General features: G+C 37.8%; 1 protein-coding gene and 1 pseudogene across 2 annotated transcripts; both read right to left on the bottom strand.

The window, feature by feature from the left end:
- Nucleotides 1-26,080: 26,080 nt before the first annotated feature.
- Nucleotides 26,081-254,789, bottom strand: SYT9 (synaptotagmin 9). Of its 2 annotated transcripts, XM_007496995.3 has the most exons (7): nucleotides 253,817-254,789; nucleotides 210,988-211,336; nucleotides 193,963-194,509; nucleotides 112,721-112,841; nucleotides 110,132-110,303; nucleotides 107,213-107,342; nucleotides 26,081-27,878 (listed from the first exon to the last, which is right to left on the bottom strand). In XM_007496995.3, exons 1-7 carry the CDS (start codon nucleotides 253,959-253,961, stop codon nucleotides 27,870-27,872), a joined length of 1,473 nt encoding a protein of 490 aa, XP_007497057.1. In that variant the 5' UTR covers nucleotides 253,962-254,789; the 3' UTR covers nucleotides 26,081-27,869. The 2 variants fall into 2 exon arrangements, with proteins under 2 accessions (XP_007497057.1, XP_007497058.1); XM_007496996.3 differs by lacking the exon at nucleotides 26,081-27,878 and having other exon boundaries at nucleotides 107,215-107,337.
- LOC130455340 (U6 spliceosomal RNA) lies at nucleotides 50,642-50,741 on the bottom strand (annotated as a pseudogene).
- Nucleotides 254,790-255,958: the final 1,169 nt, after the last annotated feature.

Raw genomic sequence — 255,958 nt, 5'->3', positions numbered from 1 at the left:
TATGACTGTTGAGATAGCTGGTGAGCCATCAACTTCTACTGCTTCAGAAGTGATGGATAGAGTGCTAGTGATGCAGTCAGGAAGGTGTGAGTTAAAATACTGCTTCAGATACTTCCTAGGCTATGTGACTAAGGCATAGTCTATATCCTTAATCCCAAACCTCAATTTCTTTAATCTGTAAAATGGGAGTAATAATAGCATCTACCTTATATTTGTTCCCAATAATTGAATTAGAAAATGTCTTTTATTTCATAGTGCTAGAATTTTGCTTTCCACAAATATTCCATTGATTTGGAATTCCACCACCAATGAATGTTTATAGCTGTTTCTCTACAGCCTTGACAATGTTTATTGTTTAAAAAAATTTTTTGTGCCAATTTGGTGAGTGTTTAACATTGTTTTTTAAAATTCTTACCTTTCATTTTATTTTATTTTTATTTTTTCCCATTTGAATTAGTTTATTTAGTCAATTTAGAACATTATTCCTTGGTTACAATAATCACAGTTTCCCTCCCTCCCTTCCCCCCCCCCCCCCTTCATGTAGCCCACGTGCAATTTCATTGGGTATTACTTGTGTCCTTGATCAGAACCTATTTCCATGTTGTTGATGTTTGCACTGGGATGCTCATTTAGTCTACATCCCCAACCATATCCCTTCGATTTACCTTCCATTTTAGAATCAATGCTAAGTTTTGGTTCCCAGGCAGAAGAATGGTAAGGACTAGACAATGGGGGTTAAATGACACGTCCAGGGTCACACAACTAGGAAGTATCTGAGTTCAGAATGGAACCCAGGACTTCTCATCCCTAGGCCTACCACTCTATCCACTGAGCCACTTAGATGTCCCAATATAGTTTTTTAGAATTGTTTAAATTAGCATCTTTGATCATTAAGGAGAAAGAATAATTTTTTGAATATTATCACATTTTGAAAATCTTAAAGTATTATATAAATTCTATCATAATCACCATCATTATAATTTCCAAGCTGTATTTTATTGGGGTTCCTTATCTTATACCTTAGGGATTATAGATTGCTTTTATAAAATTTTAATAGTTCTTTGTATATGTTAGATGTCAAATTTTTATCTAACATCTAACAATACTTTGCACCAATTTGTTCCATTTTTGTTTCTATTTTTTGGTTGTACAGATTTCATTTTAATGTAATCAAGCATATCTACTTTGTGCTTAGTACTTCCTTCTGTTTAGTAGAAGCAAAATCATTGGCAACTCTAAGAAAAGTTTCCTCCACTTTTGTTAAAGTTTTTTTCTTTTTCTTTTTAATGTTCCAGTCTATTATCTAACTGAAATTCACTGTGGTATATGGTGGTTAACAAGCAAATATTTTCTCTCAATGTGTTGTTTTTCTTTTTATCTCAGGTATGATATATTCTCATGTAAATTTTTATAATGAAACCAACTTCATCTACGTCATTGCCTATAATTTCTTTTATTTTTTTCCAATGAAAAAAGTTGTCTGAGTTTAGCAAATTGTAGGAGTTTAATAAAAGCTTGTTGAATTGAAGTATGAAATCAACTACTTCCATCTCATCCCTCCTTTAGTTTTTACTTGTTTTGTGTTTTGATGAGAATGTCTCCCTTTCTAAATTCACCTCCTATCATAGTGTTAAACAGTTTTCCTAAGGACATTTGTTAGGTAATTTATCTCCTTTGCTTTTTTTTAATAGCTCTAACAAATGCTATTATTTGTATTTGATTATATATCTTGCATCTTTATTTTTTCCATTCACTATTTCTTTACTATTATTATTTTTGCCAATTACCTAATAGTTTGGGTATTTTGCAATATTTTTAGGAAGTCTAAAACTCTAGGAATGCAAGTCTGTCTCTATTACATGTTTTTCTTCCACATATTCCATAATATTCTTGACTATTTGCTTTTCCATCTAATAATAGCTAGTATTTATGTAGTGTTTTGCATATATTATCTCATTCTCTTAACAACCATTGGGGGAAAGATGCCATTGTTATCTTGCAGTTTTCTGAAGCAAACAGAAGTTAGACCCTATCTACTGTGCTATGTAGCTGTTTCAGGTCATCTGTAAGGTCACTGAGCTATCATACCTAGTTTATTAAGATTTTTATCCAGTAATATAAGGGAGTCTCTTGGTACTTTGATTGGCATAGTATCAAGTGTATAAATTAATTTTGTCAACATTGTCATTTTAATGATATGTTTTGACCCATCCACAAATACTGAACATTCCTCCAGTTATTTTCATTTTTACCTTTACTATTTTTCTATTTTTTATTACCGTAATTTTCCAATTTTTCCGGCCCCATTCCTTTAACAAAGAAAAAATTAAGAAAAATTGACCAACAAAATGACTGCCTGATATTATAGGCAACATTTCCATCAATAAAATTTCCATCTTTTCTAAAAGGAGGGAAGCATGTTTCATCTGTTTTCTAGAACAATGATTGATCGTTACCACTTATCTGAATTCAGCTTTCTTTTAATGTTGTTTTAATTTATAGTATTGTAATAATTATGCATATTATTCTTGTAGTTTGACTTTTTATTCACTGCTTTAGTTCATAGACATCTTCCCATGTTTCTGTGAATTTCTCATATTTATTTCCCAATAGCAACTATGTGGCACAGCAGATAGAGCGCCAGGTTTGGAGTCCGAAAGACTCATCTTCCCGAGTTCAAATTTAGCCTCAGACACTTACTAGTTGTGTGGGCATGTCATTTAACCCTCTTTATCTCAATTTCCTCATTAGTAAAACAAGCAAGGAAATGACAAATTACTCCAGTATCTTTGCTAAGAAGCCCCAAATGTTATCCCAGAGAGTTGGACATGACTGAAAAGACTGCATAGGTAACTGTTTTGTTTCCAGTTGTCTTTTTTTAAACATAAAAAACTATTTTGGTAAGAATGGGGTTTTCTCCTCTGCATTCAATCTTCTTTAGGTATATGCTCAGTAGTAAGAGTGTTGGGTCACATTTCCTAAATAGTGTAGTGACTTTTCTCATGTAATTTAAAATTGCTTTCCAGAATGGCTGGATCAGCTCATAGTTTCATCAATTGTGTACTCATATTTCTCTTTTCCCATAGTTCTGCCAACATTGATTGTTTTATTCTACCTTTTTACTAATTTACTTGGTGTGAGGTGAAATCTTACAGTTATTTTTGCATTTCTCTATTATATATGTGGATTAATTTTTCAAAGAGTTAATACTTTGCATTTCCTCTTTTGAAAGCTGTTCATTGGTATCTTTTTTTTTCTGGTTAACTCCATTATGTTTATTTATTTATTTTGAATTGAAAAATTTTATTTAATTAATGAATTTAGAATATTTTTCCATGGTTACAAGATTCATGTTCTTTTCTTCCCCTTTATCCCCTCCCCCGTAGCCAATGCATAGCTCCACTGAGTTTTACCTGTGTCATTGATCAAGACCTATTTCTTTATTATTGATAATTGCACTAGGGTGATCATTTAGAGTCTACATCCCCAATCATCATACACAAATTGTGTATGATGTTTCTATAAATTATCTCTGCATATCTCTTGATCATGTAATCATTAGGAAATGTGTTTTGTTTCTTTTATTTATTTATTTAGTAAATCCTTATCTTCCATCATAGAATTGATATTAAGTATTGGTTTTAAGGCAGAAGAGCAGGAATGCTCTCAAAAGCAAATGGGGTTAAGTGATTTTCCCAGGATCACACTGTGAGGGAGTGTCTGAGGCCAGATCTGAACCCACATCTTCCCAATTTCAAGCTTGGCTCTCTATCTACTGTGCCACCTAGTTGCCCTGTTTTATTTCTTTTAAATATTTATATCTCATTATTGTATATTTTTAAAAACACAATTTATTTAATTAATTTAGAATTTTTCCCCCTCCTGGAGCTGATGAGCAATTCCACTGATTTTACATGTATCATTGTTCGAAACCGATTTCCATATTATTACCATTTGCAATAGAGTGATCATTTAAATTCAACACCCCCAATCATATCCCCATTGAACCATTTTGTATACTTTTGATGTCATACTTTTATATATTTGGTCATTTTTCTTTTTATCTCCATTATAATGCATCCCCATGTAAATTTTTGTAATGAAATAAATTTCATCTATCTCATTACCGATATTTTATTTTTCCCAATGAACAAAATTTGTTTGTTTTCCAAAGCTGAGATAAAATTACTATTCTTATTTCTTCTAACTTTTTAATGTTTCTTTTTACATTTAAGTTCTTGATCCAGATGAATTTTCTTATAGTATTTGGCATGAGGGGATAATTTTTATTTTATTTTATTTTTTCGCCAGAGTACCATTGTAATTTAACAATGATGATTATTAAGCACAAACCTTTTCTTTTTCTTTTCTCTCCTTTCTCTTACCTCCTGTCTTATAATGGAGACTAAGTAAGAAGTAAGTAGACTTCTTCCAAGGAAGAAGAGTGGTAAGGGCTAGGCAGTTGGAATTAAACAATTTGCCCAGGGTTACACAGCTAGGAAGTATCTGAGACCAAATTTTTTGAACCTAAGTCCTCTTCACTCCAGGCCCTACTCTCCATCCACTGAGTCACCTAGTTGCTCCCAAAGAGTCTTTTGTTGAGTTTTTCCCCTTATAAATTTATCAAACTTCTCTAATACTCATTGAAAATATAGAGGTGACCCTGGATTCTTGAAAGCTTGCACTGATGGCACATACTCTGGCACATTGTACTGACCTGGAAAAGCTTCCTTTTTTTAAAGGTCCAGTGATGGGTTATATGCATCTTGTCTAGAGATTGGAGGTTAATCATCAGGAGTTTGGTAGCTTTTCCCCTTCTGATGTTGGTCATTTCTTCCCTTCATTTCCCCCTTTCCCCTTAGCAATCTCATTCAATTGAACATAGCTTCAACAGCAATATGATAAATGTGTGAATTAGTGTATGCAGAGGATTTCACATTTTAATCCTTAGGAGACTGAGTTGAAGGAAAGTTGGGTAGAGGCAAGAGGTGGGCTCTTCTGCATTTAGGAAACTTTTTTCAACAGTATCAATTTATTTTTTCCAAAGATACTCATAATTTTGGATAGAATCTGTTACAATGTTATCAACATACTAATGAATATTCCACATAAAATATTATATGTGTTTGTAACATAAAATAACCATAATAACAATAGTTATCCCTTCCACATCATGTGGATTAGGGGTTGTGGCATCCCTATGATTTAGAAAATCTAAGTAAGAGTTTTTGGCCCTTCCTTTATATTAGAGAGGAAGTCCAAGTTTTGTCTTTTTCTTTTAGGGAGTGTTCACAGTACCTTATTGTAAATTTTGGGTTAATTATGCATTTTGGAGTCTCTAAACTTTTTCTGTCATATGCTGGTCATCACATGTTGTCTGTAGCTTCTGAAAAACTTCCCCCAAATTCCCATTTAATTTCTTTTGCTGACCCACAATATGTTGAAACCATGATGAGGGAAAGTGACAATGTGGAAGGCATAACTGTAGTACTGTAGCATACCAGGCATGTTAGCATCTTGGAAATATGATTGATGAATTGATATTGTATCCCATGTATTCATTTACCAGACTCATGGTCAGATCACTTAATGATCATTGTATGAAAAGCAACAGTCCAAAGGTCAGGTGAATTCCTGGACGGACGTTGCCAGCCACAATATCCTAGCTCGTGCCTTGTGGGACCACATTCCTTTTTCAAAGTGCATGTTGGATTAATCTCCTCCTCTTTGATTTCCTGATTGTCAAATCAACCTATGTTAAAACCTATATCATATCACGTATTCATTAATCACCTCCCACTTCACATTCCTAAAATCTCCAATAAAAGTTGGGGAACATGTGCGAGTCTCCTTTTACATCTCTTGCCTTGCCTCCCTTGCCCTTGCTCTCCCTCTTGCCTCTTATACCTCTTGATCTTGGTCTTGCCTATAATGATCCTTATGTCTGATTGATTCGCATAATGCAGTTGCCCCACATATATCCCATTAATCTTTTGGCCATTTGGCCTATGGGAGGCATCCTGGAGCTCTCGGATCCCCACGTGTCCTCTTGTTTCTCATCATTCTCATTAATTCTCTGGCACCCTTGTCCATGGGAAGTATTAAGGAGCTCCCTGCATCCCATGTGTTTTAACTTGTTGTCTCTGAGTCTTTATTGTTGCATCTCTCCATCTATCTCTCTTATCTATTCATCCATTTTCCTACAGTCTCCATTCTCCTTCTCAAGTTACCACTCAGGAACTTCAGACAGTTCCTATAAGTACTGTGCTGGGTAGCTTGTTTTTGGTGCAAGTTTTCTCAAAATGGGATGTCTTTGACTTTGCTACTTACAATTATTATTTTTTTTCCAAAAAGGATTGAATAAGATAGACAGAAAAAGAGCATTTAAAGTAGAAGAGAAGAATTTCCATGATATTTCTTAAATTGTGGTAGCTAGCATTTGTAGGATATAAATAAATTGCAAAATACCAACAATAATATAATCTCGCATTCAAACAGCAATATAAAGTTTCCAAAGAGAGGGAAGAGAATAAGCATTTATATAGTGCCTGTATGTGCCAGGCACTGTGCTAATCGCTTTACAAGTATGGTCTCATTTGATCCTCACAACAACCCTCCAAGCACCATCTCATTTGAACAAGGTAGACTTGTGTGTGAGAAGTGGTAGGAAAGATACCTTCAAAAGCCAGGGGAGCTCAGCAGACCATATAATCAAGAATGTAGCTTGAGTAGTGGTATGTTGGTAACGCCACAATTTTTTTTTTAATGAAATAAAGAACTTCAGATCATTGGGGTCAGGGTAGTCTGTGATGGTTTTGTGGAAAGCCAGGAGGAGAATCACACAAGATGAAAAAGTACAAGGAGGTTAGAATTTGCCTTGGTGAGGGAGGGAATGCCCATAACAATGAAGCTACTGATCCATCAAAATATTAAAGCAAAGAACTGATCTTCTGGTTCTTTCTAGGGTCATTAATTATTTCTGCAGTTATCTGACATTTTGGTCTTGTTCTTCAATTTTGTTCTCCTTATCCATTGATCTTTGTACAATTATATTTATTTATTCACTTTTAAAAATATTTATCTTCTTTTTCCTTTCTTTCATTGATATTCCATATTATGTGTTGCTTTGCATTTTTGCAAATTATTCTTTTAGAAACGGTGTGTTGTATAGTTGAAAAAAGATTTTTCTTTTAATTTAATATGTTCATTATGTAATTAATTTTGCCTTCTGGCATTTCTCTTATCTCTTCTGGTGTTCACTCTATAATAGTTTTATACCTGGGTTTTCCTATGTGGCGGAATTTCTTTATCATTTTGGAATAGTTTATTATAGGATTTTTGGGGGTGGGGAGGGACATGTTTTTCCTTTTGTATTATTTCTATGGATTTTTTAAACTCTTACCTACTGTCTTAGAATGAATATTATGTTCCATGGCAGAAGAGTGGTAAGGGCTAGGTAATGGAGGTTAAGTGATTTGCCCAAGTTCAAACAACTAGGAAGTTTCTGAGGTCAGATTTGATCTCCTTTCTCTAGGTCTGGCTCTCAATCCATGGAACCATCTAGCTTCCCTTTTTTATGGATTTTAAAAATCTTTTGGTCAGTGTCTTAGAAGGTGAAGGACTCTGGATTTTATAATGTTGCAGTACATATGTTTGCAAGGCAGTGGCCGGCATATAGTATTATATTATATATATAATATATTATATATAGTATTATAGTATTACTCTGTCTTCTTGGGAAGGGGATGAAGTTTCATTGACTTCTTGGCTCCAAAGCTCCTTTATCTTTTGGGAATTCAGAGTAGTTAGAATGTTGGACTTTAAGTCAAGAAGACCTGAGTCCTGTACTTGTTTTGATATCCACTAGTTGTGTCACTATGGGAAAATCATTGAAGTCCATTGACTTTTGATTTTCTTATCTATAAAATGGGAATAATAATGCCTCAAATATCTCCCTCCTAGAGCTGTGAGGCTTAGGTAGGCATTGATTAACTACCTACTATAGTGCCAGAAATACAAAGAAAGATAAAAATCATCTCTCCAAGGAACTCACGGTCCAATAAAGGGGACAACATGCAAACAATTATGTATAATCAAGATAAAGTGGGAGTAGTCTTAGAAAGAAGGCACTAAGATTATGGAGACCTGGGAAAGACTTTTTTCAGAAGGTGAAGTTTTATCTGAAAAGTGAGCAGCCCAGGCAGCAAGGTCAGCCAGTGAAAAGCTCAGAGAGATAGGTGATAGAGGGAGACATTCAAGGAACAGCAAGGAGGCCAGTGTCATTGGATCACAGGCTCAGATGAGATAATATATGAACCAAAATTTGCAAAGTTTTATCTTGCTATACATATTTGTAATTGATTATTTATTTTTCTAAATATTGATTTAATTTATTTTTATCAGCATCATTGCTGCTGCTCCCTCTTTGGGCTGTTCCTCCAGGGATCTTTGTGGAAACCCAGCAGCTTTATTCCTATGTGCCAGATTTTACTCCTCTTCTCTGAATTATTGTCATCACCTTGGGCCTGGAGCAATGAGTGACAATATAAGCACAATAGGTCTTTTTTCCCCCCTCCTTTGAACTCAGCCTCCAGGAAACATCCAGTGGTGGGGAGAGCAAAGAAAATAATAGAGATCTCTTGCCAGTCCTCTTCCCATCAGCTTCTAGGTAGCATCTTACATTGCCTTCCTTACCTGTCCTTTACTCTAGGCCCTGAGGAGCACATTGTGACTTTCTGTTGTATTATACTGCCTTGTATTAAATCTCCTTTTTGTTAATGATTTGCTTTGGTTGTGTGTAGAGATGGTGATAGTCATTAGACATGGATGTATCCCTTACAATGAAAGGAAAGAATAGCTATCCAGGTACATCCAAGAAAGAGGTACATAGCTGAGAAAAGCATTAAAAAAAAACAAAAACCCTTACCTTCCATCTTGGAATCAATCCTGTGTATTGGTGGCTTTTAGGGACATATTTTGCTCCTTAAGGAGTGGGCTGTCTAGACCTTAGAGAGGACCCTTTTGAACCCGAGTGGTAAGGCAGTGGAGAAGCTTCTGAAAGAGTGGTCCTAGGATCTAGTTCATTTCAGTGATGAGTTGGTTCTGGGAATCACTTGGGCTGCCACAGTGTCCTCAAAGAAGTCTTAGGATCCAGGTAGAAACAGAATTGCTTCACTGCACAAATGGAGGCATTTTGGAAGTGCATGTGTGTCCATGTCCATCCATTCTGGGAGTCTAGAACATTTGTTATTGATGGAGGAATTAACCAACTAGTTACAAAGTGCAAAAACAAAGAGATGTCAGATTGAGTTGACATTTATGAAGTGCTCACTACGTGTCAGGGACTGTGCTAAGCCAAGAGATGTCTACTGTCAGAAGAAGGGGCGGCTGGATGATGCTGGTGGTGATGATAGGAGGCGTGTGTGTACCTGGGGCATTCTTGAAAGAGCTGGAGCCTAGGAATGTGCTGCTTTTGTTAGGTCTCTGACAGTGAATAGAAGGTCTTCGCTCTGTAACCCAGAGAGGTAGGATCATTGATCCAGACGGGGAGAATTTATATTCACTGAAAGTGTCCAATGCTTTATCCTATTTTCTTGTTGTCTAGGTTCCCAGACCTAATCACATAAATGAGAACAGGAGGCCTGCGTCTGTGTTTTGTTTTTGCCTAATGGCCATTTTCCTTGACATCATCTTCAAATCTTCTGACCTTTTACTGCTAATTATATTATTTCCTGCATGGATGATCATAGCAGGCTTCTTATACCCATCTACAGTATCTGCAGATAAAGTATTGATGGATTTTTCTTTTTAGGTCTGATGAAATCTCTTCAAACATTTTATGCATATATATTACCTCTTACTGAGATTACTGCATTAATGATAACAATAACTTACATTTTACAAGGTTTATAAAATGCTTCCCAATAAATTGTCTCCTAACTTCCTGCCCCCAGTCACTTTGCCCTCAAGTCTGTCCCTCTCTGACTGTTATCACATCCATCTTCCTTATGCACAGGCCTCTAACAACACCATCTCAGATGCATTGCTAAAGGAGGAGAAATAACTTAAAAAAACCCAAAAAACAAACCAAGAAGAAAAATAGCTAGACTAGGCCAAGGAGATGTAGATGAAGACCCTGCTGGAGGTGACACAATGTTGAGGGCATTGAAGAATTGATTTTTTTTTAAATTTGGGAAATTTTATTTAATTAATTAATCTAGAATGTTTTTCCATGGTTATAAGATTCATGTTCTTTCCCTTCCCTCCCCCCAACTCCCTCCCATTTTCAAGATAAGTGAAGGAAAGGAAGGTGCCCAAAGTGTGGGAAAAAACCTTGAATCTTATTATTACCCCTTTCCCCACCCTCCAAAAAAAAAATGACAGTGAACAGGAATAACTTCTGACCCACATGCCTACTTTTTCACCTATATATAATTTTACCTTTATATAATTTTCATAAGAATGACCTTCATGGGCATTTAGAATCTCTTGGTAAAAATATTAGACTTCCATAAGGGTTTTTACACACCTAACATGAAAACATTTTGCAATGTTGTAAAATTTACTCAAGGTACAATTTTTAATTGTAAAAACATTTTATAAATGCTTTTGTAAATATTTACATAACAGGGACAGCTAGGTGGCTCAGTGGATAGAGTGTCAAGCCTGGAGACTGGAGATCTTGGGTTCAAATGTGGTCTCAGACACTTCCTGACTGTGTGAAACTGGGCAAGTCACTTAACCCCAGTTATCTACCTCTTCCTGTTCTTTTACCTTGGAACAGTTACTTAGTATTGATTCCAAGGCAGAAGGTAAGAGATTTTCTTTTAAATGTTTATACAACAGACTACATTTTGCCATCTATCAATCAAAAAATATTCATTAAACACCTACTATGTGACAGGAACTGTGCCAAGTGTTGGAGATACAAGAAAAGAAATTAACCAGTTCTTGACCTCAAAAAGCTTACATTCCATTGAGGATGACAATATGCACATTTACGTATCCATATTGTGTGTGCTCATGTGTATTCTTAAAAGACATGCTAAGGAGACACAATGGCTGACAGATGTAGAGAATATAAGATGCCATCCTGCTTATTACTTGTTAGCTATCAAAAGTATTTGATTTAATAGAGTAAAAGAGCCCCATAAGGTTCTCCTCCAAAGAGGTATCTCTTGTGTATATGCAAAGATTATATTCAGTTCTTGAAAGATATAGATAACTTTGGTCAGTGAACCTCTGACTGCAAATCTCCAGCAAGGCATAAAGCAGGAGATATACACTTGGCAAAAGTATTCACTAGAGATGGGGTTAAAATCTATCCCAGAGTTCAAGTTAGAGAGATTGTTCGTATATGGTGAGGCTCTCCAGATGTTCCTGCTTGTTGTTATTGTACCGAGTGCATCACCCCCCACGATATTACAGAAATTTCTGAATGAGCTCCTTAATCATGCAAGAGTTTAGTATAACTATTCACACAGAAAAAAAGCAAACAACTGGATGACAAATGGCTATTTTCTATTCTGTTGGACAATTTCTGGTTTTGTGGATTTCTGCCTAGAATTTAATAGGACAAGGAGAGTGATCCGGATCACTAAAGGAAAGTGCTTTTTTTTTTAATTCTCTAATTTAATTAATTAATTTTTAAAATTTGGTCAATTTCAAACATTATTCCCTGGTTACAAATAAATCATTTTCTATTCCTCCTTCCTCTCCTCCTTCCCCTCCCCTCCCGTAGCCTACGCACAATTCTACTGGGTATTATATGTGTCCTTGACCGGGGAAAGTGCTTTTAAGAATTCCAAGTTTCAGGGGCAACTGGGTAGCTCAGTGGATTGAGAGCCAGGCCTAGAGATGGGAGGTCCTAGGTTCAAATTTGGCCTCAGACACTTCCCAGCTGTGTGACCCTGGGCAATTCACTTAACCCCCATTGCCTAGCCCTTACCACTCTTCTGCCTTGGAGCCAATACACAGTATTGATTCCAAGATGGAAGGCAAGGGTTTAAAAAAAAAGAATTCCAAGACTTATACCTTCTGAAAACCAGTATTTTTTCTGTTGATGCTATATAGCATCAACATATATAAGTTATGAAACCTTACTTCAATTGCTTTTCAGTCTTGTCTGACTTGTGACTCCACATTGTGTGGCAAAACTACTGGAGTGGTTTACCATTTCTTTCTTTAGCTCGTTTTACAGATGAGGAAACTGAGACAAACAGGGTTTAAATGATTTGCTCAGGGTCATACAGCTAAGTAAGTGTCTGAAGCTAGATTTAAACTCATGAAGATGAGTCTTTTTGACTTCAGGCTTGGCATCGTACCCACTGTGCCACCCAGCTGTCCCATGAACCCCCCCCCCAAACTGAGGTTACAGGTCACCAAATCCCTTTCCCTCTTCCTCTCCCCCTCTCCTTTTCTCCCTCCCTTTCTCCTCTCTCTCTATCACTCTCTGTGTCTCTTCCTCCCTCCCCCTCCCCTCCTCTCCTCTCTGTCTCCTTTCCTTCTCCCCTTTCTCAAATGCTCATTTCTCCCCTTTCCTCTATCCTTTGCTTTTCAGCTTTTTAAAACTATCTTCTTGGGGGCAGTTGGGTAGCTCAGTGGATTAAGAGCCAGGCCTAGAGATGGAAAGTCCTAGGCTCAAATCTTGGCCTCAGACACTTCCCAGCTGTGTGACCCTGGGTAAGTCACTTGACCCCCATTGCCTAGCCCTTACCACTCTTCTGCCTTGGAACCAATAAGGTAAAGGTTTTTAAAAAATGTCTTCTTCCATGATATTGTAAGTTCCTTGAGGGCAAGAAGTCCTTTTTTCTTATATGTATCTCCAGCTTGTAGCATAATGCCTGGCACATTGTAGGCACTTAATAAGTATTAATTGATTGTCTGACTACTTGTCAAGGGTGATATAGCCAGAATGTGTCAGAAGTAGGAGTAGAACCTAGACCATCCTGACTCTTAAGTCAATTCTCTTTCTACTCTGAGATGATGTCCCCCTTTTCATGGCTCAGATCAAGTGTGATTTCCCTCACAAGCTCTGCCATACTCTGTCCACCCCCACCCCCTTACATTTCATGGCAGCTAGATGGAACACTGAATGGAGCACTGGTCTTGGAGTCAGGAAGGCTTGAGTATGGCCTCCGACACAAGTTGTGTGACTGGGCAAGTTACTCCATCTCTCTCAGTCTCTTTATCTATAAAATGGGGACAGTAATAATAGATACCTGTTAATAATTATTGTGAGGATCAAATGAAATAATAGTAAAAAAGTGCTTTTAAACTTTAAAGAGATATTTAAATGTTCAGGAGAAGGGAGCAAATATTAATTAAGCACCTATTATGTGCTAGGCTTTGCACCAAGTGCTTTAAAAATATTAACTCATTTGATCCACATAAGAACCCTAGGGAGCAGATGCTATTATTATCCCCATTTTACAGTAGAGGAAACTGAGGAAAACAGAATTAAGTGACTTGTTCAGGGTCACACAGCCAGTAAATACCTGAGGCTGGATTGGAAGTCAGGTCTCTTTCTGACTCTAGGCAGAGAGCTGGGAATGAGGGTACATCACACCCTCTAGTTTTTAGCTAGAGTAGAGATTATCTTGAGTTCCCAAAGCATAATATATATTCCAGTAGACCCTACGTGATGTAAAGGCTATTGATGGCCTAGCAAATGTCTGCTCTCTGAAGACCAGTGTAGCTAAGCTGGAAAAGGCTCCTGCTTGGAAGGTGATGAGTTTTTCTGGCCAAGGCAACTGACAGTCATGGCCCAGTAAGATGGAGAGGGATCACCATGTGTACTAGTGGAGGGAGAACACCAGTGAAATAATACATCAGTGAAGATGAAGCCTACACGTCTTCTCTCCTCCTTCCAGATTGTAAAATTCATTAAACTGAAACCATCTAATTTCTCTTTGTATTTCCCCCTGTAGTATAGTATATTCAAAGGACATGACATCATAGTGAAAAGAGAAATGACTTTGGAGTCAGGATGGCCGAAGTTCTAGTCCCACTCCTGACACATTCTGGCTTGACAAGTCAGTCAATCAAAGAACACTAATTAAGTGCCTAGTGTGTGCCCATTGCTGGAAATATATATATGGAAACAAAAGATAGTCCTTGCCCTCTTAAGGGTTTTGAAATCTAATGGGAGAAGATATTTTATAAAATCTGAAGAGCAGGGGGGTAGGGGAAAGAGGAGGAAGAAAGATCCTGGGCTCAGGGGGCATTCTAGAGAATTTTAGAAGAGTGTAGTGGGTGGGAAATGGAGAGATGGTTGGTCTGATCATTTTCCTTAAGTGGAAATTTTGTGAGGGGCTCACTACTCTTCACTCTCTAATCAGAAGAAGAAAGGGATCCAAGATGGAATGGATTCTGAAGAACTCTGAGTTCCATGGCTGACATAATCTTGTAGAATGAAGAGATCTCTGGTGCATGATGGAGTATGGTAGCTGGGAAATTAAAACATGGTTGGCCTGGGTGCCCTCTTGAAATCCCTTTGGGAGGAGCTCTCTGCTCATTAATCCTCTCATCTTTCTAAGAATAGAAATTGCATAATAGATGGCACTCTACATTGGAAGAGACAGTTTTCTCAGTGGGGACCACCCTACACCAGTAAGTTAATAGGGCAATATTGAATTAAAAAAAAAAAAAACAACAACCTCCTTATCATCTAGCACAATGTTTTGCACATTGTGGGTCCTTAATAAATATTTGGGGAACACATATCATTCATATTCATTCATTCAACAATGGGTGACCTAAAAAGAAAAACACAGAAAAATTTTAAAACTTTAAAAATATTTAAGAACAGTTACTGGCTCCCATAGAGTGTTCTATGAAGACTAGAAACTCAGGTTACATTGGAAAGATATGTGGCAGCCAGAGGGAAGCAAATCCTAGGAAATGAAAAGTCTAAAAAACCTTAATCATAAAGAAGCAATTCTTTTCCACACGTGATCATTGAAATCTTCTACCCAAGAGGTATAGAGAGCTGTTTGCATATTGGACCAAAATTTCACTTGGTCCTTGAGCACACTGGAGAAATGGATGACATTTAGCAATTTCATTAACCTTTCAGAGTAAGTCACTTTTTACCTGGAAACATCTGTTCTGAGTGATGCCTTGAATTTACTCATGGGCCTCTAGAGAATGATAGGAAAATAAACTCTCTCCTCTGCCCAGTGTTGACTTGCCAGGCCCATTAAATAGTCCTCTTTAACTTGGCACTGTCTCCTCTAAGAGCATCTTTGGGGGCTCAAGTGTTCTGGATTGCTGCCAAAGTCAGAAAGATTGGAACTATGTTCCACAGATTGTAGTTTGGAAATTGTAACACAAATCAAATGTGTGCCACTCAATTTCAATTATCTCCTTCCTGCCTTCATCTTCTCAGATTGGAGTCCTGATCATTTTTTATTCTGTTCTCATATAACTGTCCAATTCTGCCCAAGGCAAGATACCAAACTCATCATCTCTCTCCCATCCTCCCAAACTTGTCTGTTCTGCCAACTTTTCCATTTCTGTTAGTGACATTGCTTTCTTTCAGGCACCCAAGTTCAAAACCTTGGTATCATTATAGATGGCTTCTGAGGTCTGTGCCTGTTCTCTATCTAGGCTACTCTGACCTATGACTCCCTTGTCTCCTTTCCCCCCATCTGCATCTGTTGTTGAGTCCCTTTCATTCAACCTCCACAATTATTATTCCATCCTCTCTACTGTCATGGTTAAGCACCATAGTTCAGGTCCTCATTAGATTTCATATTGATTACTGGATTAGCACCCAATTTGTTTTTCTGCCTTCAGTCTCTCCAGTCTTTCTCTTGTTCAATCCATCTTTTAGAGAATCACAAAATTATCCAATCTTAGAATTGGACTTGACGTCAGAGGTCATCTAGTCCAATCCAAATCAACAGAGTAGCTTTACAGAGCTGTGGAAATTTCTGTGGAAATTGGGGGTGATCAGTCCTTCACTTGTAGATCTCCAAGGGGTGGAGAACTCTCTGCATCTCAAGATCGCCCTTTCTACTTTTAGACAGTTCTCTAATCGTTTGGAATTTTTTTCTTACGCTAAACTGAAATTTGTTTCTTTGTAATTTATGCTGTAAGAACTGTAAGATTCAGAGTTGGAAGATACCTTGGAGATCATCCAACCCTTTCATATACATATGGGGCAACTGATACCCAGAGAGATAAGTGACTTGCTCAAGGTCCTACAGTTTTAAGTATTGTAGCTCGGATCTAAACACAGATCCTCTGCCTCCAAACTCTTGTTTGATCCTCTATGGATCCTAGTTCTGCTCTCTGGGCTTATGCAAATCTAATCACCATTCCACATTGTGGATCTCACATATTTGAGTACTTCTACCCTATTTTAATATTGCAAGGATCTGTGATTTTGTTCCTGTGGACACTCCAGCAATTACACCAATTGCTATCCCTCTAAGACTTAGTAAATGGTCTTTAGGAGTTCTCATGATTTAAAAATTCATTTCCAAAGTGATGATGACCCTCATGAACTTAACCAGATTGGCCCTCAGACAACAGATACAGAGTCCACTACTGACATCATACCTCAAACCTTTTTAGATCATTTTTCCCAAAGCTCTTGTAAGATGTTGTTTGTGGAGCAGCTATGTGGACACATCCTAGCTGTGTTACCCTGGACAAGTCACTTAACCCCAACTGCCTAGCCCTTACCACTCTTCTGCTTTGAAACCAATACTTAGTGTTGATTCCAAGATGGAAGGTAAAGGTTTAAAAAAGGCTGTTATTGTGCTAGTGTCATTGTCTCAGTACCCCAGGATTGAAAATGGTTTGGGATTTCTGAATAGCATCTTCTCTCCCAGCCACTGGGAGGCAGTGGGGTATAGTAGAAGGAGTATTGCATTAAAATCCCAGACCAAGTACTTTACCTCTTTGAACTGGTTTCTCCATTTGGAAAATAAGGAAAATAATACTTGTACCATACAACCTACAAAGCTCTTTTGAGAATCAAATAAGCTTATATAAAGTGTTCTGCAAACTTAAAGAAATATGTTAGGGAATGGGATGGTGTTGGCGACCATTTCTACTATGCCTGAGTAATTGCAATCCCTAAGAAGAAGAGCCTTTAGGAAACCATGTAGTGGGCCAGTAATGCAAATGTCCTGCTCTTTGTTTTGGGGTATATACAGACATTCTTTAATTGGTTCTGGGCTGCTAATTACATGATGAGGAGATGGATTGTTGATTGACTTCGAAGCTACTGATTGGTCAAAGCAAATCTAGACCTCATTTCTGTATTCAAGGTAAGGATTGTTGAAAGTCCTCTGTTGGGAGACCTCAGGCTTTTTCTCTCCACTGGGGCTGCTGCAATATGGCTTGGGAGTCCATGGACTTGCCATTGCTTCCATATCTGTTGTGCTTCCCTTTTCATGATTTAGGTGAAGGTGTATTGGAGACAGCTAAGGGCATGTGAGCTTTGAAAGGTCAGGAGAGAGAGAGAGCCATCATAATCTAAGAGCTTAGCCTATGCCAGGATTTATTGGAAGCCAGAGAATAAGGAGCAAAATTCCCAGCAACCTGCATGGCCCAGGAGAGAGTATGCTCGAAGTGTTGGGGAGTTAATATTTGAAGTTCTGTCTTTGCTATATCTTTGTCCCTTTGTAAATGCCCCTTTGTAAAAGCTAATTGTGGGCTTGGCACACTAATCATTGGAAGTTAAATTTGAGTGGAACACAATAGAATAGTTTCTTTGACTTGATGTTAGAGAAAAACCCAACCCAAACCCCAGAAAGGTTTCTCTAGAGTCCTGTGTGGAGACAGAGCCAACCTTGCTTTGGGAGAATGAGTTTTGAGTTTTGCTGCTCATCTTTCTGAATTCAGATACTTCCTAGCTGTATGACCCTTGGCAAATTGCTTACCCTTGTTTGCCTCAGTTTCTTCATCTGTAAAATGAGATGGAGAAGAAAATGGCAAACCACTCGAGTATCTCCACCAAGAAAACCCTAAATGGAATCACAAAGAATCTGACTGGACTGAAATGACTAAATAACAACATCACAGATAAATAACTCAGCTGTTATTATTCTCAGGTCAGTTCTCTAGCACCAAGAAGATATCACCAACAAAGTTAAGATATGAATTTAAGGACCCAAGAATTTAAATAGTTTTCTTAGGATTATAGATCTAGAGTTAGAAAAGATATTAGAGATCATCTTGTTTTAACTTCACTTTATTTTATTTTAAACCCTTACCTTCTGTCTTAGAATCAATACTATGTATTGAGTCGTAAGGGCTAGGCAGTGGGGGTCAAGTGACTTGCCCAGGGTCACACAGCTAGGAAGTGTCTGAGGCCAGATTTGAACCTAGGACCTCCCATCTCTCCCAGCTTCCCCCTTAACTTCATTTTATTAATGAAGAAATTGGGGCACAGAAGAGTTAAGGGACTTACCTAACATCAGTAAATAAGAATCAGAGGGATTAAAAAATAAGCTTATATGTTCTGGCCATATTTAAAGTTCCAAATGTCTAATTCATTCCCTCATCAAATTGTTCAGTAAGCCTATTATGGATTCCATTCCACTGAAAAAACATTTATTAAGCACAAACTATATGTAGTTTCTGAATTTTTTTGCATAATTACATGTTCTTAATATATATTTGTCATCCTGCTGTCCCATTAAAATATTCTGTTCTCTTCCTTTTGAATTCCCTCTCATAGCTTCCTAAATGAGATTCATATCACTCAAAATGTTTTGGCCCAACTATCTACACAGATACAACTAAGTGGATGAAGAATATTTATTGTCTAGATCATGCTCTATAATAAGTTGGACCATGAAGAAATATATCTTGAATAGACATATATAGACAATGAATTGCTTCTAGAATTGAATAAAGTAATGAGTGTGAGTTACATTGTATTAGGAAATTGTTCTTTAAAAAATCTCAGGCTTCTCTTGTAAATAAATTCTCATCTTTTTACGATCAGTATTCTTTTGTTGAAGATTTATTGATGCAAATCATGTAATAACCACAGTCTCCGAAAACCAAAATTGGATCCCATCCAAAGGATAATGGAGAGAAGAATTTCAATGGGTGCAAATAGCTGGCAGCATCCTCTCAATGATGAATTATGCATAAGAAACAAAGATATTGTTAAAGAGGTATATATCTACTGGAAAAGGGGGTGGGCTGGTCATGCAATAAGAATGAAGCATAGCAGATAGCCTGTGTGCACTATTGGTAACCAAATAAGATCCCTGACAGAAGATTAGTAGGAGAGCATAGACAAGGGTGTACAGAATGGGATGGAATGCATTGGTCATGATGAAGGAATACCTACTTCATTGTGGTAACAGATACATTTGTATGTAGTATAATCTGGTCTCTGATTCTTCTACGTCTTCAAAAGCTTGCCCTTCTGGTAGTTTTTGGTTTACAAACTAGCTTGCAAGATCTTCAGCATAACCCTGCTGGTGTGTGAAATGAGTGCAACTCTTTGGTAATTTGAACATTCTATGGCATTGCCCTTCTTTAGGATTGGGACATAAATTGATCTTTTATAGTCCAGTGGCCACTGTTACATTGTCTAAATTTGCTGGCATGGTGAATGTGCCACTTCAATAGCATCATCTTTTAAGGTTTTTAAATAGTTTAGTCGGAATTCCATCATTTTTACTAACTTTGATAGAAAAGCTTCCTTGACTTCATTCTCCAGGATGTCTGGCTTTAGATCAAGGTTATTGGTGATGTAAAATTCTTCTGTGTATTCTTGCTAACTCTTTTTTTTTTATTATGCCCATTTTTGCATGAAATGTTCTCTTGATATCTCTAATTTTCTTGAAGAGATCTCTTAGCTTTCTTATTCTTTTTTCTTCTACTTTTTGTTGATTATTTAAGGAAACCTTCCTAACTCTCTTTGCTATTCTCTGGAATTCTATATTCATTTGGCCATATCTTCCTCTTTTCCTTCTCCAGCTCATTTTATAGATGTGGAAACTGAGACAAGTAGGGTTAAGTGATTTGCCCAGGATCACTTAGCTAGTAAAAAGTCCAAGATCAGATTTGAACTCAGGTCATTCTAACTCTAGGCCTGGTGTTCTATCCAGGATGCCAACTAGTTGTCCTTCTGGAGCAGTAGTAGTCTTGGTCAAATCCATACCTCTGAGTTAGACTAAGAAGACTCCTCAGAACTTGTATTACTGTCTGCTACTTGGAAGAAAAATTTTGATACTAGGAAGAGATGATAAGAGAATATTTTTTGCTTTTTGGAGGAATAATTGGAGGGAAAAGGATTAAGTTTTTAAGGAATGATTGGTTAGGAAATATTCTGCCTTCCATCATTCCTAACCATGATTTCTACTGTCTGATGTGGAAACCCTCCATAACTTAGGCAAGAGACTATACATGGAAAGGTTCTGCAGACCCTAGGCTTAGGGCTTCTGTTTTATTATTTTTTTGAAAGATCTTAACACACTATATTGGTGATCCTGAGAAAATAGCAGCAGCAGAGAAGCAGCTCTACTCAGATGGGCAAGGGAAGTAGCCTTACTTCACTTATAGTGAATTGGAACAGAAACTATGTTTTAAGGAGAGGAAGGGCATTCTCCCTAAGGGAATCTCCTCTATGTACATTGATGGAAAAGGGTATTTCAGGTATATGGGTAGAATTTTAGGTTTTATTTATTCCTGTTTTGCATTTTGTTAGTAAATATTTTCAGTTAAGAGTTAGTGGTGTCATCATGCCTAGTTTGTCAAATAGTATTACACTGATGGGGGCTCAGGAGTCACAGAAGTAGAATTTCCTCCCATCAGGGTTACCCTTAGGTCTCTGAGAGTGAGTTGTAATATAGTCACTGTAATCTGGGAATTCCTAGACCTGCCAACAGGAGCCCAGATTGGGTGAATGAGTTACTCCAGTGAGAAAAGAGAAAGAGAAGAGTAGGGGTGTCATGCCTAAAAGTAACAAAATATGTCATATTCCACATTGTAACTCCTTTATATCTGAGATGAAGAAGTTAAGAGATACTAAAAGGTTTGCCCAAGAATAAGTAGAACTGGGACAGTGCAGAATTATTTAAATCTGGCCTTTGTTTGAACTATCTTCCATTTCTTATCCAGTGAGTCAATATACTTTTTATTTTATCTTTAAAAAAAAAGCAAGAGTAATTGTAAATTGTAACAATAACCATTTGAATTAGAAAGGAAACCTCCATGACATTGAAAGCAATTAAGAAATTAGTCATTGAGGTAGATTATGAAGTACAAAGGTGTGCGTATGTATATATATATATATATATATACATTATCTTTTTTTTTTTTGGGAGAGTAATATTAGCCGGTATTTACATAGCATCTTAAAGTTTTCAAAGCTCTTTTCATTCTCTTATTTTGATCCTCAAAAAAACCCCCTCCAAAAACCCATGGGAGTGCTGTTATTTCTCCTATTTTATAGATGGGGAAACTCAGACTAGGAGAAGTTAACAGACTTGTCCAGGGTCACATAAACTCTTGAATTACTGAGAGAGGATTTGAATTCATCTTCCATACCCCAAGTTCCAAATTCTTTCCATATTTTTTGGAGACTCTTCTCATATTTTCCACAAGTAGGATTTGGACTAAAGAACTTCTGGAGGTCCACTTCAGTAAGCAAAAGTGACTCAAGTCTCCTTAAGTCCTTGGAAAAGAGGTCATCTCTGCAGCTGATTTCCCCCAAGTTGTTGCCTTTTTCCCTTTTTTTTTGTTCTAAGTGACCATCTGAACATTATATATACTTTCTTTACCTACAACAGTTCATCTTCTCTTACAAATATGCGACTCCCCTTTCCCCTACACTCTTATTGTCTTCTAAAGTCTGCACCTTTGAGCCCTGTCTGTCTTGGATGGTCCCTATCTCTCAAACTGTGACTTCTCCATCTCTCCTGGCCAGGCTCCAAAAGAGTGGCAGATACTGAATATATTACTATATCTACTTAGAGTATGTGAGACTAAGTGTGGTTATCCTGTCAATTCACTCTGAAAGGCATAAGGTACAACTTGTAGTTTTTAGAGTATTAGACAGGGGCTTATCCATTTTCTTTGGCATTTGGGCTAGCTTCCTATAACAGGCATATTCAACAAGCAATTTGTCATCCTGAATTTTTGCAAGTCAAAACAATTGGCATGAATTCCCAGAAATTAGCTCCACATTGAGATTAGGCCATAATCATGGAAAATTGGGGTTTTTATAATCCAACCTAGTCATTTTTCACTGGACTGTTCCTTTCTATGAGCTCGTTTTGTTTTTAATTAGGACTGGTCACCTTTACTAAATTACAGGAAATATACAGCATCCTTTTCACTCTATGGTAAGCATAGTGTCCATGATTCTGTTTTTTGTCTCCTGGAGAACTTTGTATTTGTTTTATGTGATGATGAGCACTGCAGCTAAGATTGGGGTAGGAGTAAGGGTGGGAGTGAGCACAAAGAGTGGTGACAATGTTGTGGTACATAAACTTAACATGTATTATTTATGTTGTTCTCATAGCTGAACAGATAATTTAGTATCTGGAAAAACTGGCTGGATTCCTTCCTTCCTTCCTTCTTCCTTCCTTCCTTCCTTCCTTCCTTCCTTCCTTCCTTCCTTCCTTCCTTCCTTCCTTCCTTCCTTCCTTCCTTCCTTCCTCCCTTCCTCCCTTCCTCCCTTCCTCCCTCCCTTCCTTCCTTCCTTCATCCCTCCCTCCCTCCCTTCCTTCCTTCCTTCCTTCCTTCCTTCCTTCCTTCCTTCCTTCCTTCCTTCCTTCCTTCCTTCCTTCCTTCCTTCCTTCCTTCCTTCCTTCCTTCCTTCCTTCCTTCCTTCCTTCCTTCCTCCCTCCCTCCCTCCCTCCCTCCCTCCCTCCCTCCCTCCCTCTCTCCCTTCCTTCCTTCCTTCCTTCCTTCCTTCCTTCCTTCCTTCCTTCCTTCCTTCCTTCCTTCCTTCCTTCCTTCCTTCCTTCCTTCCTTCCTTCCTTCCTTCCTTCCTTCCTTCCTCCTTCCTTCCTTCCTTCCTTCCTTCCTTCCTTCCTTCCTTCTCTCTTTTTTTCTTCCCTTTCTCTCTTCCTCTCTTCTCTTCTGTCTTAGAATTAATACTAAGTATTGACTCCAAGGCAGAAGAGTGGTAAGGGCCAAGTAATTGGGGGGTAAGTGACTTGCTCAGAGTTGCCCGGTAAGGAAGTATTTCCAGGACTGGCTCTTTATCTACAGAACCACCTAGCTACACCCCTCCCTACCCCCCAGTTCTTTTTAAAGCTCATCTAAAGCAGCCTTCTAATTAGGACTTTCCCAATCCCCAATTGCTAGAGCCAGTCCCAATTTCTGTCTTTACTTTGTATTTACTTAATTGTGTTCATGGAGTTTACTGAAAGATAATATAATCTGGCACCAGTCCTGGTAGATACTTAATAAATGCTTGTCGAATGAAATGAATGAAAGCATATAAGGAGGTTCTGTGACTCACCTGATGTCCATGGAGGGCTTGTCTTGACTTGAGCTCCCTAGTATCCCTCTTTCTCTGCTTGACTCCAGAACCCAATAATAACTGAAGATCATTTCTCCTAATTTTTCATTGACTTATTTATTGGCAGGCTTTATTTATAGAACATTTCCAGGTTTTCTTTCATTACCAAGATTCTCTGTTCTGTTTTCCTGGGTTCTCTTGCCGGTCCTTCTGGAAGGGTACCTTTGAAGACAGGCTGAGAACACAGGCGAGTTTGGTTTCTTTGAAGATGGAAGTCCTGCAGCTCAGAGATGCCTTCCTCAGTTATGAAGTTTGTGAAATGTCTTGTTTTAGCCTGTCTATTGTGTAGCTGACCCGGGGATCATAGGAAATAATCTGGGTTGAGAAGTCAGATTTGCAAAGTGAATTTTAATTTCCCTTGAGGGAGTGAGGGAGCAAATGCTGACAGCTGCTCTGTCCTGAGTTTTGTGTTTACGTTTTTTATAACCATAGTGACCCTAAAGGGAGGAGAGAGACAGAGACAGAGACAGAGAGAGAGAGATAGAGAGAGACAGAGAGACAGAGAGACAGAGGGAGGGGCAGGGGTGTGTGTGTGACAAACAAACAACATCTGGCACCACTGAATATTTAATAGGAATATTTAGTAGGAATATTTAAATGCTCCCTTCCCTTTTGGGTACTTAACTTGTGGTATCATTTGTACAGAAAAATCCTGATAAGGAAATTCTCTCAATTCATGCAGATGACACCTTTCCCTCTACTTCAGAGTTGACTAGGGGATGGAAAAGCGAAAGTGACTTGCTTAGGGTCACACAATTAGTATGTGTCCCAGGTAGGGCTTGAATTCAGGTCTTCTTAACAAGTCTTCTGGCTTGGAACTGACATTTACTATTGATTCTAAAACAGAAGATAAGGGTTATTTAAAAAAAGAGGGGGCTGGTAAAGCTCTTTTTTGTTCTAAGTTCTTTCACCTTTAGGTTTTTCCATGAGACAGCAGGTTACAGTGGAAACATCTAGACAGGAATCTGGAAAAACCCAGTTTCAATTCCTATCTCTGATCCTCGCTATGTGCCCTTGGACAAAGCAAGTGAATTCTCTGAAGTACATTATTTACATTATATTTTAAGGTGATAGCAGCTGCATGACCATATGCTAATGATTTAACCACTCAGTGCTTCTAGGTAACTTTCTTAGGAGTAAGGACTTCTTAGCTGTGTGACAATAGGCAAATCTCAACCCCAATTGCCTAGCCCTTACCATTCTCTGTCTTAAAATTGATACTAAGACAGAAGATTATGATTTTAGAAAAAAATAATAAGTGAGTGGGGACACGTTGTGCCTATGGAGGGAGATCTAAATCAGATATAGCCCAAGCCCAGGAAATCACAAGTCTGGACAAAAAAGTACTCTTTTCTGATAGTCATAGAAAAGCCTGGATATAGGGGTACTGACTCCAGCACAAACAATGAAATATGCCATTCTTCTAACTCAAGGTTTAAGAGATTTTATGTGATTTAATCAATTAAAAGGAAAACTATGACCAAAGAGCAGTAGTAATCTATCTCTCCCATGAGGACTTGTCTGCCTTGCTTGGTCTAGAGCAGTGATGGCAAACCTTTTAGAGACCGAGTGCCCAAACTGCACCCTCACTCTGCATGAGCCCCCTGTCTTACCCTAGACAGGGGAGGGAGGAAAGTGCTCCCATTGGGTTGATGGGCAGAGGGGTGGTTGATGTGAGAAATGTCCTCAAGTGTGGTGAAGAGGGGGAGGGGAGCAGCCCCCACCAGTACATGTGCCATAGGTTCACCAATATGGGTCTAGATTCAAACATCTAAGTTTTATAAAATCCTTTCGGTGTTTCTTGAATGTTCCTAATCCAGGGACAGCAATGTGACTCAGTGGATAGAGTGCCTGGAGATATGGGAGGTCCTGGGTTTAAATATGACCTTAGATATTTCCTAGCTGTGTGACTATTGGCAAGTCAACTTAACCCCAACTGTCTAGCCTTTATTGCCTTGGAGTAGAAGATAAGAGTTCAAAAGAAAAGAAAGTTCATAGTTCACTAGGCTTCTCAGGATCAGGGCTGAATTCATGGCTAATTTTCACTGTTCATCATCAGCTCTGATTTTCCTGCATGTTTTATATGTGTCTGGCTCATAGTAGGCACTTAATATTTGTTGATTGATTGGTGGACAGAATGCATTTTATAGTTTTGAAATAGATGGTCACTATTTGGAAATTCCTCTGGCTAAAGTGTTCCATAGCTATTGATGCCATTTCCTTGGGTTTGTGCTGTGGGAGAGTGGAATGATCTAGATTTTCCTTATCTTTTGTAATACAAATCCCATTGTAGGTCTCAGGCAGTCAAGGTTGGTGTCTCAGAAAAACTCTACTTTGAGTTGCTATTGCTATCAAATTTTGAATATCTTCAGGCTTTGAATGTACGTTCTCTTCCCCCAAGTGACCATCCCTACCAATTACTTTGCTTCCACCCACCTTAGGAATACCTACTTGGTTTACTCCAAAGAAAGGTTTCAGGGAGTGGTTGTAGCTAGTATACTTGAGGATGCTGGGCACTTGACGGATATATAATCAGTGAAAACTTAAAAAAAAGACACAGAGAAAAGGTAATTTATTAGATAGTTTATTGAATTTCCTCTGGGCTCACTGTCTGATTTCCTTTAGGGCTGGCCTGATTTCTTTTCAGCTTTGTGCACATCCTAATTGGCATGTTCTATCACCAGCATTTCAGCCCATATTCGCCCTTCTTACTTTGGTCCTAAGCATTGGTGTGTGGCATATCATGTCTGAATGGGGTGGCGGTGGTAGGAGGGGAATAGGCCTTCAGTTGGGAAGGACAAGTCTCCTTCCTCATAGGCAGAACCCCAGATTATCTTTGGGATCCTGATGGAAGGAAAGGGAATTAAATCAAAAGGGAGGTTTGATCCTGATGGGAATCAGTGAAGCAGTTTGGGAGACCACACCATATAGCTCTACACCTTGTTATTTTAGGTCCTGCCTATTTTGAAGCTGTGATTGGACAAGTGAGGCATGGAGCCCAATTTTGAAACCATTTCTCTCATGCAATGTGACCTCTACAAGGATTTCCTGGGGCATCTATTACAAATGTTGGGACCTTAACTCAGTAGCACAGCTCTTTAAATATTTATAGCATCTTTCTGCCTTTGTCTCTATCTCTCCTCTCCTCCTCATTCTCATTCTCATCCTCCAGGTAAGCTCATCGGAATCTTTTCTTTAGAGAGGTGGGGCACCAGTCATGTTGCCACAGTGGAGAAAGGGAAGTTTCCTATCACTGTGGGACCTTAGACCCCTGGCAGTGCTAGGTAAGAGTTTTGCTTTGTCCATCTGCTTTGTCAGAAGCCTGGGGGATAGTGAGTGGCTGGTTGCATAGCAACATCTGACACTAATTTGATGATGTCACAGTGGAAAGCCCTTGGACTTAACTCTTCTCTAGGTATTTCCATTACCCAGGTGCTGTGGATGTGATGCTTGTGTTAAAAAGAAAAAGAGGAATATCATCTTTGGCTGCAACACCAAGGAGGTGGGGCGTAGTCTAGGGTGTTGCACATGGAAATGGACCGAAAGGCACTCAAAACAGCAGGCTGGACCCACACTTCCTTTATGTAGGGGAGAAGTTAGTTGTAGGATTGAACATATCTGCCCTTCCCTCCCACCCTTGACAGTCCAATTTTAGCCTGCACTATCAATGAATGGGTTTTGGCAGGCAGGAAAGCCAGCCAGGGGACCAAGTGCTTATCCAGGAGGACAAGGGTATTCTGGGTGTTTGGCTTCCCTGCATTCCCATCATTAAGCAATGCCCTGCCTGTGGTGTGGGATCTCCTTGAGCCTTCCTGACAGGGGTGGTCACTAACTCATAGGAAAGCCCAGTCTAAAAGGAGAGATACACTCATTGCCTGTGTGGCATTTTAATTTACTTTTCATGTATTCTTGTTCTGTGGGGACTCTGGCCAAGTGGTATTCCTGTTGGTTTTGCAGGATGGCTGCTAAACTCTGCAAATGTGTCTGTTGCTCAACACCAACCCTGGGGGGGCAGTGAGTATTGGCTGACCCTACTGGCCCTGCCAAGGGGGTGGAATGTAGCTGGTGCTGGCCAGCACTTTCTTCTATAATCCAATCTTGATTCTTGGTCACACAGCAAGCCCTCTCCCATGGCATACTTGGCTTTAGGTTGTCTCAAGAAGGTAGGTAGGTTCACTGGCCCCTTGGTGCTCATCAAACCTGGTCTTGGGAGAGGACTTGTTATTGCTAAGGTTATATCTGAGCATTTGGTTGGTGGGGCTACTGGGACGATGTTGGAATGGGAAAGCAGCTTAAGACAGCTGGAATCCAATGGTCTGAGCGTGTCACTTGGCCTGAGCAGTCCTCACTTCCATTATTATCGTTTCTGTACAGGAAAAGAAATAAAAAGAAAATATCACAAGTTTGTATAATATGTACCGCACATGTAGCACAGCCCACTTCTTGTTCTCAAGGTGTTCTGATTGGACCTGGTTGTCTGTAAGGCTCTTGGGTCTCATTGGGCAGGATTTTTGGTCTTTATTTGAACTTAAATTTGTTTTGCCTGGCTCTGATGACCAGTTACATGCAGATCACATGAATGAGGCAGTGGTTATCACCCAGAAGAAGGAAAGGCGTGCTTAAGTGATAAAAGTCCTGGAGACTCTTGGGTCTATTCACATATATAAGAATGAGATTAATACATATATATAGATATAGATATAGATATAGATATAGATATAGATATAGATATAGATATAGATATAGATAAGGTTAAGCTTCATAAGTTAAGGAATGTGGAATGTTGTCTCAGGGGCTGCAGAGAGGCTGATGCAAGGAATTCTGTGGAAGGTTTAGAATATAAGGAGAAAGGGAGGAGCAAAGAAGTGAAGTGACAGTTAGCCCTGGGTGAAGAATGGGTTAGCAAGCGTGCTCTCTCTCTCTCTCTCTCTCTCTCTCTCTCTCTCTCTCTCTCTCTCTCTCTCTCTCTCTCTCTCTCTCTCTCTCTCTCTCTCTCTCCCCCCCTCTGTCTCCCTCTCCCTGTCTCTCTCTCTGTCTTTCTCTCTCTCTGTGTCTCTCTCTCCCTCTCTGTGTCTCTCTCTCCCTCTCCCTGTCTCTCTCTCCCTCTCCCTCTCCCTCTCCCTCTCCCTCTCCCTCTCCCTCTCCCTCTCTCTCTCTCTCTCTCTCTCTCTCTCTCCCCCCACCCCTCTCTCTCCTCCCCCCCCCCCATCATAGACTTTGGGTTTGAGAGTAAAGGAGGAAAAATCCTGCTGTATCTTGGTGTTTTTTCCTTTGAACACTTTGGAAAACACTAGGAAGAGAACCTGTTACCATCTACTATTGATATAACGTTTGATTTGAAGACCAAGAAGATCCTGTCTGTGCTTTGAATTTCTCTTTAGAGTCACAGCTCAGTTCCATTGAGCCTCAGACATTTTTGACCTCACTACTTTTAATAACTTGGAGACAACTTTAAGACAAATATATCTGAACTTATATAAGGATTTAGTTAGTTTATTTAAGATAGTTTTTTGGGAATTTTAGTCAGTATAAGGAGTAACAGAGTAGCTTGGGTGAATTCCCAAGATCAGAAGAATTTTTCTTGAGACGAAAGAGGAGTGGGTGGTTATTTAGTTCCCTTGGTGCTGAGGTATCCTTATTGTATAATCCTTATATTTAAACCTTTATAATATAAATAAAATAGATATATTTTTCATACAAGACTCTCCAAGACAGTTTGTGCACTGAGACCAGTGAAGGAAAGTTCAAATTTGATCTTTCCTTTAAGGAGGAGAGCTGGGATGCTTTGTAGACATCAGGCAAAGTATCCAGTGTAGTTCCCCACCTTATTATAACACATACATGGTTAATATATAAGAAAGCAGCTTTGATGTCCAGTTATTTTTGAATTGTATCCAACTCTTTGTGACCTCCATTTGAAGTATTCTTGGCAAAGATACTGGAGTGGGTTGGCCATCTCCTTCTCTAATTCATTTTATAGATGAGGAAATTGAGGCAAAGAGCATTAAAATGATTTGTCCAAATAATCTGGATTACATCAAATTGAAAAGTTTTTGTACAAACAAAACCAATGTAACTAAAATCAGAAGGGTAGCAACAAATTGAGAAACAATCTTCATAAAAACCTCTGACAAAGGTTTAATTACTCAAATTTATAAAGAACTAAATCAATTGTACAAAAAATCAAGCCATTCTCCAATTGAAAAATGGGCAAGGGACATGAACAGGCAGTTCTCAGCCAAAGAAATCAAAACTATTAATAAGCACATGAAAAAGTGCTCTACATCTCTTATAATCAGAGAGATGCAAATAAAAACAACTCTGAGGTATCACCTCACACCTAGCAGATTGGCTAACATGACAGCTATGCAAAGTAATGAATGCTGGAGGGGATGTGGCAAAGTGGGGACATTAATTCATTGCTGGTGGGGTTGTGAATTGATCCAACCATTCTGGAGGGCAATTTGGAACTATGTCCAAAGGGCGATAAAAGATTGTTTGCCCTTTGATCCAGCCATAGCACTGCTGGGCTTGTACCCCAAAGAGATAATGGACAAAAAGACTTGTACAAGAATATTCATAGCTGCGCTCTTTGTAGTGTCCAAAAACTGGAAAACGAGGGGATGCCCATCAATTGGGACATGGCTGAACAAATTGTGGTATATGTTGGTGATGGAATACTATTGTGCTCAAAGGAATAATAAAGTGGAGGAATTCCATGGAGACTGGAACAACCTCCACGAAGTGATGCAGAGCGAAAGGAGCAGAACCAGGAAAACATTATACACAGAGACTGATACATTGTGGTACAATCGAAGGTGATAGACTTCTCCATTAGTATCAATGCAATTTCCCTGAACAATCTGCAGGGATCTAAAAAAAATACTACCCACAAGCAGAGGATAAACTGTGGGAGTAAAAACACAGATGAAAAACAACTGCTTGACTACAGGGTTGGAGGAGATAAGACTGAGGAGAGACTCTAAATGAACACTATAATGCAAATTCCAACAACAGGGAAATGGGTTCGAGTCAAGAACACATGTGATAACCAGTGGAATCATGCATCGGCTATGGGAGAGGGAAAGGCCGGGGGGGGGGGGGAGGGAGAGGGGAGGAAAAGAAAACGATCTTTGTTTCCAATGAACAATGTATGAAAACGACCAAATAAAATAATGTTTAAATTAAAAAAAAAAATGATTTGTCCAGGGACAAACAGCTGGTAAGTATCTAAGGCTAGATTTGAATTCAGGAAGATGAGTCTTCCTGACTCCAGGTCTGGCACTATCTATTATGCCACCCTTTATCCACTGGATGTCATAGATACCTTGGAATTGTAACATGAGCAAAATAGAATTACATATGTGATTAAGAGATGAGAGAGGTGCATAAAAAGAGATAAATAGTTACATCTAAAGGGATTGCGTATACACGCTTGATAGAGTGGAATGAGCACTAATTTTAGAGGCAGAAGACCTAGGTTCAAATCCTGCTTCTCATATATACTCCTTGTGTGACTGAGTTACACATTCACCTCTTTGATCTCAGTTTTCTCTACTGTAAAATTATGGGTTGAAGTAGCTGGGCACTCAGGTGTTCTGACTATGGATCTAGTATTTTCCCCCCTATGACATTTTCATCTGTCACTTCATCTGTATAGGGAATGTCTAATAAAGAAACAAATTCCCTCTACTAGCATAGATTTGCAGATTACCCCCTTCTCAGCAAATCATGCTTGTGAGTTGATTGGGGTCTTTGAGACATTAAGTGACTTGACACAGACAGACTGTGTCAAAGGAAGGACTTGGGGACCCAGGTTTTCCTGATTCAGAGGTTGTGTCTACAGTCACCCCCCAGAATCACAGAATCACAGAATTTGAGAGGTAGAAGATATCTCAGCATCCATCTAGTTCAAATCACACACAGATAAACAATCCCCACTAGAACATACATGACAGTTGCTGCTTATTGATGTTCAAGGAAGGTTATCTCGACTTCTCTAGGCTGCTCCTTTCATGCTTGGACAGCTCTAATTTCAGGGAATTTTCCCTGATCTTTCAAGCCTAAATTTGCCTCTTTACAATTTCTACCCACTGCTTCTGGTTCTGCCCTTTGGGGCCAAAACAAGTACATATCTAATCCCTCCACCACCAATGAACCTTCAAAGAGTTGCAGATCCCTATGGAAACATCCCTGAGGTTTCTCTTTGGCAGGCTAAATATACCCATTTCCTTCAATTGATCCCTATTTCCCATGGATTCAAGGCCCTTAACCATATTGGTTGCTTTCCTCTGGTTGCTCTAACATCAATGTTCTCCTTAGACTGTGTAATCAGAACAAAATGCAATGCAATATTTAAGGATGAGTTCTGATGATGCAAAGTGGGACTCTTCCCTCTGTATTCCTAAAAGTTATAGCCTGCGGCCTCTCCAGTCATTGTTGTCATCATCATTATAATTATTCCTCAATTATGGTGTCTTTTGAGCTAGAAGTTGCTCAGGCCACTTGGCTGCTTATATCTCAGATTATTCTTGCGTTGGTGTATCATAATCTAGCCCCTCCATTCCATCAGTCAATTAATTCAATGATTCTGTGGGTAATGTCTAGCATTTGAATAAATTTCTCTTTGATTAAATTAAAAAGCTACTGGCATGATGACAATTGACCATTCCCCCTATTGCCCCTTAAAATGCTAAAACTTGTTAGTTCAAATGGGTCCAACCCATTTGAGCAGTTTTGTGGGGTGGGATTCCGGTTCCTATACCAAAGGACACTTATGGGGAGGAGGAGAAGATTTATTTTCCTTCCCCTTCTATTGATGGTCATGGAGATGTTTATCAGGGGACAGTTAGGTGGTACAATAGATAGAGCACCAGGCCTGAAATCAGGAAGACTGAATTCAGATTTGGTCTCAGACACTTAATAGCTGTGCATCCTTAGACAAGTCATTTAACCTTGTTTGACTCAGTCTCCTCATCTGTAAAATGAGCTGGAGATGGAGATGGAGATGGCAAACGATTTCAGTTTCAGCCAAGAAAACCCCCAAATGAGTTCATGAAAAATTGAATACAACTGAAATGACTGAACAATGACATCAGATGTCTATCAGTGGACCTACTTGTCCACTAGGAGATGCTCTAGCTGGCAGCTCAAGAGCATTCAAGGTACAAATGAGGGCAGACATGTGGACACAAATAGATGGTGACTAGAGGAAGGTTATAATTTTAAGGCTCTTGACCATGGATTTAAGGGAGAGCTAGACCTGACAATTGAGATTGGAATTAAAAGAGCTCTACAATGAGAGAAAGGATGTTGAGGCCTTGCAATATTATTAATTACATTCATTTCCTTACTATCATGGTACTTTCCATTTAGTGGGAGAGTGCATTTTAGGTTTCTTTTTTTTGGGGGGGGAAGAATGGATTGTTCTGTGCTATGCATCTTAGAGAACTCTGTTGCTTTTAACAAACTATATTTCTTGCTGTTTTATTTATTTATTTATTTTTAATTTTTTTTTCTTGCTGACTGTTAATGGCAAACATTAACAGTGGGAAGGAGTACAGTTTTAGGAGTTTAGAGACCCATAAAATATACTACCACCAGTAAGTATGCCATAGAGAGCACTGCATTAAAAATGCACAAGAGATAGGAGCCAACTAGGTGGCTCAGTGGATGGAGAACCAATCCTAAAGAAGGTTTTGGATTCAAATCTGACCTTGGACATTTCCTACCCTGGGTAAGTAAGTCCCTTAACTTCCATTGTCTAGTCCTTACCATTTTTCTGCCTTGGAACCAATATTTAATTTTGATTCTAAGAATGGAAGGTAAGGATTTTTAAAGGAAAAAAATGAACAAGAGATGAATGATTTCTAGCTGGACATAGTCTTATAGGTCAACTAGTTCAATTCACTTTATAGATGAGAAAACCAAGACCCTATAGTGTTTTAGTATTTCTCTCCCTCCATTCCCACCCAGCTCCTATTCATTTGAATAGAAAACCAAAAAGACTCTTGGGGTTGAGAGAAACCTAGGGGAGTCTCAGATCCAAAAGATCCCTTGGCAGTTTATTGGAAGGGAAGCCTCTAAACTGATGCTTCCTGGCAATCAGACATTAAACTAGAGCTTCAAGTAGTTTCTCACCCGAAGTTAAGAGTTCATTATCTAACAAAGGCAATGCTCTAGGTCAGTGATGGTGAACCTTTTAGAAGGAAGGGTGATGTGAGAACTGTCCTTAGGCGCCTGTAGGGTGTGGGGAGCAGCTTGGCTCTGAGTCCCTCTGGCTTTCTAGTAATGAACTCTGGCAAACTCTATGCTGGGCTGACAGTGTGTGTGCCCACAAAGATGGCTCTGAGTGTCCCCTCTGGCACACGTGCCATAGGTTCACCACCACAGCTCTAGAGGTTAAATGAATTGTCTAAAGTAATACAAATGGTGAGTGAAAAATCTGTGATTCAAGTTTAGGTCACATAACTCAGAGTACAGAACCCTTCTACTGTACTACATTCTCAGAGAGCATATGCATGGGAACTTAGGAGGAAACCAGTATTTTTCTATAATTGAGGAAGGAGCAGCAATGGCTTGCCACCCTTGAGAATGATGCCTTTAGGAAGCTGTCCTCATGAGGATTTGCTTGGCAATCTTTGTAGGGAATTTCACCATTTGGTCCAGATATATTCTTTTAGGTCAACTTGGGCATATGATACAAGGAAAGTGTTGTCTCTCTTGGAGAGCTAGGTGGTGCAGTAGATAGAGTACTAGGCTTGGAGTCAATAAGACTCTTTTTCCTGAGTTCAAATCTGGGCTTAAACACTTACTCAGTGGTGACCCTGTTCAACTGAGTTTCCTCATCTGTAAAATGAACTAGAGAAAGAAATAGCAAACCATTCCAGTATCTTTGCCAAGAAACCTCCAAATTGGGGACACAAAGGGACAGACACAACTGAAATGACTGAATAACAACAGCATCTTCTTATACTTAAACCTAGTATTCCTAATCCAAGGCTCTAAAAGAACTTTTAAATGTCTTCACCCTATTTTCCTCAATATATCCATATTTAGGTAGAGAGAAGAGGGCACAGAGAAGAAAGAGGCTTGTTCTCCTTGGCAGGGGGCACTCCCTCCCTTTCCTTCCTCCATGACAGATTTCATCATCACAAGTGGAACTGAGATCAGCCAGGGCATATTTCTATAACTACAAAGGGCAAATTTAAAGTTTTTCTGAATTGTTAGCTCTACATTTCCTTTCCATTAGCTCATAAAATAGACTTGAGTATTCCTTTACATTTAAAAGAAAAATGTTGTCAATTCTCAAGTCCCGCCTCTTCCAGCAAGCTTTCACCAGTTGTTCCAGGCAGCACTCACATTTTCCTCTGCAACTCTCAGGCACTTACTGTAGTTCGTGCCACTTACTGGATACTCAGCCTATGAAACCCTTTTTGAAACTTATCTTCTTAAGTCCATGTCTTTCTCCTGCGTGCTTTTAGGCATGTATTAGTGCTGGTCTTCGTGGCTAGACTGCAAGCTTTGTGCTCTAGAGCAGGAATGAGGATGTCCTATATACCTTTGTATCCTCTGTAGCACCCAGTATAGTCTTGACCATATTCGGTACCCATAGGATATTTGCTCATCAGCTGACTGACTAAATGCAAACTGCTCCCATGTCTTCTATCAGAAAGATAGAAATGTCAGAGTCAGGACCTACATCTTTCTTTCTGCTTTTGGCTCAAGGCAGGCCTATTGGCTTAATCAAGTGCTTTTTTGCTCCCTTTGAAACCTGCCTTCCTCATGCTTAGGCTGAGAATTGATTCTACCAGCAAGCCATATGACTCTGTTGTGACAAATAACAGATACCAGTGGATATGTGTTGCTATAGATACTCCTACTGAGAAGCCTCCAGGAGGAAGCATTCTGGTGTTGGGGAAGCCGATGTGCTCTCTCATAGCAAAAGCAAAAAGAAGGGAAGCTTCCTTTAGAACACAGCTTAGGGGTCGCCTCCTACACAAGGTCTTTTCTGATCTTGCCAGTTACTAGTGTTCTCTCCCAATTGAAAGTGTTGTTTTTGTTCAATCATTTTTCATCGTGTCTGATACCTCTTCGTGATTACATTTGGGGTTTTCTTGGCAGAGAGATCAGAGTGGTTTGTCTTTCCTTCCCTGGCTCATCCTACAGATAAGGAAACTGAGGCAAACAGAGTTTAAGTACTCTGTATTTCTTTAAACCCTTACCTTCCATCCTAGAATGAATACTGTATATTGATTCCAAGGCAGAAGAGCAGTAAGGGCTAGGCAATGTGGGTCAAGTGATTTGCCCAGGGTCACCCAGCTAGGAAGTGTCTGAGGCCAGATTTGAACCCAGGACCTCCCATTTCTAGGCCTGGCTGTCGATCCACCTACCCACATAGGCACCTTCCCCATTAACATGCATATTTATGGGATTCTTGCAAAATGCATGCATTGGATGAGAAAATCTAGGTCACATAGCTAGAAAGTATCTGGGACCAAATCTGAACCCAGGTCTGGTTCTTAATCCACTGAAATACCTAGCTGTGCCCCCCCCCCCACTCCATATTTATTTCCACATTTTACATTTTACCAATAGAAAATCCCTTGAAGGCAGGGATTTTCATCTTTGCCTGCTTTTAGCATGGTATCTTCCACCTGTTGGGTGCTTAATTAATAATATTTGTTCAATTGAATAGATGAGTAAATCAGTGAATCAACATTTTTTTACTGTGTGCCTTGGCATCATGTGGGTCTGGAGATTTAAAAAATCATTTGCAATAGTTTTTGCCCTCGAGGATCTTATGTTCTGTTCTATATGATGCTGTTGCCCAGACTATCTGTCTTAAGCAGCCCATCTCTACTGTGTTCTCAGGACTGGATTAGGCTCTCTCAATGAATAGAAAAATAAAGGGAAATCTGGTCCTTTCCTATGAAGGATTTACTGTGTATTCCCCCCTAGGAGAGAGATCTAACCAATAAGATATGTTACATGGAACTGTTGACTGAATTCTACTGAAGAGGCTTGAGTGGAAATTTACCTTATTAGAAGGCACACCTTGAAATCACATACAGAAAGACATCTAAATAGGCACAAAATGCAGGTTAGGTTGAGTAGCATGTCCCTTCAAAGCCCATATTTGATGAGTCCATGGATAATTGTATAACCTGGTCCTTGCCAACTCATATAACAAATAAAAGCAGAATAAATAAATATCTCCCCAAGCATTAGGGCCCTGTGGAGATAGAAGCTCCCTTGCCATTTTCACGAGTCTTATTTGATGACCAAGATTATGAGCTGCTGTTAGCTTGCAATTTACTTCCACTAAAATGTGGATGTGGATAGTGCCCAGGTTTTGCCAACACTTAGAAAAAGCACATTATCCCCTGGGCACTTGATTTGGAGTCCCCTTCTCTGTTGAAGCCACAATGGGACTAAAACCACTGGCAATAGAGGCCCTTCAACCATATTGGGTCCTGATGGGTAAGCATGGCAAATGCTTCATCCTGGGCATAACGTGATCTTGCCCATTTGGGGCCATACTGGAGAATGTGCCATTGTTGTTGAGTGGTGTAATATTCTTCCCCCCTCCATTTCCATTTCCCAATGATTTGTGAATTCAGTTCTCAGGATCTGAGAGATTGCAGGGTGGTAGTGTAGCTCCTGAAAAAGACTCTTCATAAATCAGAGAGCTAAAGACAAGAGAAGATGGAGTTGAAGTCCATGGTATGAGTGATAGGTCAAAGGAGTTACAGATGGAGCCAAAGAAAAAACTCGAGGTAGTCATAGTGGGGAATAGCTATGTCCACCAAAGCCCTGATGTCTATTAAGACCACTTTAATCCACATTTCCTACCTTGGAATGGGCTGACCTCACAGATTCACTTAGGTATAACTCCACGAAAGCAGTTTGGGACCTTCTCTGACACTTGACATTTGAGAGACTTGCCTAGGGTCACATGGCAAGTATGAGTCAGAGATGGGACAGGAACCCAAGACTCCCTGACTTTGAGGCTGCCATGCTGGGGTAATAATAGCATGGACCTCACATAGTCGCTCTTAGGATTGAATGAGATAATGCAAAATATATTGCAAATCTTAGATTCCCAATAGCTATTATTATTATTTGAAGGAGATTTAAACTCAGCAGAAGATAGTATTGTGACCCCCCTCCCCTCTACTTAATGGGGCAAGAAAGCTACAGTTCAGAGGAAATAAGCTTGGAATCGGCAAACCACCTTCATGCTCTGGAATTAGTGGATACCTTCCATTGACAGATGGTATCCTACTGAGCCCAGCCTCCAAAGGCCTGAGCAGCTTTCTTCAGGGGAGGAAGGGTAATTACCACTAAATAAGGGACCATGAAAAATGCTCTAAATAGCAATGGATAGTTCTTTAGCAGCAACTAATGTACAGGCATCCGGAAGGTAAGTGAGGAAGTATCCCTGGAGGACAGGGGAGGAGTAAGGATATTGAGGCTGGAGCCTTGCATGGGGCTAAATATAAAAATGGGCAAGAACCCACAAAGTGCCTGTGAATTATGCTGAACTCTGAACTGAGCCCCAAACCTCCCTGCTCTTCCTGTAGCAAACTCTTCTATCTGACTCCCAGACTTTCTTCTCTTATTCCTTGAACTCAGCTCCTGATTCATGCTTCTGACCTGGGCCCCACCTTCTTCTTCCTACTGATTTCTTGCTCTGTTTTGGACTAATCAGAGTCCTTCCAATGGGGAACCTTTCAGTAGTAGTCTTTCTCAGTTCTTTATCTACAGAAACCTTTGTCAATGAAGTGGACAATTGGCAGTCTCCATCCTTGGTCCCACCTAGGAGTGGAATTGTGAGAAACTGGCCAGCATGTTAGCCAATAATTGGTTAGCTTTTCCAGGATTCTGAGTGGAGGGTGTGAGCCATTTGGACTGACACTTGTACCGTTTGTCCCACTCTAAGCATGGTGTAGTGAATGGATAGAATATTGGCTCTGGGAATCAGGATCTTCAGTTCAGACGTTTACTATCCATGTAACTGTGGGAAGCTAACTGTGGGGAAGCTAGGTGGCACAGTAAGTGGATAGAGCTCCAGGACTTAAGTCAGGAAGACTCATTGTCCTATGTTCAAATCTGACCTCACACTTATTAACTATGTGACCCTGGGAAAGACACTTAACTCTTTTTGTCCCAGTTTCCACATCTATAAAATGAGCTAGAGAAGGAAATGGAGAACCATTCTATAATCTTTGCCAAGAAAACCACAAATAGTGTTGTGAAGAGTTGGACAACTAAACAATGACCCTCTCAGGTTCCTTCCAGTTATGGAGCTATGATCCTATGATCTTTATACACTCTGATCTTCTAGAGAAACATCCCTTTCTCCAGTGACAGAATACAGCTTTCTGAATCATTGAATCATATACACGAGGCCATCTTAGTCAATGCAAAGCATTAGAACAGGATATTGTCTAAAACAGGATGGGAATTCATCACCACTATCATCATCATTATCTTGCCGCTTATTTCTCACTTGAATTAGTCTGTTTTTGAAAATGATGCTAACCATGAAGCTGTAGGATGAAGGGAAAGAAGCAGCAGGAACAAAACCAATGAAGGAAATAACTGAAGAATTAAAGTAATGAAGAAACTGGGAATTTAAGGCTCCAGAAAACAGCAGGAGGGGCTATGAAAGAGGCTGGCCCAAGTTCCTTGTAGGTGCTGGTTTCTTCATAAGGCAATTCTGATTTTTCTCTCTTGAGCACCACATAGCCCAAAAGGGCTGCATTATTGTTGGCACAGAGGGGTACATATTGGCAATTACCAATGCATTTGTGTCCATGAACTGACTCTGTATCCTAGGAACAAGCATGAGCATTGAATAACACAGATGTGTACTCTTGGAAACCAACTGACTGCTTGAGACAAAGGGGTTTGAGAAATCAGATACTCTGTGTGTGTGCTTGTGTGCGTGCATGTGTGTGTGTGTGTGTAAAGAAGTGTTCCTTTCTAGGTTTCTAGGGGATGGACAGAAGATATGGTTCAGAAAGAAACTGAGTTCCCAGGAATCTTGAGGCAGAATGGCTTGGAGATGGAAGCAGAGGACCAGATAACACCCAGAGTTAGGCAGACTAGGCTTAGTGGGATTAACTTCAGATACCCAGGTCAGCCGAAAAGCAAAGTCAGATAATTTGGGCCACCATCTACCAACTGGCAACCAAATAATCAGGCAAGTACTTTCCAAAAGGTCAGCTAGATAGTCAAGAGGCCAGTGGCTACAGGAAATCTTCTAGCATCAGAGCCCAGGGGCCCAAGGTATTTTGGATGCCTTATCTCTCCTGAGGTTCAGGCTCAAGTGAGAGCCAGATACTTAAAAGGTAACTAGATGAAGGCACTTAGGATAGAGTCAGGCTTGTTTTCAAACCGAGCCTCATACACTTCCTAACTGTGTGATTCTGGGCAAGTCACTTAACCTCAATTGCCTAGCCCTTACCACTCTTTTGCCTTGGAAAAGTTACCTAGTATTGACTTTGGGACAAAAGGTATGGGTGTAAAAAAAAATAAAAAAGGTAACTAGATCCAGGGAGAGACCAATTGTCTAAAAACCAAGGTTTTTCTGATCTTTACCATAGACAATTTAATTTTCACCTGTTATATTTGTGTTGATTCTATCTCTCCAACAAGATCATACATGTAAGGTTAGAGATAGCCATGTTTCCCTATGTCTCTTGTCTTTTTCCTCCTATTTTGTACACCAAGGTTCTAAGCATCTTGGGGAAGGTCTTCTCTCCCAAGGGAACTTCAGTCAGGCTTAGAAATGCAATAATTTATGATGGGCTTGATATATACCACTTAATTTTTCTAGGGATGCTGATACAGTAGCACGTACTACTTAGGTAAGACTACCTAAGAGAGAGGTTTTTGGGTTGAGCTGAGTGTTTCTGGGACAGCCTTTGATTTGCTAAGAAGCAGTCATTGCCATGTCCCCAAGCCACAGAATCAGAACCAGCAGAATTGGATATACACAACGGTTGGGATTTTCAAAGCATCCCTTATCCCTATAATGTGCCTTACTGATTCCAGTGGGATAATTGTAATAGAACAATTCCCTAATTATTACCCAGGTATCATCACTTTCATTGGTAAGTAAAGTTGCTGGTCCATGAATCAGCCTCCCCCAGGCATTTTATGCATTTGTCTCTTGTCATAAGATGTCTACCACCCCTCGCTGTGGTGCGCCTCCGAGGCAGAAACTCAGCATGTACCAGCTGAATGGTGAGATACAGATGAGACAATGTGGATCAGCTCTGGTTACCCACCAGCAGCTTGACAGGCTGTTAAAAATATTTCCTCCCTGATCAGCTGCAGCATCCATGAGTGTTGCTCACCTGACCTCAGTGCTCCCTCTGTGGTACCCAAGGTCCAGCAAATGAAATGATGGTTTCCAAAGTAAGTTTGAGGCAAAAGTAGAAAAGTAGCTTCCACTGTCCCCATTCTTTCCAGTAATCCTTAGGCTCTTTCCTCTTCTGTTTCAAGAGAACGATTTATTCCCTTATCTAAAAACAGGCTAAACTAAAGGCGAGAGGAGGCTTTGTCACTAGGGAATATGCTTTTGTTTGCAGTTCTCAAAGAAATGTCCCAACAGGATGTCTGGATCAAGTCAGCGGTGAAATCTTTTAACATTGAGTGCCTTTTGGGGAAAGTAAACATCATGGATGTTAAGTTTCAGGGAACCTTGATGTACTTGGTCCGTTTTTGGAGCGCATCCATTGGGTGACCATTGTGCCTCCTGTATCAGTAAAGCCAAGAGTGTCATCCAATAAGGAAACACAGATAGTTCCTGGTTCACATTTTTGGAAATCTAACATACGAGAGAGGCAGCATGGTATAGTAAACAAAGAATCTGCCTTGGAGTCAGGAAAACCCATGTAAGTTCTACTTCTGGCACAAATCATCTGTGTGACTGTGGACGAGTCACTTAACTTCTGATTGTATCAGAACATTATTATTCCTTATCCTTATATTATATATCATATTATGTATATAATATACAGATTATATATCATATTATGTATATAATATGCATATTATATATTATTATAACATGTTATTCCTTTTCCATAAAAATACAGCTTTATATATTATTATAACATGTTATTCCTTATCCATAAAAATACAGCTAGGTGGCCTAATGAATGGAGTGCTGGATCTGAAATCAGGAAGTTCTGAATTCAAATGACCCAGGGCAAGCCATTTGAACTCTGTTTGTCTCAGTTTCCTCACCTGTGAAAATGGGGATAATATAGCTCCTCCTAGGGCTACTGTGAGGACTAAATGGGATAAAATTCTAAAGCACTTTTTAAAATTTAAAGTCCTATATAAATACTAATTATCATTATTAACAATTACTTAATTTCTCACACAAGCGACACTTTAAGAATCTACATTGAAGAATTGCTCATCTGAATCACTGGATGTCCTATGGATAGCTTCAAACTCAACATGCCCCAAACCGAACACAATATCTTTCCTCTAATCCTATCACTTCTTCTAAACTTTCCTATTATTGTCAAGGATATTATTATCCTCCCATTTTCTATGGCTCATAACTTAAATGACGTTCTTGATTTCTTTTTCTTTTTTTTAAAACCTTACATTCCATCTTAGAATCAATACTGTGTGTTGGTTCCAAGGCAGAAGTGATAAGGACTGTGCATTAGAGGTTAAGTGACTTGTCCAGGGTCACACAGCTAAGAAGTGTCTGAGGTCAGATTTGGACTTAGGATCTTCTGTCTGTAGAGCTAGCTCTCAATCCATCTGGCCATGTCAGCACCCCCACCCCATCCTTGACTTCTTACTGTCATCTATTTCCAAGGTCTAACAACTTCATCTTCATAACATTTCTCAAATATGCCCCCTCCTCTCTATTTTGGCTACCATGCTGGTACAGGCAGGCCCCCATACCTAGATAATTGCAATAGCTCTCTGATGGGTCTACTTGCTTTACGTCTTTCCCTGCTCCAACCCATCATCTACTCAATTGTCAGAGACTGATATAAAGCACAAGTTGGAGCATGTCACCTCTACCTGCTATTCAGTCAATTCTGGTAGCTTCATTATTGCCTCCAAGATCAAACATGAAATTCTCTGGCAGTCAAAGTTCTTTATAACCTTCTCTCCTTCCAGGCTTCTTGTACTCCTCCCCTTCCCCTACTCCCCCATAATCTGCAATCCAGGGAAATTGGCCTCCTTATTGGACTCCAGGATGTTCACTGGCTGTCTCCCTTGGCTGGAATGCTCTTGCTCTTTATCTCAATTGCTTGGCTTTCTGGGCTCCCTTTAAGTCCTAGATTAAATCTCTCCCTCTTTAGGAAACCTTTCCCAAATTCGCCTTAATTCTAGTGCCCTTCCCCTTAATGACTAATCCTAATTTAACTATTGTGTAGCTTAATTTTACATCATTTGCACGACATCTTCCCTATTAGAGCAGGAACTGCTTCTTTTTAACTTTTTTTTTTTGGTGTCTTCTATGTTTGGTACAGTGTCTGGCACATTTTATTATTATTTAGCTGTTTAGTTGTCTTACTCTTCATGACTTTATTGGGATTTTCTTGGCAAAGAAACTGAACTACTTTGCTATTTTCTTCTCCAGCTCATTTTACAGATGAGGAAAATGAGGCAAACAAGATTAAGTGACTTATCCAGGGTTACACAGAGAGTAAGCATCTGAGGCCATATTTAAACTCAGGAGGATGAGTCTTCCTGACTTCAGGTCAAGTACTCTATCCACTGCACCACCTAGCTGTCCTGTACCTGGTACAATAGATGCTTAATAAATGTTTATTGACTGATAATCAGTGGAAGTATTTTCTACAATAGGTTTTCTCTGAACCATTGAAATCACAGTTCTAGATGAAAGTAAAAATAGAAAACATTAACATATGGAGGAGTGGAAGTATGAAAAGAAGGAAGAGAGAAAGACAGAAAGAAAGAGAAAGAGAAAAATGCACAAAAATTCAGAAGATTTGGTTCTACCTGGCCTATTGGGTCAGATCCTGGTCTGTCCGTATTGGCTCTATGGGGCTCCCTCCTCTTACCTGAGTCACTGTGGGAGAGGGGCCAGGCATGATGGATACAGTAGGACAACAACAACAATAAGAAGATAAGAAGTTCTTCAGGATTTTCAGGCTTGCAAGGAGATAGCATACAACATCAGGGCAGATGGAGGACACCATCAGAGAAAAGCAGTACATTATAAATGAAGCCAGGAATGTTTGCTTAGTTCTGAATGCATAGGGCTTTTATTTCCCCATAAAAACAATGTATAGATGAATGCACAACCAGAATTGAAATGGGGTTGCATTATCAGATTTCATATCCAAGGCTAATTCACCTGCTTTGATGGCCTCACTCCCCTACAAAGCTGTGGACTTCAAACTTAGGACAAGCAAAGGGAATTTTCCAGACCATTGTACCTCAAGTCTCATGATGAATTTTCTTAATTGAAGAAATAGGTTCTCTTCATGAACTGTGAGCCAAACAGGACCTGAGCACATCCTAGATGATTAATCTTTTCTCCTTGACTTAAGCCTAGCCAGAGGTAGGAAGGACAAAGACCTTAGAGTCTGCAATAACTTCTCTTAAACACTCAAAGATTTGGGTCCCTAATCTCATAACTAATTTCTATGTTCTTGAATTTGTCAGTGCCAGTGCCTTGCTCGTAGACAGGAAGATGCTAATCCCCAAAGATGGTCCCAATCATGATCTTAGCAAATAAAATCTTGAAGTCTGAATATACCTGGAATTGGATTTATTTAAATTAAATGTAAAATTAATTGTTTTTTTGGGGGGTGAATAATGTAGCAGCTTTTCTGGGAAGTTCTTAAATTACTATGAAAATCAGATACTAGCTTCAGACTTATAAACCTCTGTGGGCTTTGTTTCATATTTAAGTTATGGATATGTTTAAAATAAGATCTTTTCTGTGTTAGTCATTCTACTGATATCTACTGATATTTTTGGTTCTTTTGATTGTACAATCAGTAAAAGTAATCACTATTTCTAATTGTCAACAAAATTGGAATCTCACAAGCAGAAACATATGTTTTATAAACTGCAAGACTAGGATGATTTTTAAAATCATGTACAAATAGGAAAAAGAAAAATCTATATCAAAAGGAGAAGAAACTCTGCCTTTGTGATAAGCCAAGGGAAAACTCTACTGAACGTCACTGTATATTAGTGTTGTCTTTCATGTTCAAAGATCAAAATCTACAATAAAAATTATTCATGAAAAAAGCTAGGAGACAATCAAATAGTGAAATTATGTAAATATAGTATAAATGTGAATATCCACTTTGAAAATAAACTCTTGATCCTTTTGATAAAGGATGACAGTTCCCTTGTCTGAAGTAGTATCAGTTGTTAGACTTGGGTTGGCTTTACAAAGTCCATTTTTGCCTTTTTGCTCTCCCTCATCTCCATACACTGTCAAGAACAGTAAGGAGCACAAACACCAAGTACAGATAATGTCTAAATACCTCATTCACAACACCCTTAACACTTCCCCCATATTTGGCTTTACCATTAAATGTTATTATTGGCACAATGGATATAACCAATTTGGCATATGTAATTAAAGGATATCTTGTTCTATTCTTTTGTTCTACTATCCTTTCCTCCCATAGCAACAGATTTCTAGCTTTCAAGAGAATCAGTAAATAATTGGATGTGAATGTCATTCCAGACATCCAGCCCTCCACTGTAAGACTGGAGAATACCTTGGGAATTTTGTTGACAATTTCTGGTATGATAAGTAGAAATTTTTATTTGAAAGAGTCATATTTCCCATTTACAATGCCTTTTCCAACAGTGTCAGCTAGGAGCTCTGACAGTGTAGGGGAGTGAAGTGTGCACTTTATTTATAGTAGGTTGATTATTTTTCATTTTGTTGATAGCTTGCCCACCTTATCTATCATTTCTCCAGTGATAGATTTTTGTCTCTGGCCATATTAACTTCTGTTTCCACTGGTTTCCAAGAAAAGTTTTATTTATGTTGGGGCTTCTTGCCTTTTTATTGTGATTCTTTGTTAGCTCAATCAGATGCCTTTGTCTGGAAATTGGCAAGTTACAGCAAAAGACCCCAATGCAAACAGAAGTTACCATACTTGTTATCTGTCAAAGGATCTCAGGCAGAATTTAATTACCAACTACTTGTATTTCTTCCTATATTTTCTCTCTTGTTCTCACTGATAGCTTTAGATATTACATCTTTTATCATTGTATATTTAGAAGCAGTTAAGTGAGTTAGTCATCTTAGAGATAGGAGATGTCGTGTCCAAGGGGCTGTTTAACATGCCCTGTTAGTTCACTAGGCTGGAGGTGCTATGGAGGTGAGTTTTTGCCTGCTGATGGTAAATAGAACGATCTTCAAAGTTTGAGATCTTGTTTCTCAGAAGTAAAGTAAGAAGGTATACCACAGAGCACAAAATTCTCTTTGATAAGCAAGGGAGAGGCTTTGATAGCATAGGGGAGGAAATTAATCATTTTGATTACCACCACTAGGATTACATTGAACCTCTGGGATGGAAACTGGTTCATGATGGCTTCTAGTGTCACTGCTCCCCAGGGGTGAATGGTGGTTGAGAAATTTTAAGAAATTTTCTGGTTTTCCCTGGGATTTTTGGTCTGGAAGTCTACTTTATAGGACTGAGCACACTGACCCACATAATGAAATTCTGGGGATGAAGTAGAAGTCACACCCTGCATAACTGAGGAAATATTATAGATCTTTTGTCAATATAGGAATATGAACTATATATTTCTGAGTCTTCAACCATGCTTATCTGGTCATACTCCTGGGGAGCAGGGTAGCGGGGAGTTGCTCTTTGGAACCAAGCCAGGAGATCTTGACTTTAGGCTCATAGTTTTCACTCCTCACTCTTTTCTATTTTTAAGAATTAGTTAATTTCATCTTTAAGCATTGAATCTATTAATTCTAAAATAATTCTTTGCTTCCTAAACAATCTTGACCCTCTGGATTCTTATCTGTTGAACTATATCCCTAATTATTTGTTGCCTCTCCTTTTCTCTTGCCACTACTGTAGATGGATGTCTGCCTTTGGAATTGGCTCCCTATTCCCTTCTTTATCCTTGACCTCCATATATTCCATAGCCCAAGGATGGTATTTCTATTATTTGTTTGTATGGGAAAATTAAGCTCCCAAATTAAAAAAAAAATATCAGAGCAAGGCAACTAGAAGTTAAAATGGAAGAAAATTACCTAATCTCAGACTGGATGGCTCTTAATTATTAGAGTTCTCACTCTAGGTCCAGTTTCCCAAGATTATCTTGTAGGAGATTGGGATGCTAGGAGTTGAGAGTGAAATCCATGTTACTGTTTCCTTAAGAAGGTTCTCTCTACATATTTCCTTGTTTGTGGGAGTCAAGGGGAAGAGGAACCACTCATTACAAATCTCTAGGGGGCAGGATGGACTATAGTTATATGGAAAAAGGTGGTGGAAGTGAAATCCATAGATGCGATTGGGGTAAGCTGTAAATGACCTCATGGGAAAGGATGGAGAGAGCTGGGAAGGAGCAGGGAAGACAGAGGTGGGGTGGAACATGGCTGTGCTTTGGTTTGTATATCCTTCCACTGTATGGTCATTGTGCATGGCTTCTTATCTTGGTCATGGTGGTTGCTTGGCCCCTCAAAAACTGTCCTATAAGCTGTTGAGTACGAGGCAAACAACGGTTAGATTCTATCTCTTGTGGCTTATTTGATGGATGACACATGAGGGATTTAGCTTCATGTTCCTCAAGGAGGTTCTGGGTGGAGGGATGGACCTGTGAGGATTGTGATCCATCTAATGTAGGCATTGTTGACCGTTCCTCTTATATAGGCTGCTCTATAGAGGTCATATATCTGCCCAGTATTGGAGAGAAGCTGAGGAAATCCATGTTTCTTCTTTGGCCAGAGCTAGCGCATCTTTAGAATCAATCAGTTTATTAATTAAGAAGCATTTGCCATGGACCTGCTATACTCTAAACCCTGTGCCAGGTCCTGGGAATAATTGGCTAAAAAATGAAATACTATTTGACTTTAAGGGGTTTATATTCTACCAGGACAAGCAACATATATGCATATATATATATTTATATATAAGTATATACAAAATATGCACTTTATAAACATGAAGGGGGCAGGTAGTACAATGGATAGAGCACTAAGTCTGGAGTCAGGAGGACTTGGCTTTAAATCTGACCTCAGACACTTCCTACCTGTGTGACCTTGGGCGTGCCATTTAACCCTGATTGATTAGCCATCACTGCTCTTCTGTCTTAGAATTGATATTAAAAATGATTATAAAAATAAATATGAGGTTAATTTTTGGAAGGTAGAGTAGGCTCTGGATGGAGAAACATTAGTGCCTAGTGGGAAATCTGGAGGGTACTCATGTAGGACCTGACTTTCCGATGTTGAGAAAAAAATCAAGATTATTTTTCTTTCCCTTGGGGAAAAGGATGGAAGAAGGCAATGGAGATGGTATTGTCAAAAGACTGAGAAACTACAGGGCTGGGAGGAAGACAGAAAGGAATGTTTATTTCTATTTCCATGAGAAGATCATTCCCAAAGTTCACATCCTCATGGAGGCAGCTATGCAAGGGATTAATTTTAATTTGAGAAAGAGAAAGGGTTGGGTGGGTGGGGGGAGAGACAGAGACAGAGAAAGAGATAACATTTGGAAGGGACCAAGAAATAATTGGATTTTGAGAGTTGTGGCAAAAGGTCCCAGTATCATAGATTTTGAATTGGAAGGTACTATAAAGGTCATCTAGTCCAACCCCTGCATTGTATTCATGAGCTAATTGAGATCCAGGGAAGTTAAATGACTCACCCAAGGTAACACAAGCCATAAAGGATAGAAGTAAGATTTAGACCCCTGTCCTCTGACTCTATTGCTCTTTCCCTTGTGCCACACTGCCTTTTATGACATAAGTCTTTGTGTAAAGAACTTGAAATACTCACTCTCTGTCCCAGAGGACTGTAGTTGAGAAAGGATCTTGGCAGATCTTAAAGCCCTGTGACAAGTGCCAGTTGTCATTAATAAAGCATGACAGATGAGTCTGTGCATTATTGCAAATGAAAGGATGAAATGATGGCTGAGGGGGAGACTGGGAGGCAAGACTGTGGTTTGTGGATCTCCTATTACATGGTCATCATGGTGCATGGGTGTGTACACTCCAGTGTTTTTTTTTTTGTCTTGGCAGGGATTATGGCCTTGTTCTAGTTGCCTCACAAAGCATATACAAATGTGGAGGAAGCGATGATGGCAGCTCTGAAGTTAGATTCTGTCTTGTATAGCAAAGAGATACAATATAGTTCCCTCATCTATAAAATGAGGGCATCAGACTAGATGACCTCTACGGTCCCTTCCAGCTAAAAATCTATGAGCTATAAGAAAACTAGCTATTGAGCAGCAAGAGTGAATCATGCACCAAACTAGGCTAGAGTATGGTTTGACCACCCCACATCAGGCAGTTTCCTTCCAGAATCAGTTGTAAAATTTTGTTTGGTTGACTCTTCATAACCTGGACCTCTCCTACCTTTTCAGTCTACTTTAAACTTACTTCCATACTTTAAAAAAGCCCTTTGTCTTCCATCTTAGAATTAATACTGTGTTCTGGTTCAAAGGCAGAAGAGCAGTAAGGGCTAGGCAATAGGGGTTAAGGGGCTTGCCCAGGGTCACACACCTAGGAAGTGTCTGAGACCAGATCTGAACCCAGATCTTCTTGATTCCAGGCCTGGACTACTACCCACCGAGCTGCCCAGCTGCCCCTTTTCATAGTTTTTTTGTATGTTGTCTCCCCATTACACTGTGAGCTCTTGGAGATCATGGAATTTTTATGGTCTGTTTTTTGGATCCTTGGTGCTTGGCACAGAGTGGTTGCTTAATAAATGTATGCAGACTTAAGAAATGATAATCAAATTTATTTTTGGGGTTAGCATTATTTATATTTGGTATTTAATATATAACCATCTCTATATATTCTGGAGGATGATATGAATTAGACTGGATAGCCACTGAGATTGTTTCCAATTGGAAAGTCTGTGATTCTCTGATAGGAATCTTGGTTTACTTAGGCTAGTCTCTGGTTCCAAATAGTTGCCTGGGATGGAGCAAGGTCATTCTAGGCAATGGTAGTTTGGCCCATGGGTCTTTAGTTTTCTCGTGGCTCATATTTTAGCTTGAAGAAACTTGAGAAGATATATTATTCAATCCCTCTATTTTTCAAATGAGGAAACCAAGGCCCAGAAAGATTAAGTATCTTGGCCAAGGTCACACAGATGGTACATGTCAGAGCCAGAATACGAACCTAAATCTTCTGACTACAAATTTGGCAGGCTCCAGTGAACCTCCAAGTTGGAGAGGTTGTTGGGTATTGATGACAGAGGAAGGGTCTGTCTCAGGCAGAGGTGTCATTTTCTGTCTCATGATAATTTTGGGATTTCCCTCCCTTGGGTGTACTGGATTTGGCTCATTTGCCCATTTCACAATACCAGGCTCACTCTCAATCTGTCAGGAAGCTCCTTAATTGCTGGTGGGAAACTAGTTTTCTTGGGAACAATATGTGTGAATCTTTTTATATGGAGATGTGTGAAGCAAATTGAAAGTGTTGCAAATTATCCCAAAAGAGGCTGGCATTTTTTTTTTTGCATGCTGCTATTTGAAGATGTGCCATCAAGTGGCATGAACCACATGAGTGAACTGCAGACAGCACTGATGTGCCCTGTTCAGACTCTCTCAGAGCTTTTAGTTCCAAGGCAGTGAGTGTCCTGAGCCCATATAGAGCTCAGTTATGTCAGCTGGTGATGAGTAGGAGACAGCTCTGGGCTAATTTGTGGATCCTCTCAAAATCCTCACTCACACCTTCTGGATTTCTTTCCTGAATTAATTTTACAGCATAATGGGCTCTCAGAGTTGGAAGGGACCTCAGAGGGCATCAAGAACAACCAGTATCTGGATGAGACTCCCTTCCATGCTTACCCCCAACAAATGGCCATCAAACTCTTTTTGTAGACGTCCAAATCCATTCTTAAAAAGAGTTTATTTGTTGGACTGAATTGTATTGAAATAGTGATTTTATACAGTTTTGTATAATTTCATGAATTTTTGTGTCATTCTTGTGCAGGAGCTATTCTAATCTTTGGATAATTCCAATTTTAGTATATTTGCTGCTATAGAAAGTGCCAAATTCTTTTTCTTTACTGTGGCAACCCATTATAGTTTGGAATAGCTCTAATTGTTTGCAAGTTTTCCCTACTACTCATCACTGCTTCCGATTCTGCCCACTGGAGCTAAGATTACTCCCTCTTTCACATAAATGTCCTTTAAAGACAACTATAGTGTTTCTCTTAAGTCTTCTCTTCTTAAGGATAAAATTTTTGAACTCTTTTCGTATGCAAACCTGGAGAAGATCTAGGAAAAAAAAAACTTGAGGAGTAACTCTAAGCAGAAAATTGTGGCAAAAGTTGGACAAAGTCGGGGTAATGAGAGGATGAACCTTGGGACAAAATTGGGCCAGAGGACAGAGGTGGAAAGAGACCATGGAAATTAGATTCAGTCTCATAAATCTTGGGTTTAAGACTGAGTTCCACCACCTTCCAGCTGTGAGGCTAGGGACAAATTACACAACATCTCTAAACCTCTGTTTCTTCAGATGTAACACAAAGAACATAATACTTGAACTACTTCACAAGTCTTGTGGGTAGAATACTTCATGAATTATAAAGTATGATATAAAAGTGAATTATAATAAGAAAAAATGGACTAAACCTTGGGAATTCAAATCAGGAATTCTATCTCAGCATTGGTTTAGAAAGCCGATATTCAGAGCTACAACAAGAATTTTTTTGTACTTGGAGAGTGCTGCATAAAATGTCATTGGGAAAACAGCATAGAAAGTATCTTCAAATCAACTTTTTTAAGACAAATTAAATTAGGGGAGAGGGACAGAGTTGAATATTCATTTTTTCAGGGTGAAGGTGGGTGGGAAGAAGGAGAAAGGTCAACTGGATCCTGGGGAAGGAAGTGATAATCACCTTTTAGATTCCTATTTAAATACATCTTGCCAACATGTTTGGCAACATGGTGTTAAACTCAATTATTTCTAGGATGTTAAGGAGTGTAAAAGTGCCATTATTCCCCTCTAAATTTCTATACCTTGGTTCAAAGTCCCTGGTGCTCAACCCTACTTACAATTCTGCTGGTGTCACAAGAAAGATCCCATCTGGGAGTGTTAGAAAGATGGCAATGACAAGCAAAAACACAACACAGAAACAAAGTAATTTCAGCTTTCTAAATGTTCCATGTACAGCCCCTTGCTAGAATAGTACTTCTGGGCTCCCAGGATCCCTTCCCCCTATTCTGCTAGTTTTATTCTCCTTCATTCAGGGTCCCTTGGCATTTCCAAAATTTTTCCTTCAGAATGTGAATGAGAGTCCCCAAAATGGTAATGGGGGAAAGGATGGCTAATAAGGTGGAACTGTGGAGGAAAAAAATGAGACTCCATTGCTTTAATAATTTTTAATATTTACTTTTAATAATTCTCTTGAGAAGTCTACCTGAAGCAGACTTGAAGACAGAAATGGTGAAAAAGATGAGGACTCCTGTTTCTCTTCAGACAAATGAGAGAGCTCTGCTTTAATTTTATGAGGGCTCTGCTGAGTTCAAAAGAGGAGGTCTAAAAGTAGAGTTCTGGAAGAAGCTATTCAGGAAGTCACCTAGAGATCCATCCATGTGGGAGCATGGCTATCCTGGGACTTCTTTGGTTTAATGTAACATCATCAAGGCCCAAAGTGAGAATTTCTATTTAATTTAGGGACTGACTCATGATCATAGGGGCTTGAAGACATCTGAAGTTAAGGATAGAGAAGCTAGTTCAGAAGCAGGACAGTTATCGGCTTGGTGCCAATCCCTCCTTGCTCAGGGAGGTAGAGATTTTTTTCTCTTAAAAAGAAGCTTCAAAGTATCAGAGACTATGGTTTGAGCTTGATATCCTTAGGTCTCCTAGCTACAATCTACTTTTGGTCTTGACTGAGTCATTTTGACCAGATCTCACCAAGAAGTGATACTGATATTTCAAACCAAACCAAACCAAACCAAACCAAACCAAACCAAACCAAACCATACCAAAAAACAAACTTTAAACTACTAGCCCTCAATATTCTAAGAATCAGAAGGTGGGGCTGGTTCTTTATAAATACTGTTCTTGGGTGTCTGTCTTTGTTTCTATTAATATTTCTCTCTAATTCCCATAGGATTTAGATCTCTGAAATAATCTATTCCAAACCCACTAATCTTATAGATGAGAAAGCTAAAAGCTAGAGAGGTAGAAAACCAGAAATGTTCCAATATGGGGCCTAAATATGGCCTGTGTGTCCTTTATTTGAGAAAATGGCTATTTGAATGGATTCACCAAATAATCACCTTTTTCCTGCTATATTTCATGAAGATTGCCTTCCCTAGTCCAGAAGAGGATCATGATGGCGAGAATGCTCAACCAATCAAACAATGAATGTTTTGAATTATTAGAAAGGAAGAAAGTTCCTAAAATTATATAGGAATGACAGATATTAAATATTTCCCTTGTTCTAACAAGCAACAATAAAAAATGAAGTTGAGGAGCTTTATGTACAGTCCTTGGTTGTTTCCTCTGTATGGGTCAATGACCCTCATCCCTGGCTCCAGCCCCCCTCTGATGATCTAGCTCTATAACTCTATGCTCTTATGAAGAGGTTATAAAGATGGCATAGACTAGAGTTCTTAGAGAAGCTGTCATGGGTTGACCTTGTGGCCTGTCTTCATATAGCCTGAAAGAGCCTTTGATGTCCATTGGGGGATGTCCCACTTTTTAAAATGTATCTTTTCAACATTATAAACGTTTTGGAAAAGAAGGCTAGTCAACTCCTGAGTCCCTTGTTTCTAGGTTGGTCCCCAGGTCCTAACCTGGTGGGATTCTGCACAGGGAGAACAAAAGAGATGAGATCCTCCTTGAGTCTCATTTCCCTCAGAAAATGAGACATGTGGATTTTAACTTGCTATGTAAATGAGGCAATTTTTCACTTAAAAACATTTGAAAACAAGCTTTAGTGACTTCAAGAATCACAAATTCAAAGAAAGATTGGGATGAGATGGTAATGATTTAATTGATGGTTGAACGTGTAGATAAAATGAATGTACCAATTTTCCTCCTCCCCCCACCCCAGTAATTATATCTTTTCAAGGGGCTCCAGGCTGCTCTAATTACTGTCTAAGACCTAAATTATAAACCAGCTATAGTTTCAGGCAAAGTGTAAGTCAGCCTTTAGCTGCTCATCTCTGAATGGAAAGCAGACAAAACTAGGAGAGGAGCCCAGCTCATTCAAACTCCTTTTAACCTCCCCGTCCATGTTTTCTGTCTCTATCTTTGTGTATGTCTGCCTCTCTGTGTCTCTCTCTCACATAGACTATATATATATATATATATATATATATGTATATATATATATATATATATATATATATATGATAAACATAGGAAATAATTCAAGAAAGAAAGGCAGTCCCTGCGTGCATCCTGGGCATTTCCACTTCTATATTTTTGCTCATGATTTCCTTTGTCTTAGAATATCTTTCCTCTTAACAAAATACAATCCATTCTGCAAGTCACACATCAAATTCCAACTCCATGAAGACCTTCCTGAATACTTCAGTCCACATTAATATCTCTTTCCTTTGACTCTTGCAACATTTTTTTCACTCTTGCAACACTTAACATACTTCCCATAGAACATAAAAAATCATTTTGTTCATTTCACAGTTTATTCAGTAAACGCCTTTATAGCATCCTCTGTATATATACCTCTGGTGATGACTAAGTCAGCCATTCCTAAGATAGTCCATTCCAAGACTGGATAATTCAAGTTTTTAAAACATCCTTTCCTACCTTAAGCTTGGTATAACATGTATTCCTGTAATCCAGAAGAAAAAGAAATAATAGCCCAGATTCTAAAGGCTAACAATTTGAAGTTTATGATCATTCAATTCTCAGCCCCTTTTTTGGGTCTCATCATATAAAGGAGTACTTACAAATGAGCTGCGCTTAAAACTTTTTTTTTTTAATATTTGGATATTTGGACGTTGGAACACATTTTCACATATAAATGATATTCTATGTGGGTAATAGATTTTACATTAGTCCACAGAAGTCTCACTAACTCATAGTTCAAATGAAATATTGGACCTCTGCAGCAATAATATTATAAGGAAAATCAACTTTGAGACTTTAGAACTTTGATCAATACAAATGATAAACTACAAGTCCAAAAAAGTGAAGATGAAATATGCTATATATATATGGATATATATATGCTTAACAGAGAGGTACAGCACTTCAAATGCAGAAAGAGAAATAAATATTTGGACATGTTCACTGTGGGATTTCATTTACTGGGATATGCTGCTATGTATTTCGGGTTTTCTTTTTTGCTCAATGCGAAGGAAGGGGAAGGATAGATTAAATAAACAAACAAAAGCATTTAATATGGCAAATACTTTGAAATTGAAATATACTTTTGTTGTTTTTTAAAAACCCTTCCCTTCTGTCTCAGAATTAATACTTAGTTACTTAACCTCCATTTTGCCTAGCCTTCACAGCTCTTCTGCATTAGAACAGATACATAGAATTGATTTTAAGACAGAAGGTAAGTGTTAAAAACCAGATAGGAAGCCAGATGGAAACTAAAGAGATTTATTGCATTTTTAAAAAGTCTTACTTTTCTTTCTTAGTAACAACTCTAAGAGGGAGGGCAATCAAGGGTTAGGCTTGACTTGCCCAGGTTCACACATTCAAGAAGTGTTTGAGACCAGATCTGAACCCAGGACCTCTCATTTTTAGGCTTGGCTCTCAGTTCACAGAGCCACTTAGCTTCCCCCCATATTATACCTTTGTAATGAAAAGTATTAGCAAATAAAATATAGTAATGTTAGTAAGGGAAAGAGTTAGGAAAATAAGAAAGGGTTTTTATCTATTTCCATTGTGGTACTTGTTTGTATAAAGTCAGGTTTAATTAGAGGTCAGAAGTAAAATGGAGTTTCTGAAGAAGACTCGTGGGAATTTTCTTTTTTTTTTCTTTTTAGAAAATTTTATTTAGTCAATTTAGAACATTATTCCTTTGTTACAAGAATAATACTCTTTCCCTCCCTCCTCTTCCCCCATCCCTTCCCATAGCTGACGTACAATTCCACTGGGTATTACATGTGTCCTTGATCAGAACCCATTTCCATATCGTTGATGTTTGCACTAAGATGATCATTTAGACTCTATATCCCCAATCATCTCCCCCTCAACCCATGTAATCAAGCAATTGTTTTTCTTTGGTGTTTCTACTCCCTCATGGGAATTTTCAAGGTCATAAGAAACTGATGGTCTTGGTTCAAGATGGATAAATCACCATTAACAGTGCTCTTATGAGCCATAATTACAGCTGATCCATATCACCGAATGAAGAGGGAAGAGAGGGGAGAGAAAGGAGAGAAAAACGCAAATGTATGTCCTCTTGGAATGAGCCAAGAGTCAAACGGAAGGGAAGAAGAGACCCATCCCCTTCTGAACTTCTCTGCTTCTGCCCTGGGCAACATCATTCTTTCAGTCCTCTAGGTTTGTGACCTCAGCATCATCTTCAAGTCCACACTCATTCACACCACAGACCCAATCCATTGTTAAATTTTGTCATTTCTGTCCTTACATCATCTCTTACGTTTGATCCTTTACTTATGTGGTCAGCCTTCTTGTTCAGGACTTCTTTACTTCTTGCCTTTGCAACTAAAATAATTTCCTAAATGGTTTCCCAGCCACAAGCTCTCCTCATGTCAATCTAGCTCTCACACTGCTACCAAAGTGATTTTCCTAAAATTAAGTCATTCTGCTACTCAATAAACTTCTCTGGCTCTCTCTGAATGAAATAAAAACTTTGGTTTTGTTTTTAAAGTCCCCCACAACCTGTCCCCCTCCTACCTTTCCAGACCTATTATACATCACTCACTTCTATGCAAAAGTACAGGAAGGTAGGAGGGGATTGTAGCCCCCTATTAATGGATATTGAATTTTAGTAAGCCAATGTTTCTAAATTATTGTATACCATCTAGGTGGCACAGTTGATAGAGGACTTGGAGTCAGGAAGACTGATTTTCCTGAGGCAAATCTGACCTCAGATACTTAATAACTGTGTGACCCTGGCAAGGCACTTTGCCCTGTTTGCCTCAGTTTCCTGATCTATAAAATGAGCTGGAGATGAAATGGCAAACGATTCCAGTATTTTTGCCAAAAGAACCCCAGTGTGGCCACAAAGAGTTGGAATGACCGAACAACAACAACAAAAAATCATCACCTTTGTAACCTAACCTTTCATTTGTGTTGTGCATTCCTTTGACTCTGGGACCTTATGCTTCTGCCATGGTTTAGATTTGGAATTGGGCAAATTAAAACACTGGAACATTCAATGCAAAAATTGAGAAGTGAATATTCAGAGACAGAGGGAAAATTGCTGAGACCCAAATGATCCATGTCTTTCAGAAGACAGAATGTGCACACATTAGGTATCTTAAAACAGTTCTGCTGTTGAATTTATCTTTGGACTAGCTGCTTTACCATAGCTTTGAATAAAGCTCATCAAGGGAAATGAGTTGTGCACAAGAATATTATTTCATAAATGAATACAAATAGTGGAGAACCAGACTGAGAGATTGACTCTAGGTGATGAGCCCTCACAGTTACTATGCTGATCCAAAGAGCTTGATAATAGCTACATTCTTTGTGAAATCATGCTTATTAAAGTACCAAGAATAAAGTACCAGGGCTTCTGTTTCAGAAATGTCTGAGAGAATTTTTTTTTCTGTTAGCTTCTGTAAGTATTATGAAGGATAAGTCCATTGCCCACCTTGTGACACAGAGTTATTGCACCATAGCTCATTATGTGTTCTATATCTAAGACTTCCTCCAGCTTGCATCCCAATCAAATGCATGAGGCTTTTCCAAGGGACACTCACTTGCCAAAACTGACAGTCTTTTCTCGGTCCTAATTTTCTCCATCTATCTGTTACATTTGACACTGCTGAATATCTTCTCCTAGGTATATTTTCCTTTTGTTTTTCAATGACACTGCTTTCTGCTAGTTCACTTCCTACTTAACTGATTGCTGCTTCTCAGTCTCTTTTGCTCACTCATCATCCATTTTATGCCCCCTAACTGTGGATGTTCCCAAGAGTCTATCCTTGGTGCTCTTCATCCTTATTATTTTGTCTCTTGGTAACCTCATCAATTCTGATGAGATTAACTGAATTATCTCTCTTCTCCCCATGTAAGTCCATTATCTACATATACAAACATTCTCTCTCTCTCTCTCTCTCTCTCTCTCTCTCTCTCTCTCTCTCTCTCTCTCTCTCTCTCCATCCTCTATATCTGAATCTAGTCTCTCCTCCATGTTTTAATCCCTGATCACTCATTGCCTATTTGATATTTGGGTGTCCCAGAGTCATCTCAAACTAAGCAAATTTGAAACAGAACTCATCTTTCTTCTTAAAGCTTCCGCTTCCCCCAAATTCCCCATTTCTGTCAAAGGCATTACCATTACCTTTCCAATCTATCATACTTGTCACTGGGGCATTATCCTTGACTCCTCACTCTTCCTCATATCACATGTCTAATCAGTTGCCAAATCTCGCCATTTTTGCTTTTGCAACAACTCTCATACCAAGCCCTTAACCATCCCTTACTCAATCTACTCCTAGTTCTTTTAGGATTCCACTTAAGGATATCACTCTCAAATGGAAAATACTAGTGCAGACCCTCAACTTTTCCTTGAAAAGACAGATTTTATCCCAGTGATGCTGTATGAATCTTAGTTCTTCTCTGAAGAATTAAAGTTGTAGATCATGGAAGTGTTGGAGAAATATAGGATTAAAAGAGGAGGTAGGATGGTCAAACAGAAAGCACCAGAGATGATAAAAGGATAGCCTGAGGGTATTGTGAATCTTAAAAACTACTCAGACTGTATTTTAGAAGATTTGATTAAGCTATTTTCCATTTTTAACAATGAAGATACTTAATCAGGAATGTATTGAGAACTTTTAAAATTACTCCAACCTACTCAAACAGTGCCTTAGGGGAAGATAAAGTTGCAAACTCCTGATTGAACAATGAAAAGTCCCTAACTCATACTTATAGTAAAGCTAGAACCTTAAACTAGGTCTAGTTTTAGATCTAATACAAAAAGGTGCTAAGTACCTATAAAGGTTAAATTAGTACCTAAAAGGTCAAGCAACTTACAAAAGGCAAGCTTAACAAAAGAGGTGTGAAGTACTCAGTAGATTTTATCTAATCAGAGAAGGTGAGAACCAAAGAAGATGAGAACTAAGAATGGGAAAAAGCGTCTACTGTGATTGGTAGATGTGAAAATTTAGGGGAGGTGACATAAGAGAAAATTTCTTTAAAAGGAAGGGGTAAAAGGTAATTTAGGGAGTTGGAGTTCAGAGTTGAAGTGAGGACATTTTGAATGGACTTCGCAATTGAATTCAGTGTGGAGTTAGACTCTGAACTCAGTTCAGGAGATTCAGTGGAGGACTGGAGCTTGCTTGGAGATGATCTTGTGGTGAGTGATAAAGACTGATTTGCTCTCCCTTAGTTTCAGGGCTAGGCCATTTTGGCCTAGGCCCTTTTCTACTGCTTGGCTATTCTCTCTCTCTCTCTCTCTCTCTCTCTCTCTCTCTCTCTCTCTCTCTCTCTCTCTCTCTCTCTCTCTCTCTCTCTCTCTCTCCTTCTCTTAATTCCTTCATTTATATTAATTAAAATCTCCATAAATCCCTAGCTAACTTGGGTATTTTTCATATTTGGGAATTTCCCATGGCAACCACTTATTTAGATTTTAAGTCAAAACACTAAAAATTATCTTTACCAGTTTGGCCAAAACCTTTACAGTTTTGGCATTTACAATTTTGAACATTCATAGTATATACAGGAAAAATAAAAAAAAGGGAGGTTTCCAGTGTACTAAGGAAAATATATGGGAACACATGGATAGGAATCACAGAGGATAAGAAGATGAAGGTAGATTGTCATGAATCAAAGGAATATATAGGTGAAATCACAGATGCTTTCAAGTATAAGAAAATTAGGCACATGGGTTGGTGCTTCAGTGTTGACATTTTCTACATCATCTCCTTTTAGTAAGAGTATTCTTTGTGATTTGTTCCAGTCATTGAGTAACAAACATTCATTAAGCACCTACTATGTGCCAGGCACTGTACTGAGTGCTAGGGATACAAAGAGAGGCAGAAGAAAGTCCCTTCCCTCAGGAGGTCACAGTTAATCTCATTTCAATGAATCTTTTTCTTCTTTGAAATCATTTGATGAGTTCATTTAAAGTTTTGTAAACTTCACTGGGATGGCTCAGCACATAGAAGGTGCCTAGATCAATCGATGAAGAAATGCAATTCATATTTCCTTTGGTCTAAAAGAATCTGTTGCTAATGACATTTTTCTTTTCATAAGATTACAGCAAGTTTGAAACAAGGTTCTAGTGACACTTCAGGGCACACAGAATGGGATTCATGCCAGTCTAGTTCTGTGTTCTTATCTCTATCACACAAACAGAGACTGATCTGGGCTTTTTAGAATCAGAATTTAGAGAGATAGGAAGAAAGAATCATGGTATTCTTTAGGCTTTGTAATTTGGAGGCCAGAGCCCTATTAATTTCTACTTCCCCCTTTCAGATTAAAAAAAAATAGAGCTCAGTTTAGAACAATGTTGTGCAGCTCACTGATTCTTCCAGTCATTCTAAACCAGGATTTGGAAACATTGTGCAAAACAGGCTAGGCAGTACATATTTCTATTTTTTTCAAGTTCTAGATCAAATTGCTGCTCTTCTGGAGATTTTTACATGTCTTTCTAACCACACATATCTCTCCTTAGCATGCAATCCATAGCATGGTATAAGGAAAGGGTTCTAGAGAAGCTGGGTTGGAATTCTACTGTTGATATTTACCAGGTATAATTACATTGGTCAAGTCCTTTCCCCTTCTGGGTCTCAGTTTTTGCATTTATGAAATCGAGGGGTCAAGGCCTCTAAGATCCTTGACACATCCTCTAAGACCACTTAGTGATGGAATCGTTTGTTTTTTTTTGGCCACTCAACCACATTAAATAAGCATTCTACCTGTAGTTGTGCTATAGTTGGTACCAACAAGTGGTTCAAGTTAAAAAACCCTTTACTGTGGGCTCATTGTATGCCTAGCAATATGCTTGATAATGGGAATAATATGGTCTTGTCCCTCAGGAAATTTATAACTGACTTGGAAATATAGCACTAATGAACAATGACATTTTTATTGCTTCTCCCCTGGAATTAATTTACTATGTTAATATAATATGTTATAGTAATATTTTTTTTCCAGAGGGGCAATGTGGTGTACTAGATGGTGGGCTGACTTTGGAAACAGGAAGATCTGGGTTTGATTCTGCCTCTGACATATAGCAGTGGTGTGATCTTGGGCAAGTCACTTATCCTTTTACACAGTACCCTTCTCTCTAAGACTATAAGTTATAGAGAAGGTACCAATCTATCTTTGTAGGCAGAGTTTCATCACCTGGGAATTATCTATACCAATAGACATAGGTATAATCTCTATGCCTCCATTTTATATGTATTTCTCATATGTTGCTTTCCTCATTAGAATTTAAATTTCCTTGAGAATACTGGATAGAACACTGGACTTGGAGTCAAAAAGACCTTAGTTCAAACCCAGCTTTTGACATTTACTAGCTATATGATCCATGGCAAGTTACTTAACTTCTGTTTCAATTTTTACATCTGTAAAATGGTGATCCCAAAGTTCCTGTGTGGATAAAATAAAATAATATATGTAAAGTGCTTTGTAGACCTTAAAGTGCCTTAGAAAACCTATTATTCTTTTTAGTTATTTTGTTATCTTCAGCGTGTAGCATGTAGTTCTTGGCATATATAATACATGTTTATAAAACAAATGAAAGAGAGCCTATGTGAATGGTCTCTGAATCTAGGATCTGACCCCTACACAGCCTGGAGGTGGGAGTGGGGGGGATGTCTCTGTTAACCACTTGGATAGCATTTAATTTTTAACCAGACAATATAATTTGATATTACTTTCAGAAATCAGAAATTCAGATTTCACCAGCCATTCTGAAATTGAGAATGGTCGTTGTTCTCTTCACTTATCCAATTTTAGTTACAGGGAAAAGAAATAAAAAACTCCCCTGGCCTTCCAGGGCTTTGTCTGACTAATTCCAGATTGGTGAAGTGTGTGACTGGTGTCTGACCCTTAAGAGGGGCCTCTCTACACAGCCGGCTCACACTGGAGGGACAGCTGGGACTAGAGACCGCCTTCTCAATATCCATTCAATCAGGTTTATGATGATCCTTTAATGTCTTTGGGTTTAATTCTCACTCAATTTGTACAGTGAACTCTCTGAACCGCAGAATTCTCCAGGTCTGATCATCTGAAAGCTCATGTGAGTGTTGGGATGGGAGTGGGGGAAGGTAGGTAAGAACTGATCAGTTTCTTTGGTTCTGTTATGTGTATATTTGTTTTCAAATGAAAGCTTGGGCCCCTGCCACTACCCATGACAGAGCTCAGCAGGGCCAAAATACTGCAATGCAAAGAACCCACTTCCCCAAATTAGAAGTCCTGGACCCTTTCTATTAGAATCACAGCTGGGGCTGGAACTGGAGGGCGATAATAAGTTGATTACTTGAAAGTGACTGCAGTCTGCCTATAGCCCCATGAGAGCTTTGATAAATGGGAATACTGCTTGGCAGGCTCAGTGTGACCTGACATTTTCTTCCCCCCAAAGGTCTGGGGCCTCAAATTCAGGCTAATTGGCTCTTTGTCAAGAGATTAGGTAGACTTAATTGAAAAAGGTTGAACTGCTCTGCCAACATTCATATGGCCTCAGACCCAGAGGAAAGCTATTGAACACCCCTCTTCTGACTGGCTGACAGCTAAAAAAAGCACATATGCCCTTGTGTGTGCCTGTCTTCTCATATGTGGATGATGATGATGTACAAAAAAGAGAACATAAATATGTATTAGGATGGGAGTGTACCCAGATGTCTGGATTTGAGTATAGATTTGCATATGTGTGTACAAAAGAGGCTACAATCTGTTCTACAATGGCATGCCCTATGGATTTTTGTTTTAAGATGAAGTTGGGGCAGCTAGGTAGCATAGTGGATAGAGCCAGGAGGACCTGGGTTCAAATCTGGAGGCAGAAATTTCCTAGCTGTGTGATCCAAGCAAGTCACTTAATCCTAATTGCTTAGCCTTTGCCACTCTTCTGTCAGAGACTTGATACTAAGATATACTGTAAGGTCTTTAAAGAAAAAAGAATGAAGTTACATTTTAGGGTTGGTGTTAATTGTACTTTTTTTGTGCTTTAGACCCTTTTGGGAGTCTGGTAAAACTTATGGACCAGAATAATGACACAGGGTTGGCTGGACAGCTCCTAGAGCAGATCTAATAGTACTTAGTTTTTAGAAAATGGAGGTAGAGAGTGAATGGAACTCAAAAATTAAGAGAAAAAGAGTGAGCTTGATTGCACTTGGGAAATTACACGATGGATTTGATGATCCTGAATTGCTCCCTAAAATAAGGTCCATCTTTTTAACATTTATATTTTTCCCAGAGATGCTCCATGACTATGAATCATGTAATAGCCACCATCTTTGAAGAATCAAGAGTGTGCTTCACTCAAAGGGCAATGGAGAGACATAGAGGGTATCATTAAGCCATGGTCTAACACCAGTAATGTTGGCATACTAAGAAGAAGGGTTTTGCCATGGTAGTAGGAATACTAGTAGAGGATTTTAGCTTATGCCTGGCCATCTCATGTTTCTGGTGCTCTTCAAGACTTATCAAAGCTTTGGGCAAGTTAACAGGAGGCACCATGGGATTCTTAGCCTGAGACATAGTGGAAGGTACTGTATTAACAATGAGAGGGATATTGCCTGAAGTGAGGAAGAAATGAAAGGAGTTAAGGATGAGGAATTTCCCATTGAGAGGAATGAGGGGGGAAAAACCTCACAGCTGCCTAAATATAACTTTGGGCATACCCGGTAGAAGCTTAAATAGATAGAAGAAGAACTGTTAATTGGAAGAAAATAGCAAAGGATAATAGAAAAATGATGCAGTAGAGCATTTTTATTAATCCTTTTTTTAAAACAAATGAATGTAATCTCAGACTTGTGCTAGTGGTTAAGGAAACATCCCTAGAAAACTCTAGTTGGAACTGTGAAGTACCTTTAAAGCAGAGCTGACAATATGTTGACTAGTCCTGAGGCATATGACCTAGGTGGCCCCACTTGAAGAAATAAATGACACTGATTTATCAGTGAAGCAAATGGTAGCAGGAAGTAGCAACAGGCCAGTGCTTCAGCAGATCATATCTAAAAAGGCATAAGACAGTGGTGTAGGACAAAGTTTCAGTGGATGCCAGTCAAGAATTCTGACAACAGCCGTAGAAAAAGTAGTGGATGGCATTGGTGGAGAGAAGAGCTCCAGGGGATGACAGCAGTGGAGAAAGGGACTCATGAGATTTTGGCAAGAAGCTGTGGGAAGGCTAACTAGTATCTGTAGTGAGTTGCAGATGGTTTGCTGAGACACAGAACCATGAAAACTCAGATGAGGGGTTTTCTCAGAATTATATTATTGCATGGAGTTTTCCCTCTAAAATCTTTGATAATATGTTCCAATTAAATGTTTTGCTATATGATTTATAATTACTATAAAATCTCAATACAATTAGCACCATAGTGGCTTAATCCATAAATTTCTTGATCTCATACATTGAACCCAAGTAACATAATTCTGGATTTGAGTCATATTTCTGTTGTACACAAAAATTTGGCATTAAGGATATATACAAGGCCTCAAGTTTAATAAGGGTTTAATAAATGCTTTATCCTTAGATATAATTTTAGAGATATATGGAACTACTGGGAGAACTGGAAATTAATCTGGAAGAAATTAGTTTTAGACCAACATCTCAAACCATTTATCAATAAGCTACAAATGGATACATAACCCAGAAGGAAAGAGTCATATCATAATCAAATTAGAGGAGTAATGAAGGAGATATATTTCACAATTATGGATAGTGGAAGAATTTTACAATCAAACAAGGCATAGAGAGGATTACAGTAGACAAGATTGACAATTTTCATTGCATAAATCTGAAAAATTTCTATACAAACAAAATTGATATAGATAAAACTGGAAGGGATTGCTAACTGGGAAAACACCTTTGCAACAAATTTCTCTGATAAAAGTCTGATATACAAGATATATATGGAAATAATTCAAATATATAAGAACAAGAGTCACTCCCTAAGAGATAAATGGTTGTTATATGAATAAGCAGTTTTCAAAGGAGGAAATCCAAGTTATCAAAAGCTATATACATAAAAACACATCAAATTTCTTTTTTAAAAATTTAAATTAATTTACTTAGTCAATTTAGGACTTATTCCTTGGTTATAAGAATCATATTATTTCTCTCCCTCCCCTAACCCTACCCTTCCCATAGCTGGGATTTTTCACTGGGCATTACATGTGTCCTTGATCAGAACCTATTTCCATGTTGTTGGTGTTTGCATTAGGATGTTCATTTAGAGTCTACATCCCCAATCATATCCCCCTCGACCCATGTAATCAAGCAGTTGTTTTTCTTCTGTGTTTCTACTCCCACAGTGTTTCCTCTGAATGTGGATAGTGTTTTTTCTCCTGGATCCCTCCAAGTTGTTCAGGATCACTGCATTACAACTAATGGAGAAGTCCATTACATTAGATTGTACCACAGTGTATTGGTCTCTGTGTTCAATGTTCTCCTGGTTCTGTTCCTTTCACTCTGCATCAATTGCTGGAGGTCATTCCAGTTCCTATGGAATTCCTCCACTTTATTATTCCTTTGAGCACAATAGTATTCCATCACCAACATATACCATAATTTGTTCAGCCATTCCCCAATTGAAGGGTATCCCCTCATTTTCCAATTTTTTGCTACCACAAAGAGTGCAGCAATGAATATTCTTGTACAAGTCTTTTCCCTTATTATCTCTTTGGGGTACAAACCCAGCCGTGCTATGGTTGGATCAAAGGGCAGACAGTCTTTTAGCATCCTTTGGGCATTGTTCCAAATTGCCCTTCAGAATGTTTTTTCAATTGTTTAGATCAAGTTTTAATTGTGTGTAGAGTGTTTTGTAGTTGTGTTCATATAGTTCCTGTGTTTGTCTCAGCAGATAGATTCCCAAGTATTTTATATTGCCTAGGGTGATTTTAAATGGGATTTCTTTTTCTAATTCTTGCTGCTGAGATGTGTTGAAGATATATAGAAATGCTGATGACCTATGTGGGTGTATTTTGTATCCTGCAACTTTGCTAAAGTTGTTGATTATTTCGATTAGCTTTTTGGTTGAATCTCTAAGATTATTTAAGTAGACCATCATATCATCTACAAAGAGTGATAGCTTGGTCTCCTTATTGTCTCCTATTTTAATACTTTCAATTTCTTTTTCTTCTCTAATTGCTATAGCTAGTGTTTCTAGTACAATGTTAAATAATAGAGGTGATAATGGGCATCCTCGTTTCACTCCTGATCTTATTGGGAATGTGTCTAGTTTATCCCCATTGAAGATTATGTCTGCTGATGGTTTTAGATTTATACTGTTTATTATTTTTAGGAAAGGCCCTTCTATTCCTATGCTTTCTTGTGTTTTGAATAGGAATGAGTGTTGTATTTTGTCAAAGGCTTTTTCTGTATCTATTGAGATAATCATGTGATTTTTGTCAGTTTGCTTGTTAATATGGTCAATTATGTGAATGGTTTTCCTAATATTGAACCATCCTTGCATTCCTGGTATGAATCCTACCTGGTCATAGTGGATAATCCTTGTGATCACTTGCTGGAGTCTTTTTGCTAGTATCCTACTTAAGATTTTTGTATCTATATTCATTAAGGAGATTGGTCTATAGTTCTCTTTCTCTGTTTTTTACCTGCCTGGTTTGGGAATCAGTACCATATTTGTGTTGTAAAAGGAATTTGGTGAACTCCTTCTTTCCTTATTATGTCAAATAGTTTGTATAATATTGGGATTAGTTGTTCTTTGAATGTTTGATGGAATTCATTTGTGAATCCATCTGGACCTGGGGATTTTTTCTTAGGGAGTTCTTTGATGGCTTGTTCAATTTCTTTTTCTGATATGGGGTTGTTTAAGTAGTCTAATTCTTCCTCTGTTAGTCTAGGCAATTTATATTTTTGTAAATATTCATCCATATCACCTAGATTGCCATATAAATGGGCATAATAATTTTTAATGATTGCCTTAATTTCCTCTTCATTAGAGGTGGGGGTCTCCCTTTTCATCTTGGATACTGTCAATTTGGTTTTCTTCTTTCCTTTTTTAGTTAGATTGACCAGTACTTTGTCTATTTTATTTGTTTTTTCTTCAAAGTACCAGCTTCTAGTCTTATTTATTAAATCAACACATCAGATTTCTAATGATGAGAGATATGTAAATGAAACTAGCTCTCAGGTTTCATGTCATACCCACCAGATTGAGAAAGATTTAAAAAAGGGCAACGATAGTTGCTGGAGGAGGGTTGGTAGGAGGACAACCACAAAAATGTACTGCTGGCATAGCTATAAATTGGGTGAACTATGGACCATCTGATGAACCTCAAACCTAGGAAAAAATATAGATGTATAATTCCAAAGTCACTAAACTGTATCTATCCTTTGACCCAACAATACTACAATTGGCACATATCTCAAAGAAGTCAAAGAAAGAGGGAAAGGACTAATATATACAAAATATTTCTAGCAGTACTTTTTTTGTTATGGAAAAGACCTAGAGACTAAGTTGGTGCTGATCAGCTGGAGAATGACTGAACAAAATTGTGGTATATAAACATATGGAATCTTATTTTAGGAGATGAAATGACGAAAAGGACATTTCAAGACAACTAGGGGAAAACACATGAATTGATTTAGAGAAATGAGAAGACTCAGGAAAACAATCTATACAACAATTACAATATTGTAAAGAAAAACAACTTTGAAAGACTTGCAGATTCTCATCAATACAGTGACTAAGCATTACTCTATAGGATCAATAATGAAGTATGTTACTAACTGAAAATTATGGAGGCCTTGAAGGACAGACTGGGATGGATATACATTTTCAGATCTGGCCAATATGTGGATTTTGCTTGATGATGGTTATTAGTTACAAGAAAAATTATTTCTTATTCATGTGAAGACTGGGAATAGAGGTGAAGACTAGTTATAAGGATACCAAAACAATAAGAGATGTAAAGGAGGGTGTTTTTTAGCATTAAAGAATTGCAAAGAAAACAGAAGGAAGTTCAAGAGACACCAAAAAGCAAGAGAGCTTTGAGACTAATATGATTTTTTATATTGTTTTAGAAAAACAAGGCTTTATATAACAAACATGAATGATTTGGAGTAAAATCATCCCCCCCCATTCTTTTGTGTATATATATATATATATGTGCATATATATATACACACACACAAATATATATAATATATACAAAAATATATAAAATATACAGATATATATATAAATGTTGGATGGGCCTTTGTTGGAGAATTTATGGAAGATAGATAAAAGTTGAATAGGAATAAAAGTCATAGGTAGGTTGCCTTTACATTGTACCATTTATGTTGGAAGTATCCTTATTTGTACAATCAGAGATCAATTGGATGTATTCTTATGGGGGAAAACATTTATTTTTTTCTCTATTACTCTAGGCTCAATCTTTATGAGGAGGGTTGGGTACATTCCTCATTCGCCTTTACCACTGTTAGACTATCCCTTCTGCTACCATTCTTTAATGAAATTCCCTCTTTTGACTTCATAGTATCACAGAATTAGAGACTTCAAAGTGATTTGATCAGCTAAATTTACTCCAACCCAACCATAAAAGGAATCTCTACTAAAACATCCTTTACAAGCAGGTACCTAGCTTTTGTTTGAAGATCTGTAAAGAATAGATGCTTCAAGGTAACCCATTCTGCATTTAGATCTGTCAGCAAGCCCAATCTGGCCTCTTCTCCACTCCCACCCATTGTTCCTACTTGTATCTTCCAGGGTCAAACAGAATAATTCTAGGGTCTCCTCCATTTGACAGTTCTTCATACTCTTGAAGATGGTTCTCTCTCTCTCTCTCTCTCTCTCTCTCTCTCTCTCTCTCTCTCTCTCTCTCTCTCTCTCTCTCTCTCTCTCTTCCTCCCTCTCCCCCTCCCTCCATCTCTCTCTCTCTTCTTCCATCCCTCTCTCCTCAACATGCCCAATTCTTTCAACTGATCTTCACATGTCATGGACAAAAGGCCCTTTATCATCCTGACCATCCTTCTCTGGATAGTCCAACTTATCAATATTCTTCTTTAACTGTGGTGCCCAGAACCAGGCAAAACCAGGCATTTGGTGGCTCAGTGGAGAGAGTGGTGGGCCTGGAATGAAGAAGACCCAAGTTCAAATGTGAGCTCAGAAATTTATTGACTCTTTTGCCCTGGGAAAGTAATTTACTCAGTTTCATTAGTTGTAAAATCTGGCCTCATGAGGTGGAGCCAAGATGGCAGTTTAGGAGCTCCTAAAGTCATAACCTCTCTGACAATCCTTCCAAACCAATATTCATGTCACACTTCAAAGCAAATAGAAATCCAAATCTAACAAGAAGAAGTCACAAGACTCTCCTACTGAAAACAACTTGAAAGGAAGGAACAGTCCATCTATTTTCATGGGAAAGGGGAGAGATAACCTCCTTCACCCAGTGTGACAAGACTCAGCTGACAGTGTGAGTCCCTGAACAAAGACAACCCCAAGAGTTTGCCTCTGACCCACCACACATGGCCCAGGGCTCTGATAATAGCTGACAGGGAGGAATTTGGGGGACCACCAGGTGGGAAACTCCCCTCCACCAACCATGCCAAGACCTGGTTGTCTGAGTAAGCCCCAGGCTGAGACCGTAGCTGTGAGGGTTCATCTCTGACCCACCACACTTGGTCCAGAGCTATAACTAGGACTGGCAGGTAGGAAGTAGGGTAGGGTTGTCACCTGGCTGTATATACTCAGTCTCCTGGCTACAGTGAAAAATTTATCCCAGGGCAGGCCAGCTCAGCAGGTTAGCTCAACCAGTTGAATCTAGTTTACCAACAAAGGATTGAGATAAGAACTGGCCTCATGGTATAAAAACTCAAACATTCTGGTTCAGTAAATCAGTAGAGGGGCAAGTCTATATAGTCCAAAGGTCAGAAGAAAAAAAAGTAAATAAAATGAGTAAACAAGAGAGAAAAAAGATACAATGGAAAGCTTCAGGGTCTGGGAAACATCAAGCAAAGCCTCAAAAAAAAAAAACCAGAGAATTGCATGCAGGCTATGGAGGAACTCAAAAAGGAATTTAAAAATCAAATAAGAATGATTGAAGAAAAATGGTGAAAGGAAAAAAGTAGCCTGAAAAGCAAACTAGGTCATGTGGAAACAGAGGCACAGGCATTGAAAGCCAGAATTGATTTTCTGGAAAATGAAACAAAAAAATCAGAAGAAGAGAAGAATGACTTGAAAGGAAGAATGGACCAAAAGGAAAAGGATAATCAAAAGACTGGGGAAGAAATTCAGTCTTTAAAAATGAGAATTGGGCAATTAGAATCTAATGACCTCATGAGATACCAAGACATACTAAAATAAAATCAAAAGAATGAAAAAAATTGAAGATGATATGAGACCCCCTCATTGAGAAAACGACTGACCTGGAGAATAGATCTAGGAGAGACAATTTAAGAATCATTGGACTACTTGAAAATTGTGACCAAATTTGCCCTCAGATACTTCTTAGCTGACCCTGGACAAGTCACTTAAACAAACCCTCATTGTCTCTTTCCACTCTTCTGCCTTGGAACATATAAATGTTGGAATACAGCATTGATTCTGAGACATAAGGTACAAGTTTTAAAAATGAGAATAATAATAGTACTTACCTAACAGGGTGGTTGTGAGGTTCAAGTAAAGTAATATTAATAAAAAGCAGTTAGGAAGGCACTTGGCACATTGTAGGCAATATTTAAATATGCATTTCTTCCCCAATCCCCACTCTACCTGAGGTCTGATGAAAGCAGAGTATAGTCGGACTATTAACTTCTCTTTTTGAAAGTTATGCCTTCTTGGAAGCTCAAGATCACAGCTTTTTTGACTCTTGCATCATATTACTGATTCATATTGAGCTTGAAGTCCACTAAAACTCCCAGATCTTTTTCAGATGAACTTCTTTCTATCTCATGTTTCTTTCATTTTATATTTGTGAAATTAACTTTTTTTGTGCCCAAGAGCAATACTTTACATTTATCTCTTTAAAATTTCATCTTATTAGATTCAGCTCAATATTCCAGTCAAGTGATCATCAAATTCTGGTCAGACCCTTTAAGGGAGTCCATTAAATTAAAACTCCTTTCATAATAATGCCAACATGTTTCAGTTTCTGACATTGTAAATATCAATAGATGTAACCCACTTAAACAAAAGCTATTTGGGATTTCCAATAATTTTTAAGAGTGTTAAGGGGTTCTGAGACCAAAATGTTTGAGAACTAACACTCTAGCCTATTAAAATCCTTTTGAATACATTCTGTCATTCACTGTATTAGCAAGCTCTCCCGACTGCATCATCTGTAAATTTGATTAATATATGTTCTATGCCTTTAAGTAAGTCATTGATAATACCATTATTCCAGTACAGGACCATTTGTAGAACCCTGGGACATTCTACTGGATACTTCTTACCATTCTGATCTTCAGCCATTAATAACTACCCTGAGACTGACTATTTATCCAATTTGAAATCAATCTCTTTGTATTATTTCCTAATCCATGCCTCTTCATCTTTTCCTCTAGAATAATTTGAAATTCTTTAACCAAAATCTTTGCTAAAATCTAGATAGTATTATTCTCTTTATTTAGTTTAGTGATGTGTCAAAAGAACCAAAGGAAATTAAATTAATCTGGCATGACCTGTTCTTGATGAAGTCATCTTGGCCCGATTTCCTTTGACCATTTCTACATGTTCACTAACTGGTTCTTTCTTTCTTTAATGTTTTGTTCTAGAATTTTCCTAGGAAACAAGCCGAGCTCCCTGGTCTATATTTTGAAGAGCATTCTCTTCTTTTCTTGAAAATGAGACATTTGTGTTTCCTCAATTCTGTTGTACTTCTCCCCTTTTCCTTGATCTTTCAGATATATTTGACAGTGGCTCAGGAATCCAATATGCCAATTCTTTCAGGACACAAAGACAGAGCTCATCTAGGTCAGATGACTTGAATTCATCAAGGGCAGCTATGTGCTTTCTTGCTCTCTCCTAACATATCTTGAGTATCAACTCCCTGTTAGTCCTTTTTGTTCTGACATTTATAGAGTAAAGGTCATTTTCCTTTGCAGAGAAAACAGAAAATGAGAATTGAGTAGCCTTTTCTTCTCTCTGCTGTCAGTTTTCACTATCCTATCCACCCCAAGCAAAGTTCCATCCCTTCTTTGATCCTCTTTTTCTCTTCTAACATGGTTAAAAACAACCCCAAATCTTTTGTTATCCTTGACTTCCCTTGCGAGGCACAGATTGTTGCAAACTACCATTTCTGACATTATTTCTGGAGGATTGTGTTATGCTCTTACATTTATCCTCTGTTACCTGGAATCCATGCTGTTTGCTCATAACATTGCCACCTCATCCTTATTGCCATTATCTATTTAACTCCAGGTATTCTCCCACTTTAAAAAAGTTACTCTAATTATTTATTTCACAATCTTCCTCTTAACCATATTATGACCATCATCCCTCAGGGGTTCAATATTCATTTTGACAACCTTTCCATTAATCTAATTTCAATCCTCTTAGCTCCAGTGATTTTCTCCAAGTAGTACATATAATAGTACAGCCATATCTTATACCACATCTGACAGATAGGATGCTTTGGCTCTACTCTAACAACTACCTTCTCCCCTTCTACCTTTTCCATTTTCTCATCATAGTAATCTGGCTGCTCAGATGCATGATGCAGGCCACTAGGTGTTGTAGCTGAGTCAAGGAATATTACCCAAACATTTAAAACCACATCAACTGCTTTCCTGGAGAAAAAAAAAATAGTAGAACATGGGTATACTTCTTGCTGTTCAGTTTCCTCCTAGATCTCTGAATCTGAAATCCATGGGGAATCTGCCATCATTGGATCATTTCCCAACTAGGAAATACCAAATACTTTCCAGGACCAATAGTTCTGGTTGAAGCAACTCCTTGCTCAATTTTAGATTTGGGCTTTTAACAATAATTCAGCAAAATCAACACAATAACAGTGATCCAAAAGAAGGAGGGAATTTCATTTTAGATTTTTGATTTAGATTTTTTGATTTAGATTTTTGAAAGAGGGAGAAAAAATACAGGAAAGCCAGGGAACACAAATGGACAGTCCATAACAAAACAATTGCAAAGCCTTCCACCATCAGAGGTTAGACCTTTGAACTATCACAGCCATTCATACTAAACCTTCTCTTTACCCTCTTGAAGGCCATCAGTATCATAACCATTTTCTAGTTTTTCAATCTATCTTTATTACTTTAATTTTATCCCAATCCAATCTTAATACCATTGCTTATCACATTAACACTGCAATAGCTACTGCTCCAGACTCTCTTTCCCCATTAATGTTCTGCCTCCTCTGTAATGGTACTTCCTGCCCATTGTGATTCTCTAGCCTTGGAGTCTCACACTGCATGGCTCAAGTACTCCACTCCCTTCACCAGTCCTAGCCTGTCACTACTATGGTCTCATTGCTGATGCCCTCTCCTGGAGTATATCTTTCCTCATACTACCACTTGTTTATATCTTCCTTGGGGGAAGGATCTAAGCATTAGCAGTCAATAGTCAACTGAGTGATAGGTCTCCCCAGTGACTGGTAGGATTATATTGGATCTATCCTAGGAGCCACTTTATGATTTTATAGAAAATTCCTATAACATCTCTCCCACTTGCTGTGAGGAATATAGAGTCTCTGCCTATGGTCTCCCATTTCCCTCCTGGAATAAAAATGTCATGTAAACATACTTATGGGCAGATGGGGAGGAGGCAATGCTTGAAATATGAATACAAAAGCAAGATAATCCCTATCTTCAGTGGTTTTACATTCTAAAATAGGGGAAATAACACATATAAGAGAACTGTAGTCAAGGAAAGTAGTCTAGTATGGCAGGTGAAAAATGAAATTACATAGATAATAAACAGAACAGTTGGATAGTCAGTTGACATACCCTTTTCAGAAGCAAGTTTTGTTTCAGTTGGATTAAAACTTTCAAAGCAAGAGATTAGAGAAGCTAGAGTGGCATAAGTGTAGGGTGAAGAAGTGCATGATGCCAAGAAGAGCCAAACACAGTGGTCTAGGTCCTTCCTGGTATGGATGCTCTCCAGAGGTTCAATTTAGAGAGTTGGATGAATGGAATTTCAAAATTCCAGGTCCAAAAGGTGATACAATGCCAAGAGAGGATGAAGGTACATATATGTAATTATCTTTGGTGTCATGTTGATGCTTCCCTGGTGTGGGACGGATTTTCTTTGAGGGTGGGGGAGAATAAATTATTTTGTGGTCAAATTGTTTACTCTGTAGTACCTCCTCAACTCATCTTTTCATATCTTCTTGCTTATTTTCTTCCATTAAAAGGAAGGAAATAAGTATTTAAGTGATTATTATGTGCTAGACATTGTGTTTAAGTGCTATTATTTTCCTCATCTCATAAATGAGGAAGCTGAGGCAGGCATGCATACATATCATTTATATACACAAGGCAGATGTGGCTTAGTGATGAAGAATACTGGGCTTGGAATAAGGAAGACCTGAGTTAACACCCATCTTCAGAGACTGCATAGCTGTGTGCCCCTGGGTGAGTCATTTAACTTTTGTTTCCCTGACAAAAGGATCCACTGGATCCTCTGGAAAGGAAAAGAAAATGATAAACCACTCTAGTATCCTTGCCAAGAAAATTTTATAGATAGCTATGGCTCATATAGTCATAAAGAGCTGAAAATGGTGGAATGACTGAACAACTTATATCTATATCTACATATATGTATATGCACATACATATATGTGTATATATACACACATATAAATATATCATACATTTATCTATATACATACTGTATTTCTACCCAGTAGGAATAAGCTCCTCAAAAGCAGAAACTGTTTTCATTATTATCTTTGTATCCTCAGTGCCCAACACGTTGTCTGGACTGACATATGTTACTTAACAAATGCTTACTGAGGGGAATTGTGTTGAGCTGAATTAGTGTCTATTGTGACTGAGTTCTGTGGTCATGTACAGAATCAGAGGGCTAGAGGGCATCTCATCTAGTTTCCATCCCCTGCCATGATACGCTTGGGTATAATCTAGAAGAATTAATCTGCTATTTTCTTTTTGCCATTCCAGTCCTAAGAAATCAACAGGAGAAACTATAGCAATCTCCTAATCTTGATTGTCCCCAAAGCCTCCATCTTTACTTCTCTTTTTGGCTTTACTTACTCCCTAGGCAATTTCATCCACTTCAGTGGTTTTGATGATCATTTCTGCAGATGATTCCCAAATCTATACCTTCATCCTTAATGTCTTCCCTTAGCAACAGTTCTGCTTTTGCAATTGTGGGGTGAATATCTCATTCTAGATTCTTGCCAACAACCTTAATACTCTAATGGAACTGTTATCTCATAGATTTGGGAGCTCCTTTCCATGATATAGATTGCAACTCATCCATGCATGCACACTCTGGGTGACTTTTGTCTATGTCTTTCCAAAAGTTGACCATAGGGGGTCCCTTTAATAGGCTTGAGGTCATCCTTGCTTTTTTCTGAAAGGGTACCAGTGGAGCATGCTGGCTGTCTAGCTGTCATTTCTCATAGTTACCATACGACCAGCACATTTTTTTGGTCGTATAGGTCTCTGATGCCACACTTTGTCATGTTCTTCTTTGGAATCCCTCTCTGCTTATATGTTATGTCCTGCACACACCCACTATGCGCTTTTCCATTGTCCTTTGTGTAATGCTTATCTTTCTTTCTTTTTTTCAGAGGCAGTAGTGTTCTGGGTCTTGTTGCCATGCATTAACATAGGAAAAATCCTTATATTAAAAAGATGGGCCTTTGTTGCTTTGAGGGAAGGTTGGCTTCAGTAAAAGTACTTTGCAGTTTCCTGAAAGTGATCTAGTGGTGCAGCTAAGATGGCTTACTGGATAGAGAGCCAGGACTAGAGATGGAAGGTTCAGACACTTCCTAGCTGTGTGGCCCTGAGCAAGTCACTTAACCTCAATTACCTAGTCCTTATCACTTTTCTGTCATCAAGCTGATATTTATTATTGATTCTAAGACAGAAGTTAGGGATTAAAAAAAAAGTGACAGTCTACTTTGTTCTTCCTTTTCCAGCTATGGCCTCAGTCTATTTGTAGTGTCTGTCTTAACAAACCTACAGTTGGAAAAGTTCTATACTATAAGACTTCCATTGAGATGTATATTGGAATCTGAGCAATATAGTCTCCTTCATTCACTTAGTCTTTCCTGTGTGATTGGACAGGCCAACCTAATTTGATTGATTGCAGATCTTTTCCTGCCAACCCTTCATACTCAAACTGTCCCAAATGAAAAATTTCTCTTAAATCTGCTTATTTCCCTAATTTTTTTACAACTGTTGAACAGGTGCCTCTCCCAGACACTCAAATTCATAACATTGGAGCCGTATTTGAATTTTCTTTCCTCCTTAAGCTCTACATCCAAATAATTATAAGTCCTCATTTACTCTCAACACCCATCTTCTTTGCCAACAACACCTCCCATTGGGAGAGAGGTAACTCAGCTAAACTGAGAGAAATATTTCTAGATCTTACCCAAAGGGAAGTTCCCTAAAGTCTCTAGTTGTCTGAATTTAAGATTGGCATATCTTCTGAAGATTAACAGAAAAAATTAACTGAAGATTAACAGAGGGATAGATGGACAGAGATAATATCTCCACATGACACTTGCTAAGGGGCCACAAGGCACCAAAAGGACACATAATGACCATTGGATGTGATCCTTGCTTACCTGGTTTCCTATGGAGTTTGTTCTTTCTGTGTCTGACTACTTGGTTCCATATCCCTGAAACTCACTTGCTGAAATACCTTTCATTTGGTTTCCTTCTGTGGAAAGGAAAACTGAATCAAGCTCTGGACTTTCTGCTACTGAGTTGGAGCACACAGCAGTTGGAAGGTTAGAGTGAAAATGATGGACAGCAATGACAGTTGGTAGGGGGAGGGGGACTTGGGGAGTGATAGTGGCTCTCAAAAGACTCTCTCTTTCCTGGCCCTCTGACTGGAAGGAGCACTCTTTCCCTGTCTCAGGATAGAAGTACCTCTATTCTTTAGGGGTGTCAGCTTGAAAAGACAGGCCCAACTAGTTCTGAAGGTCAGACCCTTTTCTTCCTCTTGCTGTCTACTGCTAAAGAATAGAGCTTAAGAAAGCTAGCACAGATTAACACAGACAGGATTAAATGAAACCCTCCACCAGCCTGTGAGGCCTGGCCTCAGCTCAAAAGCTGAGAGAGACTCAAACCCAATCTAAGGAAACCCCAATTCCCTCTTCCCTGATACCTTCCCAATCCAAACTTGTTATTAAATTCATCTTTAATTAAATAATCCACAGTCAGATAAGAGGACTGTCATTTCAGGGGGATATAGAGGGAGCTGAATCTAAGGACAGCAATTCAACCATAAATGATCCTTATTGGACCCCTGCTGGTTGACCTTGGTCTGGGGGAAGCTTGTCCCTGGGGGGGGGGGTCTGTGATTACCTGCTCTGGGGTGTCTTCAACATCAATCAATAGAGAAGACATCCCCTAAGGCTATCATAGTTGGCCCATTTCTTAGGAACCCCATTTTTCAAAGATAGCCTCTCACAAAGGGGTATATCTTGCCTTTTATTTCACCAGCATCCATATTCCACCCATCCCTTCAACTCCTCCATTCCCTGTTACAAAACCTTCTTTATCCCCTGTACTTCTTCAATCCCTACAATTCCTTTAACTATTACACTTCTCTACTACTTCCACACAACCTCTTCTCCTTGGAGACTCCAGGGAGACTTTGCTATTGTCTAACTTTACTTTTTCATTTAAGATTTCCCTTGGCCCTCTGGAGGGCAATTTGGAACTATGCATAAAGGGCGATAAAAGAATGTCTACCCTTTGATCCAGCCATAGCACTGCTGGGCAGTCTGTACCCCAAAGAGATAAGGGACAAAAAGACTTGTACAAAAATATTCATAGCTGCGCTCTTTGTGGTGGCCAAAAATTGGAAAACGAGGGGATGCCCATCAATTGGGGAATGGCTGAACAAATTGTGGTATATGTTGGTGATGGGATATTATTGTGCAAAAAGGAATAATAAAGTAGAGGAGTTCCATGGAGACTGGAACGACCTCCAGGAAGTGATGCAGAGCGAGAGGAGCAGAACCAGGAGAACATTGTACACAGAGACTGATACACTGTGGTATAATCGAATGTAATGGACTTCTCCATTAGTGGCAGTGTAATGTCCCTGCACAATCTGCAGGGATCAAGGAGAAAAAAACTATCCATAAGCAGAGGACAAACTGAGGGAGTAGAAACACCGAGGAAAAGCAACTGCCTGACTACAATGGCTGAGGGGATATGACAGAGGAGAGACTCTAAACGAACACTCTAATGCAAATACTAACAACATGCAATGGGTTCGAATCAAGAACACATGTGATACCAGTGGAATCACGCGTCGGCCACGGGGGGTGGGAGGGAGGAAAAGAAAATGATCTTTGTCTTTAATGAAAAATGCATGGAAATGATCAAATAAAATACTATAAAATTAAAAAAAAAAAAGATTTCCCTTGGCCCTGCCATTACCAGTATTTAGCTATGGCACCCTGGATAAGTCATTTAGCATCTATGAATCTTAGTATATTCATATGTAAAGTGGATTGTTGTGAACAACAACATGAATCTTAGTTTGTTCATCTGTAAAAATGGTTCTTGTGAACAACAAATGAGAAGAAAATACACACGAAAAACAGAAAACCTTAAATTTGTATATAAATGTTAGCTAGCATTAATTACTATTGTTTTTATTTTTTATATTTTTTATATAATTTTATAATTACTATTCTTTTTATCCTCATATTAATTATATTTATTAAATATATATTTATATATATCCCAAGTTCCAAAGACCATCGTTATATGGTTCTCTCCATTGGTAGAGATAGATGTCCTTCCCCTCCATAAGGTGTGGGGTAGAGCTGGTGAGAGGAGGAGAGAAGAGAGGATTGATCTCTTCATGCTCTGGAGTTTTAAAGTCTTTAGACCTGCTTTAAATCTTTTCAAATATCTTCAAGGGCCTATAGGGGCTTCAGTTGCTTTGGGTGCTTCTAGATTCCAGTTTTGAGAGAGAATGTTGATGTTGCCAATCCCACCTAAGGTTACTGATGGAAAAAGACTGTAAAGAAGTTGACATGAAAGGAGTTGGCAGTCCCCTCATGTCTCTATCCCAAGTGTGGCACACTAGAGATGCTAGGGAACTTTCCTTTGGGTGAGATCTAAGACTCTCTCTTAGTTGAGCTGAGTTACCTCACTCCCAATGGGAGAGATCTTTCAGTCAGATATAGATTCTCCTATGTATACACTCTCTTATTTTTATTTTGATATTTTAAACAAAAAAATTTCTTGAAAAATCTTATATATACATACATACATATATATATTCATTGTGGACCTGATATCTGGTGGGACGGGAATCAAGATTTGCACATATAAGCTTGTGTCCTACTTCCCCCAGTAAGAAAACAGTGATCAAAACACAGTTTGAGCTTGAAAATCACATTTTCTAAACTAAAATATTTAAGGGAGCATATAGATAGAATTCTAATGTAGTATCTACCACATTTGAGGAGAGGAAAATGGCCAGAATTCTGGCTTCAAACTCCTATTTCCCTTTTTGGTAAGAAGTAAAGTCTCCATTGGAGTAGAAGAGGCTAGAGATATTCATTTTTCCTCATTTTAAGCCATACAATGTCAAATGGTGGAAACAGCCCTTGTTATACATAATCTTGTTTGATACACAAGATTGAACCCCCATATTTCCCACCCTAATCTGATAAATTCCAATTGTGAGAATTTATTTTTCATATACCATATACATTATTATATTAAGGCCCTGGAGTAGGAAGGCCCTAATCCCTATATATTAGAGAGAATTAATGAAATGAAATCTTGAACCTTAGCCACCATTCATTCTACACATTTTTTTTTGCATTTTCTTTGTCTTCACAAATGTGTTCCTTTCACAAAGTTTGGCTAACAGGAATGTTTTACAAAGATTCTTTTCCTGTGTACATATTCCCCAACACATGGGCATGGGAAGAACTGAGATTTTTATGGACCACTTCCTAATTAGTTATTTATTAATTGAAGATGTCTTGGGATAGTCAAGGGAGAAGTTGAATACTGAGCTCCCAAAAGGGTATATAGATTACTGATTCAGGACTTTCAAGGTCTTTGGTCATTGAGAGGGACAATGACCTATCACTTTATTGATTATGATGCTAACCTCATCAATAAATTGATATTCTTACCCCAAATCAGCTTCCAAAAATAATTTTAATCATAACAGAATTGAGGGCAAAGGAAGTCTCCCTGATACTTTGCAATAGGGACCCATAGAGCTCCAGTTAAAGACAGAAACATCCAATCAAACTACAGATCCCCAGGCTCTGTTGGAAACAGGCTGGGAAGAGGACCAGCTTTGGCAACAATAAACTGTGGCCAGCTGGATTTGACTGCTAGACAAATTCTCTTGTCAAATGAGGTTATTTGGGTCTATAGTTTAGATGAAAACATCCCCTTGGGCCAAAGCCCACATCCCAAATAAGTCAAAGTTGGCCCTATGATTCCTTGCTAATTACATCCTGCACAATGATGGGTGACCTCTTTGATAGAAGAGAACTCTTTGCTTTAGCACTTTCATATACCAGATTGACCTTGGAAGATACAGCCCAGACAGAAAGAATAAACTGACAGATAATAAAGACCCGTGGATCAAGGCAAGACTTAGTTGTCAAGTTTATAGAAAAGGAATCAGGACCTTGCTGGAATGAGGTTATGAATTTTTTGAGAGACTTTATCATTAGAATTGATGGGAAACTGAAGTGGAAGGGAAGAATAGTCATTCCTCTGGCTACGTGATCAGATAGAACCTCTGCATCAAAGTTAGGCTTCAGATGTACCTTAATAGTGCCTAGACTTATAGCTGAACAGTTCCTTCACTTCAGGGAGACTCCTAAGACTCAGAGAAACCTAGGCAAGTGAAGGTCTGTCCCATTTGACTCATTTTGAGTTCAGTTTTATTAAAATTGGTTAGCATTTTAAAAAACATCTAATATGTGCTGAATGATCTGGATACAAAGACAAAAATGAAATGGTCCACATCTTTAAGGTACTGATATTACATAGGATATGAAAATGAAATCGAAGGAATGATTTAACACAAAGAAGTTACTACTCTTTCATTGGGAGGAAGAGAAAAATACAAGACAATTGAGAAGAAGCATGATGACAAGATCCTTCTACCTATCCTGATCAGGAAATTATTTTCTGAGCTGATTTTGAACATCTCAATGGTTAAACTTTCCAGAGAAAGTCATCTGTGGACCCAGGGGTTCAGATCTTACCCAGGAGCAACTATCATTCTCAAAGGGCACCGAATTGCTTTGGTCTTCTTCATCCAGGAGAGTTATGGTCCCAGTTAGGTAGCAGATCAAAGAATCTTCACCTTGTATTTAACCAGGATTTTAGTGATGTTATAGATATGTTATATTTTTTGTGAGTTTGGTGTACTCAGGAAATTAATTTTAGTTCAAATTAGCTTAGTAGGCAGTGTAGCAGAATGCATAGAAAGCTGTCCTTAAAGCTAGGAGAACTTAGGTTCAAATCCTATTTCTTAAAAATATTGGTTGTTTGAACTGGGCAGGTCATTTATTTATTTATTTATAGTTTTATTTTATTTTATTTTGTAAAACACAAAACATTTAGTTTATTTTGAGGAAAGTGCAGATAGGAAATAGAAAGGAAGAAAGTGAGAGAACTTTATACCTATGCCTAAGATCTCAATTCTAACTAAAAATTTCTAAGAAAAATCCCTAAATCTATATGTCTTCAAGGTGGACAGGTTATTTATTAATAGTTAATAAATAAAAAGCTAACATTTATATAGTGCTTACTATGTGCTGGACACTGTGCTAAGTACATTACAACCATTATCATTATTATCTTCATTTTATAGAGGAAGAAACTGAGGTAAATAGGAATTAAATGACTTGTCCAGGGTAAAAAAGCTAGTATATGCTAGAAACTCAGTTTTGATTTGAACTTAGTCTTCCAGGCAATTCTCTAGGTGTAATTTGCAGAAAAGATATTCTCTTGCATTGGCAGGGTTAAGGTCCAGCTCCTCTCTTTCCTTACTAAACTCAGTAGTATAGGAGTATGGCCAACCTTTTGGTTCAGTTAAGATACGCTTTAGCCTTCATCTTCTTCAAGCTATATTTGAGGGAAACATATGCCCAGAGATGTTTTAATCCTGGAGAAGAATGTGAAGATAAAAGAGAGAAGCAATGTGGCTTAGTATTTGAAGAGTCAGCCTTGGAGAAAGGAAGATCTGGATTTAAATCCTAGCTTTGACACACTCTAGCTGTACAATCCCAGAGCTTCTTATTGTGCCCTCGGGCAATCTGATAAGATAAACAATTCCATCTTCACTGCTGGAGTACACTTTCCTTACAGGAAGCTTTCTACACCAATGAAAACCTAGGTCTGCCCCCAAAGGAACAACAACAATAACTAGATCACCAAAGCAAAAATGTGTCTTGATGAGATTTCAGACAATTTTGGTCTTTTATGATACTGCTGAGACTGTAACAGGCTTGCCACCTGCCAGCAGTCCAAGAATGATTATTTTAAGAACCTTTGGTCAAGGAGTAGTAGAGTACCCTGCTAACATTTTAATCTCCTCCCCATATCACAGCTAAAAAGTACAGTCACAGATGCTTTTCAATTCTCTATGGTTAGTCTTAATCTCCCCTAAGTTTTAGTCCCATCTTACCACATGTTTTCTTGCTTTTTTCATTCAGATGTACCATGATCATCTCCAACTCGACATCAAAACAGAATTTGTTATCTTTCTCTTTCTAAATGTATCCTTCCTCTGTCCCTCTATTTCTGGTGAGGTCTTCCTTTCCTGTTTACTAGGGAATGAAAACTCAGGCTCATTATTTTTAAATTTTATTTAATTGATTAATTAAGAAAATTTTTCCATGGTTACATGATTCATGTTCTTTCCCTCCCCTTCTCTCACCCCACTCCCATAGTCAACATGCAATTCCACTGGGTTTTACATGTGTCATTGATCAAGACCTATTTCCATATTATTGACATTTTCACTAGGGTGATCATTTAGAGTCTACATCCCCATCGATGCATGTGATCATGCAGTTGTTTTTCTTATGTGTTGCTATTTCCACAGTTCCTTCTCTGGATGTGGATAGTGTTCTTTCTCGTAAATCCCTCAGAATTGTCCTGGATTATTGCATTGCTGCTAGTAGAGAAGTTCAGGGTCATTATTGACTCTTCCTTCTTCCTCATTCTCCACATCTAATCAGTTGTTGAATCTCATTGAGCCTTTTCCATGGTTACATGATTCTGGTTGTCTCCTTCCCCTCTTCCCTTCTCCCTACTGGAGTTGACAAGCAATTCCACTGGGTTATACATGTATTATCACTCAATACCTATTTCTATATTATTTATTTTCGTAATAGAGTGATCTTTTAAAACCAAAACCCCAAATCATATTCCCTTATAAACAAGTGATAAATAATATATTTTCTCCTGGATTTCTACTCCCACAATTCTTTCTCTTGATGTGGATAGCGTCCTTTCTCATAAGTACCTCAGAATTGTCCAGGATCATTGCATTGCTTTTAGTAGCAAAGTTAATTACAATTGATCATCCCACAATGTTTCAGTTTCTGTTTACAATGTTCTCCTGGTTTTACTTATTTCAATTCAATTGTATTCCATCATCATCATATACCACAATTTGTTCAGTCATTCTCCAATTGAGGGAAACCTCTTTGTTTTCCAATTTTTTTGCCACCACAAAAAAGTACATCTTTGTACAAAGAGTACCTTTCTTATTTTTTATGTCTCTGGGATACAAACCCAGTAGTGGTATTGCTGGATCAAAAGACATGAATTCTTTTAAAGCTCTTTGGGCTTAATTCCAAATGCAATAGCCTTCTAATTGGTCTCCTTGCTTATGGTCTCTCTTTTTCCAATCCATCCTCCTCATACTTGTCAAAACAACCTTTCTAAAACACAGGACTTATCATGACATGCCCTTCTTGACAATCTTCAGTGAATTCCTTTTGAAACAGATGTTCTCAACTTTTGGGGGGCCTTAGACCCCTTTGGGAATCTAGTGAAGCTCAGGGACCTCTTCTCAGAATCACATTTTTAAATGCATAAACAAAACATATAAGGTAACAAAGGAAATCAATTTTATTAAAATATAGTTATTAAAATAGAAATAATTTTCATAGTTTAAGAATCTTTTCTGCAGAATAAAATATAATTCCTTGGCCTGGGATTTAAGATCTTCTATCATCTGGCTCCTTCCTGTTTTTTCCAGCCTTATCTTACATTAATTCCTTTACTGACACTATTACCTTTTCTTACCTGGTAAGGGTGGTGGTTCTGAGCATCCTCACCCAAGATCCCACTGCCTTGGATCCTACTGTACCATCAGGAAGTTATAATTAACTTTGCTTCAAGTCACTATAACAATACTGACATCCTTCATAGTTACCAAGCATTCCTGAACCTTGTCATCAGAAACTTTATCATCCTGCAAAGATTACCTCAACCTTTGTGCTCACACTACATGATTACCCTTTGTCCCTCTGATTGGAGGATGAAACAAAAAAGCCCCTGTTCCAACCTCCATTTGAAAAGGGCACCCAGGATAGCTATTTCTTCATTCCCCCCTTGGCTGTACTCCTTTGGATTTCTCTTCCATTCCCCTTGCATGGTACTTCCTCTGCCCCATGTCCCTATTTCCCTCCCTTCCTTTTGTATGTTGTTCTCTCCCCTTAGATTATAAACTCACTGAGAGCAGAGGCTATCTCTTTTTTATATCTGTATTCCTAGAGTTTAGTACAAGGTTTGGCACATGATAGGTGCTTAATAAATATTTATTGACTAATTAACTTAATAAGACTATGCCTGAACTCAAATCCTCCCTCCTGTCTTCATATTGGAATACCTTCCCTTCTCACCTTCTCATTTTGGAATCCTTAGTTTTCTTAAAGTTTGCACAGATGCTATTTCCTATCAGGTGGGATCTCTTCTTGATCTCACCAGTTAACATTTTCTTTTTCCTCAATTTATTTTATTCCTTTTTACAGTGTACACGTAATATCCCCTAAATAGAATGTAAGCTCCTTGGGGGCAGTGAACATTTCATTTTTGTCTTTGTGTCTCTAACACCTAGTATAGTGCCTTATATTAGTATGTGTTTAATACTACTAAATGTCAATACGAATAGAGCACTGGATCTGGAGTCAAGAAGATCTGAGTACAAATTTAGCCTTAGACATTTACTAGTTATGTGACCCTAGGCAAGTCACTTAACCTCTGCTTCAGTTTTCTCAACTTTAAAATAGGGATAATATGGAGTTGTTGTGAGCATCAAATAAGATAATATTTTTGAAGTGCTTAGCATAGCCCCTTATACATTATGAGTTTCCCTATCACAGTTTGATATACCATGGGTAAGCACAGAAATTATATGGCAATATTTTTGGAGTTTTGTGGAAGCTGCAGATGATACAGAAAAAAGTTCAGAAACTTAACTTATACTTAAACCACATATATTTAAACTTATACTTAAAATAAAATTTAAAATAAGGTACTGTAAACACAATGCAAAAGAAAAAGAAAGAATTCAGACTTCTCTGGTATGAAGGTAGGGCCAAAAAATTTTGCATGGATTTTCCAGATCATAAGGGCACCATGCCCCTAATCCCAGTAATGTGGAAGTGATACTATTACTTATATAATTGTTGTTGTTATTTTATATATGGTTATTGACTTGAATCAAACCCAAAGCTATCCTGCTTTGATTCCATGAATACTTCTATAAAGGGAAAAATATTATTTTATCTAAAAAAGAGATGGATTTCTCAGGATATGTAAGTCCTTAGGGCTGAAACAAGCACTCTAGCAGATAGAGATCCCTTGCCATGGGAAGCTGCCATAACCATGAAAAATCTGTTACAATCTCAGGGATCCATTGGATATTGTTGTCAATTTATTTTGAACTTTTTATAGCTGACTTTTCCCTTCATCAACATTCTGAAAATCTACAAGATTTTTTAGGGATCAGACATGGTTGAGAATTATGGGAGTGTAAGAGGGTAGTAAGTATCAGAACTGGAATTTGAACCTATTCTTCTGCCTGAAAATCAAACACTTTCCCCATGCTATATATGTGATTTTATTTGTAGTTTTGTATATAGAACTTTGAGGGTCTTGCATTAATAGGATCAAGTCTCAGGCAGTTGCTAAGTCAGAGAGGAAGCCCATGCTACCTTAAGATTACTATCAGGAGGTAACTGGGTACCTCAGTGGTTTGAGAGTCAGGCCTAGAGATGGGAGGTCCTAGATTTAAATCTGATGTCAGACACTTCCTGGCTGTGTGACCCTCAGCAAGTCATTGAACCCCCACTGCCTAGCCCTTATTGCTCTTCTGCCATAGAAGCAATACACAGTATTGATTCTAAGATGGAAGGTAAGGGTTAAAAAAGGCTATCACAGACATCTATCTAAGAAAACTAATCCAATGACAATGATAAGACATAAAGAGTGGTTAAAGCATAGAAGATACCTAAGAGGAGGATAAGCACAGACTGACAGAATCTTCTCTCAAGAGTGGACATACTGAGAGACATACAGAGAAATAAGAAGATTCCTAGGAATACCAAGTGTAAACTCCTAAAGGTTAGGAATTTTTTCATTTTAGTCTTTGCAACCTCAGAACCTAGCAGAGTCCCATGCCCATAGTAAACCCTTAGTTACTGTTTATTGAATCAGCTGTCAACTTTTGTTATTTATATTTCCACAATATCTCTTGCTAATGCCCTTTCTTCTCTACTCATACAGCCTTCACTTTGGTGTCATTGCCTCTCCTATGGACAAATGAAGTAGCATTCTAGTCTCTCAAGCCTCTCTCTTCAACTTCACACTGTATATAATTGCCAAAGTGATTTTCCTAAAGTACAGGTCTAACTATATTATCCTATATTCAATAAACTAGTGACTTCCTATTTTTCCTGTTTACATTTAGGGTAAGACATAAATTCTTTTGTTTGGAGTTTACAACCTAGTAATTTCTTATATTTCTAATCTTCTTGCCTATTATTCCCTTCTATGTAGTCTATGATCTAATCAACATTAACCTAATAATTATTTTAAATACATGGAATTCCATCTAAGGTCTCTGTGTCTTTCTACTGTCTGTCACCCATACATGGAATGCATGTCTTCCTCACTTCTACCTTTTGGAATTCATGGTTTATCTTATGACTTAGCTCGAGTCACTCTCTAACTAAAGCCTTTTATGATGCCCCATAAGCTCTTGTACTCCCTTCCCAACTGCCTTGCATTCATCTTATGCATGCACATGCATGGGCATGCACGCGCGGGTGCACGTGCACACACACACACACACACACACAAGAGAAGCTAAGTGGCACAGTGGATAGATCACTGGGTCTGAAGTTAGGAACACCTGAGTGCAAATCGACCTCAGATACTTTTTAGCTGTGTGACCTTGGGCAATGCACTTAACCCTGTTTGCCTCAGTTTTTTCATCTGTCCATTGAGATATAAAGAATGGAAAAAATGAGTTCACAAAAAGTCAGATATGACTGATACAGAAACATTTATGTGTATTTTTCACATTAGAATGTAAGCTCCTTAAAGGCAGGGACTATTTCACTTTTGCCTTTATCTTCCTATTTCTTAGCACAATGCTTGGCACATAGTAAATGTGTAAGTGCTCAATAAATGCTTCTTGATTGATTGATACTTTCTGAACTTCCACAAAGCAACCATGCCCCTTTCATGAGCAGTGGAAGCTGATCTGGGTCAGAGTCACTCTCTGTAGACTACTACATTTTCCGCATGGCTCCACAACAGTGACTAACCTATTAATACCACCACAGGCACACTCATAATGCTCATGGATAAGGCAGGTATCTGAGGAGCTTAACATCATCTCTTACTATAGTGCTGACTCAGCTCAGGATTCTCAGGTTTGTTAGTTACTCTGTCCAAGGTGCTGATATTGAGTTTCTTCCTTCATTGCCTGAGCTCTTGGTTCTCACTTTCCTGAAATGCTTCCTGATTGGAAAATACTGCATTCAGTCCACTGCCTTTCTTTGGGATGAGTTTTCTTGGTATTAATTAGCCTCTAGCAAAACTATCCTTCTAAGTAAAATGTCATCAGTATCCAATACTCTTATGTTGGAAAAGCCATAGTTTCAGCCCCTTCAACCACCAAACAGACTTGAGCTTATTTCAGTCTGTCATCATCTGTGAAATGCCTATACTGTGCTAAGTGCTAGAACATCTCCAGATTCACTTCATACTATACTCCCTATTTTCTATGTTTTGACCAAACTGAACCACACATAGAACCTCATAGTTGGAAGGGATCTGAGAGGTCACTATTACAGAATCTAAGAGCTAAAAGGCACCATAGAGATTATGTGGTCTAGTCAGAATATGAACAAGAACCTCTTTTGCAATATCTCTAACAAGTGAACAGTGAGCCAAAAGATGCCCAGTGGTGGAGAACCTGATACTTTTTGAGACAGCTCATTCTACTTTTGGAGAATTCTAATTATTAGCAAGCATATCTTTTGTTGAGTTGAAATCTGCCTCCCTACGAATTTCCACTCCTTACTCCTAATTCTGCCTTATGGGGCCCAGAAGAACATTTTCCATCATTTTTCTATATGACAATTCATCAGATATTTAGATTCTTTTAATTCTGGCCTGATATTGGGAGGTGTATTTTGGCAGCTATACGGTATGGTAGAGTGCTTAGAGTAAGAAAACCTGCACTTGATTCCTGCCTCAGATACTTACTAGGTGGGTGATCTTCTGCTAGACATATGACTTCTTCTAGCCTCAGTTTCTTCATATAAAATAGGGATAATAATAGCAGCTACTTTATAAGAAGCAAATGATAAAAGTGCTTTACAAACCTTAAACTCTGTATAAACCTTAGTTACTCTTTTCCTGATTCCCTTTGTTTCTCCACAATTACTTTCTTCTGCCCATTCTGTCACTCAGAAATAGACACAATTCATACTTCCTGCCTTAATCCTCTGTTTTATTTTGTTTTGTGCTTACTGTTTCAGTAATTGAATTTCCTATTCTATATGATACTTCTATTGTGTTTGAACCTTCTAAAATTGATATCTTGGAAACACGAACTTTTCTTCCCTGTTTGGGCCCATTTCCTAGCTAGTCCAGTCCCTTAATCACTTCTCTAGAACAGCTCACTTTGTTGGCCCTTCTCATATTCACATGTTGATATTCCAATCATCCTTCAAGTTCTAACTCAGCTAAAACTTTCTCCATAATACTTTCTCTGATTCACTCAGCTTGAGTCATCCCAAATTTCTCATCACATTCTATCTAAAACTTTTCTTTTCACTTATTACCTTCTGCCTTGTATTATAACTGTGGTATGCATATATATCTAATCAGTATACATGCTGCCTTCATTTAGGCTGTGATTCAGCTTACTCATGGAGTATCTTTGTTCCCTTATTCTGGCTACATGACTGATTTTACCTATTTTCTTATCATACATATTCCAGATTATATCTTTTATCTGACTTCCTGGTGCATGCAAGTCATTGCTGGTCATAAATTGAAGCCTACTTATGCCATCATGGATTTTTCCATATGAAGGGCTGATTAGTATGTCTCAAATCTAACTAGACATCCCTTTCTGATAATTTACTTTTTCTGATCAGACTTCAGATATTCTTCTATAAAGCTTCCTGATTGATTGGCTCCTGATGTCTAAGCTACAAAGATAAATGACCTTTGCAAATTTTTTTCCACAGGATTTCAACTAAAATGTTAGTCGTTTGAAAACAAGTTGGTTCCTTTCTTAGATGCCTTTTATGAGATTTCTCTACTGTGGATATAATTGCAAGAAACACTGAATACATATACACATATGTATATATTTTCATTTTACATATATAAAATTCATCATTTATGTAATAATTGTAAGAAATAATTATATGATTCTCTTCTTCCTCATTTAAACTTTTTTTTCCTTATTGCTATTATTTATGACAATTGCTTCTCAATTCCAAACACATTTAATACCCTGCACTGTACACTGAGTACAAGAAGGTCAGGCTGATTCAAAATAATTGGTGATTTGTAGGTGATGTCAAGTTTCACCAAACCCCCAATACTTTAAGTACTGAATACTCTTCCAGTTCTAGTATTAATGTGCAAAATTGTACTTAAATCTAGAGACTTTCAATCGGTCCTAGAAGCTGGAATCTCATTGTTGTCAGGGTTACCATGGCAGCTAACTTACCCAAAGGATAGAACTCTAGACCTGGAGTTAGGAAGATCCAAGTTAAAATCCAGTCTCAGACATATAATATTTGTGTGACCCTAGACAAGCCATTTAATCTCTGTCTGCCTCAGTTTCCTCCTATGTAAAGTGGGAATAATAGTAACCTCTACCTGGTAGGGCTATTATAAGGAGCAAATGAGACACTATTTGCAAAGTACTTTCCAAACCTTAATGTGCTATATAAATGATAGCTATGATTAACTTGTCCAATGCATGTACTTGTGCAAGAATCCCATAAAAAATATGCTAATGGGGGCATCTAGGTAGCTCAATGGATTAAGAGCCAGGCCTAGCAATGGGAGGTCCTACATTCAAATCTGACCTTAGAAGCTTCCTACTTGTGTGACCCTGGGCAAGTCACTTAACCCCCATTGCTTATCCTTTACTGTTCTTCTGCCTTGGAACCAATACATAGTATTGATTCTAAGATAGAAGGTAAGGTGTTTTTTTTAAGAAACATGCTGACAAAAGTCACTCATATAGTCTTTAACCACAAATTCTATAAAAATGTACATACACACACCCACACAAATTACGACTCAGTGGTTTGTGCTTCTGTTCTGATGTGAGCAGATCACAATTCTTCCTTTTCCTTACTGATTCTTGTCCCTGACCTTTCATAAATTCTTCATAGAAGACCTACCCAATTCACTGAAGGACTTTCTCTAGTATTTTTTTAAAAACATTTTAACACTTAACAAGAGTTTTATTTTTTTTTGTAAATAACATTTGTAATTACTAATGTAGTACTGAGACTATCTATTCGTTATTCTCTGTGGCTGGTAGGTGATTGACCCTCTTGCTTTTCTAAAGACTCTTACCCATTTTGGGGTTTGTTTTGTGCCATTTCTTTTTTTTAAAATATATTTTATTTGATCATTTCCATGTGCCATTTCTTAAACAGAATTCCTTATTGGTAATATACTGAAGTATGTTTACACTTACTATGAATTTCTATACTGCCTTAGAGTAACTCACAATTTTAATTCTTTGAAGACTGCATTGTTCCATACTTTGAATTAATTCTATTCAATTGACTCATTATATTCATTAAATTCAATCAAACTTATTATATTCATGGGTCAGGTACAGTGCTATGTACTAGGTATATGAAAACAAAAGCAGAGGTTCTTGCTCATGGCATCATGGAAGAATGATGCTGTTAAAAAGATTCTTTTAGTGTGCATCAGGGAGCAACTTGGGATCCTTGAAAGTGCTGAACAATTTCCCAAATGCAATTCAACTTAATCGCTTTCTCCTATGTTTTATCTGGTTTATTATGTATTTTCAGTATCTAGACACATAGTTACTGATGGATTAACTTGGTGGATGTTCATTCAATTGCTTGTCATAGTTTGGACAAAAATATCATTTGTCTATTTGCTTGTAGAGCAGATATTAAAAAACAACAAATTTTACTGATTTAGAGTTAACTAACCAATATCATTGGGTATTATAGAATTTTTTTTTCTTTTAAGAATCATGCTCTATTGCCTCATGGGACTATACAGTTGGTCCTCCATTTTCAAAAGCTAAGATGGCAGAGTGAAAGCCCAAGCATTTCCTACAAAACTGGAAAAGATTCATTATGAATCTGGTAATGAACTGTGTGCATGTAATCTGAAGATGGGATTAGCTAAAGATGGAGAGGCTCATTCCCAAATTGGCTAATGGGTGATGAATTCTTTGGTCAAATAGCTCTCAAAAATGATATGCTAACTTGTAGAGGAATATTGCATGTCATCTTTTCCAATTAGGAAGTTGTTTTTGTAGCAATGAACTAGAAACTAAAGGGGCATTCAAACATCTAAGCAAATTATAGCATATGGATATAATGGATTGTTATGAAAAAATAAGAAATGAAGAAAAAAAGATGGTTTTAGAGAATCCTGAGAGGACTTCAGTGAACAGATATTAATTGAATTGAGAAGAACCAGGAGAACATTGACATAATGACAATGATTTTAAGAGTCTTAAGAACTCTGATTAACACAATGATCAACCATGATTCTGGAGGACCAATGATAAAGTTTTCTATCCACCTCTTGATAGAGGGGAAATAGACATGATGCAGAATGAGTCATAATTTTTTTTTACAGAGCCTATATAGTAATTTATTTTGCTTGACTCTAAACATTTATTACAAGGGTTTTATTTTATTCTTTTTATGCAATTGAAGAAAAGGAGTGGGAGGGAAGGAAAAATAAAAGCATGTGAAAGTGCAATGAATGGGTTAACAAAGGGTTTAGGGCCATTTGAGACTTTTATCTGTTTCATGGATTCCTATGGACAAAGATTTAACTAAATAGTATCCAACCAGATGGAGAGGAAACTCTCTACTGGCCCTTGGAGAGTAGATACAATAGGTAGCCAGGACCATACTTGAAACTTTTAAATTTGAAAGAACCTGACAAATCTGACATGGCTTTCAAGACCCCAGGATTCTTTCCATATTACAGTAAGGCAATGGAAAAATACTTTTGTAGAATGTACTGAAATTAAGAAATTTGAAATATCATGGTGTCATCACCATTGCTAATGACTCATGTCTTAATTTCCACTCACAGTGAAACCACTTATGAGAGTACCCCCTCCACATATAGAGGATGGGCTTAGAAATAGACCCAAGAGAAAAACAAATGCAGCATTGTTTACCAAATTAAAAACAATAAATCATACCATTATCATGTTTAAATATCATTAAGACAAAGTATTTCAAAATGATGCAGAATTTCCTATATGCTTTTTTGACAATGAATATTTGTGTGACAGAAAACAAAAACTACCAAGCCTACATCTCGATCAAACCTGCTTAACTCCTGCAGTGATGTACTTTCTTCATATAAGAAATGCAGGGTAAGCCTACCTGTGTGAGGACACATATGGAGACCATTTATTTATTTTCCTTACTATTCTTTCCCTTAGTAGAGAAGAATCCTGAATAGATATTATGGGCATTTCAGAGGTCTTACTTTCAGAATATTCCATCAGGACCTCTTTGCCACCATTGTCCTTCCAGGCTATCAATTTATAGGGGCACATTGGTTTTTTTCAGAGAACATGGGCTATATCTTCTCCCAGCTGGAAAGGCTCTCTCAACCCACTGTGTGAGAAAATATTTTTTTAAACATTATTTTATTTTGTCATTTTCAAACATTATTCATTAGAAACAAAGATCACCTTCCCCCCATCCCCCCATCCCCCCATCCCTCTCATTGGTGATGCGTGATTCCTCTGGGTATCACATGCGTCCTCAACCTGAGCTCATTTCCATGCTATTGGTTTCATTATTAGGGTGTTCATTCAAAGTCTCTCCACGATCATATCCCCTCCACCCCTGTAGTCAAGCTGTTGTCCTTCCTTGGTGTTTTAACTCCCACCGTTTGTCCTCTGCTTGTGGGTAGTGTTTTTTTTTTCTCCTTGATCCCTGCATGTTGTTCAGGGACATTGCATTGAGACTAATGGAGAAGTCCATTACTTTCGATTGTACCACAGTGTATCAGTCTCTGTGTACAATGTTCTCCTGGTTCTGCTCCTCTCACTCTGCATTACTTCCTGGAGGTCGTTCCAGTCTCCATGGAATTCCTCCACTTTATTATTCCTTTTAGCACAATAGTATTCCATCACCAACAGATACCACAATTTGTTCAGCCATTTCCCAATTGAAGGGCATCCCCTCATTTTCCAGTTTTTTGCCACCACAAAGAGCACAGCTATGAATATTCTTGTACAAGTCTTTCTACTTATTGTCTCTTTGGGGTACAAACCCAGCAGTGCTATGGCTGGATCAAAGGGCAGACAGTCTTTTATTGCCCTTTGGGTATAGTTCCAAATTGCCCTCCAGAATGGTTGGATCAATTCACAACTCCACCAGCAATGAATTAATGTCCCCACTTTGCCACACCCCCTCCAGCATTCATTACTTTCCTTCAATGTCATGTTAGCCAATCTGCTAGGTGTGAGGTGATATTTCAGAGTTGTTTTGATTTGCATCTCTCTGATTATCAGAGATTTAGAGCACTTTTTCATGTGCTTATTAATAGTTTTGATTTCTTTGGCTGAAAACTGCCTATTCATTTCCTTGCCCATTTATCAATTGGAGAATGGCTTGGTTTTTTTGTACAATTACTTTAGCTCTATATAATTTGAGTAATTAGACCTTTGTCAGAGGTTTTTGTTATGAAGATTGTTTTCCAATTTGTTGCTTCCCTTCTAATTTTGGTTACATTGGTTTTGTTTGTACAAAAAACCTTTTTAATTTGATGTAATCAAAATTATTTATTTTATATTTTGTGATTCTTTCTATGTCTTGCTTGGTTTTAAAGTCTTTCCCTTCCCAAAGGTCTGACACGTATACTATTCTATGTTTACCTAATTTACTTATAGTTTCCTTCTTTATGTTCATGTCATTCACCCATTCTGAGTTTATCTTGGTGTAGGGTGTGAGGTGTTGATCCAGACCTAATCTCTCCCACACTGTCTTCCAGTTTTCCCAGCAGTTTTTGTAAAATAGTGGATTTTTGTGGGTGTTTGTCATAGACTGTCTTGCAGAGGTCACTTACCCCAAGTCTATTCCACTGATACCCCTTTCTGTCTCTTAGCCAGGACCAAATTGTTATAATGACCACTGCTTTATAGTACAGTTTGAGATCTGGGACTGCAAGGCCACCTTCCTTTGTATTTTTTTTTCATTATTTTCCTGCATATCCTTGTTCCTTTGTCCTTCCAAATGAACACTGTTATGGTTTTTTCTAATTCAGTAAAAATTTTTTTGGAAGTTCAATGGGTATGGCACTAAATAGATCAGTTTGGGTAGGATGTTCATTTTTATTATATTGGCTCGTCCTACCCATGAGCAGTTAATGTTTTTCCAATTGCTCAAGTCTAGTTTTAATTGTGTGGAGAGTGTTTTGTAGCTGTGTTCATATAGTTCCTGTGTTTGTCTTGGGAGATAGATTCCTAAGTATTTTATTTTGTCTAAGGTGATTTTGAATGGGATTTCTCTTTCTAATTCTTGCTGCTGAGATGTGTTGGAAATCTGATGATTTATGTGCATTTATTTTGAATCCTGCAACTTTGTTAAAGTTGTTGATTATTTCAATTAGCTTTTTTGTTGATTCTCTAGGATTCTTTAAGTAGACCATCATATCATCCTCAAAGAGTGATAACTTGGTCTCCTCATTGCCTATTTTAATGCCTTCAATTTCTTTTTCTTCCCTAATTGCTACTGCTAGTGTTTCTAGTACAATGTTAAATAATAGAGGTGATAATGGGCATCCTTGTTTCACTCCTGATCTTATTGGGAATGTTTCTTTTTCTTCCCTAATTGCTACTGCTAGTGTTTCTAGTACAATGTTAAATAATAGAGGTGATAATGGGCATCCTTGTTTCACTCCTGATCTTATTGGGAATGCATCTAGTTTAACCCATTGCAGATGATGTTAGTTGATGGTTTTAGATATATACTGTTTATTATTTTTAGGAAAGACCCTTCTATTCCTATGCTTTCTAGTGTTTTTAATAGGAATGGGTGTTGTATTTTATCAAAGGCTTTTTCTGCGTCTATTGAGATAATCATGTGGTTTTTGTTGGTTTGCTTGTTGATATGGTCAATTATGTGGATGGTTTTCCTAATATTGAACCAGTCCTGCATTCCTGGTATAAATCCTACTTGATCATAGTGAATGACCCTCCTGATCACTTGCTGAAGTCTTTTTGCTAGTATCTTGTTTAAGATTTTTGCGTCTATGTTCATTAGGGAGATTGGTCTGTAGTTTTCTTTCTCCATTTTTGATCCACCTGGTTTTGGAATCAGTACCATGTTTGTGTCATAAAAGGAATTTGGTAGAACTCCCTATTTGCTTATTATGTCAAATAGTTTGCATAGTATTGGAGTTAGCTGTTCTTAGAATGTTTGATAGAATTCACTCGTGAATCCATCAGGCCCTGGGGATTTTTTCTTAGGGAGTTCTTTGATGGCCTGTTGGATTCCTTTTTCTGCTTTGGGATTATTTAAGAATTCTGTTTCTTCTTCTGTTAGTCTAGGTAATTTGTATTTTTGTAAGTATTTGTCCATATCACCTAGATTGGCATATTTATTGCCATATAATTGGGCAAAGAAGTTTTTAATGATTGCCTTAATTTCTTCTTCATTGGAGGTAAGATCCCCTTTTTCATCTACAATACTCTGCTAATTTGATTTTCTTCTCTCCTTTTTTAAATTAGATTGATCAGTACTTTGTCTATTTTGTTTGTTTTTTCAAAGTACCAGCTTCTTGTCTTATTTATTAATGCAATGGTTCTATAACTTTCAATTTTATTAATTTCTCCCTTAATTTTTAGGATTTCTAATTTGGTTTTCTTCAGAGGGTTTTGACTTTGTTTGCTTTCAAGTTTTTTGATTTGCATTTCCAATTCATTGATCTCTGCCCTCCCTAATTTGTTAATATATGCACTCAGAGATATGAATTTTCCTCTGATTACTGCTTTGGATGCATCCCATAAGGTTGGAAAGGATGTCTCGCCATTGTCATTTTCTCCAATGAAATTATTGATTGTTTCTATGATTTGTTCTCTAACTAACCAATTTTGGAGCATCATATTATTTAATTTCCAATTGATTTTTGATTTTGTTCTCCATGTACCCTTACTGATCATTATTCTTATTGCCTTATGATCTGAAAAGGTTGCATTAATTATTTCTGCTTTTGTATGCCATGTTTTTATGACTTAGTGTATGGTCAATCTTTGTGGATATCATTCACCTCTTTTCCTTCTTTTTTATTTATTTTTTGATTTGATTTGTCTAAATTTGATAGTGTTTGGTTCAGATCTCCCACTAGTATAGTTTTATTATCTATTTCCTCCTTCAATTCTCCTAGTTTCTCCATTAGAAATTTGGGTGCTATACCATTTGGTGCATGCATGTTGATTAGTGATATTTCCTCATTGTTTATACTCCCTTTTATCAGGATGTATTTGCCTTCCCTATCTCTTTTACTTAGGTCTATTTTTGCTTTGGCTTTGTCAGATATCATGATTGCTACTTCTGCATTCTTTCTGTCAGTTGAGGCCCAATAGGTCTTACTCCAACCTTTGATTCTGACCTTGTGAGTATCTGCCTGCCTCATGTGTGTTTCTTGAAGACAACATATGGTAGTGTTGGATTCTGATTCACTCTGCTATTCGCCTACGTTTTATGGGTGTGTTCATCCCATTCACATTCATTGTTATGATTGTCATTTGTGAATTCCCCAGCATTTTGATATCCTCCCCTGATTCTGACCTTTCTTCTTTTGTTATAACCTTTTATACTAGTGGTTTACTTTAAATCAGTCCCCCTAGTCCTCTCCCTTGTAATACTTCCCTTTCTGGCCCCTCCCTTTTTGTCCATTTCCCCTCCCCCCTCACTTTCCTTCCCTTTTTGTACTCCTTTCCCTCCAGCCCCCCTTGAGTTTACCCTTCTCCCTTACTCTGTTGGATAAGATATAATTCAAGATCCCAATGGATCTAGATACTCTTCTCTTTCAGAGTTGATTTCACTGAGAGTAGGGTTCAAGTAATACCAATTAGCACTCTTCTCTTCTCCTTCTTATAAGAGAATTCTTCCCCTCCCCTTCCCGTGTGTATCTTTTTGTGACAAAGATTATTCTATTTAATTTATTTCGATTTCTTCAAGTATATCTTATTACCATCGTAGATACCCCCTCCCTTTTTCTTTCTTCCCCCCCTCAAAATCATGTTAATGCCCCAATCTTTCCCTATGAGTGATTCTTCTGATTACTCTATTAATGCATACGATTTTTGAAAGTTACATATAACATTTCCCCCATATGTTAGTATATATGATTGGATCTAATTGTAGACCTGAGTTTGAGTAAGAGAAAAAAAACCACTTTTCTCCTTTCCCCTTTCTTTCATATTTACCTTTTCATGTTTCTCTTGCTCTTTGTGTTTGGATGTCAAACTTTCCACTGAGTTCTGGTCTTTTCTTTGCAAATACTTCGAAATCTTCTATTTTGTTGAATGCCCATACTTTCCCCTGGAAGTATATAGTCAGTTTTGATGGGTAGTTGATTCTTGGTTGAAGACCCAGTTCTCTTACCTTTCTGAATATCGTGTTCCAGGCTTTGTGTTCTCTTAGTGTGTTTGCTGCTAGGTCATGTGTGATGGGGGCTCCTCTATATCTGAAGTTCCTCTTAGCTTCTTATAAGATTTTTTCCTTAGCTTGGAAGCTCTTGAATTTGGCAATTACATTCCTGGGGGGTTGTGTTTTTGGGATTTAGTATAGAGGGTGTTGCCCCCTTGCTTGAGAACATCCAGGCAATTTTCTTCCATGATTTCTTGTAGTATGGCATTGAGATTTTTGTTTATCTCTGGGTTTTCGGGTAGACCAGTGATTCTCAAGTTGTCTCTCCCTTCCTCTGTTTTCCTGGTCTGTCCCTTTGTCAGTGAGATATTTTATGTTTTCTTCTAATTCATTAATTTTTTGACTTTGCTTTATTAATTCTTGCTGTTTTGTAAGATCATTGTCTTTCAGTTGCTTAATTATAATCTTTAAGGACTGGTTTTGCTTTTCAATTTGGTCTGCCCTTCTGTTTGAGGCTTCCAGCTCTCTCTCCAATTTTGAGTTCTTGTCTGTCAGGCTGCTGATCTCTTTCTGAATTTCCCCCCCCCCCCCATTTTTCTTGCCAGAAGGTTTCCATCTTTTGGATAAGCTTCATTTTGAATTCTTCCAGAGCTTGTGGATAATTTTCATTTTGGGGGGGCATGTTTTGCTTTTGTTTGAATTTCATCCTCTTTATCCTCTGTTGCCTGGGTTTTCCCTCCATAAAAGTTTTCAATAGTCACTTTTCCCCCTTTCTTCTTGGAGGGTTGATCTTGGGCAGTGTGAGCCATCCCTTTGGTGGTTTTCCCTTTCCTTTTTGGTCAGAGGTCTGGGTGATATGGGTGGGTTTTCTGTGGATTTAAGTTGCCTCAGACTAGTTCTTCCCAGCCTCTGTGGTTTGTTAGTGCACCTGCCCCCATGCTCTGTGGTCTCTTCTCTCCAGCACGCAGGAATCTCCTGTAAATCCGTTCTGAGGCATAGTTCCCTGGTAGCCCCTGTCAGTTTCCAAGGACCCTGGCATGCCCCCCTCACTACAGCGAGGAGCAGAGCTTTGACCTCAGGCAGTTTCTACAGTTTCTAGAGACTCCACACTGTTCGCAGTTTGCAAAGGCCCCCGTGGTCTGCGAGATCTCTAGTGTGCAGGGTTCTCCAGTGAAACTGCCCTGAAGGGGTAGTTTCCTAGCAGTCCTCACTAGATCCAAGGGACCCTGGTATGCCTCCCCAGACAGAGACATTCTTCACTCACTCGCTGTCTCTGGTGAACGCACTGGCCCCTACTCTGGTTCCATGGGGAGGTGGGGAAAGGGCAGCTCAGTTCATGTTTTTGTGCAAGCTTTTCCTCCTTAGAGCATGGAAATGTTCAAACCCCACATACCTTCGTTGCTGTGGTGTCCTGAAGAGTCCCTCTGTTCTTCCAAGGATGATTTTTATGCTCTTTTGAGGTAGTCTATTTTGTTCGGTGCCGGGGAAGAGGAAGCAATTCACGTCTAGATTGTAGCCATGTTTACCCAGAAGTCCAAGAAAATATTTTTAATGTAATTCCTTAATACACTGATTGGCAACACATGTCAATATTTATTATAAATCTCAAATACCTTATTCAGATGTCATAAAATGAATGCTCTATAAATAGTTACTGTGCATGAAAGCCTTCTGTTCATTAGAGAAACACTCAGAAATAAGTCTTTATGTTTAGACATACATTTCCACACCTGCCATATAACTTATTTAAAAATATTGCCATATTGTGACTTCCCTATAAAAATGGAATATTCTAAAGTGTTGTACCTCCATTTGATATTTATTATTAAAAACCAAGTGGGGGGTAGCTAGGTGGCTTACTGGATTGAGAACCAGACCTAGAGATGGGAGATGCTGCTTTCACATCTGAATTCAGACATGTCTTAGCTGTATGACTTGGGGCAAGTCACTTAATCTCTATTGCCTTGCCCTTAGTACTCTTCTGCCTTAGAACCAATACTTAGTATTGATTCCAAGATGGAAAGCAACAGTTTAAAAAAAACCAAGGATATCTCATGTAATGCTGGCCCATGTATTGTTTCACCACATATCATTACTATATTATAACAAAATTCCTATTTGCTACTATATTCAGAGAGGAAGGGCAGTTGATCTATTGGACCAGAAAGGAAGAAGCTACTTCCAGAAGCTCTAATGAGGGTATTGATGTCTGCCCCTTGTAGAGGATGCTTATAGGCAACATAAAAATAGAGAGAATTGGAATTCTGACGTGGTTCTCTGATGAATCTTTATACTAGAGCTGCAGAACTACATGAGTTGAAAAGAGCATGATAGTTAGGCGAGAACTTTGGTGGCAGAGTAATATGACTTTGGATTCTTTTGTGTTCCTCCATGTTTTGTTTCTCTCTGGAAACAAACTTATGTGCCAGAGTGTGTTTCAAGCTGCTCAATGTCACAGGCATAAGAAACTCTTTTTTAAAACCTTTATCTTGTATCAGTATCAATCCTAAGACAAAAGAATGACAAGGGCTAGGCAGTTGTGGTTAAGTGACTTGCCCAAGATCACCCAAAGATCAGACACTAGGAAGTGTCTGAGGCCAGATCTTAACCCAGGTCCTCCCAATTCCAGGCCTGATGCTCTATCCACAGTGCTACTTAGCTACCCCAAAAGAAACTCTTAAGGTCTCATAGTAATGACTGCATTGAAAGATCAGTGAAAACTGTGCCCTTAGTGATTCTTTTTGAACCTTTAGCTAACTTTCAGACATCTCCACTTATGAATTATGGGACTTTGATACCATTTATTCATAATACTCCATTGTAATGCCATTTACCCAGTTTGAGAAATATATCAGTCAATAATAAATTGGGCTAATTCTTGTGCTATGAGTCAATGATCTTAGCTCAAGGTGGATGGAAGAAGGGGAAAGTCCAAGACATGGTGTACCCTCACAGATGTCTTTTAACACCATGTTGCCATTCATCTGGGGGCCGAAAGAAGTTCAAGAGAAGAAGTAATTTGGGAGGCCCATTGGAGGTAGCAGATTTTGCACTGGTGTCCTCAATAGCCTTCCAACCAAACTGTCCAGTTTGTGCTCCCCAAACTTGGAGGTCTACTTCTCACTTTGGCACTTTTACATAGACTGCTATTTGATTCTGAGATATATTCCTGCTTTGCTTCTGCATCTTAGAATTCTTGGCTTCCTAAAAGACCAATATCATGTGCCATCTTCCATAGAAAGTATTTCTTGATTCCTATGCATGATAGTCTTCTTCAAATAATTATATGTATCCCAGTCTACTTATATGACACATCATTCTAGTAGAATGAAAGCTCCTGGAGGCAAAATTTTGTTTTTGTATCTCCATTATCTATCACAATGCTCTACACAAAGCACCTACTTAATAAATGTTCATTAGATTGGATTTTTGGATTAGCATTGACTCCTCTGAGAATTAGTCTAATTATCTTCTTGATTAGCATTCAATTTACAACATTGTTCTAACTACCTATAACATTGTTCTGTTAAATAATGTGATTTCATAGGACCAGTTAATACCATTAGTTTGAACATGCCTATGAAATTTAAAACAAAGAATTTTTTCCCCCAGGAAATGTTGAATTTTGGCTACCATTCCCTTCCCAAGTAGCAAATACCAAAATGATGTATTGAAACAATAGATGTTAACCACACTACCTACTCCAAACTGCTTTTTAAATGGTTATATCAAATGCTCCTATTTTTTTTCTCTAAGAGGTTTTCTTCATGCTGCTGAAATGACAACTTTTGGTAAATTTTAAAATTCTTTGCAATCAGTTAATACTATAGGAGTGTTTAATAGTATTAGAAGGTATCAGAGGATTCCTGAACAAACTGTTTCCCCTATAAAAAAAAAAGCAAGTATCCATTCCTCAAAAGCAAATCCATTACTTTCACAACCCATCCCCTCAAACCAAGATCATTCATCTATAAGCATCTACTATTCTCTTTGTCCCCTCAAGCCAAGCAGTTATAGTTATTACTTTTTGTAAAATTGCTGCTATAATGTATATCTAGCAAGTAGTCAGAGAGTGTTGAATGAGAGCCTTCTCACCAACTGATCAATATTCATCTATGCTTTAGGGCAGCATTGGCAAACCTTTTAGAGATTGCATGCCCAAACTGCACCTTGAAGCCACTTGTGAGCCCCCTGCATTATGCCAGAGGGAGGAGTACTCACATTGGGCAATTGGGTAGAGGGGAGGGGATATGCAAAAATGTCCTCAGGAACAATGGAGAAGGGGAATGGAGCAGCCCCCTCCGGGCATGCCAGGGCATACATGACACATCTTCATCAACATGGCTTCAGAGAATCTTATTTTTTTCTGCCACAGAAGCCCGGACACCATTTAAACCTTCTTTCTCTCCTTGTCATTCTACAGCTAGGTGGGGAAAAGATATTAAGTGATTATAAAAATGCTTTTAGTGTATTAATGTAGAAGACCTTTAGAAGTAAAAGAATGCAAATTCTTCAAGACACTTAGATGCTGGAATTTTAGAATTTTGCCATGAACCTGTTATTAAAAGGATGGTTTGCGAGCACTTACGAAAGTGGTAATCTCTAAGAATCAGAATGGATTCATCAAGAGCAGAACATGCCAGACTAACCTTCACATTCTTGGTGGGTCATCTATATTTCTAGGTCAGCAGAATGCAATAGAAACAGCATACTTATATTTCATTGAGGAATGTGCTGGGATTTTCATGATATCATTTTAGATGCTATGAAGAGATGTGGACTAGATGACAATATGGTTTGGTGCATTTAGGGGTTTGAATGATTGGAACCAAAGGATAATGAATGATTAATAGGTAGGTGTCAGCTTGGAGGGATGTTTCTAAGAGAGTATCTCAAAGCATATGTCTTTGACTGTCCATTTCAGTATTTTTATTAATGATTTGGATGAAGTCATAGATAAGAAACTTATTAAGTTTGCATAAGACCTAAGGCTCAGAAGGATCATTAATGTATTGGAAAGCAGATGTGAGAGACCAAAAAAGCTTGGGAAACTAGACTGATGGGCCACCTACATTAAGATGAAACTTGATAAGGATAAATGTAAAGTTCAAATAGAGGCTAAAAATAATCTAAAGTCAAACGCAAGAGAGGGAAGGTATAAATAGAGCGTAGTTTATATGAAAACAACTTGGAGTGTTTAGTTCTTCAATCCTCAAATCAGTTAGTGTACAATGCAGCTAAAAAAGCTAACAGAAATCTTAGACTGATTTTAAAGGAGCATGGTGTACAAAACAATCAGGGTGATAATTTTCCTGTTTGGATTCTGAAACTGAGGCATTTGAAGTTGTTGAAAAATGGAACAGGCTGCCTCAGTGTAGAGGTTTTTTAAGTGGAGGCTGAATGACCACTTGTTGCGAATGTTATAGAAGAGATTGCTAGGTTAGATTAGACAGCCTCTGAGATCTGTCCCAATCTGGACAGCTATGCTTCTATAATTACAGAATTTATGAAGCCTTCTCAATTCATGGTATATATGAATATTTCTCTCTGTTCTTGTTCAAAACAGAAACTCATTGTCACAAGGCAAGAGTCCATGTGAACCAGGAAGAAAGTTAATTTTCATTTCTTCCAATCAAATGGAAAAGATTCCTGCAGCCCCAGGCCTATCTTTCCAGCTGCTTATTGTATATTTTTGAAGAATCTCATGATTACCTTATACCTGTCTAAAATAGAACTCCTTTCTTCTCCCTTTCCCACTCTACTTCCAAATACTCTTTTGGACTTCCCTACCTCTGATAGTGGCACTACCACTTTCTCAGGTATCCAAGCTCAAAAGTTAGAAAAGAAGGCTTAGGAAGAGATGAAGGATGTCATCCTTCTTTTAGATTTTTGAAGTGTTTTCATGTGGATTGGACTTGTTCTATACAAGCCATTTTTGAGCCCTCTCATTTTTCTTATTCCCAATTTCATTAGTCACCAAGTATTGTCCATTTTTTCTTATCATTTTCTGATTTATCACCTTTCTTTCATTCTCAATGCTACTATATTAACTCAAATCCTCATTACTGGATGATTGAAATCTTCTAACAATTTTTTTTTCTATCACTAATTCTTTCTTGACTATGTATCCTATATATGTGGCTAAGTTACTTTCCCCTGAAGTATGATTGTCCTATGGTTCTTCACATTCAAACACTTTCAATGGCTCCTTGTTGCCTAAAGGATAAATCTCAGAACTCCTGGATAGATGGGGAGGACAAATGAATACTGGTTTAATGTCTGACTCTCCCTGTTTTGGTGCCATTAGAAGGAGGCTCTTAGTATCTTAGAACTGATTTTGTCCCTCATCCATTTTTCTTGGCTCATAGAGAACAAACAGACTACCAAGCAAGACAGGAACCCAAAGCTGAGGAAGTACTGTCAAAGTCTGCATGCATGCAAGAATGCAAACCCCTATGGAAGAACCAAAAGTTCAGACAAATATTACTTGTGAATTACAACAGGTTGCAATCACGTTCTATGAAGAAACAAAGGTAATATGACTTTGTTTGGCAAGTAATATCATCTCCTACTCAATTGAGCAGGATTCTAGTTATAAGAATCCCATGATTTTGAAATCATTCTCCAGAAGTGTTCCAGTGGCTAACACCCATCTCCCATGATTCACTATGAGTAACTTTTGAAATTTTGTTATATATTAAAAACCTCATGAGAGTAAATCAGTAATAACTGATTCTGTCAGATGGAATTTGAATGCACTGAAAATACCTATGATAGGCACCTGCAAGCATTTCCAAACAAAGACTAATTTTTCCCATAAAGCTGAATTTCTCATAGTCCTTCAGAATCAGAAGGACCTAAGAAGTCATCTTTCCTGAACTCTTCATTTTATAGGGAAAGAACCTGAGGCCTTGAGAAAAGAAGTGCTTTACTCAGTGCCATACAGATTCCTATTAATTCTCAAATCAACTGCTGCACAGCTGAGCTTGGTGAGAATAGATAGAGTGCTGGATTTTGAATAAGTTCAAATCTTGCCTTAGACACTTACCAGTTCTTTGACCCCCAGGCAAATCACTGAATCTCTGCCTCAGTTTCCTTATCTATAGAATAGGATGATAATACCCTTCTAACAGGGTTATTGTGAAGATTCAATGAGAAAACAAATGCAACGTTCTTTATGAAGTTTTAAACACTATTTTAATGCCTATTATTATTAACTCACACTTAATAACTACCCATTTATTGTGCTTTCAATAATTCAGTAACTAGGTAGTATAAATGCTGTTATCCACATTTTACAGATGAAGAAACTGATGCCTAGACAAGTTAAGTAACTTTCCCAAAGCCAAATGGCTAATGTATATCAGAGAATCACTGAAAAGTGATTGCAATTCTAGTACCTTTCCCATCATATTATATTGACTCTCTCTGGAAACCTTTTCTTGTTTTCTCCCTTGCCAATGTAGAACTAAGATTAGAACTCTGCTCTCCCTTGTTCCCAATCCAATGTGCTAAGGAAAATGAATAAAAACTATAGATAGATTTTTGTTTGTTAGAAGAATGAGTTGTCTATCCTGGGAAGTAGCGAGATTCACATTATGGCATATAGTAAAGCAGGTGCAGTATCAGGTATATGAAAGAGGGCTTTAGGTATAAATTGGATTAATTTACCACCAAACTCCCTCCCTGGCTTAAGAGTCTATGACCCTGGGGGCAGCTATGATGCAAAGAAAAAGTGAAACAGTCCTTGTCATTATTTTACTGGAGAGATAAATACAATAGACATCCCATAAACATTAATCTTAATCCAAAGGTATTCATTTGGAACTGTAGTTTACAAAGCACAGAAGTGGGATAACCTATAGTCTAATGTTATCCAATTCAATTTTTTAGATGTGAGCATAGATTCATTGTCCTTCAGAATTAATGAGGTGTGGGAAAAACAATGAAGTTAATAAACCTGGCTATAAGTCAAATAAGACAATTCTTCAGAAACCACCCAGAGTTGAAAGTTTTAAGACTAGAGAAGTGGGCTGTCATATACAATGAGGTCATCTTTTCTGTTAATTTTGTTACTTCTTTTTCTTTGTTACAAGAAGTAGTTAATGGAGGGGGGGGGGCATAAAAAACAAAAGGCATCAATTTGTCAGAATAGATCATACATATGTAAAATGCGTAATAATCCTTCCTTCCTTCCTTCCTTCCTTCCTTCCTGCCTGACTTCCTTCCTTCCTTCCTTCCTTCCTTCCTTCCTTCCTTCCTTCCTTCCTTCCTTCCTTCCTTCCTTCCTTCCTTCCTTCCTTCCTTCCTTCCTTTCTTCCTTCCTTCCTTCTTCCCTCCCTCCTCCTTCTCTCTCTTTCTCTCTCTCTGTCTCTCTCTGTCTCTCTCTCTCTGTCTTCTCTGTCTCTGTCTCTCTCTGTCTCTCTGTCTCTCTCTTCCTCCTTCCCTCTCCCTTTCTCTTTTCTTCTCCCTTGTTTCCTCTCCCTCCCTTCCCCTCCTCTGTTTATCTCTCTCTGTCTCTCTGTCTCTGTGTCTCTGTGTCTCTGTCTCCTCTCTCTCTCCTTCTCTCCACCCCTGCCCCTTTGGATCTCTGCCCTGAAATACATCACTTTTGATGACAACATTTATTTAACACAGAAACTGAGCAGTGAGGGGAGAGGTGAAGCTTACCTCAACTAGTGGGTGCCAGTGAGCGATGGGTTTCCGAGGGTATGACAGCATTTCACTCCAGTGATCTCGTCCAAGGCGCTCTGCTTCGTTGCCTACTTGGCACACCCCAATGATCTCATTGTGACCTACACTGTGAAAATGGCCCACAATGTTTTTTTCTTAAAATGTTGACATTCAATGACAACTATTATTTATAAGCAATTAGACAGCAAATTGATAACTGTCTACTTGTCATCTCCATACATTGCTGTGCTTAAAACTGGATCCTAAGCCATTAAGAATAAGGACAGGAGGCAGCTGGGTAGCTCAGTGGATTGAGAGTCAGGCCTAGAGACAGGACATCCTAGGTTCAAATCTGACCTCAGACACTTCCCAGCTGTGTGACCCTGGGCAAGTCACTTGACCCCCACTGCCTAGCCCTTACCACTCTTCTGACTTGGAACCAATACACAGTATTGACTCCAAGATGGAAGGCAAGGGTTAAAAAAAAAAAGAATAAGGACGTCCTGAGCTGGGATTAGAGGAGGAAGATGAGGTATACGTGGAGAGGACTATGGCTAGACCCCCAATTAATTTGGTTTCTGTAGGATTATCCCTATCTTTCTCATTTGTAGGTTCACTCTTCTTCCCTTATGGTGCTTCAGAAATGTTAATTAACCACACTCTACAGCTCCATTATGTCTACCATGTTAATCCCAGTCAGTCTCCAGGTTCTTGAATGAGGGAGAGAGGGTTAATGAGTCCAGGTTCTGTGTGAGGTGGGAACATAGAGGCCCCATAGAAGTATAATAGCAAAAGGTCTCCCAAGGTCTTGTCAGTGGAAATCTGGAGTTCTTATCTCCACTTCTACATTCCCTTTCTAAAGAATTTTCTGTTCTTCTGGCCATTGCTTGCTTAATTCCCTTTCTTTTAGAACTTGTCAGTGTCATTGTTTCAGAACCCAGATTCCTAAAGCTTTCTCTGCATTTCATCATCTTATTTCTTTGACAGCTTTTTTTTTTTGAGTAAAATGGCCTTAAGTTAATCTAACCAAGCTTAAAAATTCTGCCTCTCTGTAAAATAAAGCAAAACAAGTTTCTTTTTTAAAAAATCCTTACTTTCCATCTTAGAATCAATAATGTGTATTAATTCTAAGGCACAGAAACAGAAAAGGCTAGGCAATGAGGGTTAAGTGACTTGTCCAGGGTCACATAGCTAGAAAGTATCTGAGGCCAAATTTGAATCCAGGACCTCCCATCTCTAGGCCTGGCTCTCAATCTACTGAACCACCTAGTGCCCTCAGATAAAGCAAGTTTCTTATTTTTCTCTTTGGCTCTTCTCTCCATAGTTCTTGCTCTCAGACTCGAGTAAGGACTCTTTTCCTTTAAATGAGTTTCTACCCAGTTCCCTCATTCTAGACCAGAAGCATCAAACCTGAGACTTAAGGGAAACGTATGGCATCAACCAGAATAAAATGTAATTGGGAAATATTTAACAAAGTAAATAAAATGATGAATAAATATTATAAAAACAGAAATAAAAATACAATAAAACAATAATGGTAACAAGCAATTTTTAAAGTTAATATGTGCTTGCAGAGATATTTAATGTATGATTTAGTAGTAGCTCCTGTTTCTAATTAAGTTTGACACCATTGATCTAGACAGCCCAAACTTAAAGTTATATAACTTAGAACTAGAGTTAGATCTTAGAATTCCCCTTTCCGCCCAAAGACAAGCATCTACAAACCTCCTAAATTTGGCAGGTTGGGGCAAAACATTAGTTGCTCCATTCTGGTTATGACTCTTTTTGGAACTAAAATCGCTCTGTCTGTCTCTTTCTGTCTCTTCATTTAGTTATTATTTGATATTTTTGATACTTGGAAAAAGCTATTGCAATGCTAGTAGGAGTTGTATATGACTAGTTGGTGGAATTGTAAGTAACCAGGATGACATTCTTAGCATTTCATACAATGTGGAGAAGACAGAAGACAGAACCACATAGTTAGTCTGGGGTTATTATTCAAATGACCTGTTTTTCCTGGCAAATGATTATACTTTGATTCCATCAAGGGCATGTTCAGATATTAGGGCCACCAACTTGTCCACATTTCAGGTACAGTTTTGGCCAAGATTTGGTAGCAAGAATATTTGCAATGAAAAATCAAGAATAAGAAATTTTGAAATCACATGGAAGGACTCTAATTAAAAATTTCATTTTTGTGTGTGTTGCTTGAAGCTTTCTTCTTTCTATTATTTTAAAAAAGCTGTAGGTTTTCAATGAAAAAATAACAATAGTTTTGGCTATAAATACATTCTATGCTTTCTTAATTTTAAAAGGCAGAACTTTACATATGTTAATATACACTAATACTAGCTGGGCTATTGGATCTTTTGGGTGATTTACTTTACATTTAAATGGTTAGCCATTATTTGCATTCAAAACTTCAAGAGATAGGAGGAAATTGGGAACACAAGTTCCAAGTTACATATTTAAAATATTGATTATTTTACAAAAGAGCCTGAAGTTCAAAATAGAGGATAAGTTAAATCTTTTGAGGACAATGTGGGCTGGATTGAGGAGAAAGAAAGAGAAAGGCAAATAGATTGTTAGGTCCTAGATCTGAGGGTCTTGGAGATGTTCACTAATGATATCCTGAGGGAGACAGAGAGGATAGAGGTTAGAGAAAATGATGCAGAGCAAAATAATATTGGGAGATTAGGGCTTGAGGGATGAGAAAAAAGGGAGAGAGAGTGTTCTCTAGATGATGACTGGAATGTTGGAGCTTTCCATTAAACCTCCCCTTTCTTCAATCTATTATAAAATATACATACAGGCCCATTTCTGGTCTGTCAGATCCATTTTTCTCCTGCCTGTCATTCTACAGCCCCACAGAACACCCCACAGATTTCCATCAAGTATAAGTTACAGGCATCTCACCGGTCATAGTCCATGACAGCTATTGACAAGTGAATTTGGTCAATGTTTTCTGGGGGGACATCAAAGACTATGGCTTCATTGTAAACAGGGTTGAGTGTGTTCCTTTTGGTGGAAGTTTTCCTTTTCTTCAGACGTTTGCCATCACACATCAGGGAGACTTTCACATAAGGATCTGTGTAAAGACACAAGGAGCATATCCAGATGAGAATGAGCCTGGCTTAAAGCATGGAAAGAATCTGTTACAAATTTGTGTGGCATCCATGTGTATATCTGTAAATACAATTCAGGCATCTAGAGCCAAATTCAAGCCTTTTATTATTGAAATGCTTAGGAGGCTCTTAGAGCTAAAAGGCTTTCCTGCTCAAGTGGATATAATACACAATTAAGGGATTCATTCAGGCAAGATTTTGGATGTAACTTTCTCAAGGAATGATGTCACTCTAAATGGTAGGAAGACTTTTTGCGAACCCATCAGGACCTTCTGTTTCCAGGAGTATTTTATTGTACATCCCTATATTTAAATCAATGTCATAGGGCCCTATACTGCCTGTTAACAACCCATGCCCACAGGACTTGGAAGAATAGTCTTCCTGCTGAATCTAGTAAAGCTTAGGGGGAAGAGACCACTGACTGTATAACTTTAGGGCTAGAAGAGACATTGTTTAGTCATGTCTGATTCTATGTGACCCTATTGACTTTGTCCATGGAATTTTCTTGGTCAAGTGGTTTGAAAAAACATCTCTTGTCATTACAAGCTTCTACTTATTACCAACAACTTGAGTGATTTGCCATTTCTCTCTCCAGCGTGTATCTATTGTATAGATGAGGAACTGAGGCAACCAGGGTTACCCAGAGCCCACATCTAATAAGTATCTAAGGTCACATATGAATTCTGATTTTCTTGATTCCAAGTCTGGTTCTCTCTGTACTGTACCACCTAGCTGCCCCACAGAGACAACAGATCATTGAATCCAGGGTCTCTTAACCATTTCTATGTTCTAGATTACTTTGGCAATCTGGGAAAGTCAATGAACCCTTTTACAGAATCCTTCTTTTAAATGTAGAAAAGGAAATACATAGAATTTCAAAGGAAACCAATTAAACTGAAATCAAGTTATCAAAATGTTAAAAACAAAACAAAACTGAAAAAACCCCAAGTGCACACATTCATGAACCTTGAGTTAAGAATTCTTGTTCTAGTCCAAAGTCTTCCTTTAAAAGAGAGGGAAATTGAGGCATAGAGAGATGAAGTCTTTTCTGACCCACCCATTCCCAACTGCGTTGTATTTATTCTGGACACACACACACACACACAGAGGCATAGGCTATCTCCCTTGATAAAGTAGGAGCTCCTTCAGAATGGGTAGGACACATCTTTCAATTCCCAGAACCTAGAGCAGTGCTCAGTACATGACAGGCATTTATAGATGCTGATTTGTTGATTGCTTAATGACACATAGCTCATTAGCTATCAATGGCAGATTTGGGTTTAAAACTAAGATCTCTTCCCTGATCACTATGGAAGAGGGAGGTGCCTTTCCAGAAGAAACAAAATAGGAATGTGATTTTCCCCTAGGATTTGTTTTTTTTTCTTTTGTTAATCACTGGGGATAGAAAATTTAGATTGGGAAGGAAGAATAAGGCATTAGCCTCTAAGAGAAAAGCTATGCTTCTGATTACTGAGCTGCTGCTTCAGGGTAAAGGACTGATCTTATTCTCATCTATGTTCCTGGCTCTATCTTTAATGAGTAGTTGCTATTCTTTTTGTATCTTTCCTTCTATGTCTTTTCCCTCCTAACCCTCCTCCCTGGGGTTTCCAACTTCCATTCAGAAAGCTAGGGTAGACTGCAAAAAGCAATAAATAGAGCCTGCCTTACAATCTCAAAAAATACAATATTATTTCTCTGCTCTTCGATCCCTACGGTTTTCTGGTTTATGAGAATCCTCAATATCTTCTCATTGTATTTTTGGGAGAAGTAGGTTCCTGGTAGCCACCAAGGTTAGTCTACACATAGGTGGAGCTGCTGTCAAAGTAGTTCCTATAGGTTTTGGGAGCTGGAGAGAGAAATGAAAACTTGGAATAGATAGAATCAGGTTTTGGGACCAGTGGGATGCAAATTTTTCTTGTTGTCCTGGAAATTAAACTTATGACCTCGGTTCTTTAAAGAAATTGATATATTTTGTTTTTATGTCACTTATATTTCCCAGTGTATCTGCATCTACTTCCCAGGGACCCATCTCTTAAAGACTAAAAAGAGAGGGAAAAATTCAGTAAAATTAATTAACGTATTGAAAATACCTAGACTTGTATGCAGTATTCTTTACTCACAGTCCTCTACCTCTGATTCTATGGAGAAATCCCAACCTTGCCTGGTTCACAAGGGCTGGCCTTGCATTTACTAATCAGTTTATTAATCAGTCATTCCTTGTTCTCCTGACCCGTATTTGAAACAAATTGGGCTCCTATATTGAGTCAATCAGTCCAAATGTACGCAAACAGTGGGTATTTTTCCAGTCACTTGAGGGCAGACCAGTGAAATCAGGTCACAAAAGATAGAGAAGGAAAAGTTGAACCAGTGAATTCCCTACCTGATGCTCCAGTTATATCCATTGCTTTTAAGTTCCTTGCCTTGATTATGGTGATGGTTAGCCTGCCAGCCGTTGGAAGATAGCAAAGGGAAAACATCAAATCTCCAAGATCCACATTTTCCTGTCGAGAAAATCACAAACCCAAGTTTTAGGAAATGATAACTCACATTCATCTGGTAATTATTGATGTATACAACATTCTGTCTGAGAAGTACTCCAGCTCTCTGGGTCCATTATTTTATTTCAGTTACTCGGAGTTTGGCTCCTTTTTAGTGGTCTTATTTCCCTTTTTGTAACCATCGTGAATATTGTAAATACAGCACTCTGTTCATTATACCACAATAACCTCCAGAAATTCCAGTGATCAGGATTATATGGTTGCACGAAAACAGCTTCACTGCCATGATGTCTGCTGCTTCTGCAGCCCTTTGAGTTTGTCCTCAGAAAGACAAGGCTAATGTAAGCTATGAAAGTTCTATCCCCAACTCCCCTCAGAAAAAGAACCCACCAGAACAGAAGTGCTGCACATACCAAGTCTGTGGGAATGGGGGCTCTCCCTCTTGCTCATGGCAAATATGACTATGATGCTCTAAACTGTACTTATACTAATATAAAGTCATTATAAATTAAAATGCCTTCTGCACCAAATATTCACTTCTAACTTAAGAAAAATTCTTGAGAAGCCTGCCTGTGGTGTTCTTTATTGGGAAAAAAGTCTTTATTAAGTTTTCTAAGCATTCAAGGCCAGTGGGGAAATTTTTCCATTCCACAATCAGAATAACTGGAAATAAGAGGGAAAATGTAACTTAATAAGGAAGCAAAGTAATTTAAATTTACTAATGATAGCTGGGTATAGCTGTAACGAGAGTTATGTTTTCCCTAATTATCCACAGGCCCTCTTTCCCTTAACTAATTTTCAAGGAATTTACTGATAGGTACTTTCTTAGCTTATTTTATACAAAGGTCAAGCAAGAAGGGTTTTATTCTGTCAGGCTATTCTTTTTGTGGACTAGGTTCTTGTGAGTTTGAGTGCGTACTATGGCTAATCTCCTCACTTTTCCCCACCCTCCTCCATTCTTGTTCTTGTTAGGTGACTTAGCTTCCAGACATGCCTTTCTCAATCCTTCATGTAGGCTCTTGTGGTCTGAAATGAAGTTCTTGCCTGTATTTTACAACCCATGAAATGTGAATGAGTCCATCTGTCTAGCTTAAATGTAGAAGGTATGAAGAAGTCTTCAAGAGACGCTGAAATGTCAAAAGACTTTGGGAGAAAAATTGTAATTTGGAAGGCAGTTCCATGTAAGGGTAAGAATCTCAGAGTAGGAGTCAGCTTGGGTTATAATCCTAGACTTGTACTGTTTTGTTGTGTGACTTAATCAACAGTTATTCATTAATTTGTTTTAACACCTTACCTTCTGTCTTAGTATCAGTTCTAAGATGGAGTACTGGCAAAGGCTAGGCAATTGGGCTTAAATGACTTGCCCAGGGTAACAGAGCTAGGATGTGTTGGAGGTGAGATTTGAACCCATGTTTATTTGCACCTGTGAAATGCTAACCATGTTGGAAGGTGCTAGAGATATAAATAGAAGAATAAGACAGTTCTTGCCTCAAATGAGCTAACAATCCTGGATTGGAGGTGATGGTGCAATAAATTATTATAGGATGAATAAATATCTGATATATGCCAAATGATTGGAAGGGAACTTATTATTTCAGTAGCATATTAGAACCAAAGGGACCTTTAGGGCGATCCAGGTCAAATCCCTTATTTTAAAGAGGAAGAAATGTCCCTGGACTTCAGTACCTTCTTCCATTAAATGAGGGTTTGGACTGGATGACTTAAAAGGTCTAATGCTAAGATTTTATGTTGGAAGGACCTTTCAACTCTGATATTTTATTATTCTATGTCTCTCAGTTACCTGACCTTATGAAGAGGATCAGAACCAAAATAATTAAATCCACTAAACATCCTTGGAAGACATTCATACTTTCAGAATATGACTTTGGTGAGCTTGAAAAGCAAAAACCACAGGTCTCATTCTCAGCTAGACAGGGATTTGCTAATCTAATTCCTTTGAGGTTATCTCCAGCAAGCCTAAAGGTCTACAAGCTCCTCTGCCATTGCCCACTGGCCCACAACATGCCATTCTTACAGACTAACGAGAAAGCTTCTTCTACATGGCGGGAGATGTTCTATGTCGGACACTAATCCACCTCTAGTGGTGCTGTCAATTGGTCCAACGCTTAAAGAAAACAATTTGAAATTACTTGAAAAAGAGTCATTAAACTCTTCACAGCCCTAGACTTAACCAATTTCTCTACCAGAATATGCTCCAAGGAGGTTAATGACAGAAGGAAGGTCCCATATATACACAAATGTTCATTGCATCATTCTTTGTAGTAGAAAAATGTACTGGGAAAAAGTATATATTCATCAGTTGGGAAATGCTTAAGTAGATTGTGATACAGATTGGAATAGAATATTTTTACAGTGAAAAAAATAAGGAATTCAGTGAAATAAGGGAAGACATTAAAGGATGGAGAGAGGAAAGAAAAAAGAAAAATACATATAGCATTTGTATGCTGGGATGCAGAGGTCTTTCCAGAGGTATGCTGATAAAGGTTTAATAATTTATTTTCTGAAAAAAGAGTATACATAACACACTTTTATGTTTAATCTCCATTATCAACATTTTCTCTATCGTTTTCTTATGTCTTGACAATCAACTAACCAATACGTTAAGCCTTAATTTGTAACTTATTGACATGTGAAGTGTAAATGCTCACCTTGAAAATTAAACAATTGGCCCTCCCAAGCCAGAACAAGCTGACCCCAGTATACTTCCTCCTCCTTTCCCCACACCTCCAAACACACACTCCAAATCAGAAATAGATATCTTCCAATTGGTTCCTGTTGACTCTGCTGTTTCTTTTATTCAGTGCCTGAGATGAAACTCCAGGGATATAATAAAGGAACAATCCCCATTCCTTGAGCTTCTTCTTGTCAGCTTTGAGGTGGAAAGACTAGTCTCTGAAGGGCAGCTAGGTGGCTCAGTAGATATAGCACCAGGCTTAGAGATGGGAGGTTCTGGATTCAAACATTACCTCAGACACTTCCTAGCTGTGTGACCCTGAGCAAATCACTTAACCCCAACTGCCTCGTCCTGAACCCTCTTCTGCCTTGGAACTGATTCTCAGACTATAAGACAGAGGATAATGGCATATATATATATATATATATATATATATATATATATATATATAAAGATTACTCTCAGAGTTTGGATCTGGGTGGGGAATACCCTTCCAAGTTATTAAACCATAAGTCTCCTAGGTAAGTTTGTATTTGGAATGCAGCCAATGCCTGTTTGTGTCATCTTTCTTTGGGTAGAGGAGGTCTCAAAAGACAACCAGAATCTTGCCCCATTTCTGAGTACCTGAGTAATGGACTGCCAGAGTAGTTGCAACAGCAACAGATGGAGGGAAAGAGCAGAAGTCCCCAGGATTATTCCCTGGTCCTTCCTGGCTTTTTTGCTTCCCATTATTTTTTATTTTTTCCTCCCAGCTGGGAAAATTACACTTCATTCCCATTTCTTTTAGAGGGTTATATGAGCAACGATTACAGTACTGTCAATTAAAACAACACAAAAGGGGGCAGAACTTAAGTTAACAATCTTGCTTATTGGGAACAAGATGGTGAACATTATTCTTGTTAGGGGAAGATTATGAGTACAGAATGTTGCATATAGTAACAGGTCATTTTATCATCTATTTTGTTTAATTGTTTCTCATTGTTACAAGGGCAGATTCAGCTGGGAACAGTGCTTACAAAATTCATATGATCTTTTAAAAAAGGCAACAATAATTATTCTTTAAATATAGACCACATATACCTACACAAGTTTCTATACACATTAACCTTAGTCATTGCCCCTAATTGGCCTTTCTTCCATCTATCTGTCCCCTGGGTCTCCAAACATAGGAGAGAGATGCAAACTGAGGAAGAATTAAATATCAGAGGTACTGGGTGACAGTGGAAAAATTACTGGATTTGAAATAAAGAATCCTGAATTCCAATTCCATTTCTGTTTGGGAAAGCCACTTAACCTCACTTGGACTCAATTTCCTCATCTGTAAAATGGATTTAGACTCAATGACTTCTGAGATTCACTTTTGAGCTCTAGATTTATTATTTATAATCCTATGGATACTTCTTTGGGTTAAATTAGGGGTATGGGGGGGAGATTGAGTTAAATTCTGAATTCTCTTTGTCTTTGGTCCACCAGCTCCTCTATCCTGGTGATTCCCTTCTAAGTTCTTTAGGCACCTGGCTCTGTTCTGCAATTATAGCAGAATCTCTTTGTAATTCTCTCCCAGTTCTGAATCCTTACTCTCTTAAGATTTTCTTCAGGACGTATTAACTAGGTATTTGAGGGGATCAAAAGAAATAATGATGGTAAAATGCTTTGCATATTTAAGTGACTATCTAAATCTCATCTGTTATTATCATTATAATTGCTTTTCCCTTGATCCATTTCTCATATGACATGTCTCCTTCCTATACTGGTTACTCCCCTCCAGGCTTGCTGTAGTTTATCTACGTCCTTTTTAAAATGTAGTCCCCTAAAGTGAACATGATTACTGCTGTTGTAGAATCTAGTGGGCTAACCCTTTTCTTGTAATGGATAGGATATGCCTAAAGTTACATTAGCTTTTTAGGTAGTTCAGTCCTAGAATTGTCTATAGTCAATTCCTACCCAATGACTTTTTCAAAGAAACTACTCTCTAGCTAAGTTTCCTCGACCCTGTATTTGTGCAAGGGCTTTTTTATTTAGGGCTTCATGTTATTCTTATGAAATTCTATTTAGCTCATAATTTTTATATATTAAGATTTTTTTTGAATTTTAATTCTAACATTAAATGTATTCGCAGCCTTATCTAGCTGTGTACTATCTAAACACTTGATAAGCATGTCAGTTATGCCTTCATATGAATCACTGACAAAAATATTAAACACAGCAGTGCTGATGCAGAAGAACCTCCTTTCCTGTTAACATTGATTCATTTATCACTGCACCTTCTTAAGCTAGGGTTGTTCAAGCAGTGGTAAATAGCACATGTTTTTCCATCTTGTTAAAAAAAAATAAAGGTTTCATGAGTCAGCCAGTCAGTCAACAAGCATTTAATTAAGCACTTATTATGTGTCAGGCACTATGCTGAGTGTATTTTGTCAAATACACTGCTAAAATATGAGTATGCTATATTTATGGCACCCCTCTGTTCAATCAGTCTTGTAACTGATATATCTAATTACCACATAGCCCAGCAAGATCTATTTGGCCAGTTGGCTGAGATAGTGATCTGACATTAAATTGTACCTCCAGAGGGCATATGATGCAGATATAGGAAGGTGAAGAGTGAAAAATTGTTTTCCAGATCATGTACTGGGTTATGCCATTAGGTATACACATAATGCTCTTGTGGTCTTTTAAGTCTCAATGGACTTTGTCAATCAAGTGAGCATTTTTGAAGCACTTCCCAAGTTTTAGGCATTGTAGGAAGTACTAAGATAAAGGTAAAGCCAGTCCCTGTCCTCAAAGAGCTTATATTCTGATGGCGGAATGACAAGGCAGAAAACAGTAGATACATACAAGTTACACTCAGAGTTGCCAGAAGGTAGACATAGAAGGGAAGGCTCAAAAAGCTAGGAGGGTGGCCAGGAAAGGCAACTCACAGAAGCTTGCAATTTAAGATGAGTCTTGAAGGAAACCAGGGATTCTAAGAAGTGGAACCGAAGAGGGAAAGCATTCTAAGAATTTGGAATAGCCATGCAAAAGCATAGAGATGAGAGAGAAAGTTGGGTGTGAGGAATAGCAAGGAGGCTACCATGGTTGGATCTCAAGATGGATGCATGGAATGATGCAAAGCATATGAAGACTAGAAAGATCAGGAAGAACTTTAAATGCCAAAGAAAAAGCTTTGTATTTGTTCCTAAAGGCAATAGTGAGTCACTGGATTTTTTTAAAGGAATTTTTGAAACATGAGTTATTCCTTTATTTCAACAATTTTCTCAGGTGTATCTAGTTTCTTACCCAGGATTCAAAGTGGAATATTGGGTCTAGCACTGTAGTCAAGAAGATCTGAGCTCAAATCTCTCTTTTGAGACTTATTAGCTGCGCAGCCCTTGGAATATCGCTTAACCTCTCTCATCTTCAGTTTCCTCATCTGCAGAAAGGGGATGATGATAATAATAACTACTGATTAGGGTTTTTGTGAGGATCCAATGAGGTTATATATATTTTATTTACACATATATATATATATATAGATCTGTACACACTTTCCCTGATTGTGAGGTGTGTTCAATGAGCTTCAACAAAATTTTGTATCTGTCCTCATTTTGATTTACTTTGATCCTTACAAATAATTCATCATATAAATCAATTCATCAAATATGATAGAAAGGTCTATTTTTCCATTGTATACACTACCTTCCCCATGTCCTAACTCTATGCATATTTTTCTACCCAAACTGACCTTGGCTAAGTAGAGCTATGCTCTACAGAAAACAAACAAACAAACAAAACTGCATCTCAGAAGAAAGTTCATACCTGAGGTGAAGAGACCCCATCTACATTGAAGGGGCCTGGTACCTTGCCATCAACCTCAACTATGCCAACTAGGTGAACCTTGATTACTTTTAAATAACTTATTTACTCAACTAACAGTATGTCTAACTGGGTGCTATTTTCAGCAGGTAGAACATTGTAGTATGAATGGCCATCCAAATTCTCAATATTAGAGAATAATTTCTAATGGACCACTACCTAGTTGTCATTGAAGAGGCAAGTTGAGCATTGCACATCAATCAGAGTTCTTCTGACTTGAAAATCAATGTTATTTCTATAGGACCTGTTATCTCTCAAAGATTCACCTTTCATAGACATATAACCCCTTCCTGTCCAAACTGAACCTCTGGAAAATATCCCATCCAGGTACATTCTAGGATGCTACAACTATCAGGGCAGATGTACCATTGTGAAGATGGCCATTTGGAAGTCTAATAGAGTCATGAGGTTTCCCTGCAGACCATAAAATTATCTATGATTCAGCCTTGCTCCACTGGGTATGACCTGTTTATAGAAGATAAAGAATATTCATAAGCAGGCCCAGTTTGTCTTCCTGCAATTTGGCAGATCAAGGAAAGTTATTTTCTAATTGGGTCCTACAACAACCTTGCTTTATAATTCTTCTGAAGATCAATAAGCAAATTGATGGATGATGCTCAGCTTGCCACTTCCATGACAATTTGGCAGTGGCCTATTTGAAATCATTCTTGTATACTGGGAATTTGGGTGGCCAGTCATACTATAAGATACCTGCTGGTATATTCAGCTCTACAAGGAAATTTTGAGGCCAAAGAAGATGTGGAGAAAATGGAAAGTTTAATGTAACCTATTGCTTATCTTTTCTTTCCCCGGAGAGGGCACCACTGGATTCATGACAGATATATCCAATTCAAGAGAGATATAGTCATATTATTAAGGAGTAGACACCCTGAAAAAGACTCATTTATTCCTCTGCAATGGACCTTTTATTACCATAGAATTAATTTCTTACTCATCAAAAAAAGATATCTGGTTCTTAAGTCACTCCTTAGTTCTATCACCTCTGATTGATGTCCCTACTTTATCTTATTTTTGGACTAAACTTTTATATCACTCTAGGAAAAAATATTCACACATTGCATTTTGAAGGCTCAAAAATTGCTGTCCTCATAGTACTGCTGATAGGCACATAGTTTGAATATTCCTTATAAAGAAACTAAGAACTGGAAAGTTTAAGACTTTCCGAAGTTTATAGAGCTAATTGGTTTCAGATGTAACTTGAACTTTGATCTTCTGACTTGAAAATCAGTGTTATTTCCATGTAACCTGCTGTCTCTACAAGATTCACTTTTCTTGGGCATAGGAATACCCTCCCTCCTCCAAGTCCAAATTGAACCTCTGGAAAATATCCTAAGTGTTATGTCTCATGCCATAAAGATTGTTGTAGTTGAAATAATGATAGGTAGCTAGGTGGCACAGTAGATAGAGCACTGGGCTTGGAATCAGGAAGACTCATCTTCATTAGTTCAAATCCAGCTTCAGACACAAGCTGTGTTACCCTGGGCACTTTAACCCTATTTGACTCAGTTTCCTCATCTGTAAAATGAGCTAGAAAAGGAAATGACAAACCACTCCCATATCTTTGTCAAAAAAACTACACATGGGGTCATGAAGAGTTAGAAACAAGTGAACAACAACAATAGAAAACATCCACTGGAAATAAAAAAAACTAGGTTCAATTCTCTTATAATCTATGTGACCTTGAACAAATCATTTTCTATCTCTAGGTTTAATTTCCTAATTTGTAAAATTAAGGGATTGGACTAAAGTAACTCTGAGATAACTTTCCACTAAATCTATGAACCTATGACTAGATAACCCTATTCCAACTGCAATAATGAAATTCAGTTTTCTAATAAAAATATACTATTTCATACAAACTCTGCTACCAATGTGATATCCTATGCTACTGCTGTTCCTCTTATTGCAGATTACCCAGATTGGTTTTGTAATGCTCTCAATAGCCAATGCATATACAAGGAAAGTCAACTTCATTAAAGCCTCTAGAACAAAGTTGTCTATACTCTTTGCATCTGGTTTGTAACTTCCACTCACTTTTTGGACCCCTTGCAATGTGGTGTCTAACTTGTTTGAAGTAACTTTTTTCAAGGTTGCTAAAGTTATCTCAAATGCTAAATTGGATGAGAATTTAATGAATTTTTTTTAAACCCCTACCTCCGTCTTGTAGCCAATACTGTATATTGGCTCCAAGGCAGAAGAGTGGTAAGTGCTATGCAATGGGAGTTAAGTGACTTGCCCAAGGTCACACAGCTGGGAAGTGTCTGAGGCCAGATTTGAACCTAGGACTTCCGGTCTCTAGGCCTGGCTCTCAATCCACTGAGCTACCCAGCTGCCCCCTTAATGAATTCTTATAGAGATTAAGTTAATTTAGGAGTAGGAGATTATGCCTGTTTGGCTATTTGAAAACTGCTCATCAGTGGATGTGACATTAAACTGGCCAAGCTTTCTGTATATTCATTTGGAAATATATCGATAACTATCTATATATCAATCTATTTGTATTCTATCTCTGCATCTATATTTGTATTTGTAGGACCGTTTCTTCCTACTTCTCTCTGCCTCCCTGTTTCTATCTTTAAATCTATATCCCTATCCTTCTCTGTCCCTTTTTATTTCTTTATATCTTTATATCTCTATTTCTCTTTATATCTACCTTTCTATCTATATCTATCTGTATTTTATATCATTTGTATTTTAAACCTTTCCTTTTCCAAAATGTATTTTTTTAGTCTGGACCTGTTAATACCACTTTTTTCTGGCACAAATGAACTCTTACTCCATTATGCCCCACCAAGAAACAGAACCCCCTTAAAATGTCATGATTTTATTGTAAATTTTACCTTACAACAATATGTGCATACATGCTAAATCTTCATAGTTTCTCATTTATGAAACATGGCTCTACACTTTACTCATTTAAAAATTTTATAGACATATTGATTCAAACACAGCCCATTCAGAATTTGGGATCATTTAGATGTTGGCTAAACCTACTCCCTTGCACCTGTGCATAATGAAACAAACAGACAAACAAATCAATTAAAGGGTGAATGTTTAGCCTACTTTTCAAACACCTTTTCAAAACCATTTTCACAACATCCGATTTCAGTAAATCAGTGTGTTAATTGCTAATGATTTTAATCCATTCATTAGAATAAACATGGGAGAATTTGTATTTCAGTTTCATCATTTAGGGAGCTCCCTGGGTTATTGGACATAATTTAAAGTAACAAAAACTAATTTCTTTAAAAATATTTTACAGTTTGAACTTTAGGTGATCTCTACTACCCCTCCAGATTTCTCTAGCTTATTCTGAATCTGTGAGTTGTAGCTATATTGAAAAAAGCTCAGGTCAGGTTCAGGCTTCTTTTTCTGGTGCAGGGCATAAGGCAAGAGTGTGATGCTGACTGGTAGAATGGAACACTTCTTTCTCTTGATTCCCCATGCTGAGCCTGTGAAGGTCTCACAGGACATTTTGGGAAGGGTAGAAATATCAGTTTAGTCTCTTGGGAATTCTGGAGCCATCTCTGAAGAGCAGAATGTCACTTTTGATTCAATCACACCTGGAAGCAGCTGGCTCAGCTGCCAGGCAGGGATGTAATGAAGCTTCAGTTGGATCAGAGGTATCCTATCACTTGTATGCTGTCTTCCTTCATTTGCCTGATAGAATGCAGGTCCATCCCTAAGTTTTCTGAACTCATTGTGACTGGAAAGCCATCCCTATTACATATGGGTTGTGGTCCCATGTAGCCTCAAGGTGTCATCTGATCATTGATTTCTGTCAGCAGTTTGTACAGAACCCACCTTGCTGGGTTTTCTTTGTAGTAAAATAGCCGAGTGTCCCCAAATATCAAAACTAAATAAAATACTGCCTTCTGATACAATACTCATTAAATTGGCACAGGTGATCCAGTTTTAGGCAGTCTGCATTGAACTTAATGGTGTGCTGCTCTGTATTTGAGGAGTCCCTAGAAAAAAACACCTACCCTCTACTTCCAGAAGCTAAGATGGTAGAGCATGGAGGACGCTGAGCTTATAAAACCCACCTCAAAACAACCACAAAAGCCCCCAAATGCCTCAAAATGAATCCCAGAATGGAAAACCCAACAAAAGATAGGATGAAATGGTACTTTATCCCAGGACAGCATTAAAGAGGACCCATTTCACTGAGGAAGGAGGAAAGCACTCTGGGGTGGAATTTGGGCATGTAATGCAAGTGGAATGGGGAGGGCTCAGTCCAGCCTCATCAGGACAGACCAGAAACTAATTCAATACAGTATAGGTGGCAGTGGAAGTAGTATAGCCCAACATGGTCCAACCATGATGGGAAAGGGCAGAACCTAAACTTGATCCAATACAAGTGACATCTGGACTGAAAAACTGCAGGCCCTGCCACAGCAGGTGAGCTAGGCTGGTCCTCCCCCCCCCCACACACATGTTATGTTTACCACAGGACCAAAGAGGCAGTTGGAGTTGATCTCAGGCACCAGAATAGACCACAGTAAAAGCTTGGGACAGTACTCCCTCCACCCTAGGAGTGGAGCTGAACTTCATTATATAGGCAAGGTCAGGGTAAAAGCTCGTCTTCCCCCTTGAAAGAGCAAAAGGCAAAGAAAAAGTTTGATGTTGGAAAGCTTTCAGCAACTTGGAAGACAAAAATATAGGCTCTGAAGAGGACAGGAATGCCAAATGTTTGTCAAAGGCTCAAAGGAAAATGTGAAAGGGAATCAGGCCAAAAATGAACTTTTCAAAGAGCATCAAAAGAGGATAAAAAATACTAAGAAAATTTGGGAAAGGAAATGAGTCAATAGTTTAGAACAAAAATTCATCAAAGAAAATGACTTCTTAAAAAAGGAAGTATAAAACATCAGAGAAGAAAATAACTCCTTAAAAAAGGAAGTAGAAAAAGTCAAGGAAGAAAATAGCTCCTTAAAAATTAGAATTGGACAAATGGCAGCTAATGATTCCATAAGACATCAGAAAACAATAAAAAAGAATGAAAAATATTGAATAAAATCTGAAAAACTAAGAACCACTGGACTACCTAAAAGTCATGATGAGTCTGGAAACCAAATTGCAAGAAATTATCAGGAGAAACTGCCCTGATGTTCTCAAACAAGAGGGGGAAATAGAAATCGAAAGAAACCTCAAATTTAAAACTCACAATACTATTATAGCTTTATTTCATAAAATCCAAGATTTAAATTTTGTTTGAGATAGATCTTCAGAGAAGAAGTTTTCTAACTCCTAAATCCAGAGAATGAACTGTTGCAGAAAGATATCTAAACCTTTTCACTACAGGAAGATCCAGAATGAACCTTGGGGTGTGGTTGATTGAACATTTTTTTTTAATGTACACTCTTATTCCAAAGGGGACTGCCCCCTAATTGGCTTTTGTCAATGTGCCCAGCAAAACATTGGTTTACTGTCTTTCTCTCTCCTTTATTTCCCCATATCTACAACTATTATAGTTTTCCTATAGAGGGCAAAATTTTGTATACACTTACAGTTAGAATTTTTTGGGGTGCAGTATGCTTGTGTTAGTGATCAATTGGGGAGACTAGTCCCCCAATCATCATCAGGGGGGATTGTGAATTTTAAAATCTCCATCTTCCTTGGTCTAGCACCCAAAAATTGTGCACACCCACACTACATGGGCATGTGCTAGTCAATGACAAATCAGAAATAACTAACTGCCCACCTGGGCTGTCCTAAGCCAAGCTTGAGCCACCATTGGCACTTGTGAGGCACAGGAAGTGACGGAGAAAGCAGCCTCTGGAATTCGCTCACTTCTTGTGGACAGGGCTAGAGGGAGTTCGTGCTAGAAGCTTGAGCAAGGTGGAGGCCCGCAGACAGCTTCCCTTCAGATCAGTTACGTGAGTCAAGGACTGTTTTCCTTCTCTACCTTGGCCCTTTTGGGCCTAACTCCCTCTGGCTCCCTGCCAGAGGTTGAGTAACCCCTTTCCCTATTCTCCTCTCTCCTTCTCTCCCTCTCCCTTCTCTTACTCCCATTGTGATTAAACCACCATAAATTCCATTCTGACTTGAGTGTTTCATTTTAGGAATTTCATAAGTAAATTCCTTGGCGGCCACAGTTTTAATATTATAACAATATTCAAAGGTGAAATTTTCACTACATAGCCAAATACTAGAACTCCCAAGCTAAGGAGAAGATATTTGAAGCAGTCAGAAAAAATTCAAATATTTTGGACCCACTGTCAGGATTACACAGGATCTAGTATCTTCTGCACTACAGGACCAGAAGGCATGGAATATGATATTTTGTAAGGTAAAAGATAAAGGACTACAACCAAAATCACCTACCTAGGGAAAGTGAGCATAATACTCCAGGGGAAGAAATGGATATTTATTGAAGTAGAGGATTTCTAGACATTTCTGATGAAAAGGATAGAGTTGAAAAGAAAATTTGATAATAATATTTGACACTCAAGGGAAGCATAAAAAGTTAAACAGAAAAAAGAAGTCAAGAAATAATCAGGGGGCAGCTGGGTTGCTCAGTGGATTGAGAGGAAGGCCTAAAGATGGGAGGCCCTGGGTTCAAATATGACCTCAGATAACTTCCATGCTGTGTGACCCTGGGCAAATCACTTAACCCCCATTGCCTAGCCCTTACAATTCTTCTGCCTTGGAACCAATACATAGTACTGATTCTCAGGTGGAAGGTAAGGGTTTAAAAAAAAGAAAAAAAGAAATAATCAGAGAGAAAGTGTGCTGTGTCAATAATTAAAAGAAGTTTAATTCCCTGTGCATTTCTGGCCCTGAATTCTCAGAATTTTGTCACAGGGTACATGAGGCATAAGGAGCTTGCTTTTAGTTTTCTGATCATCTGGTATCCAAAAGGGGAAGTTCCCTAACTCTGCTCCCATAACTGAGAAGAGTGGGCTTCTCAGCAATGCCTTTGCTTATACTTATGATATAAATATCTAGATCTCTAGACCTTAGGGTCTCAAGACCATACTGGAGGTCTGTATACACTGACTTTTGAAATCTACAGTTCTCACAATAAAGTCAGTTTTGTTCATACTTTTGACCAATTCATCTTCTTTTAACACACAGCAAGTATGAGTTGACACATTAAAAAGTGGAAAGTGTGTAGTTATAAATCAACTTCACTCTTGTTCTCAAACAAAGTACACATCCTGTAGTTTGGACTATATTATTAGGATACCTTCCTGCCATGCAGTAGTTTAGCTAATTTGTCACAGTTATTTGATTGGACCATGGAATCATCTATATCAATAAAAAGCATTTTCTGGGTGATTTGAAGTAAGGAATGTTTTGTTAAAAAGTAGGAAAAATAGAAATTTGGAGAGATAAACAGTTGCTAAAGGAAGAAGGTAGTGTCAATACTGAGAAATCTAAATCCAAAGATCTGTCAAGGGCAGACTAGGTAGGAACAAAGTCAGGGAACCATAATTAGGGTAGACATTCCAGTGATGAAGATAAAATAGTATGGTTAGTAGATGAATAATTGAGAAGCAGTTCTGGGTTCTGGAAAAGTTGAGAAGGTAGTGAGGTAGAAGCCATGTTGAGTCCAAGGGCAACAACAAAGTTTCTACTGTAGTGGGGCAGATTTTCTTGAAAAAATTTTCCCTCCCTCCTTTCCTTCCTTCCTTCCTTCCTTCCTTCCTTCCTTCCTTCCTTCCTTCCTTCCTTCCTTCCTTCCTTCCTTCCTTCCTTCCTTCCTTCCTTCCTTCCTTCCTTCCTTCCTTCCTTCCTTCCTTCCTTCCTTCCTTCCTTTTTTCTTAGTTCCTCATGTGGTGTTTTTTACATAGACATTTAATGGATATATATTGTATTATGTTGTACTTTATCATTCATGGCTTTAAAGAATAGGTGGAATTTATTTGTAAAGGGTAGGAAGGAGGGTATTCCCTGCATAAGAAATTATGAGAAAAAACAGAGTCCAGGAATTGCAGAGTAGATTTTGCTTTTGCAGAATGAGAGTTGATTAGTTTCAAAAATCTTGAATGCTCCATGCTTTAAGGAAGAAATTAGTAATAACTATATGCCAGAAATTGGAACTCTTCATACAGAATGAAAAATTACAATTAGCAGATAAGAAAAAAGTTGAATCCATGTAGGATATTTTCTCTAAAGAAGCAAAAGAGGGATTAGTAGATTTTCAAGACAAAATTGCTGAAGTGGAGGAAAATTTGACAGAAGAGAAGCAAAAAACAATAATGTAGGAGGAAAAAAGGTTCAGAGGGGAGGGACTGAAGTTTAGGGGGACTAGAAGGGGACTCATCCTAACAGTGGGACTTTAGGTAACTTCTAAAGGGGAGGAATCGTATACCTCTAGAAAACTACTGATAAATTTAATTTGGAGGAAATTTGTATATTCAGAGGATACCTTCCCTAAAATAATGTTGTGCCTCATGTGTGGTCAGCACCCCATTTACTGTGAAAGGTATCTGTGAGTTTCTAGGTACAGCTAGCATTCCGAATGCCTTGGGAGACATAGTTAGAGATGACATGGTATATCCTTTGATAAAGAGACTGAGCATGATGAGGGCAGGGGCCATGACTTAACTTGATTTGGGAAATAAGATATTTATACCATATATCACAACATCTGTCCAACATTGCTTTCTTCACATATTTCTAAGACTGAAACACAGGAGGAAAAAATGGAGGATGAGACAATCAATAAAAGCAATAACACAGAAACTGGTTATAAGAGGGAGCTCAAACCTTATGCTGCTTCAGAAATTTTAACCCCATGAAGGATATAGAAATAATAAAGAAGCAACAAATACAGATATAGCCTATGAATAAAAAATAAATAGATTGAAAGGGAAAAAAGTGAATGAAAAGGGAAAAGCAAAGAAAATCTTCTTAGAAAATAAATGAAAATTAATTAAAATAAGACAATGAAGGGGCAGCTAGGTGGCTCAGTTGATAGCTAGCCAGGCCTAGAGATGGGAAATAATGGGCTCAAGTCTAGCCTCAGATAATGACTGGCTGCATGACCCTGGGAAAGTCACTTAACTCCCATTGCCCAGCCCTTACCACTGCTCTGCCTTGGAACTGATATTTGCTATAGGTTCTTACTATCTGGTAAGGGTTTAAAAAAAGAAAGGGTGGGGGAAAGCTTGTTATAAATTTAAATATGGGAAAAAAGAAGAAAAAAAAAGAATTATATAAGTAGAAAAAAGATGAGTTACTAATGTATGTAAAGAGCAGCAGAGAGGGAAGAATAAAAGTAGTAGTAGAGAAGAGAACATGTGGGCTTAAATAAGCATCAAAGGAGTTTAGCAAAACTAATAGAAATGTTTACTAAAAGGGGTAATTGATAGTAATGAAACAACTGGGGAAATTAATATTATTTAATTAACATTAATCAATCAACCAATCAATTCTTAATTAATTAAACTCTGCCCCTTATTGCCTACATGACTTGGGCAAATCATTCGTTCTCTGGCTCCCAGTTTCTTCATGTGTAAAATAAAGAAATTTGATTAAATGACCTTTAATGGTTTCTCTAACTAAAAACCTATGATCATTGGATTTATGATCTTGTGAAAAATAAAATATAAGAAAACAAAGCATGATAATTTTCAATATTTGAGAAAAATATTAAAAATGAGACACCTATTAATTGAAAATGAGAGACTGGATCAACACTTACCATATATCAGGTGAATAAAAATAATAGACCTCAAATATATTGGTTGTACTATGAAACAAAAGCAAAAATTAAAGTATATAATATCAATACAGATAAGGAAATTATGTTTAAGGGAATTATGGATGATGAACCAATACCAATACTAAATGTGTGATATGTCATCCAAATTAATGAAATAAAAATCAAGTGAATTGTAAAAAGATAAATATAGTAACATAAAATTGAGAGACCTTAATGTTTTCCTCTCAGAAATGGACAAATTAACAGGAAGATAAACAAAAGGACTAAATAAACTGCCAGAGAACTTAGAGATGAAAGATTTATGGCACCTTTTATTTTATATTTTTAAATTGGAAAATTTTATTTAATTAATTAATTTAGAATATTTTTCTATGGTTACATGATTCATGTTCTTTCCTTCCCTTCTTCCTAGTCCCCTTCCATAGATGATGCACAATTCCACTGGGTTTTACTTGTGTCATTGATCAAGACCTATTTTTATATTATTGATATTTGCACTAGGGTGATTGTTTAGAGTCTACATCCCCAATAATATCCCCATCAAACCAGGTGATCAAGCAGTTGTTTTTCTTCTGTGTTTCTACTCCCACAGTTCTTTCTCTGGATGTGAATAGTGTTCTTTCTCTTAAGTCCCTCAGAATTGTCCTTGATCATTGCATTGCTGCTAGTAGAGAAGTCCATTACATTCGATTGTATGTCACCTTTTAAGTGGAACAGTAGAGTATACATATTTCTAAACACTACATGCCATCTTTACATAAATAGACTATTAGGGCCAAAAGAAACTATAAACAAATGTAAAATGGTAGACATGTTAAGCACACTTATTATAGGTCATAAGACAATATATTAATTATAAGCAAGAAGATATATATATCTAAATGGAGACAGTTATATCATAAATAAGTGAGTCAAATATCAAGTAATAGAAACAATAACTATGTGGAAGTGATTGATAATTATCAGACAATAAATTGAATTATTCAAGATGCATCTAAAGTGGTTTTCAAAAGAAAAATATATCTTTGAAAACATATTCTATCAAAATAAAAAACAGAATGTTACAAGATTAAATATGCAATATAAACAATCAGGAAGTCAACAAATAAACAAGACCAAAATCACAGAGGAAATATGAAAATTATAGAATTAGTTAAATTTGAAAACAAAAGAATATCAAATCTAGACAACTATCAATTGTATCTTTGAAAACAGATTAACAACCTTTAGCTAGCTTGATTCAAAAGAGTGGGAAAAACATGAAATTTAAAATATAGGGAAAATTACAATTGAGAAGAAATAAAAGTATTACTGGAACTACTACACAATTATAAACTAATAAAATGGAATATGCAAAAGAAATGAAGGATTTCCTATAAAAACATGACACTCAGATTTACAGAACACTAAGTAGAGATCTTAAGAAACTAGTTTCAGACAAGAAAATGTAATTACAAAGGAGAAAAAATCCAGGTCAATCTAAATTTTCAGGATAATTTTCTAACACTTTATTTTTTTAAATTGGAAATTCAATAATATGATTCACCAAAATCAGTTAGAGTACAAATCATAGAAACAATAAATAATTTCATTGAAGACAATGACAATGTTGAGACATCTTTTTTAAAAAAATTTTATAATATTTTATTTGATCATTTCTATGCATTATTCATTAAAGACAAAGATCACTTTCTTTTCCTCCCCCCACCCCCCATAGCTGACGCATGATTCCATTGGGTATCAAATGTGTTTTTGATTTGAACCCATTGCCATGTTGTTAATATTTGCATTAGAGTGTTCGGATTTTCTAACACTTTAAAAGAATAATTAAGGGGGCAGGTAGGTGGCTGAGTGTATAGAAAGCCAGTAAATAGAGATCCAGCCTAGAGATGGGAGATCCTCAGTTCAATCTGGTCTCAGATATTTCCCAACTTTGTGACCCTGGGTATGCCACTTAACCCCCATTACCTCACCCTTACAACTCTTCTGTCTTGGAACCATTACCTAGTATTGACTCTAAGTTGGAAGGTAAATGTTAGAAAAACAAAATAAAAGAACAATTAATACCAATACTACACAACTTCTCAAAAAATTCTAGAGGAAACACTCTACCAAACTCATTTTATGAGACAAGTATCATCCTACTACTTAAACTTGGGAAGGACAAATCAAAGAACACAGTTGACTATGTTATCATTAATAAATGTCAACTTAACAATGTTAAACTATGTACTGGCAAAATGATTAGAACAATATATTCAAAAAATATTCACAATGATCAAATTGGATTTATACCAGGGATGCAACAAGGATGATTTGACAATAGGAAAATCAATTAATATAGTGAATCATATTAAAAAAAAACATCCAAAACCACATGAAAGAATAAACCTTTCTGGAAAACATCTAATCAGCCCTGCCAATGTACTTGAGACCAAGCCATATAGGGTCCAAATAAAATAGCTGGGGATGTTTAGCCTGGAAAATGGAAGACTCGGTGGGCATATGAGAGCTGTCTTCAAGTAATCAGGAATCCCTCGTTCCCTTCAAGGCTTAATTCAAATGCCTCTTTTATTAGAACCGTTTGGATTTTCATCTCTCCCTCATGCTGAAAGTTTTTATTTTATTTTACTTATTTTAAAATCCATCCTTCCTTCCTTCCTTCCTTCCTTCCTTCCTTCCTTCCTTCCTTCCTTCCTTCCTTCCTTCCTTCCTTCCTTCCTTCCTTCCTTCCTTCCTTCCTTCCTTCCTTCCTTCCTCCCTTCCTTCCTTTCCTCTCTCTCCCCAATCTCTCCCCCTCCCCTCTCTCTCCCTTTCTCCTTCTCCTTCTCTTTCCTATTACATGTTAACATATTACATACAATGGAATGAAAGCTCCTTGACTTCACAGTCTTGTTTTATTCTTGTCTTTTCTTTCTTCTATGCTTTGAATAGTGCAAGCAAACTGTACAGATTTAACAAATGATTGTTGAATTAGATTGAATTGGAAAAGAATTAGCCTTATGCTTCCTGGTCCCAGAGGATAGGGCTGGGAACCATGGTTAGAAGTTTCAGAAAAGAAAATTTCTACTTGATGTAAGTGTAATAAGGATGTGACACACCTATCCTCTCTACTTTTTCTGGATTGATTTGCTTGCTTTCAGGCACTTGCAGGCTACACTGCTGGTGATCATTTTCTCAGGGTTCTAGAGGGAAGGAAATAGACATTTATATAGTGTCTCCTATGTGCCATGCACTGTAAGTGCTTTATAAATATCTGGTTTGATTTTCACCACCCTGCAAGGTGGGTGTTGTTATTATCTCCATTTTTCACTGAGGAAATTGAGGTAAAACAGATATAGGGCAGGCTCTGGATTGCATATCTAGTAAATGAGAACAATTTTGAACTCGGGCCTTCTTGAGTTCCAGACCCAGCATCTGTCCACTGCACCACCAAGCGGTTTAGGGTTACTTAGGGGTAATCTTTCATTGCTGGAACACACTTCTACTATTGTATGCTGATATTCATTAACTCTTCTTTAAACCCTTACCTTTCATCTTAGGGTCAATACTGTGTATTGGTTCTGAGGCAGAAGAGTGGTGAGGACTAGACAACAGGGGTTAAGTGACTTGCCTTGGATCACATTGCTAGGAAGTTTTTGAACCTAGATTTGAACCCAGGACCTCCCATCTCTAAGCCCGGATCTCAATCTACTAAGCTACCTAGCTCTGCCCCCCCCCCCTTATTAATTCTTAATCAGCAACAGTTACTAAGCAAAATGCAAAATAATAACACTATTAACAATAAGAACAACAAAAACAATAACATAGTATTCTGAGGACACATTCTGCTATTGATACATGTCCATGTGGGAAGAGTGTGCATTGGGATAACATGTGCCCAGAGCAAAGCACAACTGTACTGAATATTCCTTAGATTGTGAGCTGCTCAAGATCCAGGACTGCCTTAAAATTTTTTTAAATTTAATTAGTCAATTTAGAATATTTTCCCATGGTTACAAGATTCATGTTCTTTCCCTAACCCTTCCCCCACCCCCATCTGTAGTCGATGTGCAATTCCACTGGGTTTTACATGTGTCATTGATCAAGACCTATTTCCCTATTATTGATATTTGCTCTAGGGTGATCGTTTAGAGTCTACATCCCCAATCATATCCCCATTGAACCATGTGATCAAGAAGTTGTTTTTCTTCTGTGTTTCTACTCCCACAGTTTTCCCTCTGAATATGGATAGCTTCCCTCAGAGTTGTTCAGAATCATTGCACTGCCATTAATGGAGAAGTCCATTACATTTGATTGTGCCACAGTGTATCAGTCTCTGTGTATAATGTTCTCTTGGTTCTGCTCCTTTTGCTCTGCATCAATTCCAAGAAGTCATTCCAGTTCCCATGGAATTCCTCCAGTTCATTATTCCTTTGAGCACAATAGAATTCCATCACCATCATATACCACAATTTGTTCAGCCACTCCCCAATCAAGGAACACCCCATCATTTTTCAATTTTTTTCCACAATAAAGAGTGCAGCTATGAATATTCATATACAAATCTTTTTTTCCCTTATTACCTCCAGGACTTCCTTTTTTGCCTTTCTCTTTATCCCCAGCACCTAGCATCATGCCTGGCACTAATTGAATGCGTATTACTAGACTGACTGGATGTGCTTTATGTCCCTCAGGAATAGTCTTCAGAGAGATTCAGAAAGGCAGGGCTCCTTCTCTACTGGCTCTCTGCTCTCCTTCTGGCAGGATCCCCTTCTCTGCTCTGATCCAGTTGGGCTGCTCCTCTTCTGGGCTGCTGTTGGAGTGTTATTCTCTTTCAGCAAAAGCCCCTCTGAGTTGCAGAGCTTCTCCTAGCCCTTGGCTAGGCTCTGAGGGATTCTCATCTTTCAGGCAGTAGGTAGAAGTTCAGGGAAAAACAAAGGCAACATTTGTCTTCTTTGAGCCCCCTTTGCTAAGAACAGTGTTAGTGCAAAGCTTCTGTTCTTCCAATTTGCTTTTCCAAGCAGTGGAGGTCTTTTCAGAGATCATAAGAGATTAGATCAGCTGAGCTCTCTTGAGCTCTCAGCTTCACTCTTCCAAAGCAGCATTTCTTCAGTAAGATGGCTCATCTCTTTCTCAGGGTATAAACTAAATTCCACAGTTTTGCCACCTACACCTTAACCAGGCAATCAGGCAAAGAGCATTTAGTAAGCATCTACTGTGTGCCAAGCAGGAGCTCACAGTCTAACAGGGAGACAAGCATGCACTATGCACAGACAAGTTATATACAGGATAAATGGGATATAATCTGAGAGGGAAGACACTAACATTATGAAAGACTGGAAATGACTTCATGTGGAAGATAGGACTTTAGATGAGATATGAAGGGGGTCAGGGAATCCTGGAGGGGGAAATGAAGAGAGAGAGAGATCCCAAGGCTTGGGGGACAGCAAGGGAAAATGCCTAGAATCAAGATACAGGGTATAGTGTTTAAGGACAAGTCAGGAGATCGGTGCCACAGAGTCACAGAGCACATGGAGGTCCAAGAAGACTGGAAAGGTAGGAAGGAGTCAGGTTATAAAGGGTTTTGAAAAATAAACAGAAGATTTTACATTTAATTTTGGAGGTAATAGAGAGCCACCTGAATTGACTAAGTAGAAAAGGGACATCGTCAGACTTGTGGTTAGTAATCAATTTGACACTTGAATAGAGGATGGGTTGGAATGCATTATTATTATTATTATTTAAACCCTTACCTCCTGTCATAGAATCAATGCTGTGTACTGATACAAAGCAGAAGAGCAGTAAGGGGTAGGTAATGGGAGTAAAGTGACTTGCCCAAGGTCACACAGTTAGAAAGTGTCTGAAGCCAGATTTGAATCTAGGACCCCTTGTCTCTAGGCCTGCCTGGCTCTCAATCCACTGAGCCACTCAGCTTACCCTTATTATTATTATCAACCATCCCTCTTGCCAAAAGGTAATTCAGCCACAGAATATAACATCTTTTATGATTTCTTTCTTTTCTCCCCTTTGAGCCTGACTCATACTTACTGGCCATTAAAGCTCTACTAGCTACAACTTCCTTATTTGCAAAATGAAAGGGCTGGATTCAATGGCCTGGATGAAGTACAGACCCTTCCAGCTCCCAATCTCTGATCCGATGTTATGTATTTGGCCAGAGATTAAGCAGGAATGGGTCCTCTTGTCAACAGGATTCCTGGTCAAACTGGGGCATATAGAATAGGCTCATTCAGCTCACTCAAGCAGGTGAGTTCTAATGCATTGGGGATGGATGGGGTGTCCTGATGCAGAAGTATCATTTTCAGGGAGTCTGAGATGTGAGCAGCATGCCAGGCTATTAAGGTGTGGACTGAGAATCTAATGAGAGTTCAGGTAGGTTTATGGAACCGTGGCTAAAGGTTAGAGTAGTTTAAGCAAATCTAGGTATCATTCAGTTTGTTGTAGGTGGTTGGATTTTTCACGCACTGTTAATTCCCAGAGATTCTACCATTGACATTTTCTTTCCTTATCATGAATATGATGACTCTCATGAAAAGAGAGGTTCCTGGTAACTGTCCGACAGGAGTGACTTTCTAAACAGCTCCCAAAAAGGAGATTATTTTCTCATCTCTTTCCTTATTCATAAGCCTGAAAAAAATATACCTTAGTGGTTTAGAGTGTGGCAACACGGACAAGAAAAGCTTAGGACCTTGTAACTCGGTGGTACAGTGAGTCAGAAAGATCCTATTTCAAATCCAGCCTCAGATACATATTAGTCATATCATCCTGGGCAAGTCATTTGCTTCTATTTACCTCAATTTCTTAATCTGTAAAACTCAGAAAATAATAGCATATTTATATATAAGCATAAAATAACGCTTTTGTGAGAATCCATTGAAATAAAATTTGGGTTTTTTATTTTTTATTTTAATAACAAATACATAAGTTCTCCAAAGTTATATGATCCATATTGCCTTCCTCTTTCCTCCAGCTGACAAGCATATTCAATCTGTATACATGTATTATCACACAAAACATGAAAATTTGTAAACTACTTTGCAAACCTTAAAGTGCTATGCAAAGTTATCTATTCTTATTATTTTGTCTGGCAAGATATGATGGGAAGTATTTAATCTTAAAGACCCAAGCAGGATCAGAGATGAAGACTATAAGTCAAGTCTTAAGAGCCTATTAGGTGTCAGACACTGTGCTAAGGTCAATGCTTCCAGTTAGAGTTTAGAGGACAGCAAAGTATAGAACAGAGAATGGAAAAAAAGAAAACCTCTAGAATAAGGGCAAATCCTTTAAGTCATTTCTGAGAAGGTGAATATCCGGGTAATTGATGGGGTGAGCAAGGCCTGTGCCCTAGGATATGTGGGCATCCCACTCCCTTATTCAATTAGCAGTTGGCTCTGGATCTGTCATTTTGCCACTTAGTATCGTCCTAGAATTGCCGGCCTCTTTTGGAGGGCCTTTCCTGTCAAGCCTTGGCATGGATGTATATGCCTATCTCCCAGTGGATTTATCAGGAATGTAGTACTGTATGGGCATGCTAATATATCTTCCATCAGCTTCCTAAAGTCTTCCATTTTCCCCAGAGCTAGATGAGAAAATAATCGCCTTTTTTGGAACTGTGTAGAGAGTCATGGGTTCATGTGGCGCCTTTGTGAATATGTTGGCTTTTCCTAAAACAAAGGCTCCTGGTGGCTGTCAGACAGGAGTGAGAACCCATTTGTTTAAAGGAAAACAAGATATTCACCAGTTGTAGGATTCCTAGCCTCAGCCCCCAACACACACACACACATCCTAATATATGATGAGTGTATTTAAGATCAGAATAGTTTTCCCTGTCAACTGGAATATGAAGGCTTGATGATTCAGATTCATCAAAAAAACTTTAACTCTTTTAAAAAAAATTCTCTTCTTCCTCCCATGAAATCCTTAGCAAAAATACCTCTTTTGGATGACAAAGGCCACAGACACTCAGTATGCATTGTTAATTTAGCTGCTTATAACACTTTTTATTTATAGACACTAAAATGACTAAGTCTCAAAGATCCACCTGAGAGATGTATCTCCTGAGAGTACTCTGTTGCTGATCTTTGAGAGGGTGATAGGGTGATGGAGAGCTCAGGATATAAATAGAGGGGTGAGACTCTGTAGAGGACCAGGATCATAAAATTCGGCACATCAGATTGCGTCTGAACCTGTGTGGTGTCTTTGCCCAAAATGCTGGAGTATATCCAGTTCTACACAGAATTGGGCCAAAATTTAAGGGGTAACCACTTTGGATTTCTGGGTTGTCCAACCAAGCTGAGCGTGAAGTTGGAGTGAGAAGTCACCAAGACACTCGGAGGATTTCCACTGAGCTTTCTGATTTCTCCATTTTATCAGACAATAATGCAATAGACTAAAGCAGCCTCATACAAAGAAGACTTCCTTGTGTCAGTGGATAACTTTCTGTGGGCACCACCCAAAGGAATGGGCAAATTGAGTGGCATTTTCAAAAGACTGTGTACCTTTAGTTTCCTGGCCTTTTTCTTTAGTATCTCTTCCCTATAGGGGAAGTAGAAATCCTCATTACCTTGAATTAAACTATAGAAATTATTCTATTGAAGTGAATGGAGAATTTAAATTTTAAACTGTACACAGGAGAGATGGGTAGATGCCATTATGGATAGATAGAATACTGTACTTGAAAGAGGAGGTCTTGACTTCAAATCCTGCGTTAGATGCAAGCTGTGTGACAGAGCAATTCACTTAACCACTCAGTTTCAATTTCCTCATCTGATAAATGGGTCATAAGAATAGTACCTATGTCAGGGGATTATTGTGAAAATCAAATGTGATAACATTTGTGAAATATTTGGAAGCTTTTGTAAATCTTAGAGCACTATATAAACACTAGCTTTTATTCTTATCATTATTATAAGAAATAATTAAAAATCTTGTTCTTTTACCCAATTTGGATTGGCTTGGCTTGCTCATAAATCATACTTTTATGGTCATTTTCATGCTACATCTTTTGCTTTTAGCTATAGATCAAGCTGTCTATTGTAGTGTTGTAAACCTAGATATTCTAGAGACAGCAGATACTGTCTAGACTAACCCCTTTGTTTTGTAAACCAGGACAAGTATTAGAACTAGGACTAGGTAAAGGACTAAATGGTATCTCTCAGGTCCTATCCTACTTTGAAATTCTGTGATTGGATGTGAAGATCTTGAAATTGCATAGAGGATTTCTGAAAGCTAAAACTTTCCCCAGATAGTCATTCGAATATTATCTTTGACAGCAACTAGTCTAACACCCTGACAGGCAATGGAAGGAAGGAGAGTTCACTTGGGAATGTAATCTATCAAAAAGAAATATTTCACAAAACTTGCAATGCTCATGCAATTATTAGAAAGGACAAAATAATTGGAATGAAAACTGTTTAACAAGGATCGTATCAGAGCAAGCATTTGAACCCAGGTCCTCTGAATACAGAGTCAGTGTTTTTTTCATTGAACTACCTCTGCCTCCTACTTTTATTTTCCTAGCTTCCCAGGTCACGGAGGAAGTACAACTGTTTGGATTACCAGGGCTGTGCTAAAGAACTTTTATTGGCAGTCCTAATCTATTTGCCCTAAGATTCTTCCTGAATGTTGAAATCCATCTTCTCTTCTTTTCTCTATTTCAGTATTGATTAGCAGAAAACAAATCTAATTGTTAGCCCTCCCAGAGCTAAAATTCTCATGGAGATGTATTGTCTTCGACTTTTCTTCATTAGTGTGGCTAACACACATGCCAAATCATTCATTTTTTGGATGGTGCTTCTGGCATACGTTTAGAATTGGCTGGAGATCTTCCAGTGATTATCCAATTACTCCTGTCAATAGTCTAAACATACTGTAATGAGCTAGTTCAATTGTGATGAATGGAGAAGAATTTTATAGATGAAGCCACTGGTTTTTGGAGAAAAGCTTAAGAGAGGCCTTTGGTTTGGTTTTTTCCTTCGGCTTTGACGTAGACGTTTCAACTCTTAAAAATAACACAATGTCACAGAATTTAGAATGGGAGGGATCTCAGGGATCATTTACTCCAAATATCTTATTTTGCTGAGGAAGTAACTAAGGCTCAGAGAAAGTGTGACTTGTCCAACTTGGACAAGCAGGCCCAGGATTTGCAATGCTGACCTCATTTCAGATCTCTATAGTAGACTACACTGTCTTTCTGGAGAGGAGGTCATGACTACATTATTGTTCATTTGGGTGGGTGGGGGCATCTAATAGATTATCAATGAGATCTGACCATGGTTTCATGCTGGTTGAGATTTTAATGAATTACTTGGACAAAGACATACAGACAGAATGCATATTCTGTTTCCAAATGACACAAGGACAAAATGGACCACAACCAACTTGGAAGACAAAATCAGGACACAAAGAATCCAAATGGCTTAGAGAGGCTGGTCTCAGTTAATAACATGAAATTGAACTTGAGATAAATTAAGCTTCATTCTTGAGTTCAAGAAATCAGCTTCACAAATGTAGCATCAGGAAGGTGTGGCTAGACAACAATTCCTATGAAGACTTATCTGGAGATTTTAATGGACTGTAAGGTCCATTATATATAGGCTTGACACAGCATAAAGGCACCTATTGAAATCCACGGTTGTATTAATGGAGGCATGGTGCCCCAAAAAGGGGAAGTAGAAATCCTGTTGCCCTGTCCTTTCAGACCCATTCTGAGTATTGGGTTTGTTTTGTGTGCCATGTTTTGTCAAGGATGTTGAGTACATTCAAAGAATATACTTGGAATAGAGTGACTGTGACCTCGAAGGAACTGAACATTAAGTCACCCAAAGATGTTGTCAAGAAATGGAGAAAGTTTAGGCTAGAAAATAGAAGATTAAGGGGAGATATAACAGCTGTCTTGATTCTAAAGATTGTCTTGAGTAAGTGGGATTAGGCTACTTGACTCAGAAGACAGAACTAGGAACACTGGGTAGTAGTTAGAGAATGACAGATTTCATCTCTATTTAGGGGAAAAGAAAATTCCTCCAATGTGGAACAGATTACCAGGGGAGGTAATGAGTTCTCCATTTTCAGTCATAGGAGAAGGGAAAGGAGCAAGCCCTGCCAAATAGTTTACAAATATCTTCTTTGGTCCTCACAACAACTGTGGGAGAGAGGTATAGGAGAATCCTCATTTTACAGTTGAGGAAAATGAGGCATACATGGGTGAAGTGACTTGCCCAGGGTCACACACCAAGTAAGTTTCAGCATGGGCTGAATAACTGCCTGTTAGGAATATTGCAGAGGGGTCTCTATTAAAGTACAAGTATTCAAACTAGGACGAGGTAAAGGACTAAATGATATCTCTCAGGTCCCATCCTACTTTGAAATTCTGTGATTGGATATAAAGATCTTGAAATTGCATAGAAGATTTCTGAAACCTAAAACTTTCCTCAGATAGTCATTCTAATATTATCTTTGGCAGCAACTAGTCTAATACCCTGACAGGCAATGGAAGGAAGGAGAGTTCACTTGGGAATGTAAAGTAATCTATCAAAAAGAAATATTTCACAAAACTTGCAATGCTCATGCAATTATTAGAAAGAACAAAATAATTGGAATGAAAACTGCTTTGTTCCAAAAAGGGGGTGAAGATATAAAAATTACTTTAGGAACATGATGCAGTGGCAAGAGAATTAATTATAAGTCAGAGGACTTGATTTCGAATTCTGGCTCTGTATCTTTATAACTCCATGACCTCGGATAAGTAGCCTAAGCCTCGGTCTTCCCATTTGTAAAAAAGAAAGGCTTGAGCTAATGGATCTCTGAGGTCTATTTCAGCTCTAAACCAAATGATCCTATGGTATTATAATCTTAAGTCTGGCTTTATACAGTGCCAATACCTTTTAGCATTTTGAGGAAAAGTGGTGATATATTAGAGTGGCTGGACGTCATTTTAAATATACTCTACCTTCTAACATCCTTTTTATCTCAACAATCCTTAATGGTGTTAAAGATTCATGAACCTAGATGGCAGGATGCTATCCAGGAAGAAACATAATCCACAAATTAATTAAACCTTCAGTGCCAAGCTTTGCTAGCTATGATGATTCATTTCAATTCAATTCAATTAATATTAAGTGTCTACTTTGTTCCGTGGGCTGGGTACTGGATAAGATAAAAGGTTAAGACATAATCCTAGCTCCCCTACTACCAGAATCTTCACTTATAGTCTAATATGAGGATATGTCATACAGAAGGGAAAACAGAATAATGCCTAAGTTCATAAAAGAGGTACAAAGGGGGCAGCTAGGTGGCTCAAAGGATAGAGAGCCAGGCCTAGAAACAGGAGGTCCTGGGTTCAAATTTGGCCTCAGATTCTTCCTAGCTGTGTGATCATGGACAAGTCACTTAACCCCCATTGCCTATTTTACTGCTCTTCTGCTTTAGAACCAATACACAGTATTGATTCTAAGATGGAAGGTAAGGGTTGAAAAAAATAAAAGAGGTGCAAAAACACCAATATGTGGTCTGTGAGAAGTTCATTATTGACTGGGCAATCAGTAAAGCTTTTACAGACAAGATAGCATTTGAATTGACACAAAACACAACAAGCATTTATTAAGCACTTAATGTATGTAGTGTGATCTGCTAGACTCCAGGATAATACAATGTTTAAAATATAGGCATACCTTAAGGAATCTAGTTTAAAAGGTAGATGAGACAAACACAGAAAGCTATAATGCATAATATTACACAATAAGTGCATTATAGGCATAAAATAAAAATGGGTGTGACTTCTCAGGGTAGAGACCATTTCCAGCCAGGGGCAGTAGGAAAAAAATGAATAGAGGAGAGAATTTTTGAGTTTGGCTTCAAAATGATGGGTAGAGATTTGATAGGTAAAAAAAGGAGGGAGGGAAGGATGGACGGTATTTTAGGCATAATGAATAGTCTGGTTAGACTCCAGAGGAACAGAGGTCTGAAAGTATAAAAATACTCAGGGGACTTGAACTTAGAGCATGTGGGGAAGGTAATTCTGGGTAGGTAAGGTGGTATCAAGGTGAGCAGAACCTTGAATGCTCCACAAAGGAGTATGAGTTTTACCCAGGAATAAATAGGGGAATTTAGAGCAGAGGAATCGTAGGCATAAGAAGAATTATTTTGAACAAGTACAATGAATGGATTGATAAAGAAGCTTTTTTGATAATTGCTGAAGTAGATGCTAATGAAAGCTATGAACAGAGACAGTGGCTGGGAGCATAGTCAGGCAGGGAGAGATGGAAAAATATACTCAGGAGATGGAACTAAAAGGACCTCATTACTGCTGAGATGTGAAAGATCAAGAGGAGAGAGGGAGAAGTCAAGGCAACGTTATGGTTAGGCTTCTGGATGCATGGTGAATGGGGATGCCACAGAGAGTCAGAAAGAGAACAAGAGTGAGAAAGTTTAATCTTGTTTTCTTTGGCTTCAGAGGGTATACTCAGAGTGTGGGTGGAACGAGGCAGAGAGGTAAATTTTGCCTGCATGTAAGGAAAGTCTTCCTAACAATTATAGCTATCCCAAAGAGGAATAGATTACCATAGGAAATAGAGGAATTCACCTCTCTGGAAGTGTTCAAGGAGAAGCCAGATGACTATTTGTCAGGGATGTTATAGAAGTTATTTTTCTTACTTGGACTTATTTGGTTCCTTTTAACCCTGAAAAGTGTACAATTTTTTAGACCTACAGTGGATATCAAGACTTTTTCTAGTTAGGTATCAACAGATTTATTCACTTTTTTCCCCTCAAAAAAGTATCTTCTACCCTAGAGCAACATCTTGATGTTTTGGGGATTTTACTACCTGGGGACATTGGATTGAATTCATTGGTACCTTCTAGGATACCTTGCTTCATTGTAAACAAAAAAGGAAGCCTCCACATTTTATGGCAACCTTTTAAATAATTTACAATTGAAATTTCCCTAACACTGGACAAAGGAAAGGAACTACAGGTAAATTAATTGTTCCCATTATCCAAAAAATAGAATGTAACATACCAAAAAAGAATAAAAAGGCTGCTTTGGCTGTCACATGACTTCCTGTAGAAGAGAGCTTAGTTTTTTTCTTTTGACCCAGAAGCTAAAATGAATCGGTTTCCATATAAGGAAAGATCTCCACCAATTAGAGCTATTCCAAACTAAAACGAACTGCTTAAAGGTAGTGAGTTTCTTATGATAGGAAATGCCAGTGTAAAACAGGTGTTGGGAATTCTATAGGGTTGATTCTTCAGGGACAACCTTAACTTCATGATCTCTGAGATTTCTTTCAAATATGAAACTGACAATTCTAACAGCTAAGAAAGGCTTGGGAGAAACTTCACAATGTTTATAAGGAAAACTAAGGGGAGTGAATAGAAAATCAGCCCCTGAAACAGACTAGCTGGACTATCCTGAGCAAAGGTTCAGACCACTGATTCACCAGCTTTTTGGTCTCAGGGCCTTTATATACACTTAAAAATTATTGAGAACACCAAAGAACTTTTATATATATGGATTATATCTATAATATTGACCATATTAGAAATTTAAATGGAAAATTTAAAGCACATTTATTTATTCATTTTAAACAATAACAAACCAATCACATATACATATAAACAACATTCTGTGAAAAAATGAATATATTTTCAAAGCAAAAAAAATAAGTGAGAAGAGTGGAATTGTTTTGAATATTTTTGTAAATCTCTTTTATGTCTGGCATAATACAAGATAAATAGATTCTTGTATCTGCTTCTGTATTTAATCTGTTGTGCTATATTATTTTAGTCAAAGTATATGAAGAAATCTGGCTTCATGCAGATATGTAGTTGGAAAAAGAAGGCTTTTTAAAATAAGCAAACAATATCTTACTATTCTTATGAAAAAATTTTTGACCTCATCGACCATGTGAAAAGGATCTTGGGTTCTCAGAGGTCTTCAGACCATGCTTTGTGAACTATTAATCTAGGCAATATAAAACACACATACACACACACACACACACACACACACAGAGAAACACAAACCCTTACCTTATGTTTTAGTATAAGTTTTAAGAGAGAAGAGAGGCAAGGGCTGGGCAAACAGGGTTAAGTGACTTGCCTAGGGTCACAGAACTAGGAAGGGTCCCCGGTCAAATTTGAATGCAGATCCTCCCAGCTTCAGGTCTTATATTCTATCCACCGTGCTGCCCCTCTAGGTAACTTTTAAAAATATTAAGTTACAGGGGCAGTGCTGAACAGCATTGGTCTCATTTTCTTCATCTGTAAAATGAAGGGGTTTGACCAGATGGTTTTAAAGGTCCCTTTGGCTCTAAATCCATTATTTTTCTACTGTCTGAGATGAACTAACAACTTGCAGACCTCTGTCCCATGGTCTTGACCTCCCTATTTAGCTCCTTGTGAGACAATCTTCAAGTTCAATTCAATTTTTGATTCACCACTTCAAGGGAAACCTCTTCCTCCCAGTCCCATTGGCTTCCAAAATGCCTGAACTCATCTGGGTAATCTAGCAGTGGTCTTCTTGCCTGCAGGGCTTTATTAGGATCCTGAGTCCAGTGTAGAAATTAAAATATTTCTTTGAATTCCCTATCAAGCCAGTGGTAATTTTTCTAGCAAGGGATGGTATTCCTTCATGAAAAGTGCCATCCTATCCAATTCATTATGCTCAGCTTTCCCATGATAAATTCCTTGGTCTGGCCATTTGCAAACATAAGTGATTGCATTCTTTTTTTTTTTTTAAACCCTTACCTTCTATCTTAGAATCAATACTGTGTATTGGCTCCAAGGCAGAAGAGTGGTAAGGGCTAGGCAATGGGGGTCAAGTGACTTGCCCAGGGTCACACAGCTAGTTAGTGGCTGAGGCCAGATTTGAACCTAGGACCTCACATCTCTAGGCCTGGTTCTCAATCCACTGAGCTACCCAGCTGGCCCCAAGTGATTGCATTCTTAACACTAGGTGGCACTGTCCTAGAAACAGCAGAGATGACAATTGCCTTTCCTGAAATACAGGTGGAAAAATAATGACTACTTCAGTTGGACGAGTGGGAACCATAGATTCAAGTGATATATGTACTGAAGGATCTTTTGCTCTAATATTTGGGCAACCAACACTTGGAATTCACCTAAAAATCCCCCCAACCTTCCCCCAATTCTGGACAAAGTGTCTAAGGGAGTGAGAAAGAGGCATTGTTTTTGTAATATTGTTGGTAATGGCATTATGGACCTCCTCCCCATGCACCATCTTGGTTCTACTTTATTTGCATCCAAGCTCTTATACTCCATTGGATCTTTTTTCCTAAGTGCAGAGTAACTTGGGGCTAGGTCTATGCCACACAACTAAAGAATATGGTAGTGCTCTCTTCCCATTGCTCCTCCCAAATTCATTGTTGCTATTTGAGAAGATCCTAGACACCCAGAGCTACAAATGACCTCAGGGCTCAGATCATCCATGGGACATTCCATCTTTTGCCTTACACTGTATGACAGTCCAAACACTTGTCAGGTTTAGGGGACCTTTTGGAACACGTGACAGTTTTTCTCTGCTCTAGACATATTTCCTTTGGCTTTTCTTTGTGTGACTTAGAGTACCCGAATAAAGGTCTATTGCTGTATGTATTACTAGCCTGACTTTTGTAAAAATCTTCTCAAAGTCCTCAGAAATAAGAAACCTATATCCTCTAGAAATGAGAGATTGTATATTTTTGTCTTACTAATTTATGTTGAAAAATAGAGCCAGATTTTTGGGGAAGAGAGGCTGGGATGGCAATGTTACAGGTGGCAAGGTTTTATCTGAGAAGTGATTCCCATTTTTAAAAGATGAAAATGAAAAAGCAAACCATATCCATTGTTGTCAGCAAAAATGAACATAGGTTAATGCGGTTTTATGCATGCATATTTTCTTAACGATAACTTGGTTGAATCCATCCTGAATGGTGATTGGAGTAAATACAGTGTTAACCTATAGACTAAACAAAATTGAAATTGAATCCCACACCATTCCCACAATTCACAATAGCTCACACATGAGCCACTGGGGTTCTAACATAAGGAGAGAGTCATTCCTCACTTGGACATGATGCTCACTCTTCAGAGCTCCTCACTTGACCACAACCCATGTATTCAAGTAATTCATTTCCTCCTGTTTTCTCTCCTTTTCTGATCTCTGTTTCAGCTTAGTCCCTAACAACCACACCAATTCTCTATTCATTATACAGTTGAAAAATTTTAGTTCTGTCTCTCTTGTTCTATTCTCCAGACAGGACCATTAGAAGTGATGCCTACAAGGAGTGAAGACTCTTAGTCCTGTACTTCTTGAGACTATGTGTTCCTCATTTTCATTCCTGGCCATTTTGAACCCTGCTGCAGTCCACGTACCTTCTTCCTTACCCCACTCCATATGCTCTATTCTCTGCCTTTTACTTTGAGGACTCTAATCAAAACACTATTACCAAGTCCTCTGGAAAGGGTGTGTTAATGGACTGTTCCATTACTCTTCCACTCACCATCTTCTTGATGTTCCAGCCCATAATTCCTTTTCCTGGCTACTGCTTCACTATATATGTTGTTTCCCCAATTAGAAGGGAAGCACCATGAAAGAAGAAATCATTGTATTTTTTGTATGTTTGGCATCTGCCTGACACACAATAAACATTAAATTAATGCTATTCATTCATTCATTCATTCATTCATTCTGCACAACTAATACTCCAGACTTGGGGGCATTATTACCTGCTGTCAGGTTAAATGACAGTCATTAGCATCAGAGAATATCTTAATGCCTATATTGAGCCTAGGGAATAATGAACCATTTCAGAGAGCTTTAAGCCTCTTCTGCCTTCCAAGCATAGTTGTTTGCCTACTTTTTAAGTCAGATGTTTCCAGAGTCTCACAACTATAAAAGCTGAACAGTGCAGGAGAGGACATCAGTATCACATCTTCATTTAGCTGTTGCCCATGAACTCAAAAGAGGATAAAGAGTGCTAAGATTTTAGACATATAAAGTATCATTCAATTGGAATTACATAAGAAAAGTTACAAAACTGTTCATCCCTTTCGATTAGGCGATTCAATTTTGGGGTTGGATCCTAAAGAGGCTTCCAGAAAATATTCATAACTGTACAATCTGTAAAAGCAAAAGGTTGAAAACAAAGCATGTGCCAAGCGATTTGGGAATAAACAAACAGAAATAACAATGAAAAAGGAAAATTTCAAAGAAACAGAAGATCTATATGAGATGATGCAGAGTGAACAAAAGTGTACCACAATAACACCACACATAATTGTTATAGCATCATTAGTATTATTATTAAAACCCTTACCTTCTGTCTTCCAGGTCCAAGTCAGAGGAGTGGGCTAGGCAATTGGGGTTAAGTGACTTGTTTTTCTAAAACCATAGCACTCTTTATCCTCTTTATCCCTTTTTTTTTTTTTGGCAACAAGAGACACTTTTAACTTAGAAAACCTCATTCCTTGGGCATTCTGGTTTTGATATGTAAGGTAGCAATGCAGCAAGAAAGATCCCTACAGAGGAGGTGAGTGCCTTGGACCCAAAGACAGAATCATGGCTATATATACACACACACTGAGATTCACAAATTGCATCACATCCCACCAAACTCAGTTAATTCTTCCAATAGCTACATGGCACAAAATCCCTTAGAAAAAACATTTACTTTGAATCCTGAAGCTGAAACTTTCCATCCAGCAATGACTGATTTGGAGAATATAAAATTTACTAAAAATGACGCTGACATTACATTTGAAAATAATAATCCTATTCAGAGTAAGGCCCCCTAGGAAACAGGACAAATCAAGATCCTCTCAAAGCCTTTCTGAGTGGAAGACACTTGTTGGGGAAGCAGGAGTTATAGAATCCTGGAAAGAAATTGATTAGGATTAGGACATTCCTCCCAACCCTATGTTCTGAATTTTATTGCATTCTCTGTAATCAATCTGCCACAACTGCATTACTCCAGAGTCATGGAATAATTTCTGACCCTGAATTCTATTTTTGTCTGAGCTGTGTTGCATATTTATTAGCAGCAAACATGGTCACTAACGACGCCTAACTGTTTGCTCATATGTCAAGATTTTATGGCTTCTTGGTTGCAAAGTAATAGCTGAAAGGATCATAAATTCATGTCCAAAGAAGCTGAGCCTGAAAGATACAGAGGAGGAAAATGGAGCCAGTGTAACAGTTCTAGGGAGTGTCCCACAGGAACATCTTTAGCTGCCAACAAGTAGGAGTACATTCAGGAGCACTTGTTTAATCAGTGACATATGACCCACTTTTTAAAGTTCAAAAAATGTTTTCCACTAGCAGTACTGAATTAATAAGTTTAGCTTGTTCTAGTATGAAAGGAACAGTCCAGGTCAAAGCTGCGGTAAACCAAGGAAGGTTCTAGCCAATTGGATTAAAAATGGTGGCAATATTGATGGCTTAAGAAAGCTGGTGGGTCAGCTGCTCCCTACAGGTAGAGATTCCTGTGGCTGTTATGACTGATGACTTTGATCCAATTCTCTGAGCTTAAGAAGTGACAGTTAGACTTATATAGTCCTTCAAGGTTTGCAAAGTGCTTTCTATTGCATTCTCTTTCTAGTGCAATCAGTCTGCCATAACTGCATTGTTCCAGTGCCATGGAGTAATCTCTGACCCGGTATTCTATTTTCAGATCGTGCTTACTATCTCAATGGGTCCTCACGACAACCCTGGGAGAAGATGCTATTATTATCATCACCATTTTATAGACGTACTCAGGGTTAGGAAGCCAGCATATGTCAGAGGCAGAATATGAACTCGGGTATTCCTGCCTTTGAGGTCAGCTCTCGAGCCACTATCCCAAGCTACTTCCAGATACATTTGGCATTGGAGACTTAAATCCTACACATCCTTCCGTGGAAAGGAAACTAGACTAACAAACCTCCCATTATCCCCCATTTTTCCAATCCTCCATCTCTCCCAATAAATATAACACTTCCAGACCCACCTCAACTCCCTTGTAAAAGCCAGTAGCTTTCACTGACTGCTCCCCTTCTTTGAAATTCACGAGCATTTAGGATTTTTATCCTATTACTTAGCATTTAATTATATTCCATCTAGTGTTCTGTAGCTGATGTTTTGGGTGAATCTGTCTCTCTGGCTAGATTGGCAGTTAAGCAACTGACATTAACAATATCAAAGACTTCTCATATATTCCCCATAATGCCTAGCACCAAATATCAATAATGATAGCACACAATTTAGATAATCCTTTAAAGTGTGCAAAAGACTTCATATTCTCATTTGTTACAACAGCTCTGAGAGGGAAGTGCTATTATTTATCTCCATTTGAGGTAATGGAGGCTGACAGAAATTAAATGACTTGTTCAAGGTCTCACAGATCTAAGTGTTTGAGGCAAAATTTAATTCAGCTCTTCTTGACTCCAAGTCTAGCGTTCTGGACAACTGTACCACCCAGCAATCAATCAGTTAATCCATATTTATTAAGCACCTACTATGTGCCAGGCACTGTGCTATATGTTGGACATACACATAAAGAAAGAAATAGTTCTTGCCCTCAAGTGACATTTTCATTAAGGGATATAACATGCACACATGCAAATTTATATAACGTATATACAAAGTAAGTAAAATAATAGGATATAATGGGAAGGTAGAGTTAGAGCTGGAAGGGATCTTAGGGATTATTTAGCTCAATTCCTTGATATCACAGATGAGGAACTCAAGCCCCCAAAGCCCAAGTGACTTGTCCAAGGACACAAGTAACTGAAAATTCTTTTGTCTGGGGCAAGTACCATAAAGGAAATAAAACTGTCAGGTAGCATATTCTCAGTTGAGTAGGGGTCCAGAGGAAGAGATTCTGGAATACTGACTTGAGATTATTGCTGGGGAAGCTGTGTGTATATGTGGAACAGGATGGCAGCTCACTCTGGACTGTAATCTAGTAGTCTTATTTTAATAAATTATTCTTGAGATCTAGATACAAATCTATTTTTATGCTGTTGAAGGATTGGAAATGCTGTCATCACCCTCTAAATCTTGCACCCTGGGACAGAGCACTAGTTGCCTCCCCCTAGTTTTGGCTCTGGAAGGAAGCAAGGAGCAGAAATCCTCCATTCCTCTAAAGTGTAACAGTGCAGAAGTGCAAGGAGACTTTCTTGATCAGAAATGCTGAAGGTGAAAGAAATGAAATAAATTTAAATATCATTAGCAAAAGAAAGTCTCACTCTTGAAAATGTGAATGACAGAACCACAGAAAATTCTCACATGGTTTTGCCTCCTGTGATATAAAGGAGGGTGAGATCCAAACAGACTCCTTCCTTCTCTCCTTCTCTCTGTCCTTCATCCACCTTACACCTTTTGGTTCTGATTCACCAATTTACACTGGGCAGCAGCAGTAGCATCAGCAGAGTGTAACAGGTCTTGGCTCCTGGGCTCATTAAAAATGACAGGAGCTCACATTCAAAAGCAGCTGACAGTTTACACAGCGATTAACTCACGGAATCTTTGTGAGATAGATAGTGCAAATATTATTTATACAACTGTTAGATTACTCTCATTTACACAGCCATTATGGTCTGATTTATGGCTGGGTAAACTGAGGCGCAGCAAGACTGACTTGCTAATAGTCACATGTCTAGTAAGTGGTGGACCTGGAGAGAACCTCTGGCTCGGTGCCCAGTGCTTACTGAATTCCATCAAAATCCTTCTCTCTCATGTGGGGTTCTAGACTACACATATAGGTTGGATGTGGACTCTTATCCAGATGAAGGATTATTTCCACTGTGCCATGATATTACAGGCACCTGGGAATCTGAGACTGCCATTGAGAAGGACAGTCAGGGGTAGGGTTAAGGAATTTGAATGACCCACCAGTTAGCATTGATTAAGTGGCTGCTACATCAGAAGAACTTTGCTAACCGCTGGGAATACAAAGACAGAAATGGAAATTGTCCTCACCTTCAAAGAATTTATGGTCTAGTTGGAGAAGGAAAATACAGACATATGCCGGGATAAATAAAATACAGGGAAAACAGCCCCAAGAAGGCTGGGAGAGAATTGTTAGCAACGTAGGGGATGATGTAAGGATGAAGTAGAAGATCTGTGCTTGAGCTGGACCTCATAGGAAATTAGGACTCGAGATGAGGAAAGGCAAGGGGGTGGGGAGAGCTTGGGAAAAACCAGAGAGATGAGAGATGGTAGGTATTATACCAGGGGGTAGCCAGGTAGCACAGTGACTATGGTGCCAGGCCTGGAATTGGGAAGATCTGGTTAAATCTGGTCTCAAACATATCCTAGCTGGGCGACCCTGGGCAAGTCACTTAAGCCCAATAATCTATCCCTTACCGCTCTTCTGCCTTGGAACTGATTCTTAGTATTGATTCTAAGAAAGGAGGTAAGGGTTTAAAAAGAAGATAAAAAAGAATATCAAGTGGACCTTTTTGGCTTCAATGTAGAGAATGGGAGGGAGAAAAATGTGCAATAATGCTATAAAAGTAAGCTCAAGCCACATTGGGGGGTGGCAGTAAGCCAGATGGAGGGGTTGATATATTATTCTTGGGGCAAATCTTGATGCTTTTAAAAAAATAACCCTTACCTTCTGTCTTGGAATCAATATTGTGTATTGGTTCCAAGGCAGAAGAGTGGCAAGGGCTAGGCAATGGAGGTTAAGTGACTTGTCCAGGGTCACACAGCTGGGAAGTTTCTGAGGCCAAATTTGAACCTAGGACCTGCTGTCTCTAGGCCTGACTCTCAACCCACTGAGCTACCCAGCTGCCCTGATCCTGGTACTTTCTGAATGATGTGACAAACATTTATTAGGCGCTTGCTGCATGCAAGTACTGGGCTAGGCAAAGATAAGAATAAAATAATTTCTCACCTGATGGAGCTCACTTCGGTAGGGAGAAAGTACGTACTTACACAGGCTTCAGGGAAGCGAGGACAGGTGCTAGTGATTTAAATGTCTGTAGGAAGCTTCGGATCCAGAAAAAGAGAAGCACTTTCCTAGTTCTGTGACCTTGCATTTCTTTCCCTCTCTCCTGGGTCTCTGCACCAAAGGAGCAGAACATTCTAGCCCCTAGTGCAAGGGTTCTTAGTCTTGTGTGTGTGTGTGTGTGTGTGTGTGTGTGTGTGTGTGTGTGTGTGTGTGTGTGTGTCTTGGGCCCCTCTGGCAGTCTGATGAAGTCTCTGAATCCTTTCTCAGATTTGCATTTTTAAATGCACAAACAAAAATACATAGGATTACAAAGGAAACTGATTTTTATTGAAACAAAGTTATCAAAAGGTTAAAAAAAATGTTCATAGATGCCAGGTTAAGAACCCTTGATCTAGAAGGTCTTCTTTCTCTTCAGTTTTGTAAACAACTCTCTCCTTCTGAAGGGAAGGGAAATGGAGGAAGGGATATAGGCTTGGATGTATATGGTTGGATGCTAACCTAAGAACTTCCAGATGTTACTGAAATTCTAGCCCTAGTGCATCCTCCCTTGGCGAGATTTCCCAATCACCCTTCCTTTCTGCCATTCTCCTTAAGATAAAGTGACCACAAAGATATGCTCAATTAAAACTCTCAGAGAAGCAGGTCTGATGCTTCCAGGAAATTCATCTGTGGTGACTGTTTCCTATTGTCCCCCAGATCCTTAGCCTTCAGCTCCTCAACTTTTTTATTCTGTCATCTCTCACACCATGGCCCTACAGCCCTCTCAGTCCCTCAGCTATTTAGCCCTGTGGGGTCAGATCTCTGAAATAACAGAAAGACGCCCAGGTCCCTGGGGGCTGGAGCACCACTTCTTCTCTCATCCAGAAAACTATGTAATGAAGTAACTGCACATCAAGGAAAAGATGGAGGCTGAAGGAGTTCCCTATCTGAGGAGCCACAACCAATTCAGCCCTTTGGACATTGTTTTTTCTTTTTCTCAATGGTTCCCCAGAATAGTAGATACTCAATAAATGCTCATTAAATTGAATGCTAATTGAGGCTGCTCTGGAACCTCAAATTTAACCAGCCTTGCTCCTGACATTCTGTCAAAGGACAGAATAAAGATCTTTCAGTCTCCCCCACTTTCTGAATTCAGTTCACTGGCCTTACACCTCAACTTCTTTTGAAAATAATAACATGGCATTTATAAAGCACTTTAAGGTTGCAAAGCACTTTACCTCCACTTTCTAAGTTAATTGTCAAAACAACACTGTAGGTGGGTGTTATTATGATCTTCATTTTGCAGATGAGGAAGCTGAGCCTTAGAGAGATTAAGAGATATGCTTAGGGTAACACAGCTGGGAAGTGTCTGAGGGGGAACATGCACTCAGGTTTGCCAGGCTCCCAGTTCAACACTCTACTATCCCAGCTAGCTGCCTCAGTGTGGCTGTTGTTCAGATAGCTTGCCCTGGCCTCTCAGATTCAGTTTTTCTTCAACTGGACTTATCGTTATACCTTTGGTGCACCGATTGTTCTTTATGATGATTAAGTTTATTTTATTTTGCTTTCCTTTTCAAATTTTCTCCCACTGCTCTTCCCTTCCATATAGAAAAAGCAAGAAATCCTACCTCCAAACCATTAAAATATGAAGATTCCTTTCTAAGACTTATAACCACTCAAAAGTTCCCACAAAAGAAAACCAAGTGACTAAGGAATGACTAGCCTACATAGTGCTTAATAAAGTACACAAGTGCTTAATAAAGAGCACACTCTCTCTCTCTCTCTCTCTCTCTCTCTCTCTCTCTCTCTCTCTCGCTCGCTCTCTTTCTCTCTCCCACTCTCTCTCCCTCTCTCTCTCTCTCCCCCCCCCTCTCTCTCCCCTTTCTTTCTCTCTCCCTTTCTCTCTCTCTCCCTTTCTCCCCCCTCTCTCTCCACAATATGCATATTTCTCCCTCCCTTTCACCATCTTTCTATTGTCTATGACATAAATTCTATGTATTAATGTATCTCTCTTCTTTCTCTGTCTCCGTTTCCGTCTCCATTTCTCTCTGTCTCTTTCTGTTTCTATCTACTGTGCAGATTCTGATACATAATTAAGTGTATACCAATAGAGTTTTCCAATCAATCAATCAATCAATATATATATATATACCTTGGACAGACACTGAAAATATGAGTTGAGCCCAAAAGTGAACAAGTAGAAGAGAGCCAGAGGGATTGCCTTGGTGAAATTGTAAAGTACATTTAATGACCCTAAGTTTATCCCTGAAGCAAAGGTCTATCTTTTTAATGTCAATTTTTTTTCCTGCCTTAGTGGTACTGTATGGCTGAGTTCTGGAACACCACGATCTCTGATGAATTAAAGCTAACTTTCACTAAAAAGACAAAAGAGGGGCAGGATGGACATGAGCAAGATTAAACATAGAAAAAGAACGAGTTAAAAAGATCCATAAAGAAAGTTAACTGAGAAATATAGCAGAAAAAAAGAATGGGATAATCAAATGGCAAGAGTGAGGGCTAATTAGTGGATATCTTGAATGTTCCCATTAGTACCCTCTTGATACCAGAGAAAGTGAGGAATGTTCCTATTACAGTGAGTAGATCTTCTACCAATAATTCTTGGTAGGATATGGACAAAGGTCACTTGGGATTATTGTTTCAGTTGTGTCCAACTCTTTCTGACTCTATTTGGGGTTTTCTTGGCAAAGATACTATTTTCTTCTCCAGCTCATTTGACAGATGAAATTACTAAGGCGAAAAGGGTTAAGTGACTTGTCTGGGGTCACACAGTTAGTGTCTGAGGTTAGATTTAAACTTCAGAAGATGAGTCTTCTTGCTTCTAAGCCTGACACTCCATTCATTGTGCCACCTAGCTGCCTTGTATCATTTAGATGAGGCTGGTTTTTATGAGCTGTGTTCCACATTACTGAAGGGAATATCCATCCGTATTGATGAGATTCCAAGATCCACTTGAATATTTGAGTAAAATTGTATTTCTGTAGTTTTTTCTTGCCACATCACATAATTGAAATATTGAACTTAAATCTATTTTTCAAAATCCCCAAACAAAAACCACAAACCCCTTTAAATCAATTGTTGGCAGTTGGATAGATTGATGTATAAGACAGATAAAGAAAACATTTATCAAATGCTTACAATATCCTTAGCACTTTGGAAATAAGTAATTTCTTGCTAGAAAGTACCTGGTCTCAAGAAGCTTACATTCTACTGGAGGCAGGGGAGATGACATATAAAGGGGAGCTACAAAGGGAAAGGGGTGGGATGGCAGGGTAGCATGGCTGGAGACATTCAGAAAGTGCTGTGGAAGTGAGGTACTAAGGAAAATATGGCTATATCTGCTCTATCAATGTTCACAGAGGGTCCAAAAGTAGAATCTAATTTTCTGCTGGAAAAAGGAATGGAGGTGATGACCCAAATGGAGTTGAGTGAAGATGACATGGCTGGAGATGTCTAGGAAGTGTTATCTATCCATATTTTCCTCATTCCTTGGTCAGTGAATTGGCCCTGAACTTGATTTCATCTCTCTCTCCTCTTTGACCCTTGCTGACCTGATTCCTGGACCTGTTGCTATGATATCTGGACATGCTCTTGCCTTGGGCCCCTCTGATTTTATTTGAATAAATTAGGTCTAGATTTAAAACCACGTCTCTCATAAACCCATTATTTCTCAACCTTAGGCAGTCATTATTCCAGAGGTTACTGAACCACTGCCCGGAGAAGCCTCATCCTATGTCTCATTGGCATTGTAGGTTTGTTCCATTGATCTATATGGCCTGATGCCCAGATCACAGCTCTTCCCTCTTAGCTGAGGGCCCAGGTTTGCTGCCAGTCTCCAAAGCAAATAAATGATTGCTGCTTTCTGGGAACTCAGCTTAGGAGTAAGTGGTAACACCTGAAGCCACAAGTGGGTACTGAAACCAGAAAGACCTTTGATGAGTGCTTAGGGGCAATCTACCTACAGAGCAGAAGGCTGAGCCTCTTGGAGGCTAGAATCAGGAAGAAGGGAGGTCAAATACAATCTCAGAAACACTAGCTGTATGACCTTGGGCAAATCAGTAAGTTTCTGCCTCAGTTATTTCATATGTAAAATGATACAATAAGAGCACCAATCTCTCAGGGTTTTTGTGAGGACAAAAGAAAGTGTTTTTGCAAACCTCAAGCCTCTGTATAAATCAGTTGATAAACATTTATCAAGCACCTGTGTTATAAGTATGTCAGCATCACTGTGATGAGTGCTAGAGATAAAAAAGAGGCAAAAAGCAGTTCCTGTCTTCAGGGAGTTCACAATCTGATGGGGTAAGCAATGAGAAAAACAAATAAGCTCAAATAAGCTATATAAATTAGAAGTAAATGAGAGGGAAGGCACTAGACTTAAGAAAGTTTGGGAAAGACTTCCTGTAGAAGATGGGACTTTAAAGTTGGTTCTTAAAGGAAATTATTAGATAGCTATGAGGAGAGATAGCATCTCATGCTTGGGGGACAGCCATAAAAATGCCTGGAGCAGGGAGATGGAGCATCTTATTTGTGGAATAACAAGGAGCCCAAGTATTACTTGATCAAAGAGTACATGGTAGGGAGTGAGGTGTATAAAGATTGGAAAAGTAAGAGGGGGCTAGTTCTTAAAGGGATTTGAATATTAACAAAGGATTTTCGTATTGTATCTTGGAGGGAATAGAGAGCCATTGGAGGTTATTGAGAAGGTGGGGATGTCATGGTCAGATCATTATTTTAGGAAAATCACTTTGGTGGTTGAGTGAAGGATGGATTGAGAGGGTAGAGACTCAGGGAAGGAAGAAGTGCCAGAAGGCTAATATTACATAATTGCTAAATGTTAGTTGTTATTTATTTTCTAGAGTCAGAAAGCATGGGTTTGAATTTTGACTTTGTCAATTGCCAAGTCCATGGTCTGGGGGCGGGTGTGTGTATGTATTTAAAATCTCTTCCTCATTTTTGATCCTCAGTTCCCTTATCTATAAAATGATTGGACAAACTATATGGTCTCTAAATTCTCTTTAACCTGATTGCTTTCAAATATTTGAATACTTATATTCCACCTAGGTCCTCTCTTCTCCAAATTAAGCAGGCTCTGTTTTGTTGAATGATTTTCTTAAGGCAAAAATTTTAAGGTAATGTTTCAAGTTTCCCCATTATTTTAACTATCTTTGTCCAAACTAATCCATTTTGTCAAAGTCAGTATTAAAGTGTGGCATTTAGGGCTGAATGCAATACTCCAAATTTGATTTGACCAGAGTAGAGGACAGTGGGAATATATCACTTTCCTAATTCAGTATGGTATAGTTCTATCAATGTACCTCAAACTTGCATTACTTTTTGTTGGCTTCTCTATCAATATTGATTCATATGGAGCTTGCTGTTCCACAGGATTTTTGTTTATGAATTTAATTTGTAGTCCAGCCACATGCCTTTTGTTTCATGCGTATGTGGCTGGAGATTAAGAATCCTCAATTGAAATACACTTGTCTGATGTTAATTATATGTATGATTTTGGACAAGTTACTTTACCTCCAAAGGTCTCAGTTTCTCATCTGTTAAATGAGGTGTTTGGACTATGCATTCATAGCTCCCTTTTAGCACTATACTTATAATCCAAAGACTTTATGCTTATTATAATTTCATTTCTATTTATTATATATGGTCCATTGTTCTAACCTGGCAAGATATTTTTGCATCCTCATTCTGTCCCTTAGTATATTAGCAATCATTTTCAATTTTATGTAGTATTCCAATTTGATAAGTAATCTGGATATTCATTCATCTAAGCCATTATTATCAATGTCAAATAGAGGGTCAAAGAAAGAATCCTTTGGCATTCCAGTCAGTGTCATTGAACAAACACATTAAATGAAGTTGCTTTAACCCTATTTTCTCATCTATAAAATGAAGTGGAGAAGGCAATGGCAAACTGCTTCAGAATCTTTGCCACAAAAACCCCAGAAGGGGTCCCAAAGAGTTGGACATGACTAAAAATCACTAAACAAAAACAACATGTACCAGGTATTTTGTTAATCACTGGAAGGATTTACAAAGGAAAGCAAAAACACTCTAAGGAACTGTACATATAAGATATATATAATCTATATATACATACATATATATATATATATACAAATAGGTGATAATCTCAGAGGGAAGATACTAGTAGTAAAGGGGCCTGGGCTAGGCCTCCTGAAGAAGGTGAGATTTGATCTGAGTCATAAAAGAAGGTGCTCTATTAGACTTCCCTCCAGTTTGACACTGATGTCCATTAAATATTATTTCTGAATACACCTAAATGTACCACTATCCAATCTCTAGCTCTCCATTTTCCACAAAGTCTTTATTAAATGCCTGGTTGAAATCCAGTTTGAATTCAAAATAGATTTGTGATATTTCCCTAATCAAGTAGCTGTCAAAAAAGGAAGCAAATGGGTTTGTAACCCAAAGAGATAATAAGGAAAAAGACTTGTACAAAAATATTTATAGCTACACTCTTTGTGGTGGCAAAAAATTGGAAAATGAGGGGATGCCCTTCGATTGGGGAATGGTTGATCAAATTGTGGTATCTATTGGTGATGGAACACTATAATGTTAAAAGGAATCATGAACTGGAGGAATTCTACGTGAACTGGAACGACCTCCAGGAACTGATGCGGAGTGAAAGGAGCAGAACCAGGAGAATATTATACAACGAGACTGATACACTGTGGTACAATAGAATGTAATGGACTTCTTATTAGCAGCAATGCAATAATCCAAGACATTTCTGAGGGACTTATCAGAAAGAACCCTATCCACACCCAGAGAAAGAACGGTGAGAGTAGAAACACAGAAGAAAAACAACTGCTTGATCACATGGGTCGAGGGGACATGGTTGGGGATATAGACTCTAAACAATTGCCCTAGTGCAAATATCAATAATATGGAAATAGGTCTTGATCAATGATACAAGTAAAATCCAGTGGAATTGCGCATTGGCTACAGAAGGGGGTGGGAGGAGGGAAGGAAAAGAACATGAATCATGTAACCATGGAAAATTTTTCTTAATCAATTAAAATTAAAAAAAATAGAAGCAAAGATAGTCTGGAGTCTTAATGAGCCTTTATCTTTTCTATTAGAGTATAGATTCTATATAGAATATGTAGAATATTATATATTCTAGTAGTCAATTCTTTCTCAAATAGTCACAAATCATCTGTATGTAAAATATTTCTCTCTTGTGAACTTTGGAGCTTACATGTGTGTTGGATTGAATTATTCTTAATTTTGGGGTGATAGGAATTCTTTCTCTTTCACATTATCTTCCTGTAACCAAATATAGGAGAAGCACTTTGAGGTAATTAATTTAGAAATGCATATGCAGAATATGCCTTTCCAGATAGGTTTCCTCACTGTCTGAAAGTCAAACTTTTGCTCAGGTGAGCCTGAGATTGGAGTCAAGACTGGACTGCTCAGTCGGAATGCTGGGTGACATGATGGATAGAGCATTGGATTTGGAGTCAGGAAGATCTGAATTCAAAACCAGTCTTGGACATTTTCTGGCTGTCTTATCCTGGGAAAGTCACTTCTGATTGCCTCAGTTTCCTCATCTGTAAAATAAGCTAGAGAAGAAAATGGCAAACAAGTCCAATATCTTTGACAAGAAAACCCCAAATGGGGTCAACAAAGAATTGGACACAACTGAAAATGATTGAACAGCAAGAAACACTTGGAGAGCTCTTGGAAAGAGGAATCATTCTTACTTGATTGCTTCTTTACTCAGAAACCCTCAGTAGGCTCTCTACAGTCTCACAAATAAAATTTAAACTTCTAACCCTAGTATTCAAGGCTTTCCAAAATCTAGCTCTGAATCTCTACGACATCCCCAGCCATATCCCCAATACCTATCTTTCATCATCCTGTTTTGCTGCTGTCAGCCTCAGCTCTAGTTGGGGACTGTGATGTTCTCCTCACGTTCTTCTCTTGTTGACTTTCCAACCAAGAAGCCTGTGACATACTCTACCACAACAGTCTGAAGATTGTATTCTTTGCATGAATGTTAAAGGGTATGTTTGAATTCCTTGCAACAAGAGGAGTACCTTCTTTTAGGAGCAGAGGTCCCTCATTGGGACAGATGATTCTGTCTGAAGTGTGCTTACAGAGACATTGGGAACATATATCAATTATGATAATAGCTAGCTTTTACAGAGTGCTTTAAGGTTTGCAAATTGCATTACCTGTATTATCTCATTTCATCCTAACAACAACAAAAATCAACTGCCTTGGTAGGTGGTATTTTTATTATTTCCATTTTATGGATGAGGAAACAGGCTGAAACATGAGTTGAGGAAATTTGTTCTACCAATGCAGATCAGCAACTGATTTTCAAGTTAGAGTCTTTGAGAGTTGCCTGAGTTTAACGGAGATTAAGTAATTTATACAGGGTAACATGTCTGAGGCAGGACTTGAATTCAGTTCCTCCTGAATCCAAGTCCAGTAATCTATCTACCATGTCACCTAAATGTCTCCTATGAAACTAAGCTGTCACTACCACTAGGGAAGAAGGGCATGAGTCCTGTAATCACACCAGCTGCCATGAACATTCTAGTATTGAACCACTTAGCTGCCCACTCCTGTGACAAATACATTCCCAGGCCTTGATGATGGGACTTAAAACAGAAGGGACATGGATGCAAGAAACAAGAAATAAACTTGAATTCCCTGAGACCCTTCTCCAAGAGGAAGGACTCCAGATTTAGAGCTACAAGGGAGTTCTTGGAGTTACCAATTCCCTAATTTTCTAAAGAAGGTAATTTAGGCCATGAGAAGCAAAGAGACTTTCCTATACAGGTTAGAAATATGAGAGCCAAGGGGGCAGCTGGGTAGCTCAGTGGATTGAGAGCCAGGCCTAGAGATGGGAGGTCCTAGGTTCAAATTTGGCCTCAGACGCTTCCCGGCAGTGTGACCCTGGGCAAGTCACTCGAACCCCATTGCCTAGCCCTTACTGCTCTTCTGCCTTGGAACCAATACCCAATGTTGATTCCAAGACAGAAGGTAAGGGTTAAAAAAAAAAAGAAATATGAGAGCCAAGATTCAAATCTAGACTCTTTGACTTAACTGAGCCAATATGGTTCTCACTAGGCAGGATTGGCCCTCAGGCAAGTAACATTGAGGAATCCCATTCCCTTTCTGGGCCTATTGCCCAAGTGTAAACTTCCTCATCTCACAAAGAAGGACAAAACTGTACTCTTTGTCCCTTCTGGAATCTCTCTACACACATCATCTACATGCTTGGTTCAATATTGTTGTCTATGCAAATTTGATAGAGAATTTGCTGTCTACACATTTGGTAGAAGAGCTTTGTTTTTCTTTCTTTTCTTCAGTGGAGGTAGAAAAGAAAGGAAAACATGTCTATTAATTGAAGAGAAAAATCAGATTTCTCCCTCAAGAAAAATAGTTGATGAGGTAGAGAGCATTTAACACCAGACTCTATAAGCTAAACAGAGACTTGCACCTACCTGCCTGCTCTCTGACGCTTTTCTAACCTTCAGGCAAGCCCATGGCATATCCTTCCACAGTCTTGTTGCCTTATAATGAATGGAAGGGGGGAAAAATAAGTACCAACTGTGTCAGGCATTGTGCTAAGAGTTCAACAAAGATCTGATTTGAAGGGCTAGTTAATAGTAAAGATAGGGACTTGTGATTTCATTGGTGAGGTATTTTGTGGATGAGGAAATTCCCTCTACCAATGTATAGGTTGGCACCATCTAGTTTTATTTACCTGAGGTTAAGTGACTTATCTAGGGACACAGAGCCAATTTCTCTTTAAAGGCAAGTCTTGAACCTAGGTCTCTCTGGTTCTCTGGCTTATTCTCTATCCTATTAGGTCATATTGTCTCTTCAGCTAATAATAATGTGTTATTTTAATAAAGATTCTATTACTTTATTGTTGTAGAAAAAATAATGGCTATGTACTTCTGGATCTACCTGTCTCCATCTTCTCTCTGTATTTATCTTTCTAATTCACACCTAGGGCAAGCTAGGTTAGCTATTTTCTCACAGTCTGGTACCTACTAGTAATTGCAGGCACAATATTCTAATCTTAGATATTAGCCTTGCAAACCCACACCTACAGTCACAGTTAATATTTTTCTGTGTCCAAAAAGATTATAGATTATCTTTTGATGACATGGTCTCTCCTACAAACCGTTTGGTTGCTTTCTAAAACATTTTACAAACATCAATGCATTGTCCTCATCCTCCTGGGATGCTCCCAGGTCCATCAGGAAATTAAATCGTGATCAGAGCATTGTTCTTTGTTTTGAATGAATGAAAGACTTCCCACAAGCTAGGGTTGATACATTAGGCCAGTAATACTTTTCAGGGCTCCTGCTTCCCAGGTTATATAATGCACCTCTTGCATTGGACTCCCTGGCCACATTTCTTGCTTAGGAGACCCAACCTGAGCTGTCTGAGCTAAAGCACAAAGTGCCATGCAACCTAGAGAACTAAGCAACTCAGATAATGTTCATTTCCCCCTCCTCTTCCCTTCCCTTCACTCCCTACCTCCCATCATGGAGACACGAGATTGGCTGTTCTTAGAGACAGGGATTGATCTCTCCTCTCCAGTGAATGTCATGAGCCATTCTCTCAAATGGGCCTGCTGTCTGCCCGCAGAGAAGTATGCTTCCCAGAGAAATTAAAAGCTGTGAAAATGTGGCTCAGCCTGAGCTCTGATTTCCATTTTAGTCATAGGAATTGATGAGAATGTCTTGGAAAGGGCATGATTAATCCTATTACATCATCTGCCTGAAGCTGCTGGCAGGTGTGTGTGCCAGAGCATGCACATATATACACACATGCTTTTATACACATGTGTTTATACAGGTGTGTGTATTTGTGTGTATATGTATGTGTTTTAAAGAGAATTTATTTTCTTTATTAAATTGATATTGACTAAGCATGAGCTTCTTTTTCCTTAGAAGATACAAAGACAGGTGAATTGCATGTCTTCATTGATCATTTTGATGTAGATAAGCTGGAGAGGAAGCTTAACATAGTGGGAAAAATGAAGGAATTATCCATAGTCCTAGGCTTTATTTCGGGGCTCTGACCTCTTATGAATGAATGAAAAAATGTTTATTAAGTGTTTACTATATACAAAATACTATGGTAAACTCTGGAGATACAACTAGAAAAGAAGAACATCCCCTGTTCTCCAGGAGCTCATATTATAATGGAGGAGACAATGTAGAGGGAAAGGTTCTGGTGCAAATCAGATGGGAAGGACCCCCTAGTCATCAGGGTTCAGCAGCAAACAGATGGGTATGCCTCTTCTTTAATATAGTTTCCACAGATAAAATGACATCAGTTTCTGATGTTGAACCATTTGACAATGTAAAAGACTTTGGCAGCTTTCATGGACCTTCAGTAGTTGTGGCTTGTAGTACCCACAGGAATAGTTGCCAGGCTGCATTTCACCAAGGGTTCCTTCCCAGGATCATGGCAGCAGGCTCTGTGTGGAAAGTAATGATATTTCCACTGCTTTAGGGTTCAGCATACTGGACTTTTCCAACAAAATCTAAGGGGAGATGATGGTGATCAGGGTGGTAGTGATGGCTTTATTTGCTTGGGACATAGCATTTCTTGTTTCTTCTCCAGGCTGCCTTGCTTTCCCTGTGGGTGACAGTTGGTGGGGATGGCTGGTCTACTTTCCATTGGAGTTATTTCTATAGATCATGTCTGTAGGGGCTAGGCATGTCTGGGAGCAGGAATGGTAGTGTATGGTGGAGGGATTGCTGCCACTTCCAGGGAACTAAATGGAAAGAAGATTTCTGTAATACTTAAAAATTCTTAGTAGTAGTAGAACAGGTAGGAGTATACTTAGATAGAAGGTGGGGAAGTGAGCAGAATAGTATGATATATGCAAAAAAAACACCAAGGGATGAAAAAGAGGATTGCACTGAGAGAAAAAGGGAAGGAGAGATGGAATGGGGTAAATTATATCATTAAAGAAGTGTGAAAAACTATTACAGTGGAAGGGAGGATGAGGGTGGTGACAGGCAATGCTTAAACTTTACTCTCATTGTAACTGGCTCAGAGAGGGAATAACAACCATACTCATTGGGGTTATAGAATCCTATCTTACCTTATAGGGAAGTAGGAGGGGAATAAGACAAGAGAAGGGGGTTGGTAATAGGAGTGAGGAGGGAGTGGGGGGAAGATAAAGAGAAAACACTGGTGAGGAGGGACAGAGTGAAAGGAAAAAGGGCAAGATCAAAAGGGGAAAACAAGATGGAGGGGAATACACAGAATCATAACTGTGAATATGAAAAGGATCACCCCCAAAATGGAAGTGGATAGCAGAGTGAATTAAAAGCCAGAATCCTACTATAAGTTGTTTATAAGAAACAGGGTTTGAGGCAGAGTGACACATACATAGTAAAAGTAAGGGGCTAGAGCAGAATTTATTGTGTATCATCTAAAGGAAAAAAATGCAGGAGTAGCAATCATGATCTCAGACAAAGCCAAATCAAAAAATAGATCTGATTAAAAGAGACAAGGAAGGAAATTAACATCTTGCTTAAAGGTACTATAAATAATAAACATCAATTCTAAACATATAGGCACCAAATGGTATAGCCTCGAGATTTTTAAAGGAGAAATTAAATGAACTTTAGGAAGAAATAGACAGTAAAGTTATACAAGTGGGGGGAAACTTCACCTTTCCTCTTTCAGATCTAGATAAATCAAGCCAAAAAATAAACAAGAAAGAAATAAAGGAAGCAAATGAAATCATAGAAAAGTTAGAAGTAATCTCTCTTCTGGAGAGAACTGAAAGATGGCAATAAAAAGTAATAGAACTTCCTTTCAGCAGGACATGGTTCCTACACAAAAACTGACCATGGATTAGGACATAAAAACTTCACAGCCAAATGCAGGAAAAATAAGTGCATTGTTTTCATATCATAACACAATGAAAATGATAATCAATAAAGCTCCATGGAAAGAAGAATAAAAAATTAATTGGAGACTAATCTAATGCTAAAAAGGGTGTGTTAAAGAACAAATTATAGAAATAATAAGTTTATTAACAAGAATGACAATGAGGAGACAACATATAAAAATTTATGGGATATAACCACAGCAGTACTTAGGAGAAAATTTTTATCTCTAAATGCTTACATCAATAAAATAGAGAAAATGCAGATCAATGAATTGGTTAGACAAGTAAAAAACTAGAAAAAGAACAAATTCAAAATCTTCATTTAAAGACTAAATTGGAAATCCTAAAAATTAAAGGAGAAATTAATAAAATTGAAAGTAAAAGAACTAGTGAACTAATAAATAAGACTAGAAGTTGGTTTTATGAAAAAGAAAATAAGGTGTTGACTAATTTGATTACAACAAAGAAAGAAGAAAATAGAAGAATTAGTATAAAAATGAAAGAAATAGAATTTACCACCAATAAAGAGGAAATTAAAACAATCATTAGGAGCTATTTTGCTTAAATATGTGCCAATAAATCTGACAATCTAAGTGAAATGGATCAATATTTACAAAAACACAAATAGCCCAGATTAGCAAGAGAAGAAATAGAATACTTATATAATCCCATATCAGAAAAAGAAATTGAACAAGCCATCAGTGCTAATTTCCTAAGAAAAAATCCTTAGGGTTAGATGGATTTGCAAGTGAATTCTATCAAACATTTAAAGAACCAATCCCAGTACTACACAAACTATTTGAAAAAATAAGCAAAGAAGGAGTTTTACCAAATTCCTTTTATAACACAAACATGGTATTGATTCCAAAGCCAGGCAGACCAAAAAATATAGAAAGAAAAATTATAGACCCATTTCCTTAATGAACATAAGGGCAAAAATCTTAAATAGAATACTAGCAAAAAGACTCCAGCAAGTGATCATGAGGATTAGTCACTATGATCAGGTAGAATTTATACCAGGAATGCAAGGATGGTTCAATATTAGGAAAACCATCCACACGATTTAACATATAAATAATCAAACTAACAGAAATCACATGATTATCTCAATAGGCACAGAAAAAGCCTTAGACAAAATACAACACCCATTCCTATTAAAACACTAGAAAGTATAGGAATAAATGGGTCATTCCCTAAAATGATAAGTAGTATATCCCTAAAACCTTCAGCAAGTATCATCTGCAATGGGGATAAGTTAGAAGCCTTCTCAATAAGATCAGTGGTAAAGCAAGGATGCCCATTATCACCACTATTATTTAATATTCTATTAGAAATGCTAGTTTTAGCAATAAGGAAAGAAAAAGAAATAGAAGGAATTAAAGTAGGCAATAAGGAAATTAAGCTATCATTCATTGCAGTTGATATAACATGATATAACATATAATATGGAGATGGTATACTTGGATAATCCTAGAGAATAAATAAAAAACTAGTTGAAATAATTAATAACTTTAGTAACGTTGCAAGATACAAAATAAATCCACATACACCATCAGCATTTCTATACAATACCAACAAAATCTAGCAGCAACAGTTAGAAAGAGAAATTCCATTTAAAATGACTCTAAACAATATAAAATACCTGGGAATCTATTTGCCAAGGCAAACACATGAATTGTATGAACACAACTACAAAACGTTTTTCACACAAAGTCAGATCTAAACAATTGGAAAAATATTAATTGCTCATGAGTAGGCCAACCTAATATAATAAAAATGACAATTCTACCTAAATTAATTTAAGTATTTAGTGTCATACCCAATCAAATTACCAAATAATTATTTTATAGCACTTGAAAAAATAATAAAATTAATCTGGAAGAAAAAAGGTCAAGAATATTAAGGGAACTAATGGAAAAAAATGTGAAGGAAGGAGGCTTAGAAGTACCAGATCTCAATTACTATAAATCAGCAATCATCAAAACAGTATTTGATCTGCTAATACCAATCCTGGAACTTTAACCCAAAGAGAGAATAAAAAGGGGAAAGGACATATTTGTACAAAAATATTTTTAGCAGCTATTTATGTCGTGTCCAAGAATTGGAAATTGATGGGATGTCCATAAATTAGGCAATGGCTGAACAAATTGTGGTACATGTTGGTGATAGAATACTGTTGTGCTATAAGAAATGAACAGGATGATTTCAGAAAAAGCTGGAAATATCTGCAGGAACTGATGCAGAGTGAATAAGCAGAACTTGGAGAATGTTGTACCCAATAACAGCAATATTGGACAATGATCATCTGTAAAAACTTGGGTACTCTCAGCCATGCAATGATCTGGGGCGATTCTGAAAGACTTATGATTGGGAATGCTCTCCATCTCCAGAGAAAGAACTGTTGGCATCATCTTTTACATTAGTGTATTTTTGGCTTTATTTTGGGGTTTGGAGGATGTTTGAGTTTGCTCTTACAACAATGACCAATATGGATGTTTTGCATGAAAATAAAAATTATAAAAGGAAAAAAAAGGGGGAAGAAGCTATATGTACAAAAATATTTAAGGTCTTTTTGTGTGTGTGGGATAAGAATTGGAAAGTGAGAGGATACCTATCAATTGAGGAATGGCTGAATAAGTTATAGTATATGATTATAATGGAATACAATCATGCTGTAAGAAATGACAAGCAGGAGGAGCTCAAAAAACCTGGAAAAACACAAACTGAAGCAGTGGGAAGTATGCAGAACAAGGGAGACACTGTAAACAGTGACAAGAATAGTGTACAAGGAACAAATGTGAATAACTGAAAATGTGAATAAATGTGAAATTGCCATCTCCTTCCAGAGAAAGAACTGAAGGAATCTGAATCCAGACCAAAACAAACTTTTTTCACTTTCTTAATTTTTTTGTTTGTATTTCCTTCCACAAAAAGATCAATAGGGAAAATGTTTTAATGATTTCATATGTAAAATCTATATCAGATTGCTTATCATCTCAGTGGGATGTGGGGAGAAGGAAGGAGAGAGAGAATTCAAAGCTCAAAATTCTTTTTTTTTTAATATTCCCAATGATTTCTAATTCCTGATTTAAATAGATCAAAATTCACCTTTTATATGAACATAACTTTGCACCATTACAGGCCTTGCAAAAACCTTAATACAACAATCACAGTGCAATTTTTAACAAATACCAATATTCCCATATACTTTACATTCTGATTTGTAAAGCTCAAAATTCTTTTAAAAATGTTGAAAACTATTTTTACATGTAATTGGGGGAAAAGAAAATAAAACTGACAAAAAATATCTCCACCATCACTAGTCTAAGGTTAGACTACTTAACTTCCAAAGGCCACTTTTAACTCCAAATATTCTGATCTCTGGAGAGTTAGTCCTTTTTGTTTTTCAGTGACCTTCTGGATATAGGAATGAATGCATAATGCTTCCATATTGCTATCTAAGCAGGAGGCTAGAAACTAGGATTATAGGAAGTAAAGAACTTTATTCCTAGCAGGTCCTCAAATTTAGCATGTTTAAAATGGATCTTCCTCAAACTATTCTTCCTCCCAAACTCCTTTATTTCTCTTGATGGTAACTGTCTTCCTTCTGGTCATACAGGCCCTACGTCTGAGAGTTATCTCTGCATTTTTTTTGCTTTCATATTTACTTCATTTGTCCAATTTAGGATGAATCTACTTCTGTATTCTTTCTCACATCCATCCCCATTTATACTGCCAATACTCTAGCTCAGGCCGCCATCTCTTCTTTCCTAAACTACTATAATAGTAATTGTTTTTTATTCTTATCCAACATTTTGTGACCCTATTTGGCATTAATAGCTATTTTTAACTGATCTTCCTGCCTTTGGCTTCTTCCAATGTAAAGCTCTGATCACATAATTTCTTTATCTAAAAACTTCTCCAAATCTTTCTGGGATTCTTCATTATTTTCCAAATAAAAAATGAACCTCTGAGCTAGACATTCACAATCTAGTTTCCAGCCTAGTCACTCCCTTTCAGGTATTCTAGTTTCAAACTACTACTACTTCTAACTAACATTTGTAGAATGTTTTTTAAATCTCTCCTCCTGACCTCTCTTACTCTGTGTCTTTGCTCCTATCATCCTCTGTGCCTGCAATAGACTCTTCTATACTCTGCCCTTTTCTGTGGAGATACTTTCTTTCTTTCAGAGATCAACTTAGTTGCCACCTCTTTCATGAAGTTTTCCTTAATAAGCCTCAGCTCCCTAATATGAAAGTAATCTCATGATCCTTAAATTTGCCACAGGACATGGCCTGGAACTGTGCTATTATCACATTTATCATAGGATATTATCCATAACTGTGTTCTTATCATATTTATCATGGGATGTTCCCTGGAACTTTGCAGTTATCACATTTGTCATATTTCAACTTAGAGAATAGTTCCTGGTGCATGTGTTTCCTCTTTTATGAGGTTAAAGAGTACTTGCAAGAGGGCTGAGACTGCTAGGTGAGATAATGGAAAGAATACTGTAGAGTCAGGAAGATTTGAATTCAAATTCAGTCTCGGATGCTTTCTAGTTGTGTAATGCTGGGAAAGTTACTTAACCTTGTCTTAATTCCTCATCAATAAAATGAGGATTTGGACCTGATGGCCAACCAATAGGTCATTAAAGTCTCTTCTTACTCTCAATGTAGAAAGGGACCCACAGACATCGATACCTCCTCATACAGATGGGTCAGAGCCCTTACTACAACTTTCTATTTGATAAAATTAAACCAGATTTACTGGCCTCTTTTCAACCATTGAAAGTATGATCCCACCAGTCAGTTTACTGGCCACGCTCAGTTTCATGGCTGCCCATAATGAGAGCCCAAAGAGACCTTAATGTCCATCTCCTGTAATCCCCTCATATCATACATGAGGAAACAGACACGAAGAGATTGCGTTCCCTGCCCAAGGTATTAATACACAGGTATTAAATGAGAGTTGAGATTTGACCCAGATCCCCTGATTCACTGCTCTTTCTGACTTGCTCTATCCTACAATTTCTAGTGTAAAATCTAGGTTCTGGATCTTTTAAAAAACTTGCTCACAATTAAAAAAACCCAACAAACCTTACAGATATAACTTATTATATTTGAATTGCATCAAGGATCCTTTTTCATTCCTCTGCCCAGAATGACTTTTGGTCTTTCTCCTCACTTACGGTTTGTGTTTCATGGATACGTTAAGAATAGATGTTGCTGGCATTAAGCAAATCTCGTAAAGAGCCCCCAGCTTGGGCTCGAGGTCACTTCCCTCCTCCTACTAGGAAGCACTGCAGTGAAAAAAAAGTGTGCCCACCTGGGAAAATGCAGCAGCAAAGCCCCAAAACCCAGTGCCAGGTTGATGCTCCATGACAAGCTGGAGAGTGACCAAGCAAAGCAGGAAGCCCTGCTGCCAGGGCCCCGCCTGACCCTGTGGGAAGTTCTACCACAAATAGAAGCCGGTTGACTTTACTGTGATCCAAGCCTTAAGGTGAAATCCAGTTTGTTGGTGAGGCAGTAATCCACTGAGATTGGATGAACAAGAATGGATGCTGAGCCTCTGATTTATAGAACAAAGCAAAGAAGGGATAACTGTGAGGGATGGTGGCATTTCTTTCTTGTTCAGAGGTGAATGAATTTCCATTGCAGAAAACTGGTTATATATACGTTATTGTTCCTTGGACGTTTCCCCTCATAGCCATCAATGAGTTTCTTAAAGTTTCCAGCTACCCAGAGCATCTTTCAAAGACACTCTCAGATGCTACGTAATCACAGAATATTGCATCTAGAAGGTGCTGGAGGTAGCAGATGGCGCTTATTGAATGCTGGACTTGCAACCAGGAAGACTTAAGTGAGAATTCTCCCAGAGACAAGTTATTTAAGTACTATCAGCCTCAGTTTCTTTTTCTGTAAACAAGTAATAATACTTGTATCTACCTTATGAGATTTTTATTTGTATAGAATGAGACATATATAAAGCACTTTGTAAAACCTTAAGGCATTATATGAATGTAGCTATTAATATTATTATAAAATCATCTTGTGAAATTCCCTTGTATGACCCTGGCCATGTGTTCTCCCTCCATCTTAGCTTTTTCATCTTTAAAAAGACGAGGTTGGATGATCTCTAAGGTCTCTTATAGCTCTTTCTGTACCTAGTTTACTGGAAGTAAACTGAAGTAAGAGAAATGTGTTTTGTCTAAATTCAAAACAAGTGAAACACAACCAAGATTTAAATATAGTCCTTCCAAGCCTAAATCTAGTTCCCTTTCTATCACATGGAATTATTTCTTCCAAGAAGCCTTCTTGAGTAACTAAGGTGACTGCTCTACTCAATGTCACTGCATAATATTAGCCTTTTTCTTCACTTTTGTTCTAATGCAACAGTCCTATATTATACTGTTTAGCATTTAATTATCTGCCCTTATTCATTTCTTCATTGTTCCCTATTTTGTTACCTCAACAAGCCTGTAAGTTTCTGAAGCCATGGAAGTAGTGTTAGGACAGGAGGTGAGAAGAGCTGAGTTTAGACTTACCCTTGGATATTTACTGTGTGACTCTGGGCAAGTCACTTAACCTCTACTTACTCATTTAATTAAGTTACTCTTAACTGCCTTGGTTTTCTTGACTGTAAAAAAAGGATAATATTAGTACCTACCTAGCTAGCAGGGTTGTTGGTCCTTCCTTCTCTCTCTTCCTTTTGTTTGTTTCCTTTCCTTTCCTTCCTTTCCTTCTTTCTTTCTCCTTTACTTTTTGTCTTAGAATCAATATTAAGTATTCTTTCCAAGGTAGAAGAGTGGGAAGGGCTAAGCATTTGGGATTATGTGACTTGCCTAGGGTCACACAGCTAGGAAATGTGTGAGGCCAGATTTGAATCCATCTCCAGGCTTGGCTTTCTATCCACTGAGCCACTAAGCTGCCCCTCCATGAATTTTTTTCAGTATACTGCTTTGTATGTCCTATGTATGACACTTAGTAGCTATGTGACCCTGAGCAAGTCACTTAACTTTAATTGAGCAGAGAAAGAAATGGTAAAGCATTCCAGTCTCCTTGCCAAGAAAACTTCATGGACAGCATTGGCCTGTTATGGATACGGGGTCACAGTCATGACTGTACAACAACATTCCAATTCTTAATCTTCTAAAGCCTTCATTTTATAGTTAAGGAAACAGACCCAGAGAAGTTAAATGACTGGCCCAAATTCACACAGGTAAATGTCAGATTTAGGATTTAAACTGTGGTCCTCTGACTCCAAAACTGGTGTTGTTTCCATAGTGCTGTGAAGCCTCCTTCTATCCTGCAACTGATGGAAAAAAAAACCCATGATCTGCGTGATTCCTAAAACTATATTTTCTTTTTCTAACAGACATTTCCCCAGAGACAGGATGCTGTAGTGGGAAGAACTCTAGGCTGGGAATTTGAAGAGCCTGGGTTTCCATCTAGGCTCCCCACTTAGTAGGCAAATAACCTTGGGCTACCACTTAACTCCTTGAAAGTCAGTTTCTTCATTTGTTTTTTGTTAAAAAAAAACAAAAACAAAACAAAACCCCTACCTTCCATCTTGGAATCAATATTGGGTATTGGTTCCAAGGCAGAAGAATAGTAAGGGTTAGGCAATGGGGGTCAAGTGACTTTGCCCAGGGTCACACAGCTAGGAAGTGTCTGAGGCTAGATTTGAACCCAGGACCTCCCATGTCTGGGCCTGGCTCTCATCCACTGAGCTACCCAGCCTCCAAGTTTCCTCATTTGTAATAGGGAACTTAATGTCTGTACTGCCTATTTTACAGGGTCTTAGTGAAAAGCAATGGGCATAGTGGATATTAGAGTATTTTGTAAACCAAAAAGCACCACAAATATGTTAATTATTATTATCATAGTCAAATTGCAACACAGGGGAAGAGGCTGAGGGGAATTTGGTTCACAGATAGATCCAGATTTTAAAGGGTTAAAGCATTCTCTTCTTGGGTTGCTTCAGGCCACAGATCATTAAGCCAGAAGAAAAACATTTTCTATTTGAAGTTGATTTTGTGGTGCATGGGTAAAATATTGCCATAAAAAAGGATTAAGGAGAAGAGGATTATGGGGAAGGAGTAGAATCAAAGGGGCTGAAGTCAGTTACTAAGGCTGTTCCCTCCTGGTTTTGTAATCAGGTCTTAGAGGAAGGAGTTAGGAGAGTTGAGGGTAAATTCACAGAACCTTGTTCCTACTTAAATCCTCTATGTTTGTCTCTTTTCCCCAAAGGGGCTGAGAACCCCCAGTTAGAAACTGGCAAGAAAGTACTCCCTTGTGCCTGGCTCCTGGAGAACAGTAACATTCTCTGCCCTTGTTCTTGGCTTTATTCTGCTTATTCAAGTTCTCTTTCTCCTGCTAGACAATAGATCTAGCTTCTTTTGACAATTTCCTTTTGACAGACTAAGTTTCTGAAGGCTGTTATGAAGAAGTCACTTGGGATATATGAATGTGTGCATATATATTATGTATATAATAAATATACACAAACATATGTGCATGTGTGCATGTGTGTGTGACCTCTGGGTCAATAATGATACCATCATAAACTGGATGGGGCTCATTCTTTTTATGAAACATTCCAAACCCACTTTTCAACTCGTCTGTTCCTATCATTCTGGAACGCAAAATGGACTTTTCTTACTCTTGTAGATTCTGTTCTTAGAGTGAGATCCATAGAACCATAAAATCTGTGTGGTTCTTCTGCATGGGAATCCACCAGCCTGTTACCCAACTGGCTATGATGCCACTTTCAGACAACTCATCATGACTAGTTTGCTTTTGTCAATAGCTGCTGGTCATACAGCTCCTGGACTACCGTAATTGCTTCCTAATTGGACCCCTGACTCTCAGTCTCTTCCCTATCAAATCCATCCTCTATATAACTCAATCAGTTACCAAACATTTATTCATCACCTACTATGTGCCAAGCATCAAACTATTTTCTTAAAGCCTAGGTGTGGTCACACTCAAGAAGCTTCATTGATTCTTTATTGCTTTTAATATAAAATACTTAACAGCATTGAAAATCTTTAACATTCTGACTGCAACCTACCTATCTTAGACTCTCTCTTCCATTCTCCTTTACACAATCTATAGCCCAAGGTCAGTCTGGCTTGCTTGCTGTTCCCTCAACTCAACATTCTCTCACTTTTATGCCTTTTCTATAGATTATCTCCCCTTATGCGAGATATATTCCCTTCTCATCTTTGCTTCTTGAAATCCCTAGCTTCTTTCCAAGATGAGCTCAAGGGTTGTCTCCTAAAGAAATAGTGTACTTGAATGCAGTGATCCAGGACAATCTTGAGCAACTTAGGAGAAGGAATGCTATTCACACCCAGAGTAAGAACTGTGGGAGTAGAAATGCAGAAGAAAAACAGCTGCTTGATCACATAGTTCAATGGGGATATGACTGGAGATGTAGACTCTAAATGATCACCCTAGTGCAAATACCAATACTATGGAAATAGGTCTTGATCAATGATACATGTAAAACCCAGTGGAATTGCTTGTTGGTTATGGGAGGGGGTTGAGAGGAGGGGGGGGGGGAAAGAATATGAATTGTGTAACCATGGAAAAATATTCTAAATTAATTAATTAAATAAAAATTTTCAATTAAAAAAAGAAATACTGTGCTGGGGGCAGCTGGGTGGCTCAGTGGATTGAGAGCCAGGCCTAAAGATGAGAGGTCCTGGGTTCAAATTTGACCTCAGACACTTCCTAGCTGTGTGACCCTGGGCAAGTCACTTGACCTTAATTGTCTAGCTCTTACTGCTCTTTGGCCATCAAACCAATACACAACATTGATGCCAAGATGGAAGGTGAAGATTTTTAAAAAAGAAATAACAAAAAGAAAAGAAAAAAAGCATTAGTTGTTAGGATCCTCAAATGATCATGTATTTATTTACCTGTTACTTACACAAGTTCCCAGCCAGCATGTAAACTCTTGGAAAGGACAGGGCTTTTTTTATTTCTGTTTTTGTATTTCTAGCACCTGGCACAATACCCAGAAAATCATAAATGCTTTTTAAATTGAAGGAAAGAGGTCTAATGTCCCTCATAAAGTATGAAATCTGATAATACTCCTTTCTTTCATTTTTAAAGGGCCAGACCAACTTCTAAACACAGTAAACATGCAATCTCCCAAACCATGAAAGATTCTTTTCAAAAAGAAAGGAGAATGATGATTCTGATATCTTGAAGAGACTTAAGACTAAAAATAAAAGCAAGGTGTTTCCTATGCTGTGTAATTCGCTAAGGCAAAGATAATAAACTCTGGTACTAAATGTTGATAAGATGCTAGTTCTGATGAAACTTTCAGAACCTGCCAAGTCACTGGAACAAAATCAATAATCTTCAATCTTTGGGTCGGTGCTTTTGTGCCTCTGTCTATATATTGTTCTGGTGTGTTGGCAAGGAATGCTGTTCACAGGGCAAAGAGCAGAAAAACCAAAAGATTGACTGCCTTAAAGCCTCCATGTCTTGGGGAGCAATAATAACTCACACGTCTATAGCACTTAACGCCTTCAAAGTCCTTTCCTCATAACCCTGGGAAGTAGTAGGTGGCACAAATATTATTATCCCCATTTTAGAGATGACAAAATGGAAGCTAGCAGAGGTCAAATGATTTATCTGTGTTCACACAGCTAGAAAGCATCAAAGGCTGGATTTGAATCTAGGTCACTTGATTCCATTTTTTCACACTATCCCACTATGAAATACCCTGCTAACATATTAGGGACCATTCGGGAGACATTTCTCTCTCAGATGTCTATACTAGACTGTATATATGCCTTGGAGGTTTGGTCAGAATTAATTAGCCTTGGCAGAGTGGTACCCTGCAGAGGCAGTATGGGAATTCTGCACAAGAGACCTAGCTGACTTTCCAGTGAAGGCTGCTGCCTGGGGCCAACACAATTCCATTTGGGGTCTCTATATAAATAGAATCTCGGTAGTCTCTCTCGTTCTTTTTTTTTTATTTCTTCCCTTTCCCTTAAGGAAGTGTTTCAAGCCTGGGTCAGGAGACTGTTTTGTAAGGTTTCCAAATTTGTAAGGATTCTGGTTATCTTGCCTGCTGTGTAACCTTTCTCTGTACGGAATTTGGGCAACTGCCTTAATATGCAAGAGTTTTAATGCCAGATTGAATTGAGGCCACCCTTTGGGTGGCATGATTTCAGTAGGGCTCTGATGTATCAGTGCTCTTACTCATTTGTTTTGTGACTTCCAGGAAAGTGTTGCATAAGGTAAATACCTAGATCTTTAGACATTGGGTACTGCTGTACAGGAACTGTTAATTATCTCTAGTCACCAAAAGTTGCTCGAGTCCCCTTCCAAAAAAATCACCATAGTTTCTGAATAATTAATTTTTCACCATCCTTCACAAGAGTCAGATTTGGACAGCAGTCTTTTGAAACCTATGCAAGTGAACCAGTAGGACCTTATAATTGATGAGGAGATCTTTGGCAAAAGCCAGTCAATATGGGAAAAAAATGGTAGACGAAATGACCTGAGTAAACAGTTTGGTGGTAAGAGCATTGACTCTGGAGGCAAAATTTCAGGATTCAAATCCTGCCATTGACACTTACTAACTCACATAACTTTGGCCAGTTCACTAGCTTCCATAGACCTCAGTTTCCTTGACAACAAAATGAAGGGAGAGGGAGGAGGCCTATGAAATCCCTTCAGTTTCTGGAATTATGGCTTTCTAATTATATCATTAAAGGAAATCTTGAATGCAAGTGAGGATGAGATTATCTACAATAACAAGAAGCTGGAAACAACACGTGTCTAATGATTTGTGAGTATTATTGTGTCATAAAGAAGGATGAATATAAAGAATTCAGAGAAACATGGTGGAGACATATATGAAAGAATATATGACCTATACTTGGGATAGCCATTGCTTTTTTTTGTGACTAGTTCTCCATGTTTGAGAGGTTCTCAGGGCCCCTGTGTTTGGTCTTCTCCTACTTTATGGATGTATATCTTAGGAAGAACAATTTAAAACTGTCCTGTACCTATGGAAAAAGTGAATGAGGAGCTCTTGTCCCCAGGCCCAGTTACCTCTCCCTCTGCCCCCAAATCATCCTCTTGTTCATCTTCACAATCACAGACCACTGTAAGTAATTCAAATATAAAGTAAGATGGATCTTTGCATTTCCCTCTCAGCCTCAGTATCCTCAGGTTCCCCACCTATGACCTCACTATTATATAAATTCAATAAGCAATCCTATTCTAGGTACCGCCATTGCTTGGCTAATCACTGGCAACTCCCAAGCATCCAAGTTGGAGTCCTGCCAACCAGTCTTTCTTATTAGTTGTGGGACCTTGGGCAATCACTTTATCTCTTGGGTCTCAGTTTCTTTTCCTGTAAAAGGTGGAGGTTGAACTAGAGCACCTCTAAGTTTCCTTACATCCTTGACTATATATTCTGACCTTATTTGGAACAAAAGGTAGCCTCAATTCCCTGTAAAACATATTCAAAAACAGATTTTGAAAGCAATATTTGAGAACATAAAAGCAGACTATCTCTGTATCAGCTGTATGAATCTCATACATTGATAGCATCAGTGGCAAATATTCATTATGTTATTGCTGTATATCACCTACTGTGCTGGTCATAAAACTCACAAAGAAGCATTATGTTCTGGACTGCTTTTTAGGCAGTTTGAGCTAATTAGAATCAAAATCACAATAGTTTTATACTATAAACTATATCAGGTAGCTTGATTCTGCAGAACACCAGACTTGGAATCAGGAAGAACTGATTTTAAATCTAGTCTCAGACACTTACTAGCAGTGTGACCCCAGGCAAGTCACTTAACCCTGCTTGCCTCAATTTCCTCATCTGTAAAATGATCTGGAGAAGGAAAAGGCAAACCATTCTATTATCTTTACTGAGAAAACCCCAAATGAAGTCACAGTGAGTCAGACATGACTGAACAATAAGAACAAATAGCTTTACACAAGTGCATGTTTTTGGAAAAAGTAAAAAATAAAGCAAAAGTAAAGATTTACATTTTAAAGCTAAATTGGTAAATTTCATAGCAGGCAAAGGGAAAAGAAAGAGGTTTACATATCAAAGATGCCAGAAGGGAAAAATATGTTCGGTTAATGTGTAAATTGATCAATAAACCCTAAGGGAATCTTTCTGGAATTCACAGCTATTTTACAACTGTCTGTGATTTCATCCTGGTTAGAAAAGTTTTCTTCCTTCTATCAGCAGAAATCCCACTCTCAATTGGAGTAAAAGTATGACAATGGATTGAAAAATGGGAGATAGAGACTATTAGTTCACTTTGGTTGGAATGTAGAATGCATAACAGGGAATAATATTAAATAAAGTAGGAAAAGCAGATTAGAACTCAACACGAGGGAGCCTTGAAAGCTAAGATGAAGAATTTCTACTATTTTCAGTTAGCAGTGGATGAGACTAGTGAAAGTTTTTGATGATTATGATGACTAAGACTACAACCTCAATGATTACTACTTAACATTTAGCTTCTATCATATGCCAGGCACTGTGCTAAAGCACTTTATAAAAACAAACAAACAAACAAATCTCATTTGATTCTCACAACAAGCCTGTGGAGAGGGGAGTAGGTGCCATTGTTATATCCATTTTACATATGAAAATACTGAGGTAAATAGAAGTTACATGCTTGTCCAAAGTCACATAGCTAGTAAGAGTCTGAGGCTGGATTTGAACTCAAGTCTTCCTGACTCCAAGCCCTGCATTCTATACACTGTGTCATCTAATAAACTAGAGGAGTGACATGATCAAATCAAGGCATTAGGGTATTTACCTGAATAGTATTGTTAAAGATAATGTGTAAATTAGTGGAGAGACCCAGCGACTGGGAGAAAAAGTGACAGTAATCCAGAGGAGAAGTGAGAATCGGAACTAGTTAGAGCAAGAATTGTGGTGGGTGGGGAAAGCAAGGGGCATCTTTGAGAGATGTTGGTCACATAGAATCAATAAGACTTGGCTGCTGATGTAGGGGTGAGGAAAGGAAAGTAAGAGAATGGAGTAAAAGGTAGCTTTGAGTTTATATATGTATATATACACACATGTGTATAAGTATGTTACATGCACACATAACAAATAACATTCGATTATACAAGGGAGTTTATGATAAATTCCAGAAGAAACTATAATCATCAGAGCAGAAATTCAAATGAAGGAGTGATGGGGCAGCTAGAGCAAGTTTCAAGGATGTCATAAGTCTTTTTGTTGTGGGAGGACTTGGGGCTTAATGGGAAGAATATTGGATTTGGATTCTAGAGAGCCATGAGTTTACTCAAAACATTACTTACAAACATAGTTGTATGACCACGGGCAAGGCACTCATACTCTCTAAGTCTCAATCTCATCTATAAAGTGGGCACAACAATACCTACAATACCTGACAAAAAGAGCTAAAGTAAAGAACAAATGAGATAATACAGAAGTGCATTGTCTTTTGCAAATCTTGAAGTGCTATAAACAGGTCAGCTATTATTTCTATTGCCTTATACATAGAAGATTTTTCTTTTTTAAACCCTTAAATTCAATAGAATTGATTCAAAGGCAGAAGATTGGTGAAGGCTAGGCAACTGGGGTTAAGTGACTTGCTCAGGGTCACACAACTAGGAAGTGTCTGAGATCAGGCTTGAACCCAGGACCTCCCCATCTTCAGGTCTGGCCCTCTATCCACTCAGCCATCTATCTAACTCCCATTACGGATTCTTTATAAATGCTTGTTGAATGGAATTAAGGGAAAGGTGGCATTTTAGGAAGTATAGTGGGCATAACATGGAAAAGGAAAAATGAGAATGAAGGTTCAAAGGTGGCAATGGACATGGTATGTCTGGGCAACAACTAATAGAACAATTTGTATTAATGTAGGAGAGTAATAGGAGAGAAAGCTGGAAAGGTAGATTGATGGAGAGTGATCCATGTCTGTTGTTTAAGAATTCATAGAGAAAGGGATAGGATAGATCTCCATCAGACTGCTGAGACTGGATGAAGTTTAAGGTGATTCATGGGATTAAGACCAAAGACCCTTCCCTAGTTCAATGGATGCAGAACTAGTTCTGATAGAAATTTCTACTTGTTTTCTTGGGCTACGACCCTACTTATGTTTGTGTATGTGTTTGCTCTGTTTTCTCCAATCATGACTTTTTGCTTATTTTCTTCCTTTTCCTTCGAGTCATGCTGTACATGGCACCATGTTTCTTATATTACAAATTATCACTTGCTTCTGTCAATTTTTCTAAAGCTTTTCATACTGAAATTATAGCTTTAACCACACCAATTCGTGCTTGTCAATGGAGCTTTGAAAGGTGTTTGACTGTAATCTTAACAAACACTTGCAATAGATTCCACATTTTAGGAACTGCAAAAAATAATCACTGTAACTTGTTAATTGTAGCAAATTTTCTTCATTATAAAAATGGAACCAACAGTTTTGCATAATCATAGCTTAAAATTAGGAACAACTAAGAAGTATGTAAAGCTGGATCATTCAGGCTCCCACTTTGTGAGGGCACACCTCTGCATTTTCCTTTCGTTTTTGCTCCATTGACTTAGGTCTGCCCTTGACAATTATTTATATTGACTCCATGTTTTCTTTGAAATGGATATTAATAAGCTTCCCAGAGCCTTCCCAGTAGTGCTCTTCACATCAATAAAGCACAAGAATATTTGACAGTAGTCATTTATTGTTCTCAATTATAAATGACATGTTTCAGGATTAATGAAGATGCTAACTATTGCTTACTGAGGAATAGTACTTTTTTTACCTGACATGAACAATCTGACAACACTGTCTCTTTCCAGACTTATATTACTGTCCTATAAATATATAATGCTCTAGTTAGCCATAGCTTATTCCTCTACTCATCTAGAAGTTACCTGAGGGCAGGAATTATTGACAGTATAGACCTTTTTTAAGTTACCTTATCTTCTGTTGCCTTTATTTTTTGGTATAATTGCTCAAATATTATTCCCTGTATAGTTCACTCTTCCATACACATAAAATACCTAAATCTTGTGTCAACATATACTCCAATAGGAAAATGGCTGGAAGAATGAACCAGGCACTTAGTTACCAAAAAGGGACCTGGGGTAAACTACTAGTACTTAGTAGCTTAGTCTGATCAAAGTTTGATCAAAGAGTTGGAAGGTACCTCAAAGGCCATTCAACTCAACCTACACATGTGAAACAAATCCTTGCCTCTTCAATATCTTTTATTGGTGGTCATCTAAGTTCTTCTTGAAGACCTCCAAAGAGGAAGTAATCCAAAATTTCTTTGGGTAGCCCATTCCATTTGAGGACACCTTTAATTTATAGGAAGTTTCTCTCCCCCCTCCCCCCAGCATCAGGCCCAAATTTACCTCTTTTTAATCTCTACTCATTGCTTCTAGTTCTGGCCTGTCTAAGTCTTCTGTCACATAATATTCAACATTTCTGTTTTGTTTTCTCCAAGCTCTCTTCTTTATAGATCACACATCGTCAACTTCCTTCAACCACTGAAGTGAATGACACAAACTCAAGGCCTTTCACTATCCTTGTCAACTTCTTCAGGATGTTCTCTGGTTTAGCAGTTTCTTTTCTAAATTATAGCACTAAGACCTGATCCAAATAATCCAGGTGTGATCCAACTAGGGCAGAGTATTCCTAGATTTTTCCACTCATGGACATTATACATTTCTTAATTCTGCTTAAGATTGCACTATGATATCACACTATTGAAGGGGCACACTAGATAGAATGCTGGGTCTGGAGGCAAGAAGTCCTGATTTCAAATCTGGCCTTAGATACTTATTAGACGTGTCACCCCTGGCAAGTCACTTCTTAAACCCTAATTATATCAGCTCCTCTTCTATTAATGGAGACATACTGGAAAAAAAATCACTCCAGTATCTTTGCTAAGAAAACCCAAAGGGGGCCACATAGAGTCAGGCATGATTGAATGACTGAATAATAATGTGAATAATAATAATAATAGCATTTATATAGATCTTTGAAATTTACAAAGTGCCTTATAGATATTAACTAAGTTTATCCTTGTAGCAATCCTCAGAACTACATGGCACAGTTGATAGAGTGTTGGGCCTAGAGTTAGGAAGACCAGAGTTCAAATCTGGCCTCAGACTCTTATTAACCATGTCATCCCAGGTAAGTCACTCAATATCTGCCTCAGTTGTGAGGATCAAATGAGATAATGTTAAAACTGCTTAGCTGGTGAAGCCAAGATGATGGAGTAAAGGAAGGGCCTCAACCGAGCACTCCTGCAATTTCCCACCAAACAAACTTAGACTAACAGTTCAAATTAAATCAGCAGAGGTAGAACCAAGAAAAAGTCAGGGTGAAACAAATTTGGGCAGAGTACGGAAATATATTTCTTATAACATAAGGTCTATTAAAATCCCAGAGAATTTCATCCCCAGATGTGGCTTACACAGATGTGAAGCTACAGATATGGATCACTGATCAAACTATCAAAACAGGATACAGATACATGACTCTTGCAAGTTTTCCTGCATATTGACATACAGTTTCATCCTTTTTGATATCAAATCTTGGTTTTATTCCTTGCATTTTTGCATTGTATCATGATTACATTGAACTTAAAAAACAAAAAAACCCAACTCTTCCCTTCCCTCATAGAATCAATACTGTGCATTGGTTCTAAGGCAGAAAAGCACTAAGGACTAGGGAATTGGAGTTAAGTGACTTGCCCTGGAACACACAGATAGGAAGTATCTGAGGCCAGAATTGAACCCAATAGTCTCCCATTGCTAGACCTGGCTCTCTATCCACTGAATCATCTCATTGCCCATGATTACACTGAACTTTGACTATTATTGTCATCACCCACGTTTGTTGACTGTACTAGACCCAATTCACTCAAATATCCTTGTGAACATTACTAGATGGTTGCTATATCTCTTCTATACTCCCTGACTCAAGACCCTGGCCACTCTAATTGATTTGAAGTAGGAGAAGAATGATTTTTCTCAGAGCCTATTTACTCTTATTTTAGAAAAAATTATAGCAGGCTTTTAAAATCTGGTTTTACACCTAACAGCAGAGTGCTGCAGCAAATTAGAAGTTTAAATGGTGAGTTATCTGAGGCAAACACTCTGAAATCAGCAAAAAGTGAAAAAGATTAACTTGATAGTGAGAAACACAAAAAACCAGGCATAAGAACTCAAAAAAAGCACAGCCTTCTGGATAATTTCCCCAACCCAGTTGTCCCTAAGTTAATTCAATGATGCATCTTTCAATTGCCCTTTGAGTCAGCTAAAATTTTGATTCTTCAGAGATTGGGGTGTTCCACATTTGCAGTCACATGGGATCACTCAGAGAATATGTGCTCAGAAAATTACTTGCCCAAGGTCACATATTTATTAAGTGTCTGAGTCCAGATTTGAATTCAGAAAGAAGAGCCTTCCTGACTCCTCTGCACCACTTAGTTGTCTATCCTCTATTATAATCACAACAAAACAGTAAAAAAATCACCTAAGAGAAAATTCACCTGCATATGCTTGGTGTAAAGGCTGTTATGGATCAAAATGGAAACAGGACAAGTAGACAAGTAATTGATTTGCCAGTGCTACTACAATGATCTGTTCTTATAAACAATGATGGTGGAACCATCATTCTAGGAATACTGCCCCAGTAGTGTTGAAGACCCAACAATGAATGACAAACAACTAACATCTAAGGAACTACAAGGCAATGTGAAGAAGAAGAAATGGCCCTTAAAAAAGATAGTTGGGATGAATGACTAAATCTTATAAAAAACAATGAAGAAATCTTTATTGAATCCAACTTAATTCAAAAGGCATTCAGAGACTAATTTTAAAGCTATTGCCTAAAGATATAGTTTCAAAAGGAATGGAAAAGATCATAGTATTATGACAACACACACACACACACACACACACACACACGATCACACTATTACACACACAGAATGCATATGAGAAGACACAACAATTACTAACTCATAAGCCTATTTTCTTGGATCTATAAAATCTTTGAGAAGTGCTTATGCATACATCAAAGATACCTTTGATCATAACATGAGAATATGTATTGAGTATGAAAACTAATTAAGTCTGAGGTATATTTAATGCTTTTCACATCTGTTCTATTTCTGAAGCACTTATAATATTGAACTATTCAGTTTGGAAATTTGAAAGAATTCTAACCTGGAAATTTGCCCTCCCATACTATTGCCCTTCATTGGCCAAGGTCTATCTTTGGTAGTTTAACCAATTAATTGACTGGCATTTCCCTAATAATGATAATCTATGTAGGCAGATTAAACTGTGGCAACAAATGGGTAAACTTGTGTTTGGGAGAACAATAAAAACTCTGAGAAAATTATAAAAGCTCAACACTACAGGAGCTCGGCATAGCTATTCTGCCTGTGATCAGTGGCTTGTGCAATGACTTCCCTTGAAGTTCAAGAGATTCAAATCTGATTACATCTTTAGAGACAGGTGAGGTAGAGTCTGAGATGGGTGTGAAAGAAATTTTTAGATGAATATTGAAAGAAAGAGCCAGAGAGCGAGAGTGAAAGAGAAAGAGAGCGAGAGAGAGAGAGAGAGAGAGAGAGAGAGAGAGAGAGAGAGAGAGAGAGAGAGAGAGAGAGAGAGAGAGAGAGAGAGAGAGAGAGAGATTAATTGATGGATCAGCATCAATATCCTGGATGCAAGAACATCCTCTCTACCTCATAACACTATCTGATACTTCTAATACTACCTAGGCTGTGAACTTGCTTTTCTGTGACCCCCTTTTAGCCTTCGCACCTTCTCAATATCACCCAGGTCTCAAAGGTTAGATAGTTGTTTTGGTCATGACCCTCTTTGTAATACTCAGGTTAGATCCTCAACATTTCTGGGGCAGTGTATTTGTATTCCTGAAAACATACATATTGGAGAGCGAGGTGGCACAGTGGATTGAGCACCTGACCTGAAATCAGGATAACCAGAGGTCAAATTTGACCTTAGACACTTACTAGTTGTGTGTCCTTGGACAAATCACTGCATCCTATTGCCTCAGTTTCCTCATCTTCTGATGAATTGGAGAAGACAATGGCAAACCACTCCAGCATCTTTGCCACAAAATCTCCAAATGAGGTCATAATGAGGTCATGAAGAGTCAGACATGACTGAAATGACTGAACAACAAAAGCCTATATAGATAATAGTTTTGTGGTGGTTAATAAATGATTTGGGAATTCAAAGGTGAGTCTGATCATTTCTTTCAATGCTGCACACCTTAATAAGAATTAATGAATCAAAATAGGGAATAGATGAAATTGTGCAGGCAATTTTCTATATCTGGTCCTATCCTCACAATTCAACAATTGACAGAGAGAGATAGAGATTTGTAAGATCCTTAGAAAAAATATAAGAAAATAAAGGCTTATTATTTATTAAAAGCAACAAGTTTAAATAATATGAATAAATCATTTGCCAACAAAGTGTATATCATGGATATGTTAAAATCATGTAAAGTTCCTTGAAATCATGGAATTTTGGAGCTGGAATGCATCTGAGCAGTATTTTGGTAAAATTCCTTGGTTTATACAGATACAGAATATTAAATATCTTTTTTTAAAAACCCTTACCTTCTGTTTTGGAGTTAATACTGTGTATTGACTCCAAGGCATAAGAATGGTAAGGGCTAGGCAATGGGGGTCAAGTGACTTGCCCAGGGTCACACAGCTAGGAAGTGTCTGAGGTCAGATTTGAACCTAGGACCTCCCATCTCTAGGACTGGCTCTCAATACACTGAGCCACCCAGCTGCCCCTGGGAATATTAAATATCTTAACCAAGGTCACAAGCTAACTAGCAAGTGATAAGAGATAACTTGTGTCCTCTGACATACCCTCAAGTCTAATGCTCTTTTCAGTTATTAGTTGAATGGCCCTGGGCAAATAATTTAAACTTCTTCAGTCTTGGTTTCTTTAACTGTAAAAATGAAGATAATAATAGCACAGTGTTGTTTCAAGAATCAAAGGAGATAATGTATATAAAGAATCATACATTCTTAAGGCCCTCAATCAATCAGTCTACACACACACACACATATATATTAAACATTCCTATACACTAGGTACTACAGATACAAATATAATGCATGAAACAATCCCTACTTGCAAAGAATTTGTGTATAAATATTGGTTGTTATTTCCACTGCGCTCTAATGTCTCTTTGATAGATGCAGCCATAGAAATAACTTTGTCACCAATCCTCTGAGTCCCAACAACAAATAAGGCATAAAACATTAAAGCATGTGTTTACCCAAAGTGTCTGACAATATTATGGGAGATGTCCTCTGCAAAATTCAAATGGAAGAGGGATTCCCTGGAGAGAGTAAGCTTCTCCAGATGCTCCTGTTTGTGGATGACATGGTGTTGCCTGCATTGGGATTTGGAACATAATAAAGGCTTTTCATTGAGTGCTATGATGACACAAGAAATTTTATTTGCATAGACCCAGTACTTATCTGAGAATTAGGTAGGAAACTCCTTGATGCAAGTGACTAGGCACTTTAATATTTGTATGCCCAACACTGAGCCCAGTACCTGGAACACTCTTGATAAAGCCTCCTGATTGGTTAGTTGATTTAGCAACCCACAAAGAGAAAGTCAAAGGATGAAGGAATGCTATTGCCCAGATGTTGACACGAAGTTGGATGGGCAGCTCCTGGAGCTAGTCTATTAATAGGGTATATTTTGGAAGGGACTGCTGAGAGACAATGAACTGAACCCAAGGTTGAATAGGCAGAGGGGAAAGCTGAAGCATATTTAGCCTTCCCATTCAAGAAAAAAATAAAAAAAGTCATACATTTATTTAATGCTGTTATTTTTTCTTGTTCTGCCTAGTTCCTTATTTATTTTATGTTACATCTTGCCCACATCCAGAAAACATCTTTCTCCATTGGATCTAAGTGTTATTCAAATTTAATCCTTCAGAGATATTCTGTGACTTGTAGCTTTATATTGCTAAGTATAGAATATTGGTATTAAAAGGATAAATCTCTTTTTTTCCAGGGATTATTTTGGAACCAGAAAAGAAGTATTGGAATTTTCCACGAGGATTCCAGCCAGCCCTCTTCTTGTTTAATTCTGGTCCAACTTATCGTCTCCTCACAGTTACTGCCCTAGGTATGTATACTGTTGAAAGAGCACTGTAGGTTGTCCATCTAATTGAATGTCATAACCTGGGTGAAAAGAATTCTATGCTGATTGATTTTTCCCCTAAAAGGGTAGTTAGAACAACTTCTTTGGAATATTTTGGATCTTCCCCCGAAGTCTGCAGTGTTCAGGCACTTAATAAAACTAATACATTTGGGAGCATCTGAATGGCCTCCCAATCTACAGCAAATCCATCTTCCATTTGGATTTTTTGCTGGATATCCTCCATGACAGTGTTGAGTACCTTTGGCAAGGAGACTTCTCTTTGTTTTATGCTTTACTTCTTATTCACAAACATGGAGTTGGCAAATGTATCTTAGTTATTGCATCTTTCCAGGAACTCTTATATAATTTTAACATAGGCATAGGAGATACCTTGTTGGAAGAGAGCCATCAAGGCAGAAATTTCTTCTGAAATAATCAACAACAACCACAGTGAGTTCTTGTATTCACTACTTTTTTTTTCCAGTCGATTCTGTGATGGCAAAGATGTAGTATACTTTCAAATAACTCTTTAGAAAATCTGTCTAGAATCTACTAATATCCTCACTGAGGATGCCCTCAATGAATGTATAGGTTATTCCAATAAAAAATCCATATTGGAAGGAAAATAGGTTTATATGTTGGTATTTGTTGATGTTCTTAGTTGCCTTCTTCAGCATTATTAAAATGTTCAATGGCAATATAATGGCTACTCTATCTAGCACGATTATTAAAGATCAGATGAGATATTGGATATTAAGGTGCCTTAAAAAGTTGTAACATTAAAGAAAAGCAACATTTTCTCTTGTGGATAAATAGCTAGCTATCTCTGAGATGGCTCTTACTGACCAAAATCCAAAATGGCAGTTGGAAAGCCAGGGTCTTATCCTGCTGGTGCTGAGAAAAAGCCTATTTTCTCAGCAATTGTGCTATTTTTTTTCTCCACACTGAAATCAATATTCAAAATGATGGTGGCTCATGACCAGCAGCAGTTTCCAGTCAGAATCAAGGCCTATTTGAATAGGTTCCCCTTTCATATAAGATACAACCTGAAACTCAGAACCTAGAGAATACCTTCTGACCTAAGGCAGCCTGGCTATCAAGCCCTTTGTGGCTTTTTCTCTTTCACAGATTTCTAACTCTCAGTAAGGTGTTTCAGTTGTGGTTTAGGACTTCAGGAAAGGCCAAGCTTCAATGTCTCTGATAGACTCTCTTTCCCCTTTGCCCTCACTCCTTTCTGAATTTTTCTCCAGCTCTTGATGACAGACAACACCTCATTCAGGCAACACCTAGCAAAGCAGTGACTTATTTAGGTTTGGTTTAAAATCTTTGGGGTTTCAAAAAGAAACAAAATGAAATAAAAATACTGTAGCTTGCTTAGTTCACAGGGAGATTGCAGGATGAAGTTTTATTTTATAGGGTCAGAAATTTTTAGAGCTGGAAGGGATTTTATCAGTCATACCATGATAAGAACAATGACACTACAATTAAAGGACCTAGAATCAAATATCCATTTTCATTGTTATCATTTGTGGGACTGAGCAAAAAATATTGACTCTCTGTGACTCGGTTTCCTTATCTGTAAAATAACAAGGTTGGACTAGATGGCTTTTGAGGAAAGGTTTGTGATCTTCCTCTAACCCATACTACCCCCAAAGAATCTCTACATTAACCCAATTAACTAGTCATCTAGTCTGTACTTGAAGACTCCTCAGGATAAAGAATTCTTACTACTTACTAATATCCCTAACATTCTCTCTGTTCTTTGAAGAGCATATAATAATACATAAATGAAAATGAAAATTTGGTTCAGACCTCTCTTCCCCATTCCACTCCTATTTAGGGGCGCTCATTTTTCTTCATAAGAGAAACAATTCAATTTCCACAGACTATGGACATTTCCAGGGTCTAGGTCTGAGTTATGAATTGTGCAAAGGACTCTCCTTAAAGAAATCTTTCCAGAAGCCTAATAGATTCGATTCTCAATTCAGAAGCAAGAGCTATCCCAAAGAAAGATATTTATCCACAATACTTAGAGAAAATCTTGCTTTTATTTAATATTACAACTTTTTAAAGGATCATAATATCCAATATTTCATCTGATCCTTAATAATCTTGCAAGACAGACTTAGTATTATGTTGTCATTGAACACTAAAGAAACCGAGTCACTAAGGATTTTAGAACTTTAAAATCTGCTTTAGAACTTTAAAACTTTATAGGTCATTATATGTTGCCTCCCATGTCCTGACCCCTGGGGTCTGGTGTGGAGCAGTTAGGAATAGTCTACAGTTTGGGCTGGATCTTTTCTTGTCCTGGAATGGGATGTAATGATGTAATTTCTGCACAGATGGAATTTAAGTGCACTTTTTAAAAACCCTTTCTGTCTTAGAATCAAGACTGTGTATTGGCTCCAAAGCAGAAGAGTGGAAGGGGTAGGCAATGGGGATTAAGTGACTTGCCCAAGGTCACACAACTAGAAAGTATCTGAAGTCAGGTTTGAACCCAGGATCTCCCATCTCAAGGCCTGGCTCTTAATCCATTGAGCCAACCAAATTGCCGCCTAAATGCACTTTCAAGCTGGCCAATTAGCTATAAAGTATAGAAGGAAATGCTAGGTGCTACCACAGGGTCAGAACCAGAAGTCCTCAATTGAGTTTAAGAGGGAATAAAGAGTTCAGTTTTATTCTAAAAAAAAAAAAAAAGAATGCAAGTTTTAGAGATGCGCTATGAATCTGGCCAAAATACAGGGAGGTTATCCATTGCACTCAACTGTGTAAGCATGTACCAATCACCTGCCCTCCTAACTCACCCAAATCCTCTTAACAAGAGGACTTCTTGTGCCTTTGCTGATCCCCTTAGTCTTCACAGAATACATGGAACATGGGCTTATCCTTACTCATTTCAGGTATAGGACTTTTGGTGCCACTCATCCTTTACACTTCCTTTGTCATACTTTATGGAATTCACAAATATACTTTTTCATCATCCTGAACTCCCAGGGGCTGATCTTGGTGGAATGCCATTGGCAGGAGGCTCTCCTCTTCTTGTATTTGAAGGGTACCCTCTTAATTGTTACCAACTTCTTTGGCTGTCCCTAATTCACCTGGGAAGAACCCCTGTTTAGTAGAAATGAAATTTTGTCATCAAACTCCTTGCAGGGTATGAATCACTTCATGTTGGTGGTGGTTAATATCTTCATGACAATCAATAACTTTATCTCTTATACTAGCTTCTACATTGTGCCCTAAAATGCTTATTAATTGCTTAATGAAATATTCTATTTCCCTTGGTTTCCTATTCTACCTCACATAAGATCAGAACCCCAATTTAAGCTATGACTTTGGTCCATCTATTTCACTGTCCCTTAGGTTCAGGTTCATCTCGACACTACTTGTTATTCCTAATCCAGTGGCTATCTGGAGATGATCAATTGACCATTAGAACAGTATATCTTTTACATCTATCATCATCACTTGATTTGCTCTTTTGCTAGCTGTGGAGTTCTGCAGTAACAATGCAACCCACTCTTCCCCCTTGGACATTTCCTTCCAAGTAAGTTATGGATTTCACTTTAATTCATTTCTGTGTTCAACCCATGCACCATTGTGTGATATTAATGGAAGGAGCACTACCTAGATTTCTAATCCTGGGGTGGCAATACTATCTCTAGTTCCAGAGTAGTAGCTTGACATACAGCCACTCCACCACCTTCTCTCCAATTCTGTTGGCAGTAGACAGAACAGAGTCTAAAGGTCTTGGCATCCCAAGACATTTCTGGGTTTACTAAACTAATCAGCTCGTATCTAGGACTGTTTTAAACATGGGGGATCGTGTGAAACCTAAAGTGGAGTACTCTCATGTTCCTTCATTCAGGCTCACAAGAACTTAGTCACTTGTCTTGTTTGGAAGACCCAAACTGTAAAACCAGGGTTCTTGACTGGGGTCACAATATTATCTTCCCTATGATACAGTTTTATTCTCACCAAGTTGGAATAACAATATACTGACAATACATTCTATTGGTATCAATTTAGATGAGGTCTTAACTGGATGCATGAAATATAGCTTGGGTATAAATCGGGGAAACAGTCAAACAAATAAGATATGTATCTCAAGCTGTGAACTAGTGACCCAGTTGGGCTTTTAGACAGGATTTGCTTCAAAAGCTTGGCCAGAAAGTAAAAATTGTCCCCTTTGAGCTGAATGACCACCCATCGGTGAACCTAGGACAGCATCTTGAAGTTCACCTGACTGGAGAAGGTTTTGAGCTTGCTCATTAAATCATCCAGCTTTAAATCTGTACCTCAAAAATTCTATGACTTCAAACACTTCTTTAAATTTTATATCTATAAATCAAATTAATTAAGAATCTTTTGTGTGCCAGGCACAGTGCTACCTGACAACTGCGTGATGGGATCAGAAACCTTGGGATGAGTGAATGAAGAGTTAGGGGGCCATCAATTCTTCATTTATCAGGAATTTAAGTCTAGCATTTTTAAATAAAGTGAATTCCAGGTAACCCCTTATGAAATTCATTCTCTCTGGTATTATAAGTCATCTCATGCCTACTTATAGTAACTCAGTGAACTCTGTGCTGAGAATAGATGCCCTAAAGGAGGTCCCTAGAGAAGGGAGAAGTTGGAGAGGTGAGCTGGGAAAGAATAGGCACTGAACATTAAAAACCCAAAAGCTGTTTCACCAAAAAGCGACCACATCATTTCATGTTGCCCAAAATAGACTCCAAATTTGGCAGGGATTATAGGGTGATGGTGACAGAAAAGGCAAACCAATTTGTTTCAAGGGCATAAAGAACAAACAGGATTTTTTTCTCCTCTGAAGGCATTAGTCATCTTTACTCACCATTTTTTTCTCACTACCTGTTATTATCAATCATTAGAGGGAACTAAACACATTTCAGCATGTACAAAGGGACAAGAGCACCAAACTAGAAATTGGGAAACCTAGTTTTGAGTCCTAACTCAATCATGAACTAGCTTTATAACCTTGGATAAATAATTTCTCCTCATGGGGCTTCACTGTTCTCATCTATAAAATGTATGGCAATCTGTTTGAGTATCCCTAAATTAATAAGAATCTACTTTGTTTCCATTTTCTTATATACTGCAAAAAAAAATAATCTTGTGGATTGGCCATCTCTCTAATACGTAATGTATTAATACTTGTAAAATCCCCACCACTGCCACTGCCACCACCATGGCTGCTGCCATCACCACCATTATAGTTTTCTGTCTCTATGTCATATTCTTTACAAGACAGTGAACTCCATGAGGGTAGTTATGACCATGTTTTACTTACACTCTATATGAGTATTTAATAAACGTTCTTCTAATATAATTGAATCTCTGGCTAATCCATCCTCTTGCTTCCTTCCAACTCTATCTCAGAACTCCCCTGCCCAATCTTAACTTGAGAAGCAATGTGGCAAGATGGGTTGAGTGCTGGAGCTGGAGTCAGGATTTTGCATCTTAGCTATCCCAAAGTGTCTGCCTATAGATGGTGTGAATATATATATATATATATATATATATATTTTTATATATACACACACACATATTCATATATGTGTGTGTGTGTGTGTGTGTGTGTGTGTGTGTGTATTGCCTTCCTGTGCCCCAGGTAAAGCTTTTCCAAACTTGTGGCATTTGGAAACATATTGATTTACACAGAACTCTTATTTGTTTCCTTAGTCATATCTTGAGGCTGGTTTTCATAAATACATTCCTCCAGCATCAATGATATCTTTATAAAGATTGCTTTCCTTGTAACTTTTGTTTCTAAAGTTCCAGTTCTTCATTATTCCTACCAGCTAAGGGTTTAAGTACTCCCACCCATGGCCTAAGGGTGTAAATCTGACTATGGCTGCTGACTTGACTCTATGAGAACAGCCTCAGGGATTTCATGCTCCTGGAACAAAGAGCCCATACAAGGGTCTCCTATAGGAAGGGCACAGTTAATGGAGTGCCATGATCTATTTAGCAAAAGTGACAGCTACAGAACAATGGCAAAAGGAGGAAAGCAAAAGCCTATTCTCTACCTGCAAAGGTAGTGTGGATCATATGAGAGAGAAGACAGAAAGGTTATCTTAGATATTTTGCCTACACCCCACCCAAATTTTCAATCATTCATTAATTGAATAGATTTCAAGTTTCTATACAGGAAAGATCAAAGGGAGATTCAGAAATAGGATCCATGCAGAACATGACATCCTTGATGGCAAGAGAAACCACTTCATTTTGGTTTTTATATCATGAGCACATGCCAGAGCCTGCTCCCCTTTTTGGGGAAAGGACCTTGTATTTGTGATTTCATCTGTATGAGGAATCTTCATTTTAGAAACTGTTCACTAATACAGATGCTTGGTATACAATAGTTTCTTAGTAAATACCTGTTGAATCAAATGTGAATAGGTGTTGGGAGTTTGGTCAACAGTTCAGTTTCTCATTCCCCTCTCCCAGAAAATTCAGCAAATACATCTACTATGTGGTAGATGAGAAAGTCATGAACTAAACAGAGTCAGAAATACCTGCCCTCATACTTGACACATCCTTGCTTTGGGTCCTCACATCCCTTGTAATTAAAAGCAACCCCCACAAAAAACCTAAATAGTAATTAGGGATGGTTTATACTTTTATAAAACACTTTAGAGCACTTGCTTCAAAGGGCAATGGAGAGAGACATAACGAGAGAAGGAGATTATTGTATGTGACCAGTGAAGGTTTTTGCATGAGCACCAATCCAGTTTCTGTAATGACCAAAAAGTCCTTCCCCTAACCCCCAAGTGAAGAAATTTTGGACTCACATTGGTGACATATTCGATATCCTTCCAAAGGATACACTCTCGAGGGAAGTCTGCCAATTCTAAGAAGTGATCCACAACCACCTGACCAATTAAATCATGGCGTGAGAACCGGTCAAAGTCATAGACGGAGAAGTGAAGTTTTCTCATGGCAAGGTCATTGTAGGGAACTGGGAATAAAAAAACCTCATCAAAGACTGGGTTTAGTGTCTTTCTGTGAACTTTAGTCTGGTGTTTAGTTTTCCGATCCGGGAGCAAGTAAATCTTAACATAAGGGTCTGAAGTCCCAGAAAAGTCTTTTGCTGGCAGATTGACAGCTTTGTGGATCTTCACAATCAGCTGCTCTAAGTCACAGTCATATTTCACAATGAAGTTCAGTTTCCCACAGGCTTTGCTGTTGCTCTTTCTCCCATCATCAGTGTCTACCGACCTCTGCTTATATAACTCAGGCTTAATGCGTCCAATCCCCGTCAGCTGTTCTTGCTTCTGAAGCTGCTGGACATTGAAGTCTGGATTTGAGAGGTTGAGTTGCCTTCGGATTGAATTATGCCTTAAGTGAAATGCAAGAGAGAACAAAATTATGACCTGGTTAGGGAAAGTCTCTTTACAAACATACATCTAGGTGTTGGTCCCTTGCCATTGCATGTTCTGCCAAGGGCTGGGAGCAGCTGGATTTTCTTGACCTAAACCTAACAAGGACAAAGATATATTCTGCAAAATTAGAAAGCTATTTCTAGGACATGGGAAGTGGTGGTGGGGAAGCAACAAGAGTGTAACATTATATTAGGGCTTTTAAAGAATTAACACTTTACCCCAAATAACCCTAATCTTGTACCCCTAACCCTAACCCACTGGAACAATTTCTTTGCCCTTTGGGACTGTGGCAAAATATATGAACTAGATCTTGTAGAGAATCTGCTTCAATACTCTCATATTATTGCTTTTGGTTGAGTTGAATTACATAGGAGGGAGAGAGAGACAAGAGCTGTATAAGGTCATAGAGCAAATAAGTAGTACATGCCAAAGAAAAAAAATATTAATTTTATGCTTTTCATTTTAGGCATGTCTGCCAGAAACAATTTTACTTAACATAATTTTAATATTCATTCATTTATGAGAGTGTCTGTGTGAGAGAGGAGAAATGGAGAGGGAGAGATACATCCAAACTGGCAACCTTGTTCTCTATGCCCATGCCTCAGACATAACTGTTTCCCAAGATAATATGAGGTAACATTTTTAATGAATGTTGAACAAGGAAAATGTTAAAATATAATGGGAGGGGGACTTCAGGGTAAGCATGGCGGCAGATTAGATGCAGCTCGCTTCCCCTCCTCAGACCCAAAGATACAGATGACCTCAAAAGACTCCCCCAAAAACATCCTCATAAGAACGGAGGGAATCTACAGCAGGGAACAACACTGAAGATACGTGGGATATGGGTATTTCCACATTATAAGGGAATGAAAAAGCCCCCACCCAAACCTGAGTGGAACTACCCTCCCCCACCATATCTATGGAGCCAGAGTTAAAGTCAGTGCACGCCAGAACCAACGAGTGAGGGAGGGGTTCACCAGTAGTGAGCAAGGGGCACCTATAGGTCTTGGGAGTTAACTAATACCACCAAGGACTCACCCCTGAGAGCAGTAACACCCAAAACCCCGACAGGCAGGCAAGGGGAGCTCAGACTTCGGGCGTGCAGAACCAGTGCACCATAATCAACGAGTGTGTGAAGGGCACCCCTGATGTGAGCAAGGGGTACCTATAGGTTTTGGGAGTTAACTAAGACCACCAAGGACTCACCCCTGAGAGCAATAACACCCAAAATGCCGGCAGGCAGGGGAGGGCAGACCTTGGGCTCCCCTGGGAAGATAGCCCAGCTGTGGAGAATTGAGAGTTGGCCGGAAGCAAAAAACCTTGAGCATTAGGTCCATTCACAGACAGCCAGCCCTCCTCACTCAGATTTCTGACTGGAAAGGGAAGGGAAAACCATAGAGATGGCAAACAGTACCCAGGAACAACTTCCAAATACCAAGAAAAGCAAGAAGAAGGGGTTGACTTTGGATAGTTTTTATGGAGGAAAAATACAGAATACAGAGGAAATAGCAGAAGAGGAAACCCAAATAAATGCTCCAAAACCTTCCAAAAGAAATGGAAATTGTCCACAAGCTCTTGAAGAATTTAAATTGGAGGTTATCAAAAAGATGGAAGCCTTCTGGTAGGAAAAATGGGAAATAATGCATTGAGAATTAAACAATCTGAGGGACAAGAACTCCCAATTGGAGAAACAGCTGGAAGCTTCAAAAAGAAGGAAAGACCAAACAGAAAAGGAAAACCTATCTTTAAAGACCAGAATTAGGTAACTGGAAGACAATGATCTTGCAAAACAGCAAGAATTAATAAAGCAAAGTCAAAAAATTAACAAATTAGAAGAAGAAATAAAATATCTCACTGACAAGGTGACAGATCAGGAAACAGAGGAAGGAGAGACAATCTGAGAATCATTGGTCTATTTGAAAAGCCAGAAATAAACAGGAATCTTGATATCATAATAGAAGATATCATCCAAGAAAACTGCCTTGAGATTCTAGAACAAGGGGACAAAATAGACTTTGAAAGAGTTCATAGAACACCCTCTAAACCAAATACCCAAAAGACAACTCCCAGGAATGTAATTGCCAAATTCCAAAGCTTTCAAGCTAAGGAGAGAATCCTAGAAGAAGCCAGAAAGAAACAATTCAGATACCAAGGAGCTCCAATCAGGATCACACAAGACCTGGCAACTTCCACACTGAATGACCGCAAGGCCTGGAGCATGATATTCAGAAAGGCAAGAGAGCTGGGTCTTTAACCAAGAATCAGCTACACATCAAAACTGACTATATGCTTCCTGTGGAAAGTATGGGCATTCAACAAAATAGAAGATTTCCAAATATTTGTAAATAAAAGACCAGAACTCAGTGGAAAGTTTGATGTCCAAACACAAAGAGCAAGAGAAACATGAAGAGGTAAATATGAAAGAAAGGGAAAAGGAGAAAATTTTTTTTTCTTTTATTCAAACTCTCTTCTATAAGGTCTATATTTAGATCAAAGTATATATATTAATATGTGGGGAAATGTTATGTATAATTCTCAAAAATTGTATGGATTATAAGAGTAATTAGAAGAATCATTCATAGGGAAAGATCAGGGCATAAAGATGATATGGAGAAAGGGGGGGAAAAAGAAAAAGGGAGGAGGAATCAATGATGGTATCAAGATATACTTGAAGAAATAGAAATAAATTAAATAGAATAATCCTTGTCACACAAAGATACACATGGGAAGGGGAGGGGAAGAATTCTCTTATAATAAGGAGAGGAAGAGTGATAATTGGTACTACTTAAACCTTACTCTCAGTGAAATCAAATCTGAGAGGGAAGAGCATTTGGATCCATTGGGATCTTGAATTCTATCTCATCCAACAGGGTAAGGGAGAAGGGAAAATTAAGGGGGAAAAGGGGTAGGCAGTACAAAAAGGGAGGGAAGGAGAGGGGGGAGGGAAATTAACAGACCCTAAAAAATAATAAAATAAACATTTTTTAAAAAAAGAAGGGAACAAAAAGGGAGGGGCTAGAAAGGGAAGCATATCAGGGGAGGGGACTAGGAGGACTGATTTTAAGTAAACCACTGGTTTGAAAGGTTATAGCAAAAGAAGAAAGGTCAGAATTAGGGGAGGAGATCAAAATGCCAGGGAAGTCACAAGTGACAATCATAACTTTGAATGTGAATGGGATGAAATCACCCATAAAATGTAGATGAATAGCAGAGTGGATTAGAATCCAAAACCCTACCATATGTTGTCTTCAAGAAACACACATGAGGCGAGTAGATATTCACAAGGTCAGAATTAAAGGTTGGAGTAAGATCTATTGGGCCTCAACTGATAGAAAGAAGGCAGGAGTTGCAATCATAATATCTGACAGAGCCAAAGTAAAAATAGACCTGATTAAAAGAGATAGGGAAGGTAAATACATCCCGATAAAAGGGAGTATAGACAATGAGGATATATAACTAATCAACATGTATGCACCAAATGGTATAGTGCCAATAGATGGCAAAACTATATTAGTGGGAGACCTGAACCAACCACTAGCAAATTTAGATAAATCAAATAAAAAAATAAATAAGAGGTAAAAGATGTGAATGAAATATTAGAAAAATTAGAGTTAATAGATATATGGAGAAAAATAAATAGGGACAAAAAGGAATACACCTTATTTTTAGCAGCACATGGCACATTCACAAAGATTGACCATGTACTAGGTCATAAAAACATGGCAAACAAATGCAGAAAAGCAGAAATAATAAATTCAAACTTTTCAGGTCATAAGGCAATAAAAATAATGATCAGTAAGGGTACATGAAGAGCCAAATTAAAAATCAATTGGAAATTAAATAATATGATACTCCAAAATTGGTTAGAGAACAAATCATAGAAACAATAATTTCATCAAAGAAAATGACAATGATGAGACATCCTTTCAAACCTTATGGGATGCAGCCAAAGCAGTACTCAGAGGAATATTCATAGCCCTGAGTGCATATATTAACAAATTAAGGAGGGCAGAGATCAAATGAATTGGACATGCAAATCAAAAAAACTTGAAAGCAAACAAATTAAAAACCCCATGAAGAAAACCAAATTAGAGATCCTAAAAATTAAGGGAGAAATTAATAAAATCAAAAGTGATAGAACTATAATAAAAATGAACATCCTACCCAAACTGATCTATCTATTTAGTGCCATACCCATTGAACTTCCAAAAACATTTTTTACTGAATTAAAAAAAAACCCATAACAAAATTCATTTGGAAGAACAAAGGATCAAGGATATCCAGGGAAATAATGAAAAAAAAACACAAAGGAAGGTGGCCTTGCAGTCCAAGATCTCAAACTATATTATAAAGCAGTGGTCTTCAAAACAATTTGATACTGGCTAAGAGACATAAAGGAGGATCAGTGGAATAGACTTGGGGTAAATGGCCTCAGCAAGACAGTTTATGACAAACCCAAAGACCCCATCTTTTGGGACAAAAATCCACTATTTGATAAAAAACTGTTGGGAAAATTGGAAGATAGTTTGGGAGAGATTAGGTCTGGATCAACACCTCACACCGTACACCAAGATAAATTCAGAATGAGTGAATGACTTGAACATAAAGAAGGAAACTATAAGTAAATTAGGTGAACACAGAATAGTATACATGTCAGACCTTTGGGATAGGAAAGATTTTAAAACCAAACAAGTCTTAGAAAGAGTCACAAAATGTAAAATAAATAATTTTGATTACATCAAATTAAAACGTTTTTGTACAAACAAAACCAATGTAACTAAAATCAGAAGGGAAGCAACAAATTGGGAAACAATCTTCATAACAAAAACCTCTGACAAAGGTCTAATCACTCAAATTTATAAAGAGCTAAATCAATTGTACAAAAAATCAAGCCATTCTCCAATTGATAAATGGGCAAGGGACATGAACAGGCAGTTTTCAGCCAAAGAAAGCAAAACTATTAATAAGCACATGAAAAAGTGTTCTACATCTCTTATAATCAGAGAGATGCAAATCAAAACAACTCTGAGGTATCACCTCACACCTAGCAGATTGGCTAACATGACAGCGAAGGAAAGTAATGAATGCTGGAGGGGATGTGGCAAAGTTGGGACATTAATTCATTGCTGGTGGAGTTGTGAATTGATCCAAGCATTCTGGAGGGCAATTTGGAACTATGCCCAAAGGGCAATAAAAGACTGTCTGACCATTGATCTAGCCATAGCACTGCTGGGTTTGTACCCCAAAGAGATAATAAGGAAAAAGACTTGTACAAGAATATTCATAGCTGCATTCTTTGTAGTGGCAAAAAATTGGAAAATGAGGGGATGCCCTTCAATTGGGCAATGGCTGAACAAATCGTGGTATATGTTGGTGAAGGAATACTATAGTGCTAAAAGGAATAATAAAGTGGAGGAATTCCATGGAGACTGGAACAACCTCCAGGAAGTGATGCAGAGCGAAAGGAGCAGAACAAGGAGAACATTGCACACAGAGACTGATACACTGTGGTTCAATCGAACGTAATGCATTTCTCCATTAGTGTCAATGCAATATCTCTGAACAATTTGCAGGGATCTAGGAGAAAAAATACTACCCACAAGCAGAGGACAAATGGTGGGAGTAAAAACAATGAGGAAAGGCAACTGCTTGACTACAGGGGTTGAGGGGACATGATTGAGGAGAGACTCTAAATGAACACCCTAATGCAAATACCAACAACATGGAAATAGGTTCAGATTAAGGACACATGTGATACCCAGAAGAATCATGTGCTGGCTATAGGAGGGGTGGTGAGAGGGGAGGGGAGGAAAAGAAAATGATCTTTGTTTCCAATGAATAATGTTTGAAAATGACCTAATAAAATAATATTTAAAAGGAAAAAAAATAGAACGGGAGGGGCAGCAAGATGGAAGTGGATAAAGAGTCAGGCCTAGAGATGGGAGTTCCTGTGTTTAAATCTGGCCTTGCATACTCCTTAGCTGTGTGACCCTGGGAAAGTCACTTAACCCCCATGGCCTAGCCATTATTGCTCTTTATCATCAATATCACAGTCCTTTCTTAATGGATGATAGGTCCCACCAAAAGGCTCCTGGGAATGGGGAAGGAGGAAATGCTCTTGATAGGTCAATAGCCAAATCATTTTAAGAGACAGGTAAGGCAATTATCTTAATAAGACAAGGGGGGTACTCAGTGCTAAATCTCCTCTGCCTTGGATTCTATTCTATTCTATTCTATTCTATTCTATTCTATTCTATTCTATTCTATTCTATTCTATTCTATTCTATTCTTTCCTTCCCACTTGGAAGTGTCAGAGATCAGATGTGAACCGAGGACCTCCTGTTTCTATGCCTGGCTCTCTATCCACTGACCCACCTAGCTGCTCCTTACCATTAATTCTTTTTTTTTAAACCCTTACCTTCCATCTTGGAATCAATACTATGTATTGGTTACAAGGCAGAAGACTGGTAAGGGCTAGGCAATGGGAGTTAAGTTAAGCCCAGGGTAACACAGCTAGGAAGTATCTGATGCAAGATTTGAACCCAGGACCTCCCATCTCTGGGTCTGAATTTCAATCCGCTGAGCCACTATTAATTCTTAAAAATCTTTTGAAAAGTCTTTTGTCCTCAAACTAACCCACTTTAGGAATAAACCTATAAAGGGGTTTTTAGAAACATTTATTTTAAGATTAGAAATGAATGTTTCTAGAGAAACCAAAAAAGAGGTTTATCTAATATGCTTTCATCTAGAGCAAGGATTAGAACATAAGTCCCCTGACTCCTGGCCAGGTACACTTCTGAGGATACCATGTTGCTGCTAAGAATCATCAGCCTAGGGCTCATTCTCCGCCTGCCTGAAGTTTTGTCCCATCTAAGGAGTCTGCACATATGGAATCACAGAAAATATGCTCTAAGTACCATGGTTGGGAAAGTGAATTGTTACTGACCTACTTCAAGTCACTACCTCAGACACAGCCCAAGTGCTCTCATTTCCTGTCAGATAAACAGAAAGGACATTAGCCAGGAAGGTGAGCCATTGGAATGTGTCTAGGGAGTGAGGGAGACAGGCTGTTTAATGATATTTACAAATTAAATATTTGCTAATGAAGTCTACTCTTTGGCTTCTAGGCTAGTTGTTCTGATTTTGGTATCTTCCTGCAATTTCCCGGCCAGGCTGCTTTATGTCCCATGGTTCTCCTTTCTTACCAAGAAGTCATCAGTGAGACTTAGGCAGTAAAGAGGCTTTATTCTCATATTCTCCTGGGGAAAACAAAACACATTTTATTTCTTTCTTTCTTTCTGAGCTCTGAGCCTGGTATGGATTGCTAAAAAAAAGGCACCTCAGAGCTCTAAAAATGAGCGGAATGAAATAGCCCACCAGAAAAATAACTGAAACTCATGTGAAATTTATCACAGAAGATGAAGTACTGGAATTCTATAGCAACACGGCTTGCTTTGCATATCCCCAGATCAGCTAATGTGGAGGCACCCAAGCAGGAAATGACAAGGACCTGCTTCTGGGAGAAGACAGTGCTCTTTCCATTGCCAGAACAGGTTGCATCTTTAATCTACCGGACTAGGGCAGTCGCACTGTTTCTGGCAGGATCCAGGGGGATGAAAGGCCACTTTAACCACAGCAAGTGGCATCATTAATTGAGCTGGGTGGAGGGTAGAATCTCTTTTTAGGCTCCGTGAAGCAGGGTTGGAGTTTAGTCTGTTTTGTTTTCCCTTTTCAAGTCTAGGAACAGTCAGAGGAGTCCCAGGTACACTGGCTTCTCAAGGCTTCCATGTTAGTCTGCTTGCAGTATTCAGCCTGGAATCCTGCTTGCCTTCAAGGTTGCAATGGCTTGGGTTTGCCTGAGATCAGAGACTCCATTGTCTGTGCCTCAAAATGAAAAAGACCAACCAAACTAAACACAACCCCAAGCCTGTTTCTTGGGGACCCAGGGTCCACATGAAGTTCTCCTTAGTCAACTCAGGTTTTGGTGCCTATGTGCTGTGGCTGAACAGGACCTTCAGCTCCTTCTGTGCCCCTGCCCTTGCCACCAGAGAAAAAGTGAGAGATATTGTTCCAGTCTGATAATTCTTAGTATGCAGCATGTTCTGGCTACAGGAAATGGAAAGAGGCCATTCTACTTATGTGGAAGGGGCAGCCAAAATGTCTTTTCCCAGAAGCAGATGCTTGGCATTTCTCATGGTATCTTCCTGTTAGGTGATCTGGGAATACACAAAGTCCCATTACATATGAAAAACTTCAAGTCACTGAGAGGGGACAACTGAGTGGCTCAGTGGATCAAGAGCCAGGCCTAGAGATGGGAGGTCCTGGGTTCAAATGGGAACTCAGATATTTCCTAGCTGTGTGACCCTGGGCAAGTCACTTAACCCCCATTGCCTAGCCCTTACCACTCTTCTGCCTTGGAACCAATAGATAGTATTTCTAATAAGATAGAAGGTATGAGTTATTTAAAAAAGTCACTCAGAGCTAGGGCATAATGTATCCTCATAATCAGTGATATCCATGTGCAAGTAGATGTGGGATGGAATGAAGAAAACTATACCGGAAAACACATCAAGAAATGCAAAGGGCCAGAAGTATGTAAGATACTCCGAGCCCTCAGACCTCTTCATCTCAGATGCTTTTTTCCCTGAATAATGTTGTATAGTGCTGGATGTGGCAAGCAGAAACTAAAATCACTACATATAAAACTAACCATCTCTTATTAGATAGGAAATGGATTTTTATTTCTTTGTACATAATTTCAGAATCAACTGACTGAATAGTCATATCATTGGTTTAGAGCAAAGGTAAAAATCAATAACAAATTAGAAGAAAGGAGAAAATTGAGAACACACACAAACATGTATGATTACAACAGAACCAATCCAACCTGTTTAAGCAGTGGTCAACTAAGAAAAGAGAGAGGGAATGTACAAAAGTCAAGTTTCTTTCTTTCATTTGGAAAAACCTTTACCTTCTGTCTTAGTATCAATTCTAAGACATTAGAGTGGCAAAGGCTAGGCAATCAGGATTAAGTGACTTGCCCAGGGTCACACAGCTAGGAAGTATATAATGATTTTTTAGAAAAGTTTAACTAGGGCAAAATTGCCACAAGAAGGCAGAAAGTTTTCAGAAACCATCAAAGCCTCCATATTTTTTGCCAAGCATAGACATCTCTTAGTCAAGGAGAATACTTTACAGCACAAGCTCATTTACAAAACATTAAAGAGGAGGATGAGAAAAGATTATAAGTAGTTCCATCTCACAAAATAACTCGAAAAGGGGGAGAGGAATATGAGTCTACAGAGAGCTTGGCATGCAATCTGGCTATCAAGGTCGGGGGGGGGGAACTTAGTAGCTCAAAGTTTAGGGTACAAGTCAGCGAGAAGCTCTCTTAGTGTTAGAAGCTGTGACAGGGAAAGGCCAGTAATCCTGATCCAGATAGCTTCCTCTATAAGTCAAAGAGGTCTGATTACAAGCCACTTCTTACCATTATATGTAGAATAAAATTAAAAGGGGAAATCAAGGGAAATTATGTTGTGTTGCAAATTATTACTAAGTGTATAGTACACCAGTGTTCCATACTAGGAGTAACAAAAACACAATGTACAATTCTCAGATATGGTTCTGTGATATTTTATAACTTTTATTGTCAATTATAAGAAAGATGCTGGTTTCCACATTATGAAAAGCTTTGTTAAGAATGCTGGTGCAGAGGAAGTGGCTATGATGGCTCATTTTACACTAAAATCGTGGCTAGTTTAAAGATCTTAACCTTTCTGTTTGTTATTCACACACACTAACTGTAAGAAAGTGCAATAAACAGATGAAAAAAAAGAATAGATCTGTTGGCATTTCTATTGTCATTGGCAATAATAGTGGCCTGTTCCCATTTGAATTCCATCACCTCAGTACTAATATAGTATCTGAGGAACTGGTAATGGTACTTAAGGAGATAAAGCCAGGAAGGGAAACCTGACCTGACAAAATATACTTTGCTGCAGGTGACAATTTTAAAGATACTCAAGATCACCTCTACTATTTGACATTGTACTAGAAACACTAGCAGTAGCAATTAGAGAAGATAAAGGAATTGAAGGCATCAAAATAGGCAAAGAGGATACCAAGTTATCACTCTTTGCGGATGACATGATGGTCTACTTAAAGAATCCTAGAGATTCAACCAAAAAGCTAATTGAAATAATCAACAACTTTAGCAAAGTTGCAGGATACAAAATAAACCCACATAAATCATCAGCTTTTCTATATATCTCCAACACAGCTCAGCAGCAAGAACTAGAAAGGGAAATCCCATTCAAAATCAGCTTAGACAAAATAAAATACCTAGGAATCTACCTCCCAAGACAAACACAGGAACTATATGAACACAACTACAAAACACTCGCCACACAACTAAAACTAGACTTGAGCAAATGGAAAAACATTAACTGCTCATGGATAGGATGAGCCAATATAATAAAAATGACCATCCTACCCAAACTTATTTATCTATTTAGTGCCATACCCATTGAACTACCAAAATACTTCTTCACTGATTTAGAAAAAACCATAACAAAGTTCATTTGGAAGAACAAAAGATCAAGGATATCCAGGGAAATAATGAAAAAAAACACATATGATGGGGGCCTTGCAGTCCCTGACCTAAAACTATATTACAAAGCAGCAGTCATCAAAACAATTTGGTACTGGCTAAGAAACAGAAAGGAAGATCAGTGGAATAGACTGGGGGAAAGAGACCTCAGCAAGACAGTATACGATAAACCCAAAGATCCCAGCTTTTGGGACAAAAATCCATTATTCGATAAAAACTGCTGGGAAAATTGGAAGACAGTGTGGGAGAGATTAGGAATAGATCAACACCTCACACTCTACACCAAGATAAATTCAAAATGGGTGAGTGACTTAAACATAAAGAAGGAAACCATAAGTAAATTGGGTAAACACAGAATAGTATACATGTCAGACCTTTGGGAGGGGAAAGGCCTTAAAACCAAGCAAGATATAGAAAGAATCACAAAATGTAAAATCAATAATTTTGATTACATCAAACTAAAAAGCTTTTGTACAAACAAAACCAATGTAACTAAAATCAGAAGGGAAACAACAAATTGGGAAAAAATCTTCATAGAAACCTCTGACAAAGGTTTAATTACTCATATTTATAAAGAGCTAAATCAATTGTACAAAAATCAAGCCATTCTCCAATTGATAAATGGGCAAGGGACATGGATAGGCAGTTCTCAGATAAAGAAATCAAAACTATTAACAAGCACATGAAGAAGTGTTCTAAATCTCTTATAATCAGAGAGATGCAAATTAAAACAACTCTGAGGTATCACCTCACACCTAGCAGATTGGCTAACATAACAGCAAAGGAAAGTAATGAATGCTGGAGGGGATGTGGCAAAGTTGGGACATTAATTCATTGCTGGTGGAGTTGTGAACTGATCCAACCATTCTGGAGGGCAATTTGGAACTATGCCCAAAGGGTGATAAAAGAATATCTACCCTTTGACCCAGCCATAGCACTGCTGGGTCTGTACTCCAAAGAGATAATGGACACAAAGACTTGTACAAAAATATTCATAGCTGCGCTCTTTGTGGTGGCCAAAAACTGGAAAACGAGGGGATGCCCATCAATTGGGGAATGGCTGAACAAACTGTGGTATATGTTGGTGATGGAATACTATTGTGCTAAAAGGAATAATAAAGTGGAGGAGTTCCATGGAGACTGGAACAACCTCCAGGAAGTGATGCAGAGCGAGAGGAGCAGAGCCAGGAGAACATTGTACACAGAGACTAATACACTGTGGTATAATTGAACGTAATGGACTTCTCCATTAGTGGCGATGTAATGTCCCTGAATAATTTGCTGGGATCCAGGAGAAAAAAAACACCATTCATAAGCAAAGGATAAACTATGGGAGTGGAAACACCGAGGAAAAGCAACTGCCTGAATACAGAGGTTGAGGGGACATGACAGAGGAGAGACTCTAAATGAACACTCTAATGCAAATACTATCAACAAAGCAATGGGTTCAAATCAAGAAAACATCTAATGCCCAGTGGACTTACGCGTCGGCTATGGGGGGTGGGGGGAGGAAAAGAAAATGATCTATGTCTTTAACGAATAATGCTTGGAAATGATCAAATAAAATATATTTAAAGAAAAAAAAAGATACTCAAGAGTTGATTTTCAAGATATTCCAAAGGGAGAGATTCCCAGAGGACAAAAGATCACAGAAGGTACTTAAAAAAACCAATATCACCACCAATAATAACAACAAAAAAGACATGAAAAATTATCAGCAACCCAAGTGACCCATTTTTCTCTAAATAAAATCATTATAATATTATATATGATATAGGAACATATTATATATTAAAATATCATTACACCATTTTATTATATATATGATTAAGGGTTATCCATGATAATAATATGAGAAGGGGATGTGTAAGTTTTCCCATGCAATGTAATACAGAAAAATCACATTTTTGAGTCATTCAGTTAATTGAGAAATGTTGTGAGTATATAAGATTCTGCTGTTTGTTCTTCATTAATTATTCAAATATATTCAAGCCAGTAGAATAAAATGTAGCCTTAGGAGGGCATTTCCTTTAACAATGTATCTCTCATGGATATGTTTAAGAGTATAGACTATTCCATGATAAACAGGATCACAGAAGGCACAGTGGAAAAAACAACACTGCACTTGGAATTACAGGGATCTGAGTGAGTTTTGACTTTGTCACGTGTTACCTTGAGTAAGTTGCTTTACTTTCCTGAGCCTCAGTTACATTATTCATAAAATGAGGGGTTGGTCTAAATGAAAAGGTATCAAAGTTTTTTTTCCAACTAGCTTTAAGTCTATGATCCTATGAATTAACTTTAATTATTCATTGAATATCGAGGGCAGTATCAAACACGGAGGTGTGACTGCCAGGGGCATGGGGAATGTTTTACAAAAAACTTCAAAGAAAAAAGTATCCCTCTAGTTACTGAGAGGATTTACAGATATTCCTATTTATGCACATGTAGATAGGTGAACAATGTATTTCATATAAACAACACATAAATATATAAAATTAATATATAAACAATGTATTATATATAGAGATCAATGTATTAAAGGGTCTCTAAAATCTTTTCCGTATATAAATCTATATGGTCCTATTGATGTTAGTAGGTCGATTCCATCAAGCTTCTGATCACTATGGAGCTTACTCAATGGATGTCCCATTATTCAAAAGAAACTAGTCTAGAAATTCATAGGCATAAGGTGGGGAGATAGTTGGGGCAAGTGAATTTCGAGGGTATAATGCCAAGATTACCACTTCATATGGTCAACAACATCTCATTGTGTGGGTGGGTACATATACATACATGTAATGTAAACGTATAATATATACAGTTTGTGTGTAGCCACTGAAGTAATTTGTTTTATCTGACTATGCATACTTGTTAAAAGAAATTTATTTTTCTTTTCTTTTTTTTCTCCCAGTGGAGTGGGGGTGGAAGGGAGAGAAAATAGAATTCTGTTAATTTTTTAAAATAGATGTGGGGGAGGGGTGTTAGAGATGCAAAATATTTCAGATGCTTGCAAAAGGGATCAGTGTATGATTAGTTTAACTGTTTTATTTTGCTACAAGAGATAGCTCTTTAAGTAGGGGCAATCTGTAGATGTATGAAATGGAAAACAAAACATGTCGATATGACTTTTGGAAAATAAAAGAACCAAGAGAAAGCTTCCAATATGGTGGGTGAATCCTCTCTGGGTAGTCCTCGATAAGAATTGTGCTAGATGAGAAGACATGAAGGCATGGCAATGGGTACCAATGGAAGGAGCATCCACACTGAAGAGATCAGAGAAGTGTTTAAATGTTGTTTGGAGTTATGATGAACATTTTAATGTGTTCAACACCAAACAGTCATATATCAGATATGTGCTCTATGCAAAATACTCAGCTAGAGGAAAATGCAAAGATAATTCAAACACAGTTCATGACCTCATAGACAATAGGTAGGTAGGAATGAGGGACTTGGCGTCTTAAAGACCTGAGTTCAAATCTATCCTCAGATTCTTCTTAGCTGTGTGACCCTGAGCTAGTCATTTAACCTCTCTCTGTCCCTATTTCCTTATCCATCAAACAGGGTTAATAATAGCACCTAATCCTTAGTGTTGTTGTGAGGATAAAATATGAGGTAATATTTGAAAAGTGATTTGCAAAACTTAAAGTACTATATGAATTCTAGCTATTTTCACTTTTTTCTGATAATCTAGTGGAGGAAATGTAACACTTTCAGCAATGGTTGCTAATATCTCATAGATGTGCAATTATGCTACAATAATTATTATAATAAAAATATAAGAAGATATGATAGGTAACAAGTACTATGTGATGTCTGTCTGAGAAAGAAACAATCATTTCTAACTTGAAAGAATGAGGGGAACCTTCCTGGAAGAGGCAACATGTACACTAGATTTTGAAGGATGAATAGAATTTTAAATGGTGAAGAATAAGATTAGGGAGGATTGAGGTGAAGATCAAGGTTTTTCATGTGTAGGCAAAGGCATAACATAAGTCACTGAAATGGGAAAATGAGGTGTATATATAAGAAACATCAAAGTATTCAATTTGGCTGGAACACAATTGGAAAGGCATAGTGTAAGGCGAAGACCAGGCTGTAGAAGGTCAGGTTTGTGGAGGGTTAGACATGTTGAACTATAGCCTTTGCCAAAATCAACACATTCAGTCTACCAGGAGGAATTGGGAATATAGCCTTCTGTACAGTAACCGCCATACACCTAGAGGAAGAATTCTAGGCACCTTTTAAATAGAATAAGATTTCTCCTATTCTTAAATCACTTAAAAAAATCTAAAGATGGTAATGATAAACGGCCTATATTTATAAAGCCAGGGAAGTGTTTGAGCCATTTCTTAGACTCTTAATTACATATATTTTTAATAGTGAAATGTTGACTTCACTTTTTTTAAACCATTCTCCCTGTTGATCACTAACAGTTTGTCTCAGCTGCACAACAAAGGCATAATTACGTAGGTGTTAACTTATGCTTGTCACACCTCTTCTAGACATTTGACATAACAAGCAGACACATTCCATTCACATGCTCTTTCATAGCTAGGATGTCAGTGTTTTAGTAAAAATGAGTTATGTTAGAAAGTTACTACTTGGAGAATCTTTGGAGTTTTAGTGGAGCATTCTAGGGAGCCAAAGGTTTCTGGGTAATGTGTGAACCACATGGGAGAAATCTAGCATTTTAGGGCCCAGAGCTGACTCCTTTCAATGGGCAAAGTCATGCAATTACCACAGTATTACCTGGAGTTGAAATCGTGTAATGATGTAGCCAAATCTTAACGAAAATCTCCCTTTTTGGACAAAGAAGGGCTAGCCTGGGGAAAATCAAATGTCTCCAACTCATTTTTTTGAGTTTCAGACAGCTGCAATAATTTTATTTTATTTCTGCTCTCATTCTCTATCACTAAAATGGCCCTACATGGCTGACCTCATATAGCACACCAATAATAGGTATATCTCTTACCACAGTGGTAGTTCTCATGGCCCAAATAGAAATACAGTCCTTCAAAAGATCCTTGACCATCTTTCCTTGTAGTGCTCATAATATGTGTATAACACGATATCCAAGATGGTACATCTTAAATATCATCAATACATTGTTGAGAAGAAAAGGAGAAAAATACATTGTTGAGAATGAAGGATTCTAAGACTTTGACAAGAGTCTTCAAACCAAAGTCATCATATGGGCTTTGTTATTTAATTACTTCACTAGAAACTGCGGTACAGCAGAATACAGTGAAAACAATGTTGGGAAATATGGTGTGGGATCAAAGAATGAAAGAAATCAAAAGTATATAAATATCTCAGTCTTATATATCACAAACACATTCTTCCAGAAAAGTCACAAGACTGGTTATAGATAGCAGCTAACACCATTGAAATGAATTTGTTGTGTCTTAAGACAAAGAATGACTAGTTACATATATAAGGTCATTTCAAAATTGGCTGTCTGTGTGCCATCAGATCACTACATAGATAAAGCAAAGGTCAACTCTAAATAGCAAATTAGAATAAAAGATAAAGATGAGATGACATTGTATATGATTTCAGCAGCTCTAGGGAAATCTATTTAAAGGAAGTGTCAAGTGAAAAAAAAAACCTCAACAAAAATAAAGATTTAGATTCTAAATATTACTATTTCTTCAGAAAGCATTCCTAAGGATAAATGACCCTCTGCCTATAGCCTAATTCCTCTTTCCATTGTATCACTGCCCCTTCTATTCCCATGGATCACTCTTTCCCAGATCCCATACCCATCCCATTAGAGGATCCCAATGGCCCCCACAGGAAGACAGACAGACAACACTACTGACCGGGCAGATGGGGTAGGCTCTGTGACTTGCCGCTGCATGCGGGCCCCATGCACACAATTCTCCTTATTCTCTGCTTGAGAAGCTAAGGGAATGTCAGGAGAGGTGTGGCTGATCTTCATGGCGGCATCTGGATAGGGCGAGGGCTGTTCCTGGTAGTCCTCACTGTATTCTGGGTCATTGGTCTCTGTTTCTGTGTAATTCAAGGGCTCTTGGTTGTCTTTGCTTCCCGAGAACAGGCCTCGTTCTCTCCAAGGGATCCAGCAGAGTTTCCAGGACACAAATAGAGATACACTGAAGAGTGCCAACCCACAGGCTGTGACAACTAGAGACAGCAAACTCACTGAGATGTCTAAAAGGGAGGAAAATTGCAAGACCAGCATTAATGGAATATCTATTTCATTCATTGTTTCAACAAGCATTTGTTATGCACCAACTATATGCCAGGCTCTCTTCTAGTCTCTCAGGATAGAGAAAAAAAAGACAAAGATAAGCCCTGCCCTCAAGAAGCTTACATTCTTTTAGGAGAAATTATATATACATATGTAAATAATAAAATATATGCAAAGAAAATGCAGAGTAACTTCCTGGGGACTGGGACAGGGACTAGCAATTGGGAGTGTTTTTAGGGAGCAGCAATTGATTTAAGCTTTATTCCATAGAAATTATTCAACAGGAACTGTTGTTTAAGGCTTAATAATTATTGTTCCCAAGGGACACTCTATAGAAGAATCAGGAAACCCATGATGGCATGTGTTGCTCGATGACAAGATTAATATGCCCCATCTTCAGGTTCATTTATTTTTTTCTGAGAGATGAGATAGCACATGAGTATATGGACTCATACTATAGAAGATATATCCATTAATAGAACATAGGCCATTTTCTTTTCTCAGTTGTGCTGGATCTGGAGATCTGGCCAGTTTCCCCTCTGTTAACTTCATATTTCATGTTGCTGCCAGATAGGCACCAGTAAAGCCCTTTGCCCAGTAGAATAAAGGCTTATGGGAAGCAAGTGGGGTTGTGTGGTTTATAGTACTGGGGAAGGGAGGCAGATTTTCTAAATTCACTTAATTCAGAAGCTAGCATTTCTCTAAGATGAAAAGAGGAATTGAGCCCATTGAAGAACAGTGAATCTACTCAGGTCAACTGATCTAACCTGCTGACCTGTGACACTGATATGGAAGCTATGCTTAGGGAAGAATTAGTAAAAGAGCCAGCAGAGACTAGGGTAATTTCCTTATCTTTCCTCTGCTTAAAAGAGCAGAGAATTAAATTAAAATCTCTAGGGATGTCTGTGGCCTGAATGAGACCAAAATGGTTAAGTTGTCAGTGTCCACAGCATGGCTTGGGTAGGATGAAGAAGCAATCTGTCTAGTTTGGGATGCAGACCTGCATTGAGGAATACTCCCAGCACCCTTCCCTTCACCCACTACAGGGAGCACATGTTCTCCTTCCCCTTACTTTTTTTCTCTTCCAGTTAACCTGGCCTCACAAGGGGATCTTGATTAAAATCTTTGGCTAAAAACCTTGTGAAATTCAGCTTTTATGTGTGGGTTTGTTTCTTAAGTGTTCCAGTCAGTATGGCTGTATGATTCCGAGTCCTTTCCAAAAGCGGTTTCTATGGCATCCTGAGAAGAGAGCTGACTGATGAGGGGAATAGTTTCTATGTAATTTGTTGGCAAGATGCCTACTGGACATATGGGCTGGTGGAATACACACTGAATCTGAGATCTGATGACCTGAGTTTGAGGACTAGGATTATCCCTTACTAGCTATGTGATCTTAGCTAAGTGGTTTAACTGCTTTGGGCTTCATTTTGTATCATGTAGTGGTTGGCTAAGGCTATGTTAGGGTCCCTTTCAGTTCTAAATCTGTGATCCCAGGACTGCAATTGTCTCATTATGGATCTGCTTCACTTTGTTTGTCTAACCTTGTTTTTTAATCCTTTTCTTATATCACCAGGACTCATCAGTAGTAAGTTTATGTTTTTGATTTCTCCTTCCCTCATAACCAGCTCTTCTCCTCTCCTCTCCTATAGTTTGCCAATTTTCCTTCCCTCCTTTTCCAAACCTGTTGATGAATCTAGAGAGATTCTCTTCTCCTTGCCTACTTCCTCCCTTCAAGAGGCCGTTCAGAATTACCACAATGCTCATTTAACTGAGAAAAATCTTTCCTTGACAATTCCCTCCAACCTGATGCAGGCATATAAGGGACAGAGAGATAGTGAAGAAGCAAGATTCCATGCCTGGGAAACCACATGAATAGGAGTCAGAATGACAGGTCTTTTTCTTTGCTCTTATCCAGCTGGGGCCTGCAGGCTCACATGAGTTTCTTGTGGATTGTACCAAGAGGACCCTGTGTTAGAGATCCTGGTCCTTCTATTTAAGAAATGTCAAGTCTATCTAAAAAATACTATCCACAAGCAGAGGATAAACTGTGGGAGTAAAAACATCGAGGAAAAGCAATTGCTTGACTACAGGGGTTGAGGGGATATGACTGAGGAGAGACTCTAAGTGAACACTCTAATGCAAATACCAACAACAGGGAAATGGGTTCGAGTCAAGAACACATGTGATAACCAGTGGAATTGTGCGTTGGCTATGGGAGAGGGAAAGGTGGTGGTGGTGGGGGGGGCGGGGAGGAAAAGAAAATGATCTTTGTTTCCAGTGAATAATGTTTGGAAATGACCAAATAAAATAATGTTTAAAATTAAAAAAAAATAAACATTCCTCTACTCTCAAAAAAAAAAAAGAAATGTCAATTTTGCTCTCTACCAACCCAACGAAGTTGGAAGATCCTCATGCCCCATTTCCTAAGTGATGTTCTCTGAGGATTAAGTAGAGAAGTTATATTTGACCAAACCAGGAAGATACATTTTTTTCTTCTCTTGCTATCCTTTACTTATCTCTCTAATTGCTATTTTTTGAGTCTCTGGCCTGAAGAGTATAATACTATCTCACTCATTGAGAGTTTATTTATCCATCAATCTTAGCTCCTCAGAAAACTGCAAAAAATCACATAGACAATAAAGAAAAATATCTGAGCAGCTAAAGTAGATATATTAAAATCCACAAAATAAAACTCACTGCAATTTAACTCATAGGAGAGTATGGTAGAGCTCATTTAATGCCAGTTGCCCCTTAGTTCACAAACAATTCTAATAGGATGGTTTTACCTGATTTCCCTGGCTACTGCTTATTATACTAAATTAGAAATTAAGATGGAAGTGAGGGAATCACTTTAAGCAGAGTCACTGACTGTAAGAAGTGAAAACTGATAAACTAGCAGGGAAGGAAGCTTCAGAAAAATAGGAATGAAACAAAAAAAGCAGTTAATTAAATTTATTTTATGTAGAGCTAATATCTTCATACATTTATGGACATTCCTATACTATAATTGATAATTCATAATAATGACACAGTGGTCATGTTAACTTTTGTTCTGTATCTTAACAAGTCAAGGAAATATGAGATACATTTAAAGAAAGATTTCTATCTTAAAGAATTCAATTAAAAAAATAGGATTCCTTTATGTGAACCAACTTATCCTTAATAGTGCCACATCAATGAAGTTCTACTGTTTTCACCTGCAAAGTAGCCATCTTGAACTCCTAGTATCTAGAAATGGTCATTTTGGGTTAATGGGTAGAATCTAGGTTCCTGAGTATTACTCATTAGGGCTGACTCCAAATAGCATAAAGTTGGGAAGTGTGCTGAAGTATAGATATTGGCAAAGAAATATCTAGGAACTAATCACTCTCTTCTCTTCAAAGTGGATTGGAGGGAAGAGTCTCCTGATTTTGTTCTTGTTTTCTTCCTGTTTATTATTTCTCAGATTTAGGGGGAGAAAGTGAGTCATTTAGGTATGTATCTTGTGGTGAGGATGATGAACCTTGGATGAAAGGAAGCACTTGTTATGCTTTCAAACCAAAGTCTCAATGATATATTATTAATTTTGCCAGATGACCTTGAGATATGTGTGTATACACATACATATATATTCTTGCTATATAACTGACATATAATTATATATAAAAATTATATACAATGTATTCAACACATATATAATCATAAATAATCATAATGAAATTATGTAAAATGATGTATGTATAATACATAATTCCATGTAATCTCATATTTATAATTAAATATGTTGATAATTATGTTTATATATTAAATTATTTATATATTATATATGCATATATAAAATTATGCACAGGTAGGATTGGAAAGGAAATCATTTAATTAAATTCAACATATTCACAGTAGTAATGATATAAAGGAAACAAAAACAAAAACAAACCCTTGCCTTCCAGAAGCTAATATTCTGTTTGGGATTGGGATTATTGTTGTTCAGTGATGCCTGACTCCTGGTAATCCCATTTGGGTTTTTTTTTTTACAAAGATCCTGGAATAGTTCGTATTTTGTTTTTCTGCTCATTTTCCAAATGAGGAAACTGAGGCCCACACAGTTGAGTGATTGGTCTAGGCTCACACAGATATTAAATGTTTCAGGCCAGATTTGAATTTAGGAAAATGAGTCTTCCTGACTTGAGGCTCAGCACCCTATCCACTGCTCCATCTTGCTTCCCTGGCATGAGGAATTCAATATAGCTATGTGGATCCAAAGTATTTAGAAAGAAATAAGAGGCCAATACAAGAGGTAGAGCACAGTAGTAACTAAATCGTATAAGGCCTCCTGTAGGAGGTGGCACACTGCTATGCTTTCTAGGAAAAAGGGTAGAAATGAGAAGGGAATCTAATCCAGACATGGGGTGGGGGTTGGGGAACACCAATACAAAGGCACAGAGGTGAGAGGTGGACTGCCATGTAAAGGGAACATCTTATTGGCCAGCCACAATTTCCATTAGCGACTACAAATAGGTTCATGTTGGCATGGCAGTAGATGGCTCCTCTTTGACCTCTAGGCATTCCTTCTGACTAATAGCATTTCACATTTATATACAGCTTTACAGACAGAAGGTGCTTTATGTATATCAGTTTTTGTACCATCACAACAATCCTGTGAGGGAGCTAGTGAAATAATCATTAGGTTTAATTAGAATGAGTGGGCATTTTGAAGTACAAGGATTAGCAAGCATTACGATGAACCTACAGTGTTTACCTGGCTCAGTGCTTTAATACTGGTATAAACACAGCACTCTGCTGGGCCTGGTCTAAATATCGGTTTCCTAATACACTCCACAAGGCCATGGGCTTGTGGCTGCAGAATCTTGATGATGAGTATTGATTGCTTTTTTAAAAGAAGAATAAGGAAAGGCAGCCCACAGATCCTTTTGCCAGTATGCTGCCCAGAGCAGTCATATGAATCTAAGCCTAGCCATTATTTACTTTGCCTACTGTCAGCATTTGGAGAGCGCCTAAGACAATACCTTTTCAGGGAAGGGATTCTATAACCATACAGTGACAATAATTAACCACCTGCCTCAATGGACACTGAGAAAAGTGATTTACTTGAGCTTGTGCACTGGCTGCTGAAAGATCTGTGATTTATTTATAGCTCTCAATGTCTAATCCTTTGCTAACCATTTTACTTCTGCTGCATACACACGGTGCCCTAACTAGGAAGATATTTGGAAATGATGCAGCTGAAAGTGATGGATTTGGACAAGAGATCAAAATAGAGGTGACCCCAGAATTACTGAGTTTTAGGAAAATGCCTCAGAAGACAAAAGTATGATTACTATATTTCCAAGAAGTGTTTAAGAAACAAAGTGACATCAGTAATAGAAAGCATCTACAGAATGATATAGGACAATGATGATTACTTTCATAGGTGGGCAAAGTGTAAGTTACAGAAAATGGGTGATTTGCTGATGGTCACCTAGCTACTAAGCTGGATTTTGAACAGACATCTCTGGACTCTAAATCCATAGCTTTCTCTTTTTTTGAAGATAGTGTACTTTTTATTAGAGTTTCATATGAAAACTAGGAATGATTAGAGAAATTCATAGAGCTTGAATTGGAAGGGATATCAGAAGTCAACTCCTTCATTTTACAATTGGGGAAAGAGGGGATAAGGAGGTTAAGTGAATTGTGTGAGGTCATATAGATAATAAACCTCAGAAGCAGAATTCATACTTTCATCTTCTGACTGACATCAAAACTAGAGGTCTTTCTTTCCACTATAAATCTGACATGTAAAATTATGAAGCATGAGCCATGATCCCAGAATCAGTTTTCCAATAAATATAAGTATATTATTAGAAAGGAAGACATGAAAAATTTCAAATTCAACAATTCTAGGGAATTCAGAGAAAAAAATAAAATTTTAGAAGTGTACAAGAACTTTCAGAACTGAATCAATAAGCTTTTAGTATAATATAGGAATCTAGGTGTTGCAAGGGGTATGCTCAAACTAGAGCCAAGAAAATCCGAGTTCAAATCCTGCCATGTGAACCTGGACAAGTCACTTCATTTCAGTCCAAGTTTCCACCTCTATAAAATGGAGACAATAATACCTCCAGGGCTATTGTGAAAAAAAATATGTACAATTCTGCCTATCTCCTTAAATAAGGAATATATATTTCCTCCAAATAACATGTAATGTACATAATTATTCAATTATTATTCAAAGAGAGCCCATATAAATTTGAAAGACAAATCTAACATGCTACATTTAAAAACTATAATAAGTAAAACTAGAATTATATAATAACAAGCAAAAAAGATGAATGAAGACACCATAAAACCAGTTACATTAAAGATAATGGTAACATAGATACTATATACAGGTAGGTTGTACAATGGATAGAGTGCTAGATCTGCAGACAGGAAAATCTGAATTCAGTTCTAGCCTCAGACATTTAGCTGTGTAATCCTGGGCGAGTCACCTAACCTTGATTTGTCTCAGGTTCCTCATCTGTAAAATGAGAGTGATAATAGCACCTACCTACCAGAATTGTTATGAAAATTAAACAAGATAATAATTGTGAAGCACTAAATGCAGTGTCTAATACAAAGTAAACACTATATAAATGTTGGGCATTATTAGCTGCTATTATGTTTTAATCTATGGAGCAAATAAAGCAGTATTTAGAGGCAAATTCATAATGCCAGGTGATTAGATTACTAAAAGAGAAAGACAACATTAGTGGGTTTCAGTCTACATTTCAAGATCTTAGAAAAGGAAAAGTACAATAGAAGAAAAGATAAATGATCACCATCAAGTCAAGGATTAATAAATGAAAGAATAATTACAGTTACAGTTTACTAATTATTAATTATGTTTGTTTAAACTCAATAGAATTGATAAACAATGTGTAAAGAGTCAAAAGATGACTGAAAGAAACACAACCAAGACTGGAAATAAGAAAGAAGAGATTATGATGAAAGTCAAAGTATTTACAAAAATAATAAAGAAATCTTTATATCATTAAATTTCAGAGCTTATATGAAATAGGTGAATATCTACAAAAATACAAAACTTGAAATGTGTTCAACTGAACCCAAATAATTTAAGTATATTAATTCTCTCAGAAGAGAAATTAGGCAGGCAATTACTATATTAGCTCTCTTCTTCCTTTCCTAAATGCTCTAGGACCATCTGGATTCATGAATGAAAATTTTTTCCAATCTCTTAAGTATTTCCTATAAGATATTTCTACACATATAGAAAGATGATATTCTACTTAATTCTTTCTATGAGGCAAATATTGCTTTAATCTTTAAACTTGTAAAAGGTATGGTTAAAAACGAAATGGATACTGGCAAGAAAAAATAAATTTAATATTAGGAAATATGTTAAAATAGCAATGAATTAAATTATTCATCTATTATATAAGACTGCAGGTACTAGAGCATAATAGGTAAAGGGCCATCTTTGGAAACATGAACTCTGGCTTCATGTTCTCTTCTGAAACATATTGGCTATATGATGCTTAACAAGTCACTTTACCTTTCAGCGCTGGCAACTCACTGAAAATTTCAAAGGAGGGAGTTCTCTATACCAATAAAATCATAGCTCTCATTCCTATTTTAATTCAAGTCTGAATTAGATTTAAAATAATAAATGTACTATAGCATATCAATAAAGTTAATAAAGTTTATGTGATTAAATTAATGTAGAAGACACTTGTCTGATAAAGTACATTTATTGATGTTTAAGAAACATTAAAAACATGAGGATAGAAGGAATTTCTCTTAATATGATTAAAAAGCACTTTTTTGGAAACAATTACTATCTGCATATATAATGGAAAAATATTAGAGACATTCTCCTTAAAAGCAAGTATAAAGTAGTTTAATAGCTGTTTAGATTTTAGTCTTACATAGGCATAGAAATGTTAGCAATCCTGAAAAGACATGAAAAATAAAGTAATAAACCCTGGCAACACTAGGTTTAAAATACCTTTATGTGTGGATAACATGAATGTATATCTAAGAATTCTAAGAGATCCAATAACAATATTAAGGTAATAAATGCCTTTAGGAAGTATAAAATAAAAAGCATAAAATATCTATCATCAAATTAAAAAAATGAATGGCATTTAAATTGACAAAATTTATAAACTATTTGGTCATTAGCTTATAAACACACTTAAATAACCTTTCAAACTACACATTTACCTTCTATTCCCACCCTCCCCAGTTATTAAGGAAGTACTTACCTAATGAATAGGGATCTATCTCTCCTACATACGGTCAGAAAAAAGGAATATTTTTAGCCAAAATTGATAGCATTTTTCAAACTAATTCTTAGATTCATTGTGTCACCAATAAAAATAATAATGGATGACCAAGTGAGATAAAGCTTTATGTATGTGAAAAAAATAGACAAAAATGTTAAAAGGAACTTCCTTCTCTACTTCAATACATCCATGATCTCATCAGTATGCACATTTCCTCTACTATAACATCTCTGCCTTTATATTCTGTTCCATTCTTATTGAATCTATTTCATAAGTTTTCTACAGAAGATTTGTCCAATGTGCCAGAAGCTTTTCTGTAGTTTGTTCAATATTTTATGGATAAATATGGATATTTAATAATTTTTTATGGATATGGTATTTTTATTTATGGTCTCCCTGTTAATATATGGATGACCTATATCTTTTTCTGGTCATGCTCATTGCTGTTGATATCTTTTTGTAATCATTAATGATAAAATTATTGTGTCACAGGATTCTCGTGTTAAGAAGGTTTTTGTGGCAGAGAGGAATGGAAATTACTGCACAACTTCCCAAGTTTAACTCATCCCCTATTATTCAACTCTTTGAGAATAATGAATTAATAAAGCATTAATTGAGCACTTACTATGAATAAAATAATATGCCAATCACCAGAGATAGGAACAGAAAAGCTAGATAGATCCATCCTCAGCTATTGGCCAAAACCAATGTAATGATCAACTAACTCAGTAGACAGCCTATGTAATTACAGTCAATAATTTGTGCAATGTGAGCTTTTCATTCATTTGGATGTTTGTCAGGAGATTGATACTCTATTCTCTTTTGAGTGGCCATGAATCTCATTTTGTTGACTATTGTGTTCCGTAGTTCAATGGAATGAGTACAATGTCACCTGCAAAGAGGAATGCCTCAAATTTTATAGCTTCAAATTCTTTGCTTTTTCCTCTGAACCATACTACAGGACTATTATAATTACACACACATCATCTTTCTTATATTTACCTTTACTCTAATTTGGTGCTAATTTTTGCCTCTGCTCTAAACAGTTGATAATATGGATGCACACAGATGGCTGATTTGTGGAGTGATTCCAATCAGTAAACAGCAATTTCTTATTAGTTAACCAAGTCATTTTCATTTTTTGTGATGTTGGTTGATTTTACCAAATTTTTGGACTCTTTTATTGAATAAAATATCCATGATATATTGTCAAAAGAATTCTTAGTAATCTACAACTCTATAGTCTTCCTTGCTTAATCCTGAATTTTACTTTCCAATTTTTAAAAATTGTATACATCTGGGCCACTGAAATAACTCAGCATCAAGTATAGTTGAATTGTTTTAAACAACCTTTTCAACTTCTCATAGAGTTGATATACTTTTTATTTCTGAATGGTCCATGTCTCCCCTCTCTAAATCCATAGTATACATATTATCCTAAGATTTTGACACATAAATTTCAGTAACTAATCAGTGGTCTTTTTCCTTATGCTCTTCATGACCAGTATAAGGTGAGGACACCAACATATTTTACAAAAGCTTCTCATTGTCTTTGGTCACATGATGAAACTAATGGTTTCAACTCATTTATCTGTCATCCTAGGAACTGTCCTTCCATTTAGCTGCAACCTCTTTACTTAATAGCTATGGGTTCAGTTCTTTGAGTAGTATGTAGTGTCAAAAACTCTTAAGTATAGTTTTAGACTATTAAAGCTAATAAGCTCCTGTTAAAAGTATATATGATTTGGATAGGAGGAAGGAAAGTAATACAGAGGGAAAACATATAAATATTGAATTTATTTAACATAGAAGGGATGAAGGAAAGGGAAATGGGAAAGGGTGAAATCTGAATTCTTTTACCCACTAACTAAACAATATCTGACTTACATTAGACTAAAACCTAAGTTATCTAAAGGCAAGTCCAACAGGGGATCAGTATCTCACAAAGAGTCCTAGGTGAGCCAGAAACATGAATCCCAGGTGTAATGTCCACAGATGGTCTCTTCCAAGTAGATATTCCACTCTTCAATCACTGTCCAGCAGAAGACTGAAGACTGACTCCACACCACAGCCAGTAGGTATTAAAAAGGCCAGTATCTTGATGGATGGGTTTCAAGATGATTCACACATACACCTGACTCCTTCCCCTCTCAGGTCCAGAGTGACAGTTAATCAACTGTCCCTAGGAATTCTGACCCAACCAGGCTCAGGAAGATTCAGATCTCTAGCCCCTGTCCATCATTCCTTGAAACCTTTATTTGCTATACTCCTAAAGCTTAAAATTGCAGTAAGACTTTTGGAACAACCTGTATCTTATTTTATGGGTAGCTGAACACTGATCCCAAGTATCAAGAGTAAAATTAACACTTGTGAATAGTTCTATAAACTATGTGGTTTTAGGTATTCCCTTCCCTAATTTCTACTTCTCTGCAACTCTGGAGACTTAAGATAGCAAGAAAAGAGCCATAAATAAACCAAAAAACCACCTTATAGCTTAAACCTCACCATAACCAGATAGCTCACATCTTTGTAGCTAAACTATTGGTGATGTGCTTTTGCATCCTTACTTGAGATGGTTCTAATATAGCAGATAAAGTATGTTTTGGAAACCAGACTCAAATCTTTCATTCCTGATAGACTCTGCTTGCATCTAACTGATATCTTGTAATAGAATCCAGTTTTTACTTCTACAAAATGAAAAGCCATCATGGTAGGGTTATGATTGAGGCAAGCAGAATTGTCAGGGAGGTCTAAACTTGCCTAAGAATATATTGAAAGGCTTCAAAATATATTGAAAGTGGTAACTATGAAAAATGTATGGTACTAGATTAAAATAAATTGATTAATGCAACAGAGTAGAGAAATGAAAAATATAACTAAGTTCCTATAAAAGATCAATGCTTGATAAACCTATAATCATAAAATATGGCATCAGGGGGTGGAGTATACATAGAATCATTATTAAATTAAAATGCTGGGAACATTGGATAGAAGTATGAACAAAAACTGGTTTAGATGGAAGCCCTACACTATACAGTAAACTCCATTTCAATCAATAATTTACTATTTTTAAAAAATAATTTAAAATGGAGAGAAAGATATTCTAAGAAATTATATCTCAACTGTGGAGAAGAGAAAACTTCATATAATAAATAAATGGAAAAACCATTGAGCACAAAAATGATGAATCTGATTTATAAATAAACAGAAAAGTTTTTATAGGTCAAAAATAATATTACAAAAAGGAATGGATGGGAGAAAATATTTGTGATAAATACATCTGTTGGAAACATATCAGAATTTATAATGAACAGAAAGAAATCTCAGGAGTGATATTCATTTCCTACAGGAAAGGTAATCAAAGACTAAAAGAACTTGGCATTATATAATTTCAAAGTTGACAGGGGTCACACAGAACATCTAGTCCTGAAAAAAAAATCTCTCCTTTGCTTAAAGTCATCTAATAGAGGATAACTCATTCCTTCTGGAGGTAGCCTATTCCAACTTTGGGCAACTCTAATTGTTAGGAATTTGTTCCTTATGTAAGTCTCAAATGTGTTTTGTTACAATTTCCATCAATTGCTTCTAATTCTACCCTCTGAGACAAAACAAGATGTATTTTGTGTAATAGTTCTTTATATATTTGTATTATTCAGGCTAAGGATCTCTAGTCCTACCAATAGATACTCACATAGGGGGCAGCTGGGTAACTCAGTGGATTGAAAGCCAGCCCTAAAGACAGGAGGTCCTAGGTTCAAATCTGGCCTCAGACACTTCCCAGCTGTGTGACCCTGGGCAAGTCACTTGATCCCCATTGTCTAGCCCTTACCACTCTTCTGCCTTGGAGCCAATACACAGTATTGACTCCAAGATGGAAGGTAAGGGTTTAAAAAAAAAAGATACTCACATACCATAAACCGATCTTTCACCTTCTTATTTATCCTCATACAGATGCTGTCAGTTTAATCAATGACTTTCATGAAATATGCTACCTAGAATTTACCCCAATACTTTAAATATGCTCTGACTGGGGAACAATATAGAGGTAATAATACTAATACTTATATTGTGCTTATTTTGTTTCAAGTGCTGTGCTAAATGCTTTATAATTATTATCTCATTTGATCCTCACAGCTCAAGTGTAAAAATGGAGACTTGAATCCAGGACTTAAATCCCCAGAAGTCCTTGCTCCACTTCCCCAGAATGCTTTGTAATCTCACTGAATTCTCACCTGGGCTGAGAGAAAATTATTATTTAAAGGGTCTCCGCCGTAGGCTGGGTCTCTTCTCTTTCCTGTTGCTGCTTTCAAGCAGACATGTCTCCTTTCATAATGTCGGTGAGGTTGTCTAGGCCTCTCTGGGCCTAGACATGTGCTTTCTTATTCTGTATTTTCTTTAATCCTTAACCTTTAATAAACCTCTAAAAATATAATACTCCTTGCAGAGAGAAACTAATTTCTACCTGCCTCAGTTTCCCCCAAATCTTAATCTTTACATAAGGTAGGTGTTCTTATTATTCTCATTTTACAGATAAAACTGAGGCAAATAGAGGTTAAGTGACTTGTCCAGGGTCACACAGCTAGGAAGTCTGGATTTCAACTTAGGTCTTCCTGATTCCAGGCCTGGTATTCTATCCATTGTGCTACCTAGCTATCAGTTACCTCTTTATTTCTGAACATGATCCCTCTCTTAAAATAGTTTAAGATTGTATGCTGGTAAGAAGGAAGAAATACAAATACTTTATAACCAATTGAAAAGTTGATTACTAAACTCTAACAAACTCCCCCAAAATGAAAGGAACATATCTTGAAAAAACTTTGTGATATCACCTTAAACATTTCAAATTGGACAAGCACTGCATCATATTATGAGTAGTAAGCTGAAGAGACTTTTTGGAGGATAGTGTGGCAATGGGTAGTAAGGGTAACAAAAGAAATCATATCCTTTGACAAAGTGATTCAATTGCTGGTACCATTGACTAAGGGAATCTAGTTCTGTAATTTAGCAGATAAATTCTAGGGAATTGGAGAGGACATAGGGGCAAAGTGAATTGCCCAGGGTCACATAGATTGTGCATTGGGCTCAGATGTTGAATTTCTCATATTTCATTGGGACGTTACCACAACTCTATGAAATTTAGAGGTAGAAGGAACTTTAGAGGTCTTATCTAACTCCCTCATTGTGCAACTTAAGAAACCGAGGGAAAGTGATATTAAGGAACTTGTACATAATAAATCAGTATCAGAAGTGAGATAGATATAAACACAGTTTGTCCAGATTCCAAACCTAGCATTTTAGGTATTATACCATATTTCCTAGCTTAAATGATTAAAAACATTGCTAAGAAAGAAAGATACTATTCAGAGTGATTTATTGGTGGTGTAGTGGATAAAGTGCTGGGCCTCGAGTCAAGAAGATTCATCTTCCTGAGTTCAAATTTGGCCTCAGACACTTACTGGCTGTGTGACCCTGGGCAAGTCACTTAACCCTGTTTGTCTCAGTTTCCTCACTTATAAAATGAGCTGGATTAAGAAAAGGCAAACCACTCCAGTATCTTTGCCAAGAAAACCCAAAATGGGGCCAGGAAGAGTTTGACACGATTGAAAATGGCTGAACAATAAGATAAATGATGAAAAATTGGAAGCAAACCACATCAGATATTCAACAGTAATTTCTAATGATTGTGAAATTGCTGAAAATCCTAATAATTTATCAATGTAAATACAAGTTTTTTAATTGACTGCAGATAGGAATACAAGAGGCTGTCAGTTGAGTAACTATGTTTGCTGCTTAAAATTCAAAACAGCTGTGAAAATTCAGAAATACTATTTGTGGAAACTAAAAGCTTTAAGACTACCTAGAGTATTTATTTTTTGACCATTTTATTTTAAAATAAAAATAGTATTAATAAGAGAAATGCTAGGGCAACTAGGTGGCTAAGTAGCTAGAGCACCAAGCCTGCAGTTGGGAGAACCTGGGTTCAAATCAGGGCTCAGATCTTTTTTAGCTGTGTGACCCTTGGCAAGTTACTTAACTTCAATTTGTCTAGTCCTTGCCATTCCCTCTTAGAGATGTTACTAGGTCAGAAATTAGGACTTTAATAAAAAATGAAATTTCAATCTAGAATTTAAAATTCTTTATCGAGTTTAGATTATAATGCACTGTATTACTTGCAACTTGGACCATTATCTACAAATTATGTTTTATTCTTAATAAGAACTTGCTAGCAGAGTCAATTTCAGACCACAGTCCCTTTAGTAATAATAAGTAGCTTTTGACTTCCAGCAGGAAATAGGTTAATTAAAGAGCTCCAATAGAGACAGTGTGGTATAATGGAGGGAGTGCTGGCTTTTGAGTCAGGAAGGCACAGGTTTTAATCCTTCCCCAAATACATACCAACCAAGAGATCAATGGAAAGTCACTTAAATCCCCAGTGCCCCAGACAACTCTTTAAGAATAGTTATAGACAAGTTGCTAATTGGCATTCATAGAAGGAATATTAACACCAAGAGTTTCCCATACCAATGAAATCACGGGTCTGCCTCCCTCCCTGTCTCCAAAGCAGAAAAAAACAACTAAAACATTTCCAGTTTGCTTCTACAAGAGTTTTCAAATATGGACCACAGTATATGTTGACACCTCCTCTTATGCCATAGACATGTTGCTATAAGATTTGACTTACCAACTGACTGCGTATTTATATAACAGTCACATGAGAAGGAAAGCAGACAAGTGAGAAGCTAAAATGTCATTCTATAACTGTAATTTGGTAGGAATTTTTGACTGTGGCTTTTTGAGTTCTAGAAAGCAGTTTTGCAGAAATCAGACTGTGATGTAACACAAAAGGATTTCATTACATGACAAAGGAAGTAGCTAGGGATGGATACAGGCACAGCCCTAGTCTTAATTTCTAGATACAGGGACTTTCTGCTAAGGGACTGTGGAGAATCCTCAGAATGTTTGTTGCTGCATCCTCATGGCATGCAAGCAGGGAGGGACTTCCTCTAGAATAAAACCCACGGACTTGGGCCACCAGAGCACTTCCTGGGTACTAGCAGGTGCCCATAGTTATTTTAACTGGTTTGGAGCTTTAAGTAGGATTACTTTCACTCAGGGATAATTCAGTTGAAGGGCAAGGGGAACAGTAGCCCAGAAGACAACTTAACCACAGGTGAAGTGGTGCCAGGAAATGGAACAGTGTGTCTCCTTGAGATTCCAGCCCATGCTTCCCCCAAAGCTGTGGGAATAGTGGGTTCCAATAAGTGGGAGCCAGGGAGATAGGATTCTGGGAAATGATAACTTGGAATGGTTGTGAAGTTGGTATGAGTTAGCAGATAGTAGCAAAGTGAGGGGGATGGGCAGTGGTTGTCTTTGAAGAGAAGTGAAGCTCTCTGCCCACCAGATGTCAGCTATACTTCACTAGCCATGGTCCTGAACTCATGGTCCTTTTTTAAGTCCTAGAAACAGCCAGTTTTATCTACTAGCCATTGTTATGGATTATAACATGATGCAATAAGGCAAGTCTAAAATCAGATTTGTGAGTTTTCCAGTCTTCCAATAAATTCACAGCCATAGAAGGCCAAACCAGGAGTATTCTTATTAGTCACTTAGCTAAAACCTCTCATTTTACAAATAACCAAGAAAAGCAAAATTGATTTTGCTTCCCCCCCTTGTATCCCAGAATTTATCACAGTACTTTGAAATATATTAAGTGCTCAATAGATGCTTCCTGATCATGTAATTTAGGCAATATCATACAGTAAATTAGTAGCAGATCCAATACTTGAATCATTTGAGTGTATATGTTAGGATCAGAGATTTAAGGAAGGAGGGACCTGAGAGGCCATCTAGTCTGACTTCCTTGTTTTATAGAGGAGAAAACTGAAGTTTTGATTGATTAAATGACTTGCTACTGGTCACATAGCTGGTAAATGTTGGAAGCAGGATTTAAACTCTATGAAATCTTCATTCCTTGTCTACCATTCTATCTCTTATGATACACTGCCTCTTAGGTCCTTTCCCTATAGATATTTTCCATATTTACTGGTATATCAAAAGAAAAATCACCAGGCCTTTGTGATCCTAAATTTCAAAGCATCCATGGCACCTTTTCCAAAGAGAGAATAATTAACTGATGCCAATATCAATTCATTTAGTTACAACTTGGTGTTCACGAAGTGGTCTAAATCACCTTCAAATAACAGACTTTCTAAATCACAAATGACCTCTAAGATCTTTTCCAGCTCTACAATGAACTCTGAACTGTAATAAGAAGTTGTACATTAAGAGGAAGGATAATAAGACAAATGGTGGTACTGGTTTCCTGGTTGATTGAAACACACCCAAATCCATTGTGTGTAGGGCACATGCTCATCTCACCTTGCATTAACAGACTACTGGGAAAATAATTGCAGCTTGTGTGCCTGCATTTGTTGCTGAGGATGAAGAAGAAGAGAAATTCTATTAAAAACTTGGCAGGGTCTTCCAAAGTAAAACTAAACAAGGTAAACTTTAACAAGAAAGTGGGCACCAGGGAGGAAGATGAAAACTAATATGGCACAGGCTCAAAATATGAGCAAATATCAACAAAGGTTGAAAGGCTATGTAGATTTCCCATGCTTGCATGTCATGGGGACTGTCTTCAAGAAGTGAGTTGGAGGGAATTGAGTAAGATGAGTATGAAATAATATAATAAAAATAAAACCAATTCAACAAGCATTTATTAAGTGCTTACTATGTATAGAGAACCGTGCTAGTCATTGGGGACTTAGTAAAAAAAGAAAAATAATTATTTTCCCTGAGGTCAAGCTATATCAGTGAAGAGACCTCTGGCCCACAATCTGGAAAAACTGAGTTCAAATCTACCTTGGATGCTTACTACCTCTTTGATCCTGGGTAAATCACTTAATCCCTGTCTGCCTCAGTTTAATCAATTTTAAAAAGGAATAATAATAGTATCTATCTCCCAGCATTGTTGTGAGGATCAAATGAGATAATATTTGTAAAGTGCTTAATATAATGAGTGGCATCAAGTGGATACTTTATAAACACTTGATTTCTTGTGTTAAGGTGAAGAAAGTCCCTGTAGAGATGATATAAACAGGTGACCAGGATTTACTTAACCTGATCTGACAGGATAGTCTCTTCAAGACCAGAGAGCAAAAATGGCTGTGCTCTCAGCCTCGGGCCAGTAAGTAACCAAATCTGACTGCTTCTTTAAGATAAAAAGGCTTAATAAACTCGATAACTGGGTACAGGATAAGGGAAGTGGGTTGTGGATTATTCCCTATCTCTAATAAAGCTAACTTATTAGCTCACCATCTGACTCTGATGTAAAGGCCCTTTAGTCCTCAACAAAAGTCGAGGCTACACTGAATACACTCTCTGCCTGATAATTTCCCTTCTATTCTTAGCTAAACCTAGGCTAAACCCACGTAGGAATAAGTCTCTAGATTGGAGGTTGAATAGATATGAAGTCAAGCTTCAGGAGCCATGAGGTCTACCTCGGGGGATAACTCCAAAGGCAAACTGAGCAGTCCTCTCAGATCTTGCTCTTCACAGTGTTACAGGAGAGTTATAAAACTCAGCGGGTTTCAGGCTCTTGTTAAAATCTCTTTCAGGGACGATTTTCCCTTTCCAGCAGTTGGAACAGGGCTATCAGAGCTGGTTTTCCCTCCAGAGTCAAGGATCAACTCCCCTGGCTGGCTATTGGCATCCCAGCAATCCCCCCTCCTTCAAGATTCTAATAGGGTTAACCCCCTGTCAGTCTTGCTTCATAGCATTCTCTGACACTCTGTTTGTAATCATGTTGCCTTCCTAAAATCTCCTTTCACACTTGCTTCCTTCCTTTTTTTCCAAGCTACTAAGGGTGAGGACTGGGTTCCTCACATACATAGGTAGCAATCTACAAGGTCCATATAACACAACACAAAGTCATTTCAAGAAAGTGCTTCCAAATGGAGAAATTGAGAAAGGAATCTTGTAGGAAGTGATGCCTGAGCTGTGCTTTAAAGGAATATAGGGTAGGAAGAGAAAAGGGAATGTATTCTAGATATGAAGGCACAAAAGTAAAAAGGATAGAGATGAAATGTCTTATACAAGGGATGATTAGCAAGCCAGTTTGATTGGAATGGAGAGTATATGAAGGGCAGTAACTTGAACAACATCTGGAAAGAGAGGCCGTATTGTGGATAAATAGAAGCTTGAGAATTTAGTTTTTGTGGTACATGAAAAAAGGAATCACTAATACTTATGTTTGGTGGTGCTGTGGTAAGACTGGTGTTGAATTTGGCACCCATTTGGTGAATGAAATCAAGTCAAGAAGCATTTATTAAGTACCTAATGTTTGCCTCCCACACTGCTTAATGCTGGATTAGAAAGGGGAGAGCCTGGATGCAGGGAGATTGATTAGGAGTCTCAATAAAATATATCAGATAAGAACTAATAAAGGTATAAATTAGGGCAGAGGTTGTGTGAATGGAATGAAGGGAAAAATGGAAAAGATGCAATTCCTTTAAGGAGAAGATGCAGAAAAGCATAATGCTGAGAAGAACAGCTGGATGGCAGACTGAATCCAGTGATATTGACAATCTAGGGTAATTGCCAGCATTTAATGATTTGAAATGTAATAAACTACACATATACATTTTTATTCTTCTATACAAGATGATTACTAGAAGCTTAAAATCATCATAAAATCTTATTATTAAATTTTAAAAAACTGTAGTACAAGATGGGGGAGTAATGGTTAGTTCATGTGAAAAGGAATTGTGGATTTTAGTGATCTACAGTCCAACATATTCAACAATGTGACAGTGGCTAAAACACCAACAAAAAAAGCTAATGAAACCTTCAATTGCATTAAAAGAAGTCTAGTGTGAGGCTATTCTCTTTTGTCCATAATGGTGATACTGGATTAAATTCTTGGCATTGCAATTTAGGAGGGACAGTGAATGAGAAAACTGAAAACCATAATAGAAAAGAATCAACAGAAGAAAGTAGGATATTTGAAATGGAGAAAGGTTGGCTTAATAATAGTTGATACTCACATAGCCTTAAGGGTTTTTTTCAGAGTATTTTACATACCTTTCACTTGGTCCTTTAAACAACCTTGTCAGAAAGGAGCTATTATTATCCCCATTTTACATATAAGTGGAACCTAAATATCAGAGAGGTTAAATGATTTCCCCAGGGTCATACTTCTGTTGAATGAAGTCTTCCTCACTCCAAGACCAACATTCCATCCAATTCACCACAAAGTTGATGGTTGGTGCATGGAAAAAGAGCCATGGAGTCAGGAAGCACTGGGTTCAAATCCTTCCTTACATACTTATTAGCTGTATGACCCTCTATAAGTGACTTAATTTCTAAGTCTATGATTATACTTTTTTTGTCCTTCTAGATTTTAAAGGACAGAACTAGGATCATTAAGTGACAGTTATAGGGCAGCAAATTACAGCTTCCTATAAGGAGAAACTTCCTAATGTTACAAGTGTCCAAAATTTGAACAGGCTACCTTGGGAATTAGTGAGCATGAAATCAGTGTAGTTCTTCATTGGGAGTCTAGATGACGACCTGCCAGAAGCTCTATAGAGGTGATTCGTGCTTGGGTTGATGACCTCTAGGTTTCTTCCAAGATTTGAGCCTATATTATATATAGATAAGAAGAGAAACTGTCATATTATTAAAAGCTCCTTCATGTATTTCCTGCTGTTTTCCACACTGCTCTTTAAATAACTCTCCTGTTATTTTTGCTACTCATCTTTAACTAAATTTTCTGAAAGTGAGTTTGTTCCGTGTAGGAAATATGGCTTAATATACATTAAAGAAAAATGTTTTTTGAGAGAGGGAGAAAACAATCTATTGATTAAAATCCATAGATAGATTTTTTCCTGCACCTGATATTTTCATCTGTTTTAAGAAACAGCCTCCTGAATATTAAACCAAAGAAAGCTCTAGAGAGCCAGCTCTAATCCTCCTCTGACATTTCTCTAAGTCTTAAGATGCATTATTAATGAGGATAATATTTACAACTCACTCTTCCTGAATTTCCTGGGATCAAATCTACTCATTGACTGACCCTCTCTGGAATAAGCTTTCTGCTCCCTCCCAGGACTGTACCTTATAAGGACAAGTGGACTTGCTTTCTTTCTCTCTGAAATCATTCTTCCAATTTTAAAATACTTAGCCTATGGAAGAACCAGTAATATGCTTGTAGGAATATGACAAGAAAAGTTGTTTTTATTTCTAATGTAAAGTACACAGACTTAAAATCAATGTTGAGGTTAGTTTTTTGCTTTTTAGTCAAGATCTATGATTTCATCAGAGAGGAAAGTGCTTTCATTGATGTTGGGTAATTTGTCTTTGTAACTTACATTCTTGGGGAGTTGCCTGGGTGCTCTGGGAGATTAAGAAATCCCCCCTCCCACCTACAGGTCATAAAGCTAGCACAGTAGATAGAACACTGTAACTGGAGTCAGAAAGATCTGAGTTCAAATCTAACATCAGACACTAGCTGTGGGCCTGGGCACCCGCCTGTCTACTTCAGTTTCCTCGGCTATAAAATGGAGATAATAATAGCATATCTTTCAGGACTATTGTAAAGATAAAATGAGATTATATTTGTAAAGCACTTTGTATACCTGAAAGTATTATATAAATGGCAAGTTGTTGTCATCATTATTATTATTATATCTCAGAAGACTTGAATTTAGGCATTCCTAACTATGACTGTTCTTTTGTTCACTCTGCCATGCTGCCTTTGGCAATGAAAAGTAGTCTTGGGGACTAGACACATTTATTCAAAAGCATAAGGAACTCCCTCTACTAAGATGAACCTATAACTTTTATGCAATTGAGAGAGTTATCTTTCAGAGCAATGATAGGTAAGTGATTTTCCTGGGATCACTCAGCCAGTATGTACCAATAGTGGGGTTTGAACCCAAGGGCAGCTCTCAATCTACTATACCAAGCTGCCTCACAAATGGAAACATTTTCTGCCTGAATAAGGACTTGAATACTGAGCCCTCAGATGAAAAGTCTGATGCTTTACTAATTGGCTCAAGTTAAAATTATCAAGAAAAAATTAGCATAAGAAAAGAGGAGCGTTCATATATTCTATATAAAATACAGACCATGCTCATCAATTTAGAGCTGGACAGAATTTTAGAAACTAATGAATCCAGTCCTCTCAATTTATAGATGAGAGAATTATAGCCTAGAGAAGTTTGCCAGTTAGCTCAATGTTCTCCAGGTAGTAAGTGACAAAGGGCAAGATTTGAACCCATTATTGGGTTACCTGTGAAAAGTTTTAGTAACACAGACAACAAAAGAGAGGCAGTGAGATATTATGGAAAGATATTGCTCTATTTAGAATCAAAAGAGACCTGGGGAAGAAGTTTTTAAAACTAGAAAATAAAGTATAAATTCTTTTTTATTTAAACCCTTACCTTTCATCTTAGAATCTATACTGTGTATTAGTGCTGAGGCACATGATCCCTATGGAGATTAAGTGATTTCACCAGTTATACAGCTAGGAAGTGTATAGGGCCAGATTTGAACTTTGGACCTCCTTTCTCTAGACCTGGCTCTCAATCCAATGAGCTACCTGGCTGCCCCCACTTATAAATTCTTTTTAAAAAAGATTGGGTCTCCCCATCTGACCCAGGCTTCAAATGTAGGTGCTTTTATGGGCCCACACCCTCTGTTGACCAGAAGGGGAGTTTTAGCCTATTGTTTACAGCCTAGGTTTTTTTGTACCTCCTTTCATGTCCCTCCCTTGGGGCTACCATATTGATTTGACTCTGATATTAATACAGGCAACTGATTAGCACAGTACACTATAAAATAGAAATATGCAAACTCAGAATATTGGGTTCTCAGCCTTCCTAGTATCTGGGATTATAGGCATATGCCACCATATACCCTTACATGATAGTTTGTGTGTCATATTCAAATGGATGTTGGAAAAGAAACTTGGAGATGTGAGTTCAAATGCCATTTTGCTTCACTGTGACTTTGTGTCTTATCTATCCAATGAGGTGGTTGGATGATCCTATCTCTTCTTCCCCTCTTAGTCCTGAGATTCTAGCTTTCTAGAAAAATCAACATATGCTATCCTTATTGTACATGAGGCCAAAAATTTGTTTGTAGCATTTTCCAGTTCTCTTTGTGAAAGGCCTCTGTAACAGATGGCAGATTTGGGCTCTTACAAAATTAAAGCTGGGCTCTAAAAGCCCCCCAAGTGCAGATGCTACAGCAATCCAGGATGAGATGATGATATCAGACCTTGTGAAACAGTCACAATGGGACACAGGAAAACAAGGTGTGATCTCAGAACTCTCTCATCCTCTCTGTAATAATTTATGAATCTTCAACAAAAGCTCAGCTGTTCTGTCAATTTGGTGGCAATTCACTTAGAAAAATCAGTTCTGAAAAGGACCTGGGTGGAATGGACTGGGCAAGCAGTAGGGGAGAGGGCTTTGTATGTCTGGGCAGGAGACAGCCAAGAATCTTTTGACCAACCACAAACTGGTTGGTGGAAAATCATTGTCAGTGCTTCAAAAAGTGTTTTACTCTAAAAAAATTTTGAAAAATTTCTCACAGCCTTGTCAGCCCAGCCCCTGCCCTTCCATTATATTCTCTGCCAGAAGAGAAAGAGGAAAGAGAAAGATTACTTTATCAATAAAACAAGGAAAATCTACTTGGAGAGAGAAATGAGGCCATTTGAATTGTTAAAATATCTCATCACTATTTTAGCTTGTCTCTGTTCCAGCTTTGACATTTGCATAAAAATGAGCATGACTAATATCCTCTATCTGGTTGGGTGATCTGTAGTATAGTCTTACAACAATATTTTCTCTCTCTTTCTCCTTCAAATTCCATTCAAATGCTTTCTACTAGGGAAGGGGTTCTTGGCTTGAGGTTCCTGAACTTAAAAAAAAAACACTAACTTTTAAAAAATTACGTGTAGAAACAACTTTTCTGACATCTCGTGGTTGAGATTCTCTCCCACCACTCCCTGAGGTAGTAAATCTGATATAGGTTACAGAAGTACTTTCATGCAATATGTATTTCCATATTTCCCATGTTGTGATTGAAAACACATCACATTTATGAACTCTAAAAATATGTTGATAATTATTTTAATATATTTGATTTACTTTGTAACTCTATATATTTTATTTTATGCATTAAAGGCATTATTCTGAGAAGGCATCCACAGGCTTCTCTAGACTACCCAAGGGGTACATGGCAAAAAAATTATAAAAAGGTTCAGTGTCTCTGGAATTAGAGGAAAATGTTTTATAAAGTCCAGACTAACAGATCTAGTGACTAATGTGCTGTACTTCATGGCACACATTCAGAAGGCACCTCTCTGAAATCTTAAAGGGAACAGTCATTTTATAAGACACTATACCAACTACAGTTATCAAAAGCCAAAACTGGGGGTAGGAAAAACTTTGTTGTCTAGTGAGGCAGTTTATGTTCCCTAAAATTTGAATACCCTAACCTCCAATTTAATTGCCTACAAAAGCATGCCCCCTTTCACCAAATGTTCTAATTATACTAGCTGACATTTATAGCTAGGTTTCTAGAGTGCTTGGCTTATGTTACTTCATCTGAGTCATAAAAATCAGTGAGGTAGGTACTAGAGGTATTTGTATTACTGATGGGGACCTGGAGGCTTAGATCTCAATTGACTTGCCCAAGGTTACACAACTAGAATGTTTTATTGGTAGAAGTCGAATCCAATGTCTTCATGATTCCAGACGGTCACTTCATTTCATGAGGCTCACTATGGTAACAGTTCCACTAAGTATCCTCAGGACACATTTAACTCCCAGCCTTTGTTTATGCCATACTCCCAAATGGATTGCCTTCTGTAGTTTTTATCACATTCAATTTGGCCCAGGTCTGAGGCAAACATTGGCCTTATTGCTTATAGCACCTGTCCCCATTCCAAGTCCCAGCCATAATATCTTGCAAACATCAGGTGTTCAAGAAATACTTGCTGATTATATAGTACTATTCTAAAATTCACTAGCTATTTTATTGTATGCTCTTTCTCTCTCCTTAGGAGTTCAATGAGGAATGACCATTTTTCCTCTATCAACACAATGAGCAATCTGCTGAAGATTTCCACTGTTTGATTTGCTTTGGCCAACAGTGTATCTACTGAAGGAGCTTTTTGGATTCTTCTGTAGCATGTCCTCTGGGGCTGTTTCCTATATTTCCACCTATATAGGAGAAGCCCCAGTGGGCAGCTCAGAGTTCTAAAGGGTAACCCTGAGGAACTGAGGATACACAACTGTTGCTTATGAGTCCAGTCCTTATATGCTCACTGATTATCAACTACACTTAATTAATTGTTGTTGTTGTTCATTTATTTTAGTTGTATATGACTTTTTGTGACCTCATTTTGGTCTTGGCAAAAATCAATGGTCTGGTTTGCTATTTCCTTCTTCAACTCATTTTACAAATGAGGAAATTAAGGCAAACAGGGTTAAGTAACTTGCCCAGGATCATACACAGCTATTACATAAATGAGGTTGAACTTGAACTCAGGAAGAGAAGTCTTCCTGGCTCCAAGTCTGATACTCTCTTGATTGCACCACCTAGCTGCCCAAATAGTTTTTTTTTTTAATTTTATTTGTTTAAGCCAATTTTCCATGGATACATGATTTATGTTCTTTCCCTCTCTTCCTCTCACCTCCCTCACATAGCCAATGCACAATTCCATTAGGTTTTACATGTGTTATTGATCAAGATCTATTTCCATATTACTGATATTTGTACTAGGGCAATTGCTTAGAGTTTACACCCCCAATCATATACCCATGGAACCATGTGATCAAGCATGGTTTTTCTTTTGTGTTTCTACTCCCACAGTTCTTTCTCTGAATGTGGATACTGTTCTTTCTCATAAGTCCCTTCCAAATAGTTTTTTAAAAGGATATTTACTAAGTTAGTATAACAAAGAGGTTACAGAAACTTTATCCCATAATGGAGGGCACATTCTCTAGGTTCCTGGGGAGAGTAGGCTCACACTTAGAAAGTACATGTGGTTAAAGAATAAATTCACCAGTCCTGGTTATTTGAAGTCTCTTTCTTCCTTCTTGTAGTCCATGATGTTTTCCCTAGGTACAGATCTCTGTTGGACTTTGAAATGAATACTTTGGTAAGGTACTGAAGCTGCTTTTCATTAGTGTGTTTAGTTTATCCTTGCATTGTCTCTTAGCTTCTAATACAGATGATGCCATCAACCATTACTGCTGCAGGGACAACTTAGGAATACTGATATGATGTTAAGATTTTTCAAACTTAGGTCATTACCTACCATTTCAGGCATGGAGTAGAAGATTAAAATTTGTTTTTCTCCCTTCAATGGCATTTATTCCTTCTTAGAGTCCTTTAGTAATTGATTCAAACTGCAATTGAAATGCACAACTGCTGTATTCTACATGGGCTCTGAGGTATGTCTGATTCAGCCAATCAAAAGACATTTCCTGTGTAGTTTCATTTGTCTTCCTCTAATGACCAAATAATTTATATTTAATCTACCTTCTTAACCAATCAAATGACTTAATCCATCTGTCTGAGCCTTAAGAGATTGTGTTAATTGGGTTTGGGGGTACAAACGCCACCATTATATATTATAAACAAGTTATTGAAAGAATAAAGGAGGGGGAAACAGAAATGTAAAGAGGAAAGGGGAAGAGAGAGAATGAAGAAGAAAGGTAGAGGGAAAAGAAATGGAGGGATTAATGAAGAGAAAAGAGAGAAAGAAACAGAAAGAGGAAGGTACAAGAAGGAGAGATATGCTCCACCTAAAAACAGACCAAGGAAACAACTTGAAGTTTATTTTATTTTTGATGGATGAAGAAAAAAATACTGTATAGAGAAATTCTTTACAACTAAAAGGTAGCAGCTACATTCAAAAGCTAGACAACTTAATATCAAGTACAAAATGGAACAGTTTAAGGTGAAATTGCTTCTAAAAAGTCTTATCTTACTTTACTTTAATGGCCGAAGTTGTGGTTGATAGTTTGGGTCAGAAATTGGCAGTTTCTACAGTTTTACCACAATGTTGTTTTTCCTATTAATTTAAAAATCAACAAATGAAACACTGCAGAATCTTATATATATTTTACATGATTTAGTTGTGTGACTATAAAGAAGTGATTAACATCATGTAGGGGAAAGAGTTTTGGATCTGGAGTAGGAAAACCTTGACTTGAGTCATTACTTGCTTCTTACTGCCTATGTGACTGTGGGCAAGAAATTTGACTTTTCTGGGACTCAGTTTCTCCATCTAAATAACGCAAGTGTATTTGATCCCTAAAGATCGGTTCTAGCTTTAAGTCCTATGATCAAATGCACACTGTAGAAAAATATCTTTTTCATTTTTTCAGGGATACCCTCCAAGGAAGGATAGACCATTCTCATAAAGATCTCAAAGAGACGAGAAAGCACCATAAAGATACAGACATTAGGAGGAGGCTCTTGGTCAGTACCTACTAACTGGCATTGCAATTGCTTTTTTTTTTTAAGTGTAAAATAACTGTTCTAGGTTGGGCCTGACTCAGGTCAGTCCCCTGATAGTTTAAGTCTGACATTAAATGCAATGAGACATATGTAGGTCATTCAACAGTAGAAGGAAAGGAGAAGCTATTCTATAAGGACATCTACTGAAGATATTGCAAATAGATTCAGTTAAGCAAAGGTCATCTATCTCTGAATTGCTCATGATAGTTCACCAGCCAGGCATCAGAAAGTACCTGACATTACTTGTGTCTGTTTTGCATTTAAGGGATATCAATAATTAAGTCTTTAGTTGTCTGAGCAGATTCAATCTTAAAAAACAACAACCTTATTTTCTGTCTTAGAATCAATACAATTATCAGTTCCAAGGCAGAAGAGTAGGAAGAATCAGGCAGTTTGGATTAAGTGACTTGCCCAGGGTCACATAACTAGGAAGTGTCTGAGGCTATATTTGAAACTAGGTCCTCCTGACTTTAGGCTTGGGATCCTATCCACTGAGCCACCCAGCTGCCCTTGAGTGAATTCAATATTAAGGATAGTTTTGATACTGTTAAAAAAATACAGCTTAATTTGCATGAGATACAGTGAGGGAGGGTGAGGATTTTGCTTCTACCATATTGTCAATGAATTTTTCCATTCTTTTTCAATTTTGACCTATGTTAAGAATTAAATTCTTGTGTTTTTAAATATACATGTATTCACTGACTGTAGCAAAGATTTCTTTTATACATATTTTATGGAATTTTGAAGTTAGAAGAAAGCTCAGAGATCATCTAGTCCAACCCATAACTTAAAAAAAATTCTCTAAAGCATTTTTCTTTACTTAAAGACTTCCAGTGATGGATAACTCACTGTATTCCAAGGTAGCCCATTCCCCTTTTGGATACCTCTAATTGTCAGGAAGTTATTTTTGCCAGAAAATCCAAATTTGCCTCTCTGCAACTTCTGTCATTTCTTCATAATTTTGACCTCTGGGGCCAACCAGAATAATAATAATGACTATAATAATTCACAAAACTCATATGGCATTTCAAAGTTTGAAAGTAATTTATACACATGCTCTCGTCTGATCCTCATAATAACCCTATGAGACTGAAACTATACTTCAAATATTCCTATTTTCCTCATTTTACAGATGAAGAATCTGAGGTCATACAGCAAATGTGAAGTAAACTCTGAGTCCAGACGTTCTTGACTCTAAGAGGAGCCAAATTCAAATCCAGTCTCAGACACTCCCTAGCTGTGTGATGTTGGACAGAATTGCTTAACCTGTCTGCCAGTTTGTTCAACTACACAATGGGGACAGTAAGGGCACCTATCTCCCAGAGTTGTGAGGATAAAATGATATAATATTCATGAAATACTTAGTACAGTGCCTATTACAGAGTAGTACTATATAAAAATTTATTCCCTTCCTTTTCCCGTTCAATCTTCTTCCATATAACAGCCCTTCAAATCCTTGAACATATCTATTATATACAGATTAAAAATGCCATTTCCTTCAACTGCTCCCCATTTGATATGATCTCAGAGTCCTTCACTGTCCTGGTTGCCCTTCTCTAGACATTGTCTTATTTAATAATATCCCTTCCAATAAATGACTCCTAGGACTTCAGATTTATTTAGACTAGGGCATAGTGCAAGAGGACTTTCATCTCTTTAGTCCTGAACACAGTGCTCCTCAATAGAGTTTGGCTATTATTACAATTCTTAGGTTCCACATAAAACTATTGACTCATACTAAACTTAGAGAACATGAATTTCTAGACATTTTTCAGATTAATTCCCAGATAGCTATACCTCTTCCATCATAAGGTTGATCTTTTAAAAATCCCAAGTGAAACTACATTTATTGCCAATAAAAATATTTTCTTTTAGATTTAACCCAATATTCTAGTCTATAATGAATTTTTTGGTTACCAACTGTCATCTATCATTTTAGTGATTTCTCCTAAATTTACATTAGAAGAAAATTTAATAAGAATTTCATATACAAATTTACCTAAGTCACTGAGATAAATATTAAAAAGTATACTGCCAGGAACAGGTCCTAAGATCACTGAACTGGAGTTCTCTTTCCAGAATATCTTTGAATGAAAAGATAGAAACCAAAATATTTGTTAAGTGTCAGCTATGTGCCAAGTTCTTTGCTTAGCACTGGAGAAATAGAAGAAAGCATGACAACTTCTGCCTTCAACAATCTTACATTCTAATAAGCAAAAACAGTATATACAAAAGACTTAGTGTTAGAAAGGTAAGGTACCCAAAGAGATAATAAGGAAAACGACTTATACAAGAATATTCATAGCCGCACTCTTTGTGGTGGCAAAAAAAATTGGAAAATGAGGGGATGCCCTTCAATTGGGGAATGGCTGAACAAATTGTGGTATATGTTAGTGATGGAATACTATTGTGCTCAAAGGAATAATAAGCTGGAGGAATTGCATGTGAACTGGAACAACCTCCAGGAAGTGATGCAGAGTGAAAGGAGTAGAACCAGGAGAACATTAGACACAGAGACAGATTCACTGTGGTACAATAGAATGTAATGGACTTCTCTGCTAGCAGCAATGCAATGATCCAAGACATTTCTGAGGGACTTATCAGAAAGAACACTATCCACATCCAAAGAAAGAACTCGGGGAGTAGAAACACAGAAGAAAAACAACTGCTTGATCACATGGGTCAATGGGGATATGATTGGGGATATAGAGTCTAAATGATCACCCTAGTGCAAATATCAATAATATGGAAATAGGTCTTGATCAATGACCCATGTTAAACCCAGTGGAATTGTGCATCAAATACTGGAGGGTGGTAGGGGGAGGGGAAGGAAAGAACATGAATCTTGTAACCATGGAAAAATATTCTAAATTAACTAAATAAATTTTTCCCAATTAAAAAAAGAAGGTAAGGCACAAGGATATCCATGTTGGAGAATTATTAGACTGGGAAATAATGTGATAGTCTGGTTCTCAGCAAGAGAGGGTGAAAGTTGAGTTAGAGCTTATTAGCTGTGTGATCCTAGGCAAGTCACTTAATCCCATTATGTTTCCCCTTTACCCTTCTGTCTTAGATTTGTTATTAAAACAGAAAGGGTTTTTTAAAAGTTTAAAAAAGAAATAGAAAGGCTTCTGGGATTTTAATTAGATTTTCTAGGAAAGATACTGTGAAACACGGAAAAGTACTGCAATGGATAAGAAAACATAGCTAGATTTCAATATGTGTCACTATGAGGAAACCCCATATAGATAAATCATGAATTCATTCAAATACAAAAAGAAAATTCCAAGGCAGTAATAGACTCATATTAATTCCATTAAAATAATGGCATATTTGATTAATTTTAAATATTTTCAAAGAGGCTACTTAATGTCACCTAGCTATTGACTAATAAGTGCCTGTTAATGGAATAAAATAAAAATAAATTATCCCTTTGTGTATTATTATTCCTTCAATATTTCATCTATTTCTGCAGTAAAAATGATATTATGTCTGACGTCAATGAACATTAACCTTCCTTAAAAGTGATTCTGGGTATAGAGGCACATATGTGGTGGTTCATGGATCTAAACCCTGCTACAAAGGGGCCGAAGGTGGGGAATTGCTAGAGCTCAGGAGTTTTGTGCTGCAGTAGGCTAAGGAGTATTTATTGGTGTTTGACATCAAAATAGTGAGTTCCCATGAGCAGGGATGAGGAAGAAGGTAAGAGAGGGTCCAGGATGAGAAGGAAAGACAAACAGGATTATATTAGAAACAGATCAAATTTCCCTCTCTGATAAGAATTCAGGCCAAGTCTTTGAGTTCCTGCAGTATTTCTAGCCTAGGTAAGATAGGGATACTCACTCTCAAAAAACTCAATAAACAATAAAACACAATACAAAAAAGTTATTATAGTTATAGCACATAATTTTACTAAATATGGATGTCTAAAGCCATGATGCTAATCCCAGTGTTACTTATCCCAACCTAGATAAGCTCCATCATCATCTTTTTTTTGCTCTTACTCTTGAATTGATGAGCACTACTAAAAGGAATTAATTAGAATGGGATGATTTAGCCAATTTGGGTATCACTTCATCTGTAAGATGAAAGGCTTTGATCAAATAATTTCTAAGGTCATATATATCGGATATTCTATGAGTCTATACTCTAAATATAGGTATTTGATGGCCTATCATGTGGAAGTACTTCTTAATCCAAGAGGACAGGACTAAGAGCAAATGGATAGAAGATGAAGAGAGTTAGATTTCATTTAATATGAGAAAAAACAACATTCTAACAATTAGAGCTATGGGCAGCTAGATGGCACAGTGGATAGAGTGCTAGGCTCTCCATTAATTTCAGTAAGAATGTATTAGTCACCACTATGTACAAGGGAATATCCTAGACTCAGAGGATGCCAAGACAAAATTAAAAGCAGCTTCTGTCCTCAAGGAGCTTATATTCTTCTAAGTTTTCAGTCTATTTAATAAAAAAATACTCAGGTTCAGCTTATCCTTTAAAAGTCTTTTCTTGACCTTGATTCCTTCTCAATTAATCTTTCTGTGTCTTTGCTGCAAAACCTATAAAAAAGGATTCTACAGTTGCTTTTCCTACTTGCTCACTTCTCCTAGTTCCCATCCTCTATATTCCATCAAAACTTCTCTACAAGGTTAAAAGAATGATTTCCTAATTGCCAAGTCCTTTGTCAATCCTCACTTTTTGTGATCACTCTATAGCTCCTTCCTCTTTTTATCTCTCCAGATTGGTTTCTATGGCACTTCTCCTCCTGAAGCTCCTTTTCATAGAACCACAGAGTTGGAAGTTATCTCTGACATTATCTTGAACAACCTGTACCTGAGTGATATATCTTTCTACAACATATTCAACAAAAATTCCACTTTATCCATGAAGCCTTCCTTGATCATTCAGGACAGAATTCTTATGGAACTTTGCTTCTTCCCTCTATTCTTAATATGTTCTGCTGGTTATTTTCTCCTTCAATGCTATCTCCTTTTCTAGACTATTAACTTCTTGAAAGTAGGAAATGTGCCATTTTCATTTTTGTATCTTCCTCAGTAACTAACACAGAGGGTCATTATATGAATAGATGCCAAATAAAGATTTATTCAATTTAAATTGTTTCACTGAGTTTCTTTTCAAATATTAGATTCAGACCAATACACAATCTCACTGGATTGCTTCAAGATGTTGAGGAAAAATTAGCTTTGACTATCATTTCAACTAAACACCTTTCTTTCAAGAGCTCTGTTATGATTCCACATGATAAACCTTTAATGAAAATTCAGCTCGGTTAATATTCTGCCTTTCTCATGACTCACTATCTATACAAGAATTTCCTAATTTGCTTTTTTGTCCATGTTTGATAGTCATAATAGTTTCTGAGGATTAAAAGAAAGAGTTAGAAATCTTAAACCTTTACAAACTATCATTCAGATCTTTTATTAAAATTGTACAAGGTCTTATTAAAGGGGTTGTACAAGCTTCTTTAGCTCTCTTGCTTCTTAACCACGCTTGTATTAAAATATAATCCCTACATATGAAGCAACATACTGACAAAATATCCCATATGCACCCTAAATCAGGTTAGGCATAAATACAAGTATTTACAAAAAAGCATAATTACTAAAATGCCACTTTATTGTATTTCTACCTAACACCCCCTGGGAACTGTCATATTTTTTTTTTGTTATCTGTTGATTCAAGGAGGAAGAGGATGATGAAAGATTAGGAAGTTTTCTTGCATGAAAAAGTAACTGAAGAGGTCATGAAACCTAAGAAGGTGGGTGGTGAGATAAAGCAAAGCCTGATTATTCCAGAGTATTTGTATATGAAATCCAAAGAAGGTTAATAAGAAGATAGGAAATAGAACAAGTATTTTGGTATTTTTATATTGGTCTATTTTTATGCACATTTTAACTCTAGTATGTCAGTACCCCATGTAGTGTGTTAGGAAGTAGAAATGGCCCTTGGGAACATGAAGTTATGAAGAACAGCTGAACCTGAACAAAGATATGAAGAAGAAAGCCAGGTCAGAGGCAGAACACTATTAAAAAGGGGCTTGAGGATTGATTTTCAAAATATCTCAAAGAGAGAGAAAGATTCCAATAGAAAAGAACATTGAATGTACTCTTTAAAAAAGACACTGAGAAGAAAACAGCAAAGGTTGACCCAAATACCTACATTTTCATCTTTTGAAAATTTAAGAATGTACTGTGTTTGGCATAGGTCCGTAGCCCCTACTGCTGGGGGCAGCTAAAGCTTATGGATTAAGTTTGGGAGTTCTGAGCTGCAACAAGGACAAATCCAATTAGGTGGTCATTCCAAATCTGGTACCAAAATACTATGCCCCAGGAGCAGAGGGTTACCAGGCTGCCTGAAGAAGAGTAAACTTTCCCAGGTTAGGAAAAGAGAAATTAAAAATTCTTCACCAATCAGTATTGGGACTGGCCATTGCATTTCTAATCTAGGCAAGGCAGAGACATCCAATATTAACCCCCTGCCTCTCAGGAATGTGCTGTGATGCATATGGAATATACTCTTTTAGTAGTAATGAATATACTTTAATGAATTAATGATATGAAAAATGTGAGCATTGCTTCCATTACACCCCACTGATCATATTCATCTAATAGCTTAAGTCATTCTGCATGATTCTTGACTATATTCTCACATAACTCTTCCAGAGAGAATGTCCTCAATATGTTGGAGGCCTCTTTCAGGTTTTTTTGTTTTTGTTTTTACAATTCATGGTTACCGTTGCAGTATCAATTTCTATTCTTTCTTCCTACAAGATGGGTATCAACTTCTTCTTTTTTACATATTTAGGATGGCATTCTTTAGACTATTTCCTTTCCACATAGTAAGTGCTTAATATATACTTAATTAATTCATTCATTCCTGTGTATAGGCATACTGGAGCTAACTTGTTCCTGCTCATGAGAGTCAATTATTAAATTTAGAAATTAGTAAACACTACAGATTAAGAGTTGATGTATTATTTTGTTGATTGTCTAGACTTAAGTGATGAACAAAATGTTAATAATTCACATTAAACTTAAATTTGTGTCATGAATACATTTTCCCCAGAGAAAAAATTATGGAGCTTTTGCCCCACCCCTGGATATAACTTATTGTTAAAATATAATACAGTCTATTTATGCCACCATGAGTATATCCACTGACTTTTGGGTTATCTGCAGCTTAAAGTCTTTGGAAATTATGGCACCCAAATTGGCAAACATACAGGATCATCAGGAGAACACTGGTTTTGTAAAGATGGGGATTTCTTTTTTTATACCTTCCACCTTAGAATTAATATTGATTCTAAGGCAGAAGAGCAGTAAGGGCTAGGCAATGGGGGTTAAGTGACCTGCCCAGGGTCACCCCAAAGATGGGGATTTCTTGATGCTTAAGGTTTTAATTTATTTATACCTGTTAAATGTCATTCTATTCTATTTGGCCCATAAGTCTAATCTTTTGATAGCTTTATTTTCATATCATCTATTAGTTATTCTTTTTCTAGTTTTGTGTTATTTATACATTTGATAAATACGTCATCCAGTATTCATGGAAGAATAACTGGTAAAAATAATTGACAAGAAATGGCCAATAAGAGACCCCTAGAGCATTCCTCTAAAGACTACTTTTTAGTTTCAAACCAATCCATTACATTAATCTCTATTGTTTAGGTCTGCTCAATCAGTTTTAAATAAAATTAATTATACTATCACCTAGCCTGCAACTCTCTGTCTTATCCCAAAAGATAATTTGTAAATAACCTTATCAATTATTTTGCAAAATTCCATATAAATTATATTTAGCATATTTCTCTGATCTGTCTAGTGACACAATAGAAAATAAAAGATTAGTCTTGGCTAAATAATAAAAGATAGTCTACTTGAATGAATAAGAGGGAGAATAGCAAAGAAATTAAACAAGAAAATATTTAAAAGAAGTATGGCAAAGAAGCAAAGGCAGGGAGATAGTTAAAGGCTAGTGAAAGCAATCTCAGAAAGAAACTTCTCTTTTAAACAGAAGCTTTGCAAAACTTACAGACAATTAAAAATATAAAAGTTTTGTTCAGTATTATCTTGGTTAAGTTTTAGAAAGTATTTGTGAAATAAGGAAAATTGTATTACTTTATGACAAAATGTAAAGGGAATGAATTCTCCTATGCAAAAAAGATTCATAGATGACTAAAAATACACACCAAATGTTAAAAAATGTATAGCAGTACAAAATAATGGAGTAGACTAAAATTATAATGCTATTGCTAGTTCAAAAAAAATCAAGAGCTATAGTAAAGATATCCAATCAAATTGAAATTAAAATCAAATGTATTAAGATAAGTAAAAAAAGGAAATCATATTATATTTCAATCTACCATTTTTTTGAGGAAAATTTCATAAATCTTAAAGCATGATGAAATGTAAATTATTATTAGCAACTGAATTTGTATAATAAAATTTAACTGATTTTCAAAAACATTAGAAAACCAATGATAATGGTAGATTTCAGTAGCACATTAACAGAAAATTTTAAGTCATCAAAGATAAGCAGAAACTAAACTTACAGATGTATATGGTGCTGAAGAAATTGAATTTGAGAGACATAAAGTGAACTTAATGGAAATTATAGTGATGTGACTTATTTTTTCAAATACATATGAAATGTCCCTCTAAATTACTCATGTTTTAGGACACAAATTATTCATGAATTAGAAATGTTATATTTATGAATAAAATACAACAAAATAGTAATGAACATGGAAATATGGTAAAAGAATATAGCCCTATGTGGAAATTCAAAATAATTAAATTTATTTTAACAATTTAGTTTAGCAATCACTGACTGCCTACTATGTGTTATGCACTAACAAATTAACTGCATGGGGCACAAAGTCAAAACCAAAATAATCTCTGTCCTCTAGAAGTACATATTAAATTGAATAAAGCACATATAACTAGTCAAATAATAACTAGTCTAATGAAAAAATGCTAGAAATAAATTGTATTAAAGATCATGAAGCACAAATGCAATATTCTAAATTTACATAACTTAAATCAGAACTTGACCAGGCTGATTAATTTTATTTGTAAAATTGCAAAAACTAGAGGTATTGGAAGTTAAAGTAATTCTAAAATAAAAAGTGAATATGTTAAATGTAAGTTTAAAGAATGAAATTGTTAAAATGAAAGGAAGTTATTAAAATGGAATATAAAAGAACAATTAAGTTTAATAAATAAAGTGTGTTTTTAGACTAATAAGGTTAATAAACAATTAGCAATTTGGTTTTGAAAATGAATTCAAGAGAAATATAAAATTATTTAAATTAAAAATGAGAAAAGGAAGATAAAATTAACAGAATATAAAAGACATGGAAAAAAACATTAAAAACATAATATGCTCAAATAAACAAAATAAGAAATAGTATAAACAAAATAATTTTAGAAGATGAAATTAAATAGAACATCACTGAGCTCCCATGTAAAATGGCAGCTTGATAAAATGGATTGACAAGTGAATTCTATTAAGAATTCAAAGAAGAAAAAAATCCTCAATATTACTATATAAACTACCTTCAAACATGGAAAAAAGGCATTATATCTTATTCTGTCCACAAATTCAATATATGTTTACATTAGTTAAATCTAGCCTCCAAAATGTAGGGGAAAAGCTACATAACATCAATAATGAATGTTTTTACAAAATACTATTTTGTTATATTGGGAATATGAGAATTTTTTAAAGAAAAGGTCTAATCATATCAATAAGAAAACTCATTAGAAGTTCATGATTATATCAATATATAAAAAGGATTTTTTGATAAAATGGAACATCTATTTATGTGAAACACAATAAAACTTATCAAAATACTGCCCTTAAACTTTTCTACTAGCAGCAAGGTAATGACCCAAGACAATCCAGAGGAACTTAGGAGAAAACATTATCCACATGCAGAGAAAGAAAGGTGGGAACATAAATGCATTAGAAAAATATATGATAGAGACCATGTAGTGTGATAGGGATGTGATTAGGGTTTTGATGTTAAAGAATTGCTCTACTGCAAATATGAATAACATGGAAATGAGTTTTGAACAATGATACATGTATAACTCAGTGGAATTGCTTGTCAGCTCTGGGAGGGGGGAGAGAAGAGGTGGAAGTGGAAATCATGAATCATGTAACCATGGAAAAATATTCTAAATAAAAAATTTTAAAAAAATAAAAAAAGAATGCTACCCTTAATATAATGAAAGTATTTATTTGAAACTAAAAACAACCATTGTATAAAATGGAAGAACATACCATTAAGCACAGTGGTAACTGGGAGCTGTTCAACGAAAGCACAGTAGGCATCAGTTTAGAAAGAAAAGCTATGAAAATGACCCAAGAAAAAGAGATTTTTTGGAAACACAGGAAAATGAGATGTTCAAATATTTCTATTTACAAACAATATATTTAGAAAATCCCAAAGGCTCAACCAAAAATTGGAATTAATTGCTTTAGTAAAATAACATAATGTAAGAAAATTGCTGAAACAGTCACTAGCATCTATATATGGGGGGCAGAATAAATTAAAATACATATACTAAATAGTTGGATCTTAATATCTGAAGATAAGCCCCCAAATTACCCTATTAAATGATCATAATAAGATATTGTTGACAGTTATAAATTGAGAATCAAATGGGCAGAAGGATATTCAATGTTCATGGCTAGGTTGAACCAATATGGTGAAAATGAAAATATGTACATCTTTATACTTAATTTGATTTAAAATTACTTATAAGTTACCTATTTGAATTAATATGACAAAATTTATATTGAAGAACAAAATATTGTGAGATATTATGAAAATAAAATAATGGAGGATGGGGGAATTACATGAGTATCAGATAAAAATAGAAAAGTAGGTCAGAGATAGAATAGATAACCTAGAATAAGAATTAAAGGTGCACTAATATTTGATTGGGGATGAATACTAGGGGAGATAATACCCAGAGTTCTGATTTTATTGGAAAAAGGAGCTCATAGTGGGGAAATTTCCTCTACTAATACAGAATGCAACTCTTCTATAATGAGTCTTTAAAAATTTGCCTGCTGGGATTAAAAGGTGTACAGTTTGCCCAGGGCCACATAGTATATAAGCATAGGCAAGACATGAATATAGATCTTCCTGACTCTAAGGCTAATTCTCTATTTTCTTACTTTGCCTCTTGTTTTCAATGAAATTATCATTATAAAATATTGAAACAAACCATTTCACTAAAACACTACTCATTATAGCACAGAGTTCTCACAAGGAGGAATTCATAGATCATTAAAGTATTTAAATATTAAAATACAAAACACTAAATATTATGCAATGTAATTATATGGAACATGAAATAACAGTTTAGCAAGGAAAGGTATTAGATTCACTCCTCATTCCACAAACTATGGTAAATGGAGGGAGAGTTGTACAGAGAAAGAGCTGGATTTAGTTTCGAAGGACTGGAATTAGACTCCTGACTCTTCCACTTAGTACTGATGTAACAGTTAACCACCTGAGGCTCAATTGGCTAAATACAAAATTAGGGGGTTTGACCAGATGACCTTAAAAGTTCTGTCTGGAATCTATAATTTCCCCAACTTTCAAGTAGATAATTGTTTTAGTATTTCAAAAATCATACAAAAATTAGATGAAAAAATAATAACTTATTACAATTATGGAAAGAGGAATATTCCTATTCACTGAACAAAAATAATGTTATAAAAGACAAACAAATAGATTTGATTAAATAAAAATAAAGAGTTTATGAGGAATAGAAATATTCAACTTAAGAAGCAAGAAAGGTTTCATAAAAGATCTCTACTATAAAGATATTTACTAAAAATTTGACATTCCAAAAGTACAAATAATTCATTGTAATCCACACACAGTTGTTCTTTTTTCCACATCCATGCTCTTAATACGGTCTCTTGCATATCACAGATACTTAATAAATGTTCATTGAATTGAATTCCCCAATAGGTAGCCAAGAGATATGATTATGTAGTTCTTGAAGGAAGAAACACAATTTATTATTTATCATCTACAGAAATGTTCAAACTCTCTATTAATCAGGAAAATTAAAACCAAAAGTGCCATTAGGCATTATTTTATATGCCAAACTGGCAAAAATTACCAACCAGAATAATTTTCTATTTTGGTAGAGCTGTAGAGAAACAGTAATACTATTAAACTGCTGTTAGAGCTTTGAATTGGTGGATTCATTTTACAAAGCAATATACAAGAAGAGAACCATAGACCTTACCTCTGGGACTTTAGTCTAAGAATGCTATTAAGGGGAAAAAACTATCTTTCTGTAAAAAAAATTCACAGTAGCTCTATTTTTTAAATTGGAAATAACCTGTATGTTCAATGATTGGTGACTGGCTGAATAAATTACATTATATCAACATAAATATATTTTTTGCCATTAGAAATGATAAATCCAATTCAACATGCTTTTGACAAATATGAAGAATACAAAGAACTATGAAAAGATGTAAAATAACGAAGAGTGAAGAACAAACATATTTACAACTATTCTTTTTAAATCAATGTGAATTTTTAAAACTCCCCAAAAGAAAGCAATATTAAAATTACAGAATTTCTGAATAGAGGGGAATCTCAGATATTATTCTATCCATTCCTGGAACAACTATAACAGCTGTATATAGCATACTTGTTGAATACCATCCAGCTTTTACTTAAAGATTTAAAGTGTGGGGGAACTCACCAGTTCCAGAGACAGCTATTTCCATTCAGGACTGAATAGCTCTATTTGGTATAAAGTCTTTCCTTACTTTGAATTTATATATTCTTTGTAACTTCCACTTATTGCCTTTGGGGACCAAGTTCTGCCTTCTTGATCTAAATACAAGTCTAATCCTTTTTTCCCATGGCAGACTTTCAAACACTTGAAGATAGCTATCCATTCCCACCTCAATTGGCCAGGGATTGCAGAGGCAAACAAAATTATTTTGGTTATTATTTTGCTCACTTTGCTATACTCATCTAAAAAGAAAACTTTAAATAATTTCAAATCCTTTGTTTTGTATATTATTTCATTTTATAGATCACTTATTTGAGTTTTCTTTTGTCAATGTTACTTAATTTAGGATTTGAAATCTGTTAAAAAAGTAAAACAGGTTCATTCAGTAACAGCTGCTTTTTTTACTCTTTTAATTACTAGTGAGTTTAAATTAAAGGTCTGACTTTTTCTGTAGTTCAAATAGTTCAAATTATTCTAAGGAAAGATTGACTTGGGTCACCCCTGTGGGACTCCATACTCTTGAAAATGTGATGACGATTTTTCTCAGTATAGGAACACACCATTCATTCTTTGACTTTTGACTGATTTAAAGGGCACATTGCACCAAACATATTGGCATATCCAAGACCTGTGGGAATTGCTTTTAAAAGACAAATTGCTCCTTTAAAATTAGTACCATAGAGCTCATATGATACATAAGGAATCTATGATTTTGATAGTGCAAGGAATTTGTTGTGTGGGAAGGCTCTCCATCAATGCTGATTGCAACTGTCTACAACTTAGAGATGAAATCCTAGTAGCATCCAAAGGTTAAGGTTCTTGTTTTGGGCTATAGTAACAATGCCAATGTTGGAATCTAAAACCATATATTTCTGACTCCAAGCCCAATCAATACACTGCCTCTACTTATCTGATAATTCTGACTAATATAATGTAACTATAGGCAACAGGTGTAATGGTTGTTCCTTTTGCATTGGGCAGATTGGCATTTCAGAGCTCCATTTTATACAGGTGAATCTGGTTTCTGAAGTTTTATGAAAATAAATTCTTTTAAGAACCGGTTGGGTGGGGAGATGAGTAAGAAGTAAGTCAACAGGAAGTTATCAGAATCAAGAGGAGAGCAATATATACTCAATGACTAAAATAACACAAAGGAAAACACCAAAAAAGCAGCTGGACTCAATATTTGGAAGAACCAATCTAGAATCCAAAGATTATCAGACTTTCCTCATTTTGGTAGGCAAGTTGGGTGGATGGAATGCTATGAGTGTTAAAGTTGCATACACTTCCAGATACTGTGGTTTTGCTCAACTAATTAGCTTTGTTATAGAGAAGGTTTTATATCTGAGGATCTCTCTCTCTGAAAACAATTGTGTTATAAAACTATCAATAAAGCTTTTTAAATGCACACAGGGAGCTTTCTATTGAAAAGATTCTTATTGTGAATTCTTTTGCAAATCAAATAGTTCTCTAATTTATCTTAGAATAAATTTGGATATCCATATAGTGCGATTACATTAAAAGAAGCAAACCTGCACCCAGATGAGCCATCAAGAGTTACTTCTTGACTGATGAGTAAGTCTGAAGTCAAAACTCCTTTAGTTCCTGAGTTTAAACCATGAACAAAAAATTAATTGGTCATTCTCTATTCTTACTTCCTGAAGACTTTGAGAAACTAATACTTATTGTATAGTAACTTCTTTTCTTTTTAACAGGATTCTTTTTCTTTGAACAAACTCTTTTCCCTTATTCTCTGCTAAAACAACCCAAGTGATTTGTTGACTTAAAAGTTGAGGCTTTGTAACTTTTCCCCTTACTGAAAAGTGTGCACCAAAGGCCTGGAGAAGAACGTTAATGGCTACCTAGATTTGGGATGTGGCTGCCTCCACCACCCCAAGACACCATTCCTACCTTGGAGTGCCCTTACAGGAATGGGGCTATTTTTAAGTTGTCCCAAAGACAATAAAGTAGAAAGACTCAAGCCAGGGTAGTGTGCAATGAAAGCTTTTGGAGTCTCTGTATTATATACCAAAGCAGCATCCTTCCTGAAACCAGGCGAGCCTGAGGCTCCCACACACCGCCCAGCCTGAGAAAGGCACAATGACCTGCGATGCCACAGCATCAGAGCACGGAAATCTTACAGCCAAAGCCAGAGAGATCAGCCTAGCTCTGCCAGCTCGACTAGACCCGGCAAAGCCTAGCCCCAAAGGAGCTAAGGTGGTCTGGCCAAACCGGGCCTTAGGGTTTTCAGGTTTCAGGTGGAGGTGAGAACCTTTCTCGCTTCTCCTGTTAGACCTATCAGACCCTGGACAGTGCTCTCCTGATTACCATGTCAAAAAAAAAAAAAAGACAAACCTGAAACATTGCTGGTCACTCTAGTATCTGGCTCCAGGTCCTCAGAAACCCAGTGCCGCCTGGACGGGTCCAGACAGCCCCCAGGGCTACCTCTCACCGTCTGTCCAGAGCTAGGAGGAGCCAACCCAACTTCCTAGAGTTTCGTAGGGTTTCAGGCCCTTTCACAGCCCGGAGTGGAAGCCCTTGGCTCTCTAAAGAAGCTATCCCAGCTCTTGGCCAGGCGACAGGGCCACGCGAGATCTGTGTACGGACGGTGGGCAATGGGGATAGGCGGGCTCCGGGCACCAGCTCTGGAGAGCCGCGGGCTGGGGGAAATGACTCCAGGCTATGAGCCCGGCGTCCAGCACGGTCTCCGGGTGTGGCCACCCCCTCCCATTCCGGAGGAGACCTCAGGCCTTAGTAGATCCCCTGCCCTGGCCCTCCCCCATTCTCCTCCCTTCCTCCTCCGGTTACCCCGCCCATTAGCGCCCACCTGAGTCGGTGAGTCGGGGTCTGGCGCGATCCCGCAGGTAATGGATAAAATCGTGGCAGCTGTCGTGCTCTACCGCCCCGCTGGAGCACAGCTCGGCCAGCAGCTGCAGTGCCTTCTGACAGATCTCGTCCCTGTCCCCGGGCATCGCCCCCCAGCATCCTCGGGACAGGTCGCCGGAGAGCCCTCCGCCCGCTCGCTCAGACACGCCTTTGCCGCTGCCGCCGCTGCTGTTTCCCTGGCAGCCTGCAGCCACCGGCCGCCCCCAGCTGACTAGGGCAGGGGGGCGCAGCCACACTGGAGACCTGACCGTCTGTCTGCGGGGCTTCACTCGCGCTCTCTTGGGTGCGAAGGGTAACTGTTAGACTGTAGGACGACCAGAGCCTGGTCTCGGGTGTTGGGTCCCACCGGTTGCATGCAGTTCTCCTTCTCCGTACCGAGCGGCGCAGCCGGAGCCTGCCGGCGGACGGGCTGACGGGCGGGCGGCTGGCGAGCGCTCTCTCGCTCTTTCTCTCCTCTCGCTGGCTCTACCTCTCCGCGCAGCTAGGGCGCAGCTCTCCCTGGCGGCCGGAGCCCTCAGTGCCGGCGGCTGAAGAGCAAGAGGCGGGGCTCAGAGAGGTGGGTAGATCTTGCCCCGAGGGTCTGGAAGGATGAGAGAGAGAGAGAGAGAGAGAGAGAGAGAGAGAGAGAGAGAGAGAGAGAGAGAGAGAGAGAAAGAGAGAGAGAGAGCTGCCGCTCCCTCCACCCCTCCTTCAGGTTCAGAAGAGGCCCCCCTCCACCATAGCTTTCTTCCCAGGGCACAGTAATCGCAGAGACTTTCACAGCTGCTCACGAGATTCACTAGGCAGTGAGGACTCGCTTCTAACGCATCCCCCTTGACTGCTTCCACCCGGGCCGGGACTCAGATTCCCTCCTCCTTTTCTACACTGTGCCCTTTACACGGATGAATGATCTAAAGAAGACAGATGGAACAAGACCGAGCAAGGAACACCCGAGTCGAAACTATATGACTGGAAAACTGTCAGTTTGTAGGGGACCACGCCGCCCTCCAAAAGTGAGCTGTAACCTAGAGAGCAAAGGGACTGGATGAAAGGACTCATGTCAGATGGCTGAGATTAGCCAACTGCAGGGACGTTCCTCCAAACGCTTTCCTCTTCTCTCTTCTTTCCCTTGTTTCAAGATATCATCCCTGGAAGCAACCACTCTCCAGTCTACCTAACACAAAACAAATTGTCATCTGTGAAATTATTACATGTTTTCAGCAGGCCATGTAACAACCAAAACTTTGGATGATTAATGAGAAATATTACACAGGAGTTGGAATGTGAGAATTGGTCAGCTTGGCTCTAGTCTTATCCAAGGAAAGAGCATCTTAGTTCTAGAGCTAGAAAGAAGCTTAGAGGTCATCTGCTCTTTCATTTCCAGTTGAGGAAACAGGCCTAGAGAGGTGAAATTATTTGCCCATAGTCATGCAGTTTTCAAGTGGTAGGATTTGGATTCAAACTCAGGTCCTATGACTATCCAGGAAATTCAGTGGTCTCTTCATTTCCCTAATGGCAGAGCATTCAAACTCACCTGATAGGCATATCCTTAAAACAAGCAAACCAAAGGATAATTAGACTATCATAGGTTGAACATCATTCATAAATATTTATTGAGTACATACCATGTGCAAAGTTCTGTACTAAGTAGCAGGAATAGAAATGTGTTTCAGAAGATTCCCTTAATGAACTCACACCCTAATGGAAGATTAAACATGTATACATGAACATTTTTAAAAGGGTAGGGCATTGTTTATAAGCTCAGAGCTCCATGGCTGAAAGGGATTTCAGAGGCCATCTCATTTTAACTCCTTATTTTTAACTCAGGGAGGTTGTGACTTGCTCCAGGACACCATAGATTTGAGTTTTGAAAGGTAGGATTTGAACCTGGGTCTTCTCACCCAAAGTCAGTGTGTTTTTCCCTGAACCACAGTGCCTCTCTGTTTTTAATTCAGTCTAGCCAGACTGAGCTACTTGCCCCAGAGGAAAGAGAGGAGACTAGTAGATGGAAAAAGCTTGAATGACTGATGAATCCAGGAGTGGATGTCAGATACTGACATCAAAGGAACTCTAAAAATCCCTGTTTGCAGCCATATCTAATTTA

Source organism: Monodelphis domestica, chromosome 6 (assembly GCF_027887165.1).
Source record: "Monodelphis domestica isolate mMonDom1 chromosome 6, mMonDom1.pri, whole genome shotgun sequence".
NCBI lineage: Eukaryota > Metazoa > Chordata > Mammalia > Didelphimorphia > Didelphidae > Monodelphis > Monodelphis domestica.
Note: the sequence above shows the minus strand (reverse complement) of the source record. Positions and strands in the feature narration are given on the sequence as shown.

Excerpts from the sequence above, each read along its gene's own strand:
- SYT9 (XM_007496995.3), bottom strand. The coding sequence starts at position 253,961 with ATGCCCGGGGACAGGGACGAGATCTGTCAGAAGGCACTGCAGCTGCTG. Across the intron at positions 211,337-253,816 it reads ACCCCGACTCACCGACTCAG|ACATCTCAGTGAGTTTGCTG; the intron begins GTGGGCGCTAAT and ends CCTCCCTTTTAG. Across the intron at positions 110,304-112,720 it reads GGATATAACTGGAGCATCAG|ATCCTTATGTGAAAGTCTCC; the intron begins GTAGGGAATTCA and ends GTCTTTACACAG.